The following is a 288358-nucleotide window of genomic DNA, read 5'->3' as shown; positions in this document are numbered from 1 at the left end:
AACTTGTGCACGAGGGGACAGTCGTGTCCGTGTGTGAAAGTACTCAGTATGAAGGCAAGGTCACAAGTCACGACACTTCATAGGTTTCTCGTCACTCGACTCGTTGGAGTTACCGCAATTCAGGTTCCTTTTTTAACCAAGCATTGAAGTTACCGCGCCCTTTAACGATATTCTCCAGTAGTCATTCGGTCACGTAATCCTTTCACCGTAAAAATATTGTGTAAGTGTGGATATATCTCTCCTGTACTCACGCCCCCGAGTCCCAGCAACTGTGTCTGGTTCGCTGAAGTGTCCAAATACCAGGAGTTTCTCACTTCTTTGTTCGCTCCAGCTATAATGAGCCATTTGCAATCCTTTCTTTATTTTTACAATTTGCTTTACAGACAGGTCTTATGGCGCCCATGGAATAGGAGTGGGGAGGAAGAGACTCTGGACATTATTAAGGTACACCTCCAGCATTTGCCTGGTGTGAAAATGAAAAACAACAGAAAACCATCTTCAAGACTAGCGATAATGGGGTTTGAACCCACTGTCACCCGGATGCAAGCTCACAGATGCGTGACCCTAACCGCACGGCCAACTCGCCCGGTTCATTTCATTAATATTGATCATAGAGTGGGGGTTCTACTGATTTATCGTTTTGTGGCAGTCCCAGCAATTTCACAGGTAATTCCATTCTAGTGTCCTGCTATCTTCAAAAGTTCTTCTTCTTCCGACACCTGTGGGGTCGCGGGTGGACGTGTTTTACGGCCTGACTCCAACGCTATGTGCTGGTTGGTAGTGCAGTGTGTTGTCTGAATAGGAAGAAAAGAGTGTGGGGACAAACACCCAGTCCTAGAGCCAGAAGAACTATCAGACGTGATTAAAATCCATGACCCGGCCGGGAATCGAACCCAGGACCCTCTGAACCGAAGGCCGTCAACGCTGACCATTTAGTCAATAAGTCGAACAGTCAATATTACATTTATCTACAGAAATTTTCAAAAATATATTATTTCACATTATTGAATTTTAATTCATACTATTATTTTAATTGCAAGTGACTGTTAAAGAAACACATCCGCTATGCAGACGACACCGTGGTCATTGCTGGCATTTTTGAAGACTTTCAATTCCTTTTAAACAACATCAACGACGTACTGCAGTCTAAGGAAAGAGTTTGGAGTTAAAATAAATATTAATGAACCTAAATTCATGATAATCAGCAAGCAGATGTTGCTATCGCATTGAACGGTAAAGTAATAGGGATGATGCCAAAATTGTGAACCGGGTGTAGAAATCAAAATTGTCATTCCAAGAAGCGTATCCCTAACATTAAAACGTTTGTGTGCGACTGGAAAGGTGTTGCTGTATACTCCTGTACGGTGTCTAAAGATGGGCGCTAAAAGCTTCACTGCACGTCTTGGAATGCGCAGACCACAGCTCCAAATAGAAGTTACTCCGTTGTGCCGGGAAATTAACCCTCGCAAGACTGAGGAATCCACCCTAAAACGCGGCCTGATACGGCTGATTTTAGAAGCGGAATGTGGAGATGGGTGGAGAAGATTATCCTGGACGTGGATTCTCCCACACTGGTTCAACGTCCACGATACACCAAACCCTTAGAAGGGAAACGAAGAACGTATGATGACGGCCAACATTTTGTGAGGAGACAGCGCCAGAAGAGAAGAAGAAATGTCATTGCCATGGGATCTCCAGTTTTAAGTGGGATGAGCCACACATTAGTCACATTTTATTTCAGAGATAAAACATACATTGACCGAAATTTCAACCCAGATGAGAAGCCCATAGCGATATCGCTCGGCTATCATGCCTGTTGAAAATGATTTATGTTGTTACACTCTTTTCAGATAACACGTTTAAATATTATTTATTCTTAACACAAGACACAATAGCCCCGAAGGGCTATGGCCTACCAAGCAACCGCTGCTCATCCCAAAGGCCTGTGGTTTACGAAGTGTTGTGTGGTCGACATGACGAATCCCCTCGGCCGTTATTCTTGGTTTAATAGACCGGAGCTCCTCTCACCATCAAATGACTCCTCAATTGTAATCGCATAGTCTGAGTAGACCTTGAATGAGCCCTATCCCTGACCTGGCCGAGAATCGAACCCAGGGCCTCCGGATAAGAAGCAGGCACGGTAACCCTACACAGTGGGGCCGGCAATAATCCATCTCCGTTAGCTCTAAATGATATTGCAGTTCCTCCATCTTCTCCAACGTTTTTACCATAAGCATTCCATGTTACGGGGACAATCTCAACCGCGGTATATCGTATTCGTTCGCGTGATATTAAACATTCTCTATTATTGCAGTTGCTTTTCATTAATAAAAATCTTAAGGAGTTCGTGTATTGTTGCGAGTTCAGAAGTGGAAAACATGTAAACATACAGGCCTTGACGCAGGTGTGTTCCAGTTCTGGATCGCGCGAGAACATTGAGCGTAGTAGCCTAGAAGAAGTGGCCTCTGCACCACACGAAAGTTCCACTTCACCAGTAATCTCTTGGCTGAGCGGGAGCACTGACAAGGCCATTCCTAGACAATTGGTCCAGTTTGACCTCTGGACCCAAGATCAAAGATTCAACCTCATTTGGGGTAGTAAGAATGTTGAAGAGTGGGAGGAAGTACATTCGATAATAATTGATGTCAACAAGTAGAAGATCTCTGGTCTTTTTTAAAAGAAGTGTTCACCGGATAAAACTACTTGAAGTCATGTGTCACCCAAGTGTTAGGTTTGGTAGATTATAATGGAACGTGGAAATTGACATTACAGGCACATTAAAATTCAAAAAACCTGGACACAGTAGCTAAAGCTATACTTTTACAAACACAAAGTCCTGTTAGGCTGAACAAATAGTGGTAGCAAAGGAAATACCGAAACCATTAAATAAGAGAGTTTGAACGATCCTCTCACTAAGATATACCAGTCTTAGAGTAACTGAGAGAGAATTCAATTGGAAATTCCAGTGTGACTACAGGTCGTAAGAATATATTCACCTCGGTCACAGGCTACAAGTGAAACAGTTCAAATTATATTACAATATAATTCGGATCCGATTCGTTTAGAATTCTAAACGTGTCGCTGCGAATATGCGCGGCTCACTCGACAGACGCCACGCTCTGGAACGCATACTTATGAACTTGTCGCTTGATTTGATCCTCATAAAGGAATTTACTATTATTTTATTCTTATTGCATACAAAGGTCTTTAGTCTGTATTTACGCGAGGCCTGCGTTTTAGTACAACAAGCAGGAGGCCTGTGTTTTAGTACTACAAGCAGGAGGCCTTGGACCTGTGTTTTAGTACTACAAGCAGGAGACCTGTGTTTTAGTACTACAAGCAGGAGGCCTGTGTTTTAGTACTACAAGCAGGAGGCCTTGGACCTGTGTTTTAGTACTACAAGCAGGAGACCTGTGTTTTAGTACTACAAGCAGGAGACCTGTGTTTTAGTACTACAAGCAGGAGCCCTGTGTTTTAGTACTGCAAGCAGGAGACCTGTGTTTTAGTACTACAAGCAGGAGGCCTGTGTTTTAGTACTACAAGCAGGAGCCCTGAGTTTTAGTACTGCAAGCAGGAGACCCGTGTTTTAGTACTACAAGCAGGAGACCTGTGTTTTAGTACTACAAGCAGGAGGCCTTGGACCTGTGTTTTAGTACTACAAGCAGGAGGCCTTGGACCTGTGTTTTAGTACTACAAGCAGGAGGCCTTGGACCTGTGTTTTAGTACTACAAGCAGGAGACCTGTGTTTTAGTACTACAAGCAGGAGACCTGTGTTTTAGTACTACAAGCAGGAGCCCTGTGTTTTAGTACTGCAAGCAGGAGACCTGTGTTTTAGTACTACAAGCAGGAGGCCTGTGTTTTAGTACTACAAGCAGGAGGCCTGTGTTCTAGTACTACAAGCAGGAGCCCTGTGCTTTAGTACTACAAGCAGGAGGCCTGTGTTTTAGTACTACAAGCAGGAGACCTGTGTTTTAGAACTACAAGCAGGAGGCCTGTGTTTTAGTACTACAAGCAGGAGGCCTTGGACCTGTGTTTTAGTACTACAAGCAGGAGACCTGTGCACTACAAGCAGGATACCTGTGTTTTAGTACTGCAAGCAGGAGACCTGTGTTTTAGTACTACAAGCAGGAGCCCTGTGCTTTAGTACTACAAGCAGGAGGCCTGTGTTTTAGTACTACAAGCAGGAGACCTGTGTTTTAGAACTACAAGCAGGAGGCCTGTGTTTTAGAACTACAAGCAGGAGGCCTGTGTTTTAGTACTACAAGCAGGAGGCCTTGGACCTGTGTTTTAGTACTACAAGCAGGAGACCTGTGTTTTAGTACTACAAGCAGGAGACCTGTGTTTTAGTACTACAAGCAGGAGGCCTGTGTTTTAGTACTACAAGCAGGAGGCCTGTGTTTTAGTACTACAAGCAGGAGGCCTTGGACCTGTGTTTTAGTACTACAAGCAGTATGCCTGTGTTTTAGTACTACTAGCAGGAGACCTGTGTTTTAGTACTACAAGCAGGAGGCCTGTGTTTTAGTACTACAAGCAGGAGGCCTTGGACCTGTGTTTTAGTACTGCAAGCAGGAGGCATTGGACCTGTGTTTTAGTACTACAAGCAGGAGACCTGTGTTTTAGTACTACAAGCGGGATCCCTGTGTTTTAGTACTACAAGCAGGAGCCCTGTGTTTTAAAACTACAAGCAGGAGCCCTGTGTTTTAGTACTACAAGCAGGAGGCCTGTGTTTTAGTACTACGAGCAGGAGCCCTGTGGTTTAGTACTACAAGCAGGAGGCCTTGGACCTGTGTTTTAGTACTACAAGCAGGAGGCCTTGGACCTGTGTTTTAGTACTACAAGCAGGATACCTGTGTTTTAGTACTACAAGCAGGAGACCTGTGTTTTAGTACTACAAGCAGGAGCCCTGTGCTTTAGTACTACAAGCAGGAGGCCTGTGTTTTAGTACTACAAGCAGGAGACCTGTGTTTTAGAACTACAAGCAGGAGGCCTGTGTTTTAGAACTACAAGCAGGAGGCCTGTGTTTTAGTACTACAAGCAGGAGGCCTTGGACCTGTGTTTTAGTACTACAAGCAGGAGGCCTGTGTTTTAGTACTACAAGCAGGAGGCCTTGGACCTGTGTTTTAGTACTGCAAGCAGGAGGCATTGGACCTGTGTTTTAGTACTACAAGCAGGAGACCTGTGTTTTAGTACAACAAGCAGGAGGCCTTCGACCTGTGTTTTAGTACTACAAGCAGGAGGCCTTTCTACCTGTGTTTTAGTACTACTAGCAGGAGACCTGTGTTTTAGTACTACAAGCAGGAGCCCTGTGTTTTAGTACTACAAGCAGGAGGCCTGTGTTTTAGTACTACAAGCAGGAGGACTTGGACCCGTTGTTTTAGTACTACAAGCAGGAGGGCTGTGTTTTAGTACTACAAGCAGGAGGTCTGTGTTTTAGTACTACAAGCAGGAGGGCTGTGTTTTAGTACTACAAGCAGGAGGTCTGTGTTTTAGTACTACAAGCAGGAGGCCTTGGACCTGTGTTTTAGTACTACAAGCAGGAGGCCTTGGACCTGTGTTTTAGTACTACAAGCAGGAGGCCTTGGACCTGTGTTTTAGTACTACAAGCAGGAGGCCTGTGTTTTTGTACTACAAGCAGGAGGCCTGTGTTTTTGTACTACAAGCAGGAGGCCTGTGTTTTAGTACTACAAGCAGGAGCCCTGTGTTTTAGTACTACAAGCGGGAGCCCTGTGTTTTAGTACTACAAGCAGGAGCCCTGTGTTTTAGTACTACAAGCAGGAGCCCTGTGTTTTAGTACTACAAGGAGGAGGCCTGTGTTTTAGTACTACGAGCAGGAGCCCTGTGGTTTAGTCCTACAAGCAGGAGGCCTTGGACCTGTGTTTTAGTACTACAAGCAGGAGGCCTTGGACCTGTGTTTTAGTACTACAAGCAGGATACCTGTGTTTTAGTACTGCAAGCAGGAGGCCTGTGTTTTAGTACTACAAGCAGGAGGCCTGTGTTTTAGTACTACAAGCAGGAGGCCTGTGTTTTAGTACTACAAGCAGGAGGCCTTGGACCTGTGTTTTAGTACTACAAGCAGGAGGCCTTGGACCTGTGTTTTAGTACTACAAGCAGGAGGCCTGTGTTTTAGTACTACAAGCAGGAGGCCTGTGTTTTAGTACTACAAGCAGGAGGCCTTGGACCTGTGTTTTAGTACTACAAGCAGGAGGCCTGTGTTTTAGTACTACAAGCAGGAGCCCTGTGTTTTAGTACTACAAGCAGGAGCCCTGTGTTTTAGTACTACAAGCAGGAGGCCTGTGTTTTAGTACTACAAGCAGGAGCCCTGTGTTTTAGTACTACAAGCAGGAGCCCTGTGCTTTAGTACTACAGGCAGGAGGCCTGTGTTTTAGTACTACAAGCAGGAGGCCTGTGTTTTAGTACTACAAGCAGGAGCCCTGTGTTTTAGTACTACAGGCAGGAGCCCTGTGCTTTAGTACTACAGGCAGGAGGCCTGTGTTTTAGTACTACAAGCAGGAGGCCTGTGTTTTAGTACTACAAGCAGGAGCCCTGTGTTTTAGTACTACAAGCAGGAGGCCTGTGTTTTAGTACTACAAGCAGGAGCCCTGTGCTTTAGTACTACAAGCAGGAGCCCTGTGCTTTAGTACTACAGGCAGGAGCCCTATGCTTTAGTACTACAGGCAGGAGGCCTGTGTTTTAGTACTACAAGCAGGAGGCCTGTGTTTCATTACTGCAAGCAGGAGGCCTGTGTTTTAGTACTACAAGCAGGAGGCCTGTGTTTTAGTACTACAAGCAGGAGGCCTTGGACCTATGTTTTAGTACTACAAGCAGGAGCCCTGTGTGTTAGTACTACAAGCAGGAGGCCTGTGTTTTAGTACCACAAGCAGGAGGCCTGTGTTTTAGTACTACAAGCAGGAGGGCTGTGTTTTAGTACTACAAGCAGGAGGTCTGTGTTTTAGTACTACAAGCAGGAGGCCTGTGTTTTAGTACTACAAGCAGGAGGCCTTGGACCTGTGTTTTAGTACTACAAGCAGGAGCCCTGTGTTTTAGTACTACAAGCAGGAGGTCTGTGTTTTAGTACTACAAGCAGGAGGCCTGTGTTTTAGTACTACAAGCAGGAGGCCTTGGACCTGTGTTTTAGTACTACAAGCAGGAGGCCTTGGACCTATGTTTTAGTACTACAAGCAGGAGCCCTGTGTTTTAGTACTACAAGCAGGAGGCCTGTGTTTTAGTACCACAAGCAGGAGGCCTGTGTTTTAGTACTACAAGCAGGAGTCCTGTGTTTTAGTACTACAAGCAGGAGGCCTTGGACCTGTGTTTTAGTACTACAAGCAGGAGGCCTTTGTTTTAGTACTACAAGCAGGAGCCCTGTGTTTTAGTACTACAAGCAGGAGGCCTTGGACCTGTGTTTTAGTACTACAAGCAGGAGGCCTTGGACCTGTGTTTTAGTACTACAAGCAGGAGGCCTGTGTTTTAGTACTACAAGCAGGAGTCCTGTGTTTTAGTACTACAAGCAGGAGGCCTTGGACCTGTGTTTTAGTACTACAAGCAGGAGGCCTGTGTTTTAGTACTACAAGCAGGAGCCCTGTGTTTTAGTACTACAAGCAGGAGCCCTGTGCTTTAGTACTACAGGCAGGAGGCCTGTGTTTTAGTACTACAAGCAGGAGCCCTGTGTTTTAGTACTACAAGCAGGAGGCCTGTGTTTTAGTACTACAAGCAGGAGCCCTGTGTTTTAGTACTACAAGCAGGAGGCCTTGGACCTGTGTTTTAGTACTACAAGCAGGAGGCCTGTGTTTTAGTACTACAAGCAGGAGACCTGTGTTTTAGTACTACAAGCAGGAGGCCTGTGTTTTAGTACTACAAGCAGGAGGCCTTGGACCTGTGTTTTAGTACTACAAGCAGGAGACCTGTGTTTTAGTACTACAAGCAGGAGACCTGTGTTTTAGTACTACAAGCAGGAGCCCTGTGTTTTAGTACTGCAAGCAGGAGACCTGTGTTTTAGTACTACAAGCAGGAGGCCTGTGTTTTAGTACTACAAGCAGGAGCCCTGTGTTTTAGTACTGCAAGCAGGAGACCCGTGTTTTAGTACTACAAGCAGCAGACCTGTGTTTTAGTACTACAAGCAGGAGGCCTTGGACCTGTGTTTTAGTACTACAAGCAGGAGGCCTTGGACCTGTGTTTTAGTACTACAAGCAGGAGACCTGTGTTTTAGTACTACAAGCAGGAGACCTGTGTTTTAGTACTACAAGCAGGAGCCCTGTGTTTTAGTACTGCAAGCAGGAGACCTGTGTTTTAGTACTACAAGCAGGAGGCCTGTGTTTTAGTACTACAAGCAGGAGGCCTGTGTTCTAGTACTACAAGCAGGAGCCCTGTGCTTTAGTACTACAAGCAGGAGGCCTGTGTTTTAGTACTACAAGCAGGAGACCTGTGTTTTAGAACTACAAGCAGGAGGCCTGTGTTTTAGTACTACAAGCAGGAGGCCTTGGACCTGTGTTTTAGTACTACAAGCAGGAGACCTGTGCACTACAAGCAGGATACCTGTGTTTTAGTACTGCAAGCAGGAGACCTGTGTTTTAGTACTACAAGCAGGAGCCCTGTGCTTTAGTACTACAAGCAGGAGGCCTGTGTTTTAGTACTACAAGCAGGAGACCTGTGTTTTAGAACTACAAGCAGGAGGCCTGTGTTTTAGAACTACAAGCAGGAGGCCTGTGTTTTAGTACTACAAGCAGGAGGCCTTGGACCTGTGTTTTAGTACTACAAGCAGGAGACCTGTGTTTTAGTACTACAAGCAGGAGACCTGTGTTTTAGTACTACAAGCAGGAGGCCTGTGTTTTAGTACTACAAGCAGGAGGCCTGTGTTTTAGTACTACAAGCAGGAGGCCTGTGTTTTAGTACTACAAGCAGGAGGCCTTGGACCTGTGTTTTAGTACTACAAGCAGTATGCCTGTGTTTTAGTACTACTAGCAGGAGACCTGTGTTTTAGTACTACAAGCAGGAGGCCTGTGTTTTAGTACTACAAGCAGGAGGCCTTGGACCTGTGTTTTAGTACTGCAAGCAGGAGGCATTGGACCTGTGTTTTAGTACTACAAGCAGGAGACCTGTGTTTTAGTACTACAAGCGGGATCCCTGTGTTTTAGTACTACAAGCAGGAGCCCTGTGTTTTAAAACTACAAGCAGGAGCCCTGTGTTTTAGTACTACAAGCAGGAGGCCTGTGTTTTAGTACTACGAGCAGGAGCCCTGTGGTTTAGTACTACAAGCAGGAGGCCTTGGACCTGTGTTTTAGTACTACAAGCAGGAGGCCTTGGACCTGTGTTTTAGTACTACAAGCAGGATACCTGTGCTTTAGTACTACAAGCAGGAGACCTGTGTTTTAGTACTACAAGCAGGAGCCCTGTGCTTTAGTACTACAAGCAGGAGGCCTGTGTTTTAGTACTACAAGCAGGAGACCTGTGTTTTAGAACTACAAGCAGGAGGCCTGTGTTTTAGAACTACAAGCAGGAGGCCTGTGTTTTAGTACTACAAGCAGGAGGCCTTGGACCTGTGTTTTAGTACTACAAGCAGGAGACCTGTGTTTTAGTACTACAAGCAGGAGACCTGTGTTTTAGTACTACAAGCAGGAGGCCTTGGACCTGTGTTTTAGTACTACAAGCAGGAGACCTGTGTTTTAGAACTACAAGCAGGAGGCCTGTGTTTTAGTACTACAAGCAGGAGGCCTTGGACCTGTGTTTTAGTACTACAAGCAGGAGACCTGTGTTTTAGTACTACAAGCAGGAGGCCTGTGTTTTAGTACTACAAGCAGGAGGCCTGTGTTTTAGTACTACAAGCAGGAGGCCTGTGTTTTAGTACTACAAGCAGGAGGCCTTGGACCTGTGTTTTAGTACTACAAGCAGTATGCCTGTGTTTTAGTACTACTAGCAGGAGACCTGTGTTTTAGTACTACAAGCAGGAGGCCTGTGTTTTAGTACTACAAGCAGGAGGCCTTGGACCTGTGTTTTAGTACTACAAGCAGGAGGCCTGTGTTTTAGTACTACAAGCAGGAGGCCTTGGACCTGTGTTTTAGTACTGCAAGCAGGAGGCATTGGACCTGTGTTTTAGTACTACAAGCAGGAGACCTGTGTTTTAGTACAACAAGCAGGAGGCCTTCGACCTGTGTTTTAGTACTACAAGCAGGAGGCCTTTCTACCTGTGTTTTAGTACTACTAGCAGGAGACCTGTGTTTTAGTACTACAAGCAGGAGCCCTGTGTTTTAGTACTACAAGCAGGAGGCCTGTGTTTTAGTACTACAAGCAGGAGGCCTGTGTTTTAGTACTACAAGCAGGAGGACTTGGACCTGTGTTTTAGTACTACAAGCAGGAGGGCTGTGTTTTAGTACTACAAGCAGGAGGTCTGTGTTTTAGTACTACAAGCAGGAGGGCTGTGTTTTAGTACTACAAGCAGGAGGTCTGTGTTTTAGTACTACAAGCAGGAGGCCTTGGACCTGTGTTTTAGTACTACAAGCAGGAGGCCTTGGACCTGTGTTTTAGTACTACAAGCAGGAGGCCTTGGACCTGTGTTTTAGTACTACAAGCAGGAGGCCTGTGTTTTAGTACTACAAGCAGGAGGCCTGTGTTTTTGTACTACAAGCAGGAGGCCTGTGTTTTTGTACTACAAGCAGGAGGCCTGTGTTTTAGTACTACAAGCAGGAGCCCTGTGTTTTAGTACTACAAGCGGGAGCCCTGTGTTTTAGTACTACAAGCAGGAGCCCTGTGTTTTAGTACTACAAGCAGGAGCCCTGTGTTTTAGTACTACAAGGAGGAGGCCTGTGTTTTAGTACTACGAGCAGGAGCCCTGTGGTTTAGTCCTACAAGCAGGAGGCCTTGGACCTGTGTTTTAGTACTACAAGCAGGAGGCCTTGGACCTGTGTTTTAGTACTACAAGCAGGATACCTGTGTTTTAGTACTGCAAGCAGGAGGCCTGTGTTTTAGTACTACAAGCAGGAGGCCTGTGTTTTAGTACTACAAGCAGGAGGCCTGTGTTTTAGTACTACAAGCAGGAGGCCTTGGACCTGTGTTTTAGTACTACAAGCAGGAGGCCTTGGACCTGTGTTTTAGTACTACAAGCAGGAGGCCTGTGTTTTAGTACTACAAGCAGGAGGCCTGTGTTTTAGTACTACAAGCAGGAGGCCTTGGACCTGTGTTTTAGTACTACAAGCAGGAGGCCTGTGTTTTAGTACTACAAGCAGGAGCCCTGTGTTTTAGTACTACAAGCAGGAGCCCTGTGTTTTAGTACTACAAGCAGGAGGCCTGTGTTTTAGTACTACAAGCAGGAGCCCTGTGTTTTAGTACTACAAGCAGGAGCCCTGTGCTTTAGTACTACAGGCAGGAGGCCTGTGTTTTAGTACTACAAGCAGGAGGCCTGTGTTTTAGTACTACAAGCAGGAGCCCTGTGTTTTAGTACTACAAGCAGGAGGCCTGTGTTTTAGTACTACAAGCAGGAGCCCTGTGCTTTAGTACTACAGGCAGGAGCCCTATGCTTTAGTACTACAGGCAGGAGGCCTGTGTTTTAGTACTACAAGCAGGAGGCCTGTGTTTCATTACTGCAAGCAGGAGGCCTGTGTTTTAGTACTACAAGCAGGAGGCCTGTGTTTTAGTACTACAAGCAGGAGGCCTTGGACCTATGTTTTAGTACTACAAGCAGGAGCCCTGTGTGTTAGTACTACAAGCAGGAGGCCTGTGTTTTAGTACCACAAGCAGGAGGCCTGTGTTTTAGTACTACAAGCAGGAGGGCTGTGTTTTAGTACTACAAGCAGGAGGTCTGTGTTTTAGTACTACAAGCAGGAGGCCTGTGTTTTAGTACTACAAGCAGGAGGCCTTGGACCTGTGTTTTAGTACTACAAGCAGGAGCCCTGTGTTTTAGTACTACAAGCAGGAGGTCTGTGTTTTAGTACTACAAGCAGGAGGCCTGTGTTTTAGTACTACAAGCAGGAGGCCTTGGACCTGTGTTTTAGTACTACAAGCAGGAGGCCTTGGACCTATGTTTTAGTACTACAAGCAGGAGCCCTGTGTTTTAGTACTACAAGCAGGAGGCCTGTGTTTTAGTACCACAAGCAGGAGGCCTGTGTTTTAGTACTACAAGCAGGAGTCCTGTGTTTTAGTACTACAAGCAGGAGGCCTTGGACCTGTGTTTTAGTACTACAAGCAGGAGGCCTGTGTTTTAGTACTACAAGCAGGAGCCCTGTGTTTTAGTACTACAAGCAGGAGGCCTTGGACCTGTGTTTTAGTACTACAAGCAGGAGGCCTGTGTTTTAGTACTACAAGCAGGAGCCCTGTGTTTTAGTACTACAAGCAGGAGGCCTGTGTTTTAGTACTACAAGCAGGAGCCCTTTGTTTTAGTACTACAAGCAGGAGGCCTGTGTTTTAGTACTACAAGCAGGAGGCCTGTGTTTTAGTACTACAAGCAGGAGCCCTGTGTTTTAGTACTACAAGCAGGAGGCCTGTGTTTTTGTACTACAGGCAGGAGGCCTGTGTTTTAGTACTACAAGCAGGGCGCGTTGGCCGTAACCGCGACGAAGCACAGTTCGATATTTTAGACTATTTAACATTTACGATGAGAGATACTGGTACTGGTAAGATGAATGGTACAATTTTACTTACTCTTATAACTCAAGTCATCACAGAACTGTATATCGTCGTTGCCGGGACAAAACCTCCTATGTGATAATATTTTTGGAGATATACTGACCCGCGGCACATGCATTATGAAGAGCGAGAATGCCTTGATGGTATGCACACAATATTGCACCTTAGATGACAGAACCTTACCGGCCAAAGTTCTAAGCTAGAATATTTCACATAGGTTTTGTCCCGGCAGCGACGATATGTAAATTAAATGCAAGGAAAGACAGAGGATCCGATTTTAAATCAATTCGAACTACTTTGGGCCTCATCTGTAATTCCAGGTGATAGGGTTAATGAATATCACCTATCCTATCCTAGACCAGACATATCTTCGTTAAACAGTAAATGATTTACTCACTTATTAATTATTATTCCACGCACAAACAAGTATAGTTCTACTCGTTTTCATGTCCAGTCCTTCCTCCTAATTGACATCACATTCTCCTGCATCTTGGTAATATTTCACGATGACTTTATCTGTGTTGTAATCTTTAAAGATAGCCATTATCTAGGAGTGTGTTGAGAAAGCCCGCACGACGTAATGCGCATCTTACGACATGTTAAAACCAACGCCCTGGCCAAGCCAACCTTGCCAAGAGGAGAGCACTTGTAAACCACCTTGCATCGTGGGAGCCATCACCTATGTGCCCAATTCCTCTTACAAGATACTTGTTTGTGTGCCTTGCCTTGTCAAGGTGAGAAAATTATGCTTCCAGTCCTCTGCCATTTATTATGTCTGCATGGGAAGGGACATACTACAGTAATGTGTGATAGAAAAAGTGACACAGACCAGTTCTGTGAGTACTGTTAATAAATTACAGGAAATTACACAACATATCTGCTCTTGTATCATACTACTTTATTACTGTACCCGATTCTGGGGGAGTACAAGAATAGTGCTTGGACGAACCGCTCCCAATTTGAAGTATCTCGGGATCGAAGCTTGACAGTTTGGGGTGACATTTCAGAAAGAACGTACGGAGTAGCTGTCTTATCATGAGTAGGGGTACACAGGTCAAATAAATAAATAAATAAATAAATAAATAAATAAATAAATAAATAAATAAATAAATAAATAAATAAATAAATAAATAAATAAATAAATAAATAAATAAATAAATAAATAAATAAATAAATAAATAAATAAATAAATAAATAAATAAATAAATAAATAAATAAATAAATAAATAAATAAATAAAGTGAATATCTAACTCTCCTTTACGGGGTCGGTTATAAAGCGAGACGTATCCTCGTAGCGATTTTTACAACCAGATGCCCTTCCTGACGTCAACCTCCTCAGTGGAATTAATGAGATGAAATGAATAACGTAATACATGATAGTAGGTAGGGAGTGGGTTGAACCGAGTGTTGACACATAGCCTACTCCTGTTGAATAGCACCGAGAGATCGATCAATCAATCAATCAATCAATCAATCAATCAATCAATCACTACTGATGTGCATTTAGGTCAGTTGTCCCGGTGGCAGATTCCCTATCTGTTGTTTACCCAGCCTTTTATTAAATAATTTTAAAGAATTTGGAAATGTATTCAACGTTTCCCTCGGTAAATTTATCCAATCCGTAACTGCTCTTCCTATAAACGATTATTTGCCCTGATATTCCTCTTGAATTCCGACATTATCTTCATATTGTTATCTTTCCTACTTAAAAAACATCACTCAATTTTGTTTCGTCTACTGAAGTCATTCCACGCCATCTCTCCACTGACAGCTCGGGACGTACCACTTAGTCGAGGAGCTCGTCTCCTTTCTCCCAATTCTTCCCAGCTCAAACTTTGCCACATTTTCGTAACGCTACTCTTTTGTCAAGTATAACCCAGAACAAATCGAGCTGATTTTCTTTACATTTTTTCGACTTCTCAAATCATGTAAAGCTGGTGAGGTTCGCATGCGGTGGAATGATACTCTAATTTTGGTCTTGCCAGGGACCTATATGCCCTCTCATCTAGATCCTTACTGCAACCCCTAAATGCATGCATCTGTACCCTCTATTTACAATCCCATTTATATGATTACCCCAATGAAGATCTTCCACCTAGATACTTACAATGAGCAACTTCCACTCCATCAACGCAGTAACTAAAACTGAGAGGACTTTTCCTATCTGTGAAATAACGTGACTTTCCATCCCTTTTACCATCGCCTGCTGTCCATATTGTCGAGGTCCTTTTACAATCTTGTATCGTATTTATTGATCTATATAGTATGACATCATCTGAGAAAGCCGTATCCACTTTTTACTGATATCATTTATACGTGAAAGACAACATACAAGTCCAGTGCTGAAAGCTTAACGTCCCCATCCGATGGAAACATCACCATCCACATCCATATGAACACTGGAGAGGTTTATAATTGAACCCAGGCTTCTGGTTCGCAATCTGGTGTTTAGAAACTAATGGTATACCACCACCTCCCCAATCGGCTATACTCATTTTGCTTATGCAAATCTCATAGCAGAACTGTTGTGCAGTATACTTTCCACTCGCTAGCCCGGATGCTTTAGTCATTAATGATGCTCTTGTTGGGTTGGTAGCGGAACGCTCACCCAGCCCCGTCGCTGAACGTTGACACCCCACACAAGAGGTCCTACCGTCACGTTGTTGGTGTTGACCGGATTCTTCTCTTCTGAAACCCTTTACATTCCAGGATTGCTTTTTCCCTCGGATTCAGCGAGGGATCCCACCTCCACCGCCTCAAGGGCAGTGTCCTGAAGCGTGAGACTTTGGGTCTGGGATACAACTGGGGAACAACTGAGGAGGAGGACCACTACCTCTCCCAGGCGGCCTCACCTGCTATCCTGAACAGGGGCCTCCACGGACATGGAAAGATTGGAAGAGAGAGACAAAGAAGGATGCGGCCGTGGCTTTACCATGCCGGCATTTGCCAGGACCACTTCGAGGATGGCTGAGGTGAAATCGAAACCCCATCTACTCAGTTAGCCTCCCGAGGGCCCGTTCCAGTCCTCGTACCGCTGTTCAAATTTCGTGGTAGAGGCGGGAATTGAACCCCGGCCTCTGTAGGTGGCAGCTAATCACACTGACCACTACACCACGGAGGCGAACTACATCGGATTTACGTCCAGTAAATATTTACATGTTTTTTGGAGACACCGATATGCCGTACTTGCTTAAGATCTGTGCGCTTCTTGGGCATTCCGAACTGAAGACTGGCACAAAATATTATACTGCAAAATCAAACTCCGACACAGTGACATCTCATTTTTCTTAACTACAGTACATCTGTATTTCATAATTATACGTATGAGGATATTGTAATAAGGCCACACATCCCGTCTTCCTTGTCCGATACGCTACGAGGTAAAGGGCTACATGAGGGCGTCCATGCCCCCGCAGTTGACGGTGCAACAAGACACGATCGCCTTCAAGCCGGGGAGCAAAATTGGTTTCATTTCGATCCGACAATCAAATTTGAATAACATGTACAACGGACCGCTGAAGTCTACGAAGAAAAAAAGGAGGATATACTCACCAACCATTGCCAATTACCTCAACAATTACAATCTTGAGGACATTGAAGTTATAGGGCTCATGCCGGATGCAAAGGACAAAATTCCCAAACTACTAGTCACCTACTTGCGACGCTTTGGCGTGGTGAATGAGACGAGTGTGAGCTAGCGCATACATACACTGCAAGCCTCGATATCGATCACCTCTACGCTCCATACATTTAATTAAATCATGCATACATACATACATACATACATACATACATACATACATACATCATTATAGATCGTTATGCCTTTCAACGTTCAGTCTGCAAGCCTCTGCTAATTTACTAAACGTCGCCACAAGCCTCTATCTGCAACTAGTTCTCTGGCCTCATTTAGTTCTATACCTCTTATCTAAATCGTTAGAAACTGAGTCTATCCATCGTTGTCTTGGTCTTCCTCTACTTCTCTTACCCTCCATAGCAGAGTCATTTATTCTCCTAGGTAACCTGTCCTCCTGCATTCGCCTCAAATGACCCCACCACTGAAGCCGGTTTATGGGTACAGCTTCATCCATCGAGTTAATTCCTAACTTAGCATTTATCACCGCATTCCGAGTACCCTACTGCCATTGTTCCCATCTGCGTGTACCAGCAATAATTCTCGATACTTTCATGTCTGTTACTTCTAACTTATGAATAAGATATCCTGAGTCCACCCAGCTTTCGCTCCCGTAAAGCAAAGTTGGTCTGAAAATAGGCCGTTGTAAAGATAGTTTCGTCTGAGAGCTGACTTCCTTCTTACAGAATACTGTTGATCACAACTGCAAGCTCACTGCATTAGCTTTACGACACCTTGATTCAATCTCACTTACTATATTACCATCCCGCAAGAACACACATCCAAAATACTTGAAATTATCGACCTGTTCTAGCTTTGTATCACCAATCTGGCATTCAATTTTGTTGAATTTCTCACCTACTGACATCAATTTAGTCTTCGAGAGGCTAATTTTCATACCATACTCATTGCACCTATTTTCAAGTTCCAAGATACTTATTAGACTGCAGGTTTTCAGCACAATCTGCCATTAAGACCAAGTCGTCAGCATAGGCCAAACTGCTTACTACATTTCCACCTAACTGAATCCCTCCCTGCCACTTTATACCTTTCAGCATATGATCCATGTAAACTACGAACAAGAAAAGAACTCATTCTACCATCAATTCTCACTGCAGCCCAATTGTGAACATAATTGTCAACATAAATGCCTTTGATTGATTTTAGCAATCTACCCTTAATCCCATAGTCCCCAGTATGCTCAACATCTTTTCGCTCCGTACTATGTCATATGCTTTCTCTATATCTACGAAACATAAACACAACACAACTGTCTATTACTCTCCTAGCATTTTTTTCAATTAGCTGGCGCATACTAAAAATCTGATCCTGACAGCCCCTCTGTGGTCTGAAACCACACTGGTTTCCATCCAGCTTCCTCTCAACCACTGATCCTAACCTCCCTTTCAAGATGCCAGTGAATACTTTGCCTGGTATACTAATCAATGAGATAACATCGATAATTGTTGCAATCTTTCCTCTTCCCTGCTTATAGATAGGTGCAATTACTGTTTTTGTCCAATCTGAAGGTACCTTACCCACACTCAATGCTAATATTACTACAACATGAAGCCATTTCATCCCTGCCTTCCCACTATACTTCACCACTTCAGATCTAATTTCGTCTATTCCTGCTGCATTATGACAATGGAGTTTATTTACCATCCTTTCCACTTCCAAAGCGTAACTTCACCAACAGCATTTTCCTCCTCCCCATGAGCTTGGTTGTTCGGAACACTACCATGAGTATTTCCTTTTACGTTGAGAAGATTTTCAAAACATTCCCTACACCTGTCCAGTGATTCCCTGAGATCTATTATGAGTTCAGCTGAATTACCAAAAACACTGTTCATTTCCTTTTTCCCTCCCTTCCTAAGATTATTTATTACTGTCCAGAAAGGTTTCCCTGCTGCTTGACCTAGCTTTTCCAGGTTCTTACCAAAACATTCCCAATATTTCTTTTTAGATTCAACACCTATTTGTTTCGCTCTGTTTCTTTCATCTGTGTACAGTTCCCTGTCTGCATCGGCCCTTGTTTGGAGCCATTTCTGATAAGCCTTCTTTTTACGTTTACAAGCTTTTACCCATCTTTACACATAGTTGTTCCTAGGAATGCCCTTGCTGTTTCCACTACAGCATCTCTGTATGCCACCCTTCTCTTTCTATATTCTGAACCTGCTTACTGGCTACTGTTCGAAACTTCTCACTAATCATATCCATGTACTTCCGTCTAATTTCCGCGTCCTGGAGATTACCCTTATTCGTTTGCAGACAGATTTAATTTTCTCTATCCTAGGCCTAGAAATACTTAGTTCACTACAGATCAGATAGTTGTGTATATCGTCGAAAAATCCCCGAAAAACCCGTACATTGCTAACAGAATCCCTGAATTCGAAGTCGGTTAAGATATAGTCTATTATGGATCTGGTACCCCTAGCCTCCCATGTGTAGCGGTGAATAGCCTTATGCTTGAAGAATGTATTCGTAACTGCTAATCCCGTACTAGCACAGAAGTCCAGCAAACGCTTCCCATTTCTATTAGCTGCCATATCTTCCCCACATTTACCAATCACCCTTTCTGAACCAAATGATGACGAAAAATAACCTTGAATCCAAAACAATCAGTGGATCCAATTCGCAATGCCTTATTTTCTGACATGAAGCTTTTGTCTAAAGGGGTCCAAATCCAGGTCAGCGGCCTCTCATAATGGTACTCATCAGTGGCGAAGTAGACCCATGGCGTTCCTCATACAGTGGTACTAACCGCTGATAACGTCGACCTATGATGCCCCTAACTCAATGGTATTAATCACAGGCAATGTCATGGGTCCAAATCCATAATCCCGTGGTCGCCGTTTTAGTAGCCTCTTACAGGTGATACCGTGAGTGTATTCTACGTCTGCGTCCCCTACCCACAGGCGGTGAATTTGTATTGTGTGATATTCTTGGTCGGTTTGGCAACCTCAATAATTTGAGGATGAATTAATAATAATAATAATAATAATAATAATAATAATAATAGTAATAATAATAATAATAATAATAATAATAATAATAATAATAATAATAACTTCATTTTACTACATCGAAAAACGAAACGGATATCGCAATGCCAGATTTTGTAGGTTTTCGGTAACGTATACAGCATGTGGATTGTTGGCTCTGTGTTGAGATTCGAACGAGTAATAGTCCGTCAGTGTGAACTTAACTGTGTCACAAAGCCAGAAGGTTATAGCTTTGTATTTGGACAGAGAATATGTTGAGCTGCTCCAAATAGGAATCTGAAGGATTTCGACTTTCAATTTATTACCGGAACATTTCTGGTCTCTTTGTTACACTTAATAGCTCGATAATGTTAAATCAAGGACGAAATAAAGTAACACGCCACTTCGCCTGAGTGATCACTGCTGATGTCTGAACATTGACTGATATAAGATTGGCTAACTTTATGAGACTTCAAGGGCTCAATCTTGGATCTTGGTGATAATTTGCAATGCTGTAACACGGGCAATCCTTAAGAAATTTGGATGAAAATGGAGGTGCCAGATAAGCGAATGCTAAGATGGATGTGCAGCGTTTCATGGTTAAGAAGGGTACGAAATGAGCACATCAGAGGGATGGAGGGTGCTCACTGGTGAGATGCATGACAGAATATGAAGAATTTTGTTTAAATGTAGTAGTCTGAGCCCTGGCTATGTCGGCAGTATGGTATTGTTGAACCGAGTATGAAAGATCTGTTTTTATTCGGTTCTTTCTGTCCGGATCAAATCCGAGCATTCAGGTAATCCGCATACCATGACCAAGAAGAATATCAAGAACATAGGTTTGATAACTTAGTACCAAACCAACCTCAAGCGCTGCTTGTGCAGCAGATGAACTCGGCTGGATGCTCCCGATTAAGAGTTTAACGGTAGGTATTGATCATTTTGGAATTCTGACAAGCCGCTCCGAATGCGGTTGTGATAATTTTGAAACCTTTCATTGTCCACTTATCGCGGCATTTTTCGAGAGAAGCATCTTTTCGTACGCGCTATTTTCTGGAATGTTCACTGGATATGTTTTTTTCAGCTGGAGGTCTAATTCGTATTAACGTCATCAATTTCTCGACGTCATTGTAACCATAACAACCAGTGTTGGACAGTGGCGTCATCGTGCGCTTTCTTGGTCTAACAAAGATCTCAAGAATATCTCCTTCTACTCCTCAGTCGAGAATTAAAATACTTCAAGTGGCCGGGAAACGAACCCGGAGCCAGGCACGCCACTTCTACTGCACAGGACTAGGTAATAATAATATAGCCCGTATTATTGTTGTCCAGATCCATGACTAAATGGTTAGTATTGCGGCGTCTGGTTCAAGGTTTCCGGGTTCGATTCCCTGTCAGGTCGGGGATTTTAACTTTCATTTCTGCGTGTTTGTGCTGTCTTCAACATTAGATCTCGTCTTAGATATGACCTCACGCACCAGGTCCCTCCGGAGATCACATTACGAGGTCTTTCATTTTCTGAGCCTTGCCCTTCTTTTCGGGATACACTCATTCCTCTTTCTGTTTATCGGAACTCGTTATCTCTCCAGTGGTTCGAGTCAAAGGATCCATTATCTGCTTGTCGTACGAGGCCACTAAGAGGGGGACTCTTCTTCTAAGCCCAACACAAGATTCTCTGTGCTTTGCGGATGAAATGAACGAGTAGGAAGGTTTTCACCGTGTATTTGTAAAACTCCCTGCAGCGAATGAAGCGGACGGAGTCCGCAGCAACACGGGACACGGCGATTTTAGTATCTCAAGATGGCGACGCTATTACAACACCCGATGTTGTTACTAGATGAAATCGTTTTCCACTTTACAAACTCTTCTCAGCCGTCATCTAGAAATAAGTTCTATCTTAAAACTTTGACGGCTCCGCTACTCAGGGATCAACAACAGCAACTAAGAAAATTCTAACATCATCTGAAATGTTATGATAATGATGATGATGTTTTTGTTTACAGCGGCCTAACAGCTAGATCATCGGCTCCTAATGGTAAGAGCTGCAACGAAATTAAACCCAATTGGAACTTCAAGAAGTATCCACTAACTAGAATTTAAAGCGAATGATGATTTTAAAAAGAATCCAAAACACTCAGTCGATCAGATTCACAATCCCTTATTTCCTGCGATAATGCTTGTTGTCCAAAATCCAGGACAGCGGCCCCTCATAATTGTACCAATTACTGCTAAAGCAGAACAATGGTGTTTCTCCTATACTGGTGTTCGCCACATAGACGTACTAATCACGGTCGCTGGCTAGATCCATGGTGTTGCTCACATAATGGTACTGCTCCTAGTTAAAGTAGATCCATGGTGTTGCTCACATAATGGTACTGCTCCTAGTTAAAGTAGATCCATGGTGTTGCTCACATAATGGTACTGCTCCTAGTTAAAGTAGATCCATGGTGTTGCTCACATAATGGTACTGCTCCTAGTTAAAGTAGATCCATGGTGTTGCTCACATAATGGTAGTGCTCCTAGTTAAAGTAGATCCATGGTGTTGCTCACATAATGGTACTACTACTAGTTAAAGTAGATCCATGGTGTTGCTCACATAATGGTACTACTACTAGTTAAAGTAGATCCATGGTGTTGCTCACATAATGGTACTGCTCCTAGTTAAAGTAGATCCATGGTGTTGCTCACATAATGGCACTGCTAGTTAAAGTAGATCCATGGTGTTGCTCACATAATGGTACTGCTCCTAATTAAAGTAGATCCATGGTGTTGCTCATATAATGGCACTGCTCCTAGTTAAAGTAGATCCATGGTGTTGCTCACATAATGGCACTGCTAGTTATAGTAGATCCATGGTGTTGCTCACATAATGGTACTGCTAGTTAAAGTAGATCCATGGTGTTGCTCACATAATGGTACTGCTCCTAGTTAAAGTAGATCCATGGTGTTGCTCACATAATGGCACTGCTCCTAGTTAGATTAGATCCATGGTGTTGCTCACATGATGGTACTGCTCCTAGTTAAAGTAGATCCATGGTGTTGCTCACATGATGGTACTGCTCCTAGTTAAAGTAGATCCATGGTGTTGCTCACATAATGGTACTGCTCCTAGTTAAAGTAGATCCACGGTGTTGCTCACATAATGGTACTGCTCCTAGTTAAAGTAGATCCATGGTGTTGCTCACATAATGGTACTACTACTAGTTAAAGTAGATCCATGGTGTTGCTCACATAATGGTACTGCTCCTAGTTAAAGTAGATCCATGGTGTTGCTCACATAATGGCACTGCTAGTTAAAGTAGATCCATGGTGTTGCTCACATAATGGTACTGCTCCTAGTTAAAGTAGATCCATGGTGTTGCTCATATAATGGCACTGCTCCTAGTTAAAGTAGATCCATGGTGTTGCTCACATAATGGCACTGCTAGTTAAAGTAGATCCATGGTGTTGCTCACATAATGGTACTGCTAGTTAAAGTAGATCCATGGTGTTGCTCACATAATGGTACTGCTCCTAGTTAAAGTAGATCCATGGTGTTGCTCACATAATGGTACTGCTCCTAGTTAAAGTAGATCCATGGTGTTGCTCACATAATGGCACTGCTAGTTAAAGTAGATCCATGGTGTTGCTCACATAATGGTACTGCTCCTAGTTAAAGTAGATCCATGGTGTTGCTCATATAATGGCACTGTTCCTAGTTAAAGTAGATCCATGGTGTTGCTCACATAATGGTACTACTCCTAGTTAAAGTAGATCCATGGTGTTGCTCACATAATGGTACTGCTAGTTAAAGTAGATCCATGGTGTTGCTCATATAATGGTACTGCTCCTAGTTAAAGTAGATCCATGGTGTTGCTCACATAATGGTACTGCTCCTAGTTAAAGTAGATCCATGGTGTTGCTCACATAATGGCACTGCTAGTTAAAGTAGATCCATGGTGTTGCTCACATAATGGTACTGCTCCTAGTTAAAGTAGATCCATGGTGTTGCTCATATAATGGCACTGTTCCTAGTTAAAGTAGATCCATGGTGTTGCTCACATAATGGTACTGCTCCTAGTTAAAGTAGATCCATGGTGTTGCTCACATAATGGTACTACTACTAGTTAAAGTAGATCCATGGTGTTGCTCACATAATGGTACTGCTCCTAGTTAAAGTAGATCCATGGTGTTGCTCACATAATGGCACTGCTAGTTAAAGTAGATCCATGGTGTTGCTCACATAATGGTACTGCTCCTAGTTAAAGTAGATCCATGGTGTTGCTCATATAATGGTACTGCTCCTAGTTAAAGTAGATCCATGGTGTTGCTCACAGAATGGCACTGCTCCTAGTTAAAGTAGATCCATGGTGTTGCTCATATAATGGTACTGCTCCTAGTTAAAGTAGATCCATGGTGTTGCTCACATAATGGTACTGCTCCTAGTTAAAGTAGATCCATGGTGTTGCTCACAGAATCGCACTGCTCCTAGTTAAAGTAGATCCATGGTGTTGCTCACAGAATCGCACTGCTCCTAGTTAAAGTAGATCCATGGTGTTGCTCACATAATGGTACTACTACTAGTTAAAGTAGATCCATGGTGTTGCTCATATAATGGTACTGCTAGTTAAAGTAGATCCATGGTGTTGCTCACAGAATCGCACTGCTCCTAGTTAAAGTAGATCCATGGTGTTGCTCACAGAATGGCACTGCTAGTTAAAGTAGATCCATGGTGTTGCTCATATAATGGCACTGCTCCTAGTTAAAGTAGATCCATGGTGTTGCTCATATAATGGTACTGCTCCTAGTTAAAGTAGATCCATGGTGTTGCTCATATAATGGTACTGCTCCTAGTTAATGTAGATCCATGGTGTTGCTTATATAATGGCACTGTTCCTAGTTAAAGTAGATCCATGGTGTTGCTCACATAATGGTACTGCTCCTAGTTAAAGTAGATCCATAGTGTTGCTCATATAATGGCACTGCTAGTTAAAGTAGATCCATGGTGTTGCTCATATAATGGCACTGCTCCTAGTTAAAGTAGATCCATGGTGTTGCTCATATAATGGCACTGCTAGTTAAAGTAGATCCATGGTGTTGCTCATATAATGGCACTGCTAGTTAAAGTAGATCCATGGTGTTGCTCATATAATGGCACTGCTCCTAGTTAAAGTAGATCCATGGTGTTGCTCACATGATGGTACTGCTCCTAGTTAAAGTAGATCCATGGTGTTGCTCACATAATGGTACTGCTCCTAGTTAAAGTAGATCCATGGTGTTGCTCACATAATGGTACTGCTCCTAGTTAAAGTAGATCCATGGTGTTGCTCACATAATGGTACTGCTCCTAGTTAAAGTAGATCCATGGTGTTGCTCACATAATGGTACTGCTCCTAGTTAAAGTAGATCCATGGTGTTGCTCACATAATGGTACTGCTCCTAGTTAGAGTAGATCCATGGTGTTGCTCATATAATGGTACTGCTCCTAGTTAAAGTAGATCCATGGTGTTGCTCACATAATGGTACTGCTCCTAGTTAAAGTAGATCCATGGTGTTGCTCATATAATGGTACTGCTCCTAGTTAAAGTAGATCCATGGTGTTGCTCACATAATGGTACTGCTCCTAGTTAAAGTAGATCCATGGTGTTGCTCATATAATGGCACTGCTAGTTAAAGTAGATCCATGGTGTTGCTCACATAATGGCACTGCTCCTAGTTAAAGTAGATCCATGGTGTTCCTCACATAATGGTACTGCTCCTAGTTAGAGTAGATCCATGGTGTTGCTCACATAATGGTACTGCTCCTAGTTAAAGTAGATCCATGGTGTTGCTCATATAATGGTACTGCTTCTAGTTAAGGTAGATCCATGGTGTTGCTCACATAATGGTACTGCTCCTAGTTAAAGTAGATCCATGGTGTTGCTCACATAATGGTACTGCTCCTAGTTAAAGTAGATCCATGGTGTTGCTCACATAATGGTACTGCTTCTAGTTAAGGTAGATCCATGGTGTTGCTCACATAATGGTACTGCTCCTAGTTAAAGTAGATCCATGGTGTTGCTCACATAATGGCACTGCTAGTTAAAGTAGATCCATGGTGTTGCTCATATAATGGTACTGCTCCTAGTTAAAGTAGATCCATGGTGTTGCTCACATAATGGTACTGCTCCTAGTTAAAGTAGATCCATGGTGTTGCTCACATGATGGTACTGCTCCTAGTTAAAGTAGATCCATGGTGTTGCTCACATGATGGTACTGCTCCTAGTTAAAGTAGATCCATGGTGTTGCTCACATAATGGTACTGCTAGTTAAAGTAGATCCATGGTGTTGCTCACATAATGGTACTGCTCCTAGTTAAAGTAGATCCATGGTGTTGCTCACATAATGGTACTGCTCCTAGTTAAAGTAGATCCATGGTGTTGCTCACAGAATGGCACTGCTCCTAGTTAAAGTAGATCCATGGTGTTGCTCATATAATGGTACTGCTCCTAGTTAAAGTAGATCCATGGTGTTGCTCACATAATGGTACTGCTCCTAGTTAAAGTAGATCCATGGTGTTGCTCACATAATGGTACTGCTCCTAGTTAAAGTAGATCCATGGTGTTGCTCATATAATGGTACTGCTCCTAGTTAAAGTAGATCCATGGTGTTGCTCACATAATGGTACTGCTCCTAGTTAAAGTAGATCCATGGTGTTGCTCACATAATGGTACTACTACTAGTTAAAGTAGATCCATGGTGTTGCTCACATAATGGTACTGCTCCTAGTTAAAGTAGATCCATGGTGTTGCTCACATGATGGTACTGCTCCTAGTTAAAGTAGATCCATGGTGTTGCTCACATGATGGTACTGCTCCTAGTTAAAGTAGATCCATGGTGTTGCTCACATAATGGTACTGCTAGTTAAAGTAGATCCATGGTGTTGCTCACATAATGGTACTGCTCCTAGTTAAAGTAGATCCATGGTGTTGCTCACATAATGGTACTGCTCCTAGTTAAAGTAGATCCATGGTGTTGCTCACATAATGGTACTGCTCCTAGTCAAAGTAGATCCATGGTGTTGCTCACATAATGGTACTGCTCCTAGTTAAAGTAGATCCATGGTGTTGCTCACATAATGGTACTGCTCCTAGTTAAAGTAGATCCATGGTGTTGCTCACATAATGGTACTGCTCCTAGTTAAAGTAGATCCATGGTGTTGCTCACATAATGGTACTGCTCCTAGTTAAAGTAGATCCATGGTGTTGCTCACATGATGGTACTGCTCCTAGTTAAAGTAGATCCATGGTGTTGCTCACATAATGGTACTGCTCCTAGTTAAAGTAGATCCATGGTGTTGCTCACATAATGGTACTGCTCCTAGTTAAAGTAGATCCATGGTGTTGCTCACATGATGGTACTGCTCCTAGTTAAAGTAGATCCATGGTGTTGCTCACATAATGGTACTGCTCCTAGTTAAAGTAGATCCATGGTGTTGCTCACATAATGGTACTGCTCCTAGTTAAAGTAGATCCATGGTGTTGCTCACATAATGGCACTGTTCCTAGTTAAAGTAGATCCATGGTGTTGCTCACATAATGGCACTGCTCCTAGTTAAAGTAGATCCATGGTGTTGCTCACATAATGGTACTGCTCCTAGTTAAAGTAGATCCATGGTGTTGCTCATATAATGGTACTGCTCCTAGTTAAAGTAGATCCATGGTGTTGCTCACATAATGGTACTGCTCCTAGTTAAAGTAGATCCATGGTGTTGCTCACATGATGGTACTGCTCCTAGTTAAAGTAGATCCATGGTGTTGCTCACATGATGGTACTGCTCCTAGTTAAAGTAGATCCATGGTGTTGCTCACATAATGGTACTGCTAGTTAAAGTAGATCCATGGTGTTTCTCACATAATGGTACTGCTCCTAATTAAAGTAGATCCATGGTGTTGCTCACATAATGGCACTGCTCCTAGTTAAAGTAGATCCATGGTGTTGCTCACAGAATGGCACTGCTAGTTAAAGTAGATCCATGGTGTTGCTCACATAATTGTACCAATCACAAGTAGTTTTATGGTTCTAAGTCCATCATCGCGCGGTCACCCCTTTCAGTCGCCTCTTACAGGTGTATTCTTCGACTGTGTCCCCCACCCACAGGAGGTTATGAAGACAGTAAACAGTGACGCCGTTCATTCAGCGAGAGGTTCAATGAACACACAGCCTCCGGCGATAGTGAAGATCACGTTCTGTTAGAAGATGCTCTCCTCAATCGTGACCTTAGTCTTAAGAAACCAGTTACAAGAGCCACGGAGATGTCAGTACCTGAGGTCAAGGTCAAGCGCAGTCAAGGGCGATGTCTACAGGAGGCACACACCCAAGAAAACTTGATCCCCTATTTCCTACACATCCCGGCAGTGATCCCGGCAATATATTCCACTTATAAAGGTTGGCATAGATTTAAAAAGGTTAAAATATGCAAACCATATACCTTTCTTCACAATAACTTTCCCCGCAATGAGAATAGTTTAGAATTAGTTCCCTTCATGGTAAGTAGTATACAGGGCAACGGGATTTCTTTAGTGAATCCTGTCTACTGTTGAGTTTTCGGCATCATCCCAGTAAACATCCATATGCCATAGGTTGGATGGCCATCCTCCTCCTCTTCTTCTACGTCCACCTGGAAGTCCATTGTTACCCATACCCTCATTATCCGTGAGCAGAACCGCAGTTCTCTTCAGGCAATGATTTTGTGAAAACTGTGCAGTCTAATTCTCGCAAGACTTCGTAACGTGTCCATTTCGAGAGTGCAAAGAGACAGGGAGACTGTGCAAACGTGGCCCACAGTTGGATGTATCGACGAACTAATCAATAATAATAATAATAATAATAATAATAATAATAATAATAATAATAATAATAATACGGAAGGGACAACTGATATTTTTCGGTCATTTATACAGAATGGATATCAACAGGTTAACCAAACAAATCTTTGGAACAAGAAGTCAACCATAACCTGAATTCATGAAGTCAAGAAAGATTTGGTAAGAAACGATATAAGAAAAGAAGAGAAAGCACCAGAGAGAAAGAAGTTTAGAAATAAAAATGGAAGAATTCCAAGGTCGGAAGGGAAAGAAAACAGGTTCAAAAGTTCCGAAGGAGAGGAAAAGGAAGATAGTGAAAAGAAGAAGCAGTATCAAATAAAAAGTTATAACAAAGGATGAAGCATTGAAATTGGCACCTGGCCCCTAGAAGACTGTAACGTAGAAAGAAACATGAATACCGGAGGTACACCCGCCCAGTGCATTTAAATTAAGAGCCTTGGAGAATGCCATCTGAAATATCAAACTTGCAACAACTAGTACAAGAAGTTTGAACATTTCTCAATAGATGACGCTACTATAAACTTATGTTGTGCCCTCTGGTGTGAAGATGAACTATTATAATTCAAGAGTAGTTTTGTATGTAAAAGTTTCCTAAACTAGAATGTTTACCGTTTGTTTCTGTTGTTCAAAAGTTATCAACACTTCTGTCTCTTAAGATGGTGGCCAAATGAAGAGGTTTGCACATTTATTTTTCTGCCAATCAAAACTTTCTGGTATTTACTTTATTATCCAGTGAGAATTGGGGGTGTGTAGAGTTTTCTGGAACTTCCCCCTCGACTAACTTTTCGGTCCAGGTTGTCTTTGTGATCGCTCCAGTCTGCAGTCTAGTGTGTGAGGCGCCTTGTCCATGTCCAGCTCAAGGTAATGGCAGATCCAATTTAAAATGTGATAGTGTTTCAAAGCTTGCCCGAGGGGAATGTTTCAAATCTGTAGTATGTAACTTCACTCTCTAAAATGTAAATTTCAAACTCTAAATTTAAATTTCAAACAAGCCGAAAGAACGTAACCGAAATCAGGGAATAGAGAGTAAGGTACCCTCTCGACACTTTTGAGGTGACTTTGTAACCTTTTCTGTCTTGTAATTTCGGTAAGTTAAATAGTTTTCTCCATGTAGTCAGATCCTAGAACTCTAATAACTTTGTTTTGCACTCTAATCAGGCCATCGTTAGAATACTGTTGCGAGGTGTGGCTGCCTTCTCAGCAGTATTTAATACAAAACTTGGAAAGAGTCCAAATAAGGTTCATGAAATGGATCAGCTACAAGGGTTTGGGTATTTCTCTCTCTTCGTCCGATTACGAGTCTTTTTGTGAGACCATGAGCATGAGGATATTGCACTCGTGCCGCAGATGTGCCAATGCCCTCTTTCTTTATAAGTGTCTGACGAATAGACTGGATTGCTCAACATTACTGGAGCTGATTCCATTACATGTTCCTCGTCGCAATACTAGGCAAAGGTATACTTTTCATCTGCGTAAAGTGAGAACTGTGGCTCGGGCTAACTCATGGCTTGTGAGGGCACTAACATCACTGAATGACGTGGGAGAATCAGTGGACCTTTTTCATTCTCCCCTGTCTAAAATCAGACATGCCCTATTGACCTCGTGAATGTAAGGCCCTATCTGTAAGGTATGTAAATAAGCAAAAGTTACTACATTTAGTATGATAATGTTTATTGATTGATTGATTGATTGATTGATTGATTGATTGATTGATTGATTGATTGATTGATTGATTGATTGATTTATTTATTTATTTATTTATTTATTTATTTATTTATTTATTTATTTATTTATTTATTTATTTATTTATTTATTTATGGTTTTGTAAATATGCATATAAAAAGGTCTCTAGATTTAGTTTGAACTTGGTTAATATTTTAGGAAATTTGTTGTATATTCTGTTTTATTGAATAATCTTTAATCGGGAAAATAACCTGTTGATGATAAATAAATCTATTCTATTCAGCAGTAAAGGCTTAGCCTCTGTAACGTCGAGCCATAAGCCCAAATAGGGTTTTACACATTAAATGTACATTTCTAGGAGTGCAAAAGTTCGCCTCTTTACAATTTTGGTCTTTGGGACAGTAATTTAACCTTTTGTTTTTACCAAAGGCCATGTACAGTGGGTACTTGTTACCCCTGTTCAACTTCATTTATTTCATGTTTAAGGTATCCGAGTGTTGAGCAGTTAAGACAATAATGCAGGTTGTGCCTTTGATAGGCCTGGAATGTGTGAATTTCTGGAAACAGATTCCTAAGTGTAAGTAGATAAAGTAAAGAAGCTCCTGCTTGGTGTAAAAGAAACTGGGAGATCCGTCTCCTTAACTCTTGACTGAATGGAGCAGTAACGTGTAATTGGGAGCTTCAAGCCTGTAAAATGTGTTATCTGATTACTTTAGATCGTGCTTCTAGCGTAGGAGCTTAAATTGTATATGATGTTTTTATTTTATTTTAAAGTATTAAGATTTGAAAAGAAAAAAGGGGAAAGGTTAAGAAAAGAAATAAAACTGTCAATTTTAAGGTTGGAATTCAATCATTCGATTTTCGTATATACACCCGTTCGTACGCGCACCTTCTTTCACCTCTGCTCTCCACAATACCTCCGAAACAATAACAATAATATTAATAATAAAAATACATTTCTTGTGGCAATTACGGCCCAATGCATCTCCTCTAAGGCATGAAAGTGGGCGGCGTCTGCTGTGCATAGTAAACTGTAGGGGGGGGGGGGGTGCACATATGAGTACAGAAAAGTTTGCTGCAATCATCCAGGCAAGTAATTAACCATTTACGATTGGAATATCACTACGGACCGGGAGTCGAAGCTGGTACCGAGAGGCCACACGATCACGCAGCCATGGGGCGGGACATCAGATGATCGGAATTTCAGAAATAAGAAGTTGGCTTGGATACTTGTGTGGTGGCTTGGAGCGCTATCGTTTCTAACTCTTGATATGAACGTAACGGAAGCGGTTCTGTTTGAGACCTTGCGCCTTGTCGATCTACGTGTAGGACAAGGTCTTTTGACTCACCGTTCCACGGCGTTTCATATCCGCAGTAAAGCTAAAGGAATTCCAACTATTTGCTAAGTGGACCAGTTATTTTAAATATGATGGCTCTGCATGTTTATGGCCTTGTACGAAGTCTGCGATGTGAAGTGGTCGTGATAGTTAAGGCGTCACGAGTAGAGAACGTTAGCGTGCTACATTGTGTGCAGTGTTCATATGGACTGAGGGCATGTGACGATCCTTCAGCAGGTGTAGTCACCCGTGGGCTTCAAAGAGGCGAGCTGAACATGATGTCTTAGGAAACTCCCGGAAAGAAGGAAAGAAAGAAAGAAAGACAGACAGGAAAAAGTAAATAAATAAATAAATAAATAAATAAATAATGCCACTTAACCACTCCTCACGTTTTACGATTATCATTAGGTTAGAATTCAAACTCATTTGCTTATTAGGAAATGTCGTCTAGCCCGTTCCTTCGTAATGTAGCAAGAGTAACATAAATTCTAGGGTTTCTCATGGACCTACCCCTAAAGTTTATGCAAAACTCATAATATAACCGCTGTTTAGGGAAGACTATAATTGTTATACTTGTTACTCGCTTCAGTAAGCTTGTACTCTAACTTACTATTGCCTAAAAATCCGGGCTCTCATCATCATCATCATCATTACAGGCACTGACTCGCCGAAAAATCAATGTCGTTGATTACGGGTTCTTAGGTAGCTGAAGAAACTATTTCTAGAACCACAAGCCCTGCTGCTATTGCAGCCCATCAAAACTGCCAAGGCCCCTTGTTCTTGAAGGACCTACGATCTATTTTATCAGACTTGTACCTCCATGACCGTTGCTCAAAATGTTCAAGGCCAACATTGACCACACGTCACTATATCATCCCATTCAGACGAAACATCCTTCTGCTCGTCGGTGTCAGATTGGTTCTTCTTCATGAACAACGTCTTTGTAAAGCGTTTGATTGTTCTCCCTGACTACTTTGTCCATTCTTCAAATTGCGAATACTCCATTTGCGCATAAAGGCGTGTGTTAGGCACACTTTAGATATGACCAAACTATCGAAGTTGTTTTTAAATCAATATTGGTGGTATTGATCTGCCATTTTAACTTTAAGTATCAGGATCCTTTCTTAGTTTCCCCATTTGACACTCTTTTCATGATCGATCGTAACACACACTAACACACCACGGACACCGACATCTCACACGGCTTCCCACAGCGTCGTCTTGTTCCAGAACAGTTCGCAGTAACAAGGCGCGTTGAGCTCCACGTAGTCGTTTGACGGACTTACTCCTCACCAAGTAACGAACGTCTGCTTACTTTTCTTCGCGACTGACTGGCGTGCGCAGAAGATTCTAGTAGTTTCCACTTCCAGATCATTCTGAGCGTCTTGTAGCCGGCGCTATTTGTTTGCTACCTACTGCCTCCATCGACATTGTCACAACCGCACCGCAATTATTCATCGCCACCCTGCACTCAGTCTTCACTGTTCCGGACATGTAAATTGTTTCCCTTAAGATAACTGCAGATATTATAGACAGAAGATGTCGGATTTTTGTTTTAGGGGAGCGTTTTAACATGCCAAAACGGACAAAAGTTGGAATCGAACATACTACAGAACTTGAGAAATTGAAAGACAACAACTGGCCCGTGCACTTTGCCGCTTTTCCCAAATCTGTGGGGTCGCGGTTGTGAACTGTGCCACTCTTTTGGATTTGACTATTTTACAGTCGCATGTACTTCCTGCCGTTAACCTTGATTGCTCGGTGTGTCCAGTACTGCGTGGTTCTGTGGTCGTTGACAGTGTATTGCGCTGACTGAATATGAACAGGAGAGTGTCAGGACTTATACACACCCAGTCCCCAAGCCAGAATAATTAAACATACCGATTAAAATTCCCGACCCAGACTGGAACCGAACGCGGGCCCCTCTGAACTGTAGGTCTCAACGCTGACCATTTATTCAAGGAGTCGGGCCACTGGGACGTAAGGTTGGCGTGTAAAAGTTCAATCCTGGAACAGGGACTGCAACCCGCAATACATCGATGACGGGAAAAGTTGTCGTCTCAAATTGACCTAATTTGGAGGAACAGGTTTCTTTTCCGGTAGAACAGGGAGAAGGGAGAACAAGACAGAAAAATTTGTAAAATTCTCTCTTACGTCTTTCACATTTGGCAATAATGTTAATAAGCCGCTATATTCAAGGTTCCTCACGGACCTAGAGGCGATGTTGATAATCACGCTCTTCCCCTAAACCCTGTAGACATAATGTTGAACTGACTTCTCACCGTAGGTGTGTAGTGGGTTGCAGTCACATCAGGTGGTAACCTACGCTTCCCATTGCGACCCGGAACGAACTTAATTAGCATCTCAGAACAATTCTGCGGGAAGGAATAACTTGTTAATCATGTGTGAAATATTTAGGGAAACATGTGATATGGTTCAAGAATTTGGCAAGGCTTTAATATTTAACCCTCATTGTTCACAAGTGCGTGAATAGTTTACTGAAATGCAGAGTGCAAATCAAGTAAGCTGTAAGGCTGATCTTCGAGCTTCAAGAGAGATGTCGGGACAATGATACAACAATTAACATTTCCAAAATTCAAATAATTAAAGAGATGGTTCTTTGAGAATGGAAATGAAGGACTACTCAATAACAGTGGGGAAGAAAAATGCTATCTGCTCCACGTCGCACCGACACAGACAGAACTTATGGCGACGATGGGATAAGAAAGGCCTAGCAGTGGGAAGGAAGCGGTAATGGCCTTAATTAAGGTACATCCCCAGCATTTGCCTGGTGTAAAAATGGGAAACCAAGGAAAACCATCTTCAGGACTGCCGACAGTGAGGTTCGAACCCACTATCTCCCGAATACTGGATACTGGCCGCAATTAAGCGACTGCAGCTGTCGAGTTCAGTGAACGTAGAGTTACTGTGAGGGAATAATAATAATAATAATAATAATAATAATAATAATAATAATAATAATAGCCCGCTTGGTAGCCATGATCGTTAAGGCGTTGAAGTCTAAACGGTCCGACACCGTGGTTAGTCGGTTCGAGTCCCGTTGGTCAAAACAAGTTTCACCATCAGAATGTTAGCCGGCAGGGTAGGGGAGCTGGTGGTATACAGTTTCTAATCACTAGATTGCGTGCCAAAAGCCTGGATTTAATTTTAAATCTCTTCACAGTGCTCATGTGGAATTAAAGCATATGACACTGTTGATGCTGATTTGTCCGTCGGATAGGGACGTTAAGCCTTGAGCAGACCCGTTGGTGTTATTCGACAGGAGTAGGCTATGTGCTGGCACCGGGTTTGACTCTCTCCCTTCCTATCATGTCCCATGTCATTCATTTCATCTCATTAACTCCTCTGATGAGGTTAACGTCAGGAAGGGCATCCGGTCATAAAAACCCGCGACGGCAGCTTCATCTCAACTCATGGCCGACCGCGTACGGAAACGGGACTTTGCGATTTTTCATGATATCTTCCCTGGTGATCATTCATGTCCCTTCTTGTTTCCTCTAGCCATTTTATTCTCCTACTTTGGGAATTTATTACACTTAATAACCTTTTTGTGAGTTTATTATCCATCCTAAACATGTGTCCAAGAACTGTCAAACGTCTTTTTTTCTAGTGGCTTTACGTCGCACTGACACAGATACCGGTCGGCGACGATGGGAAACCACGGAAAATCATATTCAGGGCTGCCGACAGTGGAATTCGAACCCACTATCTCCTGGATGCAAGCTAACAGTCGCGCGTCTCTAACCACACGGCCAACTCGCCCGGTGACGAATGTCTCCTCCGTACAGCACTGATGAAACATTATTATTATTATTAATTATTATTATTATTATTATTATTATTATTATTATTATTATTATTATTATTATTATTATTATTATTATTATTATTATTTCGGAATGTGACCAACCGACTATAGGCAGTATAGAAGTTACGGATTCTTGGCCTTTCTTCTCATCCATGAACATCTCAATTCTTTCCTTTCACATCTTTCTCTCGTCTTCGGAAATTCGTCACCCATTCTTGCTATTATTATTATTATTATTATTATTATTATTATTATTATTATTATTATTATTATTATTACTCTTCCTGGCGTTGTCGCCAATTTGCTACAAAAGCACTTGTATATTCTGCCACTTTCACAAACACAAACACCAAGAACTAACCGTAAGAAGTTAAAATCCGCAGCCTACACGGGAATTGAATCCGGTTCCCTCTGAACCGAAAGAAAACGTTCATCATTCATCCAGGGATCTCCACAGTTCCTAAGCACCGCTCTATACTTTCATATACTGAACGCTATTTGATAACATTTTATTCGAACAAATATTAATTTGAGAAAAATTGAATTATTGGTAGGATATCAGATAGCTGTCGCATGAGAAGGCCTTGAGCTAATGTTTATACACTCATCTCCAAGGAAGTAAGTCAATGTAAGGAGACCACTTTCCATTTCATTGTGCATGTGTCAGAAGAACAGAGTGTGTGACAATGTGGGGGTCCAGTACGCTATATCCGCCTTGTTTCGCTTTACAAGCAAGGCCTCCTGTATGTGCGAGTCCTGCAACGCCCTTTCACTGCTGCAGACGAAGAAGAAGGCGTGGCACCTTACCTCTCCGTCTTCTAGCGTCTTGCCCCAGATCGTTCGCTCACTCACTCTCTACGACAGGGTAGGGGGGCAGCAGAGGAGGGGGAGGGGGTCACAGGTTATCCTCTGACCACGTGTGGAGTATATAAACTGCGAGCTAGACCCCTAAACGCTACATTCACTTGTGAACCCTTCTCAAGATTGTCAGCGGTGAGTTCAAAAAGAAACAGTGCTTTTTAAGTTTAGAGTGAGGATCTACTCAAAAAAATAAGGAGTGTAAAAATAGCTGATTTTTAAGATATATTTTGCAGTGATACTCATCTTCCGTAAGATGAATCTTAGTTTTTAGAAAGAAGTCCTACCGGAAAGAACTTTGCTTCAGACAACAATAGGAGTTTATTAACATTGTTGCCAAATGTGAAATATATAAGAGAGAATTTTACATACTTTTTCTGTATTCTTCTCTCCGTCCTAACATGTTCCTCCAAACTAGATCAATTCGAGATAACTGTTCCGTCAAACAGGGACGGCGCGTTGTAGTCCCTGCCTTCTCGGCAAATATAGATCATACCAGTCGCTTCGCGAAGTATAGTAGGAACAAAACTATATTCTTATCTTATCTGAAATATTAACTGAATCAGTGGTAGAGTGTCGGCCTTCGGATTTTAAGACCATCGATTCAAACCCTGCAAAGATAGCTGGAGTTTTGAAAGTCAAAAAATGCCCATTCGATACTCTAAGTCGTATGATGGTCGGTATGTAACGGATCTCTCGTGACGAATTTCGTGTTAACCTGAGAAAATTAATTAAAACCTCGGCCACAGATCATCCAACAGAGTTTCAGTTTCTATGCCATCTGCTGGAGTGAAATTGAACCTCAAAATTGACAAACAGGCAGCCTAAATGCCATCAAATAAAAATGTCTGCAATATACTATTATTATTAGTTATCAACTTATTTTGGTGAGATTTTGAGTGACTACTCCTTGTTTTTCAATTGAGTGATCCTCCGGTCTCCCGGAAGAAAATTTTAAATTGCATGGCGATGTGTCATGTTTCGGTCATGTGTAGCCGACATCTTTAGAAAGCAATTACCATCGACGTACAGTATGCTTTGCTTTAATTTCTTGACTAGTTGGAATCGTGTTCTCAATATTGTTACGAATATGTGTCATCGCAGCACATTGTTCTTGCTCTGAAGTTGTCAATTACACATGATCCTAACAGGTCATTCTGATGGATGTGTCTGCTAGGTATCGATAGTCTATTTCTTTGTGTATTAACTTAATTTTCTTATGTATGTTTCAAATATTTTCAAAATATTTTTGATTAGTAAGTGGTAATTTGTGCAACAATTCTTTGTTTCGAAAATCAACAAAGATGTTCTTTTATTCATATTGGGATATATTATTTTTTTGGAAATGACGGGTAAGATACAATCCAAACATTTGTCTAGTGTCAAATAGGACAGTATGGGCATTCATCTCTAGATTTCTTACAATGGTGTTGGCACGTATCTCCTGAATGCAGACTTACTGCTATACAAGCCGTACTGAAGACTACACAATAGATAAGGACATACAAGAAATATTTTTGTAAGGGAAATAGTTTAATAGGCACTGGGTTCCACGATTACTTACTTTATCCATGCCAGGAGGAGGGACACTCTTGTGTGCTATGCAAGTCTAACATTAGCCGAAAGCACAATATACAACTTTGTTACAGCTCCATACAATTAGGATACAACTTCTTTATGAACCTGAATTCCTGTCCATAATCGAACACGTCATCTAGATACTGTAAAGTCTTTAGTTCCTTCCAATTGTTGCCTGTTGTGTACCAGAAATCCAGTCACCACATCTGGGGTTGTGTTTCTGCTCTGTATCCAGAGACTCTTCGTTCAATCCCCGGTATGTCCAAGGATTTTACTTAAACCAGCAATATGTTTCTGCAGTCGTTTGAGTTTCAACTGTAGCCTTTAATGAGTTCTTTGTGACAAGTTTGTTCTGTTTGTTGATTTGTGTGTTTGACACCTAAAGATACTCTTTAACAGCGCAAAGTATAAGATGTCATGTCACTTTAAAAACTAAACATATTACATTATAAAACTTTATAATACGAAATGAACATAAGTACTCCAGTGACTGAACTTTTATGTTATTTCAGTCTTGCTAATTTTTCAACACTTTTCAGACTGTATCACGCTAGTAAAACAGTATTGTCTAGCGATATGTCCCTTTGTATTAATGTCCAAGTTGTCCCTACAGTAAAAGAACATACCCTTAGTCAGTCGCAGAAACAAGAAATATAATCTAAAAATTAGGCGCAGTGAATCAGTGTACAGGCCGGCCCAGTAGTGTAGGGGTAGCGTGGCTGCCTCTTACCCGCAGGCCCTGGGTTCGATTCCCGGCCAGGTCAGGGATTTTTACCTGGACCTAAGGGCTGGTTCGAGGTCCACTCAGCCTACGTGATTAGAACTGAGGAGCTATCTGACGGTGAGATAGCGGGCCCGGTCTAGAAAGCCAAGAATAACGGCCGAGAGGATTCGTCGTGCTGACCACATGACACCTCGTAATCTGCAGGCCTTCGGGCTGAGCAGCGGTCGCTTGGTAGGCCAAGGCTCTTCAAGGGTTGTAATGCCATGCAGTTTGGTTTGGTTTGAATCAGTGTACACCTATGTAGTCTTGTTGCAGCGTATTTTAATGTAGTTTTGAAAGTTCGAAACAGGAATAAGGCGCAGCTTTTATCCAAACTTTTGTTAATGTGGATATATTTTACATAGCGAAGATAACGAATTTATTTAGAAGATTCTATACGGAAACTGATTTTTCAAAACAGTGTATGTCAATACTATCTCGGACATATGCTGTAGGCCATCTTACGTCAGAAAACCGCTGTTCCATTGCATTGGTAATTTGTCCTTTCCAATACAGTATCAGATTCGTGAATCAAAACATTCACTTTTACAGTAGTTTAGAGAAACCAGACAATTGATATGATTCTATCGTTCCCTTCACGCCTCTGCGCAGATCGTGGCGAGGAAAAGTTATCTCAAAGAAAGAGAATTGTTCCCCCAAAATCGTGTACGTAATATTTATGACTCATGCCAAGAAAATAGGATATTTATAAGGGGGCCATGATTTGTACGTCAGCATTTGAACGTCAATATGTTTCTTTGTCAGGAGGCACATCACTGCAGCTAGCACACAACAGACAACTGGTTATCATTGAAGCTTACACAAATGAACTTTGCAAACATGTGTGACTAAAAAGACTGCAGTTATATACAGTTTTGCTTAATCTCACGCGAAAAATACATTAGAATATTTAAATAAAAGTATTAATTTTTTTATTTACTTAACTTGAGGTTTTTCCTTAACATAGTATTTTGGAAGTAAACTGTGACACTTTAAAAGTGCACTCTATTACATTTCACTTTTTAGCATTTTTATATTAAAATGAAAAATTGTGAGGGTCTTCGATATCTGCAATTCCTAACACACAGAAAACATAAATATGAATGACCTCAAATGTCCGTTCAAGTCAACGTTGTATATCTAACTTGATCTGCTGGTCATATTCTCAGCCTCTACACTTTTCTCAGAAACAATAACAAAAGAAAAATGAAAACCCTTCTCATCAAAATTGGGAATATTTCTCCCACCCCTATTCGTCAAAAAAATCTGACAAGTTTAGGTCACCGAGGTCACTATTTATTTTTAAGGTATTAGTGTAATAAGCGAGGGCGTGGATAACTCAGTGGATTAGCAGCTGCACTCCTGTCCGGACGGTCGACGTTCGAATCCCGGTTGGAATTTTCACTTGAAGAATCAGATGACGTCATAAAGGGCATCTGGTATTAAACCCCAAGCAAATATGAAATAAGACTGTGAGGCTCCAGTGATTCTAGGAATAACTATAAGAAGCTGAAGAAATCGGTCTGACGCTCTTTCCTTCATTTCACTTATTGTGAGCATCTAGAAGGGAGGGTACAGAAATAATTGAATCCCAATTAACTTTATAAGGAGAATTAGATCATCTACTTCGGGAAGAAATTCCAATCTCGTTAAGGAAGCTGCGGGTAGCGAAGGTCTTCCAGTAGAGACTGTGACAGCTTGCCTTCGGAGACACGTACTGTAGCCTTCAACTTGTTCTGTATGCGAACCGCTCGTGCGGAACGTAACGCCAGTCCATGCGAGGAAGGACGGTCGTCTCTGGCTAAGAATAAACTCACTATCGCCATGGCGAAGGAGAGGCATTCCATGTATCTTGGGTGAAAAGTATCGCAATTCACTGTGCGCCACGGACCCACACTAAAGTAGATTTCAGTTGTTTAATGATATACACAGTAATTGCCATTCAAACTCTTAAGGCCTTTTCGACCATGACCGCCCCAGTGTGGCATCAGACATGTCAGTTGCATTGGCACTCCTAGCGCGCTGTTGGAACACCACTGCAAAACTTCTTTGTGCAGTGACGGTGGACCTCCACTTGCATAAATGCCCACCTTTATATATAAAAGAAACACTTTTCCCTGATCATAAATACGGTATGTGTCCCGGTCATCAACGGCTGCTAATTTCATATGGCAACCAGCCATAAGACATAGCCTGCACGGTTGCTATGGTTACACTTCTGCAATCTCTTATTTACATTACGACCTACTAACTACTTTCATGCTTTTTCGGAGACGCCGAGCTGCCGAAATTTAGCCCCGCGGGAGTTCTTTTATGTGCCAGGAAATCTACCGACACGAGGTGACGTATTTGAGCACCTTCAAAGACCACCGGACTGAGCCAGGATCAAACCTGCCAAATCGGAATCAGAAGGTCAGCGCCTCAACCGTGTGACCACACAGCCCAGATTTTTGCAATCTGATATGTAGATCATTTAGTTTCACCTTACAAGGAGAATACAGAGTCTCAATACCTGGTTCATTGTTCAAGTTCAGAAGCACCTGTTACGATGTTCACTTACAGCACGACCTTGCTCCCTAGTGTTCAACAATTAAGGCGCTTTAGACAACAGGAAGCAATCGTTTGAACATTAAAAGATTCTTATTTTTAACATTATTTAACTACCACAGTGTCTCGCCGAGGTAAACGAGAGAGAAATCTTGGTGTCATCGACAACATTATCTCACCTGAAGGAATTGATCAGAAGAGTTTCGAATTCGTTGACAGCGTCGTAATCGGAAAGTAGTGAGCAGTCCATTAGTTCAGGCAATACGATTAAAACAATTAATATAAAATGGTAGCAGAGTTAAAATTCCCAGTGGCTATCCCTTGTGAGAGTGGGCGGTAGGGAACTGCTTAGAGATGTACATCAGAAACACCCAGCCCCTAAGCAAATAAAGTTGTAAAAGTAAAAGTACTTCGACCTGGTCGGGAATCTAATCCGGAGTGTCGAGGACAAAAGGTCAAGATCCTGACCATTCACCTATGGAGATGGAAAAAAAGTAAAGTGACCCTGTTCCATTCAGGAGAGACCGCAATGCGAAATACTTGTTGTTTTTTATTTTGTTGCTTATAACCACTATTCGGTTATATTTGTATCCAAGGCGAGTCTCTTCTCCACGGCAAAGCACGGGGCGATTATAAGGCGAAGCAAGCCAACACAATAATACTTGTAGTATATCGAATTTGGAAGAGAAGGCGCACCATGTCGCATTGCCTCTGGCTTAGAGAAACTGTTGTACAGCGCGCATTCGGCCTGTCTCGTACACAGCCACTTACACTTAAATTGTGTATGAGCCCGGATGTTTAAGCTTTTATTCTCGTAGGTAACAGTGCAAACTTACTGAAGTATACTCTAGCCGCACAACAGTTCTGCTTCGAGATTTGCATATACATAAGGGACCTAATCTGTTAGAACTCCTAGAATTTATGTTACTAGTTTTACGCTACGGATCAACGGGTTAGATGTCCGACTCGTTGGCTGAACGGTCAGCGTACCGGCCCTCGGTTCAGAGGGTCCCGGGTTCGATTCCCGGCCGGGTCGGGGATTTTAACCTTAATTGGTTAATTTCAATGGGCTGGGTGTATGTGTTGTCTTCATCACCATTTCATCCTCATCACGAAGCGCAGGTCGCCTACAGGAGTCAAATAGAAAGACCTGCACCTGGCGAGCCGAACCCGTCCTGGGATATCCCGGCACTAAAAGTCATACGACATTTCATTTCAACGGGTTAGATGACACTTCCCGTTAGCCAAATTAGTTTGCATTCCTATGATCTGTATAACCAAGGACTGACAGTTCTCTAGCGTCATCAATCTCTGCCTTATCACCTTACAGTTGTAGTGAAAATAGGTCAAAGATGGACTATATATCTTGAACACCACCTTGCTTCTTTATTACAGAAACTGAGTTCAGTTACTAAACAAGTATGAACTACGTTCCTAAAACATTTTTGTGACGATGCACTGTGAAACAACAAAGAGGATTTGTTACATTCATTACGGAAGGTTATAGCACACATACATTACGTCTGGCCAGTTGTACAATGCATCTCAATGCAAGGCGAACTATACATCCTGACAAATATTTCTGTTTTCATCCTAACAGCAGCACATTCGGAATTCACATATTATACCATAGTAAATGTTCATTGCATTTTTTCCATACCCAGGCGATAGAGTAGAACCGTTCGGAAGGTATCGTTCAAATACACGTGAAAGGTAGCATAATACACTGACCGAATATGCGATCACACAATATTTTCATTGACACGTTTGCTCATACGGAGACTTTATAAATTTATACAATCATTTATATAATTTATACAATTATACCTGCAGAGATGTAGTGTGGGTTTGTATAACTATAAGGAGATTACTGCTGATGGTGATAACTAGAGAGCGGATTTTTAAGCAGTAATAGGTTAGATATCAACGAGCAGAAAGTTTCTTCAAGGCCGCACAAATCTTCTGTTTAAAGAGTTGCATGCCCATTAGGGGCACGGAACTTAAAAATCCCCTAATAATTAGGCAAATTTTCCTACTGATCTTAAGTGAAGGCTAGAGGACGCCTTCAACACGTTGTAATCTAACGTACTACTGCATGGAAATCCGTTCCACATTTTATGTTCACTCGTGTATAGAATCTAAACAAACAGTTTTGTTCCGTCTCTGTTTCAGGAATCATGAGGAGTCTCGTATTAGTAGCTGCCTTCGTGCAGGTGGTACTTGGCGGTGGTAGCCAGGTGGCTGTTCAGCTGCCCTACCTGAACCCTGCTGGAGTCACCTATCTGAGCGGACCTACCGCACCCGGCCTCGCCGCCGGCCCTGCTTACGCCGCTCCAGCTCACGTGGGCCTTGCTCATGGACTCGCTCAGGCTCCCGCCTACGGCTACGCTGCCCCTGCTGCCTATGCCACCCATGCCGTAGGTTATGCCACTGCCCAGGTACCAGGCGTCGCCGCCGTCCCCACTGTCCACCACGTCCCAGGCGTCGCTGACGTACCAGTGACCAGCGTGCAGGCCACTCCCGGTGTGGTCCAGAAGCTTGTCGATGTTGCCAGACCCGCTGTCTCCACTCGCAAGTTCGAAGTGCGTCGTCCAGCCATCCAGAAGCAGTTCTACGACATTGAAGAGCGTGTCGTCGTCCGCCCTGCCGGATCTGCCCTGGTGGAACTCGACCAGCCTCTGTCCAAGACCCAGCGTGGCCCCGCTGTCATCAACCCAGTAGCTGCCCCTGTCGGTTATGCTGCCGCACCTGCTGCCCACCTTGCTTATGCTGCCCCAGCCGTCCATGCCGTTCATGCTGCCCCTGCTTACGCTGACCACGTTGCTGTAACTCCCGCCTCCTTCGCCATCTCCTCCACTCCTGCTCCCACCTTCGTCTCCAGCACCCCTGCCCCTCCTCCCCAATCTTTCGGACCCCAAGGACCAATTGGTGGCCCTTCTCAGTTCCAAGGTGATGGTGACTCCGTTGTCGTTGAGAACTCCGACTTCGCTGCCCGCTCTGCTGCCGCTGCCAGGAACGAAGCCGAAGCCCGCGGATACGCCCAAGGACCCGCTCCCGGATACGGTCCCACTCCATCCCCCAGCCCACTCCCCGGACCTGCACCATCCCCTGCTGTCCAAGTCCGCGCTAACGGTGCCCCCGGACCCGTCCCAGGCCCCCACGACGGACCCTCTGTCGTCCCATCCCTCCGCTCTCTGGACCCCCATGAGAACCAGGCCAACCAACAGCGTCTCATCCAGCTCCTCACTGAACAGGGTGGTGTTGCTGAGGTAGGTTTCGGACGTGCCGGACCCAGCCCTGGTCCCGTAGGTGATGCCGGTGCAGTCCGTGCCCGCGTCCTCTCCGCCACCGCCGCTCCTGCCTACGCTGAGCCCGCTGGTGAGCGCGTATCCACCCGCAGAGTCGTCGTCAGCCGCCCCATCGAGACCCTCCAGGAGATCGACGTCGTGGAGCCAGTGACCAAGCTGGAGCGCGTCGCCGTCAACCACCCCACCGTCTTCAAGACCCTCCGCCAAGACATTGCCCGTGTCCCCACCTCAATCCCCGTCCACGGCAAGGCTCTGGTACCCACCGTCCACCACGCCACCGTCCCAGTAGCCCATGCTGCCCCCCTCCAGTACGGATACCTCCACTAAGCACTCCAACCTCCTCCAAGCGGCTACACAGCACTGAGAAGCGCTGAACCTTTAAAAGAATCAAAACTACAGCAATACGCTTAGCAAGCAGCAGTAGAAAACATGAAAATAACGCAAATCCGATTACGATTTGCAAACCTCCCAAATATTTTTAAAAGAATCTCGGAGAGATACCGCTTTTTGTGTATTCCTTTGAACAGGAAACGTCCTTGCCGTAAGCTATAGCTAAATACAAGCAAACAAAGCTTAGAATTGTATTTCTAGCTATACAGCTCTGATATCTTTCCGAATTTCTTTTAGATGAATAACAATGAATTCCTAATTATCGGATATTCCGATTTAATATCTTATTTTCCAAAGTATGCCCTAGGAAACAATATTGTAATAAACGGGTCGATATGATCGCATCCAAGCAAAGCGAGGTAAAGCAGTCAAAAAGCAAAAGGAAGAATTTTCCTTTCTTTCTCTTGTCATTCACTTCAAATTTCTGTTGACAAAACTCTATTCGTGTATATGTATTTTTATAAAAATGTACAGAAAATGCTATAGAAGTGATACTAGCGTTTATTTATATGGTTTAAAAAAGACAAAATATATAATCTTTAGTATACTATTAAATGTATTTTTATTTGCTACGGCACGATTTCAAAGATATTTGTTCCCAATGACTTCTCCTGGTAATATATTCAAGTCTCTCCTTTCCTAAGTGTCAAAAGAGGGAACAGCAAGGAAATGTAGAAAAGGAAAAGCATGAAAAAAGATGAAGGATGATGCCCACATCTTCGTACATTGGCGTCTTTATGGCCTCTCTCCTCAACACTTGCATTTTTCCTAAATCCACTGCCTCTCAAATTTCGAAGATAGTTTTGCGCTTCCCACCTTCGTCAGAAGTCGGGTTCAACGCTCACTATTGGCAGATGACGATGAGAAGATAGAGATGTGCAACTGATGAGGAGAAAGCCGATCTCTTTGAAGACGGCAATGTAAGAAGATGAAAATAATGTCCTTGTTCTTCCTACTTTTCTTGTTTGCTCCTGTCTCTTCTCTTTGTTCCCGATTCCCACGTGACCTGGTGTTGTGTTTGCCCTGTTATACGCTCTCCTTATGTTCCTCCTTCCCTACATATTACTTCATTCTTCACTTGCTTGTTCTCCTTTCTTCCTTCCGAAACTAAAATTAACCTGTTGGTATACACTCCTTTATCCTAAACTTATCTTTCATTTCTTTCCTTTTCCTGCATTTAACCATATTTTTTTATTTTTGTCCTAAACCTCCCACATCGACACTCAAGAACAGTCGAGGTGGTCCCTGAATGAGTGTGATTGTGTTCTCATCTGACTTGATTGATCACATGTTTGCTCCTCAGTACGTTATATCGTCCTGTTAGCTCTGGAGGTGCTGCGCAACAGCGGTACCTTGAGAGCTGCACAGGTCGTGGCCACCCCACACTACTGTACTTAGCTTCGCAGCCAGCGCGGTTCACATTTGAGAATGAAAAAGTAAATGTAATAATTTGTAAATTCAATGATTTTTCTCTCAAGATATTCTACTCACGTTCTGAAACGCAAATCAGAACGTAAGGGAATATTTACCTCTACCTTGTGTGCTGAATATTTGATCATTACACCCCATTATTTTAATTCTTAAAGTGGGCATAATTTCAATTGCAAAACGATCATTCATTTTTAAATTTACTTTCTAGTATTCACATGAAAATTATGGACACTTTTTGAACCTGCATTTTCCTTCGTCATTTCTTTCCACTTCACTTTCATTATATGGCAACTTTCTCTCCAGTTTAAGCAGCATCTCTCTTCTTCCAGTGCTTTTCCAGTACATCTCCAGAATTTCGAAACTTACGCCCGAGTGGTGGATGTTTTCAGGCGGTTTTAGTAGTAAATTACTCGCGAACATTCCTACCAACTGGCTCAGTAATGAAAGGTTATCTGCTCTAAGTCACTCAGTTACCAGATAACGTATAAACTTTCCTACTTCAACTACATAATTTAATAACTAATAATTTAACTGAGGGAAATACGAGTGAAAACGACGATTTGAATGGAGGGAGGTAAGACTAATTAGAAAGACTTTATTACTCATTTTCTCCTCACCAGAGCCTAATCAATCCCTATACTGATGCAGAGGTTTCTCCTGTCACCTTCCAGGTCCTTCTGTCTAATAAAGTTCTCATCCACAAGCTTCTCGGAGTTTATTTCCCTACATCGTACCTTCCAGAAAGTGGATATTCTCTTCTCAGATAGGTACACTTTTTACTGCTTTTGTTCCTCTCTGCAGATCGGTTCTTTATATATGCCTGGACCAGATCCACTTCTTGGACGGACTGTACCTCTTAGTCTTATGATTGGGAAGGGCACGAATAAGTTAGAATGCATGGAGCAAGTATATTCTACCCGCACAACGATTCTGCCAAGATATTTGCTTTAGCGATCTGAACTTTGAAAACTCCTAAAGTGTATGCAACTCATCTACGTAACTGTACAGCGGCTAGCCTTCCCTACCTATGGCAATGTTCCGGTGAGAGTTTGTCAAAAAAACTCCCTCTGAGCCGACAGACTAGCAATGTGAGAAGCAATCCCGATCTCGTCAGAGTCATCAAGTGTTCATTCCAACAAATACTCTCTTGCCTTGAAATGGTTGCATGGCTCTCATCTACATTGCTACAGAGCTTTCCGTTTCACTTTCTCCTTAGACCGCTTGTTGAATACATTTCTAGGATTTCTGCCTATAAAGATTCCTAGAAACGTACCCTTATACAATGTTTGTCGTTCATAAAAAATGGCGGAAAGCGCGAGACCATCAGGAAAGACGTACTTTCCGAATTAATTTCAGCAGAGAATATTTTGCTGAGCTCTCTGCATTTATCATCTGATCTGCCCACGCAACTTTAAGCATTTTGGTGAAACACCACATCGCAGAACACTTCAAATTTATTGTAAACTTGTCGAGAAAGCAAATGTATGGTACAACAGTCTTGAGGGAGTTGGCCTATCAAGCGACCGCTGCTCAGCCCGAAGGCCTGGAGACTATGAGGTGGCGCATAGTCAGCGTGATGAATCCCCTTAGGCGTCATTATTGGCTTTCCCGTAAAGGAGCGCTATTTCACCGCCAGATAGGTCCTCAGTTCTCCCGTGGGCTGAGTGGGCTTTGAACCAGCTCTCAGACCCGACCTCACGAGGGACAAGTAGTCTCACCACATCTACACAGCCAGGTCGGCTTTTATTATTTATTTATTTATTTATTTATTTATTTATTTATTTATTTATTTATTTATTTATTTATTTATTTATTTATTTATTTATTTATTTCATGCCTTCATTTGTGGCGAAGTTAAGGCTCACGGCCCTCTCTTACACTTAACCACATATCTAATAGACTTTATAAAAGAGAATAATGAAATAATTTAACAAAATATAAATCCTAACCTCATTCATTCTTCCATTCATACTGCCATTCATACAAGCTGGTTATACATTTAATAGCTAATCTCGCCAAGACCGCTTGAAAGAAGCTAAGGAAGTGCAATTCCTAACACTAACTGGAAGGGAATTCCATAGCCTTGCACCAGACACTTGAAAGGAGCGGTTAAATGAAGATGAGCGATGCACAGGAATTGAGAGTGTCGTAGTCGATCGTGTGTTGTGTTCATGAGAGGAGGAGAGTAAATTAAACTTTGAGGATAAATACTGGGGTTTAGATTCATTCAGCAGACGAAATACGAGAGTAGCAACGTGAAGATGTCGCAGTTTATCGATTTTTAACCAGGAGAGAAGTTCATAATAGGGGGAGATATGAGTTGAAAATTAAATTGAAAATATAAACCTAATGCATGAGTTCATTGCCCTCTGTAATTTTAGTGTCTGTTCCATGGTGGCATCTATCATTACAATATCACAAGAATTAAGTATGGGAAATATGACGGTCTGGATAAGTTTAATTTTCAAGCTTAGTGGAAGAAGTGATTGGCGAATTTTGAGAGGGTGAAGTGACGAGTGAATTTTCCTACAGATGCTTGTTATGTGCTCACTCCAACCTAGTGTGTCACTTATGATAATTCCAAGATTTTTTTACCGACTTCTGAAATGGTATAGCTACACCACAAAGCAAAAGTGAAGGCAATAACTTCTTATTAAGGATATTTAACTGCCTTTGTTGCCCTATTATAATAGCTTGTGTCTTTTTAGGATTAATGAATAAACAATTCTTATTAGAATAGGAGCTAATCAGATTTAAAATGGAATTCATCTGATGAATTACAAACTCAATATCAATAGCTTTACAGTGATAATATATTTGTAGATCATCTGCATATAAATGATACTTACAGTTATTGAACTGAGAAGATATATCATTGATATATAGAGTAAACAGAAGAGGTCCAAGCACGGATCCCTGTGGGACACCTGTTTGCTTCGTCTTCCAGTCTGTGGAGAATTAATCCTAAATTAATTAGTACATTCTCACAACAGCATGTGCTCCGCCTCTACAGTGCCATTAGATGCAGCTATCGAGAGTCTGGGTTCGATTCGCGGTACTGAAAGATATTTGAAAATGGTAAATGATACGATGCAGCTCCCCTCCATTCGGAGTGAAGATCTGCATAACCTCTGGAGGAGTTTGCTTAACAACACATTACGTCGACGAGCTTTTAAATGTTTTCGACAAGATGGCAAATAGAGGTGCTAAGTTGCTAAGCTATTCACTCCATGATTTTAGCTTACAAATTCTGGTGGCAGGTTTCAACACTCCGTGGCCGACATATGTAATGAAATGTTTCTGAACATTACATATGTGGGCGGTTTACAATCGTACGACACAAAGTGGTTCGCTTGATTTATTTTTGCGTCACGTAGCCAACTTTCCAACACACATGATTTAAAATGCTGTTTACGTCTCGTCTGAGGAGAGACACAACTGCAACCTCCGCTCCTCTATTCACAGTAGACACGAAATAAAACGGGAGAACAAAAATGAAACTGTCAAAAATATTCAGTTGAAATTTAAATAATTCGAATTTATAGCGTGAAGGCCTGTGGCAGTAATGATTTCCTCTGGGATCAGTACTTAAGTAGATCAAGCCCAGTTTTACGACTAGAGGCACATTCCAAGACCTACCATACTGTACTGAAGTTTTCTTTCTTCTTATTTTTTTTACAATCTGCTCTACGTCTTACCGACACAGATAGGTCTTATGGTGACAATGAGATAGGAAAGGCCTAGGAGTGATAAGGAAGCGACCGTGGCGTTAATTAATGTATATCCCCAACATTTGCTTGGTTTGAAAATGGGAAACCACGGAAAACCATCTTGAGGACTGCCGACAGTGGAGTTCCGACCCACTATCTCCAGAATGCAAGCTGATAGCTACGTGACACAAAGCGCGTGGCCACTCCATACGGAGATGTGTATTAAGAGAATTCCCGTGAGTTGCAGTACTTTAGAAAAACAACCGCGGTCCGACCGGGATTCGAAGCCAGGGCGCTCTGAACCGAAGACCTCTACTCTGAGTAATGAAGTCGGACTACAGGAATGTGATTGCGGTGCTGATTATAAGAGCCCGGATGTTTAGGCAGTAATAAGTTAGAATGCGAACAAATGTGGTTATTAGACTAACCCGCTCTTCAGTAATGTAACGAGTGTGACATAACTTCTAGTGGGTTCTAATAGGCTGCACCCCTAATGTTTATGCATATCGCACAGCACAACTGTCGTCCGCAATACAGTAAGTTTGCATTCTAACCTATAAGCGCCTAAACATCTACAACCTAGTGATTCTTGTTTCAGGAGGAAGTACAACCATCGACTATTAACACTTGACTTGGTGTTGGCACTTCTTGTTTTACGGCCAAATATCCTTGCTGACAGTAAACGTTCTGCATTAATACTTATGGAAGGGGAAGCTCCAGGCCTCACAACCGCACGGGTCAGAAAAAACAAGACACCAGCTTCAGTTAGAGGACCCGTGGTCGTCAATAATCCCGAATTTTTTTCCTAGTCCCAGAGGACGCCATGGACGTATCCTACAACCCCCACCCACAGTGTCGGACTTCAGTTCCTTAGATCGCGGGTACAAATCACGCTACAGATATTCGAATTCTCCAAGGACGGAAGAAAGTCAATTCCACACTCCAGCATCTCTGGTGTTTACCCACCAGGCGTCAAGTGCCCGTACTAGCTGGATTCTTACCAAGTGTAGTCAAAACATCCTCACCGCAGGTCCCACCGCCTCTCACTCGGACACCCCGGGTTAGATTCTTGGACAGGTCAAGGACTTTAACCTGCATCTTTTTTCCTAGTTCCTTTACGTCGCAGTAACACACTGAAGGCTTTCGACGACGCAAGAATGGGAAGGAAACATCCGTAGTTCAGCCCAGCGTGACAATCGAAAAGCTTCCTCAGGGCTACCGACGATGGGATTCTAACCCACCATGTCCCGAATGCAAACGCACAGCTACGTGACCCAATTCGCCCTGCTCCCTGGATCTGAGGGTTAGTTCGAGCTTCATTCAGTCTCAGTCTACATGATTACAACCCAGGAGCTATCTGACACTGAGATAGCGACCCAGGTCTGGAACACCAAGAATAACGGCTGAGAGGATTCGTCACGCTGACTACGTATCAGTTCTTAGTATGCAGGCCTTCGGACTGAGGTAGGGCATGGCCCGTCACAGCTGTTGCCCCATGGAGTCGGTTTTATAACACACTCCTCTGCCTTTGCTTTCTGTCTAGCTAACATAGGAAGTGATTCAGGAATTCATCATCATAGACATTATTAGTGAACCATGAATTAATATAATGGCGAGGAGTTGGCCGTCGACAGGCCTGAAGGTGCTTTTCCGTGGTTTCCCATTTTCACATAAGGAAAAAGTTCGGGCTGTACCTTAATTATGGACACGGCGGCTTCCTTCCCACTTCTAGCCCTTCCCTGCCCCATCCTCGTCACAAGAGCTATCAGTGTCGGTGAACATAAAGTAACTTGTAGCCGTTTCCAGTCATTTGACCGGGTCAGGAATAGAATGAATGAAGCCCCGATCTAGCGGCGAGGATAAGAATTGTGCCGGCTGCCGAACCCTGTCGCACTCCTCTGGTGCAATGATTAATGAATGACAGATGAAATGAAATGATATTGGAGAGTGTTGCTGGAATGAAAGATGACAGGGAAAACCGGAGTACCCGGAGAAAAACCTGTCGAGCCTCCACTTTGTCCAGCACAAGTCTCACATCAAGTGACCGGGATTTGAACCACGGAACCCAGTGGTGAGAGGCCGGTGCACTGACCCTGAGCCACGGAGGCTCTTGTAAAAAATAATAATAATAATAATAATAATAATAATAATAATAATAATAATAATAATAATAATAACATGACAGCTGATGGCAGAGCCGTTGTGGATCCAACCAGCCTTAGGGCTGAGGAGTGAACATATACAATAATAAGTAAATAAGAAATAATCTAACTAGAGGCTGTCTAAACCTTCGACTGTGGTTCGACGTCCATGACACACCAACTGTGATTGACAGTCTGAACAACACCAACGCTGAGGTACAAACTACCAGAGGAGGGTGTGCACAAATACAGACGCCGCCTCGATGGAAAAGGGTGAAGAAGAAGAAGAAATTCGACTGGATGATGGTGATGATGATGATAATGATGATGTAAAGGCAATAGGAAAATGAAGTTGGAGACGAAAATTTACGATAATAAGTATTGTTGTAAGTACCTGACAACCTTAATGTTTTCTTATTACCGTCCCACCGACAAGAGCCATTTAAGAAGCATTCTGGTTGACCGTGCGGCTGTGAGATAGCACTAGTGTTGAGTTTCGAAATTGACATGTTGACAACCATGGCCCACTGCAAAGGCGTGATTAGAGTGATCTACTTTAGAGTCTGTCTTTGGACTCCGACCCAGATTACGTGAGGCAACAGACTCAGTTGCTCAACGTTTTATGGCGAGCATTCGTTAAGTTTTTCGTTACCCGTAACTGATTTTATGCTTCAGCACACAGGCCTGAGTTCGAGCCCACTTTTATTTTAATCGCAGCCGTGCCTAGCCACTTACACTTATGAAATATAATGTGGGGATAGATAACCTTGCATTCACTTGCAACCTTTCAAATGAGTTGGAGCAGGCTTGAGGCTCGACTAAGCAGCTCAGAGCTCAGACGGAACAGCGCAGGCCCAGGTTGGCACGCACCCAGATACACCAACTTCGTGTCGGTAGATTTACTGGTACGTCAATAAGACCTACACTTGAGGAATATAGGATGGCGGATTTCCTGTCGGTGGTACGAAAATATCCAATCTCCATTATGCAGATAATACTGCTCTCACTGACAGTGAAAATAACAATTTGAGTCATTCAACCGGCTCAGGAATGGAATGAGTGAAGCACGATCTAGCGGCGAGGATAAGAATTGTGCCGGCTGCCGAAGCCTGTCGCACTCCTCTGGGGCAATGATTAATGAACGACAGATTAAATTAAATGATTTTGGACAGTGTTGCTGGAATGAAAGATGGCAGGAAAAACAGGAGTAGCCGTAGAAAAACCTGTCCCGCCTCCGCTTTGTCCAGCACAAATCTCAAGTGGAGTGACTGGGATTTGAACCACGGAACCCAGAGGTGATAGGCCGGTGCGCTGCCACCTGAGCCACAGAGGCTGCACTCATTGATAGTAATGAGAAGAAGATGATAGAGCTCATTTCTCGGGGAAAAACTGTCAGTGCTTAAATCGGACTCTACATTAACATGAACACGATCGGAATAATGATTGTTGATAGAGCCCAGGAATTGGAGAACGTCTCAGAAATGCTGTACCTTGGTTCAGTCAGTTCCAGTTCCGTAGCTGTGGTCCTGAGATCAAGGAAAGAGCAGCTATGGACAAGTATGCAGTGACTCATTTGCCCCATTTATGACAGGATCGCTCTATTTTGTTACCGCTGAAAATTAGACTAGTATCCACTCTGGTATTTTCAGTTTTCCTCTATGGAGCACCGGTGTGGAGCCTTCGTGCTACAGACATGAAGAAAATTGACTCTCCTGAAATGTGGTGATGGCGAAGAATGTTACACACATTTTGGACAGGAATGATTTCTAGTCTTAATGTAACTTTCACGCAAGAAAGAATAAATATACATTTTAAACTTCGAGAGAAAGTATGCACTCTATTTTAAAATTCCCTATTTATCTGTGTAAATAAAATCAGAGATCTGTGTATATTTTGGTAAGAACATTTAAATTGTTGTTTGTGTGTCGGCCATCTCAACAATAAGAAAGATACAGAGCTCGATAGCTGCAGTCGCCAGTGTCCAGTAGTCGGGAGATAGTAGGTTCGAATCCCACTGTCGGCAGCCCTGAAAATGGTTTTCCGTGGTTTCCCATTTTCACAGCAGACAAATGCTGGGGCTGTACCTTAATCAAGGTCACGGCCGCTTCCTTCCCACTCCCAGACCTTCCCTGTCCCATCGTCGCCATAAGACCTATCTCTGTCAGTGCGACCTAAAGCCACTAGCAAAAAAAGCAATAATAATAAGAAAGATAGTTTTTACCTTTTTTTGCCATTTGCTTTACGTCGCACCGACACAAATAGGTGTTATGGCGACGATGGGATAGGAAAGGCCTAAGGATGAGAAGGAAGTGGCCGTGGCCTTCACTAAGGTACAGCCCCAGCATTTTCCTGGTGTGAAAATGGGAAACTACGGAAAACCATCTTCAGGGCTGCCGACAGTGGGGTTCGAACCCACTATCTCCGGATGCAAGCTCACAGTTGCGCTCCCCTAACCGCACGGCCAACTCGCCTGGTGAAAGATTGTTTTTAAAAATCCGTCATGTCTGTAATAATGAAGGTATGTGAGGTAGCTTCAAAAATAATATAACAAGACGGAGGAAAACTTCACTTTACAGGCAGATGCGCTGTAACAAGCCACTGATACGCATTACTGTCGAACACAGTCACCATTGTGTGTGTGTTGTTCACACGGTTCAAGTATCAGTGCCGGCATGGAAGATACCTGCGTCTAGTCTGTGGAGCCTCGCCATGACGCCATACCGAAATACGGTATAGTTACTGAATCGCTTACGCCCACATGTATCTTCAACGGTTCGAAGAAATGGAAATCGCTGGGTGCCATGTCAGGATAGTATGGGGGATGGTTCAGAACTTTTCACACGTCCTGGTGGCTGCGTGTGGCCTGGTGTTGTCGTGCAGCAACGTGATGCCCGTTGAGACTAGTCCAGTGCGAACTGCTAACTCCAAACGCTCCTACGTGTCAAAGTAAATGTTCACCATCACTCCCTTGGTTAGGAAAAGCTGGAATTCAAGAGGACAAACTGGGGAAAATAATCGATAATAGGAAGGGGAGTTAGGGATTGGAACAACTTATCAAGGGAGATGTTCAATAAATATTCATTTTCTTTGAAATCATTTAAGAAAATGCTAGGAAAACAACAGATAGGGTATCTGCCACCTGGACGACTGCCTTAAATGCAGAGCAGTAGTGATTGGTTGAACCACAAAGCCGCGTTTGTGGTACGAAAAGACCATCGCTGTCAGCACAAAACGGCTGTATGATAAAGCTAAGCAACATAATGTAAAAAAAAAATGTAATTATTTTGAACATTAAATTGTTTAATTCGTAGTAAAATAATAAATCTCCTTCTTGGCTTTTTCCCGTTTTCAATAAGGTTTGCACTTCATATTGGTTTGCCTTTCCTGGCTTCTTGGCTTCAACCCTATTTAGACGGATGTATTCCATATTACAGGTTTCTGTGGAGGTTAGTGAACAGAAGTGGATTAAGAGGAACACAAATCTAAGTCCCCGAGTCAGATAAACTAAGAATATATAGTTAAAATCCTTGTCCTGGTCGTGAATCGAACCCGGGGCCCTGTGATGCGAAAAGCCAGTCGGACAAGGGATGAGACAATTCGAATTAAAAATACGTTAGAAACGTTGATAAAGGAACGCAGCCTCGGTGCTGCTGCAAACTGAAATACAGTTCAAGCTCTTGTTCGTCTTAGAGGATGTTCCTTGAATAGTGGAGATGACCGACAGCTGTCAGAGGTTGACGAGACGTTTCACTGGTTGCCGAACGCTTGAAAAGCGTATCATGGCACAGTTGGTAAAATAAAAGTCATTTTGCATGAGGATTAAGCAACAACGGCTAGGATTTGCTGGCTACCCAGAACTAATATGTACAGCCCTAGTGTTTAGGCAGTTTGTTTGTTTGTCCAAACCTCATCCCGTTTCTCTACGAGGTCGGATATGAGGCGAGATGAATCTATCGTGGCGGGTTAATGAGATGAAATGAATGACGTGATATATGATAGTAGGAAGGGAGAGGGTGAAACCCGGTGCCGGCACATAGCCTACTCCTGTCGGTAGCGCCAAGGGTCCTGCTCAAGGATGAACGTCCCCATCTGAGGGACGAATCACCATCAACGAGGTCATATTGCCTTCATTCCATATGAGCACGGCGAAGAGGTTTGGAATTGAATGCAGGTTTTAAAATTGTATACCATCACCTCCCCTACGCTGTTGGCCAACATTCTGATGGTGATTCCATTTTTCGACCAACGAGACTCAAACTGGCTAAACACGGTGTCAGACCGTATGCGTTAACGATCATGGCCACCAGGCGGGCTTCTAATACGTTAGAATCCAAACTTACTGAAGCGCGTAGCAAATATAGGCTAGCCTGTAGAGCAGTCATGCTCTGAGATTTGCATAAACATGAGGGGTACGGTCTATCAAAACCCCTACAATTTATGTTACACTCACTAGATTATGCTCGATAATTTCAAGTATTTAGCATGTGTATTCTCCCAGGATGGTCCGACTCCTTGGCTGAATGGTCAGCGTACTGCCCTTCGGCTCAGATGGTCCCGGATTCGATCCCGGCTGGGTTGGGGATTTTAATCGCTTCTGATTAATCCTTGTGGCTTGGGGACTGGGTGTTTGTGCCTGTACCAAGACTCGCCTCTTCATATTTAGATAGCACACCACACTACCAAGCACCACAGAAACACGCAATAGAGTCGGCGTCAGGAAGGGTATCCGGTCGTAAAACAGCGTCAAATCCAAAAGTGCTACGCTGTACGCATCCGAACCCGGGAAAAGTGAAGGAAGAAGAATTCTCCCAGGATGGTAATATAGTAAGTGAGATCGAATCAAGATGCAGTAAAGCTAATGCTGTGAGCTCGCAGTTGCGATCAACAGTGTTCTGTAAGAAGGAATTCAGCTCCCGGACGAAAATATCGGTCTGGTTTCAGACCAACTTTGCTTTACGGGAGCGAAAGCTGGGTGGACTCAGGATATCTTATTCATAAGTTAAAAGTAGCAGACGTGAAAGTAGCTGGTACAAACAGGTGGGAACAACGGCAGAAGGATTCTCGGAATGTGGAGATAAAGGCTAAGTTAGGAATGAACTCGGTGCTGGGGTCATGTGAGGCGAATGGTGGAGGCTTACCTACGAGAATAATGGAATCGGTGATGCAGGGTAAGAAAAGTAGAGGAAGACCAAGACCAGGATGATTAGACTCAGTTTCTTGTGATGCAGAACTAAATGAGGGCACACAACTAGTTACAGACAACACGTCGTGCATTCTAACCCAATACTGGGGTGTACCATGCCAAGGATCAGTACTTCCCTTTACTCTACTGTCAACAGGACACGACGAACCACTGAAAAGTAGGAAGTGTTCTGTGTGTGACACTGATTCATTCGAATTCAAGGTTGCTTCAAATAATTTGTTGTGCTCCCCTCAGAGTGGAATAAACAAAATTCTGCTGAATTACGTCATAATAATAGCTTGACATTTCGCACGTTCGCTACGAACTGCACACCCGTAGGCAGACAGTCTGTGACCTTCGCTTCGTGCATGTCTTCAGGACAACAGTGGATGGACGATATAAAACGGAACACACTTATAAAGCCAAGGTAACAAAGAAAACACCTGCCCGAGTCTCAGGCATCGGGAGCAAAACAAACAAAGAAAACTGTGCGGGACACACCGCTCTGCTTTCAGATATCAGACGTTATGGAATGGAAGCTGGTGTAAACATTACTGGGTATGTTATTTTATTCTACAGTTTGTTATACGTCGCAAGACAAACGGCAAGGCCTACAAGTGAGATTGCGTATGGCTTTTAGCGCCGGGAGTGTCCGAGGACAACTTCGGCTCACCAGTTGCAGGTCTTTGATTTGACGCTCGTAGGTGACCTGCGTGTCGTCATGAGGACGAAATGATGATGAAGACGGCAAACACCCACCCCCGTGCCAGAGGAATAAACCAGTTATTGTACAAATTCACGACTTTGTCGGGATCGAACCCATGACCCCTGTGACCAAAGGCCAGCACGATAACCATTTAGCCATGAAGCCGGACAGTGGGAACGAATCGCTCGTGTCCTTAATTAAGGTACAGCCCCAGCATTTGCTTAGAGTGAAAATGGGGAAACCACGGAAAACCATCTTCAGGGCTACCGACAGTGGGGTTCGAACCCACTATCTCGCGAATACCCTCGCGAATGCAAGCTGATACCTTCTACACCCAAAATGCGTGCCAAATTGCTCAGGCACTCGAACTTTGACTTTTATCTGGTAAGAAAGGAAACAAGCATTTTCCTTCTTCCTGAACTTCTCTCAGTTTCCTGGGGTATGCTATTTATTCCTGTTTCACGCCGGTTGCTAAACCTATGTAGAGGGATTGTGTGTTCCTGTGGTGGTTGACAGGCGAGGGTAAACAACTTGGCGAACGAAATGGGGAGCTATCAATATTAATGGGGCTTATCGAAGAAAGAAAGTAGAACTGGCTGAGTCAGCTAAGAGGAGGCATCTCGATGTGCTAGGAGTGAGTGATATTCGGGTAACAGGAGATAAGCAGGAAGAGAGAGGATATTATAAAGTGTACTTGACGGGTGTTAGAAAGGGAAGGCCAGAGTCTGGGGTAGGGCTCTTTATCAGGAATACCATTGCACGCAATATAGTTTCTGTTAGGCACGTAAATGAGCGAATGGTGTGGGTAGATTTGTCAGTTGGAGGAGTTAGGACTAGAATTGTGTCCATGTATTCACCATGTGAGGGTGCAGATGAGGATGAAGTTGATAAGTTTATGAAGCATTGAGTGACATCGTGGTCAGGGTGAACAGCAAGGATAGAATAGTGCTAATGGGCGATTTCAATGCGAGAGTTGGGAATAGAACTGAAGGATACGAAAGGGTGATTGGTAAATGGGGGGAAGATATGGAAGCTAATGGAAACTGGAAGCGTTTGCTGGACTTCTGTGCTAGTATGGGTTTAGCTGTTACGAATACATTCTTCAAGCATAAGGCTGAGTGGCCGCTACACATGGGAAGCTAGGGGTACCAGATCCATAATAGACTATATCTTAACCGACTTCGAATTCAGGAAATCTGTTAGCAATGTACGAGTTTTTCACGGATGTTTCGATGATACAGACCACTATCTGATCTGTAGTGAACTAAGTATCTCTAGGCCTAGGGTAGAGAAAGTGAAATCTGTCTGCAAACGAATAAGGGTAGAAAATCTCCAGGACGAGGAAATTAGACAGAAGTACATGGATATGATTAGTGAGAAGTTTCGAACAGTAGACAGTAAGCAGGTTCAGGATATAGAAAGTGAATGGGTGGTATACAGGGATGCTGTAGTAGAAACAGCAAGGGAATGCCTAGGAACAACTGTGTGTAAAGATGGGAAAAGGCGAACATCTTGGTGGAATGATGAAGTGAGAGCAGCTTGTAAACGTTAAAAAGAAGGCTTATCAGAAATGGCTCCAAACAAGTGCCGATGCGGACAGGGAATTGTACGTAGATAAAAGAAACAGAGCGAAACAAATAATTGTTTAATCCAAAAAGAAATCGTGGTAAGATTTTGGTAATAACCTGGAAAGGCTAGATCAAGCAGCAGGGAAACCTTTCTGGACAGTAATAAAGAACCTTAGGAAGGGAGGGAGAAAGGAAATGAACAGTGTTTTGAGTAATTCAGGTGAACTCATAATAGATCCCCAGGGAATCACTGGAGAGGTGGAGGGAATATTTTGAACATATTCTGAACATAAAAGGAAATCTTCCTGGTGGTGTTGCGAACAGCCACGCTCATGGGGAGGAGGAAAATGATGTTAGTGAAATTACGCTTGAGGAAGTGAACAGGATGGTAAATAAACTCCATTGTCATAATGCAGCAGGAATAGGTGAAATTAGACCTGAAATGCTGAAGTATAGTGGGAAGGCAGGGATGAAATGGCTTCATAGAGTAGTAAGATTAGCATGGAGTGTTGGTAAGGCACCTTCAGATTGGGCAAAAGCAGTAATTGCACCTATCTATAAGCAAGGGGACAGGAAGGATTGCAACAATTATCGGGGTATGTCATTGATTAGTATACCAGGCAAAGTATTCACTGGCATCTTGGAAGGGAGGGTGCGATCAGTCGTTGAGAGAAAGTTGGATGAAAACCAGTGTGGTTTCAGACCACAGAGAGGCTGTCAAGAGCAGATTTTCAGTATGCGGCAGGTAATTGAAAAATGCTACGAGAGGAATAGGCAGTTGTGTTTATGTTTCGTAGATCTAGAGAAAGCATATGACAGGGTACCGAGGGAAAAGATGTTCGCCATACTGGGGGACTATGGAATTAAAGGTAGATTATTAAAATCAATCAAAGGCATTTATGTTGACAATTAAGCTTCACTGAGAGTTGATGGTAGAATAAGTTCTTTTGTCAGCGTACGTACAGGGGTCAGACAGAGCTGTAATCTTTCACCTTCGCTGTCGTAGTTTACATGGATCATCTACTGAAAGTTATAAAGTGGCAGGGAGGGATTCAGTTAGGTGGAAATATAGTAAGCAGTCTGGCCTAAGCTGAAGACTTGGTCTTAATGGCAGATTGCTAGTGGCTTTACGTCGCACCGACACACCGTCTTATGGCGATGATGGGATACGAAAGGCTTAGGAGTTGGAAGGAAGCGGCCGTGGCCTTAATTAAGGTACAGCCCCAGTATTTGCTTGGTATAAAATGGGAAACCACGGAAAACCATATTCAGGGCTGCCGACAGTGGGATTCGAACGCACTACCTCCCGGATGCAAGGCCACAGCCGCGCGCTCCTGACCGCACGGCTAACTCGCCCGGTAATGGCAGATTGTGCCGAAAGCCTGCAGTCTAATATCTTAAATAGGTGCAATGAGTATGGTATGAAAATTAGCCTTTCGAAGCCTAAATTAATGTCAGTAGGTAAGAAATTCAACAGAATTGAGTGTCAGATTGGTGACACAAAACTGGAAAAGGTAGATAATATCAAGTGTTTAGGTTGTGTGTTCTCCCAGGATGGTAATATAGCAAGTGAGATTGAATCAAGGTGTAGTAAAGCTAATGCAGTGAGCTCGCAGTTGCGATCAACAGTATTCTGTAAGAAGGAAGTCAACTCCCGGACGAAAGTATCCTTACATCGGTCTGCTTTCAGACCAAATTTGCTTTACGGGGGCGAAAGCTGGGTGGACTCAGGTATCTTATTCTTAAGTTAGAAGTAACAGACATGAAAGTAGCGAGAATGAATGCTGGTACAAACAGGTGGCAACAATGGCAGGAGGGTACTGAGAATAAGGAAATAAAGGGCAAGTTAGGAATGAACTCGATGGATGAAGCTCTGCGCATAAACCGTCTTCAGTGGTGGGGTCATATGAGGCGAATGGAGGAGGATATGTTACCTAGAAGTATAATGGACTTCGTTATGGAGGGTAAGAGAAGTAGAGGTAGACAAAGAGGACAATGGTTAGACTCAGTTTCTAACGATTTAGAGATAAGAGGCATAGAACTAAATGAGACCACAGCACTAGTTGCAAACAGAGGATTGTGGCGGCGTTTAGTAAATTCACTGAGACTTGCAGACTGAACGCTGAGAGGCATAACGGTCTATAATGATGATGTGTGTGTGTATGTATGTATTAAGTACTAGGCGCTTGAGTAATCTCTATTATCGACACTGTTAAGCACAGTTTGCTGTCAATGTTATAATAGTTTAAACTTTTTATGTGGAGAGTGTTCTTACCTAAATAATGATGAATCTGAACACTGTAAAGCATACATTGCACTGCTTCTGTCACTCTTAGAATTAAACATTTTCACGAGAGGAAGTCTTAGTTACAAATTTCAACAATGTGTAACGTAGATTGCGCTGCTGTTACTTATTCATTTCTCCTTGTAGTAGTACTGGTCCAGGGGAAGAGAATGCACATAGCGCAATAATATTAATTAATGTTATTGTTTTTACGTCTCACTAATTACAGTATTTTTGAAAGTTTTCAGAGACGCCCAAGGCGGGAATTTAGTCTCGCAGGAGTTCTTTTACGTGCCAGTAAATGTATTGACACGAGGGTGACGTATCTGAGCAGCTTGAAATACCACCGGACTAAGCCAGGCACTGAGCCCGGCTGTAAGAGGAGTGAGAATCATATCGCAGCCATTTCAGCAACTAGTAACTGGTCTGGCAACGGATCAATTAAACAGCGAGGTCCAATCAATGCCCCTCCCCCTCAGTTGCGAGCAGTAAAACGTCCCTCGCGAAAAATGAACATCAAAGAACGGAACCTCCACTCGTGAGAGTTCGGTAAACATTTACCCGGTTTAAAATCTCCCGATTTTGCTTCTAACTAGTTTCACTTTTTATGCTGGGCACATCTGGCACTTCAAGTTCAGGGTCCCTTTTGGTCTTCTATTCACTGCATAATAACTGGCAATGAAAAGAACCTGCAAAATAATAATTACTATTATATAACTTTCCTAAATGTGTTTGATCGAGCGGTCGGCCTTAGCGGCAGGATAAGGCTCCAAGGCTAGACTTTCACTCGCGGGACACACCCACCACGTTCGCCTTGCGCAACTCCACGCTCGTCCAGTGGCCACGTAACGGTGCATGCAACTGCAGCGGAACAAGAACTTCGAGAACAACAAATGAAATAATGATTGTGATTTCGTCTCGTACATCGCAGCTTCAGTTAGCGCTAAGGTAGACAGTGAAGCTCCTGCAATGTCCTCCGCCCGCCGAACTGTACAGTGTATCACAATTGAAAGAGCTGTACGTACACGACACTAGAAGCAAACAGTTGATCCGCTGTTTGTGAGATCATTTAGAATTTGTGGTGACCACCCACCACTGACTTCATTGTGTGTAAACGTGATCCTAGTCTGGAGAAGGTACCAACACAACATTAAGAAAAGTTATTAGATACTTTGGTAGCAGTGCAGTTGTTTTTTAATGGACAAGAAGACTGTCTTGCTTAGTTCGTCAGAGTTACATGGTACAATGACTGTACAGTGAACTTACTCGTAGTTACAGGAAAAGTGTTTTCTTTTGTTCATTAAAAACCACTGCACCTCTAGCAAAGAATGTAATAAATTTCCTTAATGTTGTATTGGTACCTTCTCCTAACCAGGATCACGTTTGCACATAATCCAGTCAGTGGTGGCACTGATCTCGTTTGTGGATCCATTTGCTTCTAGTATCGTATACTTGGAACTGTTTTCACTCCGGCGGGCAAAACATTTACAATAGGACTGACCCTTGTTAATGAAGATGACAGAAGACGCTGGGATTGGACAGATCTGAAGAAATGAAAAAGTGAGGATGCAAAAGTCCTGACTCCACTTCACTGAGAAACCAGACGCCAAGGCTCATCTGGGCGCACGATACAGATGCAGGTCCACACTTACACTGATAAATGGCGTTGAGTTCGTCACTCGAGCAACGTTTTCTGATAGTTAAGAGATTTATTTGCTACACCATTCTGCCAATAAGTTCAGACTTTGTTGGAGCACTTGTGCACAACACGCGGTGTGAGCACGGCACAGGCGCGGACATTGGTGCATCGTAATCACGGTTTCCAGCATTTCGGCAAATTCCGCGCAGTCTCGGTTTCATTTTGTTTATAAACCGCATTTGGAACTGAAGCGTGCCAAACAGAGTGGCTCAGGCGGCCTCGTGTCAGTTAGCACGTAAGACAACCCCTACGGCACCTGAGCGTCTGCGAAAACGGTAAAAGTAGTTAGTGGGACGTAAAGCAAATAACATTGTTGCAGCTCCATCAGCAACAGTGACTGGAGTGTGGTCTACCTGAAGGGGTGGAAAACGAAAGAAACTTCCGCACTGAGAAATGGGTGACACAACAATATAAGTACCACGTATGTTTATAATTTATAACTGATTTCTTTAGATGTGAAAAGCCTGCGTGGCTCACGCGGGAGCGCGCCGACTCTCAGCGCCGGGTTCCGTGGTTCAAATCCCGGTCGTTCTATGTGAGATTTTTGCTGGACACAGCGGAGCCGGGACAGGTTTTACTCCTGGTACTCCGGTTTTTCCCTGTCATCTTTCATTCCAGCAACACTCTCCAATATCTTTTCATTGCATCTGTCAGTCATTAATCATTGCCCTAGAGGAGTGCGACAGGCCTCGGCAACCGGCACAGTTCCTATCCTCGCCGCTAGATGCGGGCTTCAATCATTCCATTCCTGACCCGGTCGAATGACTGGAAACATGCCATGGACTTTGATATTTTATTTAGAACTGACCAGAATTCTTATCCCCAATACAGTTCACAATTGCTCACATTTCGTAACACTATCTTCAGGGAGTAATGAGAAGTACATTTCGTCCTCCTCCCATTAAAGGCTAAAAGGTCCAAGTTACATCCTGGTCGGGTCGCGGATCTTCGCCACAAGTGGTTAATTCCTCCACTGTAGGACTGATACGCTATAGTGAATATTGTCGTCAGGAAGGGCATCGATCCCTAAAACTGAAATTGATCCAAATTATTACCGGGAATAAAGCCGAAGAGAAGTATTGAGGAGCCGTTGGTGTCTAAATAATATAATTTTTAATATCATTATTATCATGACGCTTTAGACTTTAGGTAGATCTTGTGATCCAAGTTCTCCCAAGTCTTCTAAGGCCGTACTGAGTACATTTAGTACACACCTGTTACATACAAAACACAGTTGGCTACGCGGTTTGGGACACGGAGCTGTGAGCTTGCATTCGGGAGACAGTGGGTTCGAACCCCACCGTCGGCAGCCCTGAAGATCGTTTTCCATGGTTTCCAATTTTCACACCAGGAAAATGCTTGGGCTATACCTTTATAACACCCACGGCCGCTTCCTTCCCTACCTGTGTCGTTGCGACGTAACGTAAATTGCATAAGAAAAAGAAGGATATGTAAATTGACGACCCAAGTTTCAGTAAAATCTCCCTTGTTCGCATTACGTCCACCGCACTACTCTGAGCAGCCTTCCTTTTCCATGCATACATTAAGTACTTGGTGTAACCCTTGGCAGTCAACGTGAGTGAATGGAGAACGGCTATCTGCATACCGGGCCCTTCACCGGATTTCGAACATAAGAACAAGTTCTGACATAGGTCGCTTGTCAAAATAAAATGCGGTTTATTCTCCTATTTTATTAGATCATTTCTTCAGAAGGAAATTACAGTAACCCGCCACCTTCAGAGAACTCAATTCCTTGTTGTAAAATCCTGGTCGTAGTGGCGCAAATATTTTTGGAACGCGGCTCATTCCAACTTTACACCTTCTCATTGCGCAGAAAGGTCAGTTGTTACTGAGAAGTTAGTAGTATTTTTTTCATATTCTAATATCACTTGTGTCCGACTTCATTGACGTGGGTTAAACCCAGCTACTGCAGCCCGCTGGGGAAGTTTTCTTACTATTCCTAGAACGTTTCTTTATCAAGTTAAGAAAACTGCCAACAGCTAAGGCTGTCTCGCTCTACCGCAGGCCAGGTCTTTTCTTTACCGGCGCGAAAGCGAGCTCCCCCAGTGAAATTCAAGTCGTTTGGTTGACGCACGAGCTCTCATGGGGAGGCGGGGCGGAGCAGCTAAACTCGAGGCGTTCAGCGCCACACGCCAGAGGCTTCAGTACAGCCATTTGCACATAGTCTTGATAATACAGATATTAAATGTATGAAATCAATTTTAATAAAAGTATTTATTTTATTTTTGGATTTCGGCATGCATAAAGTGTAGAGTATGTTTCCGGTGCACGCAGAAAATTGTTTAGGTTGCCCAGCATGAAGACAGTGCCAAGCGCGAAGTACGAGATTTGTTTTACATCGCACCGACACAGATGGCTCTTAAGACGAAGATGGGATAGGGAACATGTAGGAGAGGGAAGGAAGCGGCCGTGTCTTAAACCCAGTATTTACCTGGTGCGAAAATGGGAAAACACGGAATACCATCTTCAGGGTTCTCGACACTATCTGCGGCCAACTCGCCCGGTGAATGTTGTATTTGGTTGCTCTGGGTAATGGTGGTATGTTGTAGTTTTCGTGAGTTTTGTGGCCTTCTTCATGAATATAACAGTGGTATACACCGTGTCGTTTGTCGTTGCTGTACCTACGTACGCTCAGTACGCCAGTGAAACTGTAAAACTTCCGCGACGGTAAAATACCTTCTAAATTTTGCTCATCATTTTACGTTAGGTTTTTAAGTTTAAAAAATTAGTCCCAGCAATTTTCTGTGAAAAACATGACTGTGCTATTACGAAGCGTCAGAGGGAGAAACTGTAATAGGCTACATCGTTTAAAATCTGATGCTGCCGTGAATACCAATTGGGAAATATGTGTTTGAAAATGGTGTAGTGGTTAGTGTGATTAACTGCCACCCCCAGAGGTCCGGGTTCGATTCCCGTCTGTGCCACAAAATTTAAAAAGTGTTACGATCGCTGGAACGGGGTCCACTCAGCCTTGGGAGGTCAACTGAGTAGGGGGGGGGGAGGTTCGATTCCCTCCTCAGCCATCCTGGAAGTGGTTTTCTGTGGTTTACCACTTCTCCTCCAGGCAAATGCCGGGATGGTACCTAACTTAAGGCCACGCCGCTTTCTTCCCTCTTCCTTGTATATCCCTTCCAAATTTCCCATCCCCCCAGCATAGCAGGTGAGGCCGCCTAGGCGAGATACTGGTCATCCTCCCCAGTTGTAGCCCCCGATCCAGAGTCTGAAGGTCCAGCACACTCCCTTTGAGGCGGTAGAGGTGGGATCCCTCGCTGAGCCCGAGGGAAAAACCGACCCTGGAGGGTAAACAGATTACGAACGAACGAACGAACGAACGAACGAACGAACGATGTCCTTGAAAATATTCTTATTCAAGTGAGTTATGATTTCATAAGTTCTTTTTTTTTTTTTGCTAGGGCCTTTACGTCGCACCGACACAGATATGTCTTATGGCGACGATGGGATAGGAAAGGCTTAAGAGTTGGAAGGAAGCGGCCGTGGCCTTAGGTACAGCCGCAGCATTTGCCTGGTGTGAAAATGGAAAACCACGGAAAACCATTTTCAGGGTTGCCGATAGTGGGATTCGAACCTACTATCTCCCGGATGCAAGCTCACAGCCGCGCGCCTCTACGCGCACGGCCAACTCGCCCGGTCATAAGTTCTTTAATACATAAATTGTCTTATTTGTTTGTTTGTTTGTTTGTTTGTTTGTTTGTTTGTTTGTTTGTTTGTTTATTGCCTGATATGTTTGCTTGTTATATATCCACTTAGCTATCATGTTGGCACAATGGAGAGTGGAGGAAAGTGTTCACCGTACGCCATAATCCCATGTTTCACAGTTTTAACTCTGAATTTGGCTACGTAATCTGTTTCATCAAAGTTTTAACAGTAGGTTAAGGTCGGAGGTAAGTTAACTCGAGGATTAAAGCAAAATGACCGCACTGGATGCAATGTTCCCAACAGAAACAGGCTTATAACGAGGAAATGTCCGCCTCCATGGCTAAATGGTTAGCGTGCTGGCCTTTGGTCACAGGGGTCCCGGGTTTGATTCCCGGCAGGATCGGGAATTTTAATCATCATTGGTTAATTTCGCTAGCACGGGGACTCTGGGTGTCTGTGCCGTCATCACGACGCGCAGGTCACCTACGGGGGTCGGCCAGTCGGACATGTCCTCGGACACTCCCAGACATTTCATTTCACTTTCAAACTAGTCCGAGAGAGGTAGAGTCCGCCAGTAAAGTCGTAGAGGTTAGAACACACAACAGTCTGGCGGGCGATGCTTCCCCTGTTATTGGTTCTAGTTACCACTTACTTCTTATTTGATGTTTTCGGAGACGCTGAGGTGCCAGAATTTAGTCCCGCAGGATTTCTTTTCCGTGCCGGTAAATGAGGTTGAAGGCACAAGTAGCTATTAGCGTCATGAATTTCCCGACGCCACTGTACACGAGGTCAGTGGCGTCATGTTCTCACTGTAGCTTGTATCAGGTGAACCCTGTTCTGCTCCACAGTCGAGAATTAAAAGAGGAACTCGGAATAAGAGACAAGTGCACTACTCTACACGGCAGGGCTAGATAAGAAGAAGGAGAATTATATTAATACTATACTTACGACGTCTGCAATATCTTTAATTTCCTCACAATTCATTGCGTCGGGAAGGGCAACCAACCGTAAAACCGGGCCATATCCCAATGTGGGACAAACTTCGCACCCGCCACTCCACGGATGTGCAAAAACTGTAGAAAAACAAGAAGAACAAGCGAGTGGCTATGCGATTTGTGTCACGTAGCTGTCAGCTTGAATTCTGGAGATAATAGGTTCAAACCTCTCTGTCGGCAGCCGTGAAGATGGTTTTCAGTGGTTTCTCACTTTAACACCAGAAAGTAATCAAGGCTTTCTTCCCACTGCTAACACTTTCCTGCCCCATCGTCGCCATAAAACCTGCCTCTCGCTGCGACGTAAAGCAGAACTACAACGTTCATGGAAGTGCTTTCTCTCGTCTGAACGGCGAGAGAATTTCAATTTCTTCAACGCATCGCAAGTCCTCGTTCAAAACCAAATGTCTCGTTTGACCTCCATTGAACAGAAAAACGTGATATTTTATTAAAAACGGTCCATTTCCCATTAATTTGAATGAAGTGGTGCAACAATAATCACTTTACAGCCGCTCCACACGGAGAGAAAGTGCCTAATCCAGAGGCTGCCAAAACAAACCTCTGAATGCGGTGGTCTGTACAGTAGATTAGACAGAATGTGTAGTATCTCAGTTACGATATTACAGTGTGCGAAATCAACAAATGCATGTCTTGAGGGAAAAGTTGTTCGAACTGGAGGAAAAGAGAGTGACTAGAAGTAAGACAAGTAATTGGTCTGAGGGCAAAAGTAAGAAATAGCTATAAGTGAATATTGGTACGGTCAATATAGAAGGTTTTTCGAACAAGTTAGAAAATGAACAGGTGAAATTATTAATGGCAGAAGTGCATATCATTTCCTTTGTTGAGAGTTGGATAGCGCCGGGATATGAAGTACATATTGAAGGTTTTAAAACGTATAGCAAGGCAAGGGGCAGAAATGCTCGTAAAGGTAGATATCCCAGTGGTATACTAACCTTGATAAGGGAAGAAATAAAGGAGAAAATTGAAATAATAGAAACAGATATAGAAGAGGGGTGTTAATCTATGTCTCTGTTTTGTATACAATCCTCGCGAGGGCTCGACATTGGCAAACAAAGAATTTTTCACAGAGTAAGCATTAGAAACAAATCAAAGGCCCTTGCAGGAGTGGAAGGTGAAGGCTTCCACCATTGTTAACCTCGGCACTTGATGGGGTAGAGTCACTGATCTCTATACCTGGATGGCTGGTAGCTTGGGTAGCAGTAAGCCGAATAGAAGATGACTGGCGTCGTAAGATGGCAGCGAGCGCACGGTGCAATAGACCACGAGGAGCGCGCTTGCTTTGTTTATGCTTAGTTCAGTGACGCCAGGTCTCTTGATTGTAGTTTCACGAGTGTTCTGTGCTGTGTTATTGCAAAGTAAATAGTAGTGTATTTTACGAATTTAGGTTCGTTGCCTTGTAGTATGCTTGTGAATTACAAGATTAAATTTAAATATGTATGTGTTTATCTGAAATATGAATGAAGAAACATTCTACGGGGTATTAACATACCGCAGTATTCAGCTTATGGATGTACAAACAGAACCGATCAGCAGAAGGAGAAATCATTTCATCTGGGAGTTTTAATAATAATGTTATTTGCTTTACGTCCCACTAACTACTTTTTAAGGTTTTCGGAGACGCCGAGGTGCCGCAATTTAGTCCCGCAGGAGTTCTTTTACGTGCCAGTAAATCTACTGACACGGGGCTGTCGTATTTGAGCACCTTCAAATACCACCGGACTGAGCCAGGATCGAACCTGCCAAGTTGGGGTTAGAAGGCCAGTGCCTTAACCGTCTGAGTCACTCAGCCCGGCTCGGGGAGTTTTATACTGTACATAAGAATCTTCCTAGGGTAGTGTTTTGAGTTTTAGGTTTATTGTATCTTATTTCGCATATTCCGGGAGCAAAATGGCAATTAATTTTTGTTGGTTTCCTTTCTCGAGACCCGAACATCTAAGATCATCGATTAGGAGTATCAGGCGGGAAAATTGGGAGCCTTCTAAAACAGCTGTTCTCTGCTCGGATCACTTAGAGGAAGACTGTTTTGATAGAAATGGACAAACTGTACACCTTAGAAGTGATGTACAGCCAACTGTTTTCAATTTTGCTTAACATTAACTGCAAGTAAAGATTTACTTATATTTTTTTTATTTCTCATAATTAAACTGACGGTTTCGATGAAATAATTGACGTGACCTTATAACAATCTTAGGAAATGAAGTCTGGAGGAATTCTAGACCTTATTTACATCAGTAATAATTATGGGTTTCAGACACTGGAGTGGTGGGAGAAGGGAAAGTGTGGTGGGTGTTTGGGGCTATTCCATTATACTATTCGTGGTATTTGGGACTCTTTTAACTCGTGTTACATATTTCTGATGATGACTATCAATATCGCTTTGCTAGCTGAATTTAATTAAAGAGGTCTGTAATAGTACATTAAGCTGGAGGTAATGTGATATATTGACTAGTTTTGAATATTTGCTGGTTTAATAAATGTGTACATTTGCTTCAGTGATATTTTAATTTGATAATATGCGCGTTATTTCTTGGAAACAGGAAACAGAAATTCATTATCAAGCACCGATTACGATATGTCGAATCTAGGCCTGTATATTGAGCTACGTTTATAGGTACATCATTTTAAGAATGCATAATTTCGTGGCATACATGTATACAATTTACAGCAATGTTTCCAGAAACTGGTTTTCACTCGTATTGTGTTACCGATCGCTAATTGCATGTATTCAGCACCTAAGTTAATATTTGCCGGCCGTTATTATACACTCATTTTTATTGCTATCCCGGAGATTTACTGACCTCGGAATGACGTGTCAGTGATCCCAATGTCCTTATGCTTTGAGTGAACATGTCTCTATATTTTTAATTATTCCAATGCGCCATTAATTGCGACTTAAAATTGACTATATTATCATTGCTTCCCCATAAGGAGAGCTCGAGGTTGGGTACGCCAACATGGCGAACCGCGCGTTCAACTTGGCGTACTTTCTCCTGCAGCGGAGACCTGCCATCAGCGATCCATGTATAGAGATCAGTGGGTAGAGTGGTTAGCTCTACGTCCGGCCGCCTTTGCCCCCATGAATTAACATGGTACTCATTTTTGGTGTAGGCTGAGTGAACCTCAGGGCCATATGCACCTCCCGAAGTGGAAACAAATAGATTAAAGAATATATATGAGGACATAGGTATTGTAATAATGGGGGACTTCATTGCGAGGATTGCAGATTTAAAACCAGTTTATTGTAAAGAGGCTGAGGAAATAATAATTGGAAAAAGAACTAGTCAAGATAAAGATTACAATAACTATGGCGAAAAATTATTAGAACGATGTGGAGCAGAAAAACTCTATCTTAAATGGGTGGTGGCCAGGAGATGAAAGGGGTAATTTAAAGTTTATAACAGAAACGGCTGATAGTGCTATTGATATAGTATTATGTTCTAAGGAGGCATTACCACTCATTAAGAGGATAACTGTTAAAGGTTGGGGGAATCGCATCACTTACCCGTAATTATAAATATGGTAAGTACGGAATAGAATAGTGGGGGGGGGGTATTATCAAACGAATATTAAAGAGAGATTAGTGTCCAAGTTTATATGGAGAGAAGACCTTAGGACAGAATTCAAGAATATTTTGAAGGGAGGTTTTTGAAATTATCAAGATAGGAATTAAGATCGCGGTTGAAGAAAACAAAGTAGGTGAGGCAATAAAGCCAACAGAAAACACAGTACTGATGGCGGGATATAAGATGCGGGTTCAGGGGATAAGAATACAAAAAATAGTGGGCGATAGAATGAAGAATGCAGAAGAAAAGGGGCCGAATTAATAATAATAATTTCGTGTGTATATTTATAGTCGAGTGCAGCCCATGTAAGGCAGACCCTCCGATGAGGGTGGGCGGCATCTGCCATGTGTAGGTAACTGCGTGTTATTGTGGTGGGGGATGGTGTTATGTGTGATTTTGTGAGTTGCAGGGATGTTGGGGACAGCACAAACACCCAGCCTCCGGGTCATTGGAATTAACGAATGAGGGTTAAAATCCCCGACTCGGCCGTGAATCGAACCCGGGACCCTCTGAACGGACCATTCAGCCAACGAGTCGGACGGCCGAATTAATGAAAGCATTAGATACATTCAGAACAATAGGTGGGCATAAATCAAGTGCTGCATTCTGTAGCAAAGGAAAAGAGTACAAAGAATTATTAGAAATAACTAAAGACCTGTGGCAGAAGAAACATACTGATTACTTAAATAGAATAACGAGGTTAAAAAGGTATGGTATAGAATAAATCAAATTTGTAGAGATAGAAAAAATATAAAACATGTAAATATAAGTTATGGAGAATGGATAGAATACTTTAGTAAATTGTTAAGCGGTGAGGATCGTTGGAAACAGGATGTACAGAAGGTGGAAGTCTCGAGGGGATTGGAGTACACCCTGCCTAGTTTAGACAAGAAATTTAAGCTCACGAAGTAAAGGAATTATTAGAGAAAAGTCGGAAGAAGAAATGAGGAGTAATTTCTGGTATAAACAATGAATTGTGGAAGGAAGCAGGCAAAAACAGCTTTATTCTAGCAAGTATAATCAAAATATTTAACAAGATTCCCTAAATCATGGTAAGAAGGAATCATCTGTCCTGTATATGAAACGTGGAGAACGATCTCACCCAAGTAATTATAGAGGGATAACGTTGTTGGATTCTTTAAGCAAGATATACACGGGGATATTGGCAAAAAGATTAATGAATTGAGTGCTCGATCCTGTCGAGATTTCAAGCAGGATTTAGAAAGGGAATGAGGACAAGTGACAATATAATGTAGTAAAAACACTAATAGATAAATATGTTAAGAAGAAAAGTGGCAAGTTGTACATTACTGTAATCGATTCGGTGAGTAGAAGGGCTGTCGTCCACAAGTTGGGGCAGATCGGAGTACCAGAGAAAATTATAATAACATATATTCAGAATTTAAATGTACTGTCAAAGTTAAAGATGGTGTAATAGTGGGATCGTTAACTTCAAAACTGGGTAACTGTAACCTGCCTCCTATATTATTCTTATTGTTTATGAATGATATTTTCCAGTCGAAAGGATGTGAGGAAGAAGCTTCTCCATATCTTGAGTATCAAGATACTCCAGGCTTAATCTTTGCGGACGATATCATTCTAATCTCATTAACACCCAACAAGATGAAAAATAGTATAAATGAGATAGAAAACTACTGTTAAGAGTTGAATTTAAAGGTTAATCCACAGAAAACCAGAGCATTGGTTTGTAAAAGGGGTGTCGAGCTTTCTAAGAGTGGACAGTGGTGGATGGGTAAGACAAAGTAAGAAGTGGTTTAAAAAATCGAATACTTAGGGACGATTATAAGCAACAATGGTCAGATCAAACAAAAATAAAATCAAATAAAAAGAGCAAATATGAAGGGAATGAGTGCTTTGGCTAGTATAAAAATATTGGATAAAAAGATGCCTAACATAGAATACAAAGTACAGAAAAACGTATTTAAAGTAGTCAAAGCTAAGGTACTGTATGGAGCGGACATTTGGGGAATAGATAATAAATTAATATATTTTCCAAAATAATTATGAGATTACCAAACTGTACTACAAATAGTGGAGTAAGAATGATGTGTGAAGGGGTGAGTATACGGGCTGATACTGCGAAACGAACAGTTAAGTTTGGTTGAGATTAAAAACGGGGAGAGGTGGTGAAATTTTAGGCATAGCTTATCAGCATCAAATGAAACATCTAAACGAAGGCTACTGGGTGGATGGGGTGAACAAGCTTCTAGAATACCTAGGAATGGGATCTTAATGGGAAAGCAATGCAACAAGGCAACACAGAAGATTGTATAAGAAGGTCGTTCAAAGACTGAAAGGTATAGAAAGACGAATAATAAGGTCAGAATGCAACAGCAAGAAAACACTAATCAATTTTTCCAAAATACGTGAAAATATTACTATAAGGGTACAGATGTTAACAAAAAGGGAAATGAGAGGAATAATTTGATGGTTGATAACATTTTATAAAAATAAAGCTTTAAGAGAAAAATTACGAAAATAAATGTACTTTATGTAATTCACATATGGAAATGGCACATCTGATAAGGACTGTAAAGAAACGAGCAATATTAGAGATGGGAAAGAGTTGGATAAAATTCTAAATGAACAGGAACTTTATACCCTTGCTAAGCTATTAAACAGAGAATGGAAGAAACCTGTAAAGAAAGCAGAGATGCTGTGCGGCCTCCTGCACGTATTCCTATTTGACACCCTGTAGGTAACCTGCGCATAGGTGAGCTGTAAGGATGGGGATCTCCCTAACGTGAATTCTAACGCTGAAGATGTCAGGTGCCGAAACAGAGGAATTAAACAATGAACGTTACCAAAATCCTGGAGCCGGCCCATAATCGAGCCCGGGATACCTTGGTCGATAAATCACAGCCTGCTACTTTGTCACCGATATATCAGATACGCTGTGAAGGAAGTATCTGTGACAAAATATCGTTTACGTCGTGTGACGTCCACAGGTCTACCAGCGCTACCTAGCTTATAACCAGCAACTACTTGAGTAAAGCGAAATTCTGTTTCAGAGGTTTACCCGACAGATAGCGCAATTGTACTTTTTAAACACAGAAAACAAGGCGGCGCTTTTAAAATAATGAGAATAGAGTATGTACGTTCGATTGCTTTTACTTAAGTACTGAAACATATAGTTTATAAATGTATTTACAGAATAGAAGCTCTATTAAATAACTTTTCATTAATGTTAAATTTATTTCACATTGATTTTTTTAGAAACATTGTAACAGCAGGCAAAATCCGTCATTTGTCCCACAGATCAAAGGAATCACCATTTCCATTCCTCTTTTTATGTGCTTGATCCCTCAGTAAATCAGTGCTGTTTTACTCAGAAGTGCATCCCGTACTGAATAATTTGAATTAATTCTTTATAATTTATAAATATAATAACACATAGATAGATAGGTAGATTAATAATAATCAATAAATACATAAAATATGCTTAGTAAGAGACAATGTAATAGTCCTGTGTGGAGTTTTTTCACGGCTTTGACAATGAATATGCCAAGTCTGATATCTGCAGCCAGAAACTGTCTTACCGAACATCTCTTACTAATTCAACAGAACATATACAAAGAAAACATCTAGCTATATCTTATCCGTATAGAACAACAGAAGGCAACAGGTCCAGTACCAGTACTGTAAGACAGGATGAGGTCATTGTGTTATATTAAATTAAATGAGGCTAATTACATACCAATAATGCCGTGGCATGGGTAATCTATTTTTCATTATTTTTATTCGGCCACTGTCATTGAGCCCAGCAGTCGCTACTCACACTCCGTCAACCAGCACAGCTTCGACAGAAGTGCAAGAAGTCTGTCAGGTTCAGCCATGGTTACGTCCAAGTTCAATTGCACCATATATACCGAGAAAAGTGACTTCTTAAAAAAAAGGAACTGGATATAAACTACTTGCTCAAATGGTAATACATAACCTTCAGCCTTTTCAAATAGTTGAAAACAAGGGTTTTAAGGCATTTGTCACAGCACTTAATATGCACTGCCAAATCAACGGACGAATTCAAAAACTTTGATACCTGCATTACATGAACGGTGTTTGAATAAGATGAAAAATGTGATGGAAGCTGTTAAGAAGGTGTGTATTACGACTGATTGTTGGACTTCCATAAACAATGAAAGTTTGTTTGGCCATTACTGCTCATTTCTTGAGCTGAAATCTGTCCTCTTAGAATGTTGTGTTTTAGAAGGAAGTAGAGTTTATCACAGGAATTACAAAGGATTATTCAGGAATGCAAATTGGAAAATAAAATCGTGCTTGCAGTGTCAGATAATGCAGCCAACATCACAAGAGCTATACAGACTGGAAACATGTTGGCTGTTTTCCTCACCAGCTCAATATTATTGTTACAAAGGGTATCCACCTAATCGATGGGCTCCTGAACAAAATGAAAATAATAGTGAAATTTTTTAAAAGGAGTTCTCAAGCAACTGAAAAATTACTGAATTTCCAGAGAAACAGTGGAGTCACTCAAGTAAAGAAGTTAATTCTTGATGTACCAACAAGATGGAACTCCACACTCTACATGTTAGAACGGTTAGAAGATGCCATCAAAAGCACCACACAACGATCTACCTGTTCAGAACTCCCAAGAGTGGACAGTTATCCATGAAAAGTGTAAAATATTGAAACCCCTTGAAATTGTGACAAAATCAGCTAGTGGTGAAAAGTACAAATCTGGATCACTTGTTGTAGTCTTGGCTAATGGGCTACAGTCAGTTTATGAAAAATTTAGTACTGACTTGTCAGAAAATATCATACAAACATTGAGCTCTGGGCTCAAGGAGAGATGTGGCCATGTTGTTAGTTTATGTACCTTTCTTGATCCAAGATTTAAAAACTTTGCTTTTCAAAATCACCAAGCATTGGAAAACTGTAAAAAGAAGCTACAAAATTTGATAGCTTTGAAAATTAGGTCTCTGGAAGGTGATAAACTCCAAACTTCCACTGTTGAGAACAGAGATGAATTTTCACCATAGTCACTAATAGACCTCAAGCACTTCCACAAGGGACTCCAACATTCAGGTCAATTATTGAAGTCCAGAGATACTTATAATGTGATATTCTAAGTAGATTCTAAGTAGAACCAAGATGCATTAAAATGGTGATGTGAACTCAAAGTTCAGTTTCCCTTCTTGAGCAAAATAGCTCAAATTTCTTTGTGTGTTTCATCTACTTCGGTACCCTTTGAATGAGTCTTCTCCAAGGGAAGCTTAGTCTTCAATAACAGGAGAACGAGACTGCATGGAAAAAAAAGCACAACAAATCGTGTTCCTCAATAACAAGCCTTGGAGTGTAGAAAAGGGTTCTTTCATTGTCTTGTGTAAGTCTATATCCTACAGTTGCAGTTCTAGTTTCTAATGTGTATATTTCAATGTATTTTATACCTGCTACTAAGTATGTGATAATCAATGTTTATATTCTGAGCGTATTCATTTCATATTTATTATTTTATTGTATAAAATCATGTTTGCTTGTACATTAATTCCCCTATGCTTCAGTTATTATTATCAAGAAGAAGAAATTTGCACAATGTACATAAGCTTTAAATAATGTTTTACTAGTCTCTGGTACAGAACTCTGATATGGGCACTTGTTTTTTCTTCAATCAATCAATCAATCAATATTGATCTGCATTTAGGGCAGTCGCCCAGGTGGCAGATTCCCTATTTGTTGCTTTCCTAGCCTTTTCCTAAATGATTTCAAAGAAATTGGAAATTTATTGAACATCTCCCTTGGTAAGTTATTCCAATCCCTAACTCCCCTTCCTATAAATGAATATTTGCCCCAGTTTGTCCTCTTGAATTCCAACTTTATCTTCATATTGTGATCTTTCCTACTTTTATAAATGCCACTCAAACTTATTCGTCTACTAATGTCATTCCACGCCATCTCTCCGCTGACAGCTCGGAACATACCACTTAGTCGAGCAGCTCTTCTTCTTTCTCTCAATTATTCCCAACCCAAACATTGCAACATTTTTGTAACACTACTCTTTTGTCGGAAATCACGCAGAACAAATCGAGCTGCTTTTCTTTGGATTTTTTCCAGTTCTTGAATCAGGTAATCCTGGTGAGGGTCCCATACACTGAAACCATACTCTTGTTGGGGTCTTACCAGAGACTTATATGCCCTCTCCTTTACTTCCTTACTACAATCCCTAAATACCCTCATAACCATGTGCAGAGATCTGTACCCTTTATTTACAATCCCATTTATGTGATTACCCCAATGAAGATCTTTCCTTATATTAACACCTAGATACTTACAATGATCCCCAAAAGGAACTTAAATTAAAACTGAGAGGACTTTTCCAATTTGTGAAACTCACAACCTGACTTTTAACCCCGTTTATCAACATACCATTGCCTGTTGTCCATCTCACAACATTTTCGAGGTCACATTGCAGTTGCTCACAATCTTGTAACTTATTTATCACTCTATACAGAATAACACCATCCGCAAAAAGCCTTATCTACGATTCCACTCCATTACTCATATCATTTATATACATAAGAAAGCATAAAGGTCCGATAATACTGCCTTGAGGAATTCCCCTCTTAATTATTACAGGGTCAGATAAAGCTTCATATACTCTAATTCTCTGAGATATTTTCTAGAAATATAGCAACTCATTCAGTCACTCTTTTGTCTAGTCCAATTGCACTCATTTTTGCCAGTAGTCTCCCATGATCCACCCTATCAAATGCTTTAGAAAGGTCAATCGCAATACAGGCCATTTGACCTCCTGAATCCAGGATATCTGCTATATCTTGCTGGAATCCTACAAGTTGAGCTTCAGTGGAATAACCTTTCCTAAAACCGAATTGCCTTCTAGCGAACCAGTTATTAATTTTGCAAACATGTCTAATATAACCAGAAAGAATGCCTTCCCAAAGCTTACATACAACGCATGTCAAACTTACTGGCCTGTAATTTTCAGCTTTATGTCTATCACCCTTTCCTTTATACACAGGGGCTACTATAGAAACTCTCCATTCATCTGGTATAGCTCCTCCCACCAAACAATAATCAAATAAGTACTTCAGATATGGTACTATATCCCAACCCATTGTCTTTAGTACATCTCCAGAAATCTGATCAATTCCAGCCGCTTTTCTAGTTTTCAACTTTTGTATCTTATTGTAAATGTCATTTTTATCATATGTAAATTTTATTACTTCTTTGGCTTTAGTCTCCTCCTCTATCTCGACATTATCCTTGTAAACAACAATCTTTACATACTGCTGACTGAATACTTCTGCCTTTTGAAGATCCTCACATACACACTCCCCTTGTTCATTAATTATTCCTGGAATGTCCTTCTTGGAACCTGTTTCTGCCTTAAAATACCTATGCACACCCTTCCATTTTTCACTAAAATTTGTATGACTGCCAATTATGCTTGTCATCATGTTATCCTTAGCTGCCTTCTTTGCTAGATTCAATTTTCTAGTAAGTTCCTTCAATTTCTCCTTACTTCCACAGCCATTTCTAACTCTATTTCTTTCCAGTCTGCACCTCCTCCTTAGTCTCTTTATTTCTCTATTATAATAAGGTGGGTCTTTACCATTCCTTACCACCCTTAAAGGTACAAACCTGCTTTTGCATTCCTCAACAATTTCTTTAAACCCATCCCAGAGTCTGTTTACATTTTTATTTACCATTTTCCACCGATCATAGTTACTTTTTAGAAACTGCCTCATACCTGCTTTATCAGCCATATGGTACTGCCTAACAGTCCTACTTTTAAGACCTTCCTTTCTATCACATTTATTTTTAACTACCACAAAAACAGCTTCATGATCACTAATAGCATCTATTACTTCAGTTTCCCTGTAGAGCTCATCTGGTTTTATCAGCACCACATCCAGAATATTTTTCCCTATGGTTGGTTCCATCACTTTCTGAATCAGCTGTCCTTCCCATATTAACTTATTTGCCATTTGTTGGTCATGCTTCCTGTCGTTCACATTTCCTTCCCAATTGACATCTGGCAAATTCAGATCTCCCGCTACAATCACATTTCTTTCCATGTCGTTTCCCACATAGCTGACTATCCTATGAAATAATTCCGAATCCGCGTCAGTGCTATCCTTTCCCGATCTGTACACTCCAAATATATCAAGTTCCCTATTATCTTTAGAAATGAGCCTTACACCTAGAATTTCATGTGTCTCATCTTTAACTTTTTCGTAGCTTACAAATTCTTCTTTCACCAGAATGAACACTCCGCCTCCCACCATTTCTATCCTATCTCTACGATACACACTCCAGTGCCGTGAGAAAATTTCTGCATCCATTATACATTTCTCAGCCATGATTCAACTCCTATTACAATATCTGGTAAATATATATCTATTAAATTACTTAATTCTATTTCTGTCTTTACAATATTTCTACAGTTCAACACTAACAATTTTATGTCATCCCTACTTGATTTCCAATTCCATGTTCCCTTATCACCGCTCCCTAGGCCATCCCGTTTCCCTGAATGTACCTCCCTATTACCCTTCCAAACAAATTTCCTAACTTATACGTACCACTGCGATTTAAATGAAGGCCATCTGAGTGCAGATCCCTATCTCCTACCCACCCATTAGGATCTAGAAATTTCACTCCCAGTTTCCCACATACCCACTCCATAGTCTCATTTAAATCCCCAATCACCCTCCAGTCAGTATCCCTCCTACACAGTATTCCACTAATAACAATCTCCGCTTTCTTAAACTTCACCTCGTGCTGCATTTACCAGATCCCACACATCTCCAACTATGTTCGTACTTATATCAGCTTGCCTTACGTTGTTGGTACCAACGTGAAACACTACCACCTTCTCCTTCCCCTCCTCCCTCTCTTCTATTTTCCTCGACATCTACCTCAACCTAATTCCTGGATAACACTCTACCACGGTACCCTTTCCTCCACACACTTTCCCCACGTGTCTAACGATGGAATCCCCCATGACCAGAGCCTCAACCCTACCCACCTCATTTGATCCCCTCCCCTCCTGGTCAGCCCTATCTTTCCTGTTAGCTGCAGAAGCTACTTCCTCCTCCCTTTTCTCCTTCCCATGACCCTGTTCCACCTGTCTTTTCCTATCCTCTACTCTACATTTCCTTTTCCTACCTTTTCCCTTCCTCCTACTTCCACACATCTCAGCAACAGTTCCCTGTCCCTCATCTTCCCTCTGTTGTTCTACCTGGAGTGACTCGTACCGATTTCTCACAGACATCTGTCCTGAATTCTGATCCTGAATAGAGCCCTTAGCCTGCAATCTCCTTCTCCTAGAACATTAGACCACCTGTCTTCTACAACTCCCCCCTTTCCTTCCCCTCCCTCTTCTTACACATCATGGTGAGGTAACGATCACACTTCATTTGGGCTGTGGTGCTTTCTTGTTGCAGCAGCACCTTTGCTGTTGTGCTACTGGTTTTGTGAAGCTAGGTATTGTTTTGCAAGATTAGTAAAACAACTATTTCAGTGACTGCTTTTGTCATCTTGAAGAAAGTGTCGTGAAAAAGAGGAATGAAACATGCTAGTGTTCTTCCTACCTTTTGTAAATACGGACATGTACTATATGGATTATCCTTGATACACTTTTTAATTATAAATACAACCTCTCATAGAGTGTGTGTTATTTTTCTCAAAGAGCTACTTAAGTGATCTTGATTGTTATTTGTTTCTTATACTTGAAATTCAGTTCATAAAGAACGTGGCTTGTTCTGTAATGCTATTTTCTGATTTTACAAGAGTAAAGTAGCAACCTCCAAGTGTAACTTTAGTTTTGTGCTTTTATGCACCACGTCAGCTTATTAGTTAGTTGCTACATTATAAAGCACATTTATTTCCATTCAAATAAACACTATTTTGCAGAACTAAATGCAAAAAAGAGCAAAACTGACTGAAAAATTTCTTCCAGGTTGTAAGGGGGAAGTACTTGCTAAAATTGTACAATGTTATAACTTAATAGGTACATATTTTAAATTTGTTTTTTTACAATCCATAAATGTATATGGCAAGTGCAGTGAATTTTAATTTATTTTGGTGTTAGGAATGCTTTTTAGAGTGATGAGCATGTGATAATAAAGTAGGCCCTATAGGCCTGTTGGAAATGCACAGTTAACAAGCAAATGTTGTTGGCTTATAGAGATATAAAGAGAGAATCTATAGACCTCTCCGTGTAAGGACGTACCCTAAGGGTGCAACCTTATCCTTTCTCCCCTGTAATATTAAGGTACTGATTTATAGTTACTTTTCTTGCTGTTGGGTCCTTTTCAGTGTCGGTAACCATACAGTTTAGGGACCCTACTTGCCGATACGACGTCTTACATTTACCGTTAATCTGGCACGTTGGCAACGTTCAATCACTGCTCTAGCGTGAATTGCGTGTTGCCACCGCATCGCCGTTAAAGTCACTAGTGATATATTTGCGAGAATATTTAAAGTATATTTTCTTTTTCTGTGGGATTGTAAATATATTTGGCTAATACCAGGTAAGTAGAATTGTGGCATGTTCGGATAATGCATTTAATATTGTTTGTGTGAAATGATGAAAGTGCTCAAATACGACAGTCTCATGTCTAGATCTACCGGTACATGAAATAACTCTTGCGGGACGACATTTTGGCAATAGAACTTGTAACATTATTATTTTCAAATCCGCAGTGAACTTGAAAGCTGACCTAAATTCCGTTCACGGAGCTTGGCACATTAGTATTCCTATATGTTTCCTGATAAGCTTGAAGATATAACCAGCCTGCAGGCTGAAAATATGCCCAATAATCTCTCTCCTTACTGGTTACCGGTATTGAAGAGAGAAGGAAAGATTCGCACAAAAGAAAGGGAAGTCATTGGATGTCTGGAACTTTCGAAAATCACATTGCAAAGACTTAATAAATAAACTGCATCGTTTAACATGCCCCGCTTTTCAAGAATATGGTTATAGTACGCCTACTGTGTATCAAAATAAAGACAGATAATTTGAGTGAGAAAGTGTGTTTATTTCCTTAATTCCTCATTGAGCGTGGAAATCGACGAGATATTCATAATTATCTTGATTTATTTCATCTTATCTTTTATCATTTACCAGGGTAGGGAAACATTCATTATCGGTGTTTACATTGAGGTTAGTTTTTTATGGTATGTCTGGTGATTTTAATATGTAACCAGGCAGGTTGGCAGCAGTGATCAGCCATTACAAAAAAGAGAAAAGCAGAGCATCGGGCGGCGATATTTACTTTCTGGGGTATTTCCTTACGTGGCGATTACTATAGTTTGTGGCAGAACAGCAAGTGTGTCCAATTGTAAGCTGATGAATGTTTGTTACAGTACCTACTTTGCAACTGTGATACGGTAAGCTTTAAGAAGTGTGCAGCAGTTTACACTGTAACACAGTATTGAATGACATATATGGGAGGAATCTTTGTGTTAAGTTCATCAGTTTGTTATTCCTTGTTAGCGAAGAAACTATGAATATAATATGCCTCAGTTTTTCAGTTCCTTTTTCTTCAATTTCATTGCACTTAGGTGTTGTAATAAGGTGTATAACAAAAGTAATAATAATGTACAAATGGGTGATCACCCGTTGTACATTATTATTATTACCACGAGTCAATACGGATGAATTAAGGACCGATATGGTCAAGTTTGTCAACTAACAAAAATAAGGTTAAGATTGTTTCTGTAACGAACCTCAAGGTTGAGCATCAGCCTCTGTTGTATGTTGTACTTGTATGACATGTATGATTAACACTCGTCAAGAAAGACACAACACGTGTAGGCCTAATTACTTTCCGTTGCACATCATGTTAACAACCTTTTCCCTATGCATTATTAAAACTTTAAAATTATAAAGGTGAATATTATTTTTCGTTCACCTCCGTTGGTTACTGTGATTAGCTGCCACCCTCGGAGGCCCGAGTTCGATTCCCGACACTGCCACGAAATTTGAAAAGTGGTATGAGGGCTGGAATGGTTTCCACTCAGCCTCGGGTGATCAACTGAGTAGAGGCGGGTTTGATTCCCACCTCAGCCATCCTGGCAGTGGTTTTCCGTGGTTTCCTACTTCTCCTCCAGGAAAATGCCGGTTTCGTACCTAACTTAAGGCCACGGCCGCTTCCTTCCCTTCGAACCTTCCCATCCCCCGCAAGGCCCTTGTTCAGCATAGCAGGTGAGGCCGCCTGGGCGAGGTACTGGTCATTTCCCCCAGTTGTATCCCCCGACCCAGAGTCTGAAGCTCCAGGACACTGCCCTGGAGGCGGTGGGATCCCTCGCTGAGTCCGAGGGAAAACCGACCCTAGAGGGTAAACAGATAAAGAAGAAGAACAAGAAGAAGAATATTTCCCCCACTTCTAATGTCTCGAATCTTCCGAAAAAATACTGCCCGACATAGTCATCATATCAACTATAGTATTTCCATACCGGCCTCCCGCGACCAAAGAGTGACCGTGACGATAATCACATGCTTGTGGTACCTGTGACAGAATCACCGATAAAAGTCACAGATATTTTTGTGTCACAGATACGCCTGTCACCGATTTTCTGAAATATCGATTAAGCTCATCTCTATATGGGCCAAATACAGTAGAGACAATACGCGACACTCAGCGAGATATCGAGGGACAGCTGTTAGAGCTTTCTCTAGCGGGTAGACCTGAGAACTACTGATTCTGTCATAAGAGCACGTGTATTTGTGTGTGAAGTTTTTAGTGTTATTTATGCGTTTTCAGTGAGTTGACATAATTAAATAGTAGCGTGTGCCATTCCTTGATATCTCTCTCAACATGAGGAGAAAGGTATGTGCTGTGTTTGGCTGCAGTAACTATGAACTAGAGAAGAATGCGCGGTCTTTCTTTCGCCTCCCTCGTGACATTAAAATGTAAGTAATATTGTGTTTGCATATATATTCTTCCAGTGACAAAGATAATTTTATAGTACTTCATAATCTTCTGACCTGCTCAACCCATATTTTAACTGGCTTAAAATATAATACGCATATTTGATTGCATAGTGCAGCAGTTAACCTTCAATACCGATGTGTTGTTGTAGGTGTGATCTGTGCCTGTGGGTCTTGAAATGTCACAGAAGTGATTTCGATAAGGTGTACAAGAAAGAAGGGACGTAAAGCTTATATAAGAATTATAAGATCTGTTCAGATCATTTCCAGGCCAGCGACTTTAAAAATCCTTGACTATACTGCCAAGGGTATGTTACATTTTTACTCTAATTGTACGTAAATATTTCTCAAAGCATCACTATCGACAACATGTTCATACTTTTCTTTTTAACCCTCTTCTAAGATTAAACCCGGGATTTTATAGATTTTCTTTCTGTTAGTAGGCTTTATGTTGAGAGGAAAATTGTCCAGCTTTTAAATGTTAATTCATTGCATCATGTGTGTAAGGAATGTGCCGATATTTTTATTGACAAGTGTCTTAATGTAATGATACAATGTTTTATAAATAAGAAAAAAGACAAATCTAACCGTAAAAGTTCAGGCAGGAATGCTAAAGCAAAAAAAGTAATGCATAAATGAAAGATCAACCCACTGCACAGCAGTCCATTTCACATCTAATTTATATGTCTTTTAAATAATTCTTCATTCATTTATCCAGAATTGCTTTAGCGACGTCGAAGTTAATATCTCAATAATACTTTCTTTCGAGACGTAATTTATTTATCCATTTTCGTATATGCATTTCCATAGATATTTGAATTTAGCGCGACTTTTTAGGTCAAGTCATTAGGAGCGCCACCGTCGAATTGTCTCCCATTTTAACAAGGCTAAATTCGTAAGTGTCGCGTATTGTCTCTACTGTATTTGATTGGGCTAAGTATTTAGGCATGAAGCTTGGCTGTGTGGTAATATCCCCTAAAGCTGGGTGCTGTGAGATATGAACAAACATTTGGATACTAGGACATTTATGGGTGGAACGAGGACGCAATTCAATGCGTGCTTTTTCTGCTTTGGATGCTCGAGGCATTAAAATGGAAGACAGAAAGGTGTTTATTTTGCAAGTTATACCAACAAAGTAAAGAACAGCAGCTAACAGAAGCCTAGGCGACAGGGTGGATCAGCAATTTGAAGCATGTTGCTGTTCAGGCAAGATTTATATCATCCAAACTTTAAAGTGTTTTCCTCTGCCTTGTTTGTTCGTGTCAGGTACCCTTAGCCTGATCGAGGCGGAAAAAGGCGTGGGTTCGAATCCCCATCAGGAAGTCGTAAAATTTAAGAAACGAGATTTCCACTTCCGTAGGTGCATATGACCCTGAGGTTGGTTCACTCAGCCTACATCAAAGGCGGCCGGGAGTAGAGCTAACCACTCTACCCCATCACGTGCCGAACGGAAGCCTTCACTTTGCTTTGCATTTACCCTCAGGAGGAAAGTAGTTCCAATAATGACATATATTATCTTGCATCTAAAGCTGTCTATGTTGTTTCACTACATTAATACTGTGATTTTATAAAGTAACAATTGGAATCGGGGAGGCTGTCTCACCGTCAGGTACGCTCTCAGGCTGAGTGCACCTTAGATCAGGCACTTGGCTGGGAATCGAATCCGCTGTTTCGGGTAAGAGGCAGACACGCTCCTCCTACTGCTATTACCAACATGTGTCAAATGTGTTCTGTTAGGTGTCTATCAGTCAGCTTCTACTATATAAGTTACTAACCAGTCTACTTTCTTTCTTTCTTTCTTTCTTAACCCGTTTACCGTCCGGAGTTAGTTTTCCCTCGGACTCCACCTCTACCGCCTCAAGGGCAGTGTCCTGGAGCGTGACACTGGGTCGGGGATACAACCGATGAGGAGGACCAGTACGTTCTCACCTGCTATGCTGAACAGGGGCCTAGCGAGGGGATGGGAAGATTGGAAGAGATAGACAAGGAAGAGGCCGTGGCCTTAAGTTAGGTACCATCCCGGCATTTGCCTTGAGAAGTGGCAAACCACGGAAAACCACTTCAAGAATGGATGAGGTGGCAATCGAAACCCCCTTTACTCACTTGACCTCACGAGGCTGAGTGGACTCCGTTCAAGCCCTCGTACCAGTTTTCCAATTTCATGGCAGACCCCGGTCTCTACACTAACCACCACACCACAGAAGCGGACGTCTACCAACATGCTAAGTTTAAATCTGGATCTACTGTTTTTTTCATATGGTATTAACTTACGCTGTCCGCCTCTGTGGTGTGGTGGCTAGCGTGATTAGCTGCCCGGCTCTGCCACGAACATGGCCCACTCAGCCTCGGGAGGTCAACTGAATAGAGGGGCCTTCGATTCCCTTCTCAGCCATCTTAGAAATGGTTTTCCGTGGTTTCCCACTTCTCCTGCAGGTAAATGCCGGAATGGTACCTAACGTAAGTCCACAGCCGCTTCCTTCCCTCTTCCTTCTCTACCCCTTCCAATCTCCCCATCCTCACCACAAGGCCCTGCTCAGCATAGCAGGTAAGGCTGCCTTGGCGAGGTAGTGGTCCTCCTTCGCAGTTGTATCCCCGGACTGAAAGTCTCACGCTCCAGGACACTGCCCTTGAGGTGGTAGAGGTGGGATCCCTCGCTGAGTCCGAGGGAAAAACGAAACCTAGAGGGTAATCGGATTAAGAAAGAAATATTAACTTAGGCTTATTTCACGTTTATTAAGCCCTATTGTCCGTACATATGGTCCCGCTATATATGCAATTTGTTGTTCTACATGTCAAACTACGATTATTCTCTTTAATATACTAAAATTTCTATAATGTATCAGTTAGTCCGACCAGAAATAAAATTGCGAAACACTTTTTATACTTGAAAATTGGGCAAACATTTACACAGCATGCCAATCACACCCCTTAGCCATGAGCCCGTAATAAAATAAATCACATCCCAACCCGCAACATTCCCCTCTCATCTCCCGCATCGCTGGATCAGAGAAAGACGTGTACCTTCACGCGGCTCGCTTAAACAAGAAAAAACCTGCCGTCTTCAAACTTCAAACTGCTCTGGTGATTAGAGCAGCTCTGCGAGTGCTCCGTGAACTTCGCAGAAGTGCGTTTAGACAGCACCTGAACTCTGGTGGTAAGGTCTAATACTAAAGGACACAGTTTAATATTATCTCCAAAAGATAGCAGCACATGCATGTCCAATAGGCAAACGGAATGCTAGAACTGTAGCTTGATGCTTTCACGTCCCGTACTTGTAGACATGATATTGTCGTGTCCAAGCAACAGTCTACGTCTCGCAGAGAACTTGTTCGGCGACTTTAGACTGTTCACGAGGAAGCCTATATCATGTCTGAATCAGTAATTCTGGTGAGAAGTAAGACGAGCTTTCGATTATCACCAACAGATGGCAGAGCACATACCTCTTGCCATCAACTGGACAACATAAAACTGTGTTGAATTACAGAAGAACTGCACAAGGAAAGTGATAGAATTAAGTCATTTGATAGATATATACTTACCAAATATTGTAATCGGAGGTGAATCATGGCTGAGAAATGATACAACGGATGCACACATTTTCTTACGAAGAGATATGAGGGCAGTATTCATTCTGGTGAAAGAAGACTTTGTAAGCTACGAAAAAGTTAAAGGATGACAAACATGAAATTCTAGGTCTGAGGCTCGTCTCTAAATATTTGTCCTCTTGAATTCCAATTTTATCTTCATATTGTCATCTTTCATACTTTCAAAGACACCACTCGAACTTATTCGTATACTAAAGTCATTCCACACCATCTCTCCAGTGACAGATCGGAACATACCACTTAGTCGAGCAGCTCGTCTCCTTTCTCCCAAATCTTCCCAGCCCAAACTTTGCGAAATTTTCGTAACGCTACACTTTAGTCGGAAATCGCCCAGAACAAATCGAGCTGCTTTTCTTCCGATTCTCTCCGGGTCTCGAATCGTAGTCCCGGTAAGCTTCCCATACACTGGAACCATACTCTATTTGGGGTCTTACCAGAGACTTGTACGCCCTCTCCTCTACATCCTTACTACAACCCCTAAACACGCCCACAACCATGTGCAGAGATCTGTAACCTTTATTTACAATCCCATTTATGTGATTACCCCAATGAAGATCTTTCCTTATAATAACACCTAGGTACTTAAGGTGGTCCCCATAAGGAACTTCCACCCCATCAACGCAGTAAATAAAACTGAAAGGAGTGTTCCTATTTGTGATACTCACAACCTGACTTTTAACCCCGTTTATCATCATACGATTTCCTGCTGTCCGTCTCACAACATTATCGAGGTCATTTTGCAGTTGCTCACAATATTGTGACGTATTAATTTCTTTAAATAGTATTTACAATATAGTATAGTATAAGTCCGCAAAAAGCTCTTTTGTCCAGTCCGTTTCCACGCAGTTTTTGCTAGTAGGCCAATCGCGATACAATCGGATCTAAGACATTTTGCTGGAATCCTACAAAGTGAGTTTCAGTGGAATAACCCCGCGTGGCTTTCGTGCCGCGAGTGTCCGAGGGCCGTTTGACGCAGGTCTTTCTATTTGACGCCCATAGACGACATGCGCGTGTGGATGCGGGATGATAATGACTAACAGAGCTCGAAAAATGGGTGAAAATGAATCACCTTGAAATTAACCCGAGTAAGTCAGTTCAGATGACTTTTAGGAAGGGAGGAAAAACCTCAATGAAAGACACACACATTACTTGAATGGACAACCACTAGAAATGGTCAATAAATTTAGGTAGGTTTATCTACGAGTAACCCTGCAAACCACAGTGAAATCTTTCCGACATCATGTACAAGAGAGAACAGTAGCCGCGATAATATCAAGAATATAACGGACCTGTCCCTGACCACAACAATGACCCTTTTCAAGACAACAATATCCGCAATAGCTACTTACGGTTTACAGGTAGTTCGGGAACACTTGTCGATTAAGGACCTGGCAAAAATTGAGAGTGTAAAGAGTCGATTTTTAAAGCATGTATTGAGAGTGGGGAAATTTGCACGGACAAGGCTGGTTTATGAACTAGCTAAAGAATGCTTCTATGCAGAAGATCTGAGGTTACAACTATCACTGCCATCCAGAAGAAGCTATACCGAGCCTATAGAAGGAAGAATAGCCAAGAGGAGAGAAATCGATTTAGATTTCTACACCACAGACGCCATTCTCGACAGGAACTGGACCAGAGAAAACCAAGAGCAAAGACATATTATAACACGACTTACCATTCATGGCTTTCACCATAAGATTTGTGTGAACAAAACCTATCACGATCCTAATGAAAGTTGTGTGTATTCTGTGCAGTAATAAGTGTAACAGATATCATATAACCGTGCGCCGAGCGAGAAAAAAGTCGCTGAGTGACTAGTTTATAATCTATTGACCATTCGGGTGAACCTTTCTTGTTAATACTGATAAAGTAGGTGGAGGTACGAAGCCTACTCGTGTCGAATAACAGCAAGGTTTCTGCTCAAGGCTTTTCGAACCATCCCTCGGGCAAATCAATATCAACATATGAGGACTGTCGAGAGATCTGGAATTGAATCCAGGCTTTTGACATGTAATTTAATGATTAGAAATGGTATACCATCAACGGTCAACATTCTGAAGGTAAAATATTATTATTATTATTATTATTATTATTATTATTATTATTATTATTATTATTATTAAGTCCCAATTGGTGAATGAGAAGGTGATATTCAAAAATAAAAACAATTTGCTCCTTCCCACCTACGCGCTTTCCCATACAATAATTAATATTACAAGGAGATTCTGCTACAGTTATGAGGTATTGGTCATTAAAAGCAATATTTCGTTAAATCCGATGTTCAACGGTCACTGAGCTTTGGTGGTTCAAATGTTGCAGCAACAAGGCATAGCGTTTAGTCTATGATGATGAGTTATTGCGATATGCAGATACAGTGTAACATCAACTGCTAAGGTGATAGCAGATCTGCGGTTTTATTTATTTATTTATTTATTTATTTATTTATTTATTTATTTATTTATTTATTTATTTATTTATTTGTGCGGTCCATGTTTGGTCAAGGAGTTAGTTGCTCTCCTTCCCAGATAATAATAATAATAATAATAATAATAATCATCATCATAACAATAATAATAATAATAATAATTACTGACTTCCTTAGGAGAAACCAGCATGGCAAGGTTATTCCATTTAGTGTGTAAAATATATGAGACAGGAGAAGTCCCATCCGATTGTCGTCAGAATGTTGTTATACCTATTCACAAGAAAGCCGGTGCTGACAGGTGTGAAAACTACCGCACCATTAGTTTAGTATCTCATGCCTGCAAAATGTTAACACGTATTAGTTACAGAAGAATGGAAAAACAAGTTGAAGCTGACCTGGGAGAAGATCAATTTGGCTTCAGAAGAAATGCGAGAACACGTGAAGCAATCCTGACTTTACGTCTGATCTTAGAGGATCGAATCAAGAAGGACAAGCCCACTTACATGGCGTTCGTAGATCTAGAAAAGGCATTCGATAATGTTGATTGGACCAAGCTATTTATGATTCTGAAGATGATAGGGATCAGATACCGAGAACAAAGAATTATCTACAATCTGTATAAAAATCAGTCTGCAGTGATAAGAAACAAGCAGCAATCCAGAAAGGAATGAGGCAAGGCTGCAGTTTGCGCCCCCCCCCCCCCAATCCCTTCACCACCCCTCCTTTTCAATGTTTACATAAAACAGGCAGTAAAGGAAATAAAAGAGGAATTTGGAAAGCGAATCACAATCCAAGGAGAGGAAATCAAAACCTTGAGATTTGCCGACGATATTGTTATTTTATTTGAGACTGCAGAAGATCTTGAGAAGCTGCTGTATGGTATGGACGAAGTCTTGGGTAAGCAGTACAAGATGAAAATAAAGAAGTCCAAAACAAAAGTAATGGAGTGCAGTCGAACGAAGGCAGCTGATGCAGGAAATATTAGATTAGGAAATGAAGTCTTAAAGGTAGTAGATGAATATTGTTACTTGGGTAGTCTAACGATGGCAGAAGTAAGGACATAAAATGCAGACTAGCACAAGCAAGGAAGAGCTTTCTTAAGAAAAGAAATTTGCTCACTTCAAACATTGATATAGGAATTAGAAAGATGTTTTAGAGGACTTTCGTGTGGAGTGTGGCATGTATGGATGTGAAACATGGATAATAACTAGCTCAGAAAGAAAGAGAATAGAAGCTTTTGAAATGTGGTGTTACAGAAGAATGCTAAAAGTGAGGTGGGTAGATCGAATTACGAATGAAGGGATACTGAATCGAATTGGCGAGAGGAGATCGATTTGGCGGAATTTGACCAGAAGAAGCGATAGAATGATAGGAGACATCTTAAGACACCCAGGACTTGTTCAGTTGGTTTTTGAAGGAAGTGTAGATGGTAAGAACGGTAGGGGTAGAGCAAGATATGAACATGACAAGCAGATTAGAGCAGATGTAGGATGTAGTAGTTGCGTAGAAATGAGAAGGTTAGCACAGGATAGGGTGGCGTGGATGGCAGCATCAAACCATTCTATGGACAGATGACTCAAACACAATAATAATAATACTATTTTTTACGTCCCACGAGCTACTTTGGACGGTTTTCGGACATACCAGGGTGCCGAAATTTAGTCCCGTGCCAGTAAATCTACTGACACGAGGCTGTCGTATTTGAGCACCTTCAAATACCACCGGACTGAGCAAAGATCGAACCTGCCAAGTTGAGGGCAGAAGGCCAGCGCCTTAATCGTCTGAGCCACTCAGCCCGGTCTTTTCCACAAAGGTGAAGATCATTCCGCATTGTCCGCAGTGATGACAGCTCGCTGTGTGTTGTGTAGTCTGTATTGATGATGATGATGATGACGTAAAAGAAGACAGACCACTGGTGTTTGTTAGAGTACGCCCTATTGTATCCCCCCCTCCACTCTATCCACCAGGAACCAGCATTATACATTAACTGTGCTATAATTGTAGGCTACGAAGTTTTTACAGTAACAGTATTACTCTAAATAATTAGATTACACCACCACGTATGAAAAATCAAGCTTCCTTCAAACTGTGTTAACATACTGGAATACTTCATTTTTAAAATAGAAAACTATCTTTTTTAGTCTTGTGAGTAGGATACTTGTATTTATGAATTTTGGTGCAACTTCGTGAACTGGACATATTTCTCTTATGTTCACAGGTAGTACTGCCTGACTATACAGAGTGTTAACAACTTTCAAGGATAATGGAGGGCAGCAAATGGATCAATCTGAGATAAGGAGTCATATTCCGGAGCCTCCGTGGCAGCGCGTCGGCCTCTCACCGCTGGGATCTCGGCCACTCCATGTGAGATTTGTGCTGGACAAAGCGGAGGCGGGACAGGTTTTTCTCCAGGTACTGTGGTTTTTCCTGTCATCTTTCATTCGAGCAACACTCTCCAATATCATTTCATTTCACCTGACAGACATTGTTCCAGAGGAGTGCGACAGGCTTCGACAGACGGCACAATTCCTATCGTCGCCGCAAGATGGGGGCATCATTCATTCCATTTCTGACCCGGTTGAACGACTGGAAACAGGCTGTGGATTTTTTAACCATATTCCGGAAACGATCGAGTGAAAATTTAAGCACAAGTCTACTCATTTAAGTCCGTTTATCTGCGCAAGTCTCACAAGCTGTTCCATTTACAAGATATATTCGAAATGGCGTCCCCCTGCGTCAAACCGTGGCACAAAGTTCTGTCGTACCCGATCGAATATCCCTGGTGTCGATTGAACAGCGTCGCAGGCAAGAATTCTTGTCAAGAGATCCTCTTGAGTCTCGACAGGTCTTTTTAGAAATCAAGTAGGGTGAGAGTTAAAGAACTACTGCGGGACGAAATTCCGACATCCCGGTGTCTGTTAAGAACGGACGGGCGTTAAACTTTTCTCAGTCCTTCATCATCCGACACCCTATGCATTCTACACACGTATCATTCTTACTCAAAATAAAACATGACACCGAGACATTTTTCTGAGAGTCAACGTGTCTTCCATCCTCGGAAGGGAAAAGGTATTATTTCAGTGAATGCTCATTTACTGACATTTAACTAAATCCTGTCTTATGAAGTTTGCTTTCATCGGATTTCAACATGAGCTCTTTGCAATTTCACGTTTCAATCTTCTTCTTTTCTTTCACCCGCTTTTCCTACACCAACAACGTAAGGCAAGCTGATATAAGTACCAACATAGTTGGAGATGTGTGGGATCTGGTAAATGCAGCACGGGTGAAGTTTAAGAAAGCGGAGATTGTTATTAGTGGAATACTGTGTAGGAGGGATACTGACTGGAGGGTGATTGGGGATTTAAATGAGACTATGGAGTGGGTATGTGGGAAACTGGGAGTGAAATTTCTAGATCCTAATGGGTGGGTAGGAGATAGGGATCTGCGCTCAGATGGCCTTCATTTAAACCGCAGTGGTACGTATAAGTTAGGAAATTTGTTTGGAAGGGTAATAGGAAGGTACATTCAGGGAAACGGGATGGCCTAGGGAGCGGTGATAAGGGAACAGGGAACTGGAAATCAAGTAGGGATGACATAAAATTGTTAGTGTTGAACTGTAGAAGTATTGTAAAGAAAGGAATAGAATTAAGTAATTTAATAGATATATATTTACCAGATATTGTAATAGGAGTTGAATCATGGCTGAGAAATGATATAATGGATGCAGAAATTTTCTCACGGCACTGGAGTGTGTATCGTAGAGATAGGATAGGAAAGGTGGGAGGGGGAGTTTTCATTCTGGTGAAAGAAGAATTTGTAAGGTACGAAAAAGTTAAAGATGAGACACATGAAATTCTAGGTGTAAGGCTCATTTCTAAAGATAATAGGCAACTTAATATATTTGGAGTGTACAGATCGGGAAAGGGTAGCACTGATGCGGATTCGGAATTATTTGATAGGATAGTCAGCTATGTGGGAAAAGACATGGAAAGAAATGTGATTGTAGCGGGAGATCTGAATTTGCCAGATGTCAATTGGGAAGGAAATGCGAACGACAGGAAGCATGACCAACAAATGGCAAATAAGTTAATATGGGAAGGACAGCTGATTCAGAAAGTGATGGAACCAACCAGAGGGAAAAATATTTTGGATGTGGTGCTGATAAAACCAGATGAGCTCTATTGGGAAACTGAAGTAATAGATGGTATTAGTGATCATGAAGCTGTTTTTGTGGTAGTTAACAATAAATATGATAGAAAGGAAGGTCTTAAAAGTAGGACTGTTAGGCAGTACCACATGGCTGATAAAGCAGGTATGAGGCAGTTTCTAAAAAGTAACTATGATCGGTGGAAAACGGTAAATAAAAATGTAAACAGACTCTGGGATGGGTTTAAAGAAATTGTTGAGGAATGCGAAAACAGGTTTGTACCTTTAAGGGTGGTAAGGAATGGTAAAGACCCACCTTATTATAATAGAGAAATAAAGAGACTAAGAAGGAGGTGCAGACTGGAAAGAAATAGAGTTAGAAATGGCTGTGGAAGTAAGGAGAAATTGAAGGAACTTACTAGAAAATTGAATCTAGCAAAGAAGGCAGCTAAGGATAACATGATGGCAAGCATAATTGGCAGTCATACAAATTTTAGTGAAAAATGGAAGGGTATGTATAGGTATTTTAAGGCGGAAACAGGTTCCAAGAAGGACATTCCAGGAATAATTAATGAACAAGGGGAGTGTGTATGTGAGGATCTTCAAAAGGCAGAAGTATTCAGTCAGCAGTATGTAAAGATTGTTGGTTACAAGGATAATGTCGAGATAGAGGAAGAGACTAAGGCCAAAGAAGTAATAAAATGTACATATGATAACAATGACATTTACAATAAGATACAAAAGTTGAAAACTAGAAAAGCGGCTGGAATTGATCAGATTTCTGGGGATATACTAAAGACAATGGGTTGGGATATAGTACCATATCTGAAGTACTTATTTGATTATTGTTTGGCCGAAGGAGCTATGCCAGATGAATGGAGAGTTGCTATAGTAGCCCCTGTGTATAAAGGAAAGGGTGATAGACATAAAGCTGAAAATTACAGGCCAGTAAGTTTGACATGCATTGTATGTAAGCTTTGGGAAGGCATTCTTTCTGATTATATTAGACATGTTTGTGAAATTAATAACTGGTTCGATAGAAGGCAATTCGGTTTTAGGAAAGGTTATTCCACTGAAGCTCAACTTGTAGGATTCCAGCAAGATATAGCAGATATCTTGGATTCTGGAGGTCAAATGGACTGTATCGCGATTGACATGTCTAAAGCATTTGATAGGGTGGATCATGGGAGACTACTGGCAAAAATGAGTGCAATTGGACTAGACAAAAGAGTGACTGAATGGGTTGCTATATTTCTAGAAAATAGATCTCAGAGAGTTAGAGTAGGTGAAGCTTTGTCTGACCCTGTAATAGTTGAGAGGGGAGTTCCTCAGGGCAGTGTTATCGGACCTTTATGTTTTCTTATATATAAATGATATGAGTAAAGGAGTGGAATCGGAGGTAAGGCTTTTTGCGGATGATGTTATTCTCTATAGAGTGATAAATAAGTTACAAGATTGTGAGCAACTGCAACGTGACCTCGAAAATATTGTGAGATGGACAGCAGGCAATGGTATGTTGATAAACGGGGCTAAAAGTCAGGTTGTGAGTTTCACAAATCGGAAAAGTCCTCTCAGTTTTAATTACTGCATTGATGGGATGAAAATTCCTTTTGGGGATCATTGTAAGTATCTAGGTGTTAATATAAGGAAAGATCTTCATTGGGGTAATCACATAAATGGGATTGTAAATAAAGGGTACCGATCTCTGCACATGGTTATGAGGGTGTTTAGGTGTTGTAGTAAGGATGTAAAGGAGAGTGCATATAAGTCTCTGGTAAGACCCGAACTAGAGTATGGTTCCAGAGTATGGGACCCTCACCAGGATTACCTGATTCGAGAACTGGAAAAAATCCATAGAAAAGCAGCTCGATTTGTTCTGGGTGATTTCCGACAAAAGAGTAGCATTACAAAAATGTTGCAATGTTTGGGTTGGGAAGAATTGAGAGAAAGAAGAAGAGCTGCTCGACTAAGTGGTATGTTCCGAGCTGTCAGCGGAGAGATGGCGTGGAATGACATTAGTAGACGAATAGGTTTGAATGGCGTCTATAAAAGTAGGAAAGATCACAATATGAAGATAAAGTTGGAATTCAAGAGGACAAACTGGGGCAAATATTCATTTATAGGAAGGGGAGTTAGGGATTGGAATAACTTACCAAGGGAGATGTTCAATAAATTTCCAATTTCTTTGAAATCATTTCGGAAAAGGCTAAGAAAGCAACAGATCGGGAATCTGCCACCTGGGCGACTGCCCTAAATGCAGATCAGTATTGATTGATTGATTGATTGATTGATTGATTGATTGTGGGGTCACGGCTGCAAACTGTGTCGCACATGTGGATTTGCCCTGTTTTACGGCCGGATACTCTTCCTGACGCCAACCCTATATGGAGGCATGTAATCACCATCGCGTGTTTCTGTGGTGATTGGTAGTATAGTGTGTTGTGTGAATATGAAGAGAAAAGTGTTGGGACAAACACAAACACCCCGTCCCCGAGCCAGAAGAATTAATCAGGGGCGATTAAAATCCCAAACCCGGCACGAATCGAACGCGGGGCCCTTTGAAATGTAGGTCTCAACGCTGACCATTCAGCCAATGAATCGGACCTATTTTATGTTTGAATAATACCTAAAAATTAAAACACCACATCTGGACTCCAATTCCTTCCTAATTTTTTCTCTTCATTCTATGATTTTTCCTTCCTGTTATTTGTATGTTTATAAGTTGGTTCACACCAACACAGATCGGTCTTATGGCAGGGTGGAACAGGAAAGGCCTACGACTGGGAAGGAAGCGTCCGTCGCGCAGCCCCAGCATTTTCCCGATGTGAACATGGGAAACCACGGAAAACCATATTCAGGGCTGCCGACAGTGGAGTTCGAACCCACTTTCTCCCATACGCATGCTCACAGCTGAGCGACCCTAACCGCGCGGCCAAATCGCTCGGTGCATATTCGTTTCCCCAGTATGTGCAGCATATTTTGGTTATTCCCTTAATAATGACATTACAAATACACATCTGTCAAAAAGGCGAATCGGACGAGATAGGTGTGGAAATTTTACAAACACAAACAAAAAGTATAGTTACAGGAATTCAAGATCTGCTGCCTGACATCCTTACAAAAATTGTCGTTACTAATTGTGAACACCCTATCACAGATTTAGTTGTAGGATTTGAAACGAGTATTGACAACATTGAAAATTACTCGATTTTGATCGCCAAGAGCTGTGTTTTATATAACTGTGTTTGGTATTCAGTCGTATTACTCATGCTGGAGTAACTGGATGTTTGTACTGGTTGAAAGACTATGAATAGTTGTTGAAAACTTCACAAAGTATTACTTCAAAGAGACGACCGTCACTAAACGTTTCACCATCTAAAATGATTTTTAATCGTTTGTAGGGTGTTGTCCAAATAACAGTTTGTTTTTCGAAGTCGGACTAACGGTTCCGTAGCTATGGTACCGCCAAAATGCGGTGACGTCACCGAAATTGTTTGGTGAAATATTGTAGTTTGATAATTATTCTTTCCAAAGATATAATTGCAGTGGCGATATTGATAATAGATTTGGAGACATCAGCATTGCGAAACAGCCGCGCGCCGCACCGAAGAGAAAGATGTTTTTACGCGAAAATGATCAAACATCTCTCTTTAACAAAGGTAAACGGGAACTTGCCAGTCCCTTGAGTTGGACGTACAATGTAATGTAAGCGGAAACTGTCAAATGCAGAAACGGAAGCCGAAATATGCATTTAAAAGGAAAATTTAATCCTCCTGATGGAATATTTTAACTATCCTATACATTCTAGCGGTCTTTGATGCAAGGGTCGGTACTGATATCTTGGTTCAGTTCCTTTGTTCTTGAATTAACTGCTGGTCGTTTCTTTCGACCCACTGGACCGCCAGCAAATTCCACTTTCCGTACGGTACTCTGTTCTATAAATTGCCGTCATTCATCTTTGGAATTCACCACCAGTGGTTCTCCCTACAAGAAAACGAAGAAGATGAAAACGAGGAGAAGAAGGTGAAGGATGACGTCTTTGTCTTCGAAGAAGAAGCGACTGAATGGAGATTGAACCATATCAACATGTCTTCGGAAGATCAAAGGAGCCACGGGAATTCACGCTATGATCGAATGATTCTTACAGTATATGTTCGGTGTAACATATGAGGCTTAAGTTTTAGTGGAAAGAGAAGCAGTTACTTCAAAAAACACCATTTGACTGCTGGGGAATGTACCGTTATGTATATTCTCTCATTATGTTGTTTACATATTTACAGGACTATGTTTCTTATATACCGTACATAACTCATTTAATAACATTAATTTTCTAAAAAGAATCAGTAACAACTCTTACATATATTACAGTATTATTATTATTATTATTATTATTATTATTATTATTATTATTATTATTATTATTATTATTATTACCATATTAATAATCAAAATAATATAAACTTGTAAACTATCTCTTTCACATATTAAATATATTCTTCTTATTCTTCTACCGAGCTCGATAGGTGCAGTCGCTGAAGTGCGGCCGGTATTCGGTATTCGGGAGATAGTAGGTTCGAACCCCACTGTCGGCAACGCTGAAGATGGTTGTCTGTGGTTTCCCATTTTCACACCAGGCAAATGTTGGGGTTGTACCTTAATTAAGGCCACGGCCGCCTCCTTCCCACTCCTAGGCCTTTCCTGACCCATCGTCGCCACAAGACCTATCTGTGCCGGTGCGACGTAAAGCAAATAGCAACAACAAATCTTCTTCTTCTTCTCCTTCTTCTTTGTTCGTATCGTGGTACTAAGGACCACGTTATTTCAGCTGTCTTCTCTGCCCAGTGCTCCTTCACTCGTTGCCGCTGCTGCTCTTTTCTTTCTTCCGTCCTCGTCTTTCCTGTCTTCAACTTTGGCCTTTCTTGAAAACCCTGGCGGTCTCCTGAGTGTTGTCGATCTTCACAAGTGATCCGCAACTCCTGCAGGTCCCTTTCCACCTCCTTGAACCAAGTTGGCTGGATCTGCTTATAAAGATCTGGTTCCATAATCGTGTGGGTTTCGATTATTATTATTATTATTATTATTATTATTATTATTATTATTATTATTATTATTATTATTATTACACATAGCAAAGTCGCACCAACCTCATCAGAGTGGAGTCAGGATATCAGTAAAATACCACGTACGGTGAAACGTTGTATGTGGTAATTTAGAATATTAATTATATAGAAAGAAATATATTTAAGAATGATGCCTGAAGTACCAGTATGGGTATGACCAACAGCATATGATGGAGCTTCGAATAGAAATTGAATATGATGAAGTGATATTTTCAGTTAGTGTTTTCTTCGATAACTTTTATTACCCATGGCAAAGGACAAAGACTCATTTTCTGGCTTACTGAAGCAGTTTGTAAAGAACCTGGAAAGTTATGAACGTAATGTATTTTGATAATGCTTGACGTGTTTTCAAGTGTTAAGTGCGAATAAATAGAGAAAGTACACTATTTCCTATACACAGCTTTACTAAGCGCAAACTGTCTTTAGCGGAATTTTTTTTCCGGCCCCTTGAGATTCTGTTGAAGACAGGCAACAAGAAAGGGAAACTCATCTTGGTTTACTGTTCCTGAGAGGGATGTACCTGAGCCACTGTACATTTCACAGTGGTGCCAAATAGAGCGTGCGGAATGGAATGTTAGCCACCTTACGTCAGATACTGTGCGTGTGTCACACTTTCGCTGCGCGTGCGCTACATAGTCAATGTTGTTCATTGTTCTCCTACAAACAGTGCACGGTATCTTCCAACTTAAAATTAAATAATATTTGAATAGACTATCGGCTACCTTATCTCAGTGCTAGCGCCATCGCTCACCTTGTCAGACACTCACCGACAGCAGCAGTTCTCACAATGAATTGCACAAGATCAACACAGTATCACAATTATTCCGCACATCACAATCCACCTAGAACCAAGTTCTGTATATAGCTATAGTATGTCCCGTCACTGCATTCTTCCGTGTTTCCTCTCCCCGGAACGCCGGCAGTCAACAAGAAAAAGTTGAACTCCTGTGGTCGCAAGAGTGCAAGTCTGTTAGGTCATCAGCCTAGAGGCTGGTTGGATCCTCAAATAGCACCACCAAAGGTTATGCGGTTATAAGAAAACCCCAAAAACCAATGGCAGCACCAAAATGAGGCGTACTAGGCAATATCAGGAGTAAGGTAGTTTGCCATTGCTTTCCTCACTGGGTCAGAAAGTACTATTGCAGCACGACTGACCCTGTGAGCAGCACCTTTCATAACACTCAGATGCAGTCGTCGTGCTCTGAATGTCATTACTCAGCACTACCCAATGCCCCAGCAGCTTCCATATTGTCACAGCCATGGATGTTGACTGGGACTTCGGTGGAAGCTACACTTTAATCTGGCCTGTGCCAAGAGATGGATGCAAAAGTACTGTATCCATCAAGAAATGACATGATCATACACTTTTTATCTTATTAATAATTACTGTTCTAGTAGCGTAGTAGGGGTAGCGTGCCTACCTCTTTTTCGGAGACTCCGGGCTCGATTCCCGGCGAGGTCGGGATTTTTACCTGGATCTTAGGACCGGTTTGAGGTCCACTCAGCCTACTGTCGGATATTTTTTTGCGGACATTCGAGTTTAGGCCATCAAGAAATGACAGCAGGCAGCAGAGTGCAAGATTAGACTGAAAATGTTTTGCATAAAATTCGAACAGAACGTTATTTTCACATCTGATTAATTAAGTCCTAATTTGCTTGTTGGACAGTCTATGTAACATGCTTCCGTACGACAGATGATGATGGTCTAGGCAGGCCCGCGCCGGCACTTGCGTAGGGCGGTAAGGTTTAGGGCCGGCGAGTCTTAAACCAATCAAGGAAGTTATTTCCATAGTCCGGCTCGGAGGTCCGCGTTCGAGCGAAAAGTGGTTCGACTCAGCCGCGGGAGGTCAACTGCCAGTCATTAATAGTTGCCCCAGAGGAGTGCGACAGGCTCGCCGCTAGATGAGGGCTGACCTGAAACAGGCTGTGCACGTCCATGTTCCGGATGATTGTGTCTACCGGTGTTGATGATGTTCACTGCACTTCTAACATGAGCGGCGGGAGGATTTATATTTAAGACAGTCAAATCGCTGATCGGTTCTTCTCCAGGCGATCCGTGGACGGTTTCGTGATTCGGACTTAGTGCTGGGCGAAACACTGACAACAGTCCCATAAAACGGTAGCAAAATAACGTACTCCTGCTGCTGCGGGTAGAAATGTGGTACCGAGGCAGCGTCTCACAGTTAGCCAGTGACAGACACAAACTCATACATACATACATACATACATACATACATACTGTACATACATACATACATTATCATTATAGACTGTTATGCCTTTCAGCGTTCAGTCTGCAAGCCTCTGAGAATTTACTAAACGTCGCCACAATCCTCGATTTGCAACTAGTGTTGTGGCCTCATTTAGTTCTATACCTCTTATCTTTAAATCGTTAGAAACCGAGTCTAACCATCGTCGTCTTGGTCTCCCTCTACTTCTCTTACCCTCCATAACAGAGTCCTCCTGGATAACCTATCCTCATCCATTCGCCTCACATAACCCCAGCACTGAAGCCGGTTTATGCGTACAGCTTCATCCATCGAGTTCATTCCTAAATTAGCCTTTATCTCCTCATTCCGAATACCCTCCTGACATTGTTCCCACCTGTTTGTACCAACAATCATTCTTGCTACTTTCATGTCTGTTACTTCTAACTTATGAATAAGATAGCCTGAGTCCACCCAGCTTTCGCTCCCGTCTGAAAACAGATCGATGTAAAGATAGTTTCGTCTGGGAGCTGACTTCCTTCTTACAGAATACTGCTGATCGCAATTGCGAGCTCACTGCATTAGCTTTACTACACCTTGATTCAATCTCACTTACTATATTATCATCCTGGGAAAACACACAACCTAAATACTTGAAATTATCGACCTGTTCTACCTTTGTATCACCAATCTGACATTCAATTCTGTTCAATTTCTTACCTACTGACATCAATTTAGTCTTCGAGAGGCTAATTTTCATACCATACTCATTGCACCTATTTTCAAGTTCCAAGATACTTATTAGACTGCAGGTTTTCAGCACAATCTGCCATTAAGACCAAGTCGTCAGCATAGGGCAGACTGCTTACTACATTTCCACCTAACTGAATCCCTCCCTGCCATTTTATACCTTTCAGCAGATGATCCATGTAAACTACGAACAGCAAAGGTGAAAGATTACAGCCTTGTCTAACTCCTGTAAGTACCCTGAACCAAGAACTCATTCTACCATCAATTCTCACTGAAGCCCAATTGTCAACATAATTGTCTTTGATTGATTTTAATAATCTACCTTTAATTGCATAGTCCCCCAGTATGGCGAACACAAACTCATATATAAAAAAAAATGAATTAATTTACGTATTGCACAGTCACATTGGATATATGCGACCAAGATATCTGGGGATATCTGATTACTGTTTGCTATACGAAATGAATGGAGAGTTGTAATAGTAATGCCCATGAACAAGGGAAAGGGTGACACACATAAAGCGGAAAGTTACAGGCCACATGTGTACTTTGTAAGCTTTGGGAAGGCATTCTTTCTGACCACAATAGACACGTTTGCGAAATTAATAGCTGGGTCCGTGGAAGGCAGTTCGGGTTTGAGAAAGGTTATGTCGCTGAAGCTGCACTTGTAGGATAGCAGATATTTTAGATTAAGGAGGTCAAAGGACTGTATAGTGATTGACCTGTCTAAGGCATTTCATAGGGTAGATCATGGGAGATTACTGACAAAAATAAGGGGAATTGGACTAGACACAAGGATGGCTACATTTCTACAAAATAGGTCTCGGAGAATTAGAGTATCTGAATTAGCGTTATCTGGTCCTGTAATGATTAAGAGGGGGGGGGGGGGGCGCAGGGCAGTACTTTATGTTTTCTTATGTATGATGTGAGTGAAGATCTGGAATCAGGGATAAGGATATGTTATACTGTATGAGAGCTGACCACACGACACCTCGCTATCTGCAGGCCTTCGATCTGAGCGGCGGTCGCTTGGTAGGTCATGGCCGTTCGGGGCTGTGGGCGACTGCAGGGGGGGATGGACAGCAGATATGGTTATGGAAAAGTTTCATCAGGAGGAAAAGTTCTCTCACTTCTAATTATTGTGTTGATAGTATCACATGGGTATCATTGTTATAACTTGTTTTACGTCACAGTGACACAGACAGGTGTTACGGTGACGACGGGATGGGAAAGGCCTAGGAGTTGGAGGAAAGTGGCCGTGGACTTAATTAAGGTACAGACCCAGCATTTGCGAGGTGTGAAAATGAGAAACCACGAAAAACCATCTTCAGGGCTGCAGACAATGGGGCTCGAACCTACTATCTCCCCGGTGCAAGTTCACAGCTGCGCGTCCCTAACCGCACGGCCAACTCGCCCGGTGGTATCATTGCAAGTATCTGTTACTGGGGTAAGCAAATCAACGAAGTGGTTAAGAAAAGTTACAGATCTGTGCACATGGTTATGAGGGTATTTAGAGCTTGTAGTGAGGATGTAAAGCAGAGGGCATTTAAGTCTCTGGTAAGACCACAGTTAGACTATGGCCCCAGTGTATGAGACCCTCACCAGGACTACCTGATACGAGAACAGGACGAAATTCAAAGGAAATCACCAAGATTTGTTCTGGGTGTTTTCCGAAAAAGGAGTACTGTTACGAAAATGTTGCAAACTTTGGACTGAGAAGACTTGAGAGTAAGGGGAAGAGATGTTCGACTAAGTGATATGTTTCAAGCTCTCAGTGATGAGTTGACGACGAATGACGTAAGTAGAAGAATAAGCTTGAGTGGAGCTTTTAAAAGTAGGAAAAATCATAATACGAAGTTAAAGTTGGAATTCAGGAGGACAGATTGGCGCAAATATTGATTTACAGGACGAGGAGTAATTATCAAGGGCCATGTTCGATAAATTTCGAAGTACTTTGAAAATGTTTAAGAAAAAACTAGGTAAACAATTATAAATAAATGTAAATATGCCACGTGGACACCCGTCCTAAAGGCAGAAGATTGATTGATTGATTGATTGATTGATTGATTGATTGATTGATTGTTCCTGAATTATACGGGATAAATTACATATTCCTTTCTATCTCTTGGGTAGGAGCTAAAAAGACATGGTAGTGGGTGACATAATCCAAGTATATTTAATTTTTAGGAGTATGTCGTGGTCAATTTTGTGAAAGGCCACCTCTATCAAGTTCCGTGGATATTGATTGCGTAAAATTTGCGAGATTTTTTTTTACTGTGGATCGTACTGAAATAAAACCATGTTCCTGTTCTGAAATTAAAGGTCTTGTATAGAATGTGAGTCTATGACATAATGTAAATTCTAAACCTTAGCTATAGCTGAAAGAATTCTTATTGGTTGATAGTTTTTTTATTAACATTGGATTACCCGATTTAAACACAGGACATACTCGGGACAGTTTCCTTACTGAGCGAAATACAGATGTTTTGAGAATTAAGCTACAAATGAAGAGGAGAGGATATTTCAATACATCTTTACCAGCTCGCCCGGTTTTGCTAATTTAAGAGATAATCAAGGGAATACAGAAGAGTTAATAGCCCAAGTTGAAAAATACCCAGTAATCTGGAACGAGTACAGTAAGAGAAATGCATAAGGAGAGGTTCCTCGCTAGCTGACATCTCAGTAAATGGACCTGTACATGATTTATGAAGCAACACCTGTGTCTAGTGAACTTCTCACCAGCGTCCTAGTATAATAGAGGCCTTAGACGCACCTCTACCGGGCGAGCTGGCCGTGCTGTTAGGGGCGCGCAGCTGTGATCTTGCATCCGGGAGATAGTGGGCTCGAACCCCAATTTCGGCAGCCCTGAAAATCGTTTTCTGTGGTTTCCCATTTTCACACCAGGCAAATGCTGGGGCTGTACCTTAATTAAGTTCACGGCCGCTTCCTTCCCACTCCTAGGCCTTTCATATCCCATCGGTGCGACGTAAAGCCACCAGCAATAAAGACGCCTCTCGTTAAAAGGAAGAATCACAGAAATAAGGGATGGTGTTAAATGGCGTATAGCTTTTAGTGTCGGAAAATCCCAGGAGGGGTTCGGCTCGCCAGATGCAGGTATTTTGATTTGACACCCGTAGGCGACCTGCGCGTCGTGATGAGGATGAAATGATGATGAAGACAACACATACACCCCGCCCCCGTGCCAGCGAAATTAACCAATGATGGTTAAAATTCCCGACCCTGCCGGAAATCGAATGCGGGACCCCTGTGACCAAAGGCCAGCACGCTAACCATTTAGCCATGGAGCCGGACCCTTAAAACAATAAATCACCATTATCACCACATAAGCAGAAATAGAAAAATGCCTCCATGTAAAACCTCTCAAATTATGGATAGCACATGCAAGGATGCGGTGACGTTCCTATGATTAGAGCCAGTATTTCTGTTTTGTTAACACAGAGAATTCTAGACAGGTGGCAAAGATTTCCTTGATGTTTGACAGTTTAAGTGTTTTGTCATCGTGCATAGAACAACTTTTAGTCTTAACGGTAATAGGAAACATGTATGTATGAATATGTTATTTGTCTACCACTCAGCTCCGTTTCTTGATACGGGGCTGCCCTTCAACCTGAACTGAGGAGCTAATGAGTGATGGGGAGTGGGTAAAGAGGTGGAACGATTTGGCTGTGGCCTATGAATTAGAAATGTACCAGCATTTTCCTGGAATTGAAAATGGGAAACCACAGAAAACCATTCTCAGGACAGCCAATGGTGAAGTTTGAACCCATGTATCTCCCAAATGCAGGGCTTGGCTCCATAGCTGTAGTGCGTTAACACACACTCCTTGGTATAAATACAAAATATGAAATGTATTCACTGCTTTATCATTGAAATAGAATACCTATAATGATCTATTGATAATATGTGGGTGACACAGAGCAAGCAATATTCTGCCACACAGAAATAAGGGATGGTGGAGTTAGTCCGACGACTAGACACAGGAAGTACAATGCTCAGCACTCCATATTCCTCGAAGTGTCAGCCACAAGATGGACACGAGAGGAGCCACTCGAGAGGGAAAGTGTTGAAAGTCCATCAGTGTGAAAGGCCGAGTCCACTGTCGTTCTTGTTATCTGGTCCAGGTTTCTCCCTCGCTCATACATATTGTGATCACCTCACTCACTCGCCCAGCTTATCCTCATCCACGGTTGTTTGATGATCTAGCCCGCTAAGTGTAAACATGAGAACAACAGACTAAGGCAGTATTATATATAAGCGGAATCAGAGATAAGGCTTTTTGCCGATAATGTTATGCTGTACAGAGTAATAATTGTGTTGAGATGGACAGCAGGCAAACGGGCTTAAAAGTCAGGTTGTATCACAAATAGGAAAAGTCCTCTCGGTTTTAATTACTTCGTTAATGGGGTGAAAGTTCCTTACAGGGATTACTGTATATCTTCAATCGGGCAATCAAATAAACGGTACTGTAAATAAAGGGTACTCACAACGCACATGGTTATGAGGGTATTTAGGGGTTGTAGTTAGGATGAAAAGGAGAGGGCGTATACGTCTAAGGTAAGACCCCAACTAGAGTACGGTTCCAGTGTATGGGACCCTCACCAGCATTACTTGATTCGAGAAGTGGAAAAAATCCAAAGAAAAGCAGCTCGATTTGTTCTGGGTGATTACCGATATAGCGTTACAAAACTGTTGCTAAGTTTGGGCTGGGAAGACCTGGGAGAAAGGAGACGAGCTGTTCGACTAAGTGGTATGTTCCAAGCTGCCAGTGGGGAGATGGCTTGGAATGACATTAGTAGTCGAATAAAACTGAGTGGAAAGTAGGGAAGCTCACAATATGAAGATAAAGTTAGAATTCAAGAGGACAAATTGGGGCAAATATTCGTTTACAGGAAGAGGAGTTAGGGGTTGGAATAACTTACCAAGGGAGATGTTTAGTAAATTTCCAATTTCTTTGCAATTATTTAAGAAAAAGACTAGGAAAACAACAGATAGGGAGTTTGCCACCTGGGCGAATGCCCTAAATGCAGGTCAGTGGCGATAGACAGACAGACAGATAGATAGATAGATAGATAGATAGATAGATAGATAGATAGATTGATTGATTGATTGATTGAATAAAAGGAATATCTACAATGAACACAAAATAACAAAATATATCTACATTCCAGAGTATATACAGTTGACTTTGGAGTGAATGGCGTGTGAGTGAAATCAAATAGATGAATATTGTTACTTTGGTAGTAAAATAACTAACGCTGGAGGAGATGAGATACAGACTAGCACAAGCAAGGAAGGCCATTCTTGAGAAAATAAATTTCGTTACTTCGAACATTGATATAGGAATTAGAAAGGAATGGAAATGAAACATGGACGATAACTAGCTCAGAAAGAAACAGAATAGAAGCTCTTGAAATGTTGTGTTAGAGGAGAATGCTGAAGTTAAGATGGGGAGATCGAATACCTAATCGAGTCGGTGAGAGGAGATCGATTTGGCTAAATATGATGAGAAGAAGAGATAGAATGATAGACACCCAGGACTTGTTCAGTTGGTTTTTAAGGGAAGTATAGGCGGTAAGAACAGTAGCGGTATACCAAGATACGAATATGACAGGGGATGTAGTCGTCACGCAGAAGGCTATCATAGAATAAGGTGGCTCCTTCCTTGGTATCTAGAACAGATTTCCTCTATCATTTTTAGTGACTAACATCCTCTACGTCCTCACTAGAGCCCTAGAACACCCGCATACACGAGATTTAACCTCCTTACAACTTCCTTAATGTGATTACCACAATATTTCCTAGGTAGTTAGAGTGTTCCCCGTGAGATTCTATCAAGCCCCTCTTATCAAGTAATGATTCATCTACTGTTCTCAGTTCTAGAAGTTCAGTTAACTATTCAATCATCATCTCTATTGCATTATCCCTCATTCTTTGTCACTAGTCTTCCATGATCTATCCCCTCAATAACGATGCAATCCATTTGACCTCCTGAATCTAAAGTAACTGCTTTATCTTATTGCAAGTTGAGTCTGACTAGAGAAAAATTTCGCAAAGCCAAACAGCCTTCTGTCAAAGCAGTTGCTAATTTCGGGAAGGTGTCTAATGTACTGTAATATCAGTAAGAACGCTTTTCCAGAGCTCAGACACCCCTTTTAAGAAACAGTGATTAGTGTAATTATAAGACAAGTTAGATTACGGCGGTTCGGAAACATCTACCAGAAAGCAAGCAGGTTACTGAGGTCTAGACAGAGGCACAGGATTAGCTAGGAAGATAAAGCTGGGAATTACCTGATGAAAATTGTAAACTGAAGTGGTCATAAATTTGTCTTTCAATCAATGAAACTCAAAATGATATGGATTAATGTATTTTATTTATTGCATCGCTGTCGTGAGACATCTGTGTGGGATATCGAGTCGACGACAGAAGGATTCAGTGCATGGAAAGCGAGAAACTATGATCACTTCTCTAGAGTGTGATGAGATGAGGTCTCTTTGATAAGATGTCTCCCCGTCATGGCCACCCACCAATATTTCACATCACAGCCTGCAAGATCACACCGACCATTCGTACTCTAACGCCCCTCTTTGATAAGATGTCTATTACTCATGGCCATCCATCAATATTTCACAACACAGCCTGCAAGATCACACCGACCATTTGTACTCTAACGCCCCTCTTTGATAAGATGTCTATTACTCATGGCCATCCATCAGTACTTCATATCATAGCCTGCAAGATCACACCGACCATCTGTACTCTAACGCCTCTCTCAGTCATGGCCATCCATCAGTACTTCACATCACAGCCTGCACGTTTGATACGTAACACCGCGTCACTCGTTTTGTATCACTAATTTCGTGACGCGAATTTTCAGGTGACCTCCAGCCGTAAGACATCTTGATGTCAAAAGAACGGAAAGAGCAGGCCCGACAGCAGTGGAGGAAGTTCGTCAAGATAACACAGCTCTAATGTTGGGAAAATTTAGCGACGAAGAAATATGCATACAGTAACTCAAGTATTGTCTTGCCTAAGTGTGAGGGCATTACGTTTTACAATAATACTCTTACGCTGATTTTTGCCGCAATGGTCAGTGTGATCACCAGCGCCTATTCATGAAAATTACTATCGAAATGACAAGAAACTGTGAAGGGAAAGTCGCCCGAACGATTAGCGAAACAGGAATAAAAGGGGGCGGGGAAATTGGAAAGCCCTTGCCGGGAAAAAACAAAATGTAATGAGTATATTAACTACGCAAACAGAAAAGTGGGATAACAAAGACAATGTAAAAATGAGACAAGAGCCGTCCTTTTGGAAACAAGGAACGCTGAACAGCAGACAACATGTCCGTCTCCGTAGGGTAGCTGCCGTCCTCAGGGGCCCGGGTTCCATTCTCGGTACTGCCAGAATGGCAGGAGGGGTGGTATGTGGTCCAAATGGTATCAATGGGGATGTGCCTGAAAAGAGCTAGTTTTGGTCCCGTTCCATGGCTAAATGGTTAGCGTGCTGGCCTTTGGTCGCAGGAGTTCCGGGTTCGATTCGAAGCCGGGTCGGAGAATGTAGACTTAAATAATTAATTCCCTTGGCTCGGGGACAGGGTGTTTGTGCTGTCCCCAACATCCCTGCAACTAACACACCACACAGAACACTATCCTCCAGCACAATATCACGCAGTTACCTACACACTGCAGATTCCGGCCACCCTGATCGGAGGGTCTGCTTTAGAAGAGCAGCAGCCTGCAAGAAATAGCCACACGAAATTAAAACTATCAACATGTATGCAATGTGTTAAATTTAAAGAGCGAAACACTCGGACACGTGCCTGACTGGAACGAAATCGGTCCGGGTTCTCGGCTGAAGGTCAGCGTACTAGCCCCGGCTCAGAACCAGGCATTTTAACCTTAATTATTTAATTTCCCAGGCTGTTTGGATTGCTCTCAACATCAACACTACAATAACATACACTCGGCTGAGGGCTGCATCAGAATAACAATATTAATACTTTCACGGCCCGTACTTACAGACAAGATGGGCTTATGCCATGTCAAAAATATTAAGTGAAATTCTTTACACTGTGCTCTGCGTCATCAGAAGAAAATGTCGACTGTCCACGGGAAAGGCTTCTTAAACAATTGGAAGAGAACCCTCCTCGTGGCAGAGCCGGACCTCCAGGGGTGGCAGCACCGAGGCGGACAGTGGTTCAACGTCGCACTAACACATCAAATGGCGGTGACGTAAAGATGGGATTGTGAAGGTAGCAGCCCCAGGATTTGCCTAGTGTGAAAATGGGAAACCACAAAAACTGTCTTCAGGACTGCCGATGGTGGGATTCGAACTCTCACCTCCCGAATGCTATTTCGCAGCTACACGGCACTAAATAAATAACAAAACCAATGTTAAGCTAGGGAATCTGTTCCGTTTTCTGGTTGGGTGTGCACAGACATTTCACCTTACAATGCTAGGGTTGTAGTGTCCAGAAAGCTGTCATATTGTTGAAGATCTTCCACGCACGGCTATGTAGGTATTCTTGGAGAGTGGTTTGGTGGGAGGGGTACTGGTAAAAGTGAAGCCGAAGAGAAGGAAGCCCTGCTGTCAGTGTGCGCCGTGTCTTGCGTTGGTGTGGAGTAGAATCTTCAGCTAGAACTAACTTCACGGTGAGTGGCCACTTTCACTACCTGCTTATCTTACGTGCTTTCAACCTTGAGAGCTGGTCATAACAACAGTCGCTAAATCTCTTTCGCCGTCAACAAGAACGAAGACCGCACCGCAGGCGTATGTATAGTTCGTATAGGAGATCACAGACTATCAGCAAACTAGTAAAAAATAAGTAACACAGGTCTACAGTGGAAACGAATGTTTGAAGGAACGAGGTAGGCTGAACTGGGTGCAGCAGATGGAGATATTTATCGTGTATTCTAATTAGAAACATTAAACAAAATAAAATGTTCACACCGTTTTTTTGTCGTTTGTTTTTGCAAAAGTTCAACGCAGCGGCCTCAAGTTTGTGAAGCACTCGTATATGGCTCATGCGGTTTGCAGATGTACTTTCGGTGTTTTTCAATCCCTTGATGTATCTATTTTCCTCTGTACGAGTTTTCTATAGTCTTGTAATCACTTGTTATTCACATATTTTGAAATCTGTGTTAATTCTAACAAAGTTCGTAAATTTCATTCACAAAATCTACATACATTCATCTCTATTATAGATTGTTGTGCCATTCAGCGTTCAGTCTGCAAGCCTCTGTGAATTGATTTAACTCCTCCACAGTCCTCTATTTGTAACCAGGTGCGTGGCCTCGTTTAGTTCCGTGCATCTTCTTGTTATTGTTGTTAGTGGGTTTTTATTTTTATTTTTTATTTTTTTTCAGTGCATAGACTGGTTTGATGCTGCTCTCAATCCGACGCTAGTTTAGTCTCCTTGTAATATTCATACCTTGGTCTACTCCTGCCGTTTTTACCGCTTACACTTCCCTCAAAAGCCAATTGATCAAGTCCTGGGTGTCTTTAGATGTGTTCTATAATTTTCTCTCTTCTTCTGGTGAAACCCCCTGTGGGTGGGGGCGGTAGAATAACACCCACGCTATCCCCTGCCTGTCGTAAGAGGCGACTAAAAGGGGCCCCAAGGGCTCTGAACTTCGGAGCGTGGGTTGGCAACCACGGGGCCCACAGCTGAGTCCTGGGATTTCTTCCACTTACTCGTGCCAGGCTCCTCACTTTCATCTATCCTATCCGACCTCCCTTGGTCAACTCTTGTTCTTTTCCGACCCCGACGCTATTAGGTTTGCGAGGGCTAGGGAGTCTTTCATTTTCATGCCCTTCGTGGCCCTTGTCTTCCTTTGGCCGATATCTTCATTTTTCGAAGTGTCGGTCCCTTCCATTTTCCTCTCTGATTAGTGTTATATAGAGGATGGTTGCCTAGTTGTACTTCCTCTTAAAACAATAATCACCACCACCACCACCTTCTGGTGAAATTCCGCCAAATCATTTTCCTCTCGCCAATTCGATTCAGTATCTCTGCATTCGTTATTCACCGAGCTCGATAGCTGCAGTCGCTTAAGTGCGGCCAGTGTCCAGTAATCGGGAGATGGTGGGTGGGTTCGAGCCCCACTGTCGGCAGCCCTGAAGATGGTTTTCCGTGGTTTCCCATTTTGACACCAGGCAAATGCCGGGGCTGTACCTTAATTAAGGCCACGGCCGCTTCCTTCCAATTCCTAGGCCTTTCCTATCCCATCGTCGCCCTAAGACCTAGCTGTGTCGGTGCGACGTAAAGCCAAAAAAAAAAAAACATTCGTTATTCGATCTATCCATCTTACCTTCCATTCTTCTGCAACACCACATTTAAAAAGCTTCTACTCTCTTTCTTTCTGCCCTAGTTATCGTCCATGTTTCACTTCCATGCATTGCCACGCTCCAGAGCAAAGTCTTCAAAAACATGTTTCTGATTCCAATATCAGTGTTCGAAGTGAGCAAATTTCTTTTCTTATGAATGGCCTTCCTTGTTTGTGCTAGTCTCCTTGCTTCTGCTAGCACTAGTTATTCCGCTACCCAAATAACAATATCCATCCACTTCCATCTTTATATCATTAGAAACTGAGTCGTGGTGTGGGCTACTGTTGTCACGTCCTAGTTCGTGAACTATGGGCAACGGTTGAGTGGCCTAGTAAGTGGTCCTGACAGTCGTGATACCAGTTGCTACGGAATGGGAGTGGGCATCTTGGACATATTCTGAGTCATGGCCCTCCTTGTGCTCAGGCGGCTAGCACTATACAATTCACCGGTGGCCCCTAACCCGTTAGAGGAGAGATTATCAATGGAACTGTGCAAGTAGGGCAGCTTCCTGCTTCACAGAATTTTCACCGAGCATGGTCAGAATGCTCTAAGCAAGCCTCGCACCAATGGGAATAACAGAGTCCCCCTTCCCTTTCCAAACATTGGAAGGTGACTATTTAGATTGCTGGTATCGACTTACTCGTAAGTAAGATGCTAGCCTTTAGATCAGAGAGCGACCGGACATGTCACTGATACCCCCACACCATACACACATTTAGGATGGGGGATATTGATGGTCACACATCTGGAAAATGCCCAGAGATAATGCGGTCGTTACTGAAGGTTTCCCTCACCTGGCGAGCGACTTGAGGTGTTTCTCTATAACGGCGCGGTACTGGAATCACGTATTGCATAAGGAGATGTCAGTGTACAGCAAACAGGCCCATGAGGGGTCATCTCCTCAAGGGAGCTTGTAAAACCACACCAGAGCTGAACGCAACAACCTAGGGACTGACACAACGCAATTCCACCGGAAGAACATTCGACCTGCTTGCAGCGCCTGGGGGCAAGACTTACAACTACTACTTTTATTGCATAATTCGCGAGTGCATTGTTTAGTTCGCATATCTGGGAAATGTCAGGCTCCTGCGATCAGTGCTCTGCCACAGTGGACATCCGGTACCGTATTATGAAAATGAAGCAGCTGAATCAAGCACCAAAGAAGCGAGGACAAAAAAGACAAGAATAATGTAGAAAATAAGCGGAAGATGATGAATCTTCTTCTCCTATTTCTACCGCTTTTCCCACATCTGTGGGGTCGCGTGTGCGAACTGTGTCACGAATCTGGATTCGGCCCTGTTTTACGGCTAACCCTATATGCAGGGATGTGATCACTATTGCGTGTTTCTGTGGTGGTTGGTAGTGTAGTGTGTTGTGTGAATGTGAAGAGGAAAGTGTTGGGACAAACACAAACACCCAGAAGAATTAATCAGAAGCAATTAAAATCCCCGACCCAGCCGGGAATCGAATCCCGGACCCTCTGAGCCGAAGGCCTCAACGCTGACCATTCGGTGATAAATATGGCACTGAAATGTTCTGGAAGGCTATGTGAATTGTAAATGAATCTGTAACCTGAGTTTTCTCAAAACTTGAAATATTCGAAGTTATTTAGGAAGTACGCGCCCGATCAAATTGAAATGAGCTGTGAAGCAAAATGAAAGTAAACGAAGCACAAATTAAAAAGAACTGAAATAATGGGTAAACAATATTGAAGAAATTAAAACAATCACCAAGTCGAAAGCAAACGCTTATCAACAATAAGTCTGCTTTACGCATTGTACCATTAGTCTTAGATTACAAGTTATAGGTTTGATCTAATTGTTTGTCGTAACATCAGAGGAAAAAGGTACCCAAGTTATATGAACAAATTTTATTTTATGAAATACGTCTTCCTCTCAGCCAGAGTCTGCTTTTCGATAAAGTATACTTTTACATTCATTTTTAGAAGAAATAGGTACACAGTACTTGATAAATTTAGGTAGTAGCCTAATTGTAACAATGATTTCTTAGAATTATTAATGAACCCCTTAAGGTTATGATGGCAATCTCTCCTAACGTTGTAACTGGCAGAGACACCTGTTTCCAAAAACTGGTGGCAAAAATGGGAATTGTTTCCCTCGCTCCAATCATGAGACCTTTCGTCTTGCTAGAACACGTACGTTAAGCAGTCCACATGTTGATACGATCTGTCTGAATCGACAAGACGTAGGTAATAGCGTGCAGACCTGTATTTATGTGGGAGACCAGGGCAAGATGATATACAGTAATGCTTGAACATCACGGAACGTTAAAGACAATCATACATATGTTGACCTATTTAGATTTTTAAAAAATTAACGTAAATACAACACAGAATATACCCATATACAAAGTTAGTTCAAAGGATCATTTTTCCCCGAGGTCCGGGCTAATAAGAACCATCTTTTTCTTAGATAGTTCAATATCTTTGTACTTGCCTTCAGATTTACTAGAACAATTTATCCTCTTTGCCATGCGTACATACGACGACTATGTGTTTGGAACAATGTATTAATTATCTGGGAATAGCAGAGGAACATAAAATTATATACGAAATGAAATAATTCAAAAATTGGTTTATCCATTATTTATCACAAAGTGCAAAAATAAAATGTTAAATCATTATTTTCAAGAACACAGAAAATAATAAAACTTTACACTTTAACTTCTTACGGGTTAGTCTGAATCATTTTCTGTTAGGCCTACCACAAACGAACTCATCGTCAACATCATCCACTCCAGCACATTGCTCATGGGCCCATTGTTTGCACATTTAACACAAAATCCAACCTACGCCACGCACAGATCGTAAAAAGTGACTTGTATGGACACATTATATCTGCCCCGGAGGATATGTTTTGAAAGTAGCACAGGAGTCATCACGCACCGCTTATCTGTCTATTGCTGCCATAACACTGTATGGCGAGGGCAGGTTGTCAAAGATGAATGAGAAGCAGAACCTGCACGAATTTCTTTGAGTTAAACTTATCATGGAAACAACACAATGTGAATGTGGAAATAAAAATACATCCTGAAAGAATCGGTAGAACTCGTCACTTTGGTAACTCGGCAGTCCCTCAGTTCATTAGGTATTCTGTGTGGAAGGAAGGAAGGAAGCTGTTAATCTGCTCATTATAACCCACGGGATCTACAGCATTACTTACGTACGCAAAATCCCAACCACCAGACGTGACAGTTCAGCTCGAAAATCTCAAATGCATTAATCAGGAATCGAACCCGGTCCGTCTCGGTGGAGGCGAAGCAGCTTGAGCTCTGTGCCATCGCGTTCTTTTCCCGGACTCTACTATAATAATAATAATAATAATAATAATAATAATAATAATAATAATAATAATAATAATAATGCTCATGGACCCATAAACAGTGACAATAAGAAAAATCCTCAGAAAGTTGAAGACTTCCGGGAACTCTTTGAGGAAACCATCAGCAGCATCCCTAAACATCACGTGAAGATCTTACTACGTGATTTTAATGCACTGATTGGTGGAGAAAGAAGGTACAGATGGATTGTAGGCCATCACCCAGCACATCGGAGGACAAATAAGAATGGTGAGCACCTAATAGATTGCTGTAAATCATTTAATTTGTGACTCATGTCTACATATTTCTCCAGGCCTCCACACAAGAAGGAAACATGGAAATCGCCAAATCTCTTATTAGGGGAATTCCAGACTGACCATGCAGCAGTCTCCAAACAGAACATGTGTGAAATCCAAAATGTTAGAGTACGAAAGGGAGTGATTGATTTTGGTTACTACCTAACCCAAGTCAAAATGAAATTCCAACCTAATAGCTCCAAGCCCAGATTTCATAGATTACCAAGCGTGGATCCTGAATACATTAAACGAAACTCAAATGCATTTCTTAAGGGCAAGATCCCAAGGATTGGCCTGACTTGCGATATACAATTCTAATATCAGCACAGAAGTTAGGACAGCCCCAGAGGAAACGAAAACACAGATGGTGGAATACAACCTTTGATAAAGCAACTGAAGACAGAATCAAAGCCTGGAAAAAATGGAACGGACACCAGACGGCTGAACGATAGAAGCCATTCACTAAAACTGAGAAACTGACAGTGAAGATAATTCGCAGGGAAAAGCGCAGAACAAACTCATAGGATTTTATCAAAAACAACTGTAGGAATTTCTACAAGACATCCCGTGTGAGCCTATCCAGTTATCAGCCTCCAAGCGTATGTATCCGTAGATCAGATGGCACGCTAGGGACAAACACCAAGGAAAACTGCAAGATCCTGGCAAATTACTTTCAAGACATACTCAATTGTGACCCAACAAAGGAGAAATTGAACTTTGAAAAACCCACGCCAAACCGAGATTCACATCCACCGACACTGGAAGTAACAGCAGAGATCATTCGATGTCTTAAAAATAACAAAGTACCGGGAGAAGAAGGCATTATCTCAGAGATGTTGAAACTTGGAGGAAATATGGAAAACGGAAGCGATCCTGAAGGACTGGAAGTACGCGTTGATTAATCCTTTGCATCAATAAAGGTAACAAAAGAGATCCGAATAATTAGAGAGGTCTATCCCTACTACCCGTTGCTTATAAAGTTCTGTCTAAAGTCCTCCTAAACCGACTAGAAAAACAAACAGATCATTTGACAGGGGAATATCAAGCGGGTTTTGGAAAAGGAACGTTCGTGTGCTGAACAGATATGGAATCTGAAAATGATTCTAAAGATGCGCAGAAACAACAACACGATAATCACCTTCATGGACCTGAAGAAGGCGTATGACTCTGTGGACAAACAGACCTTGTTCGACACGCTAAAAGAACGCCCAATGGATAAGAAGACCAGAGAACTGATACGCCAGACCCTCAAGAACACAACATCTACGGTGACATTTTGGGGGGAAATTTCTGACGCTTTTGAAGTACACACAAGTGTTCGTCGGGGAGATGGACTCTCTCCTCTTCTGTTTAACTTGGTATTAGATAAAGTTATCAGAGAGCGGGAAAAGGGGATGGTGGGAACAACATTAAAGTAAAATGCTTGGCTTTCGCACATGACCTAGCTATCATCACTAAGAAGAATTACACAGAATAGCATCACAGGCAGGCCTTCAGATATCATTCGAGAAAACCAACCAGATGCAGAAATTTCAGCAAAAGTGCAAGAAAGATCAAACTGAAACGGCATATGGGACAATTTTAGTGGTATCTTATTTTAACTACCTTGAAGAAATAATTCTTCCTTCGGGATCAGATAGTTTGGCCAATACAGACAGGGCACTTAGACTAGCATGAGATCACCACAATAAACGAGTAACGTCACGTAATGTTAATTTGAAACATTAAAACAGTTGTTCTACAGGAAGCTCTGTATGCATCAGAAACATTAACTTTGGAAGGAAAATAAAAAAATAAAAATGCTTAGAAAAATGTTTGGCCCCATACAAGAAAATGGAATTTGGATCAAAAGGCGAACTGCAGACCTCTATAGTTACATCAATACTGTACGGAGAAGACGTCTGAAGTATTTCAGGACGGATAATAATAGACTCCCAGAAAGGTTATTGAATGTAATAAATTGACCGGAGGAAACATCGGGCAAGTCATCAGTAAGTAAACACACATATGTGGTCAAAACTAGCAGTGGGATAACACAGTGAGTTCATGAAGGCGAAAGTCATCAAGCCAATGAAGAAGTTCCAACGCACTCTATGAATGGGCATAACGAAATAATAATAATAATAATAATAATAATAATAATAATAATAATAATAATCATGCAGCCCGCCTGGTGGCCATGATCTTTAAAGTGTTTAAGTCTAATCGGTCTGACACCGAGCTTAGTCGGTTCTAGTCCCGTTCTTCGAAAAAAAAATCATCATCAGAATGTTAGCCAGCAGGGTAGGAGAGGTGGCGGTATACAATTTCTAATCACTAGATTGCGAGCCAAAAGCCTGGATTAAATTATAAATCACTCCACAGTGCTCATATGGAGTGAGGTCATATGACGCTGTTGATGGTGATTCATCCGTCGGATGAGGACGTTAAGACTCGAGCAGGTGCTATTAGACAGGAGTAGGCTACGTGCTGGCACTGGGTTTCACTTTTTCCCTTCCTACTCTCAAATACCACGTCGTTCATTCCATTTCATTAATTCCTCTGATGAGGTTGACGTCAGGAAGGGCATCCGATCATAACAACCCGGCACGACAGATTCATCTCACCTCATACCTGACCCGCCATCTCGTGTGCACGAAATGAGACACATACATGTGAATACATTCAGTTATGCACCGTGGGACGCAATCACTCGCCTTAGATCAAAACGACTTGAAACAGTGTTTTAATCTATAAAGTTTTCAAAAATAAAGCACAGTCGATCTAACCCGCAACACAGACGTGACCTTAGAATTTCCCACACGATGGCACCACCAATCACACCCTACATATGTTGTTCTTACAACTTGCTTTACGTCACAGATAGCTCTTATGGGACGATGAGATAGGAAAGGCCTAAGACTGGGAAGGAATCGGGCGTGCCCTTCATTAAGGTACAGCCCCAGTATTTGCCTGGTTGGAAAATGGTAAACCGCGGAAAACCATCTTCAGGGCTGTCGACAGTGGGGCTCGAACCCAGAATCTCCCGGATGCAAGCTCACAGCTGCCCGCCCCTAACCGCACGGCCAAATCGCCCGGTATATTTCTGTTTTAATAATAATAATATTTATTAAGCGTCACCGAATTTTACAAATGATTTATTCTAAAACAATTATCTTCCATTTAGGACAGATTGTTCATATAAATATACACCTGCTTTGAGACTTTCTCAAATTTCCTTCTTGTTTTTCACAATTCTTTATCTACGTCACAAACGTATCTTCCGGTAATATGTTATCAGCACACAGCCATGAATGTTACCGGTAACCTCATGGTTACCTAATAATGAAGTATTTACTAAGCAGTTGCATTGTTGACTGTTCTACACACCCCGTTCCCTACATTGTACAAGCCTTCACGTATTCTAGCTACAATATTTTAGATTCGGGAGGTCAAATGGACTGTGTCGCGATTGACCTGTCTAAGGCATTTTATAGGGTAGATTGTGGGAGACTACTGGCAAAAATGAGTACAATTGGATTAGACAAAAGAGAGAGGAAAGGGAAATATCTAGAAAATAGAACTCACAGAATTAAAGTAGGTGAAGCACGGAATTTCTCAAGGCAGTATTATTGGACCTTTATATATAACTGATTAAAGGTAACGCTTTTTGCCGATGATGTTATTCTGTGTAGAGTAATAAATGAGTTCCAAGAGGTGAGCAACTGCAAAACGACCTGGTCACTGTTGTGAGATGGACAGCAGGCAATGGGATGATGATGATGATGATGATGATGATGATGATGATGATAAACGGAGTTAAAAGTCAGGTTGTGAGTTTCACAAAGAGGAAAAGTCCTCTCAGTTTTAATTACTGCGCTGATGGGGTGAAAGTTGCTTATGGGGATCACTGTAAGTACCTGGGTGTTAATATAAGGAAAAACCTTCACTTAGGTAATCACATAAATGGGATTGTAAATAAAGGATACAGATCTCTGCACATGGTTATGAGTTTTTTTTAGTTATTGTAGTAAGGATGTAAAGGAGAGGGCATGTAAGTCTTTGGTAAGACCTCAATTAAAGTATGGTTCCAGTGTATAGGACCCTCACCAGGATTAGTTGATTCAAGAAATGGAAAATATCCAAACAAAAGCAGCTCGATTTGTTCAGGGTAATTTCCGACAAAAGAATAGCGTTACGAAATGTTACAAAGTTTGGGCCGGGAAGACTTGCAAGAAAGAAGACGAGCTGCTCGACTAAGTGGTATGTTCCGAGCTGTCAGTGGAAAGAAGGCGTGGAATGACATTAGTAGACGAATAAGTCTGAGTGGCGTTTTTAAAAGTAGGAAAGATCACAATATGAAGATAACATTGGAATTCAAGAGGACGAACTGGGGCAAATATTCGTTTATGGGAAGGGGAGTTAGGGATTGGAACAGACCTAAGTTACCAAATGGGGAGGAAGCGGCCGTGGCGTTAATTAAGGTACAGGCCCAGCATTTGTTCAATAAATTTCCAAATTGTTTGTATTCAGGCCCTATTTAAGAAAATACTAGGTAAACGACAGATAGGGAATCTGCGCTAAATGCAGATCAGTGGTGACAACTGAGACTAAACCTCATCGTCTTAGTCTCACCCTCCTAGGTGACCTATCCTCCTCGATTCGCCTCGCAAGACCGGTTTATACATTGCTAAACTAGCCTCTATCTCCTCACTGAGACAATCCTCTTCTCCTTGTTGCCAGCCTCGCTCTTTTCCCATCTGTTCTATCCAACTTATGAATAAGATATCCGCGAGTCCACCGAGCGTTCTTTTCCGTACAGCAAAGTTTCTCAATCGATGTTTCGTCCGGGAGCCGTCGAAGCCAACTGCGAACTCACAGAATTAGCTTTACTGTACCTTGATTAAGTTTCATTTATTAAACTCCATTCTGACCATGAAACCAAGCTCTGCGTTCTGGAGACCCGCCCTTCTCCTGAGAATGGCTTGCTCTGGTTTCTCTTTTTAACTTCCATGCAAATGCTGGGACGGGACAGGAATGTTCTGACGATGTTGCAGGCCTTCAGAATGGTGCCAGGTTTAAGCTGTCGTACCTGTAAGTTTTATTACTATTATTAATAAACATAAAGAATTTCTTTGAAATCATTTAGGAAAAGGCTAGGAAAGCAACAGATAGGGAATCTGCCACCTGGGCGACTGCCCTAAATGCAGATCAGTAGTGATTGATTGATTGATTGAACTAGAAATAATTCACTTGTTCCAATTATGCATTCCCGACCACATATCAAATCCTTACTGATATCACTTTAATCTTGAAAATACCGATCGAGTCGATTGCGCGCTAAGGATCGCGCAGCTATCAGCTTGCATTGGGGAGATAGTGGTTTCGAACCCCACTGTCGGCAGCCCTGAAGATGGATTTCTGTTGCTTCCAATTTTCACACCAGGCAAATGCTGGGGCTGTACCTTAATTAAGGCCACTGCCGCTTTCTTCCAACTCCTAGGCCTTTCCTATCGCGACGTCACTGTGCGACGTAAAGCCAGCTGTAAGCTGTTCAAAGCTCTAAGACAGAGATTCAACACAATCTGCCATTAATCAAAATACTACTACTGCTACTTGAATGACCCGCTTTTGTAGTTTTACTTTTTAGTGTATGGCTTGTAGTGCCGGAAGTGTCCCGATACACCCCATGGGAGTGTCTGGGTGTGGGTGCTAAGAAACGCAAAGTGATTCTTAGTGATGATGTTAGCTGGAAATACGGAGGGGAAAGGAATTGGATAGGAGGCAACATCTGAAGTGAAAGGTAGTAGCACTCTTGTAGAGAGAAGAGAAAGTAAACAAGAGGGAGGAAGAAGAGTAATGGTCTTACCTTGACCATGCAGCTCAATACTCGCAACCATTTGTTTATCGTTACTGCGCCAAAATAAAACACTGAATTTGTATTTACAGTCTTTTCCCTCTTCGAGTTTCTCCCGCGATACTGCAGGGCCCGCTATTTCGCACGGCATTCTCTATTTCGTCTTGTGTAGGGCATCATCAAGCCTTGTACCATCAAGTGCCACAGATTGGTCACTACATTTCTGAAGAAAACTGAAGACAGGTTGCTGTAAGAACATATAACTGACGCGTAATATGGGTATGCAGTTTCACAGGAAATTTGGCCACGCAGTGCTGCGGTGGAAATACAGGGTGGGCAAAATAATATCGGTCCGCAAAGACTAACGCGGAAGTGACCGTTGTTAATAAACAAGAGTGCATCAAAGGAAATTCCGGAAACCGTGATTTCGATGCACAATGGGTTGCTCTGCGCATGTCCCGAGTACGTGTGAGTGAGAGCAGCAGACAGTTGACAGCGCGTGTTCATTGCCGAGTGCTATATGGAGCTGTTTGTGTAGGAGCTTAAGACTGGAAGTGTTTTGCCAAAACCTGCAATTAACATTCAGCCTGCTTGGCTGTACTATTACAAGTAATGAATTTCATTTTGGTCCGTGGTGTATATAACAAATTCCAACTTGTAAGTTTGAGAAGTTACACCTTTCTACCACTGTAAAATCTCACGACTTTTCTTATGTTAAAATAATATTCATTTATCTTAAAATATGTCGGTATATGTTTCTTTTTTTGACAGAAAATATCTTCAGCCGTGATCTTGTCCTTGACGAGATGAAAGGTCTAAATATCTAAAAAGACCTTTCATCTAGTCAAGGACAAGTTGTTTTTTTAATATGAGTGGTTACTTGTGTGTTTTTGTGCACATTTTAACAAGATCACGGCTGAAGACGTTTTCTATGAAAAATGAGAACACATTTACCGACTAATTTTAAAGTAAATCGATGTTAAAGTGGTGGAAATGTGGAACTTACAAGTTGGAATTTATTATATATAATAATTGCACCATGGACAAAGACGAAATTCATTACTTTAATAGTACAGCCAACCAGGCAAAAGTTCCTAATACTTAACTTCGAAATTATCAAAATCAACAAAGACAAAGAATGCAATGTAAAACTTAATGGCAAAATGGCGTGAAACGCGCTCTGTAGTGAATATAAACCGTAACTCTCCGAAAAGAGTTGGAACTCTGCTCGAGTAAAGGACAGCCAGGAACGAAGCCCGACGAAATCTCAACGCCGTTAACTTGTGCAAGAGATGTGCATCTCTGTTCATGCGTTAAAGCGTTCAGACGAACCTTCGCGAATTGAGCATGCGCAGACATGTGAGAGCAACCCATTGCGGTATTTCCTGTGATACACAGTTGATTAACAAGGGTCAGTATGACACATATTTTTCGAGCCAATTTTATTTTGGCCACCCTGCACCTGTATACTTCTGTAGCCACATGGCTGCTATTTTTATAATACCCTATTTTCTTTTGTTTACCGAACGAGCTGGAAGGTCGCGCAGCTGTGAGCTTCTATCCGAGAGATAGTAGGTTGGAACCCTTCTTTTTCTTTTTTTTTGCTAGGGGCTTTACGTCGCACCGACACAGATAGGTCTTATGGCGACGATGGGATAGGAAAGGCCTAGGAGTTGGAAGGAATCGGCCGTGGCCTTAATTAAGGTACAGCCCCAGCATTTGCCTGGTGTGAAAATGGGAAACCACGGAAAAGCATCTTCAGGGCTGCCGATAGTGGCATTCGAACCTACTATCTCCCGGATGCAAGCTCCCAGCCGCACGCCTCTACGCGCACGGCCAACTCGCCCGGGAACCCTTCTATCGGCAGCCCTGAAGATGGTTTTCCGTGGTTTCCAATTCTCACACCAGGCGTTGTAACTTCATTAAGGTCACGGTGTCAGCGCTCAATAATTACACATGTATTACAATAAGTACGGCGTCACGTGCTGTGCTGAAGATAGATCTTGTGTAAGCGGCCTGGGCCTCCTGCGACGACACTTGGACCTAATACAGCTGTGCTGCTCGAGAACTGCGCTACTCTGTGCAATATAAGGACGTAACTTGATTCAGTGTGTTCAGCACGGCGTTTGTATGAAATGCGCGAGACAAATGCCTTCTAATCACCGTGTACCAGCAAAAGAAATAATAAATAATAATAATAAAAGAAATAAATACGTGGCACCGACACAGATAGGTCTTAATGCGAGGATGAGATAGGAAAGGGCTACGAGTGGAAGGAAGCGACCATGGCCACAGCATTTGCCTGGTGTAAAAATGGGAAACCGTTGTACAAATCTTCAGGGATTCCGACAGTGGTGTTCGAACCCACTATCACAGCTACGCAACACTATGCTGGGTAATTTCTTTTCCACGCCATACCACACCTCCTTCAATATTACCAACATCTTGTTTCAATGAAAAACGAGGACAGCAAATTTTCAATTCAAGTGAGGCACAAGTAACTGTTCCCGACTGAGTGGCTCACACGGCCAGATATGTTTCAGTTTTAGTAGTTCATTACTTAACGATAATAGAGTTTCTTGTTATTTCTGTAAGCTATACAAACGTGACACTGAAAATTTTGGTGCAACACCCAGTTTCAGATACCACCAGCCGCTACTGCTAGATTCTATCACAGAGCAAAATCCAGATGTAAAGTAAGCTATCATAGGAGGCCTGGAAACTCAAAGAAGCGTCTTTTGAGGCCATCGAGGGATGGTACCACAAAATAAGCAGTTGTTGAAGTTAGCCGCGCCATTTTCGTGAGCACTGTCTCTAACAAAGTAAGAGCAACAGTTGAATGGCGATACCATGGTTATGGCTGGCCATTCCTCGATTTTTCCCAAGAACGGAGAGTTTTGACGTAAATACATTATGTCTTATCGCTCAGGGTTATATGAAAATTTGCGTTACGAAATTACCGTCACAAAATGTGTGATGGAAGTGTAACCTAGCAACCGTTAAGGCTGTGATGTAAAGTATGGATGGATGGCCAGGCAGAGTTACCTAGCAATCGTGAAGGCTGTGATGTAAAGTATGGATGGATGGCCAGGCAGAGTTACCTAGCAATCGTGAAGGCTGTGATGTAAAGTATGGATGGATGGCCAGGCAGAGTTACCTAGCAATCGTGAAGGCTGTGATGTAAAGCATGGATGGATGGCCACGCAGAGTTAACTAGCAATCCGTGCAGGCTGTGATGTAAAGTATGGATGGATGGCCATGCAGTGTTACCTAGCAATCCGTGCAGGCTGTGATATAAAGTATGGATGGATGGCCAGGCAGAGTTACCTAGCAATCGTGAAGGCTGTGATGTAAAGTATGGATGGATGGCCAGGCAGAGTTACCTAGCAATCCGTGCAGGCTGTGATGTAAAGTATGGATGGATGGCCATGCAGTGTTACCTAGCAATCCGTGCAGGCTGTGATATAAAGTATGGATGGATGGCCAGGCAGAGTTACCTAGCAATCGTGAAGGCTGTGATGTAAAGTATGGATGGATGGCCAGGCAGAGTTAACTAGCAATCCGTGCAGGCTGTGATGTAAAGTATGGATGGATGGCCATGCAGTGTTACCTAGCAATTCGTGCAGGCTGTGATATAAAGTATGGATGGATGGCGACACAGTGTTAGCCAGCAATCGTGCACTCTACATCTTATGGCTGGTTGTCATCTGAAAACACCAGCCGCTGATGGATTGCCATGACCGAGAGACATATTTATGATCATTTGATTGTCGCAAAGGAAAAAGTGCTTTTTTTTCCTTTCTAAATATCTCGAAATGGTGGATTTTAGGCCTTGGCTTAAAATGTTGTTTTCCTAAACCTTGTGGGACGTATCGACTATTGTTTCTCACAGTAACGAGCTGTCTGCGATCCTCGTACAACTTCGATATTTTACATACTTTTTGGATATTTTGTTTTGCGCCCCCTTACAAAATTGAATTTGACAGTGTAGGTATATCTACGACCTATCCGAGTTCCTCATGCGTCCTAGTGGACAGCAAATGAACAATAATAACTTAAGTGTCGGTTGTTTTGCCGGATACCGTACTACACTATCACCTGCCACAAAAATATATAACGGAGTATTGGAAATGCTAGGTCATCTCGTTGTAGATCATTAAAGTTTTCTGCGCGATTTGGGAGGGATCTATGGGCCATTGCTAGAGTGTCAGTCTCCGGACGTCAAATGCAGCAGAGGGAGTCAAGATATTCGAAAGGCTGAAATATGACCATTCGGAACGCCACGTTCTACGATGTAAACATTCTCTGGTGACAAATTTGGTGTTTCCGACAAAATTAATTAAAAATCAGATATAGATCTCCAAATAGAGGTCGGAACACTCTGCTTTCTGGTAGTATAAAACGTAACTTTGAAATTGACACATCTGCAGCCTAAATGTCATCAAACTAAACAATGAATACAACAGGATAACAGCCATCACGGGTGGCCGTTATTCAGGCCACGAGGGTGGAACGTGACTTGCTCCCAGCCACAGGAATAAACAAATCGATGAAATTTTACGAATTCAGTATCAAGGTGTGTAAATTTCCAATTCTCGATAAATTGAAAGCTGATAAAAAATGAACTAAACTTCACCAGACATTCTGAGACCATATAATGTCCAAAATTAACATTCTTCTCCCTTGTTCTAAGAGTAATGATGAATCATTTACCCATTTAAATTTATTTACTGATTCGCAAAACGTCTTATACTCGCTTCACTTCAAACTTCAATTGAATATTCCCCTTTTCAAATTAGCACTTGATAAATCGTTCTTAATTTCACAATCAGTAACGAAACCTCGTCAGTAACTTGTGTTTCGTGAATCACAATATTTATTAAAGCGCTTTGAATACATTCACGATTGTGGGCTCCTTGCCTTCTGTTGAAGTAACCCTAATATATATTACAATACGTTGTATGATCTTCCTTTACATTATTACAGCTTCACCCTAAGCAAAAATATATGTTTCGATCTCGGCCTAACTTATCCCATTTAACTTCAAAGTGAAACGAAATTAAACCCGCAGGGATTTTCTCTATCTCCGAAAATTAAATACTTCAATGCTGTAAATCACCACAACGACAACAGAATCAACAACACAGATTACAGAAAATGACCTAGAGCAACATCAAATTATTACCAGTATCAAACAACATCGAACTGTACGCATGGTATGCATGATTAAGGATGAAATCATATTCACAAAATCCATCGCAGAGAAATACTGTATGTCGCACGCTGTTTTAATTACTACTGTTATTTTCACTCGAGTTATTTTACCATAGGCACAGATATCTAAAGAAATTACCAAAATTCCCCAAACGTAATCCTCTATCACTGGATATCACAACATTACACTGTGACCGAAACTCTAACCCTCAATAAATCATTCTCAGAATGAACTAAATACACACGTGGAAGAAATGCGAGTAGCAGAAATAATTATGAACTCTACAATGTATCTCAGCGTCGGCGGGTATAACCATGACGTCTCACATCTGTCGAGCTTGCATTCACTCCGCGTGATACCCTACGTAATGAAAACTAATACTCAGAAGTTTCACAACATAGTCGAAAAAAGGGTCAGTTACATATTCGTATGAAAACGACAAAATACAGATACAAAACTGTGAGCTCGCCCTCAAATGCTGTAAATCACCGCAACGACAACAGAATCAACAACACAGATTAGTCATTACAGAAAATGACCTACAGCAACATCAAAATATTACCAGTATCAAACAACATCGAACTGTAGTTTGTATGCGTGTATGCAGGATGAAATCACACAACGCTAGTTTCATTAACATGACTTATCACGATAAACTTTGTATCACATCTATTATTAATCCTGCCATGCCTAAATATTTAGGGAAAGGAGTTTAGAAGACTTCCCCTTTACTTTTCTATCTACGATACGAGGTCTATGTTTACTTCTTGCTCTAAATTACACTTAAGTGTTCCACACTAGCACATGTGTTTAATTTAGTTGCACTCGTTACGTAGGGTTTACTGATTATTAATTCTGATATTTATAATCTACAACGTTGCACTAGAAGTATTAATCATAAAGGACGACTTTCTCGCAAAAATAGTTACTGCAATTCTACAAATAATGACAAGACACTTCCAAAGCTATAGGAAACAGAGAATATTACTCCTCAGTAGTCTACAAAACTACTGTGCAGTGCAAGTTCGACAGAAATGGAATTCTGTTACTCACCTTTGACGAGCTTGTAGTCTGAAGTCCACAACCCCACGTTGGAAATCAAGCTGTTGTACAACCCTGTTTTTAACACTTGAGATATTATTTCCACTGCACTATTCTCACTGTTACAACATCAAAGATTCACAACAAGCACTCAAGATTATTGTTTCGCCTGCAGGTTTTATTCTGCTTATTAGAAACACGGACCGAAAACAAATACGCATCGGCGCTGCGCTGCTAGCACCTGGTCAAAGTCGTGCTGCGGGGCAGAGGTGTCACTCGCTCAGCGGCCGCAGTCACACGTGCGAGTCACATCTGATCAGCACAGCAGTAGTCCGCAGTCTTCCACTGTCGTGTTTCTCGGTTTCACGCTCTTCTGTAATATTTGTTCTAATACCGGAAACTGATATCGAAATACGAATAATGGCAGACCCATTTTAATGTTCAGTACTATGAGCAAGAGGCACCAAACTTTATAGAGACAGTTTCTAGCTCCCCAAATATATCCCACAGCTTCGTCATCGGACTCATTTAAACTTGTCAAATTAGTAATAAATCTTCTTCTTTTTCTTCTTCTTAATGCGCTGACCCTCCAGGGTTGGTTTTCCCCTCGGACTCAGCGACAGATCCCACCTCAACCGCCTGAAGGGTATGAGACTTTTGGTCGGGGGATACAACTCGGAAGGAGGGCCAGTACCTCGCCCAGGCGGTCTCGCCTGCTAATCTGAACAGGAGAGTTGTGGGGGGATGGGAAGATGGGAAGGGATAGAGAAGGAAGCGGCCGTGGCGTTAAGTTAGGTACCATCCCGGCATTTGCCTGGAGGAGAAGTCGGAAACCATGGAAAACCAGTTGAGTGGGAATCGAACCGCCTCTATTCAGTTGACTTCACGAGGGTGAGTCGACCCGGTTCCAGCCCTCGTTTCACTTTTAAAATTTCGTGGCGGAGCTTGGAATCGAACCCAGGCCTCAGTGGATGGCAGCTTATCACACTAACCATTACACCGCAGAGGCGGACAGTAATATAAAATACAAAAGAAGCATAATTCTGTTCCTCTCGGCTAAGTGTGAATGCCAACATCTGAATAGGCTGGATACATTCTCTGAAGGATGCGTTGCGGCGCTGTGTTCATTCTTTCATAGGCCTATACTGTAGTTTGCCAAAACATTGCCTGCTTATCCTGAAATAGTTCAAAAACCTGTCCCCGTCATTTCATAAATCTTCAAAAGGTACGAAGAGTGCCGCACCCTCCTTATCTTCTCGGCCGACTGGATGAACCCGTAACAGTCTATTTCTTTTCTTCAAACGCCTGTACAAGATCATAAAGGCTAGTGATTTGTTGCGATCCATTCCAACCGGCTGTCGGAGTTCGCCGGGTAAGTGTGAAATAAGCTCGAGCATCTGCGGAGTCGCAGGTGCCCGTCCATTACGCCATCCCTAATTGGAGCGATGTGTGGTCCGCCTCAGTAGCGTAGCGGTTAGTACTATTAGCTCCCGTCCTCGATTCCTGGTACTGCAAGGAGGGCTGGATGGTACTGCCGGATGAGCTGCAGCATCTCAGGATGAGTGCACGCGTTGCTTGTTGTTTTTTTTTTTTTTTTTTTTTTTTTTTTTTTTTTTTTTTTTTTTTTGCTAGGGGCTTTACGTCGCGCCGACACAGATAGGTCTTATGGCGACGATGGGATAGGAAAGGCCTAGGAGTTGAAAGGAAGTGGCCGTGGCCTTAATTAAGGTACAGCCCCAGCATTTGCCTGGTGTGAAAATGGGAAACCACGGAAAACCATTTTCAGGGCTGCCGATAGTGGGATTCGAACCTACTATCTCCCGGATGCAAGCTCACAGCCGCGCGCCTCTACGAGCACGGCCAACTCGCCCGGTTTGCTTGTTGTTTGCATATGAAGAGCAAAGTGTTGGAACAAACATGAACACCCAGTCACCGAGCCAGAAAAATTAAGCACACACAATTAAAATCCCCCAGGGGCCAAAAACCTTTTAAAAACAATCATCATCGTCAGTACAAAATCCTCTACCCGGACGGGAATCGAAGCCGGGGCCCTCTGAACCGAAGCCTGAACGCTGACCATTCAGCGAAGGAGTCGGACTCCCTTGAGGACGGAGTGGTTACCAAAATGCCCGTCTCTGTGGTGTAGTGTCATTAGCTGCAAGTCCCGGACGCCCGCGATCAATTCCCGGCTCTGCCACGAAATTTGAATAGCGGCACGAGGACTGGAACGAAGTCCACTCAGCCTCGGGAGGTCAACTGAGTAGAGGGGGTTCGATTCACGCGCCAGTCATCCTCGAAGTGGTTTTCGGTGGTTTCCCGCTTCTTCTTCAAACAAATGCCGGGATGGTACCTAACTTAAGGCCGCAGCCGCTTGCTCCCTTCTTCCTTGTCTATCCGTTGCAATCTCTCCATCCTCTACAAGGCCCCTGTTCAGCATAGCAAGTGAGGCCACCCGGGCGAGGTCCTAGTCCTCCTCTCCAGTTGTATCTTCGACCAAAATGTTTCACGCTCCAGGACACTGCCCTTGAGGCAGCAGAGGTAGGATCCCTCACCGAGTCCGGGGGAGAAACCAACCCCTGGACGGTAAACTGACTAATTAATAATAATAATAATAATAATAATAATAATAATAATAATAATAATAATAATAATAATAATAATAATAATAATAATAATAATATTTATTGACTGTAGCAAAGTTGTTGTGGCATTTGCTCATTATTAAAAGATTTAGATGTTGTCTTCTTTTTTTCTTGCCGCTTTTCCCCACACATGTGGGATCGCTGGTGCGAACTGTGTCGCACATGGGGATTTGGCCCTGTTTTACGGCCGGATGCCCTTCCTGACGCAACCCTATACGGAGGGGTGGAATCACTATTGCTTTTTTCTGTGGTCGTTGCTAGTGTGGTGTAGTGTGTTGTCTGAATATGATAAGGAGAGTGTTGGGACGGACATATACACCCAGTCCCCGAGCCAGAAGAATTAATTAGAAGCGATTAAAATCCTCGACCCAGTCGGGAATCGAACCCGGGACCTCTGAATGCCAGTACGCTGACCATTCAGGCAACGAGTCGGACTAAAAGATTTAGATGTAGTATTTATCACGAAATAATTAAAATTTGTCGAAATTATCGAAAACAAAGGACAAAAGTACTTTAAACTCCGTTTAAGTCGGTCAGACATGGCGACGTTTTAAAGTCAGGATGAAAGGACACATTACATGATAGGAAGTGGAACCAAACAGTTTTTCTGCAATAACCTACCTGCATCACGATATTTCTGAATGTCTTACATCAGGGACATAATGGTGGTAGGGGCGTGGCAGCACCAAGTGAACATTCTGTGGACTGAAAGGATAATCCTATAATCGTATGTCTTTTTTAGTGCCGGGATATCCCAGGACGGGTTCGGCTCGCCAGGTGCAGGTCTTTCTATTTGACTCCCGTAGGCGACCTGCGCGTCGTGATGATGAAGACGACAAATACACCCAGTCCCCGTGCCAGGGGAAATAACCAATTATGGTTAAAATTCCCGACCCTGCCGGAAATCGAACCCGGGACCCCTGTGACCAAAGGCCAGCAGGGTAACCATTTAGCCATGGAACCAGATATCTCTTCTTCTGACGTGACCATGCTAGCGGAGCTGTTTTTCCCTCCACCTTGTCGCTGATGGCTACAATTTTAAAAGATCCTCGCGCAGACTCCCGCCGACCATCGCAACATCCGCTCATCACACCAGTCAGAGACCGCCATTTCAACTGCTGAGAACTTCTGCTACTATATGGCTTTTAATTACTTAAATTTGCTTTACGTCGCTTATGGGACTGTTGGTTAGGAAAGGACCAGGAGTACGAAGGAAGCGACCATGGCCTTACGTCCCAGCACTTGCCTGGTGTGAAAATGGGAAACCACGGAGCTGCCAACAGTACGGTTCTAAAACACCGTCTCCAGAATGTGAGCTGACAGCTCCATGACGCTCAACAATATGAAATAGCTAGAGGACATGTTAATCGTTCTGGACTCCATACTTTCTGTTTTGTAATGTTTGTTCTAGCTTTCTTGATCGCAGCCAGGTTGTTTAATGGATAGGAGGTTACATTCCTGGTCTACAGGATCGCATGGCGTCACATCGTAAGAAAGTCCAAAATATACTGAATATTTCAAGTTCAAGATACAAACTTAGTGATTTTTCTCTAAGGAACACATTTTAAACACAGTAATTTGGGCATGAAATGGATATGAAAACCACACTAAAAATCAACAAATAACATAGGCTCAGTAGAAATGTGTTAATTTTTAATTATCTTCCAGATATGACACAGTCTCATTTATACAAGACACAAATTTAAATACATTAATGGTAGTGTTAGATAATAAAACAATGTACAAAGTTATTGTCTATCTGCTTTCTTTAAGTACTTTTGGCGATCATATTATCGTTTATAATAGTATTAGACTTGCAAGTTACACTTCAATATACTGGGAGATTCTGAAGCGATGGTACGAAACTTAATAAGACACAATTAACTGAACAAACTAGCAATGTTCCGAAGGAAGCAAAACCCGAAGCTGAGAAGAGGACAAAGTTGCGCGAACATCAACGAATAGCATTTTGAACACATCTTTAACACATCCATAGTTCAAAACCGACACCAACGAAATTGTGTTTAATAAAAGCCACTTTAGTGTAATCAACTGTCACTCCCTGAGGGCCGAGTTCGAAACTTGAAACTTGGTACGAGGGCCGGAACGGGGCCCACTCGCCTTCGGGAGGGAATTGAATAGAGGCGGGTTCGATTCCCACCTCTGCGATCCTCGAAGTGGTTTTCCGTGGTTCCCCACTTCTCCTCCTGCCAAATGCCGGGATGCTACCTAACTTAGGACCACGGTCGTTTCCTTCTCTCTTCCTTATCGATCCCTTCCAATCTCCCCATCCCCCCCCCACAAGGTCCCTGCTCAGCATAGCAGTACTGTTCCTCCTCCACAGTTGTATCCACCCGACCCAAAGTCTCACAATCTAGGGCGGCAGAGGTGAGATCCCTCGCTGAGTTCGGGGAAACACCAACCCTGAAGGTAAACGGATTAAGAAAGGAAGAGAAAAGCCACTTGATGTGTTGGATAGCTCAGACGGTAGAAGGTGCTCAAATACGTCTGCCTCGTATCGGCCGTTAAAGAACCTCCGAGGGAACCTCGACATCTCCGAAAACCACACAAGTAGTCAGTGGTACGTATGGTATGTTATGTATTATGAACTCACCTGTGCAACAAGGAAATAGCACATGTTTGTTAGCACACCCACGTTTGCCTTCTGTAGAATGAGAATTTAACTCCATATTTAAATAATGTATCAAAATTGTTTACCTCCCAGTATAAAGCAAATACTCCTCCTCTTCCCTCATAACGTCTTCATTAATTACAAATCTTATTTTTAATAAAAACCTCCTGAAGGTACGTGACTTTAGCGTTTAAATTAATGTGGACTTTTATCAATATCTCAGCGTGACATTCTTTGATAAAACGTTTTATTATTTTTATTTTAGATTCTGTATTCAATATTATTCTATAATAATAAAAACATCCGACTCCTTGAGTGAATGGTCAGCGTACTGCCTTTCCGTTCAGATGGTACCGCATTCGATTCCCAGCCGGGTGAGGGATTTTAATCGCGTCTGATTAATTCGTCTGCCTCCGGTACTGGCTGCTTGTCTTCGTTCCAACATTCAGTCAACACTGCACTACCAACCACCACAGAAACACACAACATTCCTGCATATCGGGTTGGTGTCAGGAAGGGTATCCGGTCGTAAAACACGGCCAAATTTACATGTCCGACCACACGGGTCTGGGAAAAGCGGTAGAAGAATAAGATTACATAATAATAATCAACATAGTCTAGTATTATTAGTATCAATATCCAGGGCTGTGCTCTAGGGGTAGCGTGCCTGCTACCCGGAAGTATCTGGTTGGATTCCCAGTCAGGTCAAGGATTTTTACCTGAATCTGAAGACTGGTTCGGAGTCCACTCATCCTACGTGATTACAATTGACGAGCTATCTGACGGTGATTTAGCGGACCCGGCCAAGAAGAACAAGGAATAACTACCGAGGGAATTCTTTGCGCTGATGACGAGTCACCTCGTACCCTGCACGCTTACGGAATGAGCAGCGGTCGCTTGGTAGGCCAAAACCTTCTCAGTACTGAGTTTTGCTTCCTTGGGAACTTTTCGAGTTGTTGTTTATAATTATTATTACTGACTGGCATCTTATATTAACTAGGTCGTGTTACGTTCCGTACCATCAGGCAAAAGATCTCTGACAACATTTCAAACAATTCCTCGAGGAAAAAATTACAATGGCCTTCAACATTTTCATTTTAGAAAAGGAATAATCTCAAATGCAAAATTCAGAACATTGGAATAGTGCAGATAACCAGTCTTTCCCTCGAGCTTAAATCCGACTGGCATATTATATGAGAATTATTAGTAGAGTATAAAATTATCTACTGTATTTGCATTTATCTTACTAAAAGGAGGACAATACTTGCGTATCAGCCACAGTACGATCAAGTTCACAGAATGGTATGGATCTACTATACACGACTCTCTGGTACTCGTATGCTGACCTCGGTGTTCTCTACTCCGTGCTTATCTTAGTAAGTACCCGATCCTGTGTTACTGAGCTCTTAGTAGGATCGCCAGACGTTTCGTCCACAGGCAAGAGGTCTACTTTCCAATTCTTTTACATGTCGCGAATCTTTGTCCACTCTTATACTTCGTTCATACGAATTTAAATATTTTCGTATATTTTTGGTCCACTTCTTAACTGTGTACGTCAATAATTGGATAAACAGGGTGAGTTGGCCGTGCGGTTAGGGGAGCGCAGCTGTGAGCTTGCATCCGGGAGATAGTGGGTTCGAACCCCACTATCGGCAGCCCTGAAGATGGTTTGCCGTGGTTTTCCATTTTCACACCAGGTAAATGCTGGGGCTGTACGTTAATTAAGGCCACGGCCGCTTCCTTCCCATTCCTAGGCCTTCCCTGTCCCATCGTCGCCATAAGACCTATCTGTGTCGGTGCGACGTAAAGCAAATATAATAATAATAATAATAATAATAATAATAATAATAATAATAATAATAATAATTGCATAATGGAGTTCAAATAATATTACGAATATTTGAAAGCATTAGTTATGAAAGGTTTGGAACGAACTAGTCTACAATAACAACACTAGTACCACAATAAGACACGCTTTCGAACTGTTTCGATGTCCATAAGTTGTACCTACACCTGACGATGGTAATACCCGTTACTCCGAAGTGCATCACCATCAAAATTGCAACACTGAACGACAAATTTAGTCTTGCAAATACAGTGATTTGAAAATGACCAAGCCCAAATCTACTTTGTTTCTGGTAATGAAGGAGAAGAGAAAGACTATCTAGCATTTTAAACTCTGTTCATTTGTTAAGTCATCTTATGTGAGCTTGTGTCAGATAGGCTATGTCTTTACAGTTTTGTGTATGCATATGCAAACAAACCAGTGTCACGCCGCACTTTATTGGGAAGAAATCCTGTTCTATTCTGAGATCTAATCCTGTAATAATATGAACATCAATAGGATGTATTCTGCACCATGTAATGCGTTTACTTGCGGCAGAACAGACAAAAGAAACAACAGGCTTGTGCACAAATATTGCACGCACCACCACAATCTGCATTAGCACAAGAAGCACAGCAAGCACGACACTCAGCAGCATGTTCACGAGTCACAGTCTTAGGCTTAGCTTTGGGGCCGATATCTTCCGACTTGTTCGCATGACAACACGCACCACCACAATCTTTATTAGCACAACAAGTACAGCATACAACATTATGTCCAGGAATCGCTGCTTTGGGAGCGATTTCTTCCAACATCTTCACAAGAGAAGTTTCCAAGGAAACGACGATCATCTTCGCTGTCTAGAAACAAGTCAACACTTGAAAACTATGCTTGCCTCGATATTCTTGAGACTGCTTTCTACCAATGTGAAGTTTGCCTGAAGACAATCTTAGTTCATCATTCTCGAATTTAGTCTTTTAATGAAACTTAAATATCCATCCGCTTCAAATCAAAGGTAGATGTAAATTTTTACTGCACTAATTGACCAAGTTTGTAAGAGTCGTAAACACTTTGTCTTTCTTGAGCTCGAAGATGGCACAGAGGAGAAACAAGGAAGAGTTCCGGACCTTCTGAAGGACGAAGATTTTCGTGAAGGGCCTAAATGGAGCACGAAAATTTAAGACTTTCGAGGTCTCGCAACGCAGTTGGAATAAGCCAGGAGTTGACTAACGGCGGTGGGACAGGAAGGAAACCAATCCATTCTCTAACACTGTCTCAGGTCGCCACGTAGCGGTTACCGCAGGTGTCAAGGAGGTCCGACAATCAAGGAAGTCGTAGAAGCCAGGGAAATGAAAGCATTCCTAGACCTCAAAAGACTAATGCAATGACCACCAAAAACAAATGCACCGCAAACTCAAGCGAGTGTCCAGGGTGTATTTCCCGCTGCTCTCTTCAACATGAAGGGATTGGGAAACAGTCTCATTATCATACGAACAGAAAAGAAATGAAAAGCAGGCAATGATTGTCCTTTTCATAGCAGCCACTGAAAGTAATTTCCATTTACATTTATGAAGACTTTACATCTCCAAAGGAAATTGTGTGACACGTGTCGAAATTCGTCTTCCTTGATTTCACTTATCACTCCCCTAATTACATTACATTTTTCAACAATAAACACTTGTTGCTCAATGGTCTACTTAACCATGATGAATAATTGTTGCTGTGCCCTTCATAATAATATTACAATCAATGAGCGCGTCAAGTAAATCCCATCTCACTAGCACTATACAGGGCAAAGGATAGGACAAGCTTCTTACTTGTCCTTTGAGTGCCTGTTCCTATCGGCTCGCTATGGGCTTCTCACTTATTTGGTGGTCACTATTAGGCAAAGATTTGACCAAGGGAAGTCGGATAGAAAGATATTTTTAGCACAAGTAAGTTGCTAGGCTCTGCTAAGGTCCCGAGGTCGCCAATGTACACCCCCAAGGTGTAAAGATCCTTTCAGAAAAGTTTCTGCAAACTCAGTTCAACCGTTTACAAATTCGAATACAATATATTAGTGTGTTTCTGTTTTGATAACAAAAATAATAAGAGGACACAGCAGCTTCTGATAAAATGATCACAAGTTATCACTACTACTGCAAATAATTAATCGATGTGAAAATCACGGACGGATTCTCTGATTTGATTATCATAATTACTTAATGAGTACATTCAATTCTAACCCGGTTGTTATGTAAACTGTACAACAAAAGTAAAATGGATGATGATGGATTAGGATTACAACTTAACTTGCAGCAGCAATATTATGCATGTGACGTTCCCCTTATATTTTTCCATCAGAACCACCGTTATCATCACGCCCTACATAATCAAATATTTGTATGGTACCTGATTTATTGTCCTGAAACATATTTATATTAACAAATTAAGTACAGACCACAACAAGACACGCTTTCGAACAGTTCTGATGTCCGCAACATGTACGCAGACCTGACGATGGTGATAGCCATTATTCCTAAGTGAACTCATTTCAAAATTGCAATACTGAACGAATAATTTAGTCTTAAACGTACACTGAGTTGACAATGATAGATCGTCTGGGATTTCAAGCCCACATCTACTTTGTTTCTGCTCATGAAGTAAAAGAGAAGACTATCTAGCATTTTCAACTCTGTGCGTTTCTCAAGTCATCTGATGTGAGCTTGACTCGGGTATATCGTCATAGCTTTCTGTTTGCACACGCAAAACAACCAGTAGCACATTGCACTTCATTCTGTAATAACATGAACATCAATCGGAAGATCTAATATGAAGTATTTTTAAGCGTGTGACGCGTTTTCTAGCGACAAAACAGACAAAAGAAACAACATATTTGTGCGAAAGTAGTGCATGCACCATCACAATCTATATTTGCACAACAAGTACAACATTCAACGTCTTGTGCCTTAACCTTAGTTTTGGGAGCAACTTCTTCTGACATCTTCACAAGAGAAATGAAAGTTATTTCCAAGGAAACACCGATGAATTTCGCTGTCTAAAAACAAGTCGACATTTGAAAACTCTTCACTGATGAATCACAATTCTTACTTTCTTAGTACTGAGAATGAAACTACATCTGAAGTTTACTGGAAACACAAAGTTTACTTAAAGGCAATCCTAGCTCGACATTCCAGAATTTTGTGTTCAATGAAAAAAAATTGCACATTCACTTCAAACCTGTGATCGATTTTTTTTTTTACTGCACTTATATATCAAGTTTGTAAAATTCGTAATATATTTGTCATTTTTTTACCTTGAAGATATCACAACAGTACACAAATTGCAGAGTACCATATCACAAAATGTTCCTGCTTTGTCTCCGTTATGTTACTGGTCACATGTCTCACTACTTCACAATTCACCTTTGCTTCATAAAATAGTGTGCAGCTTGAGTATTCGGAAGTATGGTCACCTGTAAATGACAAACAAAACTGTAGTAAAACTAGACAACAGTAGTGAAGACAATGTAAAATTCTCTGTTAAAAAAATACAATTTCTCTAAAATTCTCTTCGATTTAATGTAATATTCTGAACACAATACGTTTTTCCTCAGCACATTTATCCAGAATCTTATTAAGTTTTTATACCCTAATGCTCTCCAAAAATGTGTCCACGAATGATTTTATGTGATATATTCTACTGATGTAAGTAAGATACTGCCAAGTGGTACTTTCTTTAAAATATTTATTTTGGAATTTGAAATTGCCTTTATAAAGAATGTGCGTTAAATGGGAGAGCAAGCCGAAGAGGCATAAAACTTCTCTGAAAAGAGAATGGAACAAACTTCGTTTCAGAATCGTACGAGGTGTAGCTTCGAACATATAACCTGTTGTGACTATGTTGAAAGTGAGAGGTGTCAGGTGCTTGCTCGGACAAGCGGTGGCTTATCCGCTTTGTGGATAGCGGAGAAATAGCTCGCGCACAGCGTGTCCCAGGACAGTTTACTGTGCGATGTTGTCAAGAGGTGACAGCTGCTTGCTCGGACAAGCGGTGGCTTATCCGTTTTGTGGATAGCGGAGAAATAGCTCGCGCACAGCGTGCCCCAGGTACTGTGCGATGTTGTCAAGAGGTGACAGGTGCTTGCTCGGACAAGCGGTGGCTTATCCGTTTTGTGGATAGCGGAGAAATAGCTCGCGCACAGCGTGCCCCAGGTACTGTGCGATGTTGTCAAGAGGTGACAGGTGCTTGCTCGGACAAGCGGTGGCTCATCCGCTTTGTGGATAGCGGAGAAATAGCTCGCGCACAGCGTGCCCCAGGTACTGTGCGATGTTGTCAAGAGGTGACAGGTGCTTGCTCGGACAAGCGGTGGCTCATCCGCTTTGTGGATAGCGGAGAAATAGCTCGCGCACAGCGTGCCCCAGGTACTGTGCGATGTTGTCAAGAGGTGACAGGTGCTTGCTCGGACAAGCGGTGGCTCATCCGCTTTGTGGATAGCGGAGAAATAGCTCGCGCACAGCGTGCCCCAGGTACTGTGCGATGTTGTCAAGAGGTGACAGGTGCTTGCTCGGACAAGCGGTGGCTCATCCGCTTTGTGGATAGCGGAGAAATAGCTCGCGCACAGCGTGCCCCAGGTACTGTGCGATGTTGTCAAGAGGTGACAGGTGCTTGCTCGGACAAGCGGTGGCTCATCCGCTTTGTGGATAGCGGAGAAATAGCTCGCGCACAGCGTGCCCCAGGTACTGTGCGATGTTGTCAAGAGGTGACAGGTGCTTGCTCGGACAAGCGGTGGCTCATCCGCTTTGTGGATAGCGGAGAAATAGCTCGCGCACAGCGTGCCCCAGGTACTGTGCGATGTTGTCAAGAGGTGACAGGTGCTTGCTCGGACAAGCGGTGGCTCATCCGCTTTGTGGATAGCGGAGAAATAGCTCGCGCACAGCGTGCCCCAGGTACTGTGCGATGTTGTCAAGAGGTGACAGGTGCTTGCTCGGACAAGCGGTGGCTCATCCGCTTTGTGGATAGCGGAGAAACAGCTCGCGCACAGCGTGCCCCAGGACAGTTTACTGCACGATGTTGTCAAGAGGTGACACGCACTCTCCACCTCCCTTTTTACATCCTCAGAAAGACTGTCTTAGTAGTTTTCCCAACTGAAATGAACATAGGCCATTACAATGACGTCAGTAGGAATGGCGCGATTATAAACAATGCTTTCATATGAAATACTCCATCAAATGAAAATCTACACATTTCCTCACTTTTAACGAACAGTACTACGGTGCCGATCTAACAGTCCAACGTTCCAGAGCTGGAATGACCAGGCCGCAGACAGCCGTGATCTGTGAACACTATTAGTCTTTTTTCGACGGGGGGGGGGGAATAGTGGAGAGTCCAGTCTGTTTCCTAGGAGTACCCGATGAGTCGGAAAACCTCAATTCACTACACAGGAGGCGGAAAAATCTCACTTGGAGGCAAATTTTTCCTCCAAGCCAGAGGAGAAATCCCCTCTTCACTGCTGATTTGGAATAAAATGAATGTAGAATTTAATAAAAGTGAAGTCAAAGAAACTTTTCTTAAGAAAGGGCTCCTTTCAGGGTTGAATTTTGAGTTATTTAGTGAATTGTGGTTCTATAATTTGGAATAGCCCTAAATTGTAATTTTAGACCAGGTCATACTACTACTACTAAATGGGTCTCTGCCTTAGGCTTAAGGGTGCACAGGCACACTGCTCATTCAAAACAGCGCGTCATAGTAGGGATCGAATAGCTGCAATACTATGATGAACCAGTGCGTTACGTATCAGCAGCATCAGAAAATGCATGAACCAGAGGAATGGCATGGCAAAGAAAAAAGTTATCTTAACTTCCCAGCTATTCCCCGCCAATATTCAGTGAGGCTGTTATACTCGGTACGCAGCAGTTATCCCATCTATCGGAGTCGAGTGGCAGCATAAAAGGCAAAGAATATCACAACACACAATGGTCAATGCAATGATATTTCGATATTGTAGCCCTTCACATTTAGTTTTCTTCTGACTCTGAAATAGCACTCTTATGATAGCCGGTACGGTAAAACTGAAAAGAATAACACAAATGATTGGAAATTGTATTCTCTGTAACTTTTGTTATGTAGTACTTTTCGATAGGACCAATAACGTAAGTATTAAAAAATTTTTTTTTTGCGCCTTCCCCTAAACTACAATTTTATCCAAGGTGAATAAAATTATTTATAGCTTAGACTGTAGTTTCTTATTTCCCTACTCTATATAAGGATTTTCATTAAATTCTCTTCAGTCGTTTTCTCGTGATGTGTGGACAGACAGACAGACAGACAGACAGACAGACAGACAGACAGACAGACAGACAGACAGACAGACAGACAGACAGACAGACAGACAGACAGACAGACAGACAGACAGACAGACAGACAGACAGAAATTATGGAAAAGTGGAAAGTGCATTTCCTTGTTGCTGTGGACATGACTGATACATGATACCATTCTTTTCAAATTCTGAGCAATGTACAGACAAAACTCTTATTATATAGCCTATATATATAAGGCATCTTTCGTTAACTTATCTGGGGTATTTCAAACACAGTTAGGCAAATAATAACTGTCTTAGAGTAAGATGGTAATTATTATAAGCACATCATAATTAGTTACATAATATTAATCGAACAATAACGTCAGATAGGAGTTAACACGTAGAGTTTCACGAGCACTAAATAACATCTTCTATAATAATAAAAGGATGTGTTTGTGCGTGTGACCGCGATCCCCAGCCAAATCTGCAATACGCAGAGTACCTCGAAGCCGAATTTTTAATTTTCTCTTTCGATGGTGAGTTATAAACGAAAAACCGTTGAAAAACGTGTGTTGCGGTGTGACCGTGTAACATGAAGTTCTGTTAGGATAACGTAATGAGCGGGAGTTTAAACAGACGGTGAGGCTCGAATGCAATAATACCTAACAACGTAGGAGTCATGCAAGTTCTACATCCCATGTTCAGGGAACTATGAAAGGCTTCGTCTGTCAAGCCAAATACTGAGGAGATGGGAAGAATTACAAGGTGATGTCCGATAAAGGGATGAAAGTGGTGAAGCTGCTAGAAGTATGCGGGAGCAATGTGAGACATGGCTAGGGGTCGTGCGGTCTCAGTTTAGAGCCTAGGGTTACCGCAACTTCTACTTATTGCACAGGTACTATACATTACAGTCATAAGTAATGAAGAAACTGAAGTAAAAAGAAACAAATTATAGCACAATTTAAAAAGAAATCATTCTCTACACGTCTTAGGGCGGAATTCATAGACAGCACTTATACATAAGTGCCCCTTATAAGCCAGGTTTCATTTCATATTACCTACTTAAGTGTCCGACTTATTGCTGTAAGTGGACCTCCCACACACACTTAAGTGACTCACTTACGTTGCAGCAAGATGGAGGATGATTTTGCTGAATGTTGCATTTCATTCACAGAATACTTTCCGTGCACACAGCAGAGATGGAAAATCCTGTCGAAATGTAATGTGATTTAAAGAAGGTTTCGTTTTAGTAAAGTGAGAGTTATGAATATTTTTGTTCCTTTGATTGAGAGAGTGAACATAACCTCTAGAAGACTCACTATCTCACCATTAATGAAGATATTGTTTGGAGACTTTATGCCACCTCTTAATTTCAGGTTATTATTATTAATATTGTTATCATCACCATCATCATTACCGGTATTTCGCTTAATTAACGGGAAATGTGTTAAAAGTTGATAAGTTACCAAGACTGTAGGCCTATGGTATAGTAAGGAACTATACTGAGTTATAAGAATGAACGTGTTGCACTACTACCATTTACTTTAAGGTTGACTTGTGTTAATTATATCAGGTTAGTCAACCAATCGTTTGCCGGTATATATCAGAAGTTTCTGAAATTATGGCATCGCACATCAAAACATACTAATTACATTTTATTCGGGAAGTAATTAGGCCTATTACAACGTAACGGCTACGGATATTTTGTCAAATCATTAAAAGCGTTGTAAGGCCAGATATTCTACATTTGGATGAATATTTGTATAGGTTCGAGTGCCTGAATAAATATAAACATATTATATTAATAAGAAAATTAGACTGGGCATTTCCGTAGTTTGCATTGTCCACAACAAGTTTTTCTCACGTCATTCATATTCTGATGAGAAACTGCGTCGGTCTACTTGTTCTATATTACGTGCATGTACTGTACTTCGACACAAGTTCTTGCAGGTGCCGTCTCAGCTCGCTATTTCGTTATCCATTCCGATAATCAAATCCAATATAGACGATGTTTTAACCTCAAACATTTCGCGTGCGTACGCGCGATGTCCTTCGATAAACAAAACACAATAGATCATCCCATTATTCGGTAGCCAGAACTACACGATCCAGGAAGCATGGGCATAATATACAGCATTGCCACATCTCCAGTGATACTTACTGTATCAATGAGAGTGCTGTCTATGAAATGTAAACTCATATAAGTGAATACTTATTATAAGTGATCCCTTATTACTTAAGGGTTCCACTTATATATAAGTACTGACTATGAATTCGGCCCTTAATGTCTCATTGAACCATTTAGGAAGAGGCATTTGAGTTAATAATATAATGTTATTTATTTTGCTTTTAAACATATGATTTAAAAGCATCTAACGGTTGAATTAATGAACGCGGACGAAACCGCGAGTACATGCTAGTTATAAGTTTGGGGATGTTTCAAACCTGCAACCAGGATCGTCTTCGGAGCCGTAACAAACTGTCACTCCACAATAACAAGATACAGAGACCTGTTAGAAATGTAGTTGCTTCCAGAGTCGAGAACAAGACTTTACTGCCGAGCTGGTAGCTGCACTGGCCTTCTCAGGTTCGATCCTAGTTCAGGCCGGTGCTCGAATACATCAGCCTCGTGTCGGTACATTTACAGGCACGTAAAAGAACTCCTGGGGGACTAAATTCCGGCACCTCGGCGTCTCCGAAAACCATAGAAGTATTTAGTGGCACGTAAAGCAAATAACATTATTACTGAAGAGGGCAGCCATGATCTACTCAAAATATAGCTGTCCCCTTTATTAAAATTATTACGGTTAGAATATTCGTGAGGCTATAGAAATTGTTTCATGTTTTTCTGTTCAAATGTTTTAACTTCGAGACGCCCAATATAGGTGAATATTGTTATACAACGCCGTTCGATTAAGACTGCCCATCATACGCACAAATGATACAAAAATAATAATAGCAAACCCTATGAACAGATAATAGAACATTTTAAACCATACACTTGTTGCACTAACACACACATCCATCGGGTCGATTAGCTTCTGGAATAAACGAGTGCGGTTTGAGAGAGATATTCAGTAGCATGATTCTTAACAGATAAAAACATTACTGTTGAGGATTAAACATTATTGTAAACCATCGTTAATTTAACACTATTTCTGTAACTTATTTTCATAATCATTATATTTTTAATTAATTAATAGTCTTTAACTTACATATACACGAACTTTATCTTCAGAATGTAAATGAACACTGTTTGGCACTTCTCCGTAGACACACGAATACTGAACTTCTTGACAGGAACAAACCACCTCACGGCTCAGCCCACGAGATGTTAATGCGACCACATTAGATAACGTCACGCACTTATTGATAAAATCTTCGCTGCGCTGAGTGTTGAAATCGCAGCCATCTGAATTAATTCCTGTTTCTCAACATGATAAGCGTTAGACGGTTCAGATGAAGTCTGTGTTGTCTGGTGAAACGTGGGAACGCTGAACAGAAGGGCCACTATCTCTGGTCTCGGGTAAACAAAGCGGAAATAAAAGGCTCAGTTGACGGGAGGGGAGCCAACTTCAAAGCGTATGTCACGACCTTGGATGGGAGGCAAGTGACATCAGCTCGTATTACAAGTACCTCCATATTCAATGGAGCATTGTTTAACTCAAGTACGTAACAGAGTTTCCCAGAGAACTTCGCACCGCGTCTTGAGAAGAAAATTTCGACTGTTCACGTGGAAGTCTGCGATAATGACGGTTTGAATTTAAGAATGCTAACCGTGCGTTGGTCGCAACGTTGGGAGCGAAGTTCTCTGCGAAACGTAACGATTTTCACCTTGTTTTCTTCACACGGAATAAGTCTGTATCATGTCTACATAATAATAATAATAATAATAATAATAATAATAATAATAATAATAATAATAATAATAATAATAATAATAATAATAATAATAATAATAATAATAATCTTGCTGAACGAGCTACGTGAATCGCAGTTCGGGTCTTTCAGCTGTGAGCCAGCCTTAAAAATAGTTTTCCGTGGTTTCCCATTTTCGTACCAGGCCACGACTTGCCACTCGCGGCTTAATAAATCCTTGCTCTTTATGTTACTTTTACAGTCACTCTTACGTCCGGCTCCATGGCTAAATGGTTAGCGTGCTGGATTTTGGTTCAACGGGCCCCGCGTTCGATTCCACGCCGAGTCGGGGTTTATAACACTTTAAACTGGCTCGGAGAATGTGTTGTCTTTAACATTAGAATTGTGTTTATTTCATATATAAGTTCATTTCATCACGTTCAATGACAATAAGCAGAAAATTACGTAAGCCTAAATGGTTCTAGACTTCAGCGGGCGCATAATGCGTGCATTCGATTTATTGTAAATGTTCCACTCCATTCCCACATCATTCCATTCTTCCATCAGCAGTACTGGTTAAGGGGTTAGGTGATAGACGTAAGCACCGTGCTGTTCAAACAGGCGAACCGCATTACCTCAGGTAGAGCACCCTCAAGTAGGGATGGGCGCGACTGAAGCCTGGAGTCGAGAGCGTCGACTCCATCGACTCCGAACACTGGTCTCGGTTCGCATGAAGCCTCTCGACTCCAAGTTACCCTGATGCGCATTGCGGGGCCGGCCGGTCGCTTCGCATGAAGCCCCACGACTCCAAGCGAACTTGACTCTCATTTCGGGGCCGCTTGCGTGTCGAGGCGCGGAAAATATCATACATGTTGCTGCTCATTTGTCCATTGGGTTTTTTAAGAGTATTGTAGGGTGAAGTACGGTATCGTTAACGAAGACGACGAGCGTAATGGTGTAGTTGAAATAAAACTAAACGTGTTAAGTCAGAAAGTACCATCATAGCAGACCACGGACATTTAATTTCACGTCTTTATTTGTCGCGATCAGGAAATTGATAAACAGATATCGATGGTAAATCATTATGAATTCCACATGAACGATGAAAACAAATCTAATATGGGTAAATCCACTAACATAATTCGAACATAGATGGAGCCATTTAAAGCCTCCGTGGCTCAGGTGGCAACGCGTTGGCATTTCACCGCTGAATTCCGTGGTTCAAATCCCGGTCACTCCACGTGAAATTCGTTTTTCTCCGGGTACTCTGGTTTTCCCTGTCATCTTTCATTCTAGCAATACTCTCCAATATTTCATTTCATCCGTCAGTCATTCACCATTTCCCCAGAGGAGTGCAACAGGCCTCGGCAGCCAGTACAATTCCTATCCTCGCCGCAGGATGGGGGCTTCATTCATTCCATTCCTGACCCGGTCAGTGACTGGAAAACGGGTTGTAGGTTTTCGTTATAATTCAAGGACCACGTGAAGTCTTGTTGCATTATTATTATTATTATTATTATTATTATTATTATTATTATTATTATTATTATTATTATTCATCTGTTTACCCTCCAGGTTCGGCTTTTCCCTCGGACTGAGCGAGGGATCCCACCTCTACCGCCTCAAGGGCAGTGTCCTGGAGCTTCAGACTCTTGGTCGGGGGATGAAACTGGGGAGTATGACCAGTACCTCGCCCAGGCGGGCTCACCTGCTATAGTGAACAGGGGCCTAGTAGGAGGATGGGAAGATTGGAAGGGATAGGCAAGGATGAGGGAAGGAAGCGGCCGTGACCTTAAGATAGGTACCATCCCGGCATTTGCTTGGAGGTGAAGTGGGAAACCACGGAAAACCACTTCGAGGATGGCTGAGGTGGGAATCGAACCCGCCTCTACTCAGTTGACCTCCCGAGGCTGAGTGGACCCCGTTCCAGCCCTCGTACCACTTTTCAAATTTCGTGGCAGAGCCGGGAATCGAACCCGGACCTCCGGGGGTGGCAGCTAATCACGCTAACCACTACACCACAGAGGCGGCATTATTATTATTATTACTATACACAAAAGCCCTTTTTCGCGACAGCCCTGGTAGGCCTTGGCCTACCAAGTGACCCCTGCCCAGCTCGAAGGCGAGTAGATTACGAGGTGACGTTTGTTCAGCACGACGAATCCTCTCGACCGTTATTCTTGGCTTTCTAGACCCGGTCTCTACCTCACCGTCATCTCGAAACCTGAGATACAGGTAAAAATCCCTGACCTGGCCGGACTCGATCCCGGGGCATCCCTAGACTGCGGAGGTGGCTGTTATGACGCACAATGTTTGGTAAAATATTTGTTGTAAAATCATATTCTAAGCACTCGCTTCTTTTTTTTTCTGTTTTATGCCCCAGGCTAGAGATATTAATCATTTACAATTAAAATATCTAACCCGGCCGAGAATCGAATCCGAGGCCGCCGGGTGACAGACGGACGCTTTGCTCCCTACACCGCGGGGCTGAACTGATTGAAGGTAATATTGGCAATTATGTAAACGTAAACTGTCAGATTAGTATTACCACTGCTATTATCGTCATCTTTATCAACATCGTCACCAAAATAGACCTACAATATTAACACCAACGATGATAAAATCCCGAAACAATATTTAATGTTTGCTGGCTAATAATCATCTTGTATTCATCGTATCACAAGTTACCAAGAGACGAACGTGGAACTATGATTCCAAGCAGTTCCGACAATACTTGTTAGATGGCGTTAGTGCATCAGTGGAGTCGACACTGGAGTCGAGAGTGTCGGTTCCAGAGGTAGCAGTCTCGACTCTTCGCGACTCCGTTCGCAGCCCATCCCTACCCTCAAGGTCACAGCAGCACCGGGACCATACATTCCTGGCTGCTGAAAATAACCTAAACCTGAAAGTGCTGGAAGTTGTACCTACATTAAGATTAATGACACTAAGAATCATCCTCAGAAGTTAGACTGTTAAATAAATATTATATAAATATAAGGCTAGTAACAATTCAGTTTAAATTTTTCAAGATTTAGTTTTTAATCATAATCAATACGGTTTTTATGATAATTTAAACTTTAATTAAAATCTATTGTACGCTAATTTTAAATTATATTCAATTTACTTTTAATTTTAAATAGTTATAGTGCTCATCCGGCCCCGCGGTTTAGGGGTAGCGTGCCAGCCTCTTACCCGGAGGCACCGGGTTCGATTTCCGGCCTGGTCAGGGATTTTTACCTGCATCTGAGCGCTCGTTCGAGGTCCACTCAGCCAACGTGATTACAATTGAGGGGCTGTCTGACGGCGAAATGGCGGCCCCGGTCTAGGAAGCCAAGAATAACGGCCGAGAAGATTCGTCGTGCTGACACCTCATAATCTCCGCTATCTGAGCAGCGGCCCTTCGGAGTTGCTGCGCCATGGGGTTTGGTTTGGTTATAGTGCTCAATATATTTTGTTTCTGCAGGTGTATAATTGTATGGTTTGCCATAACAGCAAGCTTCATAGCCTGAGTTCTGTTGTGATACGGTTTGTATTAATCCGCCGGTTTCCTAACAATAAACCCGTATGGAAAAGGGAATGAAAATGTACACGGTAAATGTAAAAAGAAAGAATAAAAGAAAAAATGATGTAGTAAGAGCACCTTGAAGCCCAGAGAGCTGCGGAGAAATCAGTATATTGTAAGTTCATTGTTGGCGTACAGTAGATTCATCTCCCGAAGTTTGAATGAAATCGGAACCCCATAGCTGCGACCACTGTCTGCAAATTTAATGGTACGCCGTACATGTGTGACCAGAGTTTGTTACACAGCGATGTCTGTGCCACCGGTTGCGCCACATTTACTGTAAGCGATCACTTCAGTGCATTATGTCACGTCGAGAACACAGAGGACGAACATCTCTGATGCCGTCTTGTGCTTGAATGCGGTTAGTTTTGGAGGAAATCATTGAACAGAAGAAATTCAATACAACTTAGTTAAATCCAAGCTGAAAGAGTCAGAACAATTAAACAATATTCAGGTACATGCATTACTATGTTGAACCCGAAACATGCATGACCTTTCTGAAAATTCATAGTTCAGTATGAAAGATAAGACTATTGAACATTCAGTGCAGACAAGATCTCCTGCACACCTGAACAACATCTTGGCCTCAGCTACCGTGTACAAGCATTTTAGTTTGATGCCATTTCCGCTGCCTGAGTGTCAATTTCGACGTTCCTCTTTTACTTTACCGGACGGATTTCTGTTTGGTCATCTATGGCCGAGTTTCAATTTTTGTCACCTAAACACCAAAAGTGTCAGCTGATACAATATCGTACGCCGTGGGGTGTCGAATGAATTATTTTTTGCGCTACCAAGATCCGACTACCGTGCTGCAAATGAACCCGCGATCTTGGGGACCAGAGGCCGACACTCCACCACTAATCGACGTAGGAACCAGTAAGAATATTTTAGAGTGGCTAATGAATACCACGAGTTAGGAAATTACGCCGTTGAGCAATGAAAAACGAAGTCATACGTAGACTGTGTGCCAGCACTTAACCGTCAGTGGAAAAAGCAGCAGGTTGGCACCCGTGCGCGCTAGCGGTAATCGATTGCTGGCGCCGTGCGAAGTACAAGTCGTATGTCCCCGATGTGACCGCCGCAGTCTCCATTCCGCGACAGGTCAGAGAATGGAGAATTTCCACGAGAGTCACTGCACAATCTCACACTGCACTCAGCACATCGCTCTCACCGGTATTCACATTCACCCCGCACAAGAAGCGGCACACCTGGCAATGTAAACACAGCTTCCTCGTTAATACCACAGCAGGAGTGCCAACTATTATACCAAACATTTTTCCAAAGGCTATAAAAACTATAATAACATCTACGAAACTTCGTTGTAACTTCCACCATTCTTTGTACGACTTGAAGATTTGTCGGTATACTTGCGCACAAAGCATGACGCCAGATAAATGAGTTCTAAGTTTGGTGTGGGCAAACCACTCTCTTCAGGTGTTGCTCTTTCTTCGTGTCGAGTGAGCATTAGTATACGTGATATATATAACCTAATAGTTTAGCGCATGAGCAGTAACATTCTTCATTCAATACAAATAGAGTATTATTTAAAGTTTTCTACACAAAGAGCATCGCCTTTTCGTGGGATTAAACTTGGTAACTTGACCATTTATTCTTTTAACACTTGTATAATAATAACGTCAATTCCTTTACGTGCCACTAAATATTTTTATGGTTTTCGGAGACGCCTAGGTGCCAGAATTTAGTCCCGCGGAGTTCTTTTACGTGCCAGTAAATCTATCCACACGAGGCTGACGTATTTGAGCACCTTCATATACCACCGAATGAGGCAGGATCGAACCTGACTAATTGCGGTCAGAAGACCAGCGCCTCAACCGTCCCAACCTGATTCCTCTTCTTCTACTATCACTTTTACTACATCTTTGGGGTTGCATGTGGATTTGTCCCAGTTTTATGGCCGAATGCTCTTCCTGACATCAACACTGTGTGGAGGGATGTGATCGCTATTGCATTTTCCTGTGCTGGTTGGTAGTGTAGTATGTTGTGAGAGTATTGGGACCGACACGAATACGCAGTTTCCGAGCCAAAACAATGATCAGAAGCCATTAAAATTCCCGACCCACTGGGGAATCCAAGCCGGGACCCTCAGAACCGAAGGACAGAGTACGCTGACTATTCAGCCGAGCATTCTAATTTATGATTTTTGTATGTCAGCGTACTGGCCTTCGGTTCAGAGGGTTCCAGGTTCGATTCCCGGCCGGGTCGGGGATTTTAGGCTTCATTGGTTAATTCCAATGGCCCGGGGGCTGTCCCCAACATCTTTGCAACTCGCACACAACACATAACAAACACTACCCTCCACCACAATAACACGCAGCAGATGCTGCCCACCCTCATCGGAGAGTCTGCCGTACAAGGGCTGCACTCGGCTAGAAATAGCCACACGAAATTACAATTAAAACCCATTGGCGGAGGAGTGTTTGGTGGTGGCGGTAAAGCTTCAACTTAGGAAATGAGCTGAGATTTGTTTTAATGGCATTGCTGTTGGTTTTTACGTCTCACTAACGGAGACGCCGAGGTGCCGGAATGTTGTCCCGCAGGAGTTATTTGTCGTGCGACATCACTGGACTGAGCCAGGATCGAACCTCCGCTCCACCGTGCGAGCTACCCAGCTCAGCACTGTGCAACAGGTAAGTTTCTTTTCCTGATTTACAGCGAGACTGCTTCATGCTTCAAGATGTTTTACCTCAACATTCGGGATGGCATGAAATGGCGTATGGCTTTTAGTGCTGGGAGTGTCCGAGGACAAGTTCGGCTCTTCAGGTGCAGGTCTTTTGTTTTTACGCCCGTAGGTGACCTGCGCTTCGTGATGAGGATGAAATGATGATGAAAACAACACATAAACAGAGCGCTCGTGCCAGCCGAATTAACCAATTATGGTTAAAATTCCCAATCCTGCCGGGAATCGAACCCGCGAACCCCCTGTGACCAGCACGTTAACCATTCAGCTATGGAGCTGGACAACATTCCGGATGATTCGCGCACACCTCGATGCTTTTTTGTAAACAAACTTTGCAATATGATGAGCTGTACGTTGCCGATTGCGTCACAGGTCAAGTGAGAATTACGTCACGTTACTGCAGCAGTGGAAGGCCAGTCTTCTGCCACGACCGAATTGGCACCGCTCATTGGCCGTTACGTAACGTTCCTTGTCACGCTTCGTGTGTTTTACCGAGTTCCTTTGTTAATCTCCCCAGCAGCTGTACTGCACAAGTATTTTGCTGGCAGTACTGCCAACCTGGCGATAAAAGAAATGGGAGGTCCCGATCGTCTACGTTCAGTAGTTCAGATGTGTCCTTGGCGCGTGACATATGCAATACGGTCCAAGCTCTGAGGAATATGTTTACGGTGAAGAATGGATTATTAACTTGGATGTCTTCTAAAATTAGCGTGGACAGGCATCTTCTTCCTCATGTTATTACTGTCTAGTAGAATGTATCCACGAGATTCCCTGCCGGGCTCCTCACTATCCTATCCTATCTCTCCTGTTGAATCTTGTTCTTTTGAACCCCGACGTATTAGGATGCGAATCCTAGGGAGTCTTTCATTTTCACGCCCTTCTTGGCGTTAGTCTTTTCTTTTTGACCTATCCCTTCATTTTTCGAAGTGTTCTATGCCTTGTATTGTTTTCCTCTGATAAGTGTTGATAGAGGATGGTTGCCCAGTTATAGTTCCTCTTAAAAACCACCACCGTGTCTATCTGGAACTACCGTAATCAGTTTTCCTGAGACCATTCTAACCATGACGAGTGTTGGTCAAGAGCGCAATCTTCCCACTGTGCGCTTTCTTCCTGTAACTAAGAGTTGGAGAAAATGTCGTATCAAGTGATCCCCGTTATACCTACTCATCAGTTCAGAAGTACAATCTTTGAACTGGCCGGAAAACGAACCCAGGGTCTTGAAAAGGCACGCTCCTCTACAAGACGGGGCTGCCTAATAATACATCAGAAATCTCTGCCCTACACAGTGCAATGGTCAGCTGTTAACGGTTTTACACCCCTCAATCTAAGCACCCGGCTTCACTTCAGTCTCCACAACTGAGGAAGAGATCTTTCTATAGAAAAAGAAACCTCTTCATGGAAGGTATCCAAATGAGTTAGATCAGCCATATATCGACCAACAAGCGTGGCATGGCTTCATGTTCGCCATACAAGATCAACTTATTGCCACAAGGAAGTACAGAAAGCATATAGGTACTGTCTGTTCAGATCACGTAAGCACATACCTCAGGTTACTGATTAATGGCGAATACAGACTACAAGTCATGACCAAATTGCAAACATTATTCATCAGAAATTAGCCCGACAAAATAATTGTACTACAGCACATTAGAAATACAAACCCAATCAGTCTTGGAAAGAGAAAATTACAAACTTACTAGGATAGAAGTATCATCACTGATAAAAATATTACCTGCAATAGACCAGATATAACCTTTGCAGGTAAAAACAAGAAAATCTGCTTCATAATTGACATAGCCTGCCCTAAAGCGCACAACCTCCAATCAACACATGCAGAGAAGATTTCCAAGCACACAGATCTGGCCACAGAAATAAAAACCATGCGGAAAGTCCAGTAGTGATTGGATGTAAAGAGCACTGCAGCACTTAATCTCCACCCTCTCACTTACAGGGAATTACAAAAAGCAGCAATCCTGGCCACTTGCCATATAGTAAGGATGGCATCATATACAAAGGACTAATGAAAATCGTCTACTAATAGTTTTGGCTATTTATATATAGTAAATATCCTATAAAAATCTGTCACATTCATTAACCAACATTGTAAGCATGTGGATGTACTAAACAGTACTTCTTCCATGTACAGGACAAAGACGCACAAAAAAACAACTGTAAAACTGTATATTATACAGGCTAATCATCATCAGTATGATTCTCAGGAATATGAAACGGATCGTGAACACCTGGTCGCAAGAACGGGAAGAAGGCAAAAAAGGATGAAGAAATACTGGGCTGATGGAAAGAAGAACTAGGAATGAATGCTGACCCTGACAGAGACAATACAAACTAGCTGAAACCCGTCAAGACATGACGCCTAATGAGGTACTCTTGTACTTCATTCTTCTTTGCGTCGCACCAAAATAAATACGCCTTGCGGTGACGATGGGATAGGAACAGTGTTGCCAACTTAGCGGATTTTCCGCTAAATTTGGCGGAATTAGAACACTGTCGGCGGAGAAATATATCATTTACCGGACATCGGATTTTTCGGCGGAATTCTAGATTTATTGTAGCGGAATTTAGTGTTTTATCCATTTTACGTTTTTTTTAAAATGTACTCCAGTCTGTCTCTGAGATATTCCGTATTTCTTATCAGGAGCTAGCAGGCACATGAGGAAAACTTGCTATTTGGAACTGATGTCATAAGATCATGGTATCATGCATTTGTAATGCGTGGGGAAAGGGTATTTATCTCGTTAGTTGACGAATTACGACAGATAATGAAACTGTGAGAGAGTAGCAATTATATTTATACTATGAAGGAAGACCGTTTGATGAACTGGCCTGTTCTGTGTGTGGCCCTTGAGGTAGGGGGGATTCACCTAGTTTGCATCCGGCAATAAAGCGCCTACAAGTTTTAGCTCGCCGGCTCGCAGGCAGGGGGTTAATCCCAGTGGAACTCAGAGATCAGATGAGTGCAGAGATTTACTTTTATTATTATTATTATTATTATTATTATTATTATTATTATTATTATTATTATTATTCCTCGTTTTTATTGCTCATTATTTGAGATCGGATTTCTTGGCGGAATTTCTTTTTCTTTGTTTTTTGCTATTTGCTTTACGTCGCACCGACACATATGTCTTATGGCGACGATGGGATAGGAAAGGCCTAGTAATAAGAAGAAGCGGCCGTGGCCTTAATTAAGGTACTTCCCCGGCATTTGCCTGGTGTGAAAATGGGAAACCATCTTCAGGGCTGCCGACAGTGGGGCTCGAACCCACTATCTCCCGATTACTGGATACTGGCCGCACTTAAGCGACTGCAGCTATCGAGCTCGCTGGCGGCGGAATTTTAGCGGATTTTTAGTAGTATTTAGCGGATCTTGAAAATATAAGTTGGCAACACTGGATAGGAAATGGCTAGAAGTAGGAAGGAAGCTACCGTGGCCTTAATTAAAACGCAGACCCCAGCACTTGCGTGGTGTGGAAGTGGGAAACCGTGGAAAACCATCTTGAGAGCTGCCGACAGGAGCTGGTAGTTACGTGACCCAAACCACGTAGCCCCTTATTCGGTACATTCCATGTACAACTACCTTGTGGCATTCCAACGTTTAACTGAGCAGCGCTATGACACCTAGAGCTTTAATGATGGTCATGCAAAATGCCAAGCTCATGGCTCTTGAAAGAAAATGGAACTGTTTTATCGGATGTTCGAGCTCTGTCCAGCTTTAACTCCACAAATCTAAACAATGTTCGTACACAGCCTACTTCTTAGAATTGGGCCCTAATCTGGCCCCGTCTAGGTGCCGTTGGGAACCATGGCTGCACTTTCAACAATATGTGGAGGAAAACCATTAATTCGAGTGAATCAAAGAATTATGCAGAAAAATGAATTACCTAGCTTTCATCTTCAGTATTAATCTTTTGACGCTAGTGTACGGTTTTGATTTATTATTATTATTAAATCTGATTCCTTGGCCAGGAATCGAACCCTAAACCCAGCCATTACTTGCAATATTTTATCCCATGTAATTGCTTGTTGTACTCTTGCTGCTGTAGTTGTTAAGTCGTTATGTTTTAACTTCACTTTTTTATCACTTCTAATGTTAAGCATTGGAAATACTGAACTTGTATATGATGATGCTGGATTTAGAATGTTACACAAGTAGTATTTCTTGAAATATTTTCTTTCCATGCAATTGCTTGTTGTATTCTTGTTGTTGGTGGGTAATTATGTTAACTTTATTTTATTATTACACTACCGCTACAGTAAGTGACCATTGCCATCGGGATATTTCCCATTTGCGATGTATTTGTTAGTAATAATAATAATAATAATAATAATAATAATAATAATAATAATAATAATAATAATAATAATAATAATAGTCCATTCGAAGGCCAGAATACTGACCATACCGGCGCCGGAGTCTCGTCTTATTAGGCCAACAGGATGTAACTTTAGACTGAAGTATGATTCCAAAGACTTTTATGATCCTATTAAGCGCGACATCTCATAACTTTCTAATGACCTGTACATTTGTGTGCAACATGTTAACGAACTGGTCATCCACAAAGAACCCACAAATCCCACAGGATCTCAAGAATTTCATAATAATTCTAGGTAATAACCTGCCCTCACTGTCAACTAAAATGGCAGTGCAGAGAAGAGTCGTGAGGTCTACGTGCGTTCTGTGGCTGATTTAAATGAAAGAATACGGACCGTGTGGGCCTGCGTCTGTGGGAGGAGTAGATGTACCGACCACAATACTAGGCACGTTTCACGGCAATATGGCCGCGCATAGGTTGTATGTGATAGCAGTACAATCAGCCAAGGAGACAACTGGAGCATTAACCAAGACCGACTGCTATACTAGGCACGTTTCACGGCAATATGGCCGCGCATAGGTTGTATGTGATAGCAGTACAATCAGCTAAGGAGACAACTGGAGCATCAACCAAGACCGACCACAATACTAGGCACGTTTCACGGCAATATGGCCGCGCATAGGTTGTATGACGTCATGGCAGTACAATCAGCCAAGGAGACAACTGGAGCATCAACCAAGACCGACCAAATACTAGGCACGTTTCACGGCAATATGGCCGCGCATAGGTTGTATGTGATAGCAGTACAATCAGCGAAGGAGACAACTGGAGCATCAACCGAGACCGACTGCAATACTAGGCACGTTTCACGGCAATATGGCCGCGCATAGGTTGTATGTGATAGCAGTAAAATCAGCTAAGGAGACAACTGGAGCATCAACCGAGACCGACCACAATACTAGGCACGTTTCACGGCAATATGGCCGCGCATAGGTTGTATGACGTCATGGCAGTACAGTCAGCCAAGGAGACAACTGGAGCATTAACCAAGACCGACTGCAATACTAGGCACGTTTCACGGCAATATGGCCGCGCATAGGTTGTATGTGATAGCAGTACAATCAGCCAAGGAGACAACTGGAGCATCAACCAAGACCGACCACAATACTAGGCACGTTTCACGGCAATATGGCCGCGCATAGGTTGTATGTGACAGCAGTACAATCAGCCAAGGAGACAACTGGAGCATCAACCGAGACCGACTGCAATACTAGGCACGTTTCACGGCAATATGGCCGCGCATAGGTTGTATGTGATAGCAGTACAATCAGCCAAGGAGAAAACTGGAGCATTAACCAAGACCGACCACAATACTAGGCACGTTTCACGGCAATATGGCCGCGCATAGGTTGTATGTGATAGCAGTACAATCAGCTAAGGAGACAACTGGAGCATCAACCAAGACCGACCACAATACTAGGCACGTTTCACGGCAATATGGCCGCGCATAGGTTGTATGACGTCATGGCAGTACAATCAGCCAAGGAGACAACTGGAGCATCAACCAAGACCGACCACAATACTAGGCACGTTTCACGGCAATATGGCCGCGCATAGGTTGTATGTGATAGCAGTACAATCAGCCAAGGAGACAACTGGAGCATCAACCAAGACCGACCACAATACTAGGCACGTTTCACAGCAATATGGCCGCGCATAGGTTGTATGTGATAGCAGTACAATCAGCTAAGGAGACAACTGGAGCATCAACCAAGACCGACCACAATACTAGGCACGTTTCACGGCAATATGGCCACGCATAGGTTGTATGTGATAGCAGTACAATCAGCCAAGGAAACAACTGGAGCATCAACCGAGACCGACCACAATACTAGGCACGTTTCACGGCAATATGGCCGCGCATAGGTTGTATGACGTCATGGCAGTACAGTCAGCCAATGAGACAACTGGAGCATCAACCAAGACCGACTGCAATACTAGGCACGTTTCACGGCAGTATGGCCGCGCATAGGTTGTATGACGTCATGGCAGTACAGTCAGCCAAGGAGACAACTGGAGCATCAACCAAGACCGACTGCAATACTAGGCACGTTTCACGGCAATATGGCCGCGCATAGGTTGTATGACGTCATGGCAGTACAGTCAGCCAAGGAGACAACTGGAGCATTAACCAAGACCGACTGCAATACTAGGCACGTTTCACGGCAATATGGCCGCACATAGGTTGTATGTGATAGCAGTACAATCAGCCAAGGAGACAACTGGAGCATCAACAAAGACCGACCACAATACTAGGCACGTTTCACGGCAATATGGCCGCGCATAGGTTGTATGACGTCATGGCAGTACAATCAGCCAAGGAGACAACTGGAGCATCAACCAAGACCGACCACAATACCAGGCACGTTTCACGGCAATATGGCCGCGCATAGGTTGTATGTGATAGCAGTACAATCAGCCAAGGAGACAACTGGAGCATCAACCAAGACCGACCACAATACTAGGCACGTTTCACGGCAATATGGCCGCGCATAGGTTGTATGACGTCATGGCAGTACAATCAGCCAAGGAGACAACTGGAGCATCAACCGAGACCGACCACAATACTAGGCACGTTTCACGGCAATATGGCCGCGCATAGGTTGTATGTGATAGCAGTACAATCAACCAAGGAGACAACTGGAGCATCAACCGAGACCGACCACAATACTAGGCACGTTTCACGGCAATATGGCCGCGCATAGGTTGTATGTGATAGCAGTACAATCAGCCAAGGAGACAACTGGAGCATCAACCGAGACCGACTGCAATACTAGGCACGTTTCACGGCAATATGGCCGCGCATAGGTTGTATGTGATAGCAGTACAATCAGCCAAGGAGACAACTGGAGCATCAACCAAGACCGACTGCAATACTAGACACGTTTCACGGCAATATGGCCGCGCATAGGTTGTATGTGATAGCAGTACAATCAGCTAAGGAGACAACTGGAGCATCAACCAAGACCGACCACAATACTAAGACACGTTTCACGGCAATATGGCCGCGCATAGGTTGTATGTGATAGCAGTACAATCAGCTAAGGAGACAACTGGAGCATCAACCAAGACCGACCACAATACTAGGCACGTTTCACGGCAATATGGCCACGCATAGGTTGTATGTGATAGCAGTACAATCAGCCAAGGAGACAACTGGAGCATCAACCAAGACCGACCACAATACTAGGCACGTTTCACGGCAATATGGCCACGCATAGGTTGTATGTGATAGCAGTACAATCAGCCAAGGAGACAACTGGAGCATCAACCAAGACCGACTGCAATACTAGACACGTTTCACGGCAATATGGCCGCGCATAGGTTGTATGTGATAGCAGTACAATCAGCTAAGGAGACAACTGGAGCATCAACCAAGACCGACCACAATACTAAGACACGTTTCACGGCAATATGGCCGCGCATAGGTTGTATGTGATAGCAGTACAATCAGCTAAGGAGACAACTGGAGCATCAACCAAGACCGACCACAATACTAGACCCGTTTCACGGCAATATGGCCGCGCATAGGTTGTATGTGATAGCAGTACAATCAGCTAAGGAGACAACTGGAGCATCAACCAAGACCGACCACAATACTAAGACACGTTTCACGGCAATATGGCCGCGCATAGGTTGTATGTGATAGCAGTTATCAGTTTAAAGTGATAATTATTTTGAGTCTGCTTTTGATCGTTCTTCGTGAGTTTCAATAAAGACGTATTTGACGTGCTTTGACGTGGAAGCTCAAAATACCTGAAGGTGAATATTTCGTGTTTGCACGTAGTGCCGTATAGATGAAGTGTCGTTTAAAATTGAGTTTGAGAGGTGTTGTTTTAGAATGTAGTTAGCATGGATCGATCGCGTTGTGTATCTTTCTCTAAGTCTAAAATGGGGAGTTCTTGGGGTATTTCTGCCCTAATGGAAGGGAAGTGTTTTCGGGAGAAATAGATTCCGTGCATTCAAGAATTTTACTGTAGATAATGAAACTGTCGTGTGCATCAAACATTTGACTCTTAAGGTCGCAAATGTTTTACCCGTTGAGAATAGTGAACCAATTCCCACTCCTAGGAAATATCTTAAACCGTATTCCGGAATCATGTTTAATTTACCTCAAGGAGGAAAGAGCTCTAAAGAGAGTTTAAACGTTGGTATGAAGGAGAAGAAACGTCCTCACAGTTTTTAAACCTAAATCCAATTGACTTTACTTAAGTTCTAAGAGTTCCTTTGCATCCTGTGTATGAACTTCATTTTAGTACTTTTCGTAATATTGGAACTTGTTTTTTATAATTTCAAAATATTTGTGAAATTTCCCGCGAAAAATACACTTATCCATATCGTCCAGTTTTACAGGCAGTTGCCCCTTTTACGAGGTGACTCGTCCCACTTCCTTCAATTTGTCCCTCTTTTCGTATGTTACATATTGTTTTCTTACTACAGCCGGTAGAAGCAATAGCATGTTCAGTAGCATTTGTAACCGGTATTTTCATACCTCGATTGTTAGTAACACGCCGAGTTTGCTCATGTCGGGTTACGCTCCATCGCTAGCTGAAAACTAAACTTAACCGGCCTGTTAGGACAGAAACAAAACTGGTCGGTTTTTTTTCTTCGTTATTTATTCAACCACTGCATATGTTTCATACGCCTGATCTTTCAATTAAACAGATACACTATCATTCTCAAAGTTCTCCAAACAAACGCACAATGTCACAACGTAAGTGTTGAGGCAGCAAATCACCTAAGTGTCGTCCTTCCTGGGTTATACAGGCTCTGTATCTGGTAACCACATTCTGGCTGATCGAGTGAGTTCTGGCACTCTATCTGGTAACCACATTCTGGCTGAAGCGAGTGTGTTCTGGCACTCTATCTGGTAACCACATTCTGGCTGAAGCGAGTGAGTTCTGCCACTGTATCTAGTAACCACATTCTGGCTGAAGCGAGTGAGTTCTGGCACTGTATCTGGTAACCACATTCTGGCTGATCGAGTGAGTTCTGGCACTCTATCTGGTAACCACATTCTGGCTGATCGAGTGAGTTCTGGCACTCTATCTGGTAACCACATTCTGGCTGAAGCGAGTGTGTTCTGGCACTCTATCTGGTAACCACATTCTGGCTGAAGCGAGTGAGTTCTGCCACTGTATCTAGTAACCACATTCTGGCTGAAGCGAGTGAGTTCTGGCACTGTATCTGGTAACCACATTCTGGCTGAAGCGAGTGAGTTCTGCCACTGTATCTGGTAACCACATTCTGGCTGATCGAGTGAGTTCTGGCACTCTATCTAGTAACCACATTCTGGCTGAAGCGAGTGAGTTCTGCCACTGTATCTGGTAACCACATTCTGGCTGATCGAGTGAGTTCTGGCACTGTATCTGGTAACCACATTGTGGCTGAAGCGAGTGAGTTCTGCCACTGTATCTGGTAACCACATTCTGGCTGAAGCGAGTGAGTTCTGGCACTGTATCTAGTAACCACATTCTGGCTGAAGCGAGTGAGTTCTGGCACTGTATCTAGTAACCACATTCTGGCTGAAGCGAGTGAGTTCTGGCACTGTATCTAGTAACCACATTCTGGCTGAAGCGAGTGAGTTCTGGCACTGTATCTAGTAACCACATTCTGGCTGAAGCGAGTGAGTTCTGGCACTGTATCTGGTAACCATATTCTGGCTGAAGCGAGTGAGTTCTGGCACTCTATCTGGTAACCACATTCTGGCTGAAGCGAGTGAGTTCTGGCACTGTATCTAGTAACCACATTCTGGCTGAAGCGAGTGAGTTCTGGCACTCTATCTGGTAACCACATTCTGGCTGATCGAGTGAGTTCTGGCACTGTATCTGGTAACCACATTCTGGCTGAAGCGAGTGAGTTCTGGCACTCTATCTGGTAACCGCATTCTGGCTGAAGCGAGTGAGTTCTGGCACTGTATCTGGTAACCACATTCTTGCTGAAGCGAGTGAGTTCTGGCCCTGTATCTAGTAACCACATTCTGGCTGAAGCGAGTGAGTTCTGGCACTCTATCTGGTAACCACATTCTGGCTGAAGCGAGTGAGTTCTGGCACTGTATCTAGTAACCACATTCTGGCTGAAGCGAGTGAGTTCTGGCTCTATATCCAGTAACCACATTCTGGCTGAAGCGAGTGTGTTCTGGCACTCTATCTAGTAACCACATTCTGGCTGATCGAGTGAGTTCTGGCACTGTATCTGGTAACCACATTCTGGCTGATGGAGTGTGTTCTGGCACTCTATCTGGTAACCACATTCTGGCTGAAGCGAGTGTGTTCTGGCACTCTATCTAGTAACCACATTCTGGCTGAAGCGAGTGTGTTCTGGCACTCTATCTGGTAACCACATTCTGGTTGATCGAGTGAGTTCTGTCACTCTAACTGGTAACCACATTCTGGCTGATCGAGTGAGTTCTGGCACTCTATCTGGTAACCACATTCTGGCTGAAGCGAGTGTGTTCTGGCTCTCTATCTGGTAACCACATTCTGGCTGAAGCGAGTGAGTTCTGCCACTGTATCTGGTAACCACATTCTGGCTGATCGAGTGAGTTCTGGCACTCTATCTAGTAACCACATTCTGGCTGAAGCGAGTGAGTTCTGGTACTGTATCTGGTAACCACATTCTGGCTGATCGAGTGAGTTCTGGCACTCTATCTGGTAACCACATTCTGGCTGATCGAGTGAGTTCTGGCACTCTATCTGGTAACCACATTGTGGCTGAAGCGAGTGTGTTCTGGCACTCTATCTAGTAACCACATTCTGGCTGAAGCGAGTGTGTTCTGGCACTCTATCTGGTAACCACATTCTGGCTGAAGCGAGTGAGTTCTGGCACTGTATCTGGTAACCACATTCTGGCTGAAGCGAGTGAGTTCTGCCACTGTATCTAGTAACCACATTCTGGCTGAAGCGAGTGAGTTCTGGCACTGTATCTGGTAACCACATTCTGGCTGAAGCGAGTGAGTTCTCCCACTGTATCTGGTAACCACATTCTGGCTGATCGAGTGAGTTCTGCCACTGTATCTGGTAACCACATTCTGGCTGATCGAGTGAGTTCTGGCACTCTACCTAGTAACCACATTCTGGCTGAAGCGAGTGAGTTCTGCCACTGTATCTGGTAACCACATTCTGGCTGATCGAGTGAGTTCTGGCACTGTATCTGGTAACCACATTGTGGCTGAAGCGAGTGAGTTCTGCCACTGTATCTGGTAACCACATTCTGGCTGAAGCGAGTGAGTTCTGGCACTGTATCTAGTAACCACATTCTGGCTGAAGCGAGTGAGTTCTGGCACTGTATCTAGTAACCACATTCTGGCTGAAGCGAGTGAGTTCTGGCACTGTATCTAGTAACCACATTCTGGCTGAAGCGAGTGAGTTCTGGCACTGTATCTAGTAACCACATTCTGGCTGAAGCGAGTGAGTTCTGGCACTCTATCTGGTAACCACATTCTGGCTGAAGCGAGTGAGTTCTGGCACTGTATCTAGTAACCACATTCTGGCTGAAGCGAGTGAGTTCTGGCACTGTATCTGGTAACCACATTCTGGCTGAAGCGAGTGAGTTCTGGCACTGTATCTAGTAACCACATTCTGGCTGAAGCGAGTGAGTTCTGGCACTGTATCTGGTAACCACATTCTGGCTGAAGCGAGTGAGTTCTGGCACTGTATCTGGTAACCACATTCTGGCTGAAGCGAGTGAGTTCTGGCACTGTATCTGGTAATCACATTCTGGCTGAAGCGAGTGAGTTCTGGCACTCTATCTGGTAACCACATTCTGGCTGAAGCGAGTGAGTTCTGGCACTGTATCTAGTAACCACATTCTGGCTGAAGCGAGTGAGTTCTGGCACTCTATCTGGTAACCACATTCTGGCTGAAGCGAGTGAGTTCTGGCACTGTATCTAGTAACCACATTCTGGCTGAAGCGAGTGAGTTCTGGCACTGTATCTGGTAACCACATTCTGGCTGAAGCGAGTGAGTTCTGGCACTGTATCTGGTAACCACATTCTGGCTGAAGCGAGTGAGTTCTGGCACTGTATCTGGTAATCACATTCTGGCTGAAGCGAGTGAGTTCTGGCACTCTATCTGGTAACCACATTCTGGCTGAAGCGAGTGAGTTCTGGCACTGTATCTAGTAACCACATTCTGGCTGAAGCGAGTGAGTTCTGGCACTCTATCTGGTAACCACATTCTGGCTGAAGCGAGTGAGTTCTGGCACTGTATCTAGTAACCACATTCTGGCTGAAGCGAGTGAGTTCTGGCACTGTATCTGGTAACCACATTCTGGCTGAAGCGAGTGAGTTCTGGCACTCTATCTGGTAACCACATTCTGGCTGAAGCGAGTGAGTTGTGGCACTGTAATGTTTCTGATTTATGCTTTCTGTCAGTTCCTCGAATGTGTGAGCTTTTCTTCGATACAGAAGTAAAAGTAAAAGTTCACACACTGTTAGATCTGGATAACGACCAAGAAACAGACGAACACTGATCACTTCAGAGATTGTATGAGCAGAGGCTCTTCTTCCGTTAACTGGTGGACTCTCTCTGCACTTACTGTCATCTCTAAAGTAACAGGCCCAATTATTCGTCTTGCACTGACCAAACACCTCATAATGAGGGACAACATAAACACGATTAACACCACTATTGGGAGTTATGACTGTACATGCGCTGCACTGTCTCGCCATCTTAACAGCTGACAAGTGGAACACGTGCAGGCTGCAGGGACCTTGTGCCTTACTGCACGAGAATGGAAAACCAGCACTGCCGACGACCGCTCGGACCACTCGTTCTTCAGCTGGCCTTTTAACAAACGAACAACTAGTAAACATGAATGATGGGCGAAAGCGTCTTGAAAACCACTAGAGTTACGAACAACGCCACCCAATGCACTTCATTTTGCGAATATGTGTTACATTTCATTCTAAGATGTAATCTTGAATTACCTTTCCGATCAGTATCACAGGTCTCTTAAGCCACTGGAATGAGCACGAAACATAAATAACCAACACATAGGCTGACTTTATATTCAAAATAACAGTTTCATTTGCAGTTTAAAGCCAAGTGGGATCTTGTCGGCCCCAGCTGCGTTTTTGCTTTAATTGGATGAGACTATCCGTGTGGCTAGGCGACCAGCCCGATAAGTTAATTTGCAATGAATAGTGTAATATAATATCAGTAAATAGGTGACGTGACCATTGTCCGTACAATGCCATTCGTCCGTCACTGCAATTATTATTATTCACCTTAAGTCTTCTTAGAAGAGACCATGGTGTGTTGTTCTTCCGGATTGAACCTTGTTGTTGCTTTCTGTACATTCCCTAGAGTTTGCGGACGTTTCGAATGCATCCCCGAAGAACAACTAAATCACGTTAACTTTGTTACATTTGGCAGTGAACTCTGCTTTCATTTGAACCCGGTATTCCTTACCTGTTGAACAGTTCATTGCGATCGGCGCCGTCTGCTGTTGCATCGTTGTGGTTCACGCCGTCCGTCCTTCTCCGTGTGTTGATGAGACTCCAGTAGCGCTTGACGTTTTCAGTGACAGTGTCCACGTGTTTTTGTAGTCTCTTCTCTCGCGTCGCGGTGGATTTTAACGAAGGTATTGTGAGTGTGTGGGTTAGGGAAGTCTGTCCACAGGCGCCAAGCTCTCTTCTTATTAAATAGCATCAGTCTGGTCCCTTGTGATATCCAGCGTTGATTTTGCTGGTAGTAGCCCGATGTGCAGGTACAAAGTCTTTAATTGTGGCTTGCAGCATATCAGCTATTTCGAGAAGGCTCCAGGGAAGGCTTTCAGGGCACGACACATTGCAGGCCAGTCGGCACGGCGCCAGATGTAGCTACGGCGAGAGATGTCCTACTGTGAGGCTTTGAGGAGAGGTGGGGTAGAAGGAATGTAGCATCGAGAGACTGGTGGTCGCAGATGAAAAGGTTTCTGAACCAAACCAAACCCCATGGCGCAACAGTTCCGAAGGGCCATGGCCTACCAAGTGACCGCTGCTCAGCCCAAAGGCCTGCAGATTACGAGGTGTCGTGTGGTCAGCACGACGGGTCCTCTCGGCCGTTATTCTTGGCTTTCTAGACCGGGGAAAAGGTTTCTGCCTGGGGTTGTTGTTTTGAGTTCTAATAAGGAGAGCATGAGGTCCAGGGTCATAGGTTCATATTAAACCGTTTCAGTCCGACGCCATTAATAAAACTGTCTATAAAATTTGTGTCACAGTTGTTAGCTGACGGCCCAGTGGTTGGAGAAGACCACTTTATAGACAAGTTGAAGTCACTCATTAAAATTACTTCACCATGAGGGAGAGCTGCAGTCACTGAGTCCAGGCATTGTTCAAGGTCACAGAATGGATTGTTTGGTGGTCTATAGTAACATCGCACAAGTACAGGGCGTCGAGGAAAGAGAGCTCCACCCACACTAACTCACAGCTCCGCTGGAGATCTGGTAACGCACTGCTAGCATCACTCCACCACCTAGAGTAGCGCGATGCTGTAATTAGCGCTGAGTGGTAGTTCACTGTCACTAGCCCACGAGGGCCATGTTTCAGTAAGTCCGATCACGTCAACTTCTCTTAAGTCTGGCACGGATAGTTCACAATCAGACAGCTTATTGTTTAGGCTTTGCACAGTCTAACAGTAGATGTTTAGATCTGTTTTCATTTCACAAGTGGTGGGGCCGGGGTTTAAGTGGACATCTCCAGCCAGTAGTAGGAGGCAAAGCAAGCTCCTAATCCCTGAGCGACCAGGCCCAGGCTCGTTCGGCTCAGAGCGAGGCTCTGGAAAATGGCGCATCCGGACAGACAGAACGCCGGAATGTAGTAGTTTCTCACTGCTAGTAGCGTCCGGTTCCATGGCTAAATGGTTAGCGTGCTGGCCTTTGGTCATAGGGGTCCCGGGTTCGATTCCCGGCCGGGTCGGAATTTTAGCCATCATTGGTTAATTTCTCTGGCACGGGTACTGGGTGCATGTGTCGTCTTCATCATCATTTCATCCTCATCACGACGCGCAGGTCGCCTACGGGAATCAAATCAAATCAAAAGACCTGCACCTGGCGATCCGAACATGTCTTCGGACACTTCCGGGACTAAAAGCCATACGACATTTAATTTTTCTGCCATGTAAAAGGAGAGCTCACTTTTTCACTTGCACACACCGATTCCTTAACTCGAATAGAACCGCGCAGAGAACTGTAAAGCGCAACAACTCTGATTTTTTTAAAAATTAACATTTTGGCATTTGGTTTGTAAGACCATGCTGCCATGGGACTGTTCATGGCATTGTGACTAACTGGTCATAGAAAGCCACGGTACAAGAACTTTGGTTGGATGAGAACAGTTTAACTACAGACTGCAGAACAAACATATCACAATGTTAAATTGGCTTCACTTAAAAATTTGACTATTGCTCGATATATACGGATGTCATAGCTGTTGAACAACGACGAAACGGAACTGGGGAGTGGAACTTGGAGTTGTATAAGCGTTTGATATAAATTGGTTACTTGGTTTGTATCTTGTGCAACATAAAATCGCATGGTTAAGGTCTGCAACTCTGATTATTGCCACACAAACTGCAGCAGCGTGTCTACTCTAGCCGCCATCTTGGTGTGTGCCTTTAGAGGTGCAGTTATCAACGACCACTGAATTGAACCGAGGCTTGCGCCTCTTTCCTCCCGTAGATAATGACTGGGGGTCATCCGAAATACGTGACGCGACATAATGTGTGACGGCTGTGATGTAGAATATACCCGTAACCTTAAAAGAAACATTTTGAAAGACAGGGCTGCACGGTGTTGCCACATTCTCCTTCCCTTCGTTTCGTTCAGACCGCTGTTCCGTTGTGAGAGGTTTGGCAACTCCAACAACAGCAGGCTCATCTCCATGGCGGCGCAGTGGACCAGCTCACGTTTCCATAGCAACCAGGCAGGCAGTAAACGGACCTGCCTATAAGAACTGTCAGAACGCAGGTATTGTTCCCTAGCAACCGTGTGTTTCTTTTCGTACAGCCTGTGTACACACACCACTGTAGGATAAACGGTACTGCGACGTGTGGAGAGGCTATTCGCCTTCCACCAAACGACCTCGGCAAGGTATGTATTATGTGCTAATACTGCCTGTTAGCATTCACTTGCTATGCACTCCAAGGGTGTGTTACATAACGCGCGTGTAATTGTTATGACAATGAACATTGACTCATGTGGTTCTTTCAGCAGGGGAGTTCCAGGAACGATATATATAAACGTTACCAACGAGTGATTGAAATATTTCGCAAAACCTTCTATCTTGTTGTAAATCTATTTCCCTCATTTTTGAGAAGTCAAGACCCCATGACTTAATTGGCATGTGTGAGCTGACTATGAGCCGATCTTCTGCTAGTCTGACAAGTAACCTACTTGAGTCCGAGGTCGCAAGTGGAATGTTTAGTTTCGACCATTCAACAGTGTTAGCAAATTTCTCACCGCGAGCGTAGGAGAACTGCGCGCGAAGTGAGAGAGCAACCCTATGGATGTATGTGATACACATCAAGCATCAAGAGCAGGGACGTACCACACTGGTTACAGAGGTTCACGCTGGCAAATCTCGGCGAAAAGTAAAGCACGCCGGACGATAAACTTAGCTATCCATTCTTAGATGGTAATGATATTGACATAATGCCCACTTCGAGCTTTCCTCGGCGCTTTAACCTCACATCTATTAGTACATTGAGAACTGATCTGCATTCGGGATGTCGCCCGGGTGGTAGATTCCCCATCAGTTGTTTATCTAGTCTATTCTTAAATGATTTCAAACATGTTGGAAATGAATAGAACAATTGCCGTAAATTATTCCAATCACTAATTCCTCTTATGAACAAATATTTGCTCCCATTTGACCTCTTGCATTCCTACTTTATCTTCATATTTTGATTTTCCCTACTTCGAAAATCTCCACTCAATCTTGTCTATTGAAGTCATTCCACGCTCTTTGTCCAATGACACCCCGACACATCCCGCTTAGTCGAGCAGCTCATCTCATTACTTCCACGTCTTCCCAGACGAAAGATTGCAACATTTTCGTAATACTACTCCTTTGTCGGAAATCACTCAGAACAAATAGACCTGCGATCTTCTCCAGTTCTCGCATGAAGTAATCCTAATGACGCTCCCATACACTGGAACCGTACCCCATTGGAGTCATACCAGAGACTCACAGGCCCTCTCCCTGCTATAACTCCGAAATACTCTCATAATTATATGAACCTTTATATACAACCTCCTTAATGTGGTTAACTGAACACCTACAGCAGTTCCCACCGAGTACATTCTAATGAAGAGGTCCTATTGGATTTCTAATTTGGATTTGTGATTATTATTCCGATCTTACGATTTCACTATATATATCTTCTATTATGTGCATAAGTTGTATATAAATTTATAATATGATAGGATAAATAAATAAATAAATAAATAAATAAATAAATAAATAAATAAATAAATAAATAAATAAATAAATAAATAAATAAATACACGTGATAAAACGAACTGACCGAACGCAAATAGCGCAGTTTATTGTCAAACAGGCTCCTCAATAAGCACAGCTGGAGATGCTGCGAGAGTGTGTTTTGTAGGCACAAACAGGCTCCTCCATGTGCACAGCTGGAGATGCTGCGATAGTGTGTTTTGTAGGCACAAACAGGCTCCTCCATGAGCACAGCTGGAGATGCTGCGAGAGTGTGTTTTGTAGGTACAAACAGGCTCCTCCATGAGCACAGCTGCAGATGCTGCGATAGTGTGTTTTGTAGGCACAAACAGACTGTCTTCCATGAGCACAGCTGCAGATGCTGCGATAGTGTGTTTTGTAGGCACAAACAGGCTCCTCCATGTGCACAGCTGGAGATGCTGCGATAGTGTGTTTTGTAGGCACGGAAGAAACAAATACCCAGAATTTAAACTTGTCCACTGAACGCAGGTGCTATGAATTTCAATGTATACACCTTAGAGGAGGCATAGTTTGCTCCAAAACGGCATGTTTTCATCCACAGACCAGGCGTCAATCAACAGCAAGTTATTGTCAGAAAGCAATCGACCGTGGTCTTAATTAAGGTACATCCCCAGCATCTGCCTGGTGTGAAAATGGGAAACCACGGAAAACCATCTTCAGGGCTGTTGACAGGGGGGTTCGCGAACACACTGTCTCTTGAATACAAGGTCACAGCTGAGCGCTCCTAACCGCACGGCCAACTCACTCGATAAGACATTTCTCTTTATGGTTCGAATATCGCCAAGCAAATCAACACACGTGTATGCTGAATTTCGTGGAAGTAGGCCCTGTCGTTTTCACGTGATACTCGAAATGAACCAATGATATGGAAAGGTTTCGAGACAAAATATGATTATATTCATGTTGATCTCCTCGGCTGAATTGTCAGAGGCATTGTGGTTTGATTTCCGGTCGAGTGTGTGTGTGGTTCGGGGTCTTGGTCATTCAGCACACACCCTCTACGTAAGGTAGTGCATCTAGCCGTAAAACTGTACATGCAGCAAAAAAAAATGGCTTAAGATTGAAACGTCCCAGCAGTGTCCATATGGCACTGTCCCTCGGATGGGGACGTTGAGCCTTGAGATAACAGGAGTAGGCTATGAGCTGATGCCGAGTGTCATGCAGCTCGAGCGGGCAGACTACACGGGAAAGCATAGTCATGGATATGATCTGGGTTTAGAAGACGACGGACCGAGTACAGTGCAGATAATATACACCTACAGGGAAGAAAATGAGTGTATCCACAAAAGACTGGCAAGGCTCATGACAGATCCCGTAAATATAATTTTCTCCTTGTTAAGACGCCGTCTCCATACGGAGGATGGCGATCCACGTATCCAGCTCTGATGTTTGCATTGTGCCGAGTCATTATTATGTCAAATTATAGGGACATCCTTGAGAGTCTTGGATGAAGTGGTTTCCTGTCGCCTTGTGCATCCTAATGCCGTTCTTCCGTCGTTAGGGACAATGTACCTGCTCATCCACTCTAAGGGAGACTGGTATAGCGGATCTCCTTATAGCGGGAGATGTTTATGGCGGACTAAGTGAGGGCACAAAAATACAACTGTGCGCCATAAAGGTTTCCATGGGTCTGGTTTTAAAACATGAAACATGGTGGACACTTGAGGCCCTGCATTCTAGCTCTTATTATCTACGCATAAATTGTAAGAAATCACTATCAGTATAATACTAATCTAATTACAGTCCTGTGTGTGAGGTAGCGTGCCTGTTTCTTATTCCAAGGTGCTGGGTTCGTTTACCCGCCAGTTCAAGAGTTCCTATTCTGGACTGAGGAGAAAGAAAGCACACACGCAATTCCTATTACCCTGCAGCATGCCTAGTTTAGACAATGTTATTACGTTTCCATCAAGTTGTTCTTCGTGTCCAATTTCATTTGATTTTAATTTACATATGCATTACAAGTACAGACGCGTGAGCAGTGTGCTGGTTGTCATGGTTACAAGAGTGACCCTCAGATCAAAAATATGCAGGGTGAAGAACGTCGCACAGTCCGTGTTATGACAACACATGCAGAGTCTAGGCGAGTAGATGTGGCGGTCAGAGAAAGTTGATAAAAACACTTTCACTTGCGTACGTACAGTGGACCTGACTACTTTCGCCTTATTTCTCGTGTAGTGCAGACGGGACGAACCTGCCCCGATACCTGTTCGCGCACTAAATTACTTGCGAGGAAGAATTATGTCCGCCAACACCAGCGCGCAGCTGCTGCCAAGAGATTCGAACTCTTGTCGCGCAATTCCTATTACCCTGCAGCATGCCTAGTTTCCATCAAGTTGTTCTTCGTGTCCAATTTCATTTGATTTTAATTTACATATGCATTACAAGTACAGACGCGTCGAGCCTAATTAGCTATTACACGATCAGCATCCCTCAACCGTAGAGGCTCTTCCTTTCCTCCATCAGATGAATCTACTTTATAATCATTTTAGAAGCTGGTATTTTTCATTCAAACCCTTCAGTACTTGCTCCAGGGTATTTTTAGCACAATTCACCATATACTTCCCAAATAAATGGATTGCATCTCAGACAAAAGTATGTTATTTATTTCCTCTGTGCTGGCGTGACAGATCATGTTATATTATACTGTATGGAGTAATGTGCCGGCATATCCGAAGACGGGTTCGGCTCGCCAGGTGCAGGGCTTCCTATTTGACGCCTTTAGGCGACCTGCGCGTCGTGATGAGGATGACATGATGATGAAGACAACACATACACCCAGCCCCGTGCCATTGGAATTAACCAATTAAGGTTAAAATCTCCGAGCCGACCGGGAATCGAACCCGGGACCCTCTGAATCGAAGGCCAGTACGCTGACCGTTCAGCCAATGAGTCGGAATGTGGAGTAATAAAGAAAGAGACCTCGACAGTGCTGTGAGATTTCTCGCAGGCTGCACTGAACACAATCCAAGAGACGACACTGTAAGATCTACAACACAGCAGTGTTCCATGTCTGTTTCTCCTGGATTCGAGGACACGCCGATTCTCCTGGAAATGGAAAGGCAGACATCCTTGCAAAAGCGGCCTCCTACTTCAACATAAAGAATCACCTACAACAAATCACTCCGCAAGTTGTGTAAAAGCCCAAATCAAAACATATCTAAGGAACACCATGCGGACATCAAGTACAAAAGCGTCTGTCACATGAGACTTATTTTTTCCCGACGTATATAGTAAAACAGTAGTGCCCGAATTCGTTCTCACTCAATTTCTCTCTGGTCATGAAGGGTTTAAATGCTACTTTGAATGCTTCAAAATTAACATTGCAGGAGATTATTTCCACTTTTGTAGATCTTCACAAACACTATGCTATGTTTGGCAGGAACTTCAGCGTCACTTAAACAATTGTAATGTGGAAATTTTAACGCCATTATACCATCTGTTTAGGAAGTCCTGGTGCTACAAACAGTTCTTTAAGTTCATTCACCACATCTTCAATAAATTTGTTTCCTAATTTTTTGTCAAGGAGCGATAATTAAAAGAGTGTTCAAAACTAGAACTAGTGTTCAAACTGTTAGAATATTCAATAAATAAATACTAAACGGGGAAGAAGTGTCAGGTTGTAAGAAGAGAAAGATCCTTTCAGTTTTAATTACTGTTTTGATGGGGTGAACATAGGGGTAACCACATAAACGACGGGATTTTACGGACATCTTCATATAATTATGAGAATATTTACTGGTTGTAGTAACAGCCTCCGTGGCTCTCAACGCTGGATACCGTGGTTAAAATCCAGGTTACTCCATGTGAGATTTGTGCTGGACAAATCGGAGGCGGGACAGGTTTTTCTCCGGTAACCCAGGTTTTCCCTGTCATCTCTCATTCCAGCAACACTCTCCACTAACATTTTATTTCATCTGTTAGCCATTCATTATTACCCCAGAGGAGTGCGACAGGCCTCGGCAGCCGGCACAATTACCAACCTCGCCGCAACTTGGGACTTCATTCATCCCATCCCTGACCCGGTCATTCACTGGAAAAGGTTTTCATTTTCATTATTGGTTGTAGTAAGGTGACGGTTTGTAAGTCTCTGGTAAGGCCGCAATTAGAGGACTGATAACTGATTACTTGATACGACAAATGGAAAAGATTCACAGGAAAGTAGCGCAAGTAGGGAACGCAAATTTTGCAAACTTTGTGCTGGGAAGACTTGGAAGTAAGGAGACGAACAGCACAACTGAGTGGTATGTTCCGAGCTGTCAGAGGAGAGACATTAGTAGGCGAATAAGCGTGACTGCAGCTTAAAGTTGGACAAATTGGGGCAAATACTTGTTTTCAGGGAGAAAAGTTAGGAATTGGAATAATTTATCAAGGATATGTTTCCATGTTCTTTGAAATCATTAAAGAAAGGAGCTAAATGCAGCTCATTGGTGATTGTGATGAATGTAATAAGAAGTGAAGCGTCGGTGGGAATTAAGTTACAAATATTGCAAAATGCGTTCTTTTAAATGGAATGACGTTGTATATGTTCTGCTCGTGCACCCTTAATGTTGTTGCCATTCACACTTTGAAAGAGAGTGTGGTTTCCCTGAAACAACGTTGTAGGCTACGTGTTCATAAGATGGTTTGTCACCGTCCGCAAATAAGAAAGTGTTGCCGAGATTCCGATAAGCTGGAGGAAACAATAATATGTCAAACTCATACACTCACTAGCACTTCCCATCGTCGAGTACCGTGACGTTATTCGCAACAAAGGAGCAGACTTCGAAACTTCAGTGAGTCCTAAATTGTTGCCTTAGATTTATTTACAGTCTGGGTTACTATCACACTATTTCATGGTTGAAACCAGATAAATGAAAAACGTATCACATAGCGATATATATATATATATACCGACTGCTCTCTGAAGACAGACCTCTACACATTTCCTCCCAGCTTAAGTATTTGTCCTCCTTTCACAGCAGCAATACCCGCTCTGGTTCCTCCCTTTCTATTCCTCCTCTCCGATCCTCTATGTATAACATTCTTTTGTTGTGACAAGTTCCAGACTTAGGAATTCCCTGCCTGTCAGTATCAGAAATACCACCTCGTTACTTAAATTTAATCCTGGGGAGCATCATTCTCGGTAAATATCAGGCGTTAAGAAATCTTACCGCGGTATTGTCATTAATAAAGACCGGATTTTTGTGCGGTAATAGGTTAGATTGCAAACTAATTTGGTTAGTAGGAAATGTCGGCCACCTGCTCTTCTATAATGTAGAAAGAGTAACATAAATTATAGATGTTCTGATGGGTCGAACCCCTAATGTTTATGCAAACACTACAGCATAATCGCTGCGAAGGTAGACTAACGTGCTTCTCGCTTCAGTAAGTTTGCATTCTAACCTATTAATGCATAAAATTCCGGGCTCTAGTCATTTACCTGTTGCAACATTGCTAATTATTGGTTTCTTGACGCTCGTTTTTCCCGCTATTATACCCTCGGAAGTAATTCAGAGTAGTACCCAGAAGGCTGTGATGAGTTCGACACCTCACTTGTCTTTAATTTATCCAGAAGGCTGCGATCAGTTCGACACCTCACTTGTCTAATTTATCCAGAAGGCAGTGATCAGTTCGACACCTCACTTGTCTTTAATTAATGCAGAAGGCTGTGATGAGTTCGACACCTCACTTGTCTTTAAATGATGCAGAATGCAGTGATGAGTTCGACATTCACTTGTCTTTAATTTATCCAGAAGGCAGTGATCAGTTCGACACCTCACTTGTCTTTAATTTATCCAGAAGGCAGTGATCAGTTCGACACCTCACTTGTCTTTAATTTATCCAGAAGGCAGTGATCAGTTCGACACCTCACTTGTCTTTAATTTATCCAGAAGGCAGTGATCAGTTCGACACCTCACTTGTCTTTAATTAATGCAGAAGGCAGTGATCAGGTCGACACCTCACTTGTCTTTAATTAATGCAGAAGGCTGTGATGAGTTCGACACCTCACTTGTCTTTAATTTATCCAGAAGGCAGTGATCAGTTCGACACCTCACTTGTCTTTAATTAATGCAGAAGGCTGTGATGAGTTCGACACCTCACTTGTCTTTAATTGATGCAGAATGCAGTGATGAGTTCGACATTCACTTGTCTTTAATTTATCCAGAAGGCAGTGATCAGTTCGACACCTCACTTGTCTTTAATTTATCCAGAAGGCAGTGATCAGTTCGACACCTCACTTGTCTTTAATTTATCCAGAAGGCAGTGATCAGTTCGACACCTCACTTGTCTTTAATTTATCCAGAAGGCAGTGATCAGTTCGACACCTCACTTGTCTTTAATTAATGCAGAAGGCTGTGATGAGTTCGACACCTCACTTGTCTTTAATTGATGCAGAATGCAGTGATGAGTTCGACATTCACTTGTCTTTAATTGATCCAGAAGGCAGTGATATTTTCGACTGTCATGTGTCTGCACTTTATCTGCTTCACACTTGTTTACGTTTTGTTTGGAATCGTCAGCTGCATTTTATTTATGGCACGGATATTATTTAAATTATTTTACACTTGTATAAAGAAAGTTTTATAATCATTCTTCCTGTCAGCATCACTGTAGTCATTTTTATCATATCTTCTATCACAGCCCTTTATTTCTCAGATGAATTAATTTTGTTTCGTTAAGTTAGTAATAGTGTAAATATCAACCGAAATGGAAAAGGGGGGACGAGAACAGCAAATGCTCACTGACTTGCGAACTCGAGGGCCCCACAATGTTCATCATCCTCAAGATATGTGGTGCCAAATTGACGGCACTTTGCATCGCTCACTCATGATCGGACCACGACTCTTACTGTAGCGTACGTAGGTCTTAACGACCGGTTAACTTTTAACCAGCTTCACCATTTTACAACGGTTAACCGAGGTTGACGCACGCGTGCCGAGACTACGCAGCTCACTGTGAGTTACAACAATGTAATGTGTTCTGCTCCCATTACAGTGATTAAGTGTAAGACAGGGCCAAGAGCACTAATAAAGAAATAATAAAGAAAGAAAAGATTCCAGTCAAATTTATAAATGGCGCCGATATTATGGTTAGATGAGTATTAAGGTACATTTTGCAACTTGTCATGGATGTACTGAAGAAATGATACACTCAGAAGATGAAACTTAAATGTCTGGCTTTATTCTGAAAATCATGGGAAATATATCTATAACATATTAATGCATGTACAATTTTACACTTTTTCGAAAAAATGTCTCTTTACACTCAGCGTCTGTCGAGAAATCCGAACGAGCTTCGTCGCATTGAATATAGCAGACAGTGAATCTATTGGACAAAAAAAGCACGGTCTTTTACATACAAGGAAGGTTCGACTCTAATTGGGAAGAAGAGCTTTTGACAACTAGAGCAAGAAAAACATGAACACAAGGAATCGTAGCCATAAAGGCTTATCTTACAATGAATGGCGCGAGGCAATGTGTCTGCTGTGCGTACTGTACTTGGCAGATGCCAGGGCAAACGACTCTGTCGGCGTTGCCATAGAGAATTCGAAACACTTTCACACGTCCTGGAGCCTGTCCATATGGGGATTTACTACGCACTTCCGCTATAATCCAGCAAGCTCAATGATAGGTAATGCCTTTAGAGAACAAGGTTATAATGTCTGTGAAGTAACCGAAGTATTGACATTATTGCTTCTAAGCCATCTTATTCTAAAGGTTTCATCATTGATGAAACAATTAGACGTGACACCAACGGAAACCAACCAAAAGACGTCGATGCGGAAAAAGGGAAGAATTTATGAAGAAACTGTGGACTATTACAACCAAATGAATAACCGCTCGTCCATCTCAGTAATCGGCTTGATTTTAGGTGTCCGAGGAACCATAACCATTTTTTAAAACTTTTGCAATACCTTTTTGTCTTATCCACAGTATAACATAGCCAGCACTCCATCATGATGTTGAGGAACGTAACTTGATGCTATCTTGTGTAGGGCTCATCCATTCTGTGGTTCTTATTCAGCTCCTTTGGGCAACTTGCACCTGTTGTGGAAAGCTTTCTACAATCATTACTTCTTCACGCAACATAACAGGCTGTTTCACGCAAGGACAATGAAAATGTTTAAGTTATGTGTGAATTTGTGTATGACTGCCTTGCTCTACTCGTAATGGATTGGCCACTAAAAGCCATACGCCATTTCATTTCATTTCATCGATTTATTGACATTGTTGCGTTTGAGAAAGGTTCTGATATTCTTGATCCGTTAATTCGTTCTGAAACAAACGATACAAATCAGTCTGCAATACCGTCAGTTCATTGTGGCCCTCGAGAGTTGCCCTTAGACGCAATTCAAGAAATGCAGACGTTATATAACTGAAACCAGGCTGATGTTAATAGAAGATGGATTGTAGAGTCTGCCTGCGTTATGTCTATTATAGTAAAGGCGATCTAGTCTATATTTGCAGAATATTGGAGTATTTTCTCCAATTAGTTAATGACGTTAATAGCAAGGTGTCGACATTTACTGGAGACACTGCGTACGCGAAGCAGACGGTAATGACACATCCCTCAGGCGCATTCTTTTCCGTTTTAGGTCTGCATTTCTCTACGTGACCTCAGCACGCAACCTTAGATAAAAGGAGCCTTTCTATGTGGTTACAAAGTTGTCATTTGTCAGTGTCATGATCACTTGTTACCTGGAGTGTGGTATCCAAGTGACGTAGTTTCCTTGTACTTCAAATCACGAGTTTCATCACGGTCTGATTATAACACAGATTATAACTTGCCGTGCACTGATAACGCAAGGTGTTCAACCAGAAAAATTCTCACCATTAGGCACGAGTTGCTTTTTACAGTAGTTTTTCAGAGAAGCTGAGCTGTTGGCAAATTTTCCTGCAGGAGTTCTTTTACGTGCGGACACGAGGCTGACCTTCAGGACTGGCAGAGATTCCTTCTCTGACGTACTTGTTGTGCGGGTAGTGTGTAGTGTCGTCTACCCGCTCTTTTCTAATGTAGGGAGAGTAACATACATTTCATAAGTTAATAGACCTTACCCCTGATGTTTACGCAAAACTCATAACATAAATTGCTTCAGTTAAATTGCATTCTAACGTGTTTCTGGCCGACAGCTAGCAAAGGTTGGAGGGTACGCTGAAAAGAGCGGACAGGAGGCACATCTCCATGGTGACCGCCCATCTTCTGGTCAGCCAGGCAGGTAGTAAACGGACCATAGTTTGGCCGTGTCGATGCAAACAAAGAAACTCTCAATGTATTTAACTTTAATACATACCAAAAAAAAAATCATAATTTTATCAAATTTTGCTTTGTACAACGAAAGCATAACAAACAGATCGCATAGCTCTATGTTCAGCATCAGTTCAAGTTTCCACGCTATGAAAATCTGGTTAATGCATTTCATAACTGACGCTGCTCCATTCAGCTGCCCAACTGATTTGGTACCCCTGTTCCTTTCAGAGTGGAAGGAATTCATCACTGTGCGCACGATGATTACTCGTACTTGTCTCATTCGCGAGTTTTGGTGTAAGCAAAGGTTTTGTTATTTACCTATCACTTTGCGACATGCAATATCAATACGTATTGAGTGTAATGTTACCTTGTTAATTGATGTCTGCATACCTAACGGCTAATTCGGTTCTGTAATGCTCCAAAAACTGTACGTTGGTGACGGTGGCTCATTAATTGGGATGTAATATGACATGGCATTACATTTTGCTTGTCCACACGCACTGAGTTCGTAAGACAGTCACATAATAATAACCCGGTCTGAGTGGCTCAGATGGTCGAGGCGCTGGCCTTCTGACCCCAATTTGGCAGGTTCGATCCTGTCTCAGTCCGGTGTTATTTGGAAGTGCTCAAATACGTCAGCGTCGTGTTAGTAGATGTACTGCCACGTAAAAGAACTCCTGCGGGACTAAATTCTGGCACCTCGGCGTCTCCGAAAACCGTAACAGTAGTTAGTGGGACGTAAAGCAAAATGGCATTATTATTATTACTATTATTATTATTATTATTATTAATGTTAAGCGATGCGGTGCTGGCCCCGTGGTGTAGGGGTAGCGTGCCTGCCTCTTACCCGGAGGCCCCGGATTCGATTCCCGGCCAGGTTAGGGATTTTTACCTGGACCTGAGGGCTGGTTCGAGGTCCACTCAGCCTACGTGATTAGAATTGAGGAGCTATCTGACGGTGAGATAGCGGCCCCGGTCTAGAAAGGCAAGAATAACGGCCGAGAAGATTTGTCGTGCTGACCACACGACACCTCATAATCTACAGGCCTTCGGGCTGAGCAGCGGTCGCTTGGTAGGCCAAAGGCCTTCGGGCTGAGCAGCGGTCGCTTGGTAGGCCAAGGCCCTTCAAGGGCTGTAGTGCCATGGGGTTTGGTTTGGTTTAGCGATGCGGTACGGATATTTTTGTCCTCACTACTGGACCAACCTCTGACCTTACACTGTGGTGAGGCACTTGTTGTTAGGTAGAATGGTCCTCCCTGTTTAAAACGAGATATTGAACACAGTCGTTCTTTAGAACTTACTTCGATTTGCAAACTATCATATTTTGTAATGTGTACTATACACGCGTTATATGACAAAAAGGAGAGGGCAGACGAGAAGCAGTCGAGACGATTTTGAGAGAATTAAGTGGAAAGAGCAGTCTCATCACTGAAACAGGGTACATGAAGGAGACGATCTTTGGACACACAACGGTTTCATGTGCAAAATTATGAAAGGGATTTTGTAAATAAACAAAAAGAAGAGGGGTACTGAGAGTTACACACATCAAGAACTTCACGATACAAGCTCCTATGAGAAGATGAAGATCCTGACAATGGAACGGCTTTGATTATGATCGTGATTGGGGTTCTGTTCTAGAACTCTCCGTCAACCTCTCCTCATCATCATCATCATCATGCTATTCCTCCTTTCCCCTTACCCAGCTCCTGTCTTGTCAGTGTATTTATGCCACTTTTCAACCTTTCACCATTCCGTCCCTTTCCAGATTTCATCTTCTTCCACTCCTCTTTATCGAATCGATTTTCCTTGTTTAGGTCTCCCTCTCACCCTCTTTCCCTCGAATTTCATTTCCGTCATATGTTTTGGTATTGATTTTTCTTCCATCGTTTTTACATTTCCAAACCATCTTATTTTTCCCTCATTTAGGTTTTCCATTCTGACCTCCTTTCTCACATCGTTTCACAATCTGTCTTTCTTATCATACTTGTTAGGTATTTTAATTCAGTGGCTTGAATTCTCCTCTCTTCTCTACTTGCCATTGTCCAGGTCTCAGCCACATTGGTCAATGCGGGTGTATAACAACAGCTCTTTACACTTCCTTCCTCCAGACAAGATTTCTCACAGTCTGGAGCCCAGTTGCACCCTCTTGTCCAGCCTTGTATTGTGCCCTAGGTACATGAAGCTGTCAATATCAAGGGTAGGGTCTGACGAAGAATTTTCACAATGCCTTTCCCTTGTCTTTCTCCTCCTTATATCACAATGGCCTTGCTTTTCTCTGCGCTGATTTTCATAACATACTTTTTAATTTTCTTGTACAGTAGTCTCTATAGAATATATATGATATGACATGGTAATTCCGTCAAGCACTATAAAGTACAAACATGTTTTAATAATATAATATCTATATTCCAGGGACATGATGAAATAAGCTGCATGTTTATGACCTGTTGCATTCTACTAGTGAATCCTGTTTCTAGGAATGTTAGTCAATTCAAAGGTCACCCTGAACTTTTTCCGGCCATCAAAGCAGCAGTCCAAAACCCGACGACCTTCATGTGGCAATGGGTTGGTCTGCTCGGTACAGAAAGGAGATCAAGGTGCAGCTGCGTTACGAGGAATGGGGAGATGTACCAAGTGGAATGACGGAACTCCTTTACGAAACTCAGGCAGTACGAGGGTCACTCGCTACTAGTGACAAGGCCACCAATTTGAGTCCAGTCAGGGGCTCGGCCATTGTTGAGACATAACATGTCGTATGGTTGGGGGTCATCCGAAAATTTGAGTAACGTGACGGCAGTCTGACCATAGCAACCGTGCAGGCTGTGATGTAAGGTATTGTTACCTAGCAACCGTGCAGGCTGTGATGTAAGGTATTGTTACCTAGCAACCGTGCAGGCTGTGATGTAAGGTATTGTTACCTAGCAACCGTGCAGGCTGTGATGTAAAGTATTGTTACCTAGCAACCGTGCAGGCTGTGATGTAAGGTATTGTTACCTAGCAACCGTGCAGGCTGTGATGTAAGGTATTGTTACCTAGCAACCGTGCCGGCTGTGATGTAAAGTATTGTTACCTAGCAACCGTGCAGGCTGTAATGTAAAGTATTGTTATCTAGCAACCGTGCAGGCTGTAATGTAAAGTACTGTTATCTAGCAACCGTGCAGGCTGTAATGTAAATTATTGTTACCTAGCAACCGTGCACGCTGTAATGTATTGTTACCTAGCAACCGTGCAGGCTGTAATGTATTGTTACCTAGCAACCGTGCAGGCTGTAATGTAAGGTATTGTTACTTAGCAACCGTGCAGGCTGTGATGTAAGGTATTGTTATCTAGCAACCGTGCAGGCTGTGATGTAAAGCATTGTTACCTAGCAACCGTGCAGGCTGTGATGTAAAGTATTGTTACCTAGCAACCGTGCAGGCTGTAATGTAAAGTATTGTTACCTAGCAACCGTGCAGGCTGTGATGTAAAGTATTGTTACCTAGCAACCGTGCAGGCTGTAATGTAAGGTATTGTTACTTAGCAACCGTACAGGCTGTAATGTAAAGTATTGTTATCTAGCAACCGTGCAGGCTGTGATGTAAGGTATTGTTATCTAGCAACCGTGCAGGCTGTGATGTAAAGCATTGTTACCTAGCAACCGTGCAGGCTGTGATGTAAAGTATTGTTACCTAGCAACCGTGCAGGCTGTGATGTAAAGTATTGTTACCTAGCAACCGTGCAGGCTGTGATGTAAAGTATTGTTACCTAGCAACCGTGCAGGCTGTGATGTAAAGTATTGTTACCTAGCAACCGGGCAGGCTCTGTCTTATGGCTTGTGGTCATCTCAAATTAAGAGCCGTTGTTGGATGGCCATGACCGAGAGCCATATTTATGATCATTTGATTCTGGCAAAGGGAAAGGTGCTGTTTTTCGTGCAGGCTGTGATGTAAAGTATTGTTACCTAGCAACCGTGCAGGCTGTAATGTAAAGTATTGTTACCTAGCAACCGTGCAGGCTGTGATGTAAAGTATTGTTACCTAGCAACCGTGCAGGCTGTAATGTAAGGTATTGTTACTTAGCAACCGTACAGGCTGTAATGTAAAGTATTGTTATCTAGCAACCGTGCAGGCTGTGATGTAAGGTATTGTTATCTAGCAACCGTGCAGGCTGTGATGTAAAGCATTGTTACCTAGCAACCGTGCAGGCTGTGATGTAAAGTATTGTTACCTAGCAACCGTGCAGGCTGTGATGTAAAGTATTGTTACCTAGCAACCGTGCAGGCTGTGATGTAAAGTATTGTTACCTAGCAACCGTGCAGGCTGTGATGTAAAGTATTGTTACCTAGCAACCGGGCAGGCTCTGTCTTATGGCTTGTGGTCATCTCAAATTAAGAGCCGTTGTTGGATGGCCATGACCGAGAGCCATATTTATGATCATTTGATTCTGGCAAAGGGAAAGGTGCTGTTTTTCGTGGAAGTGCTAGTGGTGGTACTGGGCAACCATCCTCTCTTAACACTTACCATAGAAGGCAAAGGAAGTGGAATTAAGGATTGAGGTATCGCCAAAGAAAAAGGAATGGCACGAAGGACGTCAAAATGAAAGACGCCCGAGGCTTTGCAAACCTATTACCTTCGGGGTATGAGTTGACCAAGAGACGCTGGATAGAAAAAAAGACAGTTAGGAGCCAAGTAATGTCGGAATCAGGTAAAGAAACCGTGGTGACAAACCCAGGTTCTCAAGCTGAAAGCCCCTGATCTTCCTTCTACTGGCCTGTTACGACAGGCAAGCGTTTCTGTAGATTTCCTCTATCGCCTCCACCCAGACGGGTTTGAAAGCACTACACATATCAGTAGTCTGTTTTAAAATCAGGATCCAGTTGCTTAGATTCTTGAGTTTATATATTTGTGGTTGCGAGTTCAAATCCTCTGAGAATTTATTTATATATTTACACAACACAGTGTATCCCTCTCACTTTACACCACTGCAGCACACGGTATATTCAACAAAAAGTGTTGATACAACACCGAAGTCAAACCGGATTGAATGTGTAGTACTGAACATTTATACGGACAACACTCGGTCCGCTAAAAACTGAAGAACTCTGGAAATCAAGAAGTGGTGATGAAACATATCGGAACATATAAAACAACAGAAAAATGCGAAAGAGGCGATTGATATTTCTTTTTGACATTTATGCAGAATCGATGAATTAAGAAAACTTTGGAAAGAAACAGTATAGGAGAAGAAGAAACAGCGACAGAGAGATTTTTAGAAATAAATGGTAAAAAAATGGAAGGATTCCAAGATCGAGAGCGAAAGAAGACGGGCTCAAAATGTTCTGAGGAGAGGAAAAGAAGACATAGTTGGCAGATTAACGAGTATTGGAGGAAGAAGAAATAACAACAAAGGACGAGGCATTGAACCTGACACGCGGTTCCTTGAAGGCTCTAATGGAATAATAATAATAATAATAATAATAATAATAATAATAATAATAATAATAATAATAATAATAAGCAGGATGAATCAAGACAGGTTGGCCAACAGTAAACTCCTTCTACAAGAAAAATGGAAAACACAGTCTGGGTGGCTCACACAGGTGCACAAAGATTTTATTTTTTATTTTTAGAATTTGTTTTACGTCGCACCGACATAGATAGGTCTTATAGCGACGACGGGATAGTACCGGGCTACGAGTGGGAAGGAAGCGGCCGTGGCCTTAATTAAGGTACAGCCCCAGCATTTGCCTGGTGTGAAAATGGGAAACCACGCAAAACCATCTCCAGGGTGCCGACAGTGGGTTCGAACCCACTATCTATCGGATGCAAGCTCACAGCTGCGGGTCCCTAACCGCATGGCCAACTCGTTCGGTGCATAAACATCTAGGACAGGTGGGTATCAAAGAGGAATAGATAGAGGACAGAATAAGGTTGCTGGAGTGAGGGATGCCACCGGCCAAGTGATGAACATCTCGGCGGAAGAACGAGAAAGGAGCAGGTGTTTGGGGAGAGTGGTAGTTCACAGACGGCCGCATGGATCCATAATAATAATAATAATAATAATAATAATAATAATAATAATAATAATAATAATAATAATAATAATACCGGGCGAGTTGGCCGTGCGCGTAGAGGCGCGCAGCTGTGAGCTTGCATCCGGGAGATAGTAGGTTCGAATCCCACTATCGCAGCCCTGAAGATGGTTTTCTGTGGTTTCCCATTTTCACACCAGGCAAATGCTGGGGCTGTACCTTAATTAAGGCCACGGCCGCTTCCTTCCAACTCCTAGGTCTTTCCTATCCCATCGTCGCCATAAGGCCTATCTGTGTCGGTGCGACGTAAAGCCCCTATCAAAATAATAATAATAATAATAATAATAATAATAATAATAATAATAATAATAATAATAATAATAATAATAATAATAATAGTAATAATAATAATAATAATAATAACCCTCGGACTCAGTGAGGGACCCCACCTCTTCCGCCTCAACGGCAGTGTGCTCAAGCGCGAGACATTTGGTTGGAAGTACAACTGGGCACTGGGCAGGAGGACCAGTATCTCGAGCACACGGTCTCATGTGCTGTGTTGATAAGGGCCTTGGGAGGGGAGGGGAAGATTGGAAGGGAAGGAAGCAGCCGTGGCGATAACTTAGGAACCATCCCGGTATTTGCCTGGATAAGAAGTGGGATATGGCGGAAAACCACTTCGAGGATGGCTGAGGTGGGAATCGAACACCCCTCTACTCAGCTGACGTCCCGAGGGTGAGTGGACCCAGTTCTAGTCCTCGTACCACTTTTTCAAATTTCTTGTTAGAGCCACGAATCGAACCCAGACTACGAAGTGGTGGTCGTCGTCGGCTGTAACTTCTTCCTGCAGTTCAACTCAGATTATGGATGTGACTAAACAGACCCATCCTGCCATAAAACATACGCCCACACAAATCACACTGAGTGGATGGAGGAGGTCGGGGTTGTAATTGACGGAGTTTTCTTGCTTGTCGCTTGGCCTCTTGATGTCTGCGGCGTTCTCTTTCAAACAAGTTGACAGCGGTGGATGTGGTGTTCCGCCACATCACATTCTTCCCATGTCTGTATATCTATACCAGTTGTCTTCATCATGAGTTTCTGCGGTCCTTAAAACGCTTCAGAGGGGCTCCATGAGGAGCAAAGTTCACCATAAAGAATTTGGTGGGGCAGCCTGGTATCACTCAGTTGATGAGCGATGATTGTTGCCTCAATGCGCTTTGTCGAGAACTGCCGTGTTGGTCACATGGTCCTCCCACTTTATATTCAAGAAGAACCTCATTTTCTGTTGGTGGAAGCGCTCGATATCAGGGTCTCAATGTGGTTTCCGATCCTCCAGAGGCACACGGATATGATTTCTGTGCTAGACAACTCCAGGAAAAATGCAGAGAACTAGAGCAGCCTCTGTATTTAGTTTTCTATGATCTGGAAAAAGCCTTTGATTCAGTAGCAAGATCTGCTATGTGGAAAGTATTGAGACATTTTGGATGTCCTGAACGTTATGTGGAATTGGTTCAAGCTCTTCATGATGGCATGTCTGGACAGGTTAACTCAGTATCATATTCGTTCCCAATCACTCATGGATTGAAACAAGACTGTGTGCTTGTTGGGGGTGGAGTTATTTGCCGCCCCTCGACACTCTACAGCCGGTTGCCAAGCCAGCTAACCCTTCTCCTCTCCCATTCCGGACTTGGGACAGGACAATGTTCGAGTTATAAACAAGTAATGATTATGTTCTACGGTTGAATAAACATGAATTATAAAAATTACTCAATAACTAATTAATACCATAACATATAATATCTTAGAGAATGTATCCAATCAAACGGACTAGATAGAGAGAAGAAAACTGGAGGTAAGTTTCCAAATCACCCGCAACATATATAACAAGAGGTGCTGTTGTCAAGCCGGTGTCTCTCTATGCGCCATCTCTTAGAAATGTGCGCTCCCTAAGTTAGAGCGAAAAGAGAGAAATATTCTCCACAACATTGTTGGTCCAAACTACAAAACTACATAAGAAAATCCAGACAAGAAATCTACTGTAAGACAGAGAAAATCACGGACATAATGCGCATACGCAGGGATGGGCATTTTTAACAATTCTGACTCAAAACCGAAAACAACAATTCCCTGGTACGTTAACGTCAAGAAATGGGCTACGATCACATGACGCGCACAAACGAAATCTGTTCAGAACAAGCCTTGTGACATTTGGGACACTTCGAGATGTGTAAAGTGGTCGGATGAACGCCACAGCGAGCTCATGAAAACCTTCTGGACCAATCGAAAATTGAATAAATGCTAGAACGTATAGTTGGCCGCGTGCAGAATGGTAATATGGTGGAACGTACAGTAATTTTCAAATTCGTGCGTGGATGGAAAGTTTTTACGATATACTCTGAAGTCTATTATGGTGAGCTGTAATGAACAGTTCTTGCAAAACATAAAAATTAAAATGGTAGGGAAGAATTTAAATCTCAACCACCTTAGCAATTCATTTTCGAACTATATATCTGTTCTTGCCTCGAAGTTTGAGAATAGAGTTCTGATACACACTATGCAATGAAAGTGTGTGCACAACGCATGTAGACATCATCTAGATCAAACAAATCATGTCGGTAACAGTTCTTCTGCATTGTTTGAGCACACACAAGGCCGATGATGTAACACGGAATTGAGGAACTGACAGACTCACAATGGCAGTGAAGGAAGCAGGAAATGACAAAAAATAATGTAACAATGGGAGAGAATCATTGGTGTGCACACATTAGTACTTGAACCCTGAGGATACGGTAAAGCGTTATTACTGAACTTTCTAAGCTCGTGAGATTGCAACATGTAACCGTGTGACTGATCACAATGATGCATGTAAGCCAGAAAAAGACGGGAAGAAATAAACCACCATTTTAATGTGTTGGATAAGTGCAGAAGCATCCTGGTTCAGGCCTCGCTAATGGCATGTCATTGCCGAGGTGATTGACCACGGTGTTATGCAGAAGGAGAGAACCAAGGTATATTTCCCTTCAAGAGTCTAGACAGAATTGCGACAATCAGTGAAAACTAGTAGCTCTTCATGTAGTTTGTGTTGGTCCGGTGAGTGGATTTGCTGGTCTGTTCCGGACAGGATCGGAAACTACTCGAGTCTCGCAACGGATAGTTTGGATTTTGATATATTTCAGTGCTTCGAACTGGTGGGTGATTTTACAGGGGGTATACTCCGAAGTTGGGCATGTTTCGTTCTATATGACTTGAAATAGTGGAGAGTTACAAACGTGTAGGAAATGAATTAATGCAGAATACAAGACTGGACATGGAGATATTACAAGAGCGTAAGCAACCTTGTACTGAATAACGAAGTAAAAAGGGATAATGTACGGAAAGAATTATGCGACATACGCGGCTAAGACCTGACAAGTACGGGGAAGAGTAGAATTCATGCCAGTGAAATGAAATATCTAAGTAAGACCAGGAAAGACAGACTGAGAAATGAAAATGAAAAATGAAAAATGAAAAACCTAAATGAGAGAATTGATAGGAGTAAACTAAGATGGTTTGGAAATGGAGGAGGAAAGAATACCGAAACAGCTGAAGTTCGAGGGAAAGGGACTCTCGCTACATTACGGAAGAGCGGACACTCACTGTAAACAAGTATCCAGTAACAACAGTTAGTACATCAGGCGGCTAACAACTGTGACGTGTGTTTTTTTTTTTTTACCTAAGTAAGTTCTGCAAGTATACGGAAAAGAATAAAGAAAATAATGAAAATTTGAGGAATTAATTGAGAGAGAAGGTGCGAAAGATAAATTTCCTTCGTAAATTCTCGCGATATGCGGTCATAACGGGATAACGAAGTGATCAAAAAATGCATCGGCACTGTTAATTGTGATGGGGACGTGCAACTTTAGGTACGTGAAGTCAAAACTACTACTCTATGTGAAAAGAGCAACCTCAGAAGTTGTTACACATCCCATGTCTTGGGACAGAATGATAGATACTCTTCCTTCAAACTCGGGAAGGAATAGAAATATCCTAAAAAAATCCTAATGTTCATCTTTAAACAGAGAGATGATTCCAAAATCAGAGAAATCAATAACAGACTCTATCAGAAATACAGAAATAAGACTTTCCTTTGATGCCGCAAGCGGTGGCCACTCGCGGCAAGGAACGGAAGAGCTGTTTTGATGCATGCAGCATTGGTTAGTTCGATTCTGTTTCAGAAGTTCCAAATTGAAACTCATCTATTACATTGCTCCGATCATCATTATTTAGTACACAGTTCAGTAATTCTGGAAAAATCGGGATCAGTGATAAAAACTTTTCCTCGAGAGATGGATGCCATACTAAAGCCGAACAGAAACCTGTGAACTTCAATGTTTATGGCGCAAAATTCGTTAAAATATAAATAATAAGAAAAGTAAAGTACTTTATTCTTAAGCAAACTGTGATGCAGGGTCAACAATGTCATGATTAAAGTCCGGATTTTCATGCGGTAATAGCTTAGACTGCAAACTAATTTGGTTAGTAGGAAATGTCGGCCACCAGCTCTTCTACAATGTAGAAAGAGTAACATAAATGATACGCGTTCTGATGGGTCGAACCCCTCATGTTTATGCAAACACCACAGCATAATCGTTGTGAAGGCAGACTAAACGTGCTTCTCGCTTCAGTAAGTTTGCATTCTAACCTATTAATGCATAACATTCCGGGCTCTTATTTGAACACTGCGGAGAACAGAAGTGAACATCTGCTTCGGCTGAGGGTAAGGTACAAGGAGAAGCAGCAGGTAAGAAGCAACGCCAGGTAGAGTTATATGGCCGTAGCTGGTTCCACCTCAACATTTGAGCAGCAGAGCCCTTGCTGACAGGAATAGGGTATATGTTGACATGAGTGCAGGAATGTTTAGGTCAGATTTCCATAAACATTAGGCAAACGGCCGATTATAACCTCTCTCGCTATATTACTGAAAAACGGGGTAGAAGAAAATTCTTACAAACAAAATTAGTATTTTAACAGATTTGTGGCAAACAATCCGGGGTCTAGTTCGCCCAGGCACCTGCACCAGGTGAACCGAGCATATCCTCCGACACTCCCGGTATATACGATAAAGAAACACCACTTTGTGCAGCGACTTCCTGTGCTGAGAACGCTCCTCATTATTGAGAATGCTTCATGGGAGTATGAACATTTAAAACAGACGACGAAGCTTGTTTCTTGTGCAATGAAGTTACAAATACGAAGCTTGTTTAGTAAGCAGTCAAACTCCATGTCACACAGAGAGTAGAAAATCACTCTCGATGCCAACAATTACCAAACCCCACGGGGGAATGGTCAAAACATAACCATGCAGCCAATAGGGGGCCACTTCCAGAGTGCGTCACTAGCGCCAACAGAACACTTTGTTCATTGTTGTGTTCAATATACCTTCACCGTAGATAAGTAATTTCGATCACTAAATATTTAAATACAATCATATTTCTAATTATTACAGTGGAATTTATACGTTTCAGATGGCAGTTTTGAGAGTTTAAGTGCAAAAATGTACCAAATCTATCCTTTTTCTAAAATATTTCTTTAACTACAAAGATTTTAACAGAAATACTTTGTATAAATGAAGACCTCATCGAAATAAGGATGTAACCAGTAATTGTTCGGGGCAGAGGAAAATTACTTTCTAGTTTATTTCACTTCTTGAAGCAATCGCATATTTACAAATGAGTTCCTCTATTAAAACAATATTTTATTGTTATAACTTAAGGTTTTATAAACAATGTATGGAGAATAATCTGCAAGTATCTCTTGCGTTTCTATAGAAATCCTGTACACGCACTTCGAACACAAGTAATAACAGATGTGTTCTGTTTAAACGATCCATTACACCTGGTGATGAACCAACACACCACGGAGGCTGTACACCAGCTTGAAATTCAAGTGTAAGACAAAAGATGACACCACTAAAATCTCACTTTTAAAAATGTTGGTGGTTCCATCCTTATTGCGGAGAGTTCTTCAATTATGCGTTTATAAATTTTCAGTTGCAATTTTACACTTTGTGCCTTTTTTTTCTCCTTTAACATTTTAGAAATACGCTTCTCAAACAACGGATGGTGTAGAGGTACAGAAAACTCACAGACTGTTGCAGACTGAGGGTCGGGCTGGTCCAACAGCTCTGCACTGTGCAGAAGGGGAGTGGCCACGGCTCTACGCCTCTGTATTGGGGAGACGGAGAGGGGCTGGTCCAACAGCTCTGCACTGTGCAGAGGAGGAGTGGCCACGGCTCTACGCCTCTGTATTCGGGAGACGGAGAGGGGCTGGTCCAACAGCTCTGCACTGTGCAGAGGAGGAGTGGCCACGGCTCTACCTCTGTATTCGGGAGACGGAGAGGGGCTGGTCCAACAGCTCTGCACTGTGCAGAGGAGGAGTGGCCACGGCTCTACGCCTCTGTATTCGGGAGACGGAGAGGGGCTGGTCCAACAGCTCTGCACTGTGCAGAGGAGGAGTGGCCACGGCTCTACCTCTGTATTCGGGAGACGGAGAGGGGCTGGTCCAACAGCTCTGCACTGTGCAGAGGAGGAGTGGCCACGGCTCTACGCCTCTGTATTCGGGAGACGGAGAGGGGCTGGTCCAGAGGAGTGGCCACGGCTCTACGCCTCTGTATTCGGGAGACGGAGAGGGGCTGGTCCAACAGCTCTGCACTGTGCAGAGGAGGAGTGGCCACGGCTCTACGCCTCTGTATTCGGGAGACGGAGAGGGGCTGGTCCAACAGCTCTGCACTGTGCAGAGGAGGAGTGGCCACGGCTCTACGCCTCTGTATTGGGGAGACGGAGAGGGGCTGGTCCAACAGCTCTGCACTGTGCAGAGGAGGAGTGGCCACGGCTCTACGCCTCTGTATTGGGGAGACGGAGAGGGGCTGGTCCAACAGCTCTGCACTGTGCAGAAGGGGAGTGGCCACGGCTCTACGCCTCTGTATTCGGGAGACGGAGAGGGGCTGGTCCAACAGCTCTGCACTGTGCAGAGGAGGAGTGGCCACGGCTCTACGCCTCTGTATTCGGGAGACGGAGAGGGGCTGGTCCAACAGCTCTGCACTGTGGCCACGGCTCTACGCCTCTGTATTCAGGAGACGGAGAGGGGCTGGTCCAACAGCTCTGCACTGTGCAGAGGAGGAGTGGCCACGGCTCTACGCCTCTGTATTGGGGAGACGGAGAGGGGCTGGTCCAACAGCTCTGCACTGTGCAGAGGAGGAGTGGCCACGGCTCTACGCCTCTGTATTCGGGAGACGGAGAGGGGCTGGTCCAACAGCTCTGCACTGTGCAGAGGAGGAGTGGACACGGCTGTACCTCTGTATTCGGGAGACGGAGAGGGGCTGGTCCAACAGCTCTGCACTGTGCAGAGGAGGAGTGGCCACGGCTCTACGCCTCTGTATTCGGGAGACGGAGAGGGGCTGGTCCAACAGCTCTGCACTGTGCAGAGGAGGAGTGGACACGGCTCTACCTCTGTATTCAGGAGACGGAGAGGGGCTGGTCCAACAGCTCTGCACTGTGCAGAGGAGGAGTGGCCACGGCTCTACGCCTCTGTATTGGGGAGACGGAGAGGGGCTGGTCCAACAGCTCTGCACTGTGCAGAGGAGGAGTGGCCACGGCTCTACCTCTGTATTCGGGAGACGGAGAGGGGCTGGTCCAGAGGAGTGGACACGGCTCTACCTCTGTATTCGGGAGACGGAGAGGGGCTGGTCCAACAGCTCTGCACTGTGCAGAGGAGGAGTGGCCACGGCTCTACGCCTCTGTATTCGGGAGACGGAGAGGGGCTGGTCCAACAGCTCTGCACTGTGCAGAGGAGGAGTGGACACGGCTCTACGCCTCTGTATTCGGGAGACGGAGAGGGGCTGGTCCAACAGCTCTGCACTGTGCAGAGGAGGAGTGGCCACGGCTCTACGCCTCTGTATTCGGGAGACGGAGAGGGGCTGGTCCAACAGCTCTGCACTGTGCAGAGGAGGAGTGGCCACGGCTCTACCTCTGTATTCGGGAGACGGAGAGGGGCTGGTCCAGAGGAGTGGCCACGGCTCTACGCCTCTGTATTCGGGAGACGGAGAGGGGCTGGTCCAACAGCTCTGCACTGTGCAGAGGAGGAGTGGACACGGCTCTACCTCTGTATTCGGGAGACGGAGAGGGGCTGGTCCAACAGCTCTGCACTGTGCAGAGGAGGAGTGGACACGGCTCTACCTCTGTATTCGGGAGACGGAGAGGGGCTGGTCCCCAAACACGGCTGTCCTCCTGCAGTAAGGCGAGTGCCGGGACAGTTCCAACCATGTCACCTTGGCCTGAGAGATGGCGTCACCGTCTAGGAGGCACGCCTCCCCCTTCAGGGGAAGAAAGGAAACATTACATATATCAAATCAATCAATCAATCAATCAATCAATCAATCAATAAATCAATCAATCAATCAATCAATCAATCAATCAATCAATCAATCAATCAATCAATCAATCAATCAATCAATCAATCAATCAATCAATCAATCAATCAATCAATCAATCAATCCATCCTGATCTGCATTTAGGGCAGTCGCCCAGGTGGCAGATTCCCTATCTGTTGTTTTCCTAGCCTATTCTTAAGCGATTTCAAAGAAATTGGAAATTTATTGAACATCTCCCTTGGTAAGTTATTTCAATCCCTAACTCCTCTTCCTATAAATGAATATTTTCCACCATTTTTGTCCTCTTGAATTCCAACTTTATCTTCATATTGTGATCTTTCCTACTTTTAAACACACCACTCAAAGTTATTCGTCTCCTAATGTCATTCCACGCCATCTCTCCGCTGACAGGTCGGAACATACCACTTAGTCGAGCAGCTCGTCTTCTTTCTCCCAACTTTCCAGCTCAAACTTTCCAATATTTTTGTAACGGTACTCTTTTGTCGGATATCACCCAGAACAAATCGAGCTGCTTTTCTTTGGATTTTTTCCAGTTCTTAAATCGGGTAATCCTGGTCTGGGTCCCATACACTGGAATCAGACTCTAGTTGGGGTCTTACCAGAAATATACCGTATTTTATCGCATAAGCTCCCCCCTCGCATATTTCCCTCCCCTACTGTTTTTCATCATTAAAAATGATTTTATTAAATATCGCGCATAATTCCCTCTCCTTACTGGAGCGGCCTTCAAATGACTTAATAATGGACAACAATGAACACAGCGGTGCTTGACAGCACATAAAAATGTTTCCATTGTCACAACATACCGTAAATTTGAACAGTGAAGTTGCAGATGTGTTTCTAGGTCAGTTTGTTACAAGTCGTCATAATGTCGAAATATTCAAACTACACGGCAAAATTTAAATTAAACGATACAAACGGAGCGAAAGCTCCAGGAAGACATTTCTCCGTTGATCGTAATTCAATACGGTATTGGCGGAGACAAAAAGATAAACTCATGACTGCAAAGGTAAGCTCCAAATCTTTCCGTGGGCCTAAAACAGGGAAATATCCCGAAATTGATAATGGTGTAATTGCTTATGTCAATGAACTTCGGAATGATGGTTGTGCTGTTTCTTACGAAATGATTCAGAACAAAGCTCGCGAGATCGCTGCCACGCTCCACATTGGCAAAGGATTTATAAGCAAGCATTGGTTGGGTGATTCGTTTTATGAGACGGCAAAATCTCAGTTTACGGAGATCATCTTTGTGCCAGCGTTTACCTCGAGACTACACAGATAAGGTAATCGAGTTCCATCGTTACGTAATGCGATATGACTATTTACTCTCTCAGGTTGGTAACGCTGACCAGACGCCAGTGTTTTTTGGTATGCCGCATAACACCACCGTCGCTCCAACTGGCTCAAACAGTGTCCTTGTGACGACGACTGGAGCGGAGAGTGATGTTGTGCATTACAGCAGACGGTAATACACTTCCACTGTATGCCATCTTTAAAAGGAAGACGTTGCCAAAGGAGACTTCCCCACATGGAATTCACTTACGAGTTCAAGAAAAGGGCTGGATGACATCAGATTTGATGGTTGCAGAAAGTCTGGGGAAGACGACCTGGGGCGTGAAGTCCCTTCTTGTCGTACACAGTTTCCGGGATCACCCATCCTGTCATCATCCCAAGAGGTTTAACATCCAATCTTCAACCTTTAGATGTCAGCGTCAACAAACCTTTCAAAGAACATCTTCGACGCCTGTATTCAGAATGGATGGCGGCGGGATCTCATCAGGTGACAGCAGGAGGCAAGGTAAGGAAGCCATCAATACCGACGATATGCGAGTGGATAATCCTTGCGAGGGAGAAAATTAGTGTCGATATTCTTAAGAAGAGTTTAAAAAAACTGGGATTTCTCGTGCCATTGACGGTTCCGAGGAGGACATGATGTGGAATAGTGAAAATGAAGATGATGATGAACCTGAAAATAGTGATGATAGTGACGAAAGTGAGGCCGCAGAATAGTGAGAGGAAAGAAACAGTGAAACAACGCATTGCTGCTCTTCATTGTAGCCTAACGAAACCGTGGTATTCTTTTGTGTTAATTGAAAATAAATACCGGTAGCTGCCACTTTTTCACATACCGGTAATACATCGTTTCCCTTCCTTTCTGAAGCACCACTCGCATAATTCCCTCCCTAGTGTTTTCAAGAAAATATTTCAAGGAAAAAAAGGGGAGGGGAGAATTACGGGATAAAAGATGGTATATGCCCTCTCCTTTACATCCTTACTACAACCCCTGAATACCCTCATAAGCATCCGCAGAGATCTGTACCCTTTATTTACAATCTCATTTATGTGATTACCCCAATGAACATCTTTCCTTATATTAACACCTAGATACAATGATCCCCAAAAGGAACTTTCACCCCATCAACGCAGTAATTAAAACTGAGAGGACTTTTCCTATTTGTGAAACTCACAACCTGACTTTTAACACCGTTTATCAACATACCATTGCCTACTGTCCATCTCACAACATTATCGAGGTCATTTTGCAGTTACTCACAATCTTGTAACTTATTTATCACTCTATAGAGAATAACATCATCCGCAAAAAGCATTACCTGTGATTCCACTTGTTTACTCATGTTGTTGTTGTTTGAGTCATCAGTCCATAGACTGGTTTGATGCAGCCCTCCATGCCACTATCCTGTGCTAACCTTTTCATTTCTACGTAACTATTGCATCCTACATCTGCTCTAATCTGCTTGTCATATTCATACCTTGGTCTACCCCTACCGTTCTTACCACCTACACTTCCTTCAAAAACCAACTGAACAAGTTCTGGATGACTTAAGATGTGTCCTATCATCCTATCTCTTCTTCTCGTAAAATTTAGCCAAATCGATCTCCTCTCAACAATTCGATTCAGTATCTCTTCATTCGTGATTCGATCTATCCATCTCACCTTCAGCATTCTTCTGTAACACCACATTTCAAAAGCTTCTATTCTCTTTCTTTCTGAGCTAGTTATCGTCCATGTTTCACTTCCATACAATGCCACGCTCCACACGAAAGTCTTCAAAAACATCTTTCTAATTCCTATATCAATGTTTGAAGTGACCAAATTTCTTTTCTTAAGAAAGCTCTTCCTGGCTTGTGCTAGTCTGCATTTTATGTCCTCCTTACTTCTGCCATCGTTAGTTATTTTACTACCCAAGTAACAATATTCATCTACTTCCTTTAAGACTTCATTTCCCAATCTAATATTTCCTACATCACCTGCCTTCGTTCGACTGCACTCCATTACTTTTGTTTTGGACTTATTTATTTTCATCTTGTACTCCTTACCCAAGACTTCATCCATACCATTCAGCAACTTCTCGAGATCTTCTGCAGTCTCAGATAAAATAACAATATCATCGGCAAATCTTAAGGTTTTGATTTCCTCTCCTTGGACTGTGATTCCCTTTTCAAATTTCTCTTTGATTTCCTTAACTGCCTGTTCTATGTAAACACTGAAAAGGAGAGGGGACAAACTGCAGCCTTGCCTCACTCCTTTCTGGATTGCTGCTTCTTTTTCAAAGCCCTCGATTGTTATCACTGCAGACTGATTTTTATACAGATTGTAGATAATTCTTCGTTCTTGGTCCAATCAACATTATCGAATGCCTTTTTTAGATCTACGAATGCCATGTACGTGGGCTTGTCCTTGATTCGATCCTCTACGATCAGACGTAAAGTCAGGATTGCTTCACGTGTTCCTACATTTCTTCTGAAGCCAAATTGATCTTCTCCCAACTCAGCTTCAACTTGTTTTTCCATTCTTCTGTAAATAATACGTGTTAAAATGTTGGAGGCATGAGATACTAAACTAATAGTGGGGTAGTTTTCACACCTGTCAGCACCGGCTTTCTTGGGAATAGGTATAACAATATTCTGCCGAAAATCAGATGGGACTTCTCCTGTCTCATACATCTTGCACGCTAAATGAAATAACCTTGCCATGCTGGTTTCTCCTAAGGCAGTCAGTAATTAAGAGGGAATGTCATCAATTCCAGGTGCCTTGTTCCTATTTAGGTCACTCACTGCTCTGTCAAACTCTGACCTCAAAATTGGGTCTCCCATTTCATCAGCATCAACAGCCTCTTCATGTTCCAGAATCAAATTATCTACATCTTTACCTTGATACAACTGAATACATCTGAGATAAATCTGAGGATATCTGAGGATACATCTGAGGATATGCTCCTGCCATCTTTCTGCTTTGTTTTTTCCTAGAAGTGGCTTTCCATGTGAGCTCTTAATATTCATACACCCAGATTTCCTTTCTCCAAAGGTTTCCTTGATTTTCCTGTATAAAGCATCTACCTTTCCCAGGACCATACAGCCTTCGACATCCTTGCACTTCTCCTTCAGCCATTCTTCCTTAGCTACCTTGCACTTTCTATCCACTTGATTCTTTAATCGCCTGTATTCTTTTCTGCCCTCTTCATTTCTAGCATTCTTGTATTTTCGTCGTTCATCAATAAGGTCTATTATCTCCTGAGTTATCCACTGATTCTTAGTTGATCTGTTCTTCCTTCCTAACATTTCTTCAGCAGCCCTACTGACTTCATTTTTCATGAGTCTCCACTCTTCTTCTATAGTGTTTCCTTCAGCCTTTTCATTTAGTCCTTGTGCAACATGTTCCTTGAAACAATCCCTCACACTCTTTTCATTCAACTTGTCTAGATCCCATCTTTTTGCATTCTTTCCTTTCTTCAATTTCTTCAACTTCAGATGGCATTTCATGACCAACAAGTAGTGGTCAGAGTCCACGTCTGCTACTGGGAAAGTTTTGCAATAGAACACCTGGTTTCTGAATCTCTGCCTAATAATGAAGTCTATTTGATACCTTCCAGTGTCTCCAGGTCTCGTCCACGTATACAGCCGTCGTTTGTGGTGTTTGAACCAAGTATTGGCAAGGACTAAATTATGATCAGTGCAGAATTCAACCAGCCGACTTCCTCTTTCGTTCCTTTGTCCCAATCCAAATTCTCCTACTGTACTACCTTCTCTTCCTTGGCCTACCACTGCATTCCAGTCTCCCATCACAATTAGATTCTCGTCACCTTTTACATATTGTATTAAATCTTCTATCTCCTCATATATTCTTTCGATTTCTTCATCATCCGCTGAACTAGTAGGCATATAGACCTGCACTATTGTGGTGGGCATTGGTTTGGTGTCTATCTTGACAACAATAATTCTTTCTCTATGCTGGTCGTAGTAGCTTACCCGCTGCCCTATTTTCTTATTCATTATTAAACCAACTCCTGCATTTCCCCTGTTTGATTTTGTGTTGATAATTCGGTAGTCGCCTGACCAAAATCTTGTTCTTCCTGCCAACGTACTTCACTTATACCAACTACATCTAATTTTAGCCTATCCATCTCCCTTTTCAGATTCTCTAACCTACCACAACGATTCAAACTTCTAACATTCCACGCTCCGACTCGCAGAATGTCAGTATCCATCTTCCTGATGATCGCCCCCTCTCGTGTAGTCTCCACCCGGAGATCCGAATGGGGGACTAGTTTACCTCCGGAATATTTTACCCGGGAGGAAGCCATTATTAGTACATCATTCATACAGAGAAAGCTGCATGTCCTCGGGAGGTAGTTACGGCTGTAGTTTCCCGTTGCTTTCAGCCGTGTAGCAGTATCAACACAGCTAAGCCGTGTTGAGTATTATTACAAGGCCGTATCAGTCAATCATCTAGACTGCCGCCCTTGCAACTGCCGAAAGGCTGCTATCCCCCTTTCGATGAACCATTCGTTAGTCTGCTCAACAGATACCCATCCGATATGGTTGCACCTGCGGCTCGGCTATCTGCATCATTGGGACACGCAAGCCTCCCCACCGCGGCAAGGTCACATGGTTCGCAGAGGAGGGTTTACTCATATCATTTATATATATAAGAAAACTTAAAGGTCCAATAATACTGCCTTGAGGAATTCCCCTCTTAATTATTACAGGGTCATAATCTAATACTCTGAGATCTATTTTCTAGAAATATAGCCACTCATTCAGTTACTCTTTAGTCTATTCCAATAGCACTCATTTTTGCCAGTAGTCTCCCATGATCCACCCTATCAAATGCTTTAGAGAGGTCAATCACGATACAGTCCATTTGACCTATTGAATCCGAGATATCTGCTATCTCGTGCTGGAATCCTGCAAGTTGAGCTTCAGTGGAATAACCTTTCCTAAACCCGAACTGCCTTCTGTCGAACCAGTTATTAATTTCACAAACATCACCCCAGTACACGCACGTATCATAGAAGGTTGTGAGTGATTCACGCACGGAGTGTAATGTCATACACTTGAAACTTGGCCTTACTCGCGAGCTGTTCTTGAACTGGATTCTAGTCGCCACTGCCGTAGAAAGGAAGAGGAAAATCTCACACTGTCGCCATGTGGGTCAATACTAGCAGCAGCCTGAGGCGACGAGCTCAACCTTCATCCAGAGAGAGCACCTACCTTGCTATAAACAACAATGTGCCTGTGCTCGGGGTGAGGTCCTCACTGCATGAGGGTGACGTTCCCAGCAGCAGGAAAGCGGTCTTTGGATCCTCACATAGTGGATTCCAATAGCTCAGACGGAAAAAGTCTATTGTCGGCATGTAAAAGATAGCTGGCGAGGTGCCCGGTAGCCCACTAGACTTCCGGATTTCGGTTGAGTAAGTTGAAATTGAGTCGGAGGCAGCCTAAATTACATCATATCTAATAAATCTGGAAGATAAACAGGACAATATCTAGGGCAAAAAGAAGTCTTTGAAATGTGGCGTTACAGAAGAATGCTGAAGGTAAGGTGGGAAGTTCAGATCACCGGTGAAGATACAGTGAATGGAATTGGTGAGAGGAGAAGGCTTAGGCTATATTTGATGAGGAGAAAAAGAAATTGAGAGCTTGGGGCGCCCAGAACGTACTCAGTCAGTTTTCAAGGGCAAGAACGCTAGGGGTCGAGGCTTTTAATGTCGGAGTGTCCGAGAACAAGTTCGGCTGGCAGGGTGCAGGTCTTTTGATTTGACTCTCGTAGGCGACCTGCGCGTCGTGAGGAGGATGAAATGATAATGAAGACGACACATGCACCCAGCCCCCGTGCCAGCCGAATTAACCAATGATGGTTAAAATTCCCGACCCTTCCCGGAGTCGAACCCGGTATCGCTGTGAACAGAGGCCAGGACGCTAACCATTTAGACGGGCAAAGACAAACTGATAGGACTAGGTGAAGGGCATAGTAGCTTCATAGGATAGGGTGACGCGGACAGCTGCATCAAACCAACCGCTGGACTCATGATCCAATAAACCTACGGTGGTGTTATTATTCACGTTGAGTCATTCATTTCTCTGTGTGCTGTTCTTTTCTTCGTGCCCCGCTTCCTCTCGTCTTGCGGGGTAACAGGTTTCGCTTTTAATGAAGATTTGTCTTGGAACATTATATTTTCGTCTTTAGTTATTACTTAAGCTCTTCGATCGAATAATGAATTATTTGTAATTTTTAATTATACTCGGCCTTTTTCAATTTCTATAAACCAGTTGGGTTTGGTTTTGCGGGCACAGAAGAAGTCAAAGTTAATCTCTTAGACTTCATTCTGACAAGATGACTGTACAGTATAGTATCCGAGAGTTTATCAATTTTTTTCTTGACTATTTCACTCTTAATGTTTATTATTTTATTATCCTGGCATTCTTGTCCAACGACCTTTCTTAAAATTTTCCTTTCTGTTAGCTCGAGTTTCTCCATCTGGCCTTTGAAATTCATGGTTCGTGTTTCTGCTGCGTATTTTGGACCTCCATGAAAGGGATGCTAGTGATTGAGCGCCACGCTAGCTCAGAAATGCTCGGGATACGACAGTGCTACGACTGGGGACGAAGCGGTGGTAGCTTTGAGACCCAGGATTTGTCTCGTGTGAAAATAGGAATCTATGGGAAAATCTCTTCAGGATTTCTGGCAGTGGGGTTCGAACCAAGCACCTGCCGAATGCAGTACTATGCCGTCAACAAGCTGAAGGCAATTTTCACTTTCCCTTGGTTTACTAGATCTATCTTTGTCCTTCGTTCACGAAGAACTTTCTCTGCAAACGTTGTCAACAAAAACAGAGCCCAGTTCTAAATTAGAAGCCTCAGAGAGCGCAACTACTCTTACTGTACCACACGGCTGCCATATCTGGAGACCACGCGTGGTCCACACAAGGCTTAAACGAAGAAGAAAAAGAAGAAGAAGAAGAAACAATACATATTGTCCCTACGTTGTCACCAAGATGGTCGTGGTTAAATACAGAGACATGAATGCACTACTTTTGACATGACAATTCACGTCCCTGTCATTCGCATTTGCACTGTAGGTCCCTTAGTACAGAGGTGCTCATGTATTTCTAGGATTGTAACAGCAACCCTCACTCATGTTAAAATTTCCCTAAAATACAGGTTTAGAAATGTGCGTATCTGGCAAATTATTAAAACAGATTTTAATTTATGAGAAAAGTGTTTTTTAAAATACACTTTGTAAACAGTAAAACAAGGTCTATTTTGATGACACATCACAACAGTTTTAAAAGTTTGTGTCTGTATCTGGTGTTATGCAATGATAATACAGAAAATTCTCGGTTATCCGTAGGCCTAAATAGTTCAGCGATTCAAAAAAGAACAAAGCCTGAAGTACTGTATTGTGTTCTAATTAGAACGAATGTTTTCGTTTAGAATGTTCTTTTATGCACGTTACTCACGTGTGACGCTACCCACTATCGGTCGTCTCTCCGTTATTCTAACCTCGTACAATGTCCGCGGCCGATTTCCTGTTAATATCTTTGACAAACCATTCCCCTAGGAGCTAAATGTCCAATGCCTCTAAAATCGAAAGTAAGAGAAAAAGATTAAAGATTTCTTCACAGTTCTTGCTCTGTGGTGATAAGAAGTGAAAGCTTACTCTTAACAATCGCCAGGACGTATGCTTTAGCGACGGTGGGATAGGAAAGGCCTAGCAGTGCTAAGGAAATCAATCAATCAATCAATCAATCAATCAATCAATCAATCAATCAATCAATCAATCAATCAATCAATCAATCAATCAATCAATCAATCAATCAATCAATCAATCAATCAATCACTACTGATCTGCATTTAGTCGCCCAGATGGCAGATTCCCTATCTGTTGTTTTCCTAGCCTTTTCTCAAATGGAATGATTTCAAAGAAATTGGAAATTTATTGAACATCTCCCTTGGTAAGCTATTCCATTCCCTAACTCCCCTTCCTGTAAACCAATATTTGCCCCAATTACTTCTCTTGAATTCCAACTTTATCTTCATACTGCTTTCCCACATTTAAAGACACCACTCAAACTTATTCGCCTACTTATGTCATTCCACGCCATCTCTCCACTGACAACTCGGAACATACCACTTAGTCGAGCAGCTCGTCTCCTTTCTCCCAAGTCTTCTCAGCCCAAAATTTGCAACATTTTCTAACGCTATTCTTTTGTCGGATATCGCCCAGAACAAATGGAGCTGCTTTTCTTTGGATTTTTTCCAGTTCTTGAATCAAATAATGCTGGTGAGGGTCCCACACACTGGAACCATACTCTAGTTGGGGTCTTACCAGAGACTTATATGCCCTCTCCTTTACATCCTTACTACAACCCCTAAATACCCTCATAACCTTGTGCAGAGATCTGTACCCTTTATTTACAATTATGCTAACGTGATTAGCCCATTACAGATCTTTCCTTATATTAACACCTAGGTATTTACAATGATCCTCAAAGAGAACTTTCACACCATCAACACAGTAATTAAAACTGAGAGGACTTTTCCTATTTGTGAAACTCACAACCTGACTTTTAACCTGGTTAATCATCATACAATTGCCGCTCCGTCCATCTCACAACACTATCTAGGTCATTTTACAGTTGCTCACAATCTTGTAACTTATTTATTACTCTCTACAGAATAACATCATCTACAAAAAGCCTTATCTCTGATTCTACTTCTTTACACATATCATTGATATATATATATATATAAGAAAACATAAAGGTCCAATAATACTACCTTGAGGAATTCTCCTCTTAATTATTACAGGGTCAGATAAAGGTTCGCCTACTCTAATACTCTGAGATCTATTTTCTAGAAAGGTAGCCACCCATTCAGTCACTCTTCTGTCAAGTCCAATTGTACTCATTTTTGCCAGTAGTCTCCGATGATACACCCTATCAAATGCCTTAAGACTGGTCAATCGCGATAGTCCATTTGTCCCCCTGATTCCAGGATATCTGCTATATCTTGCTGGAATCCTACAAGCTGAGCTTCAGTAGAATAGCCTTTCCTAAACACAAACTGCCTTCTATCAAACCAGTTATTAATTTCACAAACATGTCTAAATATAATCAGAAAGAATGCTTTTCCAAAGCTTACATGCAATGCATGTCAAACCGACTGGCCTGTAATTTTCAGCTTTATGTCTATCACCCTTTCCTTTATACACAGGAGCTACTATAGCAACTCTCCATTCATTTGGTATAGCTCCTTCATACAAACAATAATCAAACAAGTATTTCAGATATGGTACTATATCCCAACCCATTGTCTTTAGTATATCCCCCGAAACCTTATCAATTCCAGCTGCTTTACTATTTTTCAACCTTTGTAACTTACTTTAAATGGCATTGTTGTCACAGGTAAATATTAATACTTCTTTAGCATAAGTCACCTCCTCTATCTGGACATTATCACTGTAACCAACAATCTTTACATACTGCTGACTGAATACTTTTGCCTTTTGAAGATCCTCGCATACGCACTCCCCTTGTTCATTAACGATTCCTGGAATGTCCTTCTTGGAACCCGTTTCTGCCTTAAAGTACCTATACATACTCTCACTAAAATTAGTATGGCCACCAATTATGCTTGCCATCATGTTATCCTTAGCCGACTTCTTTTCTAGATTCAATTTCCTAGTAAGTTCCTTCAATTTATCCTTACTTCCACAGCCATTCCTAACTCTATTTCTTTCCAACCTGCACCTTCTTCTTAATCTCTTTATTTCTCTATTATCATAAGGTGAGTCTTTTCCATTCCTTACCATCTTTAAATGTACAAACCTATTTTCACTCCTCTACAATTGTTTTAAACCCATTCCAGAGCCTGTTTACATTTTTATTTACTGTTTTCCAGCGATCATAGTTACTTATTAAAAACTCCCTGATGCCTGTTTTATCAGCCGTATGGTACTGCCTAATAATCCTAATTCTAATACCTTCCTTTCTTTCACTTTTATTTTTAATTACCATAAAAACAGCTTCGTGATCACTAATACCATCTATTACTTCGGTTTCTCTATATAGCTCATTTGGTTTTACCAGCACCACATCCAGGATATTGTTCTCTCTAGTTGGTTCCATCACTTTCTGAATCAGCTGTTAGCTTATTTGCCATTTGTTGTTCATGCTTCCTGTCGTTTGTGTCGGTGCGACGTAAAGCAACTTGCAAAAAAAAAAAAAAAAAAAAAAAAAAAAGCTAAAGTATCGAAAGGGTTACCGTACACAAAGTTACAGGCGAATATGACAGGCAATATACTATCTAATACAGTATATACACGACAATTCTCAACTCAAATGTGTTTATGTGATTATTACAGATGGTGGATGACTATTTTCCCTACTCCACGGGACGGAGAATAAAAGTGTCCTTAAATGCTCAAAAATATGGGGTTTTCTACAATAATTTCTCAAAAATACTTCTGTCAAAACTACGCCAGGGTCTTGAATTGCAATTACCTAAGCGCTCATAAATACTGAAAGATGGAGGGTACGAAATATAAATTACGGATACCTTAACTGCCTACTCAGAACTACAAATGATCGGAATATAAGAATCAGCTGATTTTTATTTTTATTTTCTTGATACACTACACCCTTTGTTCACGACTGTAGCCAACAATGCGATATCTGAATACGAAGAGCGACACTAATCAATAATAATATAACGACTGTTAACTATTTCGCCAGTGAAGTACTGTAATATATTCTGTTGAAATCCTTTCTTTAAAGAAAATTGACAACACTATCGCGTTATTTAAAGAAGTTATTACCTTCGTGATAGGCGGAACAGTTGAATTGCTATTCGAAATACCCCGTCAATTGCCTGCACTAACATAACCGCTGCCGAAGTTATGACTTTTTTAATATCTCGTCTTTGTAAGTATGCTATCAACAAACCTACTGATATTTTAATAATAATATTTAAAAAAAAGATATTTCTTCTTACACGCAGTCCTCAATTACCGGTTGTAATCTAGCGAACGCGTACGGAACTACTCAAGGTGAAAATTGTAAATTTTAAATAAATAATCGCAGTTACTACAAACAAACACTAAACACCAATATTTGTGGAAGTCTCTCTCTCACACACAATTTGCTGCATTTCTACCACTGTTTACCACTTTGTACTAATATAATACAGAGCTAGCGCATCCCAGTCTGATATGTAGCATGATCTTCCGCAGTTTTCTGTAAGAGCACGAGTGTTTTGGATCATCCGTGCAGTCTGCAGTATTCTCTTTCTGTATGGCAGCTAGCCCGAAACAAGATACGAACATTCAAAATAATTTAAAATCGGGCCCCTCTTCCACGTGAAAGCTTGACGTAAAGACACTTCCTAGTTTTAAATGCTGACTACTGTTGAACGTTCTAACGTGTTTTAGGCCTACCAACAAGTGCATGTAAAACATTTTAGTCGCTTGCAACATACAGACCATTATAAACATCTTCTACATTCGTAAATGTCAAAATAGGCTGTGACAGAATCGAGAACTCCGGCAACAGCTTTATGACTAATTTAGTCCAAGCTACGTCGGAAAATGCGGATTTTTAAATAAGTATATTCCATTTAACTCTATTTCTCTTGAGTTTCCTTTTTTCTAATTTTCCTTTGAAAGGTGCTCGAGTATCTCACTAAAATTCTCACACCGGGCGAGTTGGCCGTGTTAGGGGGATAGAGGGTTCGAACCCTCCTGTCGGCAGCCCTGAAAATGTTTTTCCGTCCCTTCCGATTTTCACACGACACAAACGCTAGGGCTGTACCTGAATTAAGGCCACGACCGCTTCCTTCCCACTCCTAGACCTTTCCTATCCCATCGTCGCCAAGACACCTGTCTGTGGCGGTGGGACGTAAAAGATATTGTAAACATAATAAATACGAACATTGTTACGTGTTCCTCTCGGGGTGCGCGCGCCACACTTGTCAGTGAGATGGTAAAACCAGCCTTGAGTATGTTACAGACCTGAGGACGGTAGGCGAGCTCTCCTACACCCAGCAGATTGTGTCATCTGTTAACCTTTGCCAAGGGCGAACGTCCGGGATTAAGGAAGAGCTGTTGGATTACTACAATTAGTTTCTCATTTGACGCAAGGCTGTTGTTCAGTTGCGCTGCGAGGTCTTCCAGTCACTTGAGGGAAGTCATCGGGGTGACATTGGGCCGCGCACTGTAATACGATCAGGACCAATAGCACGTAATGATCCGTGGGGCAGGAGTTACTCATGCAGTCTTCTCGTAATACTGCCGACTTTTCAGGTGGGCGATCACACATTACTTTCCCGTTAGACGAGTCACTTCTCATATCCAACACCTTTCAAACACTAATTACAGTAACTTAGTTCCTTCTGATCAACCCTGTCCTTTCTCCGTGGTTCAGTATTACAGTGACGCCTGCGTATTCCAAGATGACGACTTCAAACTCAGAAGACGTACTCGAACCTGCAAAGGGCGGAAAAAATCCTGGAAGCATTCCATGGCGTTTGATGTCTGCATGTAAAAATGTCTCTTGTGACACATTCCATATTGAGCAATAGATTGCTGTACGGAGTTCCCAAGTCTCTGCCATCTAGTGGAATAAAACAGAATGTCGTAGGTGGCCAGAATGGTGTCAACATCGCAGCCCTAAGACGTGAAGTCGCCTGTGTAACCGTGTGTTTGAGAAAAATACAAAAACTGGTGACTGGTATCTGGATGATATTTACTTCTACTGATTTAACTTGGCACTAACACACCGAAGGATCTTCCGGTAAGAAGGCAGAGTTTCTTTGCTAGTTGCTTTACGCCGTACCAACACAGATAGGTCTTATAGCGAAGATGGGACAGGAAAGGCCTAGGAATGGGAAGGAAGCGGCCGTGGCCTTAATTAAGGTACAGGCCCAGCATTTGCCTGGTGTGAAATTGAGAAACCACGGGAAACCATCTTCAGGGCTGCCGACAGTGGGATTCGAACCGACTATCTCACAGCTGCGTGCTCCTAACCGCACGGCCAACTCGCTCGGTCAGAGTTATTTCATAAATACCGTACTTTTACAGAAATACTTTATATTTATTGTAAAAGTTCGACTTAACATTCACTGATTACTGTTGCTATCGTGCTGCAACGTATCAAGGAAGAGAGACTCGCTTTGGAGATGCACCTTAAAAAGACAAAGCTGATGATAGCTGGCCTTCAGTTCTCTGGTTTCTTCAGGGATCTTGAAGTTATACATGAGCAGTTCTGACTGATAGGGGTGGCTGTGAACAGGAAATTAAGGGAATAATAGCTCTAGGAGGCTGTGAAACGGAAAGTTGAAAATCGTGACAAAGGAATATCTAGACAAACGAAAATCCGCTTGCTGCAGACTCTCGTGTTTTCCATCTTCTTGTACGGTTGTGAAACCTAGACTCTGAACCGTAGTGTTAGCGAAGAATGCCTCAGGACATAATAAGCTGGGTGTGCCTTACGAGGAGCGCCTTATGGGCTAGGAGTGGGAAAGGAGGTGAGCATGTCTGGTGTGAACATGGGAAACATCTACAGCGGGGTTCCAACCCGCATGCACTCCTTGCGGACACATTACTAGACGAGAATGGAGGCAACTTTGGACACCGTCAATGGTTCAAGGCGAGGAGGGAAAGCACCCACTTGCCTTTAAGGAAGGCAGAAATGTGACAACATTGGAAGCAGCAGGTTGTATGAACTCACGATGCTGACTCGTGAGTAAATCAATTAGAGACAGAAATTATTTCATGGCGAGTTAAATAAATGGAACTGACTCATTTAGTGCATGTAGTGCAGTTGGTACTTAGCTGCTGATGAATCATAACAAAATGCTCAAATCTGCGTTATGCCAAGAACAATATAATATTCTATTTCATCAATTTACAGCGTTCAAAGCAGCATTAGTGACTTAAGGAACGCAAGTGGGAATATTTTCTCGTTACAGTCTGCTGTATGTGAACATTATAAACGAGAGAAATATTGCAACACTGCTTGGATCATTTATTGCCCAATTGAGATGCCTATACTTTTGGTGCGGCAGTTTGTATGGAATTTGCGCTTAGTTCCTGTAACTAACAGCTGGAGAAAATCTCGTATCCACAGTGTGGAATTACAATCCTTGAAATGGCCGGAAAACGAACCCAGAGCCTTGGAATAAGAGAAGGCACTGCCTCCACACCATAGGGCTGGCTAATAATAAAGAACTCCACAGCCTGTTTTTCAGTCATTCGACCGGGTCAGGAATGGAGAGAATGAAGCCCCATCTTGCGGCGAGGATAGGAATTGTGCCGCCGGATGAAGCCTGTCGCACTCCTCTGGGAAAATGAATAATGACTGACAGATGAAATAGAATGATACTGGAGAGTATTGCTGGAATTAAACATGACAGGGAAACCGTAGTACCCGGAGAAAAATCTGTCCCGCCTCCGCTTTGTCCAGCACAAATCTCCCATGGAGTGACCGGGATTTGAACCAGGGAACCCAACGGTGAGAGGCCGGTGCGCTGCCACATGAGCCAAAACCAAACGAAACCCCAAGCCCCAACAGCCCCGAAGGACCATGGCCTACCAAGCGACCGCTGCTCAGCCCAAAGGCGTACAGATTACGAGGTGTCGTGTGGTCAGCACGACGAATCCTCTCGGCCGTTATTCTTGGCTTTCTAGACCGGGGCCGCTATCTCACCATCAGATAACTCCTCAATTGTAATCACGTAGGCTGAGTGGACCTCGAACCAGCCCTCAGATACAGGTAAAAATCCCTGAGCTGGCCGGGAATGGAACTCGGGGCCTCCAGGTAAGAGGCAGGCACGCTACTCCTACACCACGGGGCCGTTTTGCCACATGAGCCACGGAAGCAATAATAATAATAATAATAATAATAATAATAATAATAATAATAATAATAATAATAATAATAATAATAATAATAGCGAGTGAGCTTGCATTCGGGAAATGGTGGATTCGAATCGTGCTATAGGCAGCCCTGAAGATGGTTATCTGTCGTTTACCATTTTCATACCAAGCAAATGCGACGACTGCACCTTAACTCAGGCCACGGTCACTAGCCCTTTCCTATCTGTCTCTCGCCAAGAAACTTCGATGAGCAAACAACTAGGATAAATAAATAAATAAATAAATAAATAAATAAATAAACTAAACATACAAATAATTTAATATACAAGTAAATAAATAAATAATCAAATAAATAAATAAATAAATAAATAAATAAATAAATAAATAAATAAATAAATAAATAAATAAATAAATAAATAAATAAATAAATAAATAAATAAATAAATAAATAAATAAATAAATAAATAAGAAATAATAATTACATTAGTGTTATATTTACGAGGTCGGGAATGTCTTTCATTTTCTCGCAATTTATGGTCCTTGCCATTCTTTTGTGGATGCATCAGTTTGTTCGACGTAGATTTTGACGGGTGGGTTATCTTGTGACTTGGCATTGGAATGTCGTGTGCTGGCTCAGCTGCCATATTGTTGGACGTAGATCTGGACGGGTGGGTTATCTTGTGACATGGCATTGGAATGTCGTGTGCTGGATCAGCTGCCATATTGTTGGACGTAGATCTGGACGGGTGGGTTATCTTGTGACATGGCATTGGAATGTCGTGTGCTGGATCAGCTGCCATATTGTTGGACGTAGATCTGGACGGGTGGGTTATCTTGTGACATGGCATGGGAATGTTGTGTGCTGGCTCAGCTGCCATATTGTTGGACGTAGATCTGGACGGGTGGGTTATCTTGTGACATGGCATTGGAATGTCGTGTGCTGGATCAGCTGCCATATTGTTGGACGTAGATCTGGACGGGTGGGTTATCTTGTGACATGGCATTGGAATGTCGTGTGCTGGATCAGCTGCCATATTGTTGGACGTAGATCTGGACGGGTGGGTTATCTTGTGACATGGCATTGGAATGTCGTGTGCTGGATCAGCTGCCATATTGTTGGACGTAGATCTGGACGGGTAGGTTATCTTGTGACATGGCATTGGAATGTCGTGTGCTGGATCAGCTGCCATATTGTTGGACGTAGATCTGGACGGGTGGGTTATCTTGTGACATGGCATTGGAATGTCGTGTGCTGGATCAGCTGCCATATTGTTGGACGTAGATCTCGACAGGTGGGGCTATCTTGCGACTTGGCATGGGAATGTCGTGTGCTGGATCAGCTGCCATATTGTTGGACGTAGATCTGGACGGGTAGGTTATCTTGTGACATGGCATGGGAATGTTGTGCGCTGGCTCAGCTGCCATATTGTTGGACGTAGATCTGGACGGGTGGGTTATCTTGTGACATGGCATGGGAATGTCGTGTGCTGGATCAGCTGCCATATTGTTGGACGTAGATCTGGACGGGTGGGTTATCTTGTGACATGGCATGGGAATGTTGTGCGCTGGCTCAGCTGCCATATTGTTGGACGTAGATCTGGACGGGTGGGTTATCTTGTGACATGGCATTGGAATGTCGTGTGCTGGCTCAGCTGCCATATTGTTGGACGTAGATCTGGACGGGTGGGTTATCTTGTGACATGGCATTGGAATGTCGTGTGCTGGATCAGCTGCCATATTGTTGGACGTAGATCTGGACGGGTAGGTTATCTTGTGACATGGCATTGGAATGTCGTGTGCTGGATCAGCTGCCATATTGTTGGACGTAGATCTGGACGGGTGGGTTATCTTGTGACATGGCATTGGAATGTCGTGTGCTGGATCAGCTGTCATATTGTTGGACGTAGATCTGGACGGGTGGGTTATCTTGTGACATGGCATTGGAATGTCGTGTGCTGGATCAGCTGCCATATTGTTGGACGTAGATCTGGACGGGTGGGTTATCTTGTGACATGGCATTGGAATGTCGTGTGCTGGATCAGCTGCCATATTGTTGGACGTAGATCTCGACAGGTGGGGCTATCTTGTGACTTGGCATGGGAATGTCGTGTGCTGGATCAGCTGCCATATTGTTGGACGTAGATCTGGACGGGTGGGTTATCTTGTGGCATGGCATTGGAATGTCGTGTGCTGGATCAGCTGCCATATTGTTGGACGTAGATCTGGACGGGTAGGTTATCTTGTGACATGGCATTGGAATGTCGTGTGCTGGATCAGCTGCCATATTGTTGGACGTTGCCCATTATGATACTTCTTTCCATTTATTGGAACTCTGTACTCCCTGTGGGCGGAGAGAAAGGATTCATCAGCTCTGCTCCGGAATGTCGTAAGAGGCTACGTAGAAGTGGAATGTCATTAGTAGACCAATAAGTTTGAGCGGAGCTTTTAAAGTAGGAAATATCCCAATACGTATGAAGATACGACTATTGAAGAGGATGAATAGGAGTAGGGTACTGGAAGAAATTATGAAAGGGTATGAAAACATTTTAGAAAAGTCTATATAAAGAATCGATAGGGAATCATTGATTATTGATGGATTGATTGATTGACTGAAGAGGGGACTTCCTTTTCTACAATTAGCTTTACATCGCAACGGAGCGGATACAGTAAGTGTTATCCTGACGATAGGATAGCAAAGTGCTAAGGGCGCGAAAGAAGCAGCGGTGGCCTTAGTTGAGATGCAGCCCAAGCATTTGCCAGGTGTGAAAAGGGCAAACCACGGAAAACTATCTTCAGGATTGTCGCCAGTGGGTTTCAAACCCAATATCTCCCGAATGCAAGCTAACAGCTGCGCACCCCTAACCGCGCGGCCAACTCGCTCGATAAGAGGGGAACAAGCAAAGCATTTGTACTCGCTCTCTTCTAGCACCATTCTGTGCTTTCCCGTGTAACGCAGAAAATGTGCGAGGTTTTATTACTACTGCCTGCATCTTTACGCAGTAATGGGTTATAATTCAAACTTGCTGAAACGAGTAACAAGTATAGACTATCCTGCACAACGGATATGCTAAGAGTTTTGTATAATCATTAGGGGCACGACCCATCAGAACCCCTGGAGAGTATGTTACCCTCACTACTTTACGGAGGAGCGTTCTAGGGAACATTTCGTAAGAGCGAAATTAGTTTGCATTACAGCACATTACTGCATAAAAATCCGGCCTCTAATTATTACTACCAGTGTAATTAATATTTTTAGAATATGTTTTAAGAACGTCTGCACTCTGTACGGGATTGCAATGTTAACGTGAGTATGGAGATATCTACAATAATTGGTCTTGAGTTGTGTGACGCATATTCTGGACTCTATAGCCCGCTAAAGCGCTGACGGCGACGAACAAATTAACTCGTGCCACATTACCTTGAGACGCAGAGATCAGATAGTGAATATTTTGAGTAAAGGAGGCGATTCCACCCTTCTTTGTCAAAACCATGACCTGGATCGTGTAGAGAAATGGGGACAGGCTATATGTGACTAACATGTCAAGAGATCCGTTCTGCAATCTGATATACTACCTATCACCAGATACTTCAGCTGAAGGTTGTGAGTTCGTTCTTTCTGGGCGTGGAAACTAGAGCACAGTCAATTATCATACCACCAGTCCAACAAGATCTCACATATGAATGAGGTTTATTCCGATATTTGAAACGTCGGTATAAATTAGTGGTCACTGATGCTCCTCTGGAGACTCAACGGTAGATATCGTGGGTTCAGATCTGACAGACGAATTCGAATTTTTGAACCGTGGAAAGAAGAAAATTTGTACGATGTGGCATGTAAATAAATTCGTTAGGAGGGTGCGTCGGTGTCATGGCCGTAGGTTTAGACGTGAAATATGTATCTGTGATAAGTATTGTCCAAATAAAGTAGTGTTCTTTTATCCACTTTGACCATTTTAGAACCATGCGAAATAACCCACTACATTCATTTCGGTTTTTCCTGATTTCTTTCTTTCTTTCCAATAGGTCTTTATTATTTCACTGTGTTTCTCCCTCCTCTGTTCTGCCCACACGCCATTCCGTTTCTTCTTTTCTTTCCCTTGGAAAGCCTTGAAAGTTGTATTAATTTCCTAAAAGTTGTCTCTCTCTTTATATCCACTGATTTGTAAGTCTGACTCATTATGTGACCAACTCTCCTCTTCCTGATCGTATCGGACAGCTTATTTATTTTTGTAGAGGTCTTCATTCTTCCTGTGTTTGATCTCCCCATTTTCAGTATTTAATGGACCACAGATTTTTCTTAGGATTTTTCTTTCCCTTTTGTTTACATCTTCTATTTCTCCTGTAATCTGTTAATAATATATTAATAATGCATTTGCCTGATTTTTTTGTAATTGGTACACAAGATTTCAACGAAATTTGATCATGCGCTATAATTCTCCCATGGCGTGAGTCTTCATCACCAGGACTACTTGATACGAGAACTCAAAGGAAAGCAGCACGATTTGTCATCGCCTTACCGTGTTGTCTGTCTTCTGAGATGGGTGCGCAGAAATGAAAAGAAGATATTTTAGAAATCGTGCGGGATAATAACGAGCCTGACTTTTATGAGTTAGTGAAGATAATTTGCATTGAAGTAAACTTCAGAAATTTCTCACCCAACTGTCGAGTTCTGGTAAGAGAGCCAAGAGAAAACTATTGCTAACATTGTCTCCTCATAACTGTTCATTAGCTGAGTCTGTTTCAACTATTCACTAAAAACAAGCATACGGCTGAAAAGAAGAGCACATAGTTAACACATTGTCTCTCTTGGTAAGCCTGCTATAAAAACTCTCAAATAAAATTCAATCTCCTACAACAACATAAACCACAAAATATAGAATCACAAGGCTACCCTGCATTATCAACCTAGCAACAGTACAGGTTGAGATGTAAAGCATTGTTACCTAGCAACAGTACAGGCTGTGATGTAAGGTATTGTTATCTAGCAACAGTAGGCTACAGGCTGTGATGTAAGGTATTGTTATCTAGTAACAGTACATGCTGTGATGTAAAGTATTGTTATCTAGCAACAGTGCAGGCTGTGATGGTAAGTATTGTTACTTAGCAACGATGTTAAGTATTGTTACCTAGCAACTGTGCAGGTATGTCTTATGGTTGACGGTCATCTGAAATTAGCAGCAGTTGAGGGATGGCCATGATCGAGGGACATATAGATATATGGCATACTAAGTATCATTTGATTTTCCCAAAGGGAAATTAAGACAAAAATTTGGGGAGGTTTCTCGCTGAAAATTTCTTCCTTACTAGTCCAGAAGCATATGAGCATTTTTGAAGAATGCCTGACTTACGCCTTGTCATAAATCAACCTGTATATTCTTCTTTAATATTATTGAAGTATTTATTACCATTCACTTCTTTCTACACCATTGGGGAGTTGTAATGATGCAAGTTTGTACCTTAACAATGCAGTTTAATAACATAAGGTTACTAAAATAAATTGCAGAATAATAATAGACTTTCGTCTTTCCACAAATAAACTTGTAAGTTTAACGTAATAAGTATAATCCCTAGTTCCACACAGTCAATAATCTTAACTAAGTTTCTCTCTATATTACAACCCATTTAGCAGTACCTACAACTGCGAAATGGAAAAGAATAACCGAAGAACGCAGAACAAATCTTTCTAAGAATGAGCACAAATGAAAGACAGAAGTCGTTATATAACTAAACGAAAAAGAAAAATGCTGAGATGGTTTTATATACTTCTAAGGGTCAGACTTACATGTTTTCACAACTTAACGATATTAGAGCATCCGATACTTTCATTTTCCTGCCTTTCAGAACACTTTCTTTGCGGATATCCACATTTATCGAACCTTCTTTCTTCCTTTATAAACTTGTTTAATTATTCACCATCTTCATTAACAGTGTATAGATTTCAGCTTTCACGGCTCTTGCCTTTTCTTTGATGATAAAATCAGACTTGCTATTCAACTTCAAGTGATTGAAATTACCTTTCCATTCCTATTGGCGCACATTTTGTAAATCTTACACCTGCCTCTTGACTTTGTGAGGGTCTTTTGTCAGAACGACGTCATCTGCGAAGGCTAGACAAACTGTCATGAGCGCATTTATCCCACCGCCTACCTTTACACAACTCTGACAGTCATTCTTGAACTCAATTCAGTGATGACATTTTCTACAACGCAAATGGAGAAGGCTATTTTAGGCCTGTTTAAACCTCAAATGGATTAAAGAGTTCACACATAAATTTAACTTGGGAAAACGCGTTTGAGACAAACATACATATATCATCATTATAGACCGTTATGCCTTTCTGCGTTCAGTCTGCAAGCCTCTATTTGCAACTAGTGCTGTGGCCTCATTTAGATCTATACATTATATCTTCAAATCGTTAGAAACATCGTCGTCTTCGGCTCCCTCTACTTCTCTTACCCTCCATAACAGAGTCCATCATTCTCCTAGGTAACCTATCCTCCTCCATTCGCATCGCATGACCCCACCACCGAAGCCGGTTTATGCGCACAGATTCATCCACCGCGTTCAGTCCTAACTTAGCCTTTATCTCCTCATTCTGGGTACCCTCCTGTCATTGTTCCCACCTGTTTTTACCAGCAATCATTCCGGCTAATTCCATGTCTGTTACTTATGAATAAGCTATCCTGAGTACACCCAGCTTTCGCTCCCGTAAAGCGAAGTTGGTCTGAAAACAGATCGATGTAAGGATAGTTGTTTTACTATCTGCTTTACGTCTCACGGACACAGATAGGTCTTATGGCGACGATGGGATAGGCGAGGCCCAGGAGTGGGAAGGAAGCAGCCGTGGCCTTAATTAAGGCACAGCCCAGGCATTTGGCTGATGTGAAAATGAGAAACCACGGGAAACCATTTCCAGGGCTGCCGACGGTGGGTTTCGAACCCATTATCTGCCGGATCCAAGCGCACGGCCAACTCGCCCGGGAGCTGACGACGTTGCTCGCTTCAACTTAGGCCTGGCGGTCTGTTAGTTTCCTCCTGAGGGTTGTGTATCTTCATAAGTGATCCTCAACTCCTGTAGGTCCCTTTCCAATTCCTTGAACCAAGTTGGCTCGATCTTCTTATAAAGATCTGCTTCCATAATTGTGTGGTTTACATTCTTAGCAAATGGCCAAAAAATGCAATTCTCGATGTCCGTATGACATCAAAGTTCTTCTGGACATGAGTATACAGCTCACGGTTATACCGACATCTTTGTTCTTAATTGGGCCAATAATTTTCCTTAAGATCTTTCTTTCTTTTAATGTCTAGTGTTTCTTGTTCATAGCAAGGCATTCCGCTTCATACAAAGTCTCTGACTGAAATAATTTCTGAATTTTGCGTTCAAGGCTATGGACGTTTTGTTGTAAACATCTTTGGTCAGTTGATAAGCCATTTCCATTTTATTCACGCGTGACACGAAAACTTTTTTTCACAGATGTTTGGTTGTATCCACTCCCCAAGATATCTGTGCATTTGATTGCCGCCTGGTTTACATTTAGCTGTCTTGATGTTAGTTATGAATTGCGTTTTCTCCAAAGAGATCTGGAGACCTGCTTTTTCCGCCTGTGTCATGAGGTGATTAATTTGCTTTGTAGCCATGTCCAATGAATCAGATAAAACTGGTAAATCATCTGCAAAAGCTAGGCAATCAATTGAAAGGTTCGTGTTCTTGTAACCCAATCTCACATCATTTTGGAGCCCATCGTTGTTAATTTCTTTACGCCTCACATGGATGACTTTTTCAAGGACGCAGTTGACGAGCAGGGGCGAGAGCCTAACTCCTGTCTTTATCTTGAAAACGTCTGGAATGTTTCCCCTGAACTTAACTCTGGAGGTTGTGTCAGCTAGGGTCCGTTCGATGATTGCCAAATTCCTTTAGGACTTGAATAAGAGTGATTCTATTAATCGAGTTATAGGCATTCTTGAAGTCGACGAACGTCACCACTAATTTCTTGTTCCTTTGTTTCAGATATGAGAGGATAGATTTCAGGTTCATAACTTGCTCGGCATATGAGCGCTGTTTCCTGAACCTTCCTTGGTACTCTCCCAGTTGTGGATGAGGGTGTTGTTCTGCCCTAATCTGCAAAGCTTTTAAGAGAATATTATTATTATTTATTCTAGGCATTGTACGTGAAATAACCATATTAATCATATTATTCAGTTTCGCATGTGTTATAATTTGGACCTGTGTGGTCGTTGCGCTGCACTCTTCAAGTTTACGACTGGGACCGTATTTCTTTGAAGACAGGAACGGGTTCTCCTCCGGATTCTGTAATAGCCGGGTCCTGGAAAGCGGGAACTACTCGAGCGAAACGGTCGACCGAGTTGCTACTTGTCGTAATCAGCTGGCAGCATCATTGCATCACTTGTCCTTATTGAATAACAATTAGAATACCTGTGTGATGAGCAAACTCCACGGTTCCTCATTACAGGACATCGAGTTCAGATTAACTAAGGGAACAGACATTTATCCTTCTGTCTTTCTTAATCCGTTTACACTTCAGGGCTGGATTTTCCCTCGGACTCAGCGACGGATCCCACCTCTGCCGCCTCAGGGGCAGTGTCCTCCGGCGGGGATACAACTGGGGAAGAAGACCAGTACCTCGTCCAGCGGCCTCACCTGCTATGCTGAACAGGGGCCTTGTTGAGGGATGGGAAGATTGGAATGGATAGACAAAAAAGAGGGAGGGAAGCGGCTGCCGCCTTATGTTAGATTCTATCCCGGCATTTGCTTGGAGGAGAAGTGGGAAATCATGGAAAACCACTTCGAGGAAGGCTGAGGTGGGAATCGAATCCCCCTCTACTCAGGTGACCTTCCGATGCTGAGTAGACCCCGTTCCAGTCCTCGTGCCACTGTTCAAATTTCGTGGCAAAGCATGGAATCGAACCCGGGCCTCCGGGGGTGGGAGCTAGTCACACTAACCACTACACCACAGAGGCGGACAAGAACATTTATAAATAACGAAATAATCGGGAGTATTGGGGATAAAATGTGGGGTAGACAACAAACTTCAAGAAAAGGCTACAAACCGGGAAGTTTTTGACGCTCTCTGAACGAAATTCGACAGAGAACTAAAGATTGACAGTTTACAAACGTAAGTGCGGTACTAATATTTTTTTGAGATTCTGACTGAATACTGTTGGAAAAGTCTTGTAATCCAACACCTGGTTTCTGAATCTCTGCCTAATCATAATGACGTCTATTTGATACGTTCCAGGAGTGTCTTCAGGTATCGTTCACGTATACAGCCATCATTTGTGTTGTTTTAATCAAGTATTAGCAAGGACTAAATTATGACCCGCGCAGAATTCAACCAGCCGACTTCCTCTTTCATTCCTTTGTCCCATGTCTGAGACTGCAGATGATCTGGAGAAACTACTGAATGGTATGTGCAGAGTTTTCGAGGAGTACAAGATGAAAATAAATAAGTCCAAAACAAATGTAATGGAGTTCAGTCCATCGAAGTCAACTGACGAAGGAAATATTAGATTAGGACACTGTCCCCGAGGCAGTAGTGCTGGGATCTCTCGTTGACTCAGGAGAAAACAAACCCTGGAGGGTAAACAGATTAAATAAATAAATAAATAATTGGGAACGTCCGAAATGTGTAAGAAATAAGTTTTTACTTCAGTAAAAAGATTGTTGGCTTCCAATTTATATCTTTCATAACAACACAAGTATTGCAGTTCCATCGAAATTTTGAAACGAATTTCAAATTAATAGGTGGACGCGAAGGATGAAGGAAATTTGGAAGGAAAGGAAATCGAACACAATGAAAAGTAACCAAAGTTGATTCATCGTATCCTCCAAATGGGTTATTCGAAAGAAGAAGATTGGTAACGCTTCACAAACCTTGATGTAAGCATTTGATTCGATCACGGGAGCGAATAGCGGAAAATAGGCATCCATGAGAACGGCGTAGGTTAGTAAATCGAAGTCTTATTTCGCAGACCAATGTGATGTGATGGGGACGGTGTCAGTACTGGTACGTATGTTCGGAATGAACCGGGACAAGTGGACGTTCGGTATCATCACAGTATTGTTCTGGAGCGGAAAGAAAATATGTCAAGGACTTTGGAGAGTAGAATATGAACGCAATACCAACTGAGGTCAATCGTGTTCCCAAACCTTTAATCATTCGTATATTTACTTCCGATCCCAACATTGTTCTCGAGGTCTACCATCTTCAATTTCACCTTTCACCTTCCGTGACCTTTCTTCTCATTTTTAACGTGACATCATTCATTCTTCGATCGGTCGTAACTCTTCTTTTCCTGTCGTGAGAAGATTCGTTCTGATTCAAACATTGGCAACAGAAAAACAATTCTGTGGAGTGTTTTCTTTCTCTCCAGATTTGGAAGCACTAATAAGTTGCTCGTGTGGGATTAGCTTACGCAGAGGTTATGGATTCGATTCCACAGATTTTAATTCTGGACTAAGGGTTGAAAAGGGATTCATTGAACATCGATAAACCAATCAACGAGACGTCCAATACGAGAGGGAGGTGGAGCCGGTCGCGGAAGCGATGTGTTCACGTTGACCACGTGCAAGTCCAATATCTGTAGGCCATTTGACTTGGCAGGCGGAAGCTCATTCCTCGGTTTATCAGACATGTGGATTTCACCGGACACGTCCTGCATATTGGCCCCTTTCATACTAGGCTCGGCTGTGTTGTCGGCCTGGGTATCCCGACCCCTTCAGACTAGACTTCCTGTGAGTCGGGCTACGAGACTAGAGGCAACATGTGCCGCTCACTGGCTCTCCCGTCTTCATGAAGAAGTTAATAGTGTCTGAGTATTCGTATTAGTAACTTGTACCCAGTGACGAGTGTTTGGATGGTGAGGCGCGGATTGATCCGTTCGTCGCGCTGTAACGTGGAAGAGGACAAAGTAGTCAGACAGGTAAATAAAACATGCGCTATACGGCTGTTGATAACACTGTCCGTGTATCAGGTAGGTCCGTAGAAGAAAAATAATGTACGATAGTAATTTTCATCATATGTCTGAGTTCGCAAAATTATCTTCTCGGCGCCTCGTACACTCAGGAACACCAATCATGAGAGACATATTAGGGCAAGAATTAAAAATGGAATACATTACACCGAACCCAACTCGGAAATATATTAAAAAATATCTAAACTTCAGAGGTACTCCAGAATGCTAATTACACATCGCCTCGAAAAACTTCCAACGGCAAAGTTGGAGATTAAGCTTCAAACTTTCTTTTAGAATGGTTTCCAGGTTGCTAAAGTTAGTAGTTCATGAGAAATTACAGCACGCTCTTTGCAGTCCCTAACGAGGGAATGAACATGTACTAGGAACTATTCAGGTACCGTAGTATTTTATTTTATTAATATTCATATTATGCATTTCTGATGCACAGAAACAGATTGATATACTGGAAGAGAAAGCAGCAAAAATAGGATTTAAAATCTCAATTCAAAATCGCTCCAATTGAACTTACCATTGATACAAATAAAATTGCAAGAGTAAAGGAATTGAAGTAGGTACTTAGCTGAATGGATCGCTGAAAATGGCAATGAAAATAAATCAGTAGCTTCAAGAATTCAGACCATGGAAATTGTTTTTCAGCACACAAAGAATATTTATAACAAAAATGCTTGTCCTGGAACAGTAAAATTAGTCATTACTTAACGGTGATGAAACCTGAAGCTCTGTATGCTTCATAAAGGAGCAATTCGAGACCAAAGGAAGGAAAACTATCTTAGGGCCAAGAATTAAAAATGGAATGCATTACCCCAAACGCAACTCGGAAATATCTAAACTTACTGATACAATGAGATTATGACGAATTAAATTTATAAGCCATGTGTAAAGAGTGAATAAGAACAGACTTTCTTATCAAATGCACACATTTCTGCAAATCAAACGCACGAGATCAAAGTGGTATAAGCAAGCAGAGAGAGAATTAGGATCACCGAATGTAATCAGGAAAATTGTTCACACAATGGGATCTGAGGAAGACGAGAAGAAACCAAGACGAACGAAGAGAAATCACAACAAACAATGAAGATGAAGAATTATTGAAGGAAAGCTCGACAAATGTTGATACCGCGAGGTCCTATGTGACACTTTGGCGCTGAAGAGGAAGACTGCTTAATATACAGTACTTTACAAAACGACCGCCGCGCCGGTCGAGTGGCATTCATGCTGACTATCAGTTCGATTCCCAGCTCAGCCACGAATTTGATGACGGCTTGATACTATAAAACAAGAATCACTAGTCCCATGAGGCCCAAGTGAACTCCTGGTTAAATGGCTTCTTTCGTTGACGAAGGTAGCTCAGCGTGGGTTCCACATGATGTACTGTTTTAGAGTGGCTTCTCTGTTCGTAACTGTTAGGAACAGAGCCGGGCTGTAGGCAACCATCCTCTGTGAACACTAATCAGAGGGGATGTGCTTCCATTTGTTCATTTCGCATCAACAGAGTTATTACTTCTCCAGTTACAGATGAATCTAAATATTAACAGCACTTATTATTACGACTAATAATAGTAATACAGAAGAAGTGAACACGAAAACAGAAAGATGTTTATACATTTGAAATGACCGATAGAATAAAAAGGAAATATAGCTTTTAGTTGGCAAATACGGAGAAGAGAATACAAGGAACCCTCTGTCTATGAGGCGTCCATAATGTGTCTACGAATTTCACTAGCTGACGAGTGGAATACATGAACCATCCCGCTAACTTCCTTAGGGCCTGCATAGACCAAGTGTTCCTATGTGATTCAGTTCTCCACCTGGGTAAGTGGCAGCCTGTGAAATGTGTTAAGGGAAGGAACATGAAGTGGTAGCAACTGGGAGTGAATGAGGACAATCAAGGAAATTGTCGTTACATCTGCCTGGGCCTAGTTCTACGAGACTCAACACAGATCATAATCTATCGATGACAGCTTGATACGCAAACACTTCGAGTCCATCACTTCGAAAAATGAAGATATCGGCAAAACAAAGACAAGGACTATGAAGGGCGTGAAAATAAAAGTCAGAACACAACAAGAGTTGAACAAGGGAGGTCGGATAGGATAGATGAAAGTGAGGAGCCTGGCACAAGCAAGTGAAAGGAATGTCAGGATTCATCTAAGGGCCCCGTGGTCGCCAAGCAATGCTCTCAAGTAAAGAACCCTCGTCTCCTTTTCAGTCACGTCTTACGACAGGCAGGGGATACCGTGGCTGTTATTCTACCACCCCACCCATAAGGTGATTTTGAGAGAGGTGTAGGGGGAAAGGGTGTTTGGAGGTGAAAGGTAGGGTGGCCTGGAGAGTCCGACTCCTTGCGTTCGGGTCCCGGCCGGGTCGGTGATGCCATTCGCATCTGATTAATTCTTCTGGCTCGGGGACTGGATGTTTGTGTTCTCTTCATATTCAGACAACACACCACAGAAACATGCAACAGTGATTGGATCCCTACACATCCCTGCCGTAAAACAGAACCAAATCCATATTTGCGACACAGATCCAGTTGGCCGTGCGGTTAGGGACTGTCAACTGTCAGCTTCCATCCGGGAGATAGTCGGTTCGAACCCCACTGTCAGCAGTCCTGAAGATGGCTTTCCGTGGTTTGCCCATATTCACACCAAGCAAATGCTGGGGCTGTACCTTAATTAAGGACACGGCCGCTACCTTCTCACTCCTGTCCCATCGTCGCCATAAAGCAAAACTGAGAAACTGAAAAAGAAGAAGAAGGGTGCCGTGGATATTTCATCAACAAATTCTATGGACTGAGGACCAAAACCAAACATTTCGGTAAGAAAGCAGAGAAAGACATTGCTGAAACAGAACGCACATTGCATCATGCTCTTACCTCCAAGATCATGCGGGAGAGGCCCTGTTCTGCGTCACGTAAACCTAACCTTCATTGATCCATGGGCTTGGTGATGTAAGTAGGTTGAATAACAACTCATTTAGGTGCATTGTTATTCCACTGCGACATGTACAGCACCACATTATAACCTTGCACTAAATGTTCTACCTTCCACAAGGCGCCTCCGTAGCGTAACGATTAGTGTTATTAGCTGCCGTCCTCGGGGGCCCAGGTTCAATTGCCGGTAGTGCCAGAAATTTAAGAACGGCAGGAGGGATGGTATGTACACGCAGCTCACTTCCTGTGTCTGTAAAGAGCTGCACCACCTCGGGATGAGGACACGAGTTTACACAAGGCTAGGTATATCGATCACACGGAACAGATGCCTCTCTCTGGGAACATCTTTAACTTAAATAACTTTATAATAATATTTTATTAAAGACATTTACGACCATTAGAGACCACAATAGCCCAGCATTCTCTCTCTGGCAGTCTGTGTCTTGTGGTGTCGGTAACAACGTCTACACGACTGAGTCCGATCCTTCCTGAACTAGGCTACTTATGACATGTTCTCGACTTCCATTCTAAAGAGGTGGCCGTAGAACTTGATGGATTTCTGATATATCCTCGTTGTCTCAACCTCTATTATTATTATTATTATTATTATTATTATTATTATTATTATTATTAGAGCACGGATGTTTAGACAATAATAGGTTGGAGTTCGCACGAGATTATTATTACTGGTAATTACATGTTTAGAGTGACTGGCTCCGTTCTATGTCACAGATACTCTTAATACAGCACATAACAAGACTCGTATTATCATTACTTAACGGTACAATCAACCAATCAATGAATGAATGAATGAATGAATGAATGAATGAATGAATGAATGAATGAATGAATCAATCAATCAATCAATCAATCAATCAATCAATCAATCAATCAATCAACATCACTAATCTGCATTTAGGACTATCCCTTTTCTTAAATAATTTTAGTCATTAAGATAATTCAAAATTTATTAAACATCTCCGGTCGTAAATTGTTCCGATCCCTAACTCTCCTTCTTATAAACAAGTATATGTCCCAATTTGTCGTCTTCAATTCCAATTTTATCTTCAGATTGTGATCTTTCCTACCTTTAACAGCCCCACTCAAACTTAGTCGTTTACTAATGTCATTCTCTCTACTGACAGATCGAGTCGAGCAGCTCGTCTCCTTACTCCCAAGTCTTCCCAGATCAACGTTTGCAACATTTTCGTAACACTACCCTTTTTATTCGAAATCAGTCAGAAAAAATCGTGCAGCATTTCTCGAATCACTGGTAGTATACTTTCCTTCACCTCATTACCATGTGAAGGCACGTATTGTCTATCATGCTGGACATTACGTCACAGGAGCAGGTGGGAAACCCCAGCATTTACACAAGGACGTAGCGAATGAAGGAGTCGGATATGCGTACTACTGCCCTGCATTCAACACTAGCAAAATGTTCTCCCTTCCCCACGAAGCTTCAATATTCACAGCTGAAATACTTGCCATTAAATCAGCCATCACGTACGGCGTGCAGCACTTCAGCAGTATATTAATTCTCACGGACTCCAAGAGTGCACTTCAAAAACTAGAACAACGATGGAGGAACACGCGTTCGAATAAATACATCATGGACACCCTAAGTTGCATATACCAAGCTAAGGAAAACGGAAAAGTAGTTCATCTTATGTGGATCAAAGGTCACACTGGAATTATACACAATGAAACCGTAGACCAACTGGCAAAGCAGAGCATTACAGAAGGCCAGTTCCAAGCACTACGCCTACCATACACGGACTTCCAAAGCCACATCAAGAAACAGGCTTACAAAGAATGGTCAAATTACTGGGCAACAACTCAACGCATCAAAGGCAAGCATTACGCCGCTATCCAGAGACACATCCCACAGAAACCATGGTTCAGTCTACTATCTCTAACTCGCCGCCATATGACATCAATTATCAGAATGCGACTTGGACATGCATCTTACCCCAGTCATCTGTTCAGACTCAAAGTCATAGACTCCCCAAATTGTACCTCTGACCCCAATCAAGAAGCAGACCTCAACCATACAATTTTAGGATGCACTAGATACAAACCACAAGTGACCAACTTATATCAAACGCTTATACAACTGAAAGTTCCACTTCCCACTTCCGTTTCGTCGTTGTTCAGCAGCTATGACATCCGTATATATCAAGCAATAGCCAAATTTTTAAGTGAAGCTAATTTAACATTGTGATAAGTTTGTACTGTAGTCTGTAGTTAAACTGTTCTCATCCAACCAAAGTTCCTGTACCGTGGCTTTCCATCACCAATTAGTCATAATGCCATGAAAGGTCCCATGTTGTAAATATGTTGCTCTTTGACTTTCCTGTTTTCTAAATGTACAGAGCTGGCAGCATGGTCTTACGGACCAAATGCCAAAATGTAATTAAAAAAAAAAAAAAAGGACGTAGTGTGCCAGTCTTTAACAAACAACTCCATTAGGTATCAATATTCATGGAAATACTGGAGTTTAATTTCCTTACATTCCCACGAACAATCCTTCCATAGTAACTTCTAATACGCCGCATTTTCATAACAGAGCAAACTGTATTATCCAGAATGAATGGCAACTTTAAAAGCGGTAGACGCCATTTTCACACCAGGAAAATGCTGGGTCTGTACCTGTACCACTCCTAGGCCTTTCCTCTCTCATCTTCGCCGTAATACCTATCTAAGACGGTGCGACATAAAAACAAAGGCAATAATAAAAGTGATACAGGAATGACGAATTATTAAAAAAACTAATTTTTCGCGCTTACATTTAGGCTACTTTGAATGACGGCATTAGGTTTCGCAAATAATTTCACTAAATTATTTTCACTTAACAAGTTTACAGAAGCATCCAACTATTTATGTTTTTACAGATTTTTTTTGCAATTTGCTCTACGTCTCACCGACATAGATACGGCTTATGGTCACGATGGGAGAGGAAAGGGAGCGACCGTGGCCTAAATTAAAGTACAGCCTCGTGTTTACATGGGAAACCATCTTCATTTCAGCCCACAGTGGGATTCGAACCCACTATTTCCCGAATGCAAGTCGAACTGGTAAGCGTATACTCTGCGCGGTTTATAACGTTTTAAAGCCTTCCCTACTTCCGTCTCGTTCAAATTTGCACGTGGCGCCCCGATTTAAAAGATGTATTCATGTCGATTTCCTCAATATATTTCTGCATATTTCCTTGCTTCCAAGAAGTTTTCTTCAAGGATATACAAAGGAAAATATTCACACTTTTGATCTAAGCTTCCAAATCGGGGTTACCAACTGAGGTACGAAGGATCCGATGGTTGCGCAAGAAACGTACGCTTGGAAATAACCCGCAGTGTCTACAATTCTAATGAAGTAATACCATCATCTGGTAAAGATGGTATGGCGTCACTCTGGGTAAATATTGTGTGGAAGTGAGCACGTATGTCTGTCTTTACCATCGGACGGAAAATATCTTTAAAGTTGAATGTATAATAATATTTATTACCTTCCTTTATCATAGTAGAGAAAGCGAAATAATCCTACAATAAGGCTGCAATTACCGGACATGTAATTCTCAGAGAGATGCGTAGTTAGAATCACTCCTCGCTTGAGTGTCATCATCATCAGTTTCAATCCTCAGCCATCCTCTTCATATCCCGGTAGGTGAGCTTTACCATTCTTGAGTAGCCCTATCAGTTCCATTTTTCTTTGAAAGCGCTATTCTGAGCGGTGAGCAAGGGTTTCGTTTCTTGGAAGGCTACTTTTGCCTGATCGAGCCTACACCTTCTATCTTTTGTTTTTTTTTTTGCTTCGCAGTTATGTACATTCTTTCACCCCTTCAAGGGTTTTCCTGTTCTATTTAATGTTTCTTCTAACAGCTGGCTGTCACACCAGGATTCTTACTTCCCTTTTGTTAACTTTTTAGGTTGTAAACTTCTCCATATTTTGTAAAGCATTTTCTCCTACCGCATACCGCAGGATATCTATTTCACCGACTGAATGGCTGCGTGGTTTCGGTCACTTAGACGTCAAATTGCGTTCGAGCATCCCACTGACTGAAATCCTGACGATGGTATCAGGTGGTTTCCCATTTCCACACCAGGCAAATGCTGGAGTTGTACCTTCCCACCCCTGGCCCTTTCCCGTCCCATCTTCGCCTCATGTGACGTAAAGCAAACTGTAAAATAAATACCTGTTTTAAGAGTAACTTTGGACCATAAGGTCAGGACTAGAGTCGTGTAACGACAGCAACACTGAACTCAATAAATCCTAAGTAAAATATGAGCCCAACAGTTGCTGACAAGATAAAAAAGAAACCACTTTTCGCTTTGCGAAAATCAAATGATCAAAAATATGTCTCCCGGTCATGGCCACCCGTCAACAGCTACTAATTTGAGATGACACATAGCCTGCACGGTTGCTAGGCAACAATACCTTACATCACAGCCTGCACGGTTGCTAGGCAACAATACCTTACATCACAGCCTCCTGGTTGCCGGTAACAATACTTTACATCACAGCCTGCTGGTTGCCACGTAACAATACTTTACATCACAGCCTGCACGGTTGCTAGACAACAATACCTTACATCACAGCCTGCACGGTTGCTAGGCAACAATACCTTACATCACAGCCTGCTGGTTGCCAGGTAACAATACTTTACATAACAGCCTGCACGGTTGCTAGGCAACAATACTTTACATCACAGCCTGCTGGTTGCCAGGTAACAATACTTTACATCACAGCCTGCTGGTTGCCACGTAACAATACTTTACATCACAGCCTGCACGGTTGCCAGGTAACAATACTTTACATCACAGCCTGCTGGTTGCCAGGTAACAATACTTTACATCACAGCCTGCACGGTTGCCAGGTAACAATACTTTACATCACAGCCTGCTGGTTGCCAGGTAACAATACTTTACATCACAGCCTGCACGGTTGCTAGGCAACAATACCTTACATCACAGGCTGCACGGTTGCTAGGCAACAATACCTTACATCACAGCCTGCTGGTTGCCAGGTAACAATACTTTACATCACAGCCTGCTGGTTGCCACGTAACAATACTTTACATCACAGCCTGCACGGTTGCTAGGCAACAATACCTTACATCACAGCCTGCACGGTTGCTAGGCAACAATACCTTACATCACAACCTGCTGGTTGCCAGGTAACAATACCTTACATCACAGCCTGCACGGTTGCTAGGCAACAATACCTTACATCACAGCCTGCACGGTTGCTAGGCAACAATACCTTACATCACAGCCTGCTGGTTGCCAGCTAACAATACTTTACATCACAGCCTGCTGGTTGCCACGTAACAATACTTTACATCACAGCCTGCACGGTTGCTAGGCAACAATACCTTACATCACAGCCTGCACGGTTGCTAGGCAACAATACCTTACATCACAACCTGCTGGTTGCCAGGTAACAATACCTTACATCACAACCTGCTGGTTGCCAGGTAACAATACTTTACATCACAGCCTGCACGGTTGCTAGGCAACAATACTTTACATCACAGCCTGCTGGTTGCCAGGTAACAATACTTTACATCACAGCCTGCTGATTGCCACGTAACAATACTTTACATCACAGCCTGCACGGTTGCCAAGTAACAATACTTTACATCACAGCCTGCACGGTTGCTAATCAACAATACTTTACATCACAGCCTGCTGGTTGCCAGGTAACAATACTTTACATCACAGCCTGCACGGTTGCCAGGTAACAATACTTTACATCACAGCCTGCTGGTTGCCAGGTAACAATACTTTACATCACAGCCTGCACGGTTGCCAGGTAACAATACTTTACATCACAGCCTGCTGGTTGGCAGGTAACAATACTTTACATCACAGCCTGCACGGTTGCCAGGTAACAATACTTTACATGACAGGCCGTATGGTTGCTATGGTTTCACTTCCGTCGCGTTACGTTACACTAATTTTCGGATGACTCCCAGCCATATGACATATTTATGTGAAGAAAAAGCAGGGCTTGCACGCGTGTCACTCCTGAGTTCATGGACGCATAGGGACAATGGGAAGTGAAAAGAAAAGAAGCTACAATCTACGTACGATGGAAATCTCATACAAGAGTTCTTCAGTATCCTACCTGAGGAGTAAGACTAGTCTTCAGTGCACCGCTACATTGAAAGGACCTGTTACGAGTGAAATATTCTTTCTAAAGATCCAGCATCGACTTCAATGTAAAATACCTGCGGGGGACCTTTTACTTACTCAGTTCGTATGCGGCTACGGTAAATTTAAGTCATATTCTGAGCGGTTTAAGATCAATGTTACAGATTATTTTTGATGCTTTCGTGGGTCCCAACTGCTTCCTGAAGGTCCTTATTTAGAAGAGCAAGACACCTGAACTATCGTAGTGTGTAATTGCCAGGGGACCCGCGGTCACGAACCGACGCTCCGAAGGCACAGTGAGGAACTAGGCTACCACTTACAACAGACCAACGGCCTCGTATTTTTAAGTTCAAGCCGTCAATGTTAGAGGAATATTTCTTGGGTAAAAAATAATAATTATTCGACATTTTTCTTAAGGATTCCGTGACACGTATCTTCATCATACGCGCGCATTTCTTTCCCTTTATTTGACGTAGTCTATAGAACACTACCATTCGCCTACTTATAGAAATAAATGTACGTTTTGAAGGAGACGCATCTGAACACGCTGCGGAAGCGCAGAACGTGACTTTTCATTTGAAAACATGTAGGTGCGTTGGCCAGGATTCCAACCACAAGCACCTCCGTTAGAAGCCAGCGACGTTACCACAATACCATAATCCTCCTGCACCACGTTTCAAATCAGAAACTAGAGCTTTTAGCATTTGTGTGATGAACAAGTTATAGGTATGTGTTAGTTTTAGATCTATTTCTTGTCTTTGTGGCCGTCCAAGTGGTTGATCCCTTCAAATAAATAATGAAACAATCAACAAATAAAGAGGGAGGCAGATGATCCACAACAGAAGAGAGTTCAAAAGAAGAATAGACAATCTGAAACTATTTGAAGAGAAACCGCTAATACGGAGGCCCGACCGCATCATTTCCGAAGAGAAGCGAAAGAATGAAGAGGTTTTGAGAAGGAAAGACAAGAAAGGTCAAGAAGCCTTAAGTTCTGCGCGGTCCATAGTTTGCCGAAGTCGGGAGAATTAATCTGCGCCCAGGTGGCAGATTGCGTACCTAGTCTTCTTCAAAGAACTTCGTATTACCCCTCGTCCTGCAAATGAATATTGTCCTCTTGAATTGCATGATCTTTCACCCAAGCTTATTCGTCCACTAATTTCATTCCACGCCATTTCTCCACTGGCAGTTCGGAACATACCACTTAGTCCAGCAGCTCGTCTCCTTAATCCCAAGTCTTCCCAGTCCAAAGTTAGCAAAGTTTTCGTAACACTACTCCTTTTGTAGGAAATGACCACTCCGAATGAGTAGACAAACTAATTAGCTTATTGGCAAGTGTCGCCTCGACCGTTATGTAGCAATCGGCTGTAACCCTAAAGTTTAGGCGAGACTCACATAACTGTATTTGTTACTCGCTTCAGTAAGTTTACATTCTAACCTACCTAAACGTCCGGCTCCAAGGCTAAATGGTTACAGGGGTCCCGGGCTCGGTTCCCGGAAGGGTCGGGAATTGTAACCATCATTGGTTAATTCCGCTGGCACGGAGCCTTGGTATATGTGTCGTCTACATTCTCACCACGACGCGCAGATCACCTGGCGACCCCAACATCACTCCCGGCAACACGCCCAGTGATAACTCCAGCTGTCACCAACCAGCCCAGCGACCTCGAAAACTTCACATTCAAGACTAATCTCGGTCATTTTTGGGCATTTCCCTTCTCACTCTCCATTACAATGGAGGCTGAACTAGGACTCAAACGGCATCCAGAGTCTCAGCGACCCCAGAGTCAGTGGATTCGAGACTAATATCCATCTTTCCGGTTGCGTTTTCATGTTACCCCCTTAGTACCCTTCAGGGTACTAGGGATGTTTTACCCCATACTATTTCTTCCCAGATAGTGTCATATATGTACCAAGTTTGGTTGAGAACTACACATGATCTCGGCCGTTTCGGACGTTCCTTCTTCAACCCCCATTCCGGCTGGAGCTGAACTTTGACTCAAACGGCATCCGGAGTGTCACTATTTATCTCAACAACCCGGAAAACTACGGATTCTGTATTTGTCTCTTTCACGAGTTGAGTTAGAACATGCGACAGATGTGCGAAAGTGTTAGACAACATTCAGCGTCACTCGTCTGTGGGCTACGTAGTAATAAATTTAAAAATCGCACAGAAGTGCTTCACTATTGTAAGCCCCCTGTGGCCAGACATAACTATTGCAACTTCTTCTGACGAGGTTGTGTAACGAGATACCTTCCGGAACAGATGGACAGTGCTTCCATATCGTGGTCGCTTTCTCTCCGGCAGCGAGCAACAGGCAGGCAGCGCGAGTTAGACAGTCGCTGAAGTGGCCGAGTGCTATGAGGACGCCGTTCTTCAAGGACACTGTCGCCCTTGACTTGATTTCTTCTTCTACAAGGTAACTATTGGTGTATATAACCGGCGACGAATGCACTGGCGCTTGCCATATCGTGTTTGTGAAGTGTAGTGATAGCACCGCGCGTCCCTCGACTTGAATTATCACCCAGTGGTAAGTGAAATTCAGTGACGAATACAGCGATTACTTCTAATATAACACAATATTACTTATCCTTTTCAGGAAGAGTGTTCCGGGATATTATACATACCGTGTTCATCTGTATTGAGTGCCCTGTGTAATGGTGACAGCTTATTTACATTATTGTTTCAAGGAAAGAACTCGTACATTTTAAATCGTGAATTTTCAAATTTCCTACGAGTGAAGCGACTTAGTGTTCAATAAGAGAAATACGTTGATTGGTAGAATGAAATGGAGTAGAAGATATTACGGCGTCTTTTAATTTTGTCCATCCTGTGATATCGTGAAAAAATTAATTTACAGATATACTTGATTTCTTTGACGGGAAAAATTCAAAGGGAATAAAAAACCTGAACTTTATTTTTTATGGTATATATGCGCCTATTCAGGTCTTCTGAACGGGGATTTCCCTTCGTGTGAACGGATATTAGTCGACTGGTGGTAATTATTGTCTCACCATAGGTCTTATGGCAACGATGCTAGGAGTGGGAAGGAAGGGGCGATCTTTATTAAGGTACAGCCACAGCGTTTGCGCGGTGTGGAAATGGGAAACTACGGAAAACCATCTCCAGGGCTGCCGACAGTGGGGTTCGAACCCGCTGTCTCCGGAATTCAAGCTCACAGCTGCGCGAGTGCAATTATTGTTTTACGAGGAAGTAAAATAAGGCATCCGTACTTCGTTTACGTTAAACTGGAAAATGGAGGCTTCGACAAAACAAAGGCTAGGCCCCGTCTGGCGCGGAAAAGAACACAATTTGAGGAAGTGGGATCAAATAAGAAAGCTGAAAATTATAGTCCGTGTGGATTCCCCTTCAGTCTCGTCTTACAACAGCAGGGGATACCGTTGATACATTCTACTGTCTCCGCCTGCAGTATCAACCTCACATTGAACATGTGGCCTATTTTATCGTCTTAAAGAACACTTTACCAATTTAATGCATTCAATTCAATTCCTGTTACAATGAATTGCGTTATGTCACGGAGCCGTGAGTTCACATGATGGAAAATAACAGAAATACTGAAGGTCATTCGACACACCAGGCCTCTGAGACCTATGTTGTGCATTAAGTGACTAATGATAAAAATGCCCAGACGATAAAAGGCCAACTCAGTTCACACGGAAGACGTGGAATCAATCAATCAATCAATCAATCAATCAATCAATCAATCAATCAATCAATCAATCAATCAATCAATCAATCAATCAATCAACCAATCAATCAATCAATCAATCAATGATTTGGATTTAGGGCTGGTGGCAAATTTTCCATCACTTGTTTCGAACAAACTTGGAAATTTATCGAACATTATTTTAATCCTCGTCCTGTAGGCGAATATTTCCCCCAGTTTGTCCTCTTTAATTCCAGCTTTATCTTCTTATTGTGATCTTTCCTACTTTTAAACGTTCCACTCAAACTTATTCGTCTACTGATGTCATTCCACGCCATCTCTCCACTGACAGCTCGGAACATACCACTTATTCGAGCAGCTCGTCTCCTTAATCCCAAGTCTTCTCAGTCCAAAGTTCGCAACATTTTAGTAACACTATTCCTTTGTCGGAAATCACTCTCGTGCCGCTTTCCTTTGATTTTTTCCAGTTCTCGTATCAAGTAGTCCTGGTTAGGGTCCCATACCCTAGTTGGGGTCTTATCAGAGACGTGTACGCCCTCTCCTTTACATTCTTACCACAAACCCTGCAGACTCTCATAACCTTGTGAACAGCTCTGTAATCTTTCTCACCAACCTCGTTAATATGTTAGAGCTGCCGACAGTGGGGTTCGAACCCAATATCCCCGAATGCAAGCCGGCAGCTACGTCATCCAAACGGCTCAGCCTCTCACTCTGTCATTTTTATTATCAGTAAGACCGACAGTAAAAGTTATATATTTAATTCTTAAGGCGCTCTGGAGCTGCGCTATGGTCACTGTGGAGGAAAGGTGTCACAGATCTCCCCACCTCATGACGTCTGTTGCTTAATTGACGGAGTGTATTATGCAGGCACTGCTAACTCTCACTCCCACTCTTGAAGGTTGTTAGAGGCCACCGTGCTAGCAATTTAAAAAGAAAATTAAACAGAATGTGGCGCCATACCACTTGGCTCTGGATACTTCCGCACAATTATGAAAACAAATCTAGAGCTTGTAATATGCTCAGATGATCTCGTGACGGATGCTCTTTCTAGGCACAACCCACATAGAACTATGATGACAGGGGTATTCCCTGCCTGTCATAGAAGTTAGCTAAAGCTCTTAGCTTGCTGACGGTTCCCCCACTCTTCTTGTCCGCACTCCCTTGGTCGATTCTTGTTGTCCTCCGCACCGCACACTATTAGGTCTGCGTGGAGTGATGCAGTTTCGCTGGACCGCGCCTTTCAGAGACTGGGATTCAATCCCCTATGCAATAACCTGATTAACAGAAGAGACACGCAATAAACCACGTAGCAAGTGAGACCAAGCAAGTCCGACGATACTCCATCTTCTGGCGCGCGAAGCGAATAACTAGAATACTAAATGCGTTGTGACAGTTTGTCCTTAAAACGTGTAAAACAAGAATACATATTAAATAACTAATTAACTAGACATGATTCGGCCCCATACATTTGCTTTTCGAATTTTTTGGGCATAATTATATCTTATTTATCTGAACATTTGCGTCATGAATGTGTAACGCGATGTTACCTAGCAACCGTGCAGGCCGTGATGTGAAGTATTGATGGATGACCATGACTGAGAGACATATTATCAAAGAGCGGCGTTAGAGTACAGATGTGATCTTGCAGGCTGTGATGTGAAGTAGTGTTGGATGGCTCTGATTGAGAGATATACAGAAGGCTCAAAGAGGGCTCATCTCATCACACTCTGTTCCCCACCTTGGAATGCCCTGGATCCTACACTTGTCGACTCCAAACTGCATACCGACGTCTCTCGAAAACGATTCGATAGATGAAAATAAATTAATCGTCATGAATTTCCGTTTCTTTTAGTAAAAGGCATATTTACAATTATTTGAATTTTCCCAAAGGGTTTTCCTTCATAAGTTTCAATTCTACATCAGCTACTTGTGTACTGCATGTTTCGTATTTTGTTTTCTGAGTTATACGATATTTTAGTGGAACACCCAGAAAAATGCACAACTGAGGTCCGACTGCATTGTTTATAACCCGCACGGTGGCGTTCACCTTAGGGCATCAAGTCCTTGCGGGTTACTTGGTTCGAGTCCCCATGATGGATACAATTTTCACCCTTACAATGTCGGTAGGAGAGGCGGTAGTGTACAATTTCTAATCACTAGATTACGTGCCAAAAGCCTGGATCTCTCCGCAGTGCTCATATGGAGTGAGGGCGTATTTCCCGGCTCCACGGCTAAATGGCGTGTTCGCCTTTGCTCACAGGGGTCCCGAGTTCGATTCCCGGCAGGGTCGAGAATTTTAACCATAATTGGTCAATTCCCCTGCCACTGGGACTGGGTGTATGTGTCGTCATCATCACCATTACACGACGCGCATGTCGCCTACGAGCGTCACCTGGCGAGCCGAAGTCCTCGGACACATCCCGACACTAAAAGCCGTACGCCATTTCGTTTCATGATGCTGTTGATGGTAGTTCGTCCGTCAGGTAGACCGTTAAGCCTTGAACAGACTCCACCGTGTTATTCGACATGAGTAGGCTATGTGCCGACACATCATCTTCTCCTCCTCATACCAGACGCGCAGGTTGCCAATGGGAGTCAAATAGAAACACTTGCACCACGCGAGCCGAATATGTTCTCGGACACTTCCAGCAGTAACAATCACACTTAAAATAAATAAATAAATAAATAAATAAATAAATAAATAAATAAATAAATAAATAAATAAATAAATAAATAAATAAATAAATAAATAAATAAATAAATAAATAAATAAATAAATAAGTAAATAAATAAATAAATAAATAAATAAATAAATAAATAAAATAAATTAAATAAATAAATAAATAAATAAATAAATCTTCATTATATACTGTTATGCCTATCAGCGTTCAGTCTGCAAGCCTCTGTGAAATAACTAAACGACGCCACAATTCTTTATTTGTAACTAGTTCCGTGGCCTCGTTTAGTTTTTACACTTGTCTGCCAAATTATTAGATTCTCAATGAGAATATGATAATGAATATGTACGAACTTTCTCTATTCTACAAATACAATAAATGGTTTACAAAGAATTATAAACAAGTTGATAAACACTGCTGCAATCACTTGAATGTCATGCCCTGGGCTGTTTCTATGAGCATATTGTAGTTGTTAATAGCTCATTTTGTCTTGATTTATTTCGTCCGTGCCGTCCAAACGTTTTCCATTGGGGTCAAGTCAAGAGAATTTGCTGGCCAGTTCCTTATTCCAAGGGATAAGTTACCTTATATCACGGTGCAGCATCAAATATCTTTGAGATAGAAGTTAGTTACTGTACTTACAACTAACTCGCCTTGATCCCTCTTCACTGTTCCTTGCACAAGACACAGGCACCTTACCTACCACTGACTATAATAATTTGGCAGACCACTTTATACTTCTTATCTTTAAATCGTTAGAAACTGAGTCTAACCATCGTTGTCTTGTTCTACCTCTACTTCTCTTACCCTCCATAAAGACTCCATTATTCTCCTAGGTAACCTATCCTCCTGCATTCGCCTAATATGACCCATTACCGAAGACGGTGTACGCGTACAGCTTTGTCCATCGACTTCAATCCTAACTTATTTCTTCATTCCGATTATCCTCCTACCATTGTTGCCACCTGCTTGTACCAGCAATCATTCTCGCTACTTTCATGTCTGTTACTTCTAACTCATCAATAAGATATCCTGACTCCACCCAGCCTTCATGCCCGTGGAGCAAAGTGGTCCCAAAACAGACCGATGTAAAGATAGTTTCGGCCGCGAGCTGACTTTCTTCTTACAGAATACTGTTGATAGGAACTGCTAGCTCAACGCACTAGTTTGAAATAAACACATATTTTTATGATTGATATAATTTGTGAGACTGTCATTTGCCTATCTGTGTGATTACCTGTAATTAACTCGTCTAATTTAGAGGAAGTAGTGATCTTGTACTATGTGTTATATGACACCCTTCCATTACTGGTCAGCAATTGAAAAATTAAACCACGGAAAACAAGGTTCAGAATGGTCAGGGAAGGGAATTTAACGCATTTAGGTGCATAGGGGTGGAATGAACCGCATTCTCAATCCTCAAACCAGTCTACATTTCTGGAAATCAAGATTGCTCTTTAAGTAACTCCCAAGACACGAGCTGAATTCGTTCGACCTGTGAGATTGGCTCATAATTCGTTACTCCGTAATCCGAATCGAGAATGTAAGTAAAGGAATATTACTTTTCTATTTGGTTACCAAACATCGTGACTGAGATTGTGTAAACACTAAGAAAAAAATAATGCACTTTATCTGTAGTAGCTGGCATTCCTTTGAGTCACGTTCTGTGGAAGGAAAGTGGCTCAGAATAGATTGAGGGAGGATAACGTGGTCATCAGCCACTGATCCTAGGCCTCGTCCAAAACAAAGCAACATACCTTAGCACATCCGTTAAAACGCGTTGATGTCGAGGTGAATAGTTGGTTTTTTACTGATGAACTGTGGAAATGGGAAATACGTATTTCAGGTTGTACGAACAGGACCTGCAATGCTGACTCCTCACGTCACTCTGTAGGGAAATGGTGAGGGCAGGTTTGTACAATCAGTCGGAATGGTTCGTTTTACTTTGTACGCAGATGAATTGCCATTTGGTTGCTTTTAGCAGCTGTTATTCACCACAGTTCATCCCGCACAATACCGCGACACGCTGCAATTACAACAACATAATTAGAAAACGACACTTTCTTGATGTGTAGTGCACCCGAAATCTATTAAGCACATATTTTGCTGAACATTTCACATTTATCACACAATATTCGACAACAATGTGTAATGCCAATAAAAAGGAATCATTCAACTCAGCTTCGAACTAGTTCTCTCTGAACGAAGGTGATAACATGTGCGGCTTGCTATTTTTCAAATTTGATTTGAAGAGTTTGTAACTTTTGTTCTGTGTTGTAATCGAATACATGAGCGTTTGCTACATATTGCAGTGCGAAGCATTTCAGCAGCTTGCCCGTTAAACATTATTTGTCAATAATCATCCCTTTGTTTATATAATCTGACAAAATATTCGATTAGTTTTACCTGCTGTAATTACATATCGCATTTGTTAGCCCCTGGCTAGAAAGGTGAATGTTTCATTCCTAGACCATACCATTTGTGTGTTCCCGGTTGACAATGCTGTGACACACTGTCGTCTGTGTTGAGCGGTTTGTTTTCCTCGTAGTTTGTATCTCTGTGCCGTGTGAGCCTTGTACACTATAGCACGGGTTTCCACATGACGGATCGCGAAGCCATACAAAAAATAGTTCGTTCAAATATGTATTGACTAGCTGATGCTTCGCTATATTGCATACAGAATTCTAGGTTAAGTGGTGAACACGTTGTGAGTAAATAGCATGGCTCTTAATCTTACCCTAGCAAGGCGACGGGGAAGTCACCAAATGCCGATCTAACAGTCCAAAGTTCCAGAGCAGACAGCCGCAGCCGTGGACACTCTTTTATTTTCGGGGGAGAGGGGGACAAAGAGTGGAGAGTCCCCGGGCAAAAACTATGCCCTTTTACTCTATGTTTCCCAGGAATACCCGATGAGTCAGACAATCTCAATTCATTACACTGGCGGGTGAAAATCTATCGGACTTGGAGGCATACATTTTCTCCAAGCCAGAGGAGAAACCCCCTCTTGGCTGCTAATTGGGAATGAAATTAATAAAAGTGAAGAGGAAGAAGCTTTTCTTAAGAAACGGCCCATTCAGGATTGAATTTTGGGTCATTTAGTGAATTGTGGTGCTTTAATTTGACATAGGCTGAAATTGTAATTCCAGACCAGGTCATAAGTGAACCTCTGCCATTATTCCGTTAACTGTGCACTCTCTTGCCTTTGTTGGCGAAATGTAGTGTTTGCAGTGCACTATGTCTTCTGGTATAGGCTAGAATAAATTTGTTACTTTCATTGTCCTGTCTCAGTCTCATCCCTGGCTTTGACAATATGAAAGTGACCGAGGTATGAGGAAATCTAGTTATACCGTTCCTTATGCAGCCAGTCTGTTATGAATGGCGTGAAAATATCGCCCATAGGGTCGGTTGGTGCATGCATTTCAGTGGGTTTGGCAGTATGATATGTAATAGCAACTTCTGGCTCAGTGAGGAAAGCACTGGCAAACTACCTCATTCCTCATTTCCCTAGTATGCCTCTTCAGTGAGACCTAGGCTATCTATGGCAGCTGTTCGAGGAGCTGCAGAGGATCAGACCAGCCTTCGGGCTCAATACTCAACATACAACATGTGCACACTGATCAATCCAATCAGCGTGTCAGGGTAGGGATCGAATAGCTGGAATACTATGATGAACCAGCGTGTTACCTACCTGCAGTATCAGAAAATGTATGAACCAGAGGAATGGTATGCTGGAGAAGAAAGTTATCTAACTCCCCTGCTATTTCCCGCCAATATTCCGGCAGGCTGTTATACTCGGTCACTGTCCTCGGTACGCAGCAGTAATTCCATCTATCGGAGATAAGTGGCAGCATTAGAGACAAAGACCATCACAAAGGAATGTTATTGTAGATCAATTTTATGAGCTTTCGATAAGGTAGGCTTTCGCATTTAGTTTTTTCCCGACTCTCAAACACCACTCGTATCATAGTCGGTACGGTAAAACTGAATAAAACATAAATCATCGGAAATTGCATTCTCTATAAATTCTGTTATATATAATTTTCGATAGGTATTTAAAAATTAAATTTTAGGCACCTTCCCCTAAACTACCAATTCATCCTGGATGAATACAATTGTTTATAGCTTAGACTGTAGTTTATTGTTCCCAGACTATAGGCTATGCCGATTTTCATTAAATTTTGTTAACCCATATTCTCTTGACTCGGCGTTGATATGGACTTAGCAACCAAATACAAATTCATGAATATCTCTTGTTATCATAGCCGGTACGGTAAAAATGTATAAGACATAAATGATCGGAAATTTAATTCTACATAACATTAGTTATCCAGTATTTATCGATAGGACCATTAATAACATAAATATTTCAGAATTAACCTTTAGGCCTTCCCCTAAACTACCATTTCACTCAGCGTGAATAAAATGATTTATAACCTAGAATGTAATAGCTCTTTCCCCGACTTTACATACCGGACTTTATTAAATTCTCTTCAGCCGTTTTCTCATGACGCGTGTACATACATACATACATACATACATACATACATACATACATACATACATACATACAGACAGACAGACAGACAGACAGACAGACAGACAGACAGACAGACAGACAGACAGACAGACAGACAGACAGACATTACGGAAAAGGAAAAGTGTATTTCCTTGTTAACGACCGATACAGATATACCATTCTTTTAAAATTCTGAGCAATGTACAGACAAAACTCTTTATATCCCCTATAGACGCAAGTCAGAACTAGTTCATTCTTTAATACTATTTCCTATTTTTAAGTATTCACTTGGTCTGAATAGGTTTTTTTTATTTAAACAAATGAAAATACAAACGTCGGCGGAAAATGAGCCCTCACAAATGCCAATGCTGGGTCTTGACCATTTGTGGTGGAATTTAATGTTACTCCGAGAATTTATAAGTTTGTGCATTGAATGATTAGTTGGATTGTGACACGACCTGCAAGTAAGAGAGAATACGGGAGGGTGTTATATTATAAAAATGACTATGGGTTGGAGACCAATTCTTTAACTCCATGCCAATCTCATTGTGGACGTAGCATGCAATGAACACCAAGAAATATTTTAAATGTCATTGGTATAAGAAGCGGTTTCAACTCTTCTCTCATTGGTGGTACTGGCTGATAGACAGACTTCTGGAAGTACATCGCACTAAACTGTCCTTCTTTAAGTTTTGTTTCCACTACATTATTCATATCGGTGTGTCTTTAGCTTTTATAACTTTTTGTAATTTGTCAGTAATTCAAATGAAGTGACATTGTTGGAAGCTCTTCTTCCAAATTTGATTGCCCTGGGTATAAGTGTTTACCTCTTGTATGTAATTGTAAAATAGCGCTTTAAGTAACTAAAATTGTTAAACCTTCATTTCAGTTGCACTGCTCTGTTATTAAAGTGCGGCGTGCCTGAGGTTTCCAATGTGGTCCTCGAGCACTTACGAACTGGAAACCGCTGCTCTATAATATTATACTTTCTGAAGTGATGTAACAACAGTAATAATAGTCACGTATATAATAATTGAATTGCATGAACGGGGTGGTAAATTCCGTCGTCTATTGTGCAGAGACGGAGTGGGCACCGCACTGCACTCGTACGAGAACGCACGATAAAATGCAACAGGAGATGGTAGTGGTAGTTTCGCGCCAGAACTTGAAGTTATGAACCGTGGACACACGGAGGGGTGACATACGTTCTTTTCAGCGATGTCGTCTGCAAATATTATACTGTGTAATTTTTTTACACTTACTTAATTCCTTTTGTTTTCTCGTGCATTATTTAAATCCGAACAAAAGCCACATTTGATTAGATATTAGATGAATTCAATCAGCTTACGACAAGCTACTATTATTTCTAATTTTCGTATGTATCAACATGGATGTTGCTATAATTGGGATAAACATCCTTTAGCAAAGTAACTTAAGAAACAGAAGAAAGAGTCTGCATACCTTGATTGCTTTGAATTCCAATCTCGTGCCCCAACACAGTACCATTTACAGTAGGGGAAACCTGTTCAAAGAGAAAATTTAGGTGAGGAGGAATATTGGTTCTACAAAAATGAGTTTCCGTGCAGGAATTCATGAGAAAGTTTAATCTCAACCTACCTTTTTATAATATACGCTATTACGAGGTTATGTAAATGCTTTTAAGTTTGCGTCATAAAAGAGACCCCAAGATGACCCATCAATAACTCGAGAGCCTTTCCTCAATGTGGAGTACACACGAGAAAGGAGAGGCACTTAGAGATTCTCTGTGATCAAGTAGCGAGGACATCCCGGAAGTGTTATGTCTTTTTCCAGGTCAAGGCGGTTACAGCGTGGACATCCTCTGATGGTCTCCTTAATAAGAAAAAATGTGCAAGCACCGGCGAGTTTCCAACATGCGAAAGATGCAAAGATTTTGTAAAGTAACGACGAAATTGTAGCGATGTTTGTTGTTTAAAGGTGTTTTAGGTTTTTCGGCCCCTAATGGTACGAAGTGAAATTACATACAATGTATATAAAACATTTAAAATTACGCACTGGCTAGAAGTTAAAACATTATGTTGAAAAACATATTATGAATTTAAAATAATCCGTGGACCTAATTCTCAACGTCTAATTTTTCTTTAAGGTGAATAATATATTTCATGCAAATTAAAAGTTCAAAAAGAAATATATTAAAGATACACAAATACAAATAAGAACAGATGTAAATACTGTCGTTAACGTCCCACTAACTGGTTTTTTAGGTTTTCAGAGACGCCGACGCCCTCAGGAGTTTTATACAGTTTTACCTTACAGACTATGATACGAATGGTATTTGAGAGTCGGAAGAAGGCCTACATTATCGAAAGCTCATAAAATTGATCTACAGTAACCAGTGGCGGCTCGTGGACATCAGCAGTGGGGGGCGCGCCTTAGTTTCATATCTCAAGTTCTTCAAACCATGTTATCAAGATACACACTTCCAACACTTACGGTAGCAATGCATATGCAATTATTATTATTATTATTATTATTATTATTATTATTATTATTATTATTATTATTATTATTATTATTATTATTTGTATTTGCCTTTTCTTGTCCACGAGCGAATTATGTTTAGGAATAGTTTCACTGTAGTGATCACTTAAACAAGACACGACATTGACTTCACCAAGCATTTCAAAGTCCATGGTACTATTGAATCACCCCTATGGTGATCCATTTATCTCCTTTCCTAGAAGGGGAGAATAGCAGCCAAGGAAAGCAGTAAAAGGTTTCTGAGATATCACTTCCACATATCCGCGGGTTCTTGTTATATACGTCAGGAGAATTAATTTGTCTTTGGAAAGCCCTATTTTCATTTTTCTTGGTCTCCGCTGTTTTCAACGAGAAGTCTGGTGTCCGTCTACCACACTCCTTCAGTTCGACTTTCTTCTCGATAGAAATAGAAGAAAACGTTAGTTCTTGAATATGTTCGACGGTAATCATACTGTACGAAGTGCAAACATAACACTATGCCTACATATAAATCACAACCTTTCTCCTAATTTCATCTTGTCACAGTCACCTCACGAGATCATTCATCAACACACAGCTAAACATCGCGCTCTCCAGTGAGTATGGCCAACATGAGTCAAGTGCGAGGAGCCAGTAGTTACAGTCGTTACTCGTTTCGTTAGTTAATAATCCTAAAAATTACAAGACTGTTTTAAATATATACCGGCAAATTTAACTCAGGTAAGTGCCTCAGTAAAATAGTTCCTACTTTTAGGATAGAAATGGCACAAACTGACCCCTGTTAAATATAAATCAAATCACCAATGTTTCGGGTAGGTTGGCTGCAACGATAGGCCGCGGCAGAAACGCGCCGGAATCTCCGTTAGAACAGCACATTTGTACTGTGCTTCTGATTGGCTCCCTCAAGGCCAGTCAAGCGAGACTCGGAGTATTTGGTCCGCTATGAGAGAGCGCCCTCCTGCGCAGGGCCAGCAGCGCATCGGGCCGCAGTACAGTACAACTCGCGCTCTTGATAATAATCTTACAGTAAAATATTTCGCTTTTTAACATTTAAGATTAAAATTCCCGAATTTAATGGAACCCTGTGGGGGGCGCGCGCCTTAGCGCCTCCCAAACGAGCCACTACTGACAATAACATTACATTGACCAATATTTGTTGTGATGTTCTTTGTCTCTAATGCTGCCACTTATCTCCGATAGATGGAATTACTGCTGCCCCACATGGGGCTGACGTACCGTATTTGAGCACCTTCAAATACCATGAAACTGGGACGGTTGGACTCAGACCGTCTGAGCCACTCAGTCTGGGCTCTGTGGATCAGTGGTGTCCCAAGATAGCGAGTTCAAACCCGGCAGAGGTAGTCGGACTTTTGAAGGGCGGAATAAAGTCCATTCTACACTCCATGTCGTACAATCTCTGGTGACACATTTGGTGTTTACACGACAAAATTCATTAAAATCTCAGCCACAGACGCACAAGAGAGATCCCGTTGATTCGGTCTGCCATCTAGTAGGCCTAGAGTAAAACGGTACGTCGAAATTGAGGAGCAGACAGCCAGATGGCGTCAAGTTGAAATGTCTGCACACGGTAGCTGAGACCATACGATTATTATTATTAGTCCGGCTTAACAATAAAATCAAAATTGAGAACAAAATAGAAACTTCACTTCCTCTGCAACAACGAGAGCTGAAAAGGATAACTGCTCGACATCTCGTAGAATGAGGCAGGCGCAGATCGGCGAGGTCCGCGCACCTCGTAAGGATGTGTCCTGCGGTCAGATGACCGCCGCAAGTACATGAACAAAGTATGAGTGTATTGTTACACCAAGACGACATCATACCACTATTTTTTATTTCTTTAATGTTTTCGTTCTCCACCCTGAAGGGATGAGGCGGGCCGCCCAGAAGACAACACCCTCTCTCTGGCCAGGACAGTAGGCCTGGTTAAGGAGGAGGGTGGCCACGTCAGGTGGATAGAAGGGTATTGTAATAAGAGGAAGGTTGTATTCTGTTTTGTGGCTAAGGGGAGACATGATAGCAGGGTGTATTGGCTGGCAACTGGTGGACGTGGTTATTAGGGGTTTTCATAAATTTTGTTCATTGTTGAATTTTTATATATATATACACGTGTTTTTAATTTCGGACAGTGTTACAAAAATAGATGACAGCTGTGGCTGACTGCTTTTGAAAGATAGCATACACGTAAGGAAGATGATACCACAACTAGCGACATATTGTGCAGAGTGTTGAGCACTACCGATACTTTGAGGGATCCAGCTGAGAAATTTGATGGCAGTTGAAATAAATAAGAAAAGGAACCACTTTTCTCTTTGCGGAAATCAAATATGTCTCCCGGTCATGGCCATCAGGTTGCTATGGTTACACTTCCGTCACACATTTTGTCACTTTACACATTTTCGAATTGTAATCAAACTACTGTAAATATAGAGAAATAATTTATTAACTAAATGAAGCTGCTTGCTTCGACACAAGTTGGCCAAAGACTAAGTATAATCATGATGAAAGACAATATTATGAATCTGAGTGAGTGAAATCTTTAATAAAATAACTTGTGTGTTACTTGTTTGGGTAAATGTGATGCTGAACAATGGCAACATTGTCAGCTATAATCCCTTCCACCAAAAAGCACAGGCTTATTTTATCTACGTCCAATGGCATATCCGCTGTTGTCCAGCACTGAATTCGCTAGTAATCTGTCGCAGTTTAGGCCCGTCTATCACCTCCTACCATCCGAGCTAGCCGACGGTGACCTTCGTGAAGAACACACTGTACTCCACGGCAGTTCACCCTGGTGGCTCTTGACACGGTGGCTCGTGGAAAGCTCATGGTCTGCAAGACTTCGAAGATGGAATGACCCACACGTCTGGCACCCATCATCCAGCCGCAACCATATGCGCAGAGATCTCGTGTTTGTCACTCAAACATCCCTTTTGTAAACGATGCATAAAGGAGAGAGAAACACTGATTCATATAGTCGGGTCCGATTCCTTTAATCCACTGCTAATCTGCGAGAGGCATCATAAAGTGAAACATTTACTCACCGAGCTGTTGAGTAAGAATAAACTACTGTTCCCCCTCTACGAAAATCAGATGATCATAAATATATCTCCTGGTCATGACCATCCATCAACGGCCGCTAACTTCAGAAGGGCTAGGTAACAATACCTCACATCACTGCCTGCACGGTTGCTAGGTAACAATACCTTACATCACTGCCTGCACGATTGCTAGGTGACAATACCTCATACCACTGCCTGCACTGTTGCTAGGTAACAATACCTCACACCACTGCCTGCACGGTTGCTAGGTAACAATACCTTACATCAATGCCTGCACGATTGCTAGGTAACAACACCTTACATCAATGCCTGCACGATTGCTAGGTGACAATACCTCACACCACTGCCTGCACGGTTGCTAGGTAACAATACCTTACATCACTGCCTGCACGATTGCTAGGTGACAATACCTTACATCACTGCCTGCACGATTGCTAGGTAACAATACCTTACACCACTGCCTGCACTGTTGCTAGGTAACAATACCTCACACCACTGCCTGCACGGTTGCTAGGTGACAATACCTCACACCACTGCCTGCACGGTTGCTAGGTAACAATACCTTACATCAATGCCTGCACGATTGCTAGGTAACAATACCTCACACCACTGCCTGCACGGTTGCTAGGTAACAATACCTCACACCACTGCCTGCACGGTTGCTAGGTGACAATACCTCACACCACAGCCTGCACGGTTGCTAGGTAACAATACCTCACACCACTGCCTGCACGGTTGCTAGGTAACAATACCTTACATCACTGCCTGCACGGTTGCTAGGTAACAATACCTTACATCAATGCCTGCACGGTTGCTAGGTAACAATACCTTACATCAATGCCTGCACGACTGCTAGGTAACAATACCTCACACCACTGCCTGCACGGTTGCTATGCTTACAATTCCATCACACATTCTGTGACGTTAGATACATTTTCGGATAACCCCCAGCCATACATAAGACATGTATGTCAAAATGGAAGCGAATGTTTTGAAGAAGTTTACAATTTAGAACAGCCAGGAGCTGACATTGTAGCCTTGAATAAAAATTCCAACACAGCTCACATAATATAGATCCTACAATCAGGTGCGAATCAAACGCTGTTGACCAAGCGTAAGATGTTAACAATGAAAAAAGGAATATTTATTAAGGCTGCATTCCTTTCTTGAAGGAGATATAACGGAATTTCTTTGTCCATGTCTTGTGTCCGAGGAACTATTTACCGATTTGTGGCTGGTATTTTGACATCATATATAGTGATTAGGAAAATAGCATTACCCTTGCTCCTGACAATAAAATATGAGTTCACTTCGGAAATAAAATGGTTATATCGAATATTGAATTAATTACTGAATTTCAAGGCACACCCTGTAAGCTGCATGCCATAAGATAACAGAAATTCGAGTTGAACCTTCAACAAGTCAGATAATAGTTCTGCATGGGAGAGGCTGAACCACTGAAATTGAATTACGTTGAAAAAGCAAGGATAAAGACAGTGCTATTTGAAAGTATTGGTAAGGCACCTGCTTCTCGACAGTGGAGGGTACGTTTCCAAGGTTACACGAGTAGCAAGCACACCTTCCATTGTGAACAAGTGCCGGCCGATCCTATCTCAAACTTGCCTGTCACGCTTCGTAACCCGCTCGCGTACATTAAGTCTTTCTCCAGGATATGACCAGCAGGCTGGTAATTAAGTAATGTCTTACTGAATCAAAACTATTAGGACAGTGCTGCCAAACGTTCTTTGTGGTAAATTTATTTGGTTCTGACCTGCGGTGTGATGTCACGTGTATTTTGAAATGAAAATCTCTCGACCGGGATGCTTAGCTAATTAACTCCTCTACGCCGATGTACAACAAGAAGGCGTCCAGAAGAAAATGGAGCAATGGAGAGAACAACGTGGCAAACTTCAATTGAATCTCAAGAAGACAGAAGATATGGAGTGTGGCACACAAACTGATAGTAGCATCAGACTTTCCATTCCAAAAATCTCACAAGCACTGGTCGGGATTCGAACCGCGCTGAGAATCCAGAGAGACTGCCACTCGGCCTTCACGACCATTTATCGGTAGAGCCCGGGTGTTGAGACACCAATACGTTAGAATGCAAACGATTTAGGCTAGCCCGTTCTTCTGAAAAGTAGCGAGGGTAACATAAGTTCAAGGGATTCTAATAGGCTGAGCCCCTAATGTTTATGCAAATCTCCTAACAGAACAGTTGTGCGGTATCTGTTAGTGTATATGAAGTGACTGGTGTGTAGATTTCAAGTAATCCTAACTGCTGTTATGACTTCTCGTAATGAACTAATATACTGATCTTAATAATATACAGTATTTTAATTTATTTTCCCCGAAGTGCTTTGAGCCGTTATTAACTTCAGTAGAAATTACTCTGTCGTGGCAACCGGCTATTAGTTGTTTTCCTCTCAATTGAGGACTTTCACTGTCCGTTATAGGAGGATAATGAGCGGCTTTGTTATGCACATGTTCTGCCCATAAGGGAACTAACATGGTGAAGACCTCAGGCAGGAGAGAAGTCACACTGACTGGCTCTAGGAAGTTACTGTGGCGGAAACTCGAATGCATATTGTCCGCTTACCAGACGCCAGGTGTCCAGCGTTATTCGGGATTTTCCGCATTTGAAGGTCCGAAGTACTATTCCGTTTTAACAACGTACGGAACGCCCTATTCTCTAACATTTAAACAACTCAATTCTGCCATGGTCAAAATGATCTATTTACCGAACTGCATTTCAGTTCATCATACTTCATCAAGCGATTCTGCACCATGATCGAAACGTGTAGCAGGCGAGCGAACCGCCGAGACTCATGGGAGTGAAACACAGACGTATGTGGTTTACATCAACGCCCAACCATTAACGAAAACTTACATTCTTTCGTTTTCGAATTGCTTTAGCAGGAAGCTGGAAGTTTGTGTTGGCTGAGGTGGCGTGAGAATACTACTGTTGTTATAACGTGCGATTCTGCATCCTTGGAACAGTGAACAAAAATACGGGCTTTAAACTTTTAAAATAAAAATGAAACAGCAAATGTATTTATGTCATGTGGACATGGTCGGTCTGGCAGCCCTAGAGGGTACCCAACAGGAGGCGAGAGGAACCCGGCGTCAAATGAGCATCTACAGAGTCAGCTTCAGGTGGGACGCTTACAACAGGAGGCGATTCGCAGGGAAGGAACTATGGTGATGTATATTGTACCTACCTTCCTTTTTCCAGAAATACAAACTCTCTATTCACAAGTTGTTGAAATAATCAACTTAATTTCTCGAGAGGGTAGAGAGGCGACAACTCTTCAAAACGAGACAATATTTGAGAGCATATCGAATTTCAGGACTGGATTCCTTTTGTAGACAAAATAAGAAAGTGGTATGACAGTGTGGATGAGGAAATGCATGTTTTCAGATTTTCCGACGAACTCGAAGAGAAAGAGAATAGAAGCTTTTGAAATGTGATGTTTCAGAAGAATGCTGAAGGTGAGGTGAAGAGACAGTGAATAGCGTTGCTGAGAGGAGAATGATTTGGTGAAATTCGACCAGATGAAGAGACAGAATGATAGGACACATCTTAAGACACCCAGGACTTGTTCAGTTGGTTTTTGAGTGAAGTGAGGCGGTAAGAACGGTAGGGGTAGAACAGGGTATGAATAAGACGAGCAGATTAGAGCAGATGTAGGATGTAGTAGTTATGTGGCAATGAAAATTGAGCACAGGGCAGTGTGGTATCGAGAGCTGCATCAAACTAGTCTATAGATTTATGACTCAAAGAACAACAACGTCTTACATTTAGTTTGTTCTCAATCAACAACAGTTGAATACACGGCAGACAACTTCACGTGTCCTCGCGGGGTTCATGTCAAGGAAGTGTGGTGGCCAAACAACTGTTCCACCTATACTTATCCAGCGCGCAGGATAATTATTAATGTGCGTATGAGCAAATGTGGGGGGGGGGACACCATCATGCATGAAGTACAGCTGCCAAGGGAATCCTAGTAAAGTGGCAATGTGGTACGTAGGAAATCTGTGTAGTTTTGCCCAGTAAGCCAGAGTCGCAACAAGCAATCACCAAGAACTGGAGATAGGTATGTCAGGCCCACATCAAATGTATTTGTAGCCTATAACAACTGTAACGGGACGTGTCACCATGCACTCAGCAAATAGGCCTACACGCTCAGGCAACACTATAATTATGCATTTCCGGATCCACGCTGCCATACTATTCTTTCTCCTCGCTATATGATGAATTCATTCCTGACAATTTTACCGTTAAATGTTAATACACACTGTATTCACTAGTCGTAATATTGAGTTTGCTGCCTGCCTGTATGGGGAGACGTGGGTGGACCCTCTACGGTTGCCTTTGGCCACCTCCTGTTGACTGGAGTGACCAAACCTCTCACTTCCGAGTTACGCACAACAGAACATAGCGCAGTCATTAAACAGCCTCTTGCTCACCAATTTGCTTGAGTGCGTCAAAATACTCTGGATGACATCCACTTTCAGTAGAAGCATTTCCAACAGAAAATCTGGAACATGAAGATAGACGATAGGCGGTGTTTGTAAGATCATTCAGCCGGAACCTGAGAGAGAAATCTAAAGTTTGAAAGCAATCTCTGTTGAGGTCCATTGCGTCCTTGAGTATGCTAACCAGTGAGGTTCCGGCTACTTGCTCTTTCGGATGACCTCGCTTCCAGAACCGCCCGCCCGGGATGCCGTAGACACTGTCCACACGCGTGGTAGACCTTCAACTTACTTCTTACCCTGCTGCCTAGCAACGACCGCTCCGCAGCGCCACATGACCTTCAGGCCTTTGTAGCACATTCATGCAGCAGGGAATATTAGGTTTTCTCGGGACAGCTCCACTTTTCACTAATGTACTGGTGTCCTGAGAAACTTCTTCCGGGTCGAGAAATGTTATGGTTTTCCGTTTTTAAAAATAATTATTGGCGACGACATGTATAATAACTTAAAAATGAAAAACTTAACGTATCGCATAAATCGATCTTGAACAACGGTGGCTACGTTACTTAATGTGATGGACATCGAAAAAATGACCAGTGGAAATATAAAAACAAATTATTAGTTTCTGCTTGACAACACCCGGAGCAAATGTTAGAACAGAAATTATTTTCTCAACGATGTCTTCGGTATGGAGGGTTGTAAGAAATAGGTTAAAACTAGAAACAATGAAAACTTTTTTTAAGACTTTTCAAACTCATCGAGCAGATTCATTCTTCGAAAAAACATACAAATAATGAATATGAAGAAGGAAGTTCATCACATAAATAAAATACTGTAATCGCACGTAAAACAAAACGGTTTTAGTGCTCTTATTTTATATTTGAATTTCATGCTGTCTGTGCATTCTAAGACTTGCACTGATGGTGTTTGTTGTTTAACAGCTAGATCATCGGCCACTAATGATACAAGGTGCAACGAAACTAAACGAGAATTAAAACTTCAAAATGTATCCACTGACGAGAATCTGAAACGAATGACGATGAAAAATTGATTCAAAATACCTTTTGTCCAAAGGGGTGCAAAATCCAGGTCCCCGACCCTCATAACAGTACTAATCACAGGTAAAACAGAACACTGGTGCCGCTCCTGTAGTGGAACTAATAAATCATGGTGTTTCTCGCATGGTGGTACTAATCACAGGCCACGTATACTCATGGTGTTGCTCACATAGTGGTACTAACCATAGGCCACGTATACTCATGGTGTATCACACATTATAGCACCGTCCACACACAGATGGTGTTCTTCCCATTGTAATCCTCCCCCGATGACCCACCTGGTAGCAGTATTGCTCTAACAACCAGTAGTACTAATCGCAAGTCGACCCACGGTGTTCATCGCGTAATGGTACTAATCAGAGACTGTCTCATATTCCCAAGAGTATCATTTGTTGGTCGCCCCTTACGACAGGCAGGGGCCACCAGTCTTCACCTGCGACCTCCTCCCATACGGGGTAACTTTCACGGAAATGTCATGCTGTTTCCATAAAATGGGATGGCTAGGTCAAGTATATACATACATCATCGTTGCACCAAATGAATCTATGTAAAATATGTCACGGCAGAACTTTGGCTGGTCGTCTACGGTTCAATACTTCATCGAAAACATAGTCGCATGGGCACTCTTAGTCCATAAAATTATGCTACAGTGTAGAGTTCCTCGACGTCCGATTAGCTTCGTGCTTTCATAAACACGTACATACATACATACATACATACATATATACATACATACATACATACATACATACATACATACATACATACATATATTATCATTATAGACTGTTATGCCTTTCAGCTTTCAGTCTGCAAGCCTCTGTGAATTTACTAAAGGTCGCCGCAATCCTCGATTTGCAACTAGTGTAATCATATTTTAATATCGCCCTGCGTCTGCTGAATGTACGTTTCCTTTGCCGTCGAACCAAACTAAACCAAACCCGTGTGACATATTTCAAAGTATTTACCAGCCTAAGCGACTACTGCTCAGCTATGAGCGCGCCGACACACTCAGGCACATTGCTCGGACTTTTGACGGGTCCTTGTAGGTCATTTACTTTGAAAATAAGAAGTATGAAATAAGGGGAGAGAGGCGACAAAATAATGAACTTCTTCTCACAGTAGAAATTGAGGAAATTTCAGATTTTATTGATTTTACAGGAAATGAACTTTGACTGTCCAATGGTCAGATACTCGAGATTCTTTACACTAGAATAAGCTCTTTTACTAAACATACGTTAGACGAGGGAACGTCACTAGACTTACAGGGCAATGTTAGTTCTCTTTTCAGAACACTTATTGGTCTTACTCTGAAGGGAATGTCTTTATATACCGTATGCAATTTGATAAACGAGTGCGAGAACCGCTCATTTTAAAGCGCACAATCTGACGGTCACGGGAAAGTACTACCTTTTATAGGACTGAAGATTTTCCTGCGTAGTTTTCTTATTTTCTTATTCTTCAAGTAGTTCCAAGGTCTTTCGCTAGGTACAAGTGGTATCTGGCGTAGTTTCATAGGCCTCCACCAGAAGCTAGTGCTAAAGTGGGAGAACCACTAATTTAAAGCAGTTATCTGTCAGCGTACTGTTAAGTTGGTAGCGTGAACTTACTTCGAGTGAGTAGCTTGAAGCTTTTATGTTACCAACTTACCAAATTACCTATACTGCTACGTCTGCTTGGATACAGAAATTAAACCCAGAGGATTTCAACGTCTGCAACAAGCTCATGAACGCCGCTAGTTATCTCGGAACCGTAACTCTATCAACATTTGCTGTACAAGCCACTAATAACTTATAAATGAAGTAAATTGCAGCTGGAACGAAAGAAAATCAAACGTATTTCAAATTAATGCCTTTTTCTCTGACGCCGTTTCCTCACACAAAGCCCAGGCATTTGCTGGCTAGAGTGCAAACTTACTGAAGTGGATAACAAGTTTATGCTAACCCGGACAAATCTTCCACCATGAGATTTGTATAAACAGGCCCGCAACTCTCGCAACAGTGTGCAGGAGCCGGCTGCCTAAACATCCGGGCTCTATTCATGAGCATACTGGAGTAACTTTTCCTATTTTCTGGTTCTCTTATCGGGGTTTCCATATCGAGGATTTGAACCAGTCTTGAACCTTCTCTCCAACCTCCACGTTCCCCTTCTATCTTGCCTTTTACGATCAGTTCTATCAAAAGATACAAACAAGCTTCTTTCCTGCTATGGAGAACGTTTACTGCTTTAAAATGTAACAGTATAAATGATATGAACGTAGATGTGATCTAATGCCTGAGTTCTCACTCTAAAGCAATGCGCAGAGAAAAACTTTACTGGAAATTTTTCTGAAATGAGGGACTGAAACACGTCTTTATACCACCGCTCACTTTTATGCAAATATTAATAGGTCTTTTTAGTGACTTTCCTCTTGATAAAGTATTAATTACGGACTGTAAACTGGTTTCGCGCTGTTGCCTATTCATGACAAGGAAGTAACTTCCATCTATGACTCGAGGAAGTGCTGTCAGTACACAGGCACATGGATTTTAGAGGAGGTTCTAACCGTCTCTACATATCAGCCAGTCAGTCATCAAAAATCTGCACCTATGGCAGTCGTCCAGGTGCGAGATTCCCTATCAATTGCATACCTGGTCTATTCTTAATTTATTTTAATGAATTTGGTGATTTATCAAGCATTACCCTTCATAAATTATTCTATTTTCTATCTCCTCATTGTATAAATTAACACTTTCCCCAATTTTGTTCCCCAGTTTGTGATCTTTTCAACCACTCAAGCTTACTCGTGTACTAATATCATTCCACGCCATTTATCCACCGAACATCCCTCTCAGTAATAATAATAATGTTATTGGCTTTACGTCACAATAACTATTCTTACGGTTTTCGGAGACGCCGAGGTGCCGGAATTTTGTCCCAAAGGATTTCTTTTACGTGCCTGTAAATCTACTAAGACGAGGCTGACGTCTTTGAGCACCTTCAAATAGCTCCGGACTGAGCCAAGTTAGCGTCTGAACCGTCTGAGCCACTTAGTCGAGCAGCTCGTCTCCTTACTCCTCAGTTTTCGCAACACTACTCCTTTGTCGGAAGTCATCCAGGACAAATCGAGCTTCTTTTTATTTGATTCTCTTCCACTTCTTGTCTCAAATACTGGCCGCACTTAAGCGACTGCAGCTATCGAGCTCGGTGATTGGGATCTTACCAAAGACTTCTACGCCCTCTCTTTACTACAATCCCCAAAATAACCTCTTAACCATATGAAGGGATCTGTAACGTTAATTTACAACCTCGTTAATTAGCACTCAGGAGGTACTTCCAACCAATCAATACAGCAATTAAAACTGAGAGCACTGGTGAAAGTTACAGCCTGACGTTTCACTTCGTTTACCGTTTTCTGCTGTCTATCTTGCAGCATTATCCATGTCTTTTTATAGTCGCTCAGAATCGCATAATTTGTTCAATCTCTGTACAGCATGCCACCCTCTGTGAAAAGCCTCATCTGTGATTCTAGTTTCTTATTCACATAATGTATATAATAGAAAACAAAGGTCCAACAATACAGCCTTGAGGAACTCCCCTCTTAACCATTATACACTGACTGACAGAGCAAATGCAACACCAAGAAGGAGTGGTGCGAAAGGGATGAAAGTTGGGGAAAAAACAGAGACGGCACGGACGAATAATTGATGTTTATTTCAAACCGATATGCAGGTTACACAATGCGCACGGCATCGACTCAGTAGGATGTAGGACCACCGCGAGCGGCGATGCACGCAGAAACACGTCGAGGTACAGAGTCAATAAGAGTGCGGATGGTGTCCTGAGGGATGGTTCTCCATTCTCTGTCAACCATTTGCCACAGTTGGTCGTCCGTACGAGGCTGGGGCAGAGTTTGCAAACGGCGTCCAATGAGATCCCACACGTGTTCGATTGGTGAGAGATCCGGAGAGTACGCTGGCCACGGAAGCATCTGTACACCTCGTAGAGCCTGTTGGCAGATGCGAGCAGTGTGTGGGCGGGCATTATCCTGCTGAAACAGAGCATTGGGCAGCCCCTGAAGGTACGGGAGTGCCACCGGCCGCAGCACATGCTGCACGTAGCGGTGGGCATTTAACGTGCCTTGAATACGCACTAGAGGTGACGTGGAATCATACGCAATAGCGCCCCAAACCATGATGCCGCGTTGTCTAGCGGTAGGGCGCTCCACAGTTACTGCCGGATTTGACCTTTCTCCACGCCGACGCCACACTCGTCTGCGGTGACTATCACTGACAGAACAGAAGCGTGACTCATCGGAGAACACGACGTTCCGCCATTCCCTCATCCAAGTCGCTCTAGCCCGGCACCATGCCAGGCGTGCACGTCTATGCTGTGGAGTCAATGGTAGTCTTCTGAGCGGACGCCGGGAGTGCAGGCCTCCTTCAACCAATCGACGGGAAATTGTTCTGGTCGATATTGGAACAGCCAGGGTGTCTTGCACATGCTGAAGAATGGCGGTTGACGTGGCGTGCGGGGCTGCCACCGCTTGGCGGCGGATGCGCCGATCCTCGCGTGCTGACGTCACTCGGGCTGCGCCTGGACCCCTCGCACGTGCCACATGTCCCTGCGCCAACCATCTTCGCCACAGGCGCTGCACCGTGGACACATCCCTATGGGTATCGGCTGCGATTTGACGAAGCGACCAACCTGCCCTTCTCAGCCCGATCACCATACCCCTCGTAAAGTCGTCTGTCTGCTGGAAATGCCTCCGTTGACGGCGGCCTGGCATTCTTAGCTATACACGTATCCTGTGGCACACGACAACACATTCTACAATGACTGTCGGCTGAGAAATCACGGTACGAAGTGGGCCATTCGCCAACGCCGTGTCCCATTTATCGTTCGCTACGTGCGCAGCACAGCGGCGTATTTCACATCATGAGCATACCTCAGTGACGTCAGTCTACCCTGCAATTGGCATAAAGTTCTGACCACTCCTTCTTGGTGTTGCATTTGCTCTGTCAGTCAGTGTATGATCACATAATGCTTCACCTACTCTAATTCCTTGAGTTCAATTTTCTAGAAATAACAACCGCTATTCCAAGGTAATTACTCTTTTTGGATGGGTATCTCTCTCCCGGGACAGACAGCGCAAAATGTAGCTTCCACCCAAGTCTTGGTCTCATTTGTGACTGTAACAGTACGAAAGCAGCTGACGTTCGGAGCGCGACTCGTGTGTCTGGATGTTATGCAAGGTGTTTCTCAAACGGGCAGATCTGCTGCAATAGGACTTTCTGCCAACGCAATAAGCAATGGCGAACTACCCCACTCTTCAACATGCCTTCCTATAAACCTTGGGGATGCTATTTGAGGATCCAACCAGCTTTCGGGATGTTGGCGTTATAGACAAACATGATTATATGGCACTTGTCTAGTCCAGCATTGTAAGAAATAAAGTACTCAAATTATCGCCTAATGCGTTTAATTAGTTTAATAAATTTAGTCGACAGAAAATCACGTTAGCTCTTTATTAGGGACTCTGGTATCTCGCCACAGTATCAACAGCAGTGTTTCTTTAAGAACGTTTATTCCATTGAGGATTCTAGGCAAAAGAGTGATTAACTGGGTGGTTCAATTTTTAGAAGGGAATTAGAGCGGTGAAGCATTATCTGATCCTGTAACGATTAAAAGGGGCTGGGGTTCCGCAAGGCTCTGCAACTGGTCCTTCATGACAATCTTTTTAAACAAGAACCCCACCTTTATTAGTGTCCTTGGGTACAATGTTTAACTGGTAAACAATACCCTCCTCTTCATCATCAGTTCAATTATTCATATTTTCTGGTAGAATTCTTTGTGAAATTTGAGTCTCCATTCTATATTTTTGAGTCTTAGACCAAGAAGTTTCCTCCTTGTAATTAGCAGCTTGAAGGGAATCACCGGCTGTCAACAGTAACTCACAGACTGGAACTCCTTCCATTTGTACTTAAAGACGGGTAACTAATCGGACTAACTGTGAAATAAAGAAGCATTTAATCGTACTTTTGTGTTGAATCTAATTGGTATCGTCAGTTTCCGGTTTCGTCAGCCTTCGAGTGATGTCATAGTGGCTGTGAAGGAAATCATTTGACTCAGGCTGTGAAATCATAATTAGAAGCGCATAGCTTTCTCTCTCACCTCACGATGACTCTGCATGCCACGAGAACCTCCTGCTCCATAATTCTCCTTCTGTTTGGTCTCCTTTATTCCAACTTCAATTGAAAGAACGAGTTCTACAACTCCTGACAGAACGAACGTCAGAGTTTGCACTGGTTCCTGAGATGTGCTAGGATTATTGTTATCATCATCATCAACCAAGATGTTGTATCCTTCATCAAAGGGTTAGGAGCGGTGGTGACATCTACATGGTGCCCTCTCCCGGCAAATTATGTTTTGTCTGTGTGCGTGTAGCGTGCACTGTTCGTGATTAACTTCATTACCTGAAGTTCAGTTTACGACAGGATGGGATTGTGTGTTCCTTCACCTGTTGAGACTTTCAGTGTTTATATAGAACAGGTGGTAAAGGAACTTCAGAACTTCATTTCCAAATCTAAGATATCCTGAGTTCGTTCAAGTGCATCGCCGCGCAAAGTCCATTTCAATTCGCCCGCGCTGTACAGCGGGGTATCGCTGATGCACCCGACCACCTGTATACCATACAACTTCTGTCTTCACATCGGACTTGGAAGTAATGAGACGAGCTGCTTGACTACACGGGAAGCGGGCGAGTTGGCCGTGCGGTTAGTAGCGCGCAGCTGTGAGCTCGCATCCGGGAGATATTAGGTTCGAACCCCACTGTCGGCAGCCCTGAAGATGGTTTTCCGTGGTTTCCCATTTTCACACCAGGCAAATACTGGGGCTGTACCTTAATTAAGGCCACGGCCGCTTCCTTCCCATTCCCAGGCCTTTCCTGTCCCATCGTCGCCATAAGACCTATCTGTGTCGGCGCGACGTAAAGCAACTAGCAAGACTACGCGGATAATCCAAGCTGTCAGTGGAGAATAGCATTAGTAGACGAATAAGCTAGGGTGGAAGGTAAGAAAGATGATGAAGACAGAGTTCGAATTCAAGGCGACAAATTAGGAGGTGGAATCATTCATCGAGGGAAGTTTCCAAGTTCTCCGAAAACACTGAAGAAAATACTGGGATAAAAACTAACAAGAAATCTGCCACCTGGGATACAGGCCAAAATGTAAATCAATGAAGATTATTGGTAGATAGATGAAATGAAGTACGTATCTACAGTCGCCAAGAGTTTAGAATGCAAAGTTAATGCTGCGAAAGCAAATAAACTCTAGCTTACACAACGATTACAGTATGAGATTTCATGAACATCAAGGGAACTTATGTCGCTCTCGCTACATTGCGGACACCTCTATCCGATCTATACTCCTCATACCCGATCCGGAGTGAAGACCTGTTGGCTTTCTCTCTCTCACACGCTCACAAACCAGCAGCATTCACCAGCTGGAGCAGTCTCTCTGGAATGCCACTCGTTGACGTAGGAATGTGCTACGAACTCTTCCTTCATGGCGTCTCCTGTCTACGCTTTTCTTATCACAATCAGCTGAACTCAAACATAGCTCCGTATGCGTTCTCCATTTTTAATGAATATTATATGTGAACTGTTGATTTTCAGAAATCTTTCAGCCTATGCGACAAAGTCATGCTCAGTTCCTCACAAGGACATGGGTTGGATTTTCCAGCTTAAAGTCGAAAGATTTAGAAAATAAATTTCCACTAACAGAGATGAATAAGGTTCAGAGGTTTACTTAGTCTACCCAAAGCTGATCAGATGCCCGTTTTTAAAGGAATTGCCCCTCCTTTCGGGTCTGCCTCGTTGTCCCGGCAACGACTTAAGGGGACATGTAGCTGTTCCGTGTTTTCTCAATCTGCATCGACTGCAGATGCAAATATCTTTTAAAACATCTAAAATCCCAAAATGCAATGGTTTATTGCTCTGTCGCCAAATTTCCTTAAATACTCAATTTAATCTTGTCAAGATGTCCCTCGTAATAAATTCCACGAAATTCTGGTGCAAAATACTAAGGTTATGAATGACATAAGATTCAGCAGAAATATACAAGAATGTGACTATCTCGCCTGAAACAGATTTGCAGACATCCACAAATTTCTAGGTTGGTAGAAGAACTTCCCTAGATCGGTTACACATCCAACGTGGTGTGGCTCGGATGATGTCACTTGCAATAAATAAGCGTTGCCAACGTTGCAGAATGAAGTGGACAGGTAATTGGTCTGGACAAGACAAGATATGGATGGGTTAGGAAATGGTCTGGATAGTTTAGAATGTGTTATGGCCTGGACAAGTTCATTGGTCCGTGACCATCCTCTGGAGTTCTGCTATCCTGAGACAAAAAGCAACGTCACATGACAACTTGAACGATTAGAGCCCAACACAGGAAACGTTCACATTTCTCAGTTTTTAATTTTTCTGTATAAGTAAAAACACTTCTAGGGCAGGATTCGTAGGCCCCGGGCAAGCACAAAGAGAGGATCTCTCCTCTACGCTACTTAAGTTATTGTTTCACGCCAATTTTGTATACATTTTCATCCAAGAAGTGTGAACGAAAATAACACCAGCACTTCTTAAAGAATGTTGCAGTTGGCACATATCTCTATTTTTGGGGAAAATACTGCTTAATTTGTTGTAAAATCACTTGCGTGCAGGATTATGTTTTCCGCAGTCAGTAGAATTATGGTGTAACATGTCACGGTCTTTTTATCAGATTAAGCGAGGAAAGTGCCCCGTTCTCCATCTGGTCACGCGGTTCTACACCAGGGATGAAGGTGGCGGAGTCAGGGGAGAACTGCTTCCTATATCAGATATACAAAGACCCTCGGCCTACCAGGACAAATGCTGCCCAGTCACATGGCCTCTAGACACTAGATTGCCACGTGGTAAGGAGACGACATTCTAAACGGTAGACCTACTGCTGGGCTTTTCTTGACCAGGTCCACTAGCTCTTGTATCACATAGCTTCTCAGGTGGACTCACGAAGCTGAACGAACATCGTTCAGAATTAAATCCCTGGACTGGTATGGAATCGAACCCGGGGTTTGCAGGCAACAAGCAGCCACGCTATCCCTAATCATCGGGGTTGCCTAATAAATAGAAAATCTTTTTTAAAAACACACCATGTGATCCAATTTGGCAGTTATTGTACGCAAAGTTGTCTTCGTCTAAGCGAGAAGTGGTGAGCGCTTTGTTCGAACACCTTCACCTTGGGAGCGAGTGCTCCACTTATGAGCTGATGACGACATACAAGGTCGTACAGTGTCTGAAGGGCTTGGCTCTTGGTGCAAGGTCACCTGCATCGCGCGTCCACTTGCTCTCCGCACCTTCAAAAACCCCGTGTTTGCTAAAAAATACTTGCTGAATTTAAAATGAAAAGTTTTATCCACCTAGAATGAACTCTGTGAACCCCCAATGGACACACTAGTGTTACAGATAATGAAATTCGGAAACATCAGCTCAGTCGGGTTAGCAGTGTATCACAGGTTCTTAGGTGCAAAGGAACCTCGGTTTTTACAGAGCACGTTGCGAAACTTGTCTCCACATTAACGGATCTTAAGCAAAAACACTCACATCAAAATGTTCTTCCTTCAATATTTCACTTATCTTGCACATAATTTGACACAGCTGTTTATTTCAAGCTCTAGTTTCAGAAAGGATGTTCAAGAGGTAATGTAGTCGAAAGAAGGCGAAGTTCCAAGAAGGAGGGCCTCGTCTTTTCCTCGACTTCCGTCGAGGTATACAGAATTTCTGGTGATTATTCCATTTAAAAAAGCCTGCTCATATTTTGTGTCGAAGAGTGTACCTGATTCTGATATCAATATTTCTACCAGCCATAAACAGAAATGCACGGCGACTCTTACGTTACTGTGCCTTTGGCTACCGAAACAAATTTGATAATACCAAGTATTTCTGATTAACCATGTTTCCTTCTGTTTCTTGTCGTTTCAGAAGCAGCGTCTTTACAATCCAAAGAAGATGCAGGTAGTTCTGGCTCTCGTGGTTCTTAGCGTAGGAGTTGCCAGCGCGCAGTTCTTCGTCCCGCTGGGAGTTCAGCAGGCGCAGTTCCTCCCAGCACAGGTCAGTATTTATGTCTTAGCACACAAAGTACGGGTCCCCCATACTACGAAATATATAAGCAATTTCCTCAATTGTGCCGAAAGTTGATGCGCCAAAGAGCCCGAAAGGATGACTTTATATATATATATTCCCATCTCATGTCACACGATAGCTCCACCTGTCAAGATCTACGTCCAACAATATGGCAGCTGATCCAGCACACAACATTCCCATCTCATGTCACACGATAGCTCCACCTGTCAAGATCAACGTCCAACAATATGGCAGCTGATCCAGCACACAACATTCCCATCTCATGTCACACGATAGTCACACCAATCAATATCTACTCCAACAATATGGCAGCTGATCCAGCACACAACAATGCCGTGTCATGTCACACGATAGCCCCACCAGTCAATATCTAGTACAACAATATGGCAGCTGATCCAGCACACAACAATGCCGTGTCATGTCACACGATAGCCCCACCAGTCAAGATCAACGTCCAACAATATGACATCTGATCCAGCACACAACATTGTCATGTCATGTCACACGATAGCCACACCAATCAATATCTAGCACAACAATATGACATCTGATCCAGCACACAACATTGTCATGTCATGTCACACGATAGCCACACCAATCAATATCTAGCACAACAATATGACATCTGATCCAGCACACAACATTGTCATGTCATGTCACACGATAGCCCCACCAGTCAAGATCAACGTTCAACAATATGGCAGCTGATCCAGCACACAACAATGCCGTGTCATGTCACACGATATACCCACCTGTCAAGATCTACGACCAACAATATGGCAGCTGATCCAGCACACAACAATGCCGTGTCATGTCACACGATAGCCCCACCAGTCAATATCTAGTACAACAATATGGCAGCTGATCCAGCACACAACATTGTCATGCCATGTCACACGATAGCCCCACCAGTCAAGATCAACGTCCAACAATATGACATCTGATCCAGCACACAACATTGTCATGTCATGTCACACGATAGCCACACCAATCAATATCTAGCACAACAATATGACATCTGATCCAGCACACAACATTGTCATGTCATGTCACACGATAGCCCCACCAGTCAAGATCAACGTTCAACAATATGGCAGCTGATCCAGCACACAACAATGCCGTGTCATGTCACACGATATACCCACCTGTCAAGATCTACGACCAACAATATGGCAGCTGATCCAGCACACAACAATGCCGTGTCATGTCACACGATAGCCCCACCAGTCAATATCTAGTACAACAATATGGCAGCTGATCCAGCACACAACATTGTCATGCCATGTCACACGATAGCCCCACCAGTCAAGATCAACGTCCAACAATATGACATCTGATCCAGCACACAACATTGTCATGTCATGTCACACGATAGCCACACCAATCAATATCTAGCACAACAATATGACATCTGATCCAGCACACAACATTGTCATGTCATGTCACACGATAGCCACACCAATCAATATGTAGTACAACAATATGGCAGCTGATCCAGCACACAACAATGCCGTGTCATGTCACACGATATACCCACCTGTCAAGATCTACGACCAACAATATGGCAGCTGATCCAGCACACAACAATGCCGTGTCATGTCACACGATAGCCCCACCAGTCAATATCTAGTACAACAATATGGCAGCTGATCCAGCACACAACAATGCCGTGTCATGTCACACGATAGCCCCACCAGTCAAGATCAACGTCCAACAATATGACATCTGATCCAGCACACAACATTGTCATGTCATGTCACACGATAGCCACACCAATCAATATCTAGTACAACAATATGGGAGCTGATCCAGCACACAACAATGTCATGCCATGTCACACGATATACCCACCTGTCAAGATCTACGACCAACAAAATGTCGCTGATTCAACACAAAATTTTATGGCAATAAACATTCGAAGGATACATATTATGAGAGGAATTTTGTTGCGTTCGGTGACATTACCGTGTAGAAGGGGTTTTGCTGTGACCTACTCTAGAAGAAACGCCATTCAAAGACAGTGGAAACTCGTTTAAAAATTCTGCTGCCTTCGTGACATTACCGATAAGGGACTTTGCTGTGATGTAGACAAAACCCCAAAGACAGTGGAAACTTGTTTGAAACACGGCGCCATTTGTATCAAAGGTGAGTGAGAAGATGACGAAGACTGTTTGCCTGGTTACCATGATGCTAATATTCCAGATAGACCCGCAGCCCATAAACATACCCATGTTAAGTTGTTAATTCTGCGTCCTGTAAGTTGAAAAGTAAAGGTGAACTACGAACGCTGTTTCAAGTACTTTGAAGAAAAGTATCACATGCCTGCTAGTTGCTGGAAATTGGGTTGCTCTTCGGTGCCCGGGGATATGTCACAAAATATCCAGTAAATTTTTCCCTTCCTTCAGATATTATGCCTCTCCTTTTCAGTGGGGTTTGTACTCTGGGACTTTGAAATTTTGAGCCAATGAAATTTTGTGGGAGAGTTTTATTTTATACGCGAGACTGCAGAGCATTGTCTTCTTTAAGATAAGTTCCAGAATTCAATATTTTAAGGATTTAAATATAAATAAACATACATGTTTATACATTTCTTAATAAATTAGAGTGTCGTTTGATAGAATCTGATGATGTCCGTTTAAGAACGAAACATGTTGTTCAAAATGAGTTTCGACAGACTGAAGATCCTAACAGGGAATTTGCTCATTAAAATACTTATGATGTTTCTTTCTTTTAAAGGGAGTCATCACTGAAATGTTGCCAAACAAGTAGAATTTTCAATTTTAAACATAATAAATGCTAAAATCTCAGTTTTTCCTATCGCCATGTTTAAAGTTTTACCGGTTCGGCGTATATAGAGCAAGATTTTTGCCTAATGAATGGACAATGAAAACTGGAAAAAAAATATCTCCAACGCCCGAGTGAAAAACCCGGAGCTGTTCTTAAATGTATGAGTATTTTTGCCGAGTCTGCCAAATTATAGACGAAAATATTGAAAACTCATTTTTCTCTGTTCGCAGCCTGTCGAACAGAAACGAGCCTTGGCCCACCGTGCCGTTGTGCTGAACTCCGAGGCGGAGGCCCGCCTGCCGCCCCAGTTCCAGAATCCTTTCTACAAGGACCCTCGTATCGCAGCTGGCTTGGCTAAGGAGAGCTGGTTCGCTCCCGGAGAACAGCAAGTCCTCGAGAGGGAGGCTGAGAAGATTCCCCGCTCCAAAATCCTCTCCATCCTGAAACATGCTGGCCTCGCAAGAAGATGAAAGAAAAGCTACTACTCCAATGATATCAGTTCGTAAGAAAGGTGCAATGGAGACTAAATCAGTGTTCTCAAACGTTTAGAACAAAATGAGTAATTAGAATATTCCCCACGCCATATTGTCCATATTGTCAGTAAATATATATGTTTCATTCCTTCCCTTCGTTCATCACAAACGATGTAAAGTACTTCGGACTAGAGCCCAAAAGTTTAAGTTTAGCTTAGAATAGCAAACTTCGTGAAGCGAATAACAAGTATACTGCAACACAGTTCTGCTATGAGATTTCCATAAACATTAGGGGCCCGGCATCTACATGCTGTTACTCTCGCTACATTACGGAACACCGGGATAGTCGACACTTCTTAATAACCATATTTTATTAGTTTGCATTTTGAACTTTCTCCCTAAACATCCAGCATCTAGTGATAACTGTGTGACTAATTTCTCTATCTACGCTAACGTATTTGCAATTTTCTATGAAGAAATTAACGACTAATATTACTTTGGTGGAATGTAAGTTTAGAATCCTGTATTCTAAAATTTCTGGTATCTTTACTTCTACTTTTCGGTGGAATGCTAGTCAGCTATTGGGTCTACTCGTGCGAACTCAAGAACCTTCAAATGCAGTTCAGGAAACGAATACGTAATCTTTAGAGTTTTCTTTTCAAAATACTCTTAACGTTATCACGACGAGCATAGCAAATTATTTACAATATGCGGCCAATTATTTTCTTTGCCACAGGATTATGAAGAAGACATAAATCACTTTAAAATATTGCAACGAATGTAGCCACCCCAAAATACGAAGTCATTTGCACTACGGTAAAACAAACGTTAAACATAGCACAATACATATAAGGACTACGACGTAGGAAATTATTTGAGATCTGTCCATTGCTGATTACTAAGTAATACTGGGTATTGTTGTTGGATGAATCAATTTTTTTCATCCAAAAATGGTTTTGGATATAAATATCATGGTGTTCCTCTAAACTAATTCCATTTGTACTTGATTCCCATTTAGTTATAGACCAATACATAAGCACAGCTCTGGGAGATTAATTTATTTTAAAATGAGAATTCAGATACTACTAAATAGGTCAGTGGTAAGCTAGGGTATCGAGTTCTGCGATAATTTATAAATTCATTCAAAAGCTAATGCATTTCTTCTTGTTTGGTTGCTATGGGTATACAGGGCTCATTTTGCACATTAGACAAGTGCTAAATTAATGAATTTATGGTGAAGTAACATCTTTTTTCACAATTGATAACACTAAGGTAGTTTGAATTTCTTACTTATATATTTCATATTACAATTCCGACAAATACTTATAAAAGTGCAGGTAAACTTCCACTAACAAGTTAAGAGTAGTTTTTAATTTGTGATGTAACTTCGCTTCCTTCTTTTTGTTTCTGTTTGGTATGAGGGTCAATTCGAGGAAATTCATATAATATACGCACGTATTTAGATAGAAATAATTAATCTTTTTGTGTAACAATTTTGTCATTTTTACTCATTCTTGTGCGAGTAACAATAATTAATTCACTTACAATGGTTGCTTTATCTCCAATGTGTGTTACTCAGGTAATGTTTACCTTACAATATTAACCTAGTCGTGTAGACTTTTCAGTATTAACCTAACAATGGGGATGTGGAACAGGTACTCACTTAGTTGGACACAATTTTTAAAATTAAACGAATAGCCAAGAGCTTAAATCAAAGGAACAAAATAACGACTTTTATTTCACGTCTTATATTGTTAATGTTGTCTTCGACGGACCCGGAAGCACAGTTTTTCGTATTGTCTAGTCCTTTCTAATCACATTCCTGAAATACTCTGCGGATGAGGTTCTTCATACTACGAATTTATTCGTTCATTGCTTCACTCCTTCGAGGATGGTTTACTTCCTAACATCATTGTGGACTTAGCCCAATATTTACTAACGAAACAAATTTAGCTCATCGTCTCCATCGTCTAGGGAATATTCAAATTATTGTATTTTTGAATTGAACTCTGTTAAGATCTTTTGCACCTTTCTTTTATCTACACTAAATGCATTTTGTCAATTTCCTCACTCCTAAAGCGAACTGATTGCTGAGATTTAGAACACATAATTTTAAAATTCCTTGGCAGTTCCTATAATTCTGATACGATTTAGGAAGGCATTACCGGGGAGAAGGATCTTGTTGTTCATAAATTTTAAACAGTCTTACATTGTTCCAGAGGGCAGTGTTATGAACGGGGCACTGCATTTTGTTTTAAGATGAAATACTCAGTGTAAGAGCACTGTTTATGATATCGGCTGATTACAGCCCACTTTAGTGCAATACTCATATGTAACAATGTCTACGGTTGTTACGTTTTTCTTACATTTCATCATTTTTATCAGCTGCATCTCTTAAGAAGTAATTTATAATATATTTAAGAGATTAAGAGAGTTCATTTCCTTAATAACATTAAGGAGAGTAATTTTAAGTAGGTCTGGATGATTAAATACTCATACACTGCATATGTTCGGCAAAGGTGGACCGAAGTTCATAAATATTGTTTCAAAATTCATTTGTGTTTTTAATACATCTTGGATATTATAGATGCTGCGGGGTATTTCCACACACCGAAGAAGTCAAATGAAATATTCCTTTCGAATACATTTAGATTTAACATTCAATATTCTGAAATAAGATAATAGATCATTTTCAAAATTCGTCATAATTTTCGCTCACGGTGTTTGTATAGTATGATGCTTTTTAACCTAAATGATATTTTAATGGGCTGCATACAATTTTACGAATATTTTATATGAAGATATGTTTTACAATACATTCCTTCATTTACCTTGTATTCTCTGAAAATTGCCACATTTATACACAGTATACTTCAGAGAGGTCATAATCAGTTAAAGAGCAAGTTCGAAATATACTAAATACCGAAGTAGGTATTTTAAATTAATTACCTACTTATAAAATACAAATCAATAATGTTTCATTGATTTCTAATTCTTCAAACTTCATGTTCAGTATGTTTCTAACTTTATAGCATCCAAATAATTTAGAACGATGATACAAAAATTGCTTAATCATTATCAGGGTTTCAAAGTGACAGCAAACATCAAATTAATATTCGTTTCCTAACTAAAATTAGTTTTAAGAAAAGTAAATAAATCCGTGGACGAGGATAAAGCAATTTCATGACATATGCAAAGACCTTAGTTTTTAATTTTAAGCCACATGGTTGGCAGAAAAACTGCAAATTTTAGCTTGCAGTTCATAACAAAAAGGCGTCAGTCACAAACCATGGCATCGAGATCTACTTAGAAGCCATCCTTTATCATCTGTCAACTCTTATTCCTCCATAAAAGCTAATGATGATAACAATATTGATAAGTCACACGGTTCTAATGAGGGATACATTATTTTGTTGTTGTTGTAACTTGATATATGCACAGTACCTTAAAGGATCTTATTCATACTTCCTTCATTTCACAGGGTGATTTAGGAGCAAGACTGATTTAGAATGTAATATACAGCATCACGATACAAAATTTCCATATTCACTTTTGATGCGGATTTAGAGTGTATCCTTCTTTCCTAAACACCCTGTGTGTGTTTCTTCATCATGTGTCTTCACTTAGAATCATCAGTAGCATCATCTACTTGTTCTTTACTCTATATGTTATTATTTATAACAAATGCACAAATAATTGTTTCTAGAGTCCTATGTGACCATGTTATGTAGTTATGAGTTACTGTACATAACTCTGTTGTTTGTATATATATTTGTGATGTTTTATACATAAAAGCCTTATATATTAATTTGTTTATTTCGCCTTGATAACTTGTCCCATATACTTCCTTACATTTGTTAACCCAATCTATTTACATTTACCGCTGGACAGCCGATGAACTCGCTTCTAAACCTGCACAGAATAGGAAACGAAAGGGTGCAAGACCTGACTTTCGTCCCGCGAAATCTTGTGTAGACAGTACTGGTGCATGCTTGTTACGGTTGCGTTCCAGCAACGTTGCCAACATCCGGAAATTGAAAAACCATATAGAAATACAAAATAAACCGTATTCCTTATCGCAAAACCGTACAGTAGTAATGTTCACCCAGATACACTAACAGTCACTACTGTAAAATGTGTGCAATAATAGCAAGTAGGAATACTTAACTGAAGAGTATTACTAGAAGTAATTCCTTGACTTCCCACGACTACCTGTACCTTTGTTTCCTTCTGGCTGTTTTAACTGAAACCATTTATCTTTTGGGTGTCGAAGGACTTGCTTTATTTTTTGAATCAGAAGTTAATCGCATCTTTAGTTATTTAACATTCAAAATAAACGACAAAGGAAATAATATATACTTAATTAATACATGGTAAGTTAACTGACAAGACACGCAGTACATCACAATATTACACCACACCTGACACTGGCTGAGAAACTATTGGCGGAGTGTGACTACGAGATCCACAGTTGATACAGTTTGAAGTAGACACGTATCAGACTATTCCGGCGCTTCATTGGTTGATCTGAAACCAGCTCAAAGATGAATCACAACATTCAAAGCTTGGGACTCCTCTGGAGAAATGGACACCACGCCATACATGTCCAGGAAATGAGGTGAGTTCCAACAGGATAAAAAAATCATTTTGCATAGAAAATCTGAACATTTCCAATAATAAAAAAAAATGTTAATTTCGAACCGTACACCGTCCATAGCGCAAAGTGCCGTGACAGTTTGCGTGTTCTTATACGACAACGATCCTGTCAGACGGGTACAATCCACAAGGTATGACATTTTAACTTCCTTCGCGCACTACCGACTTTATCCGAAATCGTTGGCTACAAAATTTTCTCTGCGCGGCTCCACTTTCGTAAATGACTCTCCTAATACCATAATATTACACTTAAAGAGTTCAAATGTTTTTAGTGGTAGGTAATTTTTCTACCATGCGGCACGGTAGAAAATTATTGTACAAAAATGCACAATATTACTTTGGAATAGTGCACAATAATTTGGCGCAAATGTTCCCGAGAGAAACTGATGCATGACATGGTCACGTGCTCCTCGAGCCATCTCACAGCGACGAATGTGACTGCGATATGTAATACGACAATTCTGACTTCTCAAAATACTTTATGCCCCAAGTTTTACTCTAATTCGCTACATTTACAATTTTTGATCCGTAATTCCGATGTCGGATTCGCAATCAGCGACCCCAAAAATCTAAAAGGAAAACATTTTTGTAGGATTTTTTCTTATGTCCAGGTTTGAAACGAGTTTGTCCACGGCGGGTTGTAGTGGCATTATGCCACAACCTGTTCGGCGCAACCAGCTGCCCGATGTGGCAAGCTCGTATTCTGATTGGCTGCCGCCTCTGGTGCCTACTTCAATCAATATTTGCTTGCTATCTTATGAAATTTACTGCATCTTTTAACTTTGCTAAGCATTCTTAACAAGGTCCAACTATTCAATACACCACATAAATTAAATGGCTCGTAGACTCTAACGGACATGTTTCGACCTACATCTTCAGCATTTAATATATATGATGAGACATGGCCAGACAAAAAAACAGTTCGGTCATACGAACAAAACTAATGAGAAAGAAATAATTTTACATATACACTAAAAGCTTAACTTCACGAGGAAGAAATTTTAAAATGTTTGATCATCACCATCATCTACTAAAGGCAATGCCAGCCTCTTCAAGTATGTATGATATCCTTGGTCTCTTTCCCAGTACTTTACCTTCAGTGATGGTTGGGAGAAGAGTCGTGTACGTGTTCAACGAACTTTGTCTTCCTCTTCTATATCGTAATTTATAAACATCGATCCTCCTTTAAGTTCTTTAAAACAAGGTCATTTGTTTTTTAACCTTCCAACTTGTTTTTGTAATTCTTCTCCAAAACCACATTTCTCATGGTATACTTTTAAAATCTTGCTGTGATGAACACCAATATTAATCACACGTTCCTTTGAGACAAGAAAGTTATTTTAAAATCAGTATTTAATTAGGGGGAACTGAATGGTCATCATCTTCTTATGGGATCTGAGTAACATTTAAAAAAATGGAAAAGCCGATAAAAATGACAGTTCGAGAAGAATCAGAGAATCGACACATGGAACCAAACCAAAGAAACCAAATCCCATGAAGCAACAGCCCCGATGGGCCATGAGCTACCAAACGACCGCTGCTCAGCTCGAAGGCCTGTAGACTGCGCGGTGTCGGGTGGTCAGCACGACGAATCTTCTACATCGTTATGCTTGCATTTCTAGACCGGGGACGCCATCTGACCGTCAGACGGCTCCTCAATTATAATCACGCAGGCTGAGTGGACCTCTAACCAACCCTTAGGTACAGGTAAAAATCCCCGCCCTCGCCCGGGGCCTCCGGGCAAGAGCCAGGCACGCTACCCCTGTATCGCAGAGGCCGGCGAATCGATGCAGGGACTCGCTGTAAAAATCAGGTAAAGAGACGCTTTTCAGCCTGCCCATCGCCACAGGGAGAGATTGATAATCCTGTAGCTGATGTATATAAAACAACGAATTTAATTATTTAATTAATTTAATTAATTATTTAAACCGAACACTGATCTATAAACTGAAGGAACATGTATTTCTCAACTCTCGGAGGATGGGAGAATTTTAGAAAAGGAAGGATCATAAAATACAGAAATACGTGAAGCCTCGAAGTTCTTGTTAACCTTACACCGTACCATCAAGGTTGAATAGGACGAAAAAATATTGACCAAGGAATATGTGAGATGTGACGTGACAGTGGACTTGATTGGGTGCTGTGATAATCCCATACATCTCAAATGGACCGGGGTGGGTGATGTTCCTTGGTTCTTAGTAGGGCAGAGTGCCGATAGGAGCATCGTAAGGTGAGAGGACTGACGCTTACTGATTTGCGCATGACCTCGCTAGTGACAAGAAAGCTATTGGTCTAACATATCAGGAGTGTTTAGCAGAAAACTTCTCGAAGAAAGTGAAGGGACTCTTATTTCGTGTCAACCATTGGCGCACATTGTGAAGCATAAGCGAGAGGAAGTTGGCTATTATATCTAATTGCCTTGAATTATGACAGCTTCATAAAGTGAGTTCGCCACAGGGTTTGGAGTGAGTGCGTAGTGACAGCGGGATGGTGGGATTTCAGCATCGGCGATGAACGCATCTGCCCTCAACAGTCATTTTAAGGAAAGTCTCCAGAGTTTGTGCCCCCGTACCAGACTGCTACTCCCAAATGTTGTGAGACACTATTGGAAATTAAAGGTTAGAAATTGCTCTCACACTTGTAAACACACAGACACCCTTTATGATGGGATACACTGCATCTCTTTCATAACCAAACTCTAAAGTTAGAAATCAACTGTCATCTCATCACGCAATAAGTTAGACCTGCTTAGAAGTTATACTTTTAAAGCATAACTACCAAGTCTCGGCAGCGCAGTAGGCAGCACGTGTCTCATAATCTTCAGGTCGTGAGTTGGATCATCACCCGCGGCAATAATTAATTTTTGCCCAAATTCCTTTTTCTGTATTTAAACTTGATTTCAACATCTTTCTTCCTTAATCCACTTACCCTCCACGGTACCTCTACCACCTGAGAGGCAGTGTCCTGGAGCGTGGGTCGGGGATACAACTGGAAGGAGGACCAGTACCTCGCCTGCTATGCAGAACAGGGGTCTTGTGGGAGATGGGAAAATTGGAAGGGACAGACAAGGAAGAGGGAAGTAACCGGCTGTGGCCTTAAGTTAGGTACCATCCCGGCATTTCCCTGGAGGAGAAGTGAGAAACCGTGCAAAACCACTCCGAGGATGGCCGAGGAGGGAATCGAACACCCCTCTAGTCAGATGACCTCCCGAGGCTGAGTGAACCCCGTTCCAGCCCTCGTATCACTTTTCAAATTTCGTTGCAGAGCCGGGAATCGAACCCGGGCCTCCGTGGGTGGCAACTAATCACATTAACTGCTACACGACAGAGGCGGTCGATTTCACGACACGCGGTATTATCGGAAAGTACGTGTGTACCATTGATGACAATACAATTTCCTTCTTGAAACTCTAGGAAGGCATCAGAACCTTAACTACTGTATATTGTCACGGGCGATCGGTCTAAGAATTTAATAGAACAGACGGGAACACCGATTCGATGCGGGCTGAGGGCATCTTGACCCCCCATCAAGACAGAAAAAGTTGTACGTGCTATACTGGTACCTGGACGTACTATATAGCCGTTACACTCTGTATATAGGCAAATATTAAGGCTCAATAACAGTGCCTTGTGGAACTTCACTCTTAACGATCATAGGATCAGATAAAGCTCCATTTATTCTAATTCTCTGAATTCTATTTTATATAAATATAGCCACCTATTCAGTCAAGTCAACTGTATAGTAGAAGCAGACTCCCATGATCCACCGTATTCAGCCTTAGATAGGTCCATTTGACCACCTGAATCCAAAACATATTGTGTATCGTGCTGGAATCCTACAAGCTGAGTCTCTCTGGAATAACCTTTTCTAAACCCAAACTGCCTTCTATCAAACCAGTTGGTAATTTTGCAAACATGTACAGTAATTAGGTAAAATGAGAAAGTGCGTTTTTCCAGAGCTTATATACATTGCATGTAAAAGAACCCTGTAATTTTCGCCCTTTGTCTTTGTACACAAACGCTCCATATAAGTACTGTCCCCTTTAGTATATTCCCGAGAAATCTTATCAGTTCCAGCTGCTTTACTAGTCTGTTATCATTAGAGATGGGTTTTATAGGCACGAATAGGTTAGACTGTAAATGCATTTGAACAAGGTGCAAATGTAATCTATCCGCTCTACAGTTATGCCGCTGAGTTGCATAAATGTTAGGGGTTCTGATAGTTCAGATCGCTGGTATGACACCTGCGCCTTGGTTAAATACGTTTGCATCCTAAATTATTCGTGACTATAATTCTTCTCATCCCTGGTTATAATAGATAAATACTCGATTAGTAATTTGTATTAATGAACTATGCCTTTGCTGGCAGGACCTAGTGTTTACAGTGCACTATGTCTTCTGGTATAGGCTAGAGCAATTTTGTTACTTTCATAGATCTGTCTCTGTCTTATCCTTGGATTTGACAATATGAAAGTGACTGAGGTATGAGCGATGCTAGTAATGCCAATCCTTATGCAGCCAGTCCCTGTTATGAATGGTGTGAAAATGTTGCTCATAGGGTCGGTTGGTGTATGCATTTCAGTGGGCTTGGCAGACTGATATGTAACAGCAACTCTGGCTCGGTGAGGAAAGCAACGGGAAACTACCTCACTCTTCATTTCCCTAGTACGCCTCTTCAGTGATGCCTAGGCCATCTATGACAGCTGATGGCAGAGCTGTTGAGGATCCCACCAGCGGAACCGCTGACGGACTGAACATACATACATACATTAATGAAGTCCTCTCCCTGTAACCAACAATCTTTACACACTACTGACTAAATACTTCTACATCCTGTAAATCCTCGCATATACTCTCCTCTTGTTCATTAATGATTCCTGGAATGTCCTTTTTATGGAACCTCCTTCTGCCTTAAAGCAACTATATATACCCTTCGATTTTTCACTAAAATTTGTATGACTGCCAATTCTGCTTGCCATCATCTTACCCTTAACTGACTTCTTCGCTATATCCAATTTACTACTAAGTTCTTTCAATTTCTCCTTACTTCTACACCATTTCTAAGTGCATTACTTTCCACCCTGCACCTCCTTTTTAGTCTCTTGTCTCTTTCTCCTAAATCTTCCCAGCCCAAAGTCTGCAACATATTCCTAACACTACTGATTTGTCGGAAATCACCCAGAACAAATCGAGCTGCTTTTATTTGGATTTTGTCCCGTTCTTGAATCAAGTAATCCTGGTGAGGGTGCCATGCACTGAACCACACTGTAGATGAGGTTTTACCAGAGACTTGTATGCCCTCTCTTTTGCATCCTTACTACAACCCATAAATACCCTCATAACCATCTGCAGAGATCTATACCCTTTATTTAAAATACCATTTGTGTTATTACCCCAATGAAGATCCTTCCTTATATTAACACCTAGGTACTTACAATGATCACCAAAAGGAACTTTCACCCCATCAACGCAGTAATTAAAACTGAGAGGACTTTTCCTATTTGTGAAACTCACAGCCTGACTTTTAACCCCGTTTATCATCATACCATTGCCTACTGTCCATCTCACAACATTATCGAGGTCATTTTGCAGTTGCTCACAATCTTGTAACTTATTTATTACTCTGTACAGAACAAAATCGCAAAAAGCCTTCTCTCTGATTCCACTTCTTTACTCATATACAGCATAAAGGACCAATAATACTGCCTTACACCTAGAATTTCATCGGTCTCATCCTTAACGTTTTCCAGAATCTTCTACAGTGTTTCGTCACCTATTGGAAACTATTTTTCGCAGTCAGAAAAGAAACCTTTAAGCAATACAAATCAGTCGTAAGCCTGTAAATCTCAGATTAATATCCTGCTAGTTATTCTTTCATAGGTAATAATGAACATACCGAGCGTGTATAACGCGCTACGGCTATGTCCTGAGAATTGTTTTCTACGGTTTCCCAGGCAAATATCCGGACAGTTCCTATTCATAGGCCAACACTTTACCCAATTTCATTCACAGTCACACTTTTCATCTTCATTGGCTCCTCAACTGAGGCTGCTGTCAGAAGGGGCATCCAGCCGTAAAAATATGCCATAAAATACATCCCACCTTATAACTGACGTCGTACCATGAAACTCGTCAAAGGGGTACACAAACAACAAACGACGTAATAATCATCTGCAGGTTTTTTTACTTCTGTTGTCTGTTTCTCTGTTTGTGTTCTTAAAACTGGAAAATGTGAGAACAACAGTCGCCAGTGTACTATCGTGAGATGAAAACGTACCCACATTTTCTTTCTTATTTACCAAAGTTCGCTCAGTTGAAAGTTCCCACAATGGACAAAGCATAACGAGACAATGGCATGTATAATTTGGGCTTACAAGGATTATTTTGATTACATTATTCTTATAATGTCCCTAAAGTACAAGAATTGTAGCTCATAGCAATGGAATTGAACCTTGCAACGCTAACAAAGAAACAGTTTACAATTCTGTAACATCTAAGTTAACATGTTTCCAAAAATAGAAATAAACCACTCTTCCGTTTGCGAAATTCAAATGATCACAAATACGTCTCCCGGTCATGGCCATCCATCACCGACTGATAATTTCAGATGACCGCCCGTACCGTTGCTAGGTAACAATACCTTACATCACAGCCTGCACGGTTGCTAGGTTCCACTTCCGCACCACATTTTGTCGCCTTACGTTACAAATATTTTCGGTTCACCCCCAGCCGAAAGGCATATTTATGCCACTTTACAGTAAATCGACGAATAGCCCCTCGACCTCCTACCATTAATCCCATCTCTTTTATGTCCTTGAATCCAAATTTATCTCTATAATAAGATACGGTTGTCCCATAGATCGGCTTCTGGCTGATCTGTGAAGATTTAAAAACGGTCTCTGGGCTGTGTTATATATCCTATAACCACCCATTCCTCGTAGGTTATGATGTCAATTCTGCTACTGTTATCGGCAAGTTGGCATACCTCTCGGGCGACCCTATAAGTGTTCTTTCTGAGGAATTGCGATCTTCTTCCATGTTAATAATTATCTAACTACGGATAACACGGATATATTTATGCAAATGCGATTTTTTGTTAGCCCCGAGGGACTACAGTATGTAACTGATTGGCAGGGTCAATTTTGCACAAGTTTGGCCAAGAAACTTTGCCGTACGATTCATTAGGAAATCGTCCTTATTCTGTCTCGATTGGTTCAGGTCTACCCTACTTTTGTTCATGCTTCTGCGGGAAATATCGGTTTAAAATGCCGCGATTAACGTGTGAATTGAGCAACGGAATTTCGCATAAATTATTGGTGAAAACATATATTCCGCTGCAAATTCTCTTTCGAAGAACTATAGATACTATAGTCTCTAACAAAGAAATTATGCACGGTGTATACAACTGAATGAATTTTGTCCCTTCAATTACGATAAAGCTGTAAATTACAGCACATAAATATTTGTTCTCTGCAGTTTCATTTAACAGTTCGTCAGTATCCCGATTCGGCAATTTCAGACGCAAACATAATTGCTTTTGTGTCAACATGAATACCATCCAGGATCTTGTAAGGAAACCTTGAATTTACAACGCATTCAATGAGCATACTCAATGAAATCCCAGTCAACAAACAATAATGGAATTGCCATTTCACGATTCGTCCTTCAGACGGAAATCATTGTTCCAAGTTCCTCTTTCTTACGATGCAAAATTGAGTTCAACGTGTTTGTTTCAAATATTCATTTTTATTGGCAGCATTCGCCAATGTCACATCTAACATTTATCCTCAGGATCAAACACACCGTAAAATGAAATAATTGTAAGAAACCTTAGAGCTAGACCTTCAATGGGCACTGCAATGACCGTTGAAAAGAATAAAACAAAATGAGGAAACCAGCTTTCCTTTGCCTTTGCAAAAATTAGATGGTTAAAAGTATCTCTCGCTCATGGCCATGAGTACTGTCAGCCTTGCACCAATACCACTGCTTGCACTCTGACTCAGTTTCTGTAAGTATCTGAAACACTCCGTGGACACTTTCGACTTCATAGATTCAGAATTCGGTGCTCTTTCTGCAGGCATTCACTTACTTAGGAAAACATTTAGAAGCTGTCCTTGAAATGCAAATTTTGCTCAATATCTCTTCATTTCTTTAATCTTTAGAGATCGATCTAAACGCAATAATATGAACCGACTCACGAATTTCTTCCACGACTTTACGACGCTGTTGTTTTTAGAGACTGGTTTGATGCAGCTCTCCATGCCACCCGATACTTCGCTAACATTTTCATTTCTACGTAATTACTACATCCTGCATCTATTCACACCTTGGTCGACCCCTACAGTTCTTACCACTTACACTTCTCTAGAAAACCAACTGAGCAAGTCCTGACTGTCTTAAGATGTATCCTATCATTCTATCTCATCTTCTCAAATTTAGTTAAATCGATCTCCTCTCATCAATTCGACTCACTCTTCATTCCTGATGCGATATATCCACGTCACATTCAGCATTCTTTTGTAACAGCACATTTCAAAAGCTTCTATTTTCTTTCTTTGTGAGCTAGTTGGCGTCCACGTTTCATTTCCATACAATTCCCTCTCCAGATTAAAGTCTTCAAAAACATATTTCTAATGTCTGAAGAAAGAACTTCCTTGAATTTTATGTCTCCCTTACCTCTGCCACTGTTAGTTATTTTACTACCCAAGTAACAATATTCACCTGGCTGCACTCCATTACTTTCGTTATGGATTAATTTATTTTCATCTTGTATTCCTTCTCCTCGAGCTTTCGGCAATTTTTCCAGATATTCTTCAGACTCAGATAAAATAATATCGGCAAATCTTAGTCTTCTCCTGAGATTGTCATAGCCTTCCCAAATACCTCTTTGATTTCCTCTACGTCTTGTTCTGTGTAAACCTTGAAGCGACCTTCAGTAATTTTACTGTGGTTGCCACGCGTTTCGTTCTGCCCGTATTTGGCGACCATCACTTGCAACATGGTCACTTATTTTATTTTTTCAACCTTCCTCTTTTGAATGGCATATGGATCGTTTGGAGATCTCTTGTACTTTCCATGTTATAAAGAAATGTTTACATCACGGCCGGCCAAGATGTTTCATGCCAGAAACGAGGGAATAAATATATCTGATTTCATTCTCACTGGTCGGTCAATGAAATACATTTCCTAGACCTTGTCATGTGACCTTCTGCAATGACATGGACATTGTAGTGTAGAAAGTGGCTGCTATCTGTTTCTCGACGTGAATAATGGAGTGTTCATAATAGAACAAGTTCTTGAAGAAGAAAGTCTGTCCAGACTGGTTACTTTTATCTTCATATTCCTTGCATCCTGCAAGTAAAACACTCTGATTTACACAACTCCGGCCATGCAGCCAACATGCCTGCTTCAGGAAGTGGCGTAGGATTTTATACTTGTTAACAAGAATCCCTTCTGTTTATGTAACTCTCTCTACAGCGGCGTAGTGCGGGTAGCTATAGAATGAGATAAATTTGATAACAATCTGAGCCTTTTAATCCATCACCATTCACGGTGGCGTACAGGATGTACAAAGTTTAAGTAGGTCTGGTCGCTCTTCTTGTCAAAGACTGAACGGACTGGAAGACACGCCCAGTGTCATTTCCTCGTCCATTGAGACATAGGTTGGTTTTGAAACAGAGCTGGTATGGGTCGAGGGTGAGCCGGTAAGTGCAGGAAACAGGCTTGTCAGATGTAGCAGTCGGCTTGTGCAGGCTTGAGCGCAGGGCACGACGGGATGTAGTTGTAAGGTGGTTTTGAACCATTGGGTATACTCATGAAGGGGATTTCCAAGCAGTAATAGGATATAATTCAACGAGTCAAGGCGTCCTCTCGCTTATACTTAAGTTCAGTAGGAAAAGTTGCATTAATATTAAAGATTTTAAAGGGCCGTGCCCCTGATGTTTATGCAACTCTTTAAACAGGAGCGTTGTGCGGCCTTCAAGAAGGTTTCAACTCTTTGAAATCTAACCTATTACAGGTTAGAAATTCGCTCAATACTCATGACCATTTTGAAGGTATTTGGTTTCAAACAGCCTTCAATTGAAACATTAATCATTGAACATGGGAGTTATACATTAGGTAGTTTGTTAAAGGGGTATAATTCCAGTCATTATGCGCAAAATGCTTATTTGTATTATGGTCATTTTGTTAGAGGAAGCGGATTGCCTAAGAAAGATGCTAAAGGTAAGGCTGTTCTTAAATCGATTGCTTTTAGAGTAGATGCATGTATAAATTAGTACTTAGTGGCGATACTGATGAACTGTGTATGTGATTTTAGTTATGGAGTGTGGTTGGATATCCAAGACGTTGTAGGCAACAAGTGGAAGTGGCGTAAGTACCTGCTGGCTGCTTTCTGGATGAGTGCACGGCAATATAAAGACAGATAATTATTGCTAGTTTTGGATATGGTAATGGCTTACGTCAATTTTGTGTATAGAAGATGTTCCGAGAGAAGGTAATTGTATTCGTATAGACGCCTTCTCGTTAAGGTATTGACGGACTGAGGAGCAACTTATATCCACTGACTAATGTGGGTGCACGCGACAGCTCGGAATATATACCACCTAGTCGAACAGCTCGTATCTTTATTCTGAAGTCTTCCCAGCCCAAAGTTTCCAACAGTTTCGCAACATTACTCTTTTGCCTATGATTACTGAGTATCCAAAGTGAAAACGGTGCTAGACAGAACAGGAGATTATTGGGATAAAGAGATACAGAAGGAAGAAAAAGAATAGTAGCTACTCGAGTGAAAGGTCTTGGCAACCAACTGATCACGTCAGAATGTTACACAAAAGGAACATCAATGGAATTCTGCGAAATTACCAAGCGTTTTCAAGAAATAAAGTCTAACGAATACAGAAGTGAGAGGTAAGGTGTGATGGCTAATGAGTATCTGTAAGAATGAGGGTCAAAGAGAGAAACAGGGAGAGATTGTGTGGAGAAATAATGGAAGAGGCACATGTGTTGTGAGTCTGTAGGGAAACTTAGCGCCAAATATCTGGGTGGAGATTTGAAAGCGGAAATAGAAGAAGAGACACAAGTTTATACAATTATAATTATAGAGCCCGGATTTTTAAGCGGTGATAGGTTAGAATATTATTGAAACTTTCTGAAGCAGGTAAAAAGTATAGTTTAATCTGCAGGACGGTTATGCTGTGAGATTTGCATAATCATTAGGGGTTCGGTTCATCAGAACCCCTAGAACTGATGTTACTGTCAGTACATTACGGAAGAGCGGCCTAGAATACGCAACCAAACTAGTTTGCATTCAAAAAATCCAATTATTAAACAACTGCACCTGGTAGGACAGAGAATTTTTTGTTTATTAAAAATGTGGAAAAATAAAATAGAGAAAATGAAGCAAGCACTAATCCAACTATCGGCGAGTAGGAAAAATCTTATCCTAGATTACACAACACTGTTTAACATCTAGGGCAAAAGAAATGACAATTTGGAGAATGGGGGTAAAAATTCATTAGGCTTAATTATAATGTGTAATGCTTCAATAGATATAGTAGTTGGAATATGCAAAACCGAGCGAACTGGCTATGCGGTTCGGGTCACGCATTCGAGAGACAGTGGGCTGCAACTCCACTGTCGGCGGTCTTGAAAATGGTGTTCCGTGGTTTCCCATTTTCAAACCAGGCAGATGCTCGGAGTGTACCTTAGTTAAGGCCACGGCTGCTTCCTCCCCACTCCGAGCTCTTTCCTGTCCCATCGAGACCAGAAGGGCTGTCTGTGTCGGTGCGACGTAAAGTCAAAGTGAAACAGTAACTCAAAGTTGAAAACAGCCAACGAATTTTAGGTAAATAACATATAATGAGATATAATATTATGCCTTTGCTGGCGAGATGTAGTGTTTACAGTGCACTATGTCTTCGGGTATGGGCTAGAATACATTTGTTACTTTCATTGACCTGTCTCAGTTTCATCCTTGGCTTCGACAATATGAAAGTGACTGAGGTGTGAGTGATGCTAGTAATGCCATTCATTATGCAGCTAGTCCCTGTTATGAATGGTGTGAAAGTATCGCTCATGGGGTCGGTTGGTGCATGCATTTCAGTGGTTTTGGCAGACTGATATGTAATAGCAACGGCTGGCTCGGTGAGGAAAGCAACGGGAAACTACCTCAACCTCATTTCCCTAGTACGCCCCTTCAGTAACGCCTAAGCTATTTATGACAGCTGTTGGCGGAGCTGCAGAGGATCAAACCAGCCTTCGGGCTGAATACCCAACATACAACATACACAAGAAAATACTCCTTATTCCTAAAAATGACAATCTTTCCTTAATCATCGTTATTCGGGCGATTAGATTAGCAGTTTGCCTTTTTCTAGCACTATGAGCGCTAATGTGAGTGGATGCATTATTTCACTTGAGCACCACTACGAGCGCTAACGTGAATCAATGCAGAGTTTCACTTCAGCCCTTATAACTACATTCGGTGTAGACATCTTTCAAAAAATAAAAAGAATGCCTGAGGGGATTGAACCAAGGAACGCGTTAATTATGTAAATAAGTTAATTTGAATACAAAATAAACGAGTAAAGAAGCAAGCGACTTTAGGCTGGAAGTGATTTTGATAGAACTATCCATGACTCACAATTTGACCCCTTTATCCCTTCAACTTTTCGCACAATTGAGGAAATTCCTTAATTTTACGTTTTTCATAGTATAGCGACCCCTACTTTCTTTGCTAAGAAATGTTTTCAACATTGAAATAAAATAGGGAAAATCATGCCTGTATTTCCATTATCATAAGTGACACTCCAGTTTCAGAGACGCGCGCCAGCGTTTAAAAATAACATTCGCTATAAATTTCCGCAGATGCTTATGCAAAGTTGTGGATTGTACTAACGTAGCCTGTTTCCAGTCATCGAGCGGGTGTAGCCAAGGCCTGGCGCACTGCTCTGGAGCAATCATTAATGACTGACAGATGAAATGAAATGATATTTGAGAGTGTTGCTGGAATGAAACAGGACAGGGAAAACCCGCGTACCTGGAGAAAACCTGTCCCGCCTTCGCTTTGTGCAGCACAAATCTCACGGAACACAACGGTGAGAGGCCGGCGCGCTGCCGCCTGAGCCACGGAGGCTCGGACGACAAGGAACGTCATGGGACGACGTTTGATGGTGATTCGTTCTAATAAAGTGAACAGAAGATGTTCCGAGAGAAGGTAATTGTGAATTCTGAGAACCGAGTGAAATAACAAGTTATATAAGAGTAATACGCTTGTCTATAATGAAATACCACCAACATTCCTTAACGCTTTACACTCCAGCTGTTGGATAACGGTGTTTCGGTGACTCAGACTGTTGTAACTTTGGAGGCAAGAACTAATTCGTCGTTTCACAGTAATGTTGTGGGGAGACGTACACAAAGACGTTTTGTAGCAAAGACTTCTCTCTTCAGATTTTACCAAGTACAGTAACTAGAAGGATACGTATCTTGATAGAGCTAGTACACCCTCCAGGCCCGAATATTCTGGTGTAACCCGTATTAACTCCCTCTCCTATAGCACTAGTATTGTGTGAAGCATAGAGGATGGTAATAAAACACAATATTTATTGATTAAGACAGTTGAGTACTGATCTACAAAATCTACATTTGTAAGGTTGTAATGCAGAAAGAAAAACATGTTCAAAGAATGACGATATCTTCATTTTTGGAAGTGGTGTGTTTTCCTTCTCGTTGGTGTTAACAGAGGAAGGTTTCACCACCACGAAGGCAAACATTCAAACCACGCGTACTCCCGAATGCATTTATGCGGCACGGAAGTAAAAAGAAATGGCGTATGGCTTTTAGTGCCGGGAGTGTCCGAAGACGAGTTCGGCTCGCCAGATGCAGGTCTTTTGATTTGACGCCCGAAGACGACCTGAGCGTCGTGATGAGGATAACATGATGAAGACGGCACATACACCCAGCCCCCGTGCCAGCGGAATTAACCAATTATGGTTAAATTTTCCGACGCTGTCGGGAATCGAATCCGGGAACCCTGTGGCCAAAGGCTAGCATGCTAACCATTTAGCCATGGACCTGGACTGCGGCACGGAATGATATTCTCATAAGAGCAATGCATATTCGCTCCTTTCTCCAAGAAAAGACCATGAAATTTGCTCATAAATAAAAATATATCCCCTTTCAGACGCCTTAAAAAAGTACAGTGCGGTATTGTACATCCGCACACCCATTATCTGATTCTCCTTGTTATTAGAGAGAAGTAAGTTTGCCTAGAAAAATATGAAGATTCTTTCAGTGGAAGGATGAAGTCCTGTAATAAGGAAGAATGATAAATGAAAACCTTAACGAGTTAGAGCAAAGTGCGGGAAAGGTCGAATCCAAAACTGTATTGCAACAACATAACAGCTGGTTGAATTAGTAGGAAGAAAACACGAATAAAGGGATTAAGAAAATGATAATGACATAATGATGCCCATTGTTTAAAGAGGCCTAACATCTAGGTCATCGGCCCGAAATAAGAAAAAGTGACAGTCATACCAAGAAGAGAGCAGTCCAGCTTTCCATTGGTTCAATCGATCGAGTCTGTAACTGAAACAATGTTACAGGATAAAGCGTTCAAATTTGCTTTTGATTTTACTGTAGTGTATTTTTCCTCAAGTAACGGATGGATGGTTCGTCTCCAACACAACACAAGCAGTTTCCGGAATATTGCCATGTACACTCAATGGGAGGGGTGTGCCGCGACTAGCTGCGGCGTAGTTGAGCAGTCTGTCACAGACGCCAGTGTCGTGAGTTATAAGACTTCGAACGTGGGATGATCAGCACTGAGGAGATTCGGGTTTCCGAGGTCAACAGTGTCGAGGGTGCATTTTCAATATCGCAGACCACACATCTACCGGGCGCAAAATAGGATTCATGCTCGCCTCACAAAACATTAGCCTGGAGATTAGGAAAAGATTAATGAAAATGTCTGTGTGCAGAATCGTTAGGAGCACTAGACGCGTGGTGCTACGGACGAATGTTAAAGGACAGTTGGGTAAATCTGGAAATCTGTTCCGCGTGATTTCCGACAAAGGAGTAATGTTACAGACTTTGGACTGGGAGTAAGGAGACGAGCTGCTCGACTAAGCGGTATGCTTCGAACTGTCAGTGGAGAAATAAAGTTGGAATTCAAGAGGATAAATATGAAAGCCGGTGAGGAACAAAGGAATGAAGGAGCACGAAAAGAAAGGAAGGAAATAAAGAAGGAAGAAAAGAAAGAACGAAGGAATGCATCTTTCTTCCTTCCTTCATTCAGCTCTTTCTCCCTTTGTTCCTTCCTTTTTTCTCTTTCTTTCTTCGTTCTTTCCTTACCTTTCTGCCTTGCCTTGTTCCTTACTTCCCTTCAATCTTTCATCGTTCCTTACTTCCCTTCTTTTTGTGTTCTTTCATTCCTTGCTTTGTTCATCTCTTTCTTCTTTCCTTTCTCTCTACCTTCTTTCTTTCTTCCTTTCATTCCGCTCTTCATTTTCTTCTTTTCTTTCTTCTTTTCTTTATCCCTTCCTTTCTTCCTCTCTCCCTTTCTTTCCTTCTCCATTATTTACTTCCTTCATTTCCCTTCCTGCATTTCTTTCTTCCTTACTTTCCTCTTTAATTCTTTCTTCCTTTTTTGCGTTCCTTCCTCTTTCTCTCCATGCATTGCTCCTTCCTTCTTTCCTTCCCTGCCTTTTCGTTTTCCTTCCTTCGTTGTTCCTTACTTTTTCTTTAGTTCTTTCTTACTTTGTTGAGGTCTTTCTCAGTTCTATTCATGCTCAGTTCGTTTCTTTCTTTCTTCCTTATTTCTCTCCTTCATTCGTTCGTCTTCCTGCTTTCCTTCATTCTTTTTTATTTATTTTCTTTCTTTCTACCTTCCTTTCTACGTCATTTTCTTTATTCCTTCGTTCCTTCCTTTCTTTTGGGTTCCTTCATTCCTTCCTTTTTTCACCTCTTTCTTCTTTCCTTTCTCTCTGCCTGTCTTCCTTCTTTCCTTCACTCCGCTCTTTCTTCCTGCAGTCCTTTCTTGCTTTCCTTCGCAAATATGCTGCATAACGGACTGTCAATTACATCGAAGTGATCGAGAAGACGCGCACTCTTACAAATTTCAGGCGACGGAGCGTTGTGAGGCGAGTTGGGGTCACGAGCCTCTCAGCCGTGAAGATGCAATTCCGTGGTTTCCTCATTTTCACACCAGGCCACACATGTTTTCGATCTTTCCTATTCCACTGTCGCCATAAGAGCTAAGCTTGCACGGTGTGTAGAATTATTTCGTTTATTATCCGGCTTGAACCGTGTTGTTGTTTTCTGTATATTACCTACAGTTTGCCGACGTTTCGAATACATTGCAGTATTCTTTGTCAAGGCAAGCTGCTGCCTGGGAGACGGATTACCTCGGATCGAGTAGGGGTATTTCAGAATACCTGGACAAACTGTACCTAATGTACAGGAAACAACAACACGGTTCAACCAGGGAAATAAAGTAAATAAATCTATCCGTGTCGGTGCGACGTAAAACAAATTATAAATAATAATATAAAAACTGCCACTGTGAAAGAAAAATCTTAAGTTCATCCTATTAACTATATATTTATTTTGACAATAGCAGGAACTATGCGAAAATGTGCTGCCATGGTTCCCACACAGCCGTGTGGAAGTACAGGATCAATTCGTGCATATCTCCAATCTCACACCTACCTTCATTCAGCGCTACTTTTTACCTGCAATGACAGGAACATTGACACTCAGGTCACTGTTAACATTGGTACTGTCATGTCCAATTACTGACGACTTGGGAGCAGGACGTACAAGTTCACGGTTATGACGAGATGTGAAAGCTAAACACGACTAGAAGGGTCGTCCAGAAGATTCTTCACACCACGTTAACAACAAAGTCGTGCTTCTGCAGATAAAGGTGGATTACTACTAAAAGGGCTACTGTAGTTATGGCGACCATCACCTCGCTGATTGACGACCATGCAAAGAAAGTTGTCCTGTCATGGACACAGCATCAGGGTTGGTGACATAATACTTGACTTCGCGCTAAACCAGTAAAAGTGCACCAAGGTCGCATCAGATCTGCTTTTAACGACGTACTGGATATAACGGTCAAAGACTGTGGCTTACTACGACACCCCCTGTGGGTGGGGGCGGTAGAATAACACCCACGGTATCCCCTGCCTGTCTTAAGAGGCGACTAGAAGGGGCTCCAAACTTGGGGAGCGTGGGTTGGCGACCATGGGGCCCTCAGCTGAGTACTGGCATTGCTTCCACTTACTTGTGCCAGGCTCCTCACTTTAATCTATCCTATCCGACCTCTCTTGGTCAACCCTTGTTCTTTTACGACCCCGACGCTATTAGGTTTGCGAGGGCTAGGAAGTCTTTCATTTTCACGCCCTTCGTGGCCTTGCCTTTCTTTGGCCAATACCTTCATTTTTCGAAGTGTCGGACCCCTACCATTTTTTCTCTCTGATTAGTGTTATATAGAGGATGGTTACCTAGTTGTACTTCTTCTTAAAACAATAATCACCACCACCACCACTTAGTACGACATATCGTAAAAAACGACGTTTTTGGATCATATTTTCGGATAAATGTATGGCCTATAACGTCCAATATTGATTTTTATTTCTTAACTATTTGTAACGCTTATTATTGTTGGTTTCAAATCAGTCTGTTAAACAGTCAAAGCAAGCATCGCATCGCTCTAGAGGTTACAAAGGAAAATGTTTAATAATGTAGAAAAGACATATAAAATATGCTAATTAGAAACAAACGAAGAAATTGGGAGTACTACGCTAAACAATTTCTACAGTTTGGAAGGACAATATCTCTCTTTTCGAAGAAAAATCAAAGGATTAAGCGAGCCAGATTATGTGAGCACGAAGAATCTTTACTCAGATGGTTTTACTGTAAATATAATACGAATTCGAGTTACGTTTTTGAAGTTTTAACTTATTCCGTTAATTAAACATGTAACTAAAACTTGCAGATATCACATTTCTGCAACAAAACAAAAAAACGTTTGTGCGACGACCGACGATGGACGGTCCCTTCGCTGTCGTTATAAGCGACCTACTTTCCTTTCCGTGACGACTTCTCCCCAATATCGCAAAGGTACGCAACTGCTATGCGTCCAGTGTCCAGGTATGGTCTCGCAGTTTTTTAGAATAACGCACTACGGTGAAACTATGGTCCTGAGGCGACATCCGTGCTCCTTAAGGAAGACCACATCGTCAGAGGTTTGGGCACGTGAAGCGGTTATGGGCTCTGGAGACAACAGCTGATGGAAGACCGGACAGCTCGCACGCGATAGGCCAAATGTCAGCGTCACTTCGACAAGGACAAAGCGAGGGATTAAGTAGAAACGTTTAGAATATAACATCAGAT

General features: G+C 42.3%; 2 protein-coding genes across 4 annotated transcripts; both read left to right on the top strand.

Annotated features, from left to right (window-relative positions):
• The first annotated feature begins 42849 nt into the window (after positions 1 to 42849).
• Positions 42850 to 44307, top strand: LOC136885010 (proline-rich protein 36-like). The gene has a single exon (XM_067157391.2). The coding sequence runs from the start codon at positions 42850 to 42852 to the stop codon at positions 44305 to 44307; it is 1458 nt and encodes a 485-aa protein (XP_067013492.1).
• Positions 44308 to 111171: 66864 nt separating this feature from the next.
• On the top strand, positions 111172 to 269109 carry LOC136884860 (uncharacterized). Of its 3 annotated transcripts, none has more exons than XM_067157151.2 (3): positions 111172 to 111211; positions 261880 to 262008; positions 265059 to 269109. In XM_067157151.2, the coding sequence occupies exons 2-3, from the start codon at positions 261907 to 261909 to the stop codon at positions 265296 to 265298; spliced, it is 342 nt and encodes a 113-aa protein (XP_067013252.1). In that variant the 5' UTR covers positions 111172 to 111211; positions 261880 to 261906; the 3' UTR covers positions 265299 to 269109. The 3 variants fall into 3 exon arrangements, with proteins under 3 accessions (XP_067013252.1, XP_067013250.1, XP_068086116.1); XM_067157149.2 differs by lacking the exon at positions 111172 to 111211 and adding an exon at positions 232234 to 232303; XM_068230015.1 differs by lacking the exon at positions 111172 to 111211 and adding an exon at positions 232362 to 232414.
• The last annotated feature ends 19249 nt before the right edge of the window (positions 269110 to 288358 follow it).

This window comes from Anabrus simplex, chromosome 13, assembly GCF_040414725.1.
Source record: "Anabrus simplex isolate iqAnaSimp1 chromosome 13, ASM4041472v1, whole genome shotgun sequence".
Classification (NCBI taxonomy): Eukaryota; Metazoa; Arthropoda; class Insecta; order Orthoptera; family Tettigoniidae; genus Anabrus; species Anabrus simplex.
Note: the sequence above shows the minus strand (reverse complement) of the source record. Positions and strands in the feature narration are given on the sequence as shown.

What these genes read in the sequence shown, in the direction of transcription:
- LOC136885010 (XM_067157391.2), top strand. Translation starts at nt 42,850, where the DNA reads ATGAGGAGTCTCGTATTAGTAGCTGCCTTCGTGCAGGTGGTACTTGGC.
- LOC136884860 (XM_067157151.2), top strand. Translation starts at nt 261,907, where the DNA reads ATGCAGGTAGTTCTGGCTCTCGTGGTTCTTAGCGTAGGAGTTGCCAGC. An exon ending in CGCAGTTCCTCCCAGCACAG is followed by an intron (nt 262,009 to 265,058) that starts GTCAGTATTTAT and finishes CTCTGTTCGCAG; the next exon opens with CCTGTCGAACAGAAACGAGC.